Below are 253,125 nucleotides of genomic sequence, written 5' to 3'. Positions count from 1 at the left end.
TTTCCTCATTTACATCAGGCAAATGACGGGATGGTACCCATATATAGTTCCCAGGCCGGTTTATTGGCCATAGATGTCGAAAACCCCCAGAAATTTTAATTCGAACCCGGGACCACTCGCGCCAAACACAACAGAATTAGCGACTACACTACGGGGAATGAAATATTTCAACTTAACGTCTCACGATTACGCCTTTTAGGCTAACGGAAACGGATAATTAAAGCAAATGAATGAAAATAGAAAAATTGGTGGAATGAAAGTGTTGAAACGAGAGTACCAAGGGAAAACCCACGAACACAATGTTGTCCACCACAAACTTACTTAGCCGGGATCGAACCAAGGACCCCAAAGATTGAAGTAAAGACAAAGGGGGGGGGGGAGAGAAAGACCAACTGACACCACGATGCCATTTTTATGCTCGTGTATAATAGATTTCTGTAACTTTCAGAACTGGAGCACTACAAGAAAAAAAATCTGAGAGAACTTTCCATCCTCCCCCCCACCCAAAAAAATAAAAACCTACCGTCCCGGGCCACAGCCCAGTCATAAATACGGCCCTGTTTTCAATACTTCTATTGATTCATTTAAACAATAGATGCAAGATGAAGGCCCCTAGATTTCCGTGTCTCACATAGAGCTGTAGCTAGATATGGCCCGTGGCGAAGTGGAATTCGGCGCCCCTATACTTATAGTACCAAGTTTTTATTTCTTTTCTTTTTCCTTTTACATATAAGAGATGCAGCTTTTGGTATTATGCTATCCTGAATTTTTATCAAACTACTTGAATAAATCATTGAAACAACCAAAACAATAATTATGTATTCGTTTACAAATAACAGCTGTTTTCAAGAGGCATATTTTGGACTTTCTGTTAAACTTGACAAAATACAAATCCACTTCGAGAACAGTTATGGAAATTTACATTTCATACTATCAATAAGAAATGAAATTTTAGTGCATTAGAAATTATGTGCTTTTAAAATATTCAAAGTGGTTGATAGCATTAATTTCCAGTAATAATTGTAAATCTCTGTAATTTCATTCTGTATATGAGCACACAATTAGCATTTTAGTTTCGAATCTTTTACGATAACAATATTTTGTGGAATGCAACAGAAATTCAGAAGGAACCTTTGCGAATTTCTCACAGCCTTTATTCTCACCATCATGTTTAATCTGATTGGGTATAAAAGCGTAATTATCTAAGCAAACTAATCACCATCAAATGGAGGAACACATATTTCATACTTCGAGCGTTTCTGATTTTGAAAACGTTCCTGCATAGACTATAAGTCATTACTCGGCATATTGTATATTACATCGTCATTAATAAATCATAATAACTTTACAAGGTAATAAATAAAAACTTCTTGTGACTCTTTTGAAATGTTTCGGTGCGAGCAGAGCGAACAAAAAAAATTTATTTCTTTGCAAACCGACAACAATATTGATTTAAAAAGGCGTAAATACGTTTTCGGAGCGACGCGTCATTTACTCATTTCCAACTTTTTTTTCTTGTAGCTCCTTCGGAGCCCTCTTGCTATCAGCGCCCGGGCAACCGCCCCGCTTGCTCATCCCGTAGCTATGGCTCTCGTCATGCCCAAAAGTTCTCTCTTTCAGAACCTTTTTTTTTTTTTTTTTTTATTGCAACACAAAGCCTGACCACGTGCAAGGGTTCGAGAGGTTGAACTATTGAAACCCTAATCTTCTTGCCTTTAGAACAGTTGCAGTTTAGTGCAATTGCCTTCTTTCCATTCAATAAACCTCTTGACACAGGACAAATATTTCCAAAACAAGAATCAGTGGCATAGCTACGTTTTATGGGCCCCCCGCAAGAGAATATCCAGGGGCCCCCACCTTAACATTTTTTGTGTGGGAAATGATAGATATAATAAATAACCATACTTCCCTGCAGACCCGAAACCAGAGGAGGCTAGGGGGACTGGCATCCCTAAACTTTTCTTGGCCTCTCCAGTCCTTAACAGAAAATGCTATTATTAATACAAAATAACACAATTTACTTATTTGTAAGAGAATCACTAATGACTTTGGCCCCTCTAACATATTCATGGCCCTCCAAATCTCTGTGGCTGGTTGCGGACCTGCTTCTCTGTATCTGCAAATATTTAATTAAATGTATTGAACTACTAGGCGTAAATACTCATAAATGGAAATCACTTTGTTATACATATAATCTATATATATAAAAGAGAACGTACAATTTTTTGTCCGCTCATCACGCTAATACGGCTGAACCAATTTCTTTCATTTTTGGGGGGTTATTAGGATTTGGACCCTAGATGGTTTTTATCATATCACTTTAATTTTTAATTACCAGTGTCTTGAGATAATTGACCATTCAAGTGTCCATAACGTACAAATCCTTTGTTATTAGTTCATCATAGGTAAAAATAAACGTATTTATATGCAACCCGCATGACCGTGTCACTCGGCGGGTTAACATAAATGACAGGCGATATACAGCGGAAAATAGCTTGAATCTTCTGTTTAAAATTTTTTAATTGATTTGCTTATTTTTACAGACACTTTTACAATATGCCAGCACCGGGATGACCGCAGCGAAGCGGGGCGGGTTAACATAAATGACAGGCGATATAATGTTAAGATTTACTGCAATCTTCTATGGTTTTTATCATATCACTTGAAAGCGAAAAAGTAAAAATTATCTAAGTAACAAAGTTTATTGCGTTCCGGGGTGACCGCAGCGAAGCGGGGTGAACGCTGCTAGTTTATTCAATAAGTTTCACAATGGAAGATGAATTACCTCTTTGCAGTTAGTGACGTCAGTCTTCATGAAGAGTAGTAGGAATTAATTGAATGGTTTCCTTCTTACTTTGCTGTCAGCAACCAGGGCCGGCGAGAGGGGAGGGCAGGAGGGGCCAGAGCCCTGGGGCCCGAGGCCCCAAAGGGGGCCCGGCGGCCGAGGATAAAGAATTACTAAATGTTGTATATTTTTACTCAGTTCGCTTCCAATCAGTGCGCTCTTTGTGTAACAATTTTTGTGTACGGTGGTCTTGCAAAGAAATGACAGATGACAGAGCCAAGAACAAGCAGCTTCACTAGTCCAACGATACCCAAAAGATTTAGGAGATGATCTTTCTGATGAACTGCATAGCCTGAAATTGATATATTCGGCCAATTTTGGTGAGAAAACGCTTTCACCATGGGATCTCCTAAATAACATCAAAACTTTGAATATAGAAACTTTATTTCCAAATCTGACAGTGGTCCTTCGTATATTCGCCACAATCCCTGCTACCATTGCTAGTGCAGAGCGCTCTTTCTCTGTGTTAAATAGAGTAAAAATGTTTTACGTTCTACAATGTATCAAGACAGATTATCAAGCTTAGGCGTGTTGGCAGTGGAAACAGAACTTGTCAAGTGTACCAACCTGGATGCTATCATTGATGAATTCGCCCTGAAAAAGGCCAAAAAGGGAATTTTGTTGTAACTATACGTAGAAAAGGATAAATTGTAACTGTAACAGTTGTCTAGTAGTAATACATATAATAAATTTCTCCTACAGACAATTACTATTAATATCATATTATTAATCACACTATAATTAACTTGAGCAATATTTCATTGAAGTAACTAAATTAGGCCTAATGCCTCATGTCTCTAGTTAAGGAAGACTAACTGCATAGCTTACTTCTATATAATTATTTATAGCAACAATTTGTGCAAAGATTTCGTAGTACAGGGTAGGATGGATGGTTGAGAACATTTACTTTCTCAGCTTTTATTAACTATTTAATATGTTCTTTTTGTATTTCCTTCACAAATTAGTGTGTTTGAGCATTTGATTGAGCATTAGAGGAGAACTTTTGCTATTACAAATAGATAAGTTACTTCTTTTCTATATTTTGATACCATTATATTTAAATATATAATTTTTTTATTCATTTTAGTTTTGAAGCCTTCAAAAATCTTAGAACCAACAAGTATAGGGTCTAACCAAAATCATAAATAATGAATTAATTAGTTTTTTTTTAAGCGAACAGTGAACATAGGCTAGGTTCAGAGTTCTTATTATTCACTTATTTGGAGATATAGCAATACTGTTTAACATGTAAATTAAACGCATTAATGGTGTAATAAAGAGTTCAAAATAAGTCTTAATGTTCATTTTAGTTTACCTCCGTCCAAAGTGGTAAGTACGTAAAAAGTCATTTAAGGGGCCCGGGATTGCTCAGCCTCGGGGCCCGCGACCGCTCTCGCCGGCCCTGTCAGCAACATCCTTTACTAACTCCCGTATATCCACTTTTTCAATTTCTTCCGCATTTATTGAGAACAGTGCTAAATTACTTAATCTATTTTGATCCGTTGTGCTTCTCATATAGCTTTTAATATTATTATCAATTTCAATTTTGAGAACGACCTCTCCGCAGAACTGACAGAGATAAGGAGTATCAGAAACAACAAATACGCGGTAATAAGTTCTGAAAAGCTAGACGCCAATGACTTATATTTCACAATTAAAAGCGGTGTTAGTTCAAACAGAGAATTCTGAACTCTCAGCTGTGTATTTCAGATTTCAGCTGTTTCACTAAGCAAATTACTGCCATCGGAAACGTAAAACCAATATCACAACTTAAGTTGTTTGAAGTATTTGTGTCCTTGTTAGAACTTCGTTATCAGTGAGATGTTGTATTGGCAGGAAACAAAAAGGAAAATTTGGATACTATATCACGCAAAAATGTAAATTGTAAAACAACAATGTAACTGTAAACCCGCCAAAGGAAAATATATAGCCTATAAAAGCCGACCGGACCGACATTCCCTCTTTTTTGTTCGCGGTGTGTTTGACCTACACGTCAAGCCTCCTAAAGATAGCCGAAAAAAGGTAAGGGTTGAAAAAATTGCCGACTAATACAAAACTGAAAAGTTAACGTCCCTGGTTTGAACTTAATTACTGATACCACCTATATTCACTAACAAAAAGGGTAGGCCCTATGTGATTTTCAACTTAATTTATAGGCCTAATTAAATATCAGTGGGTGTAATGGATATGCAGGCCCGCAACTAGGGTTTCTGTCACCCGGGGCAAACACACAATTCGGCGCCCCCCAGGTTTAGTCGAAAAATATTTCTTACTTATGGATTGCAACTGTAAATTACATTCTTAATGAAACCAGTTATATCGATTTTTAAGTACTTTAATCAAACTTACTTTAACCACAAAAATATATTACATTCGTTATGTGCTCACAAGTTTTAAGAATAATTTTGTACATACATTTTGTTTTAATGTTATACGAAGAAATCAAAACAAAATGAACTAGAAAATATCTGCCACATTATACAGTTATTAATTGAAATAACACATTTAGTTTTAATAACCCGAAGAATAATTATGAACATACGCTTTCATATTAAAATAAGAAACTAATACAAAATAAACTAGAAAATATCTAGTACATCATAAAGTTATAATTGAAATAAAATTTAGTTCTAATAAACCCAAAAATAATTTTGTACATAAGCTTTCATTTAAAAATATAAAAACAATACAAAATAAACTTGAAAATATCTGGTATATTATAAATAGAGCAACCCAAAAGCATAAAAAGCATAATAGCAATTTAGACATATGGTTGGTACCTTGAACATGGGTGTGGTTGTCTAAGAGACCAGAAGAAATTAATTTTAAAGAATAATAAAGCATAATTTTAGAAAATAAAGCATAATTTAAAATATATAGCATAATTCTTGGAAATTCTATTTAACTGCAAGTTTAACATATACTATATTAATATTTTTTAAAAAATATTCACAATGCAAAAATCATTGAGAACATAACAATGCAAGAATGAAAAGCTTATTTTTATTTCTGTAAATTTTTCGGTGTAATCCTTTGATGTGGAGAAAAGAAAAGAAGAAAACTTTCCATCAACAATGAAGCACACAAGAACTCCACACTATATTGTTATGTGTACCTCTCGAACTTGAGCACTTTCTGTACTTTTTTGGGCACCTTTCTGTATACTTTCTCTTTCTGCATATATGCACCTCTAAGGTGCACACAAGTGATAGAAAAAACTGATTCCAGCAAAGCATATCTCTTTACAGTGCATTAACTAGAAAGTTCATTAAATCTGAAAGAAATTGCTTCATAAAATATTAATAAATAGATCAAGATATTTAGATTATTTAATGTATAGTAAATATTATACTTTATACACGATTAACAATAAAGAACAATGAACGAAAACAATGATTGAAATTAACAATAAAGCATAATAAAGCATAAGTTGGACTGATAGATAACAATTCAAAATGCCTCGAAAAGCTCTCAAGCAAAACTAATAGATAAAACTTCATACAGCCTTCACTCGCAAAATCCTTTGGTAGGCGTACAAGAAACAATTAAATGCACCGAGGCGTGTAACTTATCTTTTCCGCCACAAAACTGCCCTCTAGTTTAAAAACATTACAGCAATTGCGTAACATTACAGGGGGCGCGTCTGACCTAAACTCTTCAACCACCAGCAAGCAACCAAAATCGGTAACTTTTCGCCCCCGCTCCTATTGATAACAGCGTTTTAAACTTCAGAGCAGTTCTCAATTGAATTACACTAGTTAACAAATTTAAACTTTTTGTTTGTTACATGAGAAAAATTACCTGATCTTAAAGGAACTTTTTGCGCTGAATTCGAATATGCACTCGGTTTCTCTCCATCACGTACAGTTTTCCCACAACAGAGGGATTTTCGGGAAATTCCCTCAAAAATTTCCCTTTTTCAGATATTTTATTCCCCTAGCTCATGTCCCCTTACATATAGTAACATAGAAATTATACCTAAGTATACCTTGATTTATATTTAATAAACCCTAAAAGTTTCGTAAAAATCGCTTTGTTCTTTCTAGAGAAATACATATATTTGTATGTATACTGTGTGCACTGTTTATTGCACCTGATAGTAATGCTTTCAGATCTCCTGAGTTGGGGTAAAAACGATTTGCTTTATTACTACCAACACAGACATAAAAATGAATATTTACAATAGTCAACAACACACTTGTATTGCTCTCTGTAAATTAGAAACGTGTATAAAAATAGAATGTACTTCCAACGTATATTTTTTTTAACGTACAGTATATGTATATCTTAATACATATATATACAATTCTCCAAGTTTTTTCGTTTTGTTCATGAAATGGTTATCAATATTTGTTATCAAATGTAACAGAATGCAAAAGAAAGAAAGAATGGAATACAGACTCATTGTTGACAATGGACTAATGCAGTCTGAACTTTCCACTACGGTATCGTTTCCCCCCTCCCCCCGCGAATTTCTTTCTTTCTTGTGTTCTTGACACCTGGTGAGGGAGTTTTGTACATTTTTATATTGACGTGTGGTTTAACACTACTTCACTTTCAAAGTTGTCTTTGCTGCTACGAGTGCTTTCATGTTTGATCTTAACGGCATTATACCCAACTAAGACCAGAAGTTTAGTTTGTGATCAGTACAATGGCGTCAAGAGGACGGCGTTCGTGTGTTAACTCACCAAATAGTTTTTGTTATGTGTGTGGCCAGTTTGTAGTTAAAGGACAGTGTAGATCCATTACGCCATCGGTGAAACTAGCATATTATATATATTTCGGATGTCGTGTGGGAGATCAGGACAAAACTTGGGCACCCAACATAATTTGTGCGTCGTGCTACGTCACTTTACTTACATGGGCCAAAGGGAAACGGAGGTTCATGAAATTTGCTGTACCAATGATGTGGAGAGAACCCACCAACCATCTGGATGATTGTTATTTTTGTCTCACAGTAGTTAAGGGACATTCTAAAAAAAGCAAATACACAATAAGTTATCCCAACGTTAAATCCCCAATTAGACCTATTCCGCACGGGGATGAACTTCCACTTCCCGAGCCCCCTACCAACTGGGAAGAGATATGACCAAAAGACTCTGATGATGATCATGACCTTGATGAACCATCGACATCAACATGTACATCCAAGGATCCAACGTTCATCCCTGACTGTGTTCGCGAGCCACATTTCATCCGGTAATGTGAACTTAATGACCTTGTCCGTGATTTGCACCTGACAAAACAAGAGGCGGAACTTCTGGGATCAAGGCTCCAGCAGTGGAACTTATTGGATGCAGAAACGAACATATCAGTGTACAGGAAAAGGCATGTTCAATTTTCAAGCTATTTCTCAATGCAAGATAATGTGTGCGTATGTACGGATATAAATGGGTTGATGGCGGAGCTAGGAATTCCTTACGTTCCAGAAGAATGGAGGTTATTTATCGACGCGTCAAAGGTCAGCCTTAAAGCTGTCCTTTTACATAATGGAAATCAAAAACCTTCTATACCACTTGCGCACTCAGTGAAGATTAAGGAATCCTATGACACCATGTCAACTTTGCTAAATCTTATAAATTACAAGGACCATTGTTGGCAAATATGTTGTGATCTCAAGGTAGTTGGTATTTTATTAGAACTGCAGTGCGGTTACACGAAGTACCAATGTTTTTTATGTTTATGGGATAGCCGAGCTGATGACAAACATTATGAAGTGAAGAAATGGGAACCTAGAGTGAATTACGCACCTGGAGAATGCAACGTCAAATACGCTCCTTTGGTAGATCCTAATAAGATATTACTATCGCCACTTCATATCAAGTTAGGACTTATGAAAAACTGTCAAAGCCATGGACACATCTGGTGAAGGTTTCAAGTATTTGCGAGATAAGTTCCCTAACCTGAGTGATGCTAAGATTTCAGCGGGAGTGTTTATTGGTCCCCAAATTAGGAAATTAATGCTTGATGATAGCTTTGACAGCAAGTTAAACAGTGCTGAGCTAGCTGCCTGGACAGCATTTAAGTGTGTTGTGCGCAACTTTCTAGGCAATAACAAAGCTGAGAGTTACACAGAAATCGTACAGGACATGATACAGAAATACAAAGAGTTGGGTTGTAGGATGTCTTTAAAAATCCACTTTTTGCACTCCCACCTCAGCTTCTTTCCTGCTAACCTAGGTGCTCTCAGCGACGAACAGGGGGAAAGATTCCACCAAGATATAATGGCAATGGAGAAAAGGTACCAGGAACGATGGGATCCTTCAATGATGGGGGACTATTGTTGGGGTCTTGTTAGAGAATGCAACATTTCTTACAAAAGAAGGAAGTAGTGTACGTTTTTGTAACCCAATGGAAGTTTCATATATTGTGATAGTTTTGATTGTCTTTTCATGACCTTTTGGTACATTTGTATTATTGTTTATTGTAAATTGTCACACTTGTAAATTATATTGTATTATATTTTATATATGTGTTTATGGTAATAAAGCAAAACGTTTTACCTCAACTTAAGAGATCTGAAAGCATTACTATAAGGTGCAATAAACAGTACACACAGTATACATACAAACATATTTATTTCTCTAGAAAGAATAAAGCGATTTTTACGAAACTTGGAGGGTTTGTTAAATATGAATCAAAGTATACTTAGGTATAATTTCTATGTTAGTATATGCAAGGGGACAAGATCTTGGGGTGTAAAATAAACGAAAAGGGAAATTTTTGAGGGATTTTCCCGAAAATCCCTCTGTTACGGGAAAATCGTACGTGATGGAGAAAAACCGAGTGCATATTCGAATTCAGCGCAAAAAGTTCCTTTAAGAACAGGTATTTCCTTTTATGTAACAAAACCTTTGTTAACTAGTGTTATAGAGCTTCTTCGTGGCTAAGCGGTTAGCGTACTCACGCCTTTGCGTGGAAGACCAGGATTCGATTCCTGGCGGGAGCTCATGTGGTTCGGATTCCACGTTAATCAGTAGGTCCACGTCTCATATAGCCTTGCTGCTGAAAGGGACATTAAACTCAAAGTCAACTCAACTCAATGGAATTATACAGACAAACAGCTCCTTGTGGTAGGAAAAGGAAAGGGGGGCGGATTTTCTGTGGTCGCCCAAGGGAACAAATGCACGCAATATTAGGTTTTTAATGTATGACATTACACTTATTTAGATGAGACTCTCTCTCTCTCTCTCTAAAAGAGATCCCATGGAAAAGGCCAAGTAAAGTTTTGATTTCTTTTAACCTCTAGGACAGCGTTTTCCAACTGGTGTGCCGCGAATGGGCAGCTGGTGTGCCGCGAGGAAACGAAACAAAATTATTAATTCTATTGCAGTCAAATTGCAAGACATTGTGTGTCACATTATATTTGTGAGGAAGAATGTATATTTGTGTTTCATATTACTATGAATCTACAGTTTTAAGTTCACATCCTACTGTGTTACTATTCTGTACATTTTTAATGTTCAAAACGTATTTATCATTGTTATCACTATTATTGCTTCTTTGTTGTTGCAGACTAGGCAACATCGTACTTTGAAATTTTAAAATATCATTCAATCATCTCGACAAAGCAAACCTGAATACAAATACCTACATTTGTGTTTAAAAAGTACAAGAGATTTGTTTGTTCGTTCATTATTTACTGATCTTGCTTGTTAGTGAAAGGTTGGATACAGTTTTCGAAAAGGAAATCTATTTTTAAAAACCTTAGTCCTATACTTCATTGTAATTGATTTCTATTTTTAAATTAGAATGAAAAATAAGCATAATGATTTACCACGGAGAAAAATCAGTGATCGAACTTTTTCTCTGTTAAAAGGATATCAGTAATCACAGAAAAAAATATCACGATATTTTATATTTACAAATACTACTACTACTACTACTACTACTAATAATAATAATAATAATAATAATAAATAATAATAATAATAATAATAATAATAATAATAATAATAATAATAATAATAATAATAATAATAATAATAATAATAATAATAATATCTATATGAGTGTGCCGCGAGAATTCAAGTTACACCTGTAGTGTGCTGCAAGTTGAAAAAGGTTGGGAAACGCTGCCCTAGAATGAGTTCCTCAAGGGAAAGGGTGCGATTTTTAAAACAATTGATATACTATCTTCTTTCTGGCGCCCCCTCCAACGACGCGCCCGGGGCACGTGCCCCCTCTGCCCCCCCCTAGTTGCGGCCCTGTGGATATGACAATATCATGGGAATTATTTTAATCAAATACCTCAGAAACCGCATTAATATGCCTTAGGTTCGTTGGTTGGTGCTTTATTAAAGATATATACTGAATTTTTGAGCTTACTACCGATATATTGCATCTCTATGTTGGCAACGCTGCAAGAAACACATTTACTAAATCGGTCAGATAAAAACATGTTTGAATGATAAAAATATTCATAATACTGTTTGTTTTTATTATTTATTCTCCAATTTGGGATTTTATAATCGCATATACAAAGTGTATAACATTTCACACTTTATCATTTAAAGTAAACACTATTGTGTAACTATAATATTGTTTTCAATCCTCAAACTAAATGCAAAACATAATTCGTAAACATATGAAACTCAATTTTATAGCAGAACAAAAAACAACACAACAACGATATTTTCTAACATACAGGAAAGCAAGGAACATCCTTGCAGGAAAGGACGTTCTGTATATTTGGCTGGAGTATATGCAGTGTTGCCAATTTGGGAAAAAAGTCGCTAAATCTAGGGATTCGCCTTTCAGGATAGCGACAAAAAATCATTTTTCCGATTAGCAACTTTTTTGGTGATTTTGGAATAACGATTTGGCGACTTACAAATCTAGCGACTTTTGTGCTGCGAACAACTTGTCCTAAAATAAGTAGTATATTAACTCGAATCAGTTCAGATATATGTTTATTTTCCTTTTGTTTATTTGAATCAGTGTAGGTGTTGACGAGCTGGGAAAGTGCATAACATTTATCTCTATATTCCCACTTTAATTGCTGTTATCTGTAACCTCCTCATGGGGATTAATCCCAGCTTTTAATGCCCTTTAGTTTACTGAGCTTCCTTTAGAGGCACAAATAATACATTACCGATAGCAAACAGATTATCTGTAGAAGCGTGGGTAGAAGTGAAGTGTGTAAGATTTTTTCTAGACTTTTAATTTTGTTCGTTTTTCTAAACTCATTTTTGATTTCGTTGAAGTAAAATTGACCATAAAGTTAAAAATGTATAAAAGTGAAGTAATTATTAGTTATATATGAAGCTTTCATATGTGTTTCTGTAGCTTAGATAGTACTATGGCTTGAATTGATCACGTATCTTATACACCTCAGAACCGTATATTCCAGAACCCAACCGAATAGAAGAAGAAACCGCTATAAAGAAATTAAAGAAACACAAATCTCCGGGTGTAGATGAAATTCCGGCTGAGTCAATTTTAGCTAGAGGCGAAAAATTGTGGAACAAGATACACAAACTCATTCTCATTATCTGGAACAAGGAAGAATTGCCACAAGAGTGGAAAGAATCAATCATTGTTCCAATTCACAAGAAAGGCGACAAAACTGACTGTAATAATTATCGAGGCATTTCTCTTCTGTCAATATCCTATAAAATCCTTTCAAATATTCTATTAGCAAGATTGACCCCATACGCAGAGAGATCATCAGTGCGGATTTAGACGAAATCGACCAAATATTTACCATTCGCCAAATACTCGAAAAGAAGTGGGAATACAATACCCCGGTACATCAACTATTTATTTATTTTAGAAAGGCGTACTATTCGGTTAGGAGAAAAACATTATACAACGTTCTTACAGAACTTGGAATACCGAGAAATCTAAGTAGATTAATTAAGATATGTTTAGATGAATCCCAAAGTAAAGTCCGGGTAGGAAATTTTTTGTCCACGAGCCTTCACCTTCGAAAATAGCCTGAAACAAGGAGATGCGTTGTCGCCATTATTATTTAACTTTGTGCTGGAATACGCCATAAGGAAAATCAAAGACAGCAACCAGGGCCTACAGTTGAACGGTATTCACCAGGTTATGGCATATGCTGATGATGTAAATTTAATAGGGGATGATAGGAGAACAATAGAAAGAAATGCAGAGATCTTATTAAACGCTTGCAGGGACATGGGTTTAGAAGTAAATGCAGAGAAAACTAAATACATGGAAGTGCGTCGGGACCGTAATACGGCAAATTGTGGAGGCGTTAAAATATTAAATAATACTTTTAATAAAGTGGATACTTTCAAATATTTAGGATCGATATTAACAGGCGAAAATCATATTCACGAAGAAATTAAATGTCGACTAAAAGCAGGGAATTCGTGTTACTATTCGGTTCAAAATCTCTTGTCGTCGCGAATTCTGTCGAGGAATTTGAAGCTTAAAATATACAAAACTACAATCATGTCTGTTGTTATGTATGGTTACGAAACATAGTCGCTTACTCTGAGGGAAGAATATAGACTGAGAGTATTTCAGAACCAGATTTTGAGACGAATATTCGGACCCAAGATGAACGGGAATGGGGAATGGCGAAAACTTCATAACGAGGAACTAGGCCTACATAATTTATACGGTTTACCCAACATTGTTAGGGTCGTCAAGTCTAGGAGGCTTAGGTGGGCAGGTCATGTAGCTAGAATGAAAGAAAGTAGAAACGCTTTCAAAGTCTTGGCTGGACGACCAATCGGAAAATGACCATTAGGAAGACCTAGGCGCAGATGGGAGGACAATATTAAGATGGATCTCGCAGAGATTGGAATACAAAGTAGAAACTGGATGCAGTTAGCTAAGGATAGAAGTCAGTGGAGAGCTTTTGTGAACGCGGCATTGAACCTCCGGGTTCCATAGGCCATAGAGTTAGTTAGTTATATATCAGTCTTTTATATATGTTTCTGTAGCTTAGATAGTACTATGGCTTGAATTGATCACGTATCTTATACACACACATATATATATATATATATGAAAGAGGCAAAATTCAACGAAAATTTTTTTAGCGACTTTTCATCCAAAATTGGAGTCATTTCATCTCCTATTTAGCGATTTTTTGTATTAACTTGTTGGCAACACTGAGTAAACGTCGGGTGCAGTGTGACCACTGATAGTACTCTCGTATTAGATCTAGAACCTTTTATAATATTTTAGTATTCTAGTACGTTCACCAACAAATCTAGTACTTTTCACCTCCTCTTTTTTTCTCATAAATACATTTGAGAGAAAAAAGGAATCTCATAAAAAATTGGCAATGTACGAAAATTTCACTGTTCCTGATGAGTTTTTCTCTCGTACAAAAGTGTCAAAGAACGAAGGGTTAAAACTAATAAATGACCATAGTAAACAATATTACATATTTGGTGATCCGTTTAAGCAGTAGGCTAATTAAGGAATTAAAACTCGATTTTCTTAATAAGCCCATTTTATGACATTTCTTGTTTTCTCCCGACATCCTCTATATTTGTCATACTTGTGTTACTTTAGTGGTTTAACAATGAGTACAAATACGACAATTAAGCAGGGATTCCGCCAGGATTTTTAGTTTGGGGTTGTGAAATAAAAATTGGAAGGGTGTAAGTGGTTTGCACGGTTTGTATCGAATTTTCACTGTAAAAAAAAATAAAAGTTGGGAGTCCTTTCAAGAATGTGGGGTCACTCCCCCACCTATAGGGGTGGAGGAGCTACCGGAAAACTTCTAATAAGATAGGGATTAAGGCGGATTTTCATGTCCGCGTTAGAACGGAAGCATCACATGTAGCGTATTCATCGTAAATTATTTTCGTTTTCATACATCCGTGCGTGTATTGCGCCAAATTACTACTCGCTAGCTAAAGCGCATGCGTAAAATAGAAAGTTTGCGACTTTAGTTTGTGATAATGGATTCCTGAAGGAGAGCTATCGTTTTAGCTGGAATATATTATATTTCAAAGCGCCGCCGTCAGAAGTATGTTAGGAAAATGTGGTGGGTTCACCCCATTTTCCAGCTTCGACGAGAATACGGAATATACAGGAACCTTTTCTTTGAATTAAAATCCGATCCGGATAAATTTTATAAAACAAATAAAAATATTTATAAATCATACTAAAGCATGTTTCAAATTACATTGCTTTTATTTTATATAGGGATTGATAATTTGTACATACCAGTTATTGTATGAACTATCTACTGTTCCCGGTAATACAACTAATTCATGACACAAATATAAAAGTACTAACCATCGATACCAATATTTTCAGCAATTTGATGGCATGTTTTTGTCCTTAATACTGAATCCTTGTATTTCGGATACTTAAGGTTGTCCAAATTTTGTTTTCTCTTACTTGTTCTACGAGCAGTTCTCATTGAGTATCTACGAACTTAGAAAGGGGGTAACAAACCCACTTTCATTTACTTATCCACTGATACGAAAATAAAAAAGAACGTACCTATTTGCCCTTGTACTTTATATGCTATAGCGCATTACATTATATGCAACAAGGATTTTGGTCTGCATCATGATATAAATTTAAAAATATTTAACATTTTTCGAATCGAAATCAACAAAATTTATTCTAGAAAGTAAAAATAGAATGTTAAGCACATATAATGAAGACAACGCAGTGATTTAATTTGGTAACGTATAAATATATAATATGAAGTATCCTCGCGCACGGAAGACAGGGGGTTCTCATGTATACTATTACCATAGGGTGAAACGGGAGCAGATAAAAATTTTAGTATTTTTCCCCAAATCTAGTACTTTTTTCCTGTATAGGTTAGTACGAAATAGTTATGCTGGGTGGTCACACTGGTCGGGTGCAGAAAATATTGAGATTCAAGAAATGTGCTTCAATATAAAATATGAAGAAGCTATTTCTAAGTGAATTATGATATTAAAGTTGGGGATAAAAACGTTTAGAAATGGAAGTGTAAGTTATATAAACGTAATTTATAGTCGTTATATTTACGAACAGTAAAACATTCCTGTAGGTACACTCATGTCCAAAATTATTGTCGCATGTTTATAAATATGTTGTATTAATAGGATTTGATAACGAATTCGCCCGGTATTTCTTATAATGTTAGTATGTGTATAATCGGCAGAGAAATGTATGCGGCAAATTCCATGTCAAAAGACCAGTAAATAACAATAAAACAAAAATAAAACATTCTTGTTCATTTGGCAACATTTTGTTTTACTCATTCTAATTTTCGTATTTATAATTCTTTTCCTGTGAAATTTACCGCAAATATACATTTATCGATTATACGCATAGTATCAGTATTAAAAGTACCCTGCAAAATCATTATCAAGTTATATTCTTACAAGAAGATAGGTATAGATATGCGACAATCATTGTGGACATTAGTATACACTTCTACATGAGCTGGATAGAAAAGTCACATTGGGAAAATATACGTTTAAGTCGAGCTTTTGAATAAAAAAAGCAAAGTGCTGATTAACTGAAGGCACAACTAGATATTCGGGATATATTTAAGGCTATTACTTAGCTTTGGTGCGCCATGGTTTTTCATCGATTTTTTGCTGTTTTATTCACATCCGGTTAGGTTAGATTAATAACATTTAATTGAGAGAGTATTGCCGAGCGAGTGTTAGCGAGTGAATGCGGGTTCGAGCCCAACAGGGCACGTTTTCTGTCTTTGTTGGTCCCTCATTACATTACGGGACCAGAATTTTTTCGTATAAATTCACACTTGATTATAACTAGAGTCTAATTTTTGGTTAGCTTCAGTTTGGTTTGTTAGGTTATATTACGTTCTGCATATCTGCGGGGTTTGTGTAGATCAAGGGTGGCTTTTAAACAGATATGCATTATATTCTCTTGTTTCTCCATTGCACACGTTGTCTTTCTATTCCATTTGCTTCACATATTACTCACATTAATTACGTTTTACTACCAACAACTCATTTATTCCGTAAAATTGTTTTTTTACCTACTCCACCCCCACCCCCTCGAATTAACCCGGTATTCGTGTAGATTATCAATATGGGGTTACTTATTTTAGGCCTACATTTAGCAAAGGGGTCCAGCTCTTTTTTCTAAAAAAAAATATATATATATATTTATATTATGTTAGTGTAGGGGTCCAGGATAATTTTAAAAAAAAGGATAGACGTAACCTAAACTAACCTAATATTAGTAGAAATAAGCGAAATTCTAGGTATTTGCATCATCCATTGTTTTTTACGTGCTTCTGTTAAACATACTCTATATTTTATATCGTTTTTCTTTCTTTAGAAAAAACTCGTGGCAAGATTTTACTTTGACTCGGACAGTCACTTCAATTGGTTCTATCAATTGTTGGATCTGTTTTTGCCTTCGGTGCTGTCAAGTGGTATGTAGTCCACTCTTCACACACAACTTTATTGATTAAAAAAAAAAAAAAGAAAAGAAAAGTAATTTCCTTACGTTATGAAACATTGCTGAGCGAGCGAGGAGGCTTAGAAGCCCTGTAGGGCTCGTTTTATTCCACCTTTACCCTCATGGTAACACCACGTGATGTTACGTCAAGATCGGGTGTAGCAACTTCAATGTGATTCCTAAACTGCTCCGAGAAGCGGGTCAGATGAATCGGTTGCAGTCATTGTGCGAGTCAAAGTAAGAACTTGCCAAACTCGTAACAGATAGGGTGGCGTACGAAATTCCATATGCTGAAAATATGTATGTAATAAAATTCAAATATGAATATTTAGTGTGTTCCAATTTTGGGCATATATTCCGAAGTTGGTCGTCACCTGGTTTTCGACCAAAAGCCCCTTTATTTTTCGAAAAAAAATGTTAAAATTTCGCTAGTTTATCGAAGAATTGTGTTAGGTTATGTACATATTCACGTTAGGGGGGCTTTAATGTACATAGTGTACAAAATAAGAAGTATTGTACAAAAGACATTATCCAAGTTGTGGTATGTGGTGACTGAAAGCGAGGATGCAGTCTAACCGAGACAGGACAGGAGCGCAGCACGGGGCTCGACGAGTAGCAACGGTTGTGGGTCCATAGGGAGAGTGGGTGCGTTATCGAAGTTGAGTATACACAAACGGGGATAGCGCAAAAGTTGTATATAGCATAAAATTACTTAACTTTCTTGTTGAATTATGTTACTAAAGATGTTTATAGGTAATATTTTGATATATTTTCATGCTTGCATATTTGTGTTCCAAAGTAACGTTACACATTACCGGTACTAACGTAAATTTCGTAATTATGTCGATCCCTTACCTCTTAATCATTTTTGTTCTTGCGTGTCATGAGCAGGGTTGGCAAAAGCATGTTTTTTATTGAAAAAACAAAAAAAAAAAACGTTTTTTGGGTTTAAACCCGGAGGTTTTTTGGATTTAAATAATTTGCACTGTATATTTATATCACATATGGACAGAAATAAGTTTGTTTCGACTTGGTGTTATTATGAAACAACGGGGTTATGCTGGAAAGAGTCACATAAGCTTAAAGCGGAATCCAAATCGCTTCTCGGCTTACATCCGAGATAATTTGTCCTCTATTTGAACTCGAAACCGGGACTAATTAGCCACAAATGTGGTATGTGTGCAGACTCGCTCACGAAGGACTCCTGATAAAAATACATTGTACTGATCTTTATATACTTGTTCATCTAATTGTCAAGAGTCATTTCAGAAGGACAAAAAGATAAACAATTGCACAAGTGAAGCTATTATACAGAATTACATATGAACAATTTCAAAATATTGCAGAGTACAGAAGAACTAATTTAGTGTCCAAGTGGGTTCACTACGACTTTTATTAGTCCAAGTTAAAGAAATACTACGACGTAATTTGCATATCAGTCAGAAAATTGGATCAAGATACGAATTATTTGAGTACACTTCGGCTGTGACCCATTTATACATGAATAGATGCGAAATATACTACTTATTTCAATAAATGCCTCTCTTGGGGTTTGTATGACCTTCCCCCCCCCCAAAAAAAAAGTACGGCATATTGATACATTTTATCAATAGTAAACATTCTTAAAACGAAACAATATTTAAAATTTTTCTTTGCAATTGCATAACAATAATAACAGACTATAAAAAAAATCAAAAAAGAATCATTCATAAAATTTAATATATATATATATATATATATATATATTGTAGTATATTCTCTGAGTAATGAATGGGAAATTTAGGTCTGAATATAATACGAATAATATACGGGAATGAAATGTGTGTTCATCAAGATTTTACGAACATTTTTCGTTATTTGGCTTAAACCATTTTTTTCTGAAAAAAAAAAAAAAAAACAAAACAGCTGGTTTAAACCAGCCAACCCTGGTCATGAGCCAGCACATTAGCTTCATATATACTTATTAGCTACATTATGGGCGAATCCGTGCATAACAGGTTAGACATGAGGTAATGCGCTAAGTAGTTCCGTCCATTTGCCAAATAATTCCATGTTTATAAACGCTTATAAAAGTAATAAACACAACTTTTGCTCTCTATATATTGTCAATCACACAAATGAGCAACTTATCCATTTCTTCCCAATAAATTTTTAATTTGCTAGAAACAGACGACCAACTTTGGAATATAACCCCAATTTTGGCATGTGTAACGTGGATTCATGCATGGATCAACTTTTGTGGATACCATCTATGTGTGGTGTGGTGAACAAAGGCCGGTTCATGCTTGAGCAGAAAAGTTGTTTTACGCGGAAACAAAGAATGTGGCTGCAGCGCAGGAATGTTTTTGTGTTCATTTACGTATCAGGTGGGTATCCTGCAAATAAACTGGATATAGACTATGTGCAAAGTTTCAATCTGATGGTAGGTATTTTCGACAGGAAACGACCACGCTCCTCCAAACTTTTTACTCCAGAGGATATATTGCGGTGCGAGTGGCCTTGTCACTGAGCCCCAGTAAATCAAACAGAAGAGCTTCTGTTGAGTTACGCATTGCACGTCAGTTTCTTCAAAGAAACTACTGAAGCATCTGCAGTTATTCCCATACAAAATTACAATGTAGCATAAACTAACCGTGACAAACAAAGCAAACTAACCGTGACGAGTTCAGTTTGCTGAATTGCCTGTAGCGCAAGGTGATGAAGTAGTTCACAATACATTAATTTCTGATTAAATCTACGTTCCTCTAAACGGTTATGTGAACAAGCAGAATGTGAGATTTGCACACAAGATGCTCCTAATCTTGTGCGGGCTGCGATTTCCACCAACGGCATCATTGGTCCATTTTTGTTTCCAATGAGAGTCAACAGTGCACACTACATGGACATGTTAGAAAACAAGTTTTCTCCCCCAACACTATGCAACAGTGCTACTAATGGAAGCTCAGTGGTTCATGCAAGACGGAGCTCGACATCATACAGCAAACGTTGTATTCACTTTCCCACATGAATATTTTTAGCTCCTTGTGAGTCGTATCGATATCCTGAACGTTTTCCACATGGTGTAATGTAGCTGCCACGCAGTGTGGATCTTAATCTTTGTGACCATTTCTTACTGGGATATTTAAAGGAAACTATGGATCTACGAGCGACCAGTCTGACATTTTTTTTTTTTTTTTTCAGGGAATTGGAGAGGACTTGTGTCGTAGGGTTGTAAACAACGTCAATTTCGTCTCAATGAGGTGACACGCCAAAAAGGTGCACATATTGAACATGTCCATCGTGGTCAATAATGATGGACATTCCAAAGAATAAATCAATGTTCAGTTGTGTCACATATTGTGTATATCAAAAATTACATTAGGAAATTTGAGTGTATGACATTTCGTGTGCCACCATGTATATTACAGTGGTATTTTGTTGACGCATGCTCAGATAATTGCATACGGATTGATGTGCCTAGAATCTGGTAGGCGATACAACTTGTGCTAGGTGGTCACTACAAGAGGAGTTTCTATCTCGGTTTAGGGTAAGGCAAAACTGCTGAGCCTACGCAGGGTGAATCCGGAGGGAGTAGGCGCATTATCAAAATTTACCTAGCATTATTCTTCGTCTCCGGTGGTCGTTTTGCACAATAGCAAAGAAAGTGATCCATAATTTCACTTGCGGAGATTACCATTATGTGTTGCATCACATTTTTTATACCTGATACGGTCTTTCAGTACTGTTCATCACAAACAAAATGTTCTCATGTAATAACTTTTTTATTAATTCAATAGTCATAATAATAATAATTGTGAATATATCTTTTGTTTTCTCTTGTCGTACATCTGTACTGCAGTTTACGCTTTAGTCTTAAATGTAAATTAACGTGCCCTGTGTGGCTATCATTCAAATGCTGAACACATTGAACGTTCGTTGTTTTAAGCTTTTACGATGAGAGTTGTGTTGAAGTGTTCTTATGAGATGTCATTTTCCAGGTATTATCAATTGCTTGTACATGTGCCAAGGAAAGTGACGACGTAGAATGTATTAAAAAAAAGAAGAAGAAGAAGGCTGGCAATAAAAACAGCGAAACAATCATCGGTTTAGAATTATTGTAAAATACATGGCGTATTACCTGAAAACTATAGAGAAAATGTTAAACGCTGACAGAGAAGTGTTCCCAGCAATAATTGTTTAAAAATTAAAATTATTTCCTAATTGCATTCTAATACCTTTTGGGCTCAAGTTAGGTAATTATGAAAGAAAGAAAAAAAAATACTCTTGAGCATAGCAAGAACTGCGTAGGTTAGAAACATGAAAAAAATATCGTTATATACGTTACACATATATCGTTAAAAATAACTCAGTTATTTTTTTTGTTATTTTTTTATCACATTCAGTTTTCCTAAAGAAAAAAAAGAAAACATTTGTTTCAAAATAGCCCCTCCATTTGGGGTATTGTGAAATACCCGTATAACTTCTTATGGGATTGATGACTAAAGAATACTGAAGTCTATAAATAAACGCTTTGGATGTAATGCTTCACATGACAAAATTTGGTGTAATTATCTCTGAAAGTTTCTCAGTTATTCCCTATCAAAAATTAAATGCATAATAACCCGTATTTTGGTACTTACTTTATCAATAATAACTTTACAAGCAGGGTGGATTGATTTAAATCACGATTTAAATCACTTGATTTTTTTAATATAAAAATCGTTGATTTAAATCAAATTCCGAAATAAATTAATTTCAAGTGAAAATAAGTAAAATCCAGCCTCTGTTGTGTTATTTCAATTATGGAAGATAATCATAATACAATAAGATGCAAATGTATGTACAACACAGTATGAAAACAAGTGTTTCATGCAGAAGATGATTAGGGAAAATCCCGTTTTGAACGGGTAACGAAGGAATTCTGCTTTCTTATCTTCGTAACATAAGGTTTTTAAATCGTTAACTATTCCAACGAGAAAATCACCATGGACATTTAAGACGAAAATTCTTTTGTGTGCACGCCTGTTCGTTGTTTCCCAGATAATAGGGGCGACTTTATAAAGGGGTCCGATTCCTTCTCCGAAACTTAAATCTTTTCTAGACTTTGTAACTTTAGGCGAAATTTGCGTATTTTATATGTATTTCGTGCCGCAAGCTAGTTCCATTTTTTTTTTATAACTAGTAACTTTTGTGAAAAAAAAAGTATCATGTTGATAAACGTCGCCGTACTTTTTCCTTAGTGCTTAAGAAACATTGGGATTAGAGATGCAAAATAGCTTGCTTTTTAGGGAAAAACGGAAATTTTGGCTTTTTTCATTTTCATGATTTTTCTATCTAAATAGCTTTCTTATAGTATACTCTATAGTTAAACAAGATTTCATGACCTAAATGCCGTATTTCCCTCTAGAATTCACCATCATGATGAATGGAGCACATGTTTTATGAATTAAAACATTAAGTACATAGTTTTGAGAACAATTTTAGAGGCTATATAACTTTATTTTAACTTCTGAGTTATCGACATTTTTTTCTTCTTTAGATCATTTCATTTTTAGTTATTCGTGTTTCATTTCTTAGAGCTTAGTACTCTAGTTTCTAGCACATAGTTAAACTTATGTTTTTCAATATATCCGTCAGAGCATACTTCCACATTTCTGTTATACTGTAGCTGTGTAATGATGTAGTAATAATCTTCCGGATGCAACTTTGAATACCATTTTATACAAATAATCAGTACGGATTTAGAAAAGTGTTTTGGGAGGGTTTTTTCTTATTAATGGTTAGTTTTTTTCTAAAAATGCCTGATTTTCATTTGAGGGGGGCTTGAAGTTTATGAGTAAAGACATAACTAAAATTTCGTTTGTTTTAGAAATTCCGTAATTTCGTAGAACAGGCTTCAGTCCGAAAGACACCCCCACTCTAACCCCTTTCGCAAATCCGTCATTGCTGGTAATTAGTAATAGCAACAATTTAAAATATAAGAAATGAAATCAGCCAGGAATCACAATACACGCACTATCTCTACATTCACAGATGGAATTAAGAACGTTTGTCGGAATGATCGAATGCGGAACTGAATCCCGGATTTCCCAATAGAAGCGGAAAAGCTAACCACTCACTCATGTTTGTTGCGCTTGACTTAAATGTATTTCGTAGTTTGTCTTTTTTTTTTTTTTTTTTTTTTTTTTTTTAATAGGGAAAGTTCCGTAATGACATGCCGAATTCTTGTTAAAAATTCAGAAACCTTCAGGACTGGGTAAACCGTGATGGTGGTTATATATTCCAGAGCCTTGGAAACCAAACGCTCAGATGAACAGTATTACGCATATGATCCATGAACAGAAAATTCAGTACTTTCCTGACTCTAAACAAGCTTAAGGAACAGTCAGTGCATTACTGAATTTGGGACTTTACCGATTTTGCAGGTCCGAAGCACCTGATAGGTAGTAACAGATTATTACGTATGTAATAAATGAATAGAAAATACATTTTCAACATTTCTGTTCAACTTCAAAGAAATTTCTGTAGGAGTAGCAAAGGCGGAAGCAAGATTTGCATTAACAAATTAGGTAATTTTTAAGCGTCCCATACAAAGATTGTATTTTTTTCAGTCTTTTAAAATAATACGTTGAATTGTAGTAAAACAATGATTATTTTTAATTGTTACTCTAGTACGAATGTTCATGAAAGTCTCGGAAGTCAGACATAATAAACTTATAGGCTATAACAGATTGACGAGGGAATGATATTTATTTATTTATTTGGAAAGGATTTGGGAAGGTATCGGCCAGGGCCTGTTTTAGTAGGTACCATCCCGGCATTTTCCTGGTAGGACTGAGGGAAACGCTGGAAAACCCGTCAGGATGGTCGGCAGCGGCAATCGAACCGATGACCTCCCGAATGCGAAGCCAACGTTGTACCACTTGAGCCACTTGATATACATAATGAACAAAGAGAAGAACATGTTATTTTTGAGAAAGCTACGGTGTCGAAACTTAAATTTGTTTTGTGCGTTTGTTCAGTAAATATATTATTATCTTCCCGATGTGTTATTTGTTTGAACTCACACACATAGTACAATAAATTCTGTATGCCATGTAACAGTTTTTCCTTGTTTTTGTATTTTTAATTCACAATAAAAAATATTGCTTATAATGCATATGAAAGGTAAAACTTAACTGCAACTTATTATATACATGGATTAATTTTTTGGGATTCATAATAAAAATGTTAAGAATTAAAATTGTTTGAAATATGTTTTCGAAATTCATGTTTATTTTCGAGGTTTTGTATTATTATCTGCATCCACTACTACTTAAATGAGTTTTTACATTGTATAAAAGCGAAACAAAACCTGCTGTATCGATTTAAAGCAGAATTTGGAAAAAAGCCCAAAATTTCCCAAGCAAAAAAGCGAAGCAGAAAAAACCAAGTCCGCCCCCCCCCCTAAAGAAAAGAAGAAGACTTTTTTCCGAACCCTTGCATCTCTATTTGGGACTGAAATAAGTTAACGACTGGCAATCAATTCAAAATTCAAGCCCAATCCTTTCACTTAAATGGCATAATTAACATTTAACATTAATTCCTAATATTTTATCTTCAGTTCGTGACTTGTATTACGCGAGAAGAAACATTGTATTTAAATAAAAAAAAAAATCGATTTAAATAAAAAAAATCAACAAAAATGATTATTTTAAAATAAATCATGATTTTTTTCTCACCCTGTGTACAAGTAGAGATGGAGAGCAGACTTGCAGCTAGGAAAGTTGTGTCTTCACCAAAAATTCCTTTGTTTCCATGAAAAGCTTTAATATCATCATGCAGACAATATCAGTTAAGGGGGCCGCGGTGGCTCAGTGGTAGAGCGTTCACCTCTGGTGCTATGGGTCTCGGGTTCAAACCCTGCTCCCGCCAAGTGAACTTTGTGGTGGACAAACACCGTGTGCGTGGGTTTTCTCGGGGTTCTCCCGTTTCCTCCCACTTTCTTCATTCCACCATTTCATTCATTACTCATTATCACCGTCTCCTTTAGCCTAACCGGCATAACCGTGGGACGTAAAACTCAAAATTTCAATATCAGTTAACAAAAGTCATGCCGTTTTCGTGATTGAACATGATCCTATTAAACTCGGAAAAATGAAAAGGTGAAACTTTCACAGCTTGTACTAAAGAATAAACGTGGACACACCTTTCTTGCGTAACATGAAAAGTTCCAACATTATCATGTTCTTATTGGAGTTCCTACAAAGAGTTCTAGCTTTTACACTTCAAACATAACAATCTTCTCAAAACAGCTCTTACATCTATCACCACACGTTACAGTCCAACTCTTAAATGTCCGTTTCGAAAGGTTTAAATGTTTTCTTGTTCACATTTGATTTACGGTGCATAACTTCAATTCGTCTTGAGGTAGGACTCTTAATATTGTCACAACATGACGATATATAATCTTGTCGATCTATTTCGGCGCCTTCCTTTAAGATTTGCAAGAACAAAATCTGCTGATCTAATGCGTTATTTCAGAGTCCTCCATTTCGATGGAATCGTCAGGTTGTGAGGCATCTAAATTATCATCATCAGAAGATACTGTCAGAGTTTCAGTAAGACATTTTTCGCCGTTGCTTGAATAGTCACAAGCCTTTGATTGTTTATTCTTGGATGCTTTTTTCGCACTGGGATTTTCCTTTACTTTTGCAAGAACACACATGCAACAACTTTGTTTTTACAAGAAAACATTTTACGTAGCATGCAGACCTACATATTGAAATGTTATCACGTTCATAATAGTCCCACACAGTGTTTCATAATAGTTCCTTGACTTTTGACCTATGTTGCCCCTCCATCATGCACCGTTTTACAAATTACTTACATGATGTGAAAAACCGAAAACGTACTCTACAAGAATATATATTTAGTTAAATAGTGAGGCATTTGATATACGAGATATAACAAAAGTTTTGCGGGAAAAAATAAAAGTTTTTCCTTCAAAAATGGATACTTTCAGAGTACACTTTTTGTCTCAAAAAGCTGTCACGCTTCAGACTTTTGAAATATAAGCAATAGATATAGCAATAAATTTACCGTCCAACCATTTTTTTTTTTTAAGACTTCAAAGTCATCGAGTTCTGGAAAAACTGGGGTATTTCACATTAACCTTTTTTTTTTTCTGTGTTTCAGAATTAGCCCACTTGATCTATATTGTTTTGTTGGCGCGTGCGTAGCGTAGTCGTTAATGCTTTCGTCTTCAATGTGAGCGGTCCCGGGTTCGATTCCCGGTACGGGCGCTCAGTCGAAAAAGTGTAAAACGCTTTTTCAGGCCAGCCACCCTGAATGAGGTTTTCTTCATTCACACGAGACAAATGCGGGCGTGGTACTAAACTTATAGGTCACAGGCTGCTTTCTTCCTTCCATTTCATCGGATCGTGTGCTCACCGAGGGATGTCATCCCTCAATAGCTTTCGGACTAAATGGTCCTAGATGCCGAAAGCCCAGAAATCTAAATCTTAAAATCCCCTTGAAGTAAGAGCCTGCAACAAAGTCACGTATATCGGGTAGCGTAGAGATATTTTTATTTTTGTATTTGTGAACACCAAAAAGAAAACAATAGGTGTTCTCTCTTCTATATTAAATAATGTCTTTCCTCCTACACCTTTTCATAGGTTAAAATGTGTTCACGTTTTTATATAGCCCGCCGGTAAATGAGGCTACCTTCGTCTGCTTTTACCCAATAAGTATAGAAGTAAACTTTGAGCCATGCTGATTACAGATCAGCAAGTGTCTTGACGATCAGATACGAGTGCCAAATATTTATTTTAATATTTTGTCACTGAAAGCAAATTTTCTGTGTAATACTTCTGAGTTTATTTTCTACAGTACGGAATGAAAAGTCTGTTTAATAGTAGCCCATAGCTTTCAAAAACACTCATATTTATGGTCTGAAAAGTACTCTTTAGTATGGGCTGTACCAATCACCAAAAATGGCAAAGGGGATCATCAGTATTTTATTTATCACATTATCTACCTCACGTCATCCATTAATCACTAATTATAGTATCTTGGTCATAAAAAGAGAGTAATTGTGAGTACAATAAACTTTGTTTCATTTAAATATAATTATAAATTAGCGAAATATTACAATTTTGTGACAGTAAAATTCCACCTCCCCCTAAAAGTGCTTTTACAGTTTACTGAAATATTGATCCATGTGTCAAAGGGTTAAAAGTAGGAAAGAAAGGTTTTATAATGATAGAGTGGTCATCAGAAATACCCCATGTTTTAAAAGTATAATACAGGAAAAAATTCAACAGTCAGATTTCCTTACTTGAATCTCTTTGCCTTGTAAAACCGTTTCTTTCTCAGTTCTAAACTCTAAAGGAGAGTGCAGCAAAAATAATTCACGAAATATTCATGTTCAAGAATTTTAAGGAATGTCAAATATTTAAGTATGACTACATTAATACGTGCATACTCCATTTAAAATAATAGCGCATATAGAAATGTGCTTATATATATATATATATATATATATATAGTGTTTTGTAGATTTATACATATAATATCTTTCTGTACGAATTCATAAGTTTTACGTGAACATTCTGATATCCACTAATCTTAACTTATATTGTACATTTTCACTAAGTGGAGCAATAGTAAAGTCAATGTATACAGATAAAGTTTAAGGGCGCCAACAAAACCATATAATATAGCCCTTATTAAGACATTTTCATTGCATTTTACAAAAATGAGGATAAAGTGGTCTTACTTTGTAATAATAATTTTTAAATTTCTCACATAACCTATGCAGTCTCATGCATCTCCTATACATTAGGTTATCCTTCTATTTACTTAATCTGTTTTTTGCCTGTTATATATAAATGTGTTTTTTTTTTTCATCTTTCTGCTTTTATTCGATCGCCCTTATTCCTCAGAATATTCAAAAGCATTTAGCAGTACAACTTTTGTGGAAACTACTACCTTTTTTAATTTTTTATTCATCAAACATAAATATTAATTGATACCTCTTATTTTTCAGAGTTAATCCCAATTCTGCAGCACTAAGTAACTACGAGGTAAGTTTATAATATTAAAAGAGGATAATAATATGTTTCATGAATAATATTATTAATAATAACACAGTTTTCTGTCCTGACTTTTAAGTTTTCTTTCTTGTCTGTTAATTCCATCCACTCCAACATTTCGTGAAGGTCCTAACTAGTGTTGTAAAAAAACGGTTTTTTTTTCTGTGAAGTTTTTTTTCAATAAAAAACATCGTTCTTTTTCATGTTTTTTTTCAAATGTCTGTTTTTTTTCTGGCAGCTATTATTTATTGATTTATGTTGAAGATTATTGAAATAATCAATAGAACTTGAGTCGAAGCCCTCGTAACCTACAAATCGTTTGTTTCCTTGTACCTATACGAGCAAAATCGTGTGATTATTCCTTTCGGACCCAGATCATTTTTGGCGTTTTCCTACTTTGTCAGTTAGTGACTTATTGCTCAAAAACCATTTACCCTATTGATATGGTTAAGACATTGTTTTTTAGAAAAGGATGTGGCTATGTTTTGGTGTACGTTACATTGCAGTGTTGCGAGCGGGTGGGAAATCACTGAGGGAAATGTAGGGGTGAAAATTTACAAAAAATCCCTAACCGAATTTCAAGATTTTTTGTATCTAGCACCACTGTTGCAATATGGGTCTAAGTCACCTAAAAAATTCTTTGGTGCGTTGACAAGGTACAGTGAAAACCTAAAGCCGCTGGCTTCCATTCAAAGAGAGAAAGAAAAAAATCTCTGTTTCCATACACATGAAATTTTGACACTTTTTACGCCTCAGAAGCAAAAACAAACAGATATGCCGGAGCTACAGCTTCTCTAATTATCCTATTGAAACTTTTTATGGTGCGTTCTGTAGGCTAAAGAGAAGGCTTTCAGGTAGTGGTACATTTGTTGCAACGTAGAAAGCAAGAGGGAAATAATAGAGGGGAAAGGGAAATTTGCCGAATTTTTTACTTAAAATCGGGAATTAATTGTTTTGGCTGGAAACACTGCCATAAAACAGACGTAAACTATTTGAAAGTAAACCTTCGTACCCCAAGAATACTTCCTACAAGTATCATGGCGATATCTAACAAAGTAAGCATGATTTTTTTTTTTTTTTAAAAAAATCTCATTCTACCTCAGAAATTCACAATTTTCTTAACATTTACAGAACATAGTTTATTATAAGCCTTAACTGTACTTCCCCTAATTATTCTACCGAAACTTTTTATGGTGTGTTGTGTAGACTAAGGACGAGACTTTCAGACAGTGGTACGTTTGCTGGAATGTAGCCAACAAGAGGGAAAATAATAGAGACAAAAAGGGATTTTTTCCAAAATTTCCCTCTAAAATCGAAAATTAAAATTTTCTGTAGCTGGCAACAGTGCTAGCAGACACACACAAACTATCTTAAAAGAAGCTTTGGTATCCCTATAATATACCCTACAAGTATTGTGACTATATCTAATAAAGTAAGCAGGTCATTAAAAATATTCAGTCTACCTAAAAAAATCACAGTTATCTTTCCACTTAGAGAACAAGGTCTACTGTAAACCTTAGCTGTACTTCCCCTAACTATCCTATTGAAACTTTCTATAGTGCGATGTGAAGGATAAAGACAAGACTTTCAGATACTGGTATTTTTGTTCCTATGTAGCCAACAAGAGGGATATAACAGACAAAACACGTAATTTTCCCCTAACACCTTGAATTAAAATTTTCCGTAGCTGACAACACTGCTACCAGACAGACGAAAACTATCTTAAACACTGGTAATTACTAATATATCCTACAAGTATCATGGTGATATTTAAGAAACAATGCTTTTAATTACCAAAAATATATTTCGATAAAGAGAAAAGTAGGGGAAAATCAAGAGTTAGAACCTAAATCCGAATTTTTCGTGCGTCCCCTAATTACCCCACTGTAACGATATGTACCCGAGTTTGTTCAGTAAGAACAAATGTTCGACTGGCGTAAGTTGACTTGCATTCGGACGTATAGGTACGGTTTATAACAAAGATTTCGAATTTTTTGCCCCAATTTAAGGAGATTTTAATTTCCGTAGTTGGCAACACTGCGCGCAAGCCCGTCCAATTGATATCAACAATTAGGTATCCATCCGACGTATCTACCTGACAAGTCTTAAGGAGGTCTCTCTAAAACGAATGAAGCTACAGGGGCAAAGTAATAAAGAAAATTCGAAACTTCTCGAATTTTTGACTGGGGTGAAATTTGAGAGGGAAATTCGACACACAGAAGAAAAAGAAACTAAAATGATAAACTATGGACCAACCATATTTGGCAAAAAATATATATACCGATATCTTAAATAGTGACCATACAGGAGCTGATTAAAAAATTGACACACCCGTATGTGCCACTTTGGCCACCTGGGTCCGAAAGGGTTACGAGTGTACATTTAATTACATTTTTGACTACTAACTTGTGTTGTTGTAGTAATTATAATCTTGACTAATAATAATATCGTTGTTGTAAACAATCACAATCTCTCCTTTTTACATCTTAGTTCCAATACTGATGCTGAGAAATGCAGGGTGTTTCAAAATGAATATCGGGGAATTAAGTCTTCGTAGTACTTATTACATTTTACGCACAATTATAAATAATACATCAAACAAAAGAACACCTCAGACAGTTTTTGCTTCAAGTGTTCGATGTGAGCTTCATTCGTCACATGGCACACATTGAGTCAATAAGTGAGAAAGGCCCATAAACTTTCCGCCATATGACACAAAACATTCAATTCACACAGACGGTTGCACTGTAACTACAGATTCAGTCTTTGCAAAGTTAAAACACACAAAGCTTTCTGGTCTCTAGTCTCCATCTTTGCTACTTGCTCTTTCTAACGGCAGACAGAGGAAACAATGCATGGCATGCGTGTGTACAAAACTGTTTGAGTTGCTCTTTTATTTGATAATACTTATAATTGTAAGTTAATTGTAATAGATACTACAAAGTTTCAAAATCCTAATATTCATTTTGAAACACCCTGCATTACTTCAAATTATGTCATCCTATATTCATGTCTTGTATGTACACTTATGTCCAAGATTATTGTCGCATGTCTATAAATATGTTGTTTTAGGAATATAATTTGATAACGAATCCGCCTGGTATTTCTTATAATGTTAGTATGTGTATAATCGGCAAAGACATGTATGTGGCAAATTACATGTCAAAACAGCAGTAAATAAGAACAATAAAACGAAAATAAATCTTTCTTGTCCATTTAGCAACAGTTTTTTTTTTTTTTTTTTTTTTTTTTTTACTCTTTCTCATTTTCGTATTTATAATTCTTTTCCTTTAAAATTTACCACAAATATACATTTTCCGATTATGCACACATCATCAGTATTAAAAGTACCCTGCAAAATCATTATCAAATTATATTCTTACAAAAAGACCGTTATAGATATGCGACAATCATTGTGGACATGAGTGTACATATCATCGGGCCGGCTCTAGGCAATTTGTCGCCCGCGCAATGACGTAATTTGCCGCCTAAATCTTTCTCCAGAAAGAACAAATCTTAAAAGTCACGATTTTAAGTATGGTACTCCAGCATGAACAACGAAAGGGAGGGAAACTACACTCGCACTCGGAAAGGCTTAAATACTTACTACAAATACAATATTGTGTCTTTTTTCTTCTTTAAATATTAATCTATTATGTTAGTAAAAAATAAAGCAAATACATCCTTTTTATAGAATTCAATATCGAGTTTCAGTCTCAACATATCAGTTTGCAATCATAGTGCAACTAGCTCTTTTACCTTTATTTCTTGATTTTCCTTCTACATCTGTTATTATTATTTTTTTTTAAATAGTTTTTCCACCTTCAATGATAACGATCTTATTTGCGACAAAGACAAGAGAAGCTTTCATATCAGAACTTTGATAACTAACCGAAGGGGACAGGCATTCGAGAATTGAATTCCTGTATTTGACAACAATCAAGCAATTTATTCTGGGATTTGTTTTATCATTTGCTTTAGCACTGATCATGTGACTTAAACTAATGCGACCTAAACAAAATTTATGAATGTAGTATTCAAATAGAAGGTCAGCTTAGTAAATTTAGCTACCATGATCATGAAGTCTGTCTCCAACAAGGAATATTTATTGTAAATAAAATACTTATGACAGATATTGCAACCCAGTGTAAATGCACGTGTTGCACATATTGTAGAGCCGGCAATGCATATTATATATCTAGTCGACAAATTATTTATATATGATATTCAGAAAAATATTAGTAGGCAAATTAGTATTAGTTTTTACCTTTAGACAAGTTATTTGCATTTTATACTGTTCGTGATATTATTTTTGTACTTATTAAAGGCCTACTTTCACGAAAAAAACAAATGTTCATTTATACTTTTATTTCTTCGTTGATATTGGTGAAACAGTACAGAAACCCGGATTATTAGTAGGTACGCTACTCATATAAATTGTAAAATATTTGTAGCGTATCAGTATCTAGTGTTTAATTTATGTTGCATTTTATGGTAATTATACCTACATAAAAATACTTCCGACTTAAATGACGTAAGATACATTACAAATGACTATTTGAAAAAAAACGAAATTTAGAAAAAAAACGAGAGGCAATGTTTTTTTTTTTTTAAAAAAAACGTATATTTCTGAAAAAATACGAACGGTTTTTTTTTATTTACAACACTAGTCCTAACATATAAGTTGATAAATATGTATAGGAAATCTGAAAATAGCAATAGTCAAATAAAATGAAAACTACACCTTTAACAATTCTTTCTTATCCATAATATCTATATAATCTCTCTTTCTCTATTTCTCTACGTGAAAAGTTCATACAATTTCTCAAATAAGCCTCACTATACAAAGAAATTAATTTAAAAAAATAATAATAATAAACTCGGTTCTGTAATTTACAAGTTCAAATTAATTTTTTCACTTAATTTTTCTTTAATTTATATATTGTAGTTTTCAGTTCTTTTTAATGTTTTCCTGTTTGGCATAAACTTTCTCGTTTGATTTATTTTCCTCTCTCTTTTTCTATTCTTTCTCTAGTTTTATGCCCCCTGGCATCCCTATTTGAAAAATATGTTTCCCATATCTTTCGTTTTATACCATATAATGGGTATTTTCTTTAAAGCTTTCTCAGATTTCCATTGCTTCATGTTAAAATTAGTCAGGAATGAGAGTTGAATGTGCCTTCCAGTAAGGGGTGATTCCCAACCCCTCCGTTTAAAATACGTTATACGATCATTCCTGTTAAAATGTATCCGATTTTGATGTAATATGCCACATATTTTTTGTGATTTTTCAGTCATTCCATTGCTTTTGCTTAAAATCATTCGAATACACGAAAGTAATCCCCCCCCCCCTCCAATTAAAAAACATATGTTCTATAATACTTCTCCTAAAATTTATTCCATTTTGATACAATATGAAATGTTACATAAGGCTTTACTACGATTCCGGCTGTTTAAGGTTGAAATCAGCCAATTATGAGGATCTCCCTCCTAGAGAAACAGTATTCGACAATATGGCATATAGTTTTTAAGGTTTCCCAGTCATTCGCTCCGAAGCTTGTAGTTGAAATCGGTCAATAATGAGGGAATGAATTTATCCCCCACCTATGTTTGCGAAAATTTCATAAAAATTGTCCAATTTCTATGAAACCTAATATGTGTTCTGTTGGAGATAAGACACTTACTCCTATGGGTTGCGGTTGAAATCAGAGGGAAAGGGCTCACTCAGCTATGAAGAGGACTGGAGGGACTAACTGAAATATTTTGGATAACTATAAAACAATGTGTACACTTCAAATTAGAGATTCTAAATTACCAGAAAGTTAGGAGTGAGGACAGTTTAGAAAAAAAGTTCTGTAGTATGTTCTTTTGAATGAGTCAGTCATATGTAATTGTGCAGATAATATGGAGTAATGAAGAAAATTTTGCATTAAATTTTATATGCTTGTTTCAGTCATTATTTTAACTACATCACAGGTGCTGAGTCTGCTTCAGGAATTAAAAGGACATGATGAACGAGGGCAGCGAAAGATTTCCAGAACTCAGCGGCAACTAGCAACTATTGCTTATGAGGTGAGACAATAAGATACAGGTAAATGAAATTTATGGACAATAAAAACTTCGTCGATTGACAATAAAAACTGTAATTGAATGAGTGAGTTGAAAAAGGTACACATTCCAGAAAATAGGCTAGCTAAACTGGGATGGTTATATTCATTTTATATGCACCTACACTGCTTGAGAGGAACAAGGAACGCATTCATTAATTTTAGGTCCTCTTTACTGAAGTCTACGGGAACGTATGAGTGAAAAATCGAACATATTTCTGGAATGTGTTCATGTTTCCACCCAGGTTTGAAAGGTTTTTGGAATGTGTTCCTTTTTCAACTCACCCATTCAATTGTAAATGAAGAGGGGAAAAAATACTTCTGAAAATTAGCAGGTTTAAAGTACACATTCAAATAAAATTGTAGATTGTATTAGTAGAATCTTAGATATTTTATCAGCCCCGACCTCTCCCATTGCGATTTTTACCTGTTTGGGGCACTGAAAAAAGCTCCACGTGGACACCATTTCCATTCGGACAATAAGATCATACAGGAGGTGACGTCGTGGCTTCGCCGGCAGCCCAAGGTCTTCTACCAAAAAGGCATCCAGCGGCTCGTGTCACAGTGGACAAAGTGCGTCACCGCCAGAGGTGATTACTTTTAAGGTAGGTGAACAATTTCCCATACTTGTACAGGGTGACTACGAATTAAATGAATGCTACTTGTATATTTGGTATTCATATTTGGCGAACGTTACTAAGGCTCCTGGGATGACTCGATCTACATTTGTTCGTTTGTCTGTCTGCCTGTGCGACACACACATTACAGGGTACAACCTTCAGTCTTTTAAGTTTAAATTTTCATGGTACAAGCACGAGACACACTAAATTTCCTGTATAGATTTGGCGGCATACCAACGTAAAATTTCAAAGTGGCGGTCATTTTTTTTTTTTCAAAATAGTGGGTATCCACGTTACAAAGTTTAATTTTCGGTCTTTTAAATAGACATTTTCAGAATAGAAGCACGAGATATTCTAAATTCGCTGTATAGTTTTCTCGGCAATCCCATGAAAAATTTCAAAATGGCAGCCATTTTTCAAAGCAGTAGTGAATAGAAAATGATTGCAAGTTGCGATAATGACAATCTTGATATATAAATCACATTTTAACACTTTTACCCCAAAACATTGAAATATTTCGAAGAAAAAAATGAAACCCGAAAAATCCGTGGGCCCAGGTATTTTTTTTTTCAAAAATACCCGGGTTTTTTCAATCCCTGATTTCATGGTACATTTTTGCTCCTGATAATTTCTTGTGTGGCCATGATATGATATGCGAAGTTCAATTTTGAGAGAATTTAACTCGCGATTTTCAGTTGTCATAAATTACACGTATACCACCAGACATCGCGTGAAAATGTCCTTATGAGACTATAGTATGCAAGAGTGAAGCAAAATCATTGCACTATGCTTTTATGCATCTGGCTTTGGATTTGGCCACGCTGTGACAGGTAATTTTTAAGAACAAAGCCATGAGATTCAGCTTTTGAAAGTACATCTTTAAACTTGCTATATATCTTTAAAAAATAAACAAATAAATAAATAGTTGATAAGAAATCTTGATTTCTAGTATCGAATGGAATAAGTTTCAAGCAATGGAGATATCTTACGTTACATGTGTAATGGAGATTTTTGTTTTCTTTTGTTAATAGACAACGAAATATTTGGAGGAGACACCGGCAAAACATCAGAGCCCTGAAATAATTGAAAACTTCCTGAGGTCATTAGAGCCATTTAAATTGACAAAGGCTGAGAAACTGATGCTGTTAAATCATCGACCAACAACACCTGTCGAAATACAATTGGTAAGCATCTAATTAAAGCATAATATTACTAAGCAAAGAAGTTTGTAAGATCACTTCGCCTGAAACTGTCTTATACGCATAAACGTTATGTCAAATGTCCGTCAAATTGGGTATATACTAATTCAGACTTTTTAATATTTACTTTAGTTTTAGTTTTAATAACTGGTAAAACTCCGTTAACTTAAGTACAGTATTCTTTGACTTTGAAATTGTCAATTTCTGTGTGCTAATAACCTACACAAATTGATACCTTCGTTCCAAAATTTTTTTTGGCGAAACAACGTGATAGAGTTATTGTTTGCAGGATGCACAGTTTGAATCATTCACTTAAGGTCATAGTTTATGAAGAATATATCGTATAAATATTACGAAATGAAATTAATGTTTTCAGTTATGCCCTGCAGGTTAAAGGAGACAGATGATACTTGCAGGTGAAAGAATTGGTGAAATGAGGAAGTCGGATAAAATGGGATAAACCGAAACGATACTCATATGGCTTAAGATAGGCCATGGATCATTTCATCCGAAGGTGAGCGAGCGTTCTTATCATCATGCTCCTGAAGTTATCACTATACATTGTAGTACTTACTTCGCAAGCTTTTACTTTTTGAACCTTCAGAACCGCTCTGGTTCCATCTTCAGGAAATAAAGTAAAAAACACCAACAGGAGTAAGTGCACGAGGATCTAGGATTTGTCTAGAACATAGACAATATGACGCAAGAAGATTTGTCAATCTTCCTAACAATTTTCACCTGTGATTGCCATGCATGGACTGTTTATTTAATTCTCTTTTTTTTTTTTTTGGTATTAATTGTAGCTCGAAATCCTCACCGCAGGCACCGTAACATCTCACAATTACGTCATACCATTGTCATTCACATGAGCCTAGTTAGTTTAATGAGATGTGATTATGTGCAGGTGTTGTGTGATCCTGTAAAATAGGTTAGTGGAAGAAACCTGTTAAATTTTGTTTTGAACTAGGAAGAAGAGCTACAGAGACATACGAAATATCGCAAGTAGCATTAGATAATGTAACAATGAGTCACACGGTGATCGTTCAGTGGTTTGCACATTTCCAATGATGTTTGTGGTTGATGTGTTTCCAATGATGCCTTGGTCGCCCTCCGTGAGTCGGAATGAGAAGCAAATTGACCAGTCTGTGCACTTGCGAGATACGATCTCATCTGTCTATAAATTTTGGGGGAAGTACGAAGATCTAGAGATGTAGCTTGTATCGGCAAAATTCGAGCCGAGGATTCTTACACAGGACCAGGTCATTCGTGTCAACGTCAGCAGGGAACTGTGTATGTGTTTTCTTTTTTTCATATGTTTTAGGTTACTTGAATAATAATAAAGAAAGAACTTCCCAAAGTATTTTTTAAAAAAATCTTTCACTCCCGTATGTGTTCTCATGTTGTTAGATTAACCCCCTCCCCCCCAAAAAGAAAAAGACTTTCCAAAGTATTTGCAAATAAACTTTTTTTTTCCTGTATGTATTTTATCACACATTCTAGGGTACTGGAATAAAAAAAATCTCTTCCCATAGTATTTCCAAAGAAACTGTTTTTCTCCTCTCTGCACTGTTTCTTTGGTTTTTAGGTTACTTGCACGCGCACAAGAGAAACTCATTTATCATCTTATACAATGAACGGTTTTCGTATATCTTGACTGTGAGAAAAGTCATTGCTGAGATGAATAGTAACAGTTTTAATCAACTCAACTTCAAGGTCATACTCCACTCCCCAGGGTGGGGTGGGGGGAGGCGAGATTTTAAAAGTAATCGAAAACGACAGAAATTAGTGTTGAATTCATAGTTTCCGAGTATGCTGAGTTTAATGGTATCAGCTTTCATGATCAAGTTCATCCTAAACCCTTGGGATGAGGGTGGGAGAGAATGACTCTTTAAAAATAATCAGATAAGCTAGCTATCTCGCCCTTGCGCATGACTCTGCGGGTTGCTAGTTTTAAATATTACTTTATTGTGAATCTTTTTTAAAAAAATCCAAAATCCTGCCGCCCTGTGCTCGAGCATAGAATAGCACTTACCTAAATACGGGCCTGCATATAGGATAACACGACAAGGGGACTCCAGCGCATTCCAAAACAAGTTTTCTAAGATAGGTTTAAGCGATGGCGATGTTGGAATTGGTATGTAGATACAACAAGTCCGAATAGATGGTCGTTCATCCCTATGATCTTTTTACATCAGTCAGGGAATTAAATGAACAGCTCTTGTATACAACTAATCACGTTACACGTGCAGATCATTTATTTTCTTCCTGTGATAAGTTATGGACCAGTGGAAGCCATGTTTTGTCCAATTAATCCGAATCAGGATTCAGTTTTACATTTAATATAGAAAACTAAAATTCCTGACTTTCAGTTTCTGAATTGGGCTCCTCCTAAGTTACAGTATAACCCTAACCGTATAAATCTTGTGTTTTAAATCTTTTAAATATTTCGAAAGGTCTGATTCCTTAAACTTTAAACGACATATGTTCTTTAATTCTAGTGTTATTGTTTTTCTTAGTCGATTCTTTGCATTCACAATTTGCCTCAAGTATCAGTATGGAAGGACAGGACGTTTTATGGAAGGACAGCAGTAATATTAAAACATTGCTTTGACCTATTAGTAACACATGAATAGGACAAAATACCAATCCACTTTTATTTTTTTTCATTTTTTTTTTTTTTTTTTTTTTCAGGATGTCCATAACTTGTACTTGCAATTTTTGTGAACTTTGTACGTGATATCTACTTATAAAGGATATAAGGCACATATTCATAATAGATTGGGTTGCATACTTTATTCTTTGAGACTTAGAATGTAAAACAGTCCGGAAATTAAAGATGACAGCAACACCAATTTGAAAACGAACAAGAGAGACAGCTTCGAACTGAACATAGAACTTACAAGTGCTGTGTGTTGCTTGTACAGGCTTTTAGACTTCCAAACTATGCTATGCATGGTTTTGTTCGTCCTTTCGTCTATCGACAGGGATAGAGCAAAAATGGTAAGAGATATCGAGAAGCATCCAATCGATTCAGCGTCCCAAGAATAGGTTCCATCTCCTTTGTTAACTCTCTATTCAGACCGGAAGTACAAATTAGCCATTTCCGGTTTCAGTGCTTATCGCCATAAAACAAAACGCGAAGAGATGGCAAGAAGCGTTTCTTTGCAAACGATTCAGCGTTCTAAGACAACAGACCATGAATAATCCGTAACACTATAACAGAAATTGAAGTGGTTTATATTTACTATTACCTCCACTTTCAATACTGATTTCCACAGAGCAAAAACGATAAGAAATATCGAGATGCGATTTTCTGCAATCAGTTCATTGCCCCAAGAATAGGTCCCTTCTCCATTAATCCTCTGTTCAAACCAGAAGTGGTTCAAATTAGCCATTTCCGGCTTCAACACATCGCCATAGAACAAAAATGGTATTAGATAACGACAAGCGATTTTCTGCAAAAGATTTAGGGTCTCCAGAGAACATACTGTTGTATCACTTTGATTTTCGATGTTTGTACATTGAACTTTATAATTTAGAATAAATTTTACAATGTTCAATCAGGGCAATGCACTAGCAAACAAGAAAGAAAAACTTGAAGTTTAAAACAATACGAAGGCATTATACTCAAACAAATTGTAAATCCAAACGCATGGATATGTTGTAACGCAAACTGACATTGTAACTTCTTGTGTGTTTTCAAAGAACGCTTAGGAGAATCACGAGTTGTCAAAATTTCATCTCACGCAGACATATTGAGCAAGACATGAGGTGACAAACCATCTGATGTCAAAATAATAAAGAAAGGAACCGATTCAAAAATGAGAAGAACAATGAATTAAGGAAATGTTTAATTCGTATAAAATATTAAGATTTGGATGCTTCGGAGTCAGTTTCGTTAGTCAGTCAGCTTTGTGGTTAGTGTGGTCACTCACGCCAGGAGTTGGTTTTTGGTCAGTCAGTGGAGTCCAACCAGAGGTTCCGTCACTAAGTCAAGATGTCATTCTCAGATAGTCAAATTTGAGTTCATCGATCACCTACAAGTACAGTGGGAATCAGGGGCGGATCCAGGACGGACTTCTGGGAGGGGGGGGGTTGTAATACTGCTACTTAGAGCTACTTTTAAAAGCTCCAAACTCTGGGACGGGTTTTATTTATATATAAAATAAAAGAAAAGTTTCCTCTTCTGGGGGCGAGGCGATTGCCCCCCCCCCCCCTGGATCCGCCACTGGTGGGAATCTGCAATCACCAAAGTGTTCCACTTGCAACGTCCAGGTCAGTCTTGCTCAATATTTGATGTTACATGTAGTGGCAAATCGTGCATTCTGCTAGGATGATTTGATACACCTAAACAGTCAGTATAATTGAATACATCAACATTCCTTCTCATATTACATCTTTACTTTCAATTTAATCACACACCACGAAATGTACAATAGGGTGCGTAGTTTTATCACTTACAAAGGAGTGATAGTGAATCTCGCTTCTTACTGGTATGTAAGAATCATCTCGCCCCTAAAATAATACCAGAGAGGGGAAGGCGAAAATACCATCATAACTGGCAACGCTCTACCAAAACCAGAAATGGTTGAAATTTTTACTACTTCTGCTTTCAATACTGATTTTCGTAGAGCAAAAGTGAAAGGGATATTGAGATGCAGTTTTCTTGTAATTGATTCAGCTTCCCAAGAATAAGTTCCGCCTTCTCTGCTAGCTCGGTTAAAACCGGAAGTGGTTTAAATCAATTATTTTTACTGTCAATATTTTCGCCAAAGAGCAAAAATGGTAATAGTTAGAAAGACAGCACTTCAGTCAGAAAATTATGAAAAAGAGGAGAATTTCAGTTTTTTTTTTTTTTTTTTTCATAAAGCATACGGTTTTGTGTATTAGGGTAATTTCAAATTTTGATCATAAAAATATTAGAATGTATTTTATTTTTTCCTTTACCAGGTACACTATAAAGAAGTGTAATGAACTATTATTCTATAATTAAGTTCCTTAGGGTTTTGATTAATACAATGGTATTATTGTTATTCAAGATGGTTGAAGAGAGCGAGGAACGCCTTACCGATGAACAAGTGGAAGAGTTGCTGGAGGTTGTCTCAAGATGTTTACCTGGTGATCCCCAAACAGAGTCGTGGCCAGAGGAAGACGACGGATAAGAATATTACTATCTACCTATAGTGACATTTATATATATAATTTGTATTACTGTGATATACTTTTTTTCGTTTTTTTACGAAGAAATATATGTTATTTAAATAATCGTAATACTTTTAATTAAAATAATAATAATAAAAAACAACTTTTTTTTTTTTTAAGTTAGAGCATAAATTAGACAAAGTATTGCTAATACAACCGAATGGTTACTGCCGTGATCCCACACTGGTTCTCAGTAAGGAAACAGATTTTCTATATTGACCTAAGATTTCGAGGTAATTGAAAAGCAGTGAATTGTTGGTCCGGATAAACAGAAATAATGGCGTGCGGAGTTGGATTTCCTGGCAATGAAATGAAATGAAATCTTTTATGTCCCACGGTTATGCCAAAGAAGACTATGATGATGAGTAATGAATGAAATGGTGGAATGAAGAAAGTGGGGGAAAACTGGAGAACCCCGAGGAAACCCACGCACACGGTGTTTGTCCACCACAAGGTTCACTTGGCGGGGACTAGGATCGAACCCGGGACCCCAAGCACCAGAGGTGAACGCTCTACCACTGAGCCACCACGGCGTTGTTTCAGCTACAACGCAAGACACTGATTCATTTGGTTCTGTCTTCTAATATCGAAAAAGGTAACAAATAAAAGAAAATAATTTATTCGTTTTACAATGTGCACACAAGATGGCACTTGCTGTTAGATTTTACTAGAAGTGCTCAATTTTATGAAATGTTTATTTGAATGTGTTAAGTACTTCAAAGTAACTATCTTATTACGAAATAGATATATTGTTTGATCGTTTTTCGTGTTATGTCTCACATTTTATTTAAATATTAACTTATATTTAAAGAAATAGGTTTTGAGAAGAAACTTGCGCAGAACGCCATAATACGTTGTTTCCAGATTTGTACGTTTAATTCCTGGATTCTAGCGTTGCAGATCGAGAAGCGGAACTTAGCTGTAAATTGCGGTAAGGGTCGTAAACTAATTTCTCCAGTAAGTATCCAAGCAGAATTCCATGATTCGTTCCTTTATCTGGCACCAGCAAACACTCGACACTACCTGGCAACGCTGCACTATTTAGCATAGCACCGAGAACACCTAGTGATCCACCTTAAACCCCTTTCTTCTTTAGAATACACATTCCAATCAAAATGAAATGATAAATTTCCATATCGGCCCAAATGCTGTGTTCAAAACTTTATTTCAAAGGTTCACCTGTTTTCTCTTTATGAGACTCTCTCAGTCATTCTTACGAGGAATATTGTATATATTTACGAGAATACCTGTATATATTGAGAAAAAAAAAAAAAAAAAAAATAGAAACTGCCCCTTCTCTTGTTAAAAGTGGAATTTCCGAAAACACTGTGGCATGTACCTACTTGTTTTGAATATGGAGTTTATATATCAAGTTTCATATTCCTAACATGTCTCTAATCTTAAGGGATTTCGAGGTATGACTATTGTTTTCCACTTCTTTTCTAAGGGAAGTATCAGAAAACGCTGAAATACGCCTTTAATTATTTTAAATTAAAAACCTAAATACCAATTTTTATGCATCTAAGCTTAAAGGATTTATAGAGATATGGCTACCTTATTACAATAATTGCAACTCCCATCCCTTCTAGTGGAAATATCAAAAATCACTGAGACACGCCTTCATTTCAAAAAATCTAAATATGAAACTTCATCTCTAACCTTAAGGGATTTCGAAATACGGTTATCCTATTATAACAACTATAACCCCGTTCTTTTTTCTTTCCTTGTAGGGTAAACAAGAAGAATGCTTTCGCGTGTCGCATAACACGTAGCACCACCCTATGGATGTTGGAAAACATTTTATAAACATAAAACACGGCTTCCCACTGAGGCCACAAAAATGCTATTATTTTCTCACAATAATGTACATAAGTTACTCGTTTCTCAGATGAACGGCCCAATAATCCTACACAGCAGAGTGCATACAACACAGACACTCGTTGGGAATAAATCGGCTTTTCTTCGATGACATCTTTTCTCCTTAACCCTTTTAAGTTTTTTCGGTCGTTTTCGACCGATATTGTAGTGTCTTAAAGATTCGATTAAAAGAGAACTAACGGGGAAACGGTCCCAAGTGTAAACAACCGATTTGGCTGGGGTCAGGATATGTGTTACGGGAGACAAAAGTAGGAAACACGTATTTTGTCGTTTGGGCCCATACGCAGAAATTTCCGAAATAGGGGCCCCAAAGTGTCCCTACATGCTATAACTAGGAAGGAATGACGTTAATTGTACATGTCAATTAGTCGGTCCAGTCTACATTTTCCTGCAAGAATCAAACGGTAAATTGCCTAACACTGTACATGTATTTAAACCCAACAATGGGTTCTAACGTGTAGTACATCTGGGAAGTTAACGAAATCACATGTACCATATTTCTGTAAAAACGTTCTTCGCCATGCAGTAGCAGACCAGTTTCTGCTGCTAGTAGTTTGGGTGGTCATACTGATCAGGCTATATATGATAATGAATTTGTTAGTCCGTATTTGTGCCAACTTCAAATAATTCCTCCCAATGCAACTCCAGTCGCTCAACCTTGGGACGTATTTTTCAACTATTGATGGAAATACTTCGCCAAAAAGATGTTAGATCGGGTGGCCCTCGACCAGTTAGACATCAACATGAGAGAGCGCAACCACCTCATAAAAAAGCATTCGCTGATACACGACCAGCTCACATCCAATACGTTTATGAGTTTAATTGAGTATGCATGTTTCAAGAGCGGCTATATTGATGAGCCACCCGAACATTTCGAAACAGTTCAGCAGGTGTGTTTCCCAATTACTCATGCACTATGTGCATATCCGAACTGCGCCAATGCATTTTTTTTTTTCGGTGCAGTCACTGCGACAAACATATTTGTTTTGACCAGTTTTTCGTTGCCTTTCATCATTTCCACTAAAAATTTATGCGAATGGGCCCAAACGACAAAATACGTGTCTCCAACTTTGGTCTCACGTAACACATATCCGGACCCCAGCCCAATGGGTTGTGTACAAGTAATGTCATTCGATTCCTAATCATAGCATGTAGGGCCACTTTGGGGCCCGGATTTCGGAAATTTCTGCGTATGGGCCCAAACGACAAAATACGTTTCTCCTACTTTTGTCTCCCGTAACACATATCCGGACCCCAGCGCAATCGGTTGTGTACAAGTAACGTCATTCGCTTCCTAGTTATAGCATGTAGGGCCAATTTGGGGCCCCGTATTTCGGAGATTTTTGCGTATGGGCCCAAACGACAAAATACCTGTCTCCTACTTTTGTCTCCCGTAACACATATCCGGACCCCAGCGCAATCGGTTGCGTACACTTGGGACCGTTTCCTCGTAAGAATGCTATTTAGTTCTTTCTTTCTTTCTTTTTTTTTTCTTTTCTTTTTTTTCTTTCCAAGAGAGGAGGCATTCAAAAAAGCCTTGGAAGGGTCTATACGCTTCCGAACGTCAGAACATAGAGGGGTATGACGTTGTCATTTTACAAATTTTTTTATTGAAGTCTAATTCAACATTTTTTGGTGAGCTTCTCTTTAATCCTAGAATCCTAACATTTTCCCTAAACAATCAGTGGACCAATTAGTTTTTATGAGAATTTTTTCGGATCTTTTTGTCAACATAGAAGGGGGGTTCAGAGGAACAAAAGGGTAAAAAAGGGATTTTTTGACCAAAAATTCCACTTTCGCGATTCTTGCTCCGCTCGGCTACATGATAGGGACATTTGAGTGGTACTTTCTGAAAGCCTACTCGATTCTGAAGAGAACGACATATGAATCATCATCCTACGATTAATTAGGGACATGTCAGAAAATTTTTGAAGCTTGTATAGTATCCTTGGGAAATTTCGGAAATATTCGCAGAATAGGAAAATATTTTTCCCGCCCTTAGTATTGAAGATAGGAGATTGATATTTGGCACAAGTAATTAGTACCATAAGTAATATTTTTTAAAGTGATTTCCAGATCTCTATGTTAACCTTGGGCCGCGCCAGAGGGCCCAAAACTGGGAAAAGGGATTTTTTCTGCAAAAATCCCTATTTTCCTCACTTGTAACCTCCTTAGGAACGTCCTAGGGACATGCGGGTGATACCATCTATAAGCCTACTCTATTCTAAAGAGAACGACGTATGTATCATCATCCTACGATAATTAGTGACGTGCCTGGAAATTTTTGAAGTTTGTGTAGTATCCTTGGGAAATTTCGGAAATATTCGCAGAAGGGAAATATTTTTCCCGCCCCGTCCTTAGTATTGAAGATAGGAAATTGGTGTTTGGTACAAGTAATTAGTACACTACGTAGTATTTTTGAAAGTGATTCCTTGATCTCTATGTTTACCCAGGGCCGCGCCAGAGGGCTCCAAACCGGAAAAAAGGGATTTTTCAGCAAAAATCCCTACTTTCCTCAATTTTTCTCTCCTTAGGGAGGTCCGAGGGACATGTGAGTGATATCATCTGAAAGGCTACTCCATTCTGAACATAATTTTGAATGGAGTATGAACCATAATTTTACGATCATAAGGGACATGTCAGAATTTGTTTTAAAATTTGCAGGGTGCATGTTAGGGAAATTTTGGCCATTTTTTGATGCCCTCTCAACATGGGTAAAAAATTTTCCCACCCTTACTATTCAAGACAGGAAATTCGAATTTGTCACAAGTAATTAGTACACTACGTAGTATTTTTCCAATTTTATGGAGGTTTGTGCGGAGAGCCGGTAGAGCCTCAGGGGGCCCCAAACTTTGAAGTTTTTTTTTTTGGGGGGGGGGGGGTAAAAATCCCGATTTTCCCTCAAATAATTCTCTTCTGGCATATTATAGGGACATGTAAGTGGTACCGTTTGAAAGGCTGTTCCATTCTGAGAGAAACGAGGTTAAACCATGATCCTAGGATAAATAGGAATGACACTGTTGCTGCTGATCTGAGACTCAAGAAAAACGCAGAAAAAGGCAAGAATTAAAAAGGGTTAAACGCGACAATTCTGCTTGTTTACATACTCATCCAGATGAAAATGCGCTTCGTCAATAAGGATAAATTTTCTGAGGAAAATCACTATCCAGATTCAATCAACAATAGCTTCACGTGGTCATTAGTCTTAAGCCTTTGATTTTCCTGAATCTTGTATGGATGCATACGCAAAATCTTTCTCCATAATCCATAGCATGGTGATCCTCGAAATGCCATAACTCAAAGAGACCGGCAGCAAATTGAAGCTCTCGAACACTCAGCGACGTTGTTTTCGGTTCACAATGGCCGTCCAATACGAGGGCTGCCACATCTTTTGTTGTCCATCACCGAACCTGTTTGTTGAAATTTTTGAACTACTCCTTTTAGTCTTCGTTCCATTTGATGCATTATCTTCGCACCACCCCCTTCTTAAGCATACCACGTAATTTGCGCAGTTTCAGCACACATTGTGTATTTTTAATTTTCAAAGTAGTTATCCTTCCTGCATCACGTATTTCCCAATGACTAGCTTACTAGTGAAACTTGTCTATGTTGGCCACCATCGGTTCCATCGAAAAGTGGTCAACTTAGACAGGTGGCCAACATACAGAAAATAAGCGTGATTTGTGTATTTTTAGAATAGGATTTCTTGTATTATTTGATTGCAAAATTTTCATAAATAGTGGCACGACAGCTACTTATAAATCATGTATATAGAGTAATCATAAAAATATACAGTACTAGAAAATACTACTATAGTATGTTTAATATATGTGCATACCTTTCTCTTCCTGAAAACTAGTCTGGTACATTGGATTATTCGGATTGAAAACACAATAACACAAACCACCATGAAATAGAAGCTTACGTACGCAGTTTATTGAAATTGATATTATAGCACACTGAGTTATTCAGATTGAAAACAAGAAAAGTTAAGTTATAAATTGAGAAATTCATATGCAATTTATATTACTTCTTTTCAGTTGTTACTGAATGGTGGTTCATTCTAGACTTATTTGTTTTATTCTTTATGGCAGATATGTACATTCTAATATTGTAGTTAACTACTACCTCTTGTTAATGAGCTAGAAGTGTTTCCCTCGGAGAAAAAGATGTTTTGTGAATATTGAGGGAATTCATATCTCAAAAACTCCGCTATCTTTTGACAAGCCGACAGGTGCCAATAGTTGACAATTGAGATGGTTAGTTTCAACTTTTAATCTTGAGAATTTTCCGGAATTACTAAAGCTCCCCACTGACGAGAAAAGCTGATATAGCTAATGGTTTTACCAAAACAGACAGGATAAACAAATACGTACAACCATTTCCTGAATTCTTGTACGTGCTTTTTCTTATTCACACCTTCCTTCCCATCCCTTTATGAGGATAGTCTTCTGGCCATTGACCTCCAAGAGCAAATCGCGGGAATCCTTGCTTCTTTTCTCCAGTCAGATATACAGAACATCTGCCCCTCATATGAGAATTCGAAAGAGTTAAGAAAAAAAAATAAATAAATAAATAAATAAAACAGTATTTTGCGTGGCCAAGATATACAGGTAAACTTATAATCATAAGATAAACATTGCTTCAGTGTGGCCAACTTCCAAGATAGACAGGTGGCCAACTTAAAGAGTAGTAAGTAACGAATGTCTTATGGGAAAATGCAGGTTCAAGACGAACTAGGCCAAGCTAAGCAGGTGGCCAAGTTGACAGGTTTCACTGTACTAACTGAAATGCGCTTACAGTATCATACAGTACAGGAATACAGTATCTGTGCATCAGGGAGCATTGATAAAAAAAAGGAAGGGGGGGGGGGACCTGTTCAATTTAAATCCTGCGTTATTTTTTAAATAGCCACAGCTCAACAGAATCCTCGTAAAGGGATTTTAAATATTGTTGACTTTGTAATGTGTCATCTCTCTGTCTGTTTCAGAATGTGATTATCTATTTCGGAATACTTTTGTTTGTTAACGAGCTACGGTACGTTGCCGACAGAAGTCCGTTACGTAGAAAACACACAGGTAAATCTAGAATACATTAACACAATATTTTAGACATTAAATTTAGAAATTCATTAGCGTTTAACGAAAATTATGTTAAATAATGTCAAAGCTGAGAAATACCAACCAATCTATCATATTGAAGTGATTGTGAGCACTGACATTCGTCAGTGCTCATGGGTGTTTTGAGGAGAAAAAAAAAAAAATGTAAACCTAACAACTGATGTTGTACAGGAATCATTGAGGTGAAACTTGTACTGAAATACACCATTATAAAGCTCTTCATTATGATACTGCACGACGACAGTACATAATGCGGTTAACGAGATATATCCTAAAATTGCCCATTAACGCTTAAATTTTAATTACCCTACAGGTGACATATTGTCCACATATATCAGTTGATGGATCACATGGAGCTGAACAACATGCCTGAGGGGGAATTTTTATTTGTTTTCGAGAATATAAAAATGTCGTGACTAAAACGTACTGTCGTTCGCTTCCAATAATAAATGAGTTTTTATTTTGCTGCAAGAAATTCTCATTTATTGTACAGCAAAAGTCTGGCACAACTCTTTTAATTTAAAAATGGAGTGATGGAGGGCAATGAGGCATACGTGATCGGAGTGGGGCATACCAAATAGGGAAAGTGGTGGTGGCTATCTTCAAAGTTGTCACCTTGGAAATCTCGAATGGGAATGGAAGAATGTAGCATATCGCTTGAGACGAGTACTCATACTACTTAGAAATAATTTATTTTTTTTTTACATATTGACGTTTATTGAGGAGTTATCTACGGTTAAATCACAAGAGGCATCATACAATGGGTTCTTTTCTCGTTCCAGATGATGTTATGTGGCCCTAACCCTATAAGAACAGATTTAACTTGTACTGATGAGTGGAAAGCGCAACGACAGTGTCGGGTTTGCATGCCACGCGTCGAAATAGAGGCACATACAAAAGTTCAGCGGGTGTTATTGGTTTTCCGAGAAAGCATTTGTGAAGAATAACAACTTCTAGACGTAGGAGGACCGCTATTGACACGGAAGCAGAACCTGCAGACCGTACCATTCTTTTCCGGTACCCGACATTTGGCGTAAGTCAACGATTTATACTCTGGTGTTGTATATGGAACGATTGGCATTTTTACAAACTGCATATATATGTTCTTAACCGAGAACAACCCAGACAGGCAGGAACAGTTTGAGGAGTGAGCTTTGGCCTAGTGGATTCCATGTTCCCGAACAGTGTTGTTTTGGGTGATTAGGCTATTTGTTTTTGTCAACGGCGAGATTAATAATCAAACATCAATACTGATCGGGTAGCAACTCTGTGGACAGAACCTTGTAGGAAGGTTGGCGCAGCGAAGATAATTTGTTAGACCTATTACTTCAGAGTGACCTAAATGGAGTGAAATATCTTGACATATTTGGAGAACAATCTTTTGTCTTATTGTTAAGCCTCGAAGACCACTTCCTTGATTTTTTTAATACTACGACGCACCTCACTTCGCTATCGCAGTTAGACATTTACTACTTCAAGCTTAATTCCAGTCTTATATATATATGATTTTGAATATCCACGAACTGGGTTCACTAGATTGGTCAGAGGACTCATCGAGTGGTCTTCCCGTTCTTAACACATTTTTTTTTTTTTTTTAAACCTCGTGACATCTGACAGCAACGACTTATCAAGAATAAATCTAACTCCAACATCATATATGCAACAGGTCATATATGCATGTGGCTCTGAGCCCTATGCAAGGTAATTTTGCAAGTATTGTTGAAGTTTTCGAGAAGGGATCTGTGGAGGACAAAAAAGGCTCTGGATGTCGAAGCACCGCTACTGACGAGGAAAAGAGCAACAGCAGACGTACCGTCATTCTTTCTCTGTTCAATTTCCAAGACTCATTAGATCCTGATAAAATTTATATGGAACCTGTGAGAGTATTCTCTTTGAAACTGAAAAAAGAATAATCAAAACCAGCATCTACATTGAAGCTATGTGTGAGGATACAGACAATGAAGTCGGTTAATTACGATATTAACACTGTCAACCAATGAGGAGTTTCATGGTCTAGTTCCTATGACTTCACCAGATCTTAATGAACATTTATATGAAACCACCGTAAGATCATACTTTCTTACATAAAAAGTAAACCAACAAAACTGGTGCACTTATAACACACAGAGTGAAAAAGTGGCTTGACTGGACCGAGACTCGAACCCGGGATCTCTGGTATACCGTGCTGATGCTTTAACCACTACGCCACTTAGTCCGCTCCCTGTCGAAAGCTGTTCTCAATATACAGAGATTGTAAAAGCACAGCAGCTGGTCTGTGGTACAAGCCATGTGGTCGAAGTGGAGAGCATCGATTTTACGAGTGTGTATGTGGCTGTTCTGGGAAGCGGACAGGGCGGCGTAATGGTTAACGCATCGCCACAGTATGCCAGAGATCCTGGGTTAGACTCCTGGTCCAGTCATTTACTTTTGACTTTTTGTGTTTTGTTGAATTTACACCAACAGAGAATCTGGAGTGTAAAAGTATGCTTAAATCGGTTGTTTTCTCCTTTCATTTATATATTGGTGTACTTATGTTGAAATTATGCATTTTCATACACATAATTATGGTATGAATACCATCAGCCATATAGAAGTTTCACGGTTTCACGAAGTTAAGTTAATTTAAAATTATGCCGGAGACTACCAAGATATGTACTTTTAATGACGTATACATACTTCATTCTAATTTTTCTTTCTATCAAAGGATAAATTATACACTAATAATGGCTTTCAATACAGCTTTTGTAGTTTAAGAACGTTAAGAGAGAGAGAGAGATTTATCACTCATTTCTGTGTTCCCTAATGATAAGACTTTGTGAATTGTCCTCAGCGTATTTTGAGGAAGTATAGTAGTTAGATATTACACTGTTTCATTTGACTTTAACATTGAAGCACTCGTTTATTCACATTAATTTGGAAGTAAATATAACAGTGTTCACTAGATTGCCGTGTCCACAAATTGCTCAAAATTTACATTCGATTCACCTGAGTAAACGCAAAGTCAAGTCAAATGAGTCGGTTGCTCCAAATCTTTGCATCCTCTATCTTTCAAGGACAAAATATTTTCTATCAAATATCTCCATGAGGTGCTACCTAACTTTCAAAATTTTGCTTTATTTTTAGTACTGTCCACGCTGCCTATATTCGTTGGTTTGTATTTTGGTACTTCAGTTAGCAACAAGGCTATGCAGAACGAGACCTACAGTTTAAAATAGGATCTTATCACTTGTGCGTTTGATATTCTGCCACTACGAATCAAACTCCCTAGCTCGTTTATCGCAGAAACGCGCTAAACCCTAAAACCAGCGACGACACGCTGCCTATATACTCACGTAGTATAGAGTAGTATAGAAGCAACATACTAATGCTCTACACGACTAATGTACCTAACACGTTACAGTAACTCATTTTTAAACGCGTAAGATGGATACTTATGGAATGATAGTCTAATACGAAGTTACACATTTTTACTTTCGGAAAATACTTCGAAGTCAAAACTGAAATCTTTCAGCTTTACGTCCCACGTTTATGCCGGCTAGACTAGGAGACGGTGATGATGAGAAAGAATGAAATGGTGGAATGAAAAAAGTGGGAGAACCCCGAGGAAACCCACGCACACGGTGTTTGTTCACCACAAAGTTCACTTGACGCGTACTAGGATCGAACCAAAGACCCCATACACCAGAAGTGAACGCTCTACCACTGAGCCACTGCAGCCTTCAAAGTCAAAATTGAGCATCTTAAGGACACCATGTCGAACCGAAACCAATATCACATATAACTGACTGGCTTTGGAAAGAAAAAATGGACGTTATGTTAAAACAACAGTAACGGCATAAACATGGAAGAGTGTCAATACGCTATTGAACGTATAAAGCGAACTTAACGACTTTTCCTTTCAGATCTAGAGAATATTTCTTCAATATTTTCCCCTTCACGGTGTTCATGTTTCTTTCAGCAACTGGTCGCTTAAGGAAAGCTCGTACCTAACAGGCATAGATATTGATCACGTAATTCAAGTGAGCGTTAAACTTAAAATCACAGCACAATCAAATAAATGAGAATTTTCGTTCCGGCATGACGCTACGATTCTTTCTCTTTCTTATATGACATCGCTATATACTTCAGGCAATGAAAATCTCTACACCATTCTAACTTTCACAGGAATTGATCAATCCTAAAGTACATATAAAGCCAGAAATTAGGCAAATAAAGAGAAATAACATCAAATTGGCTCAAGGACAGAAACACGTTAGGTCGAAGAATGTTGCATTGCAGATAAATGCAAAAGAAATGAGAAACACGAGAAAGGTATATAATGTAAAAGAGTAGTGGAAATGTATGCAGTAATTAACTAGCTGAAAACTACAACTTAAATCTTACGTACCACATAAATATGTAAAAACAAAATTAGGCCATTACCAATTATTTAATCAGAACTGTAACAGGTAGAAATACTTATGAAACAGTCATTTTGTTGACATGGGCAACTTTTGATATCCGTTCTTTAAATTTTCTCGAATGTATAAAAACCACAAAATTCATATCAAGGACTACACTCTTTTAGGTTCACTTTACAGGATTTAACTTTGCTAAATTTAGTACTGTGAAGTAAATCTTGAGGTGGGTATAAGTGCTAGCTAACTCTATGGTGCAGGTCACATTCTATATGATAGTGCTTCTTGAAATGTAAGTTTTTGAAATGAATTGTGTGGTTTTATACATTACAGAATGTTACACTACTTACAGTAGAGGCAACAAAATCATACTAGTCATTTAATAGAAAGAGACTGTGTTACTGTAATTATTTTATGAAAAATGCAGAAACTTCAGTGATCCACGTGTAAGAATCTTCTTTTTCTAGAAGTCGTGCTACATGTCATGTTTGTACCAACCATGAGCCTAACTCAATAAACTCAAAATCAGAATTGGGGCCACGATGGCTCAGTGGTAGAGCATTCAGCTCTGGTTCGATCCCAGGTCAAATTAAGTTGGCTTTGTGGTGGACTAACAGCATGCGTGAGTTTTCTAGGGATCCTCCCTCCACCATTTCATTCATTCTCATCATCAGCATCTCCTTTAACCTATACGCCATAACCGTGAAATGTAAAGCTGATTTTTTTTTTTAATTTGTACTTAAATAATATACTTTTAAAAGTAACTCTCATTCGATTCTGCACTGTGTTCTTCAAATACAGAACAATGTGCGTAAATTTTGGCAGATACTTATTATTTCTGCGATAAAGCCAACTTTACTAACAACACTGAGCTCTATTTCGCCTGGCAAAATAGTTAAATTGCCACTGCATTCTACAAATGCAGAAGTTTCTTTTGCGATTTGCTATATACAGCATCACTTCAACATTTCGACTTACCGAGTGAATCCACTGTTTATCTGCTGGAAAATATGACAACTCATTTTCATCATCCTATTCCTCAATTATATTATCGACGTGATAATCTATATTTTATATATATTAATATACAAAGAGAAAACATGTTGGCATATAACATTTTTAATACTTTCAGCTGCTATTACAACACAAAATATTATTTGTATAAAGTAAAGGAACATTGTTTAAAACTAGTTCATACGAAATAAAAGATTACTGGTACTTAAATGAAAATATCACATCTGACTGCTATGACGTAACGTCATAGTACTATCCAAGATAATAACGTAAGAAATAGCTTCGTTCTCATATAAAATAAACTTACACACAATACTCAAGTAATACAACACACAAAAAATAATTAAATTGCTACCTAAATAAGGTTCAAAATAATTGGACACAAATTTATGTACAAAGTAAAATGTCAAGAGAAATCAATCTCATGTTATTTCGAATGACAGCACATGTTACATTTTGATTTAACGAATTAACGTCTTGCTGTAAAAGAAACAAAATATATTCTAAATAATATTTAAAAGCAAGCTTTTTCTACCAACATCTACACTGCTACTATTAAAGATCTTCATTTGGTTTGTCACTGAAAAAAGTTAGTTCTTCAGTTCAATCAAACCATTAGCCTATCTAAAACATTCAGGCAATACCCGGTATAAACACTTCAGTTAATACTTCACAGTGCACTGAATTATCAGCCTTTATCAACAAACAGTTCTATTAAATACACTTTTTTTCTTTCTTATTTTTGCCTGTACGATTTAATTTATTTAGCACTTTTTCTATTACACAATTACTATATTTTACCTCGTTATTTCTTTTTGGAAGAACCCTGTCCTGTCCATTTTCACACACGTGCACACACGCACATACACGCAGCACTCGCACAACCTCTGATGTTTGTGTTCTAAATATGAAATTAACTCACTACTGCGTATAACAAATTATGTTGCTATTTATCGGCTTATTTTCGATTTTAAAAAAAATCGATAAATATCATAATAAAAATAAGCTTTCTATTAAGTTTCATCTCTCTAAACGTAAAATCACAAAATGATATAAAAATCACACCAGCTTACAACTCATGACACTGTTTCTTATGCATTTTAAAACTCCGAGGGATCATTTTCAATAAAAATGTAAAATATTATCCTAAAAGCTGCCTAAATTAATGTAGAAGTCAAGTTGCGAGTTTCGTGTAACAAGTATCACTGGGCATAACAAAGCATAACTGAGAATATTATACACACTTTGGGTGATCAGAGAGCATAGTTTACGAACTTTCTGTCCAAAGTTTAAATATGCGAATAAAAGATTTTTTTGGTGCCAAGTGTTTGAGAGAGACATATATACTGTCCGAGTGAAAGTTTTACAAACCGAACAGTGAACATGGCTCAGTACAGCCAAAAACTTATAACAAATTTAATATTCGCTTGGTCGACAGGAAATCATTCGACGTATAACAAGAGACATAGAACTAATTAGCACTCCTATTGAACTGCAGTAGTTTTTCTTTTTTCATTTGTAACAAAATATTATGCACTAACTAATTATGGATACAAACCCGAATTAAACAAACTTTTATTACATATGGTATTACTTGTATTTAGTACTCCCCATATGTTTATTTATTGAACACTGAGTTAATGTGTATCGTGAAGAAGAGTTAATGAGAAGTCCCTGAGCTAACAAAATAAAAAGTATGATCTCAGCACTGCATCCCTGTAGGTCTAATGTGAAAGCTGAAATAACGGTGCCATCCGTATCAGATTCGAGATTTACAAGGTATTATCCTACTTACCTTGCCTCACTAAAACTATCGGCGGAACAACAACACGAAAAGTTTGTCAATATCAAGCTATAACAAATAATTTCACTTGAATAAACTCTACTGTACTTGGAGATGCAACACATGCTAATAAAATTAAACCATCCAGGCAGATCAAAACTTATTTCATTTAACATTTATTCGTAGTCATCTTGGCACCTTGCACCATTATTATTCCCCTTTCCCCCATTTTACACATAAAACTGGCAGACACATTTATTACCTAACAGGTCTTTTTATCTATCATTCATTTAACAATGGATGTATAAAATACACCATGAACATATAAGTGATGGAGTAACACACATCGTCTCACACTCACAAGCGTACAAAAAAAATCCTTTTCACATTTAACATATATGTACATCACAGTTCATTTACCTCTAGTCTAATTACTGATAAATACTAATATCTGTACAAATTGGTAATTATAACAACCTTCTCAATTACCTATTAACACATTTGCTGCTGGTATTCTACAATAATCTATCTTTATATATATGTATCTATATATAAAAGAAATAGTAGTATTCTACATAATACTGTTATTGTAATAGTCAGTCATCACTGGGTCACAAGACGATGGCGTTATTTATGGCATTATTTTCTTATTACTTGTACTAAATATAATTATGCAAAAATGACCGCATATACAAAAAAATAATTTAAAAAGGACGCACTACTTCTCTCCCTTTGAAAAGAAATTCTCGAGATTAATATTCTTTCTCCTTTATAAATTAACAATAGATACCCAACGGAGATTCCATGTAGTATATGATACAATTTATTCGGACTATGTACTGAGTTTAATCTGAAGTATGATTCTTATCTACTGATGCAAATGTATCTACAATTAGTGAAGCTATATCCATGAACTTTCTTCACGCGCGTTGGAAGCTCCAATGACATCGTTCTCAAATTATTTCTGATGAAACTGAAATGATGGTAATTACTTGGCCTTTTTGGTCTTCTCTTTTTTTAAAGTTGTTTTGCTTCACTATTATACCATTAACGCGTTGAATCACAAAAATCCATTAAGCAATATCTACATAAAGTTAAATCACTGTAAGTTCCTTTTGATATCCAAGATAATCATGGGACGTTAAGCTTAAAAAATTAACTTTTACTCCTAAATCATGAGAAAATACATATTCCACTCTAGAAAATAATTTTCCTATTGAATAAAGAAGATTAATGGCAATTATATGCAGGGAAAACTACAAATATCAGAGCATTTCAATGTTCTCTGTACATTCGAATTTTCATTAGTGTTTTCTTTTCAGATTACTGAATAAACTATATGACCATACGGAACAAATTCATTACATCATCACAGTAATTAATCATGGTAAATTAATATGACATCATTTATAGGGAAAATATGTAGCCAGAAGTTTCATATATAAAAAAGAAAAAATCTCTTCATACACCTACATAAAATAAACGAAAACAAAAAATATGGACACCACTTCGAGTTTTACGAACACTTACATGCCTCTGAGCTGTTGTTACTCTAAAATATTCTGATTACACACAATTTATGAACCACCAGCTGCAATATATAACAACGAATACAACTAAATATACGTTATTCAGATCTGATTAAAAAGGCCCACAGACGTACAGAGTTGTGTTTTTCAAACAGCACAAGTAAACATATGTTTATTTATAAAGTGAAGGCAACGAGAGGTTCTTAGGTTCTACGCTCCAACACATTGTTTTTAAGCGTACAATAATATAAATTAAGTTACTATTGCATATATAAGTGAGAAATTGCTCCAAATATTGCATATTTATTAATAACAAATTACTCCAATTTTTGTATCACTCTGACAGGAGTCTTTTTTTTTTTTTTTTTTAAATAATATCTTCTGATTTAAGCATAAAGTCATCCTTGAAGTATAGGTAATTGCAATTGTTAATGAGAAGCCTTCTAAAAGAAATCATACAAATTAAGATGATATAACCAACATATCACATGTATACTTGCCGCCACATCAAGGTTGGAAACTTTTAATTGTAAGTTTAAACCTCCCATTAGCAATTATAACTACCACCATCTTAATGAACGGGAAACTTTTATGGATTCATCTCTCTTCCTTCTTGTTCTAGTTTTGAGACATACATTTAACGGATATATTACTAAACACAGCGTTCTGTTTTACAATATTAATGATTTCAACTAAAACATTAAGTATTTAGTTTTACGTCCCATGGTCTTACCCCCGAAGGATTATTCTCCGCGTAAAATACCTGTATCAAAAGCTCTCATCTCGGGTTGCAGAAATCATGGGTAAAACTGTTTAAGTATTTTCCCATGCATCTAATAATGTATATATAGTTCGTTTTAATGATCTGCTTTAATGCAATTCCAATAAGACAAATGTTGATGCCTAATTCTAACACACATTTGCCTAAGTTAAATGTGGTTACATATCTAAAAATAGCTCTCGGGAAATAATTTACATCAGTTTAAAGCTGCATGATTTACTTCACGAACTGCAAGTTATTAGAATAAATGATTTCGTTTACGTACTTTGTATCTACCTACTACAGGGATATCATGGGAGTCTCGGGATGGAAGTTCAACACCACAATTATGTTCTTTATTTCCTCTTACTAAAAATGGCAGTCATGTTCATGTAGTGGTATTCGTAACTGTTCTCATAAAATTATATGTAGCATAAATTAGTGAGAAATTACTTCCAAATATTATATATACATATCTGTGATATGTTACTCCAATTTTCACAATATTCTGAGTATTCCATGTCACATGCCACCGGATACTGGTGAATTTAAAGGTACTTTGAGATAAACTTATTTTTGAAGTACAATCATCTTCAATATTAATAACTGTCTTCTAGTCTGATCCTTCTATATTATGCATAACATATTGCTTGCTTTCGAGGGAATTCTACAGGTATATTCAGTCAATTTGGAACTCTAGGACTTTAAAAACATCTCAATTTATTTTTAGATTATGCATACTAAAAAGAAAAAATGAAATGAAATCTTTAAGTTTTACGTCCCACAGTTATGTCGGTTAGGCTAAAGGAGACGGTGATGATGAGAAATGAATGAAGAAAGTAGGAGGAAACGAGAGAATCCCGAGAAAACCCACGCACACGGTGTTTATCCATTACAAATTTCACTTGGTGCGGACTGGGATCGAACCCAATACCCCATACACCAGAGGTGAACGCTCTACCACTGAGCCACCGCGGCCCCCCATACTAAAAAGAAATGAAATGAAATGAAATCTTTGAGTTTTACGTCCCACGGCTACGCCGGTTAGGCCAAAGGAGACGGTGATGATGAGTAATGAATGAAATGGTGGAATGAAGAAGTGGGACCATACTAAAAAGAATCAAAAAGCCTAACTTCCAGCTGAAAATCTCTATCATAAAAAAAAACTACGGTTCCGCTGACGGTTACTCGTGATCGGAGGAACATAAAGTTGTTTTAAACTTTATTCTCCTAATTACTTAAGTAACTATGGCCTACGGAATCCGAAGGTTCAATGCCGCATTCACAAAAGCTCTCCATCAACTTCTATCCTTAGCCAACTGGATCCAGTTTCTACTTTGTATTCCTATTTCTGCAAAATCCATCTTAATATTATCCTCCCATTTGCGCCTAGGTCTTCCTAACTGTCGTTTTCCGATTGGACTTCCAGTTAAAACTTTGAAAGCATTCCTATTTTCTTCCATTCTGGCTATATGGCCTGCTCACCTGAGCCTCCTAGATTTGATGGCCCCTACAATGTTCGGTAAACGGTATAAATTATGTAGCTCCTCGTTATGAAGTTTCCGCGATCCCCATTCCTGTTCCTCTTCGGTCCGAATATTCGTCTCAATATCTTATTCTCAAATAGTTCAGTCTACGTTCTTTTCTCAGTGTAAGCGGCCATGTTTCGCAACCAAACAGAACAGGAGTGATTATCGTTTTATATTCACAATTACTCCTGTTTGATTTCCCAATTTCAGTTGTAATTATATTTCGTGAATATCTGTTATTTCTTGTTTTCTTTATCCTTCACTAACTACGTATGTATTACTGCTCAAAAGTAGTACCTTTCAACTGTTTAGTGTTGCAAACGGTCATATTCAAAACTAAAGAAAATAATGTTCCAATGGAATTACAAAGTTGCTTCTTTACCTAATCACTGTGTAAGAGCATACAGTTTGGTATAAAACAAAACTAGCTGTGCTAGGGAGAGCACAAATACTATCTAACACAGTCAGAGCAGGAAGACAGAGAGGTAGCCCGCTAACTCACATGAGAGGCAAGATCCCGATATATTTTTATTACTTTAAAATCAATCCGTATATTTCTTTCGTAGATTTTACAAATTTATGCCCCGCTAAAATAGAATACCATCGAGTCCCGAAGGGGTGATGCGTTTTGGAGCACTATGTGTACTGAATCAATCAGTACGTTCCTCTTCACTACTACATCACATATTTCGTAAATAAGTTGCTAAGACGGTGAGTTCAAAATACTGACACTTATGCCCTGTTGTCAGTTTACATAACATGATTTCACTACGCACCTTCATATAGTCCAAGTTTAGACTTAATTTTCTCCAAAGTCATCGTACAGTGATGACCCATTTATCTGATGCTTACATTTCGTAAATTTTGGGGACTACCAGAAGAACATAACCCGTAATTTAACAATCTTTAAGGAATAATAAACTGACAGACACTTTTTGAGATTGTCTAACCATTCACGTAACGTGTATTTTGCTAGTACAACAGAAACTTTACTGTGCTATTCAATCTACAACAGAAATTTTACTGTGCTTATTATTGGAAATTACGCAACTGACTCGTCTGAAAACACAGGCTTGCTGAATTTGCAGTTGATGAATAGCCCACGGTTATGCCGGCTAGACTACAGAAGATGATGATGATGAGAAATGAATGAAAGGGGTGGAAAAAGAAAGTGGAAGGACCCCGAGAAAACCCACGTACACGGTGTTTGTCCACCACAGTTCACTTGGTGCAAGCTAGAATCGAACCAAGGACCCATGCACCAGAGGTGAAGGAGTTTATTGCTCATAAAAAAATACTAATTAAACAATTTTAGAAAAGGAACACGTTGAAAAGCTTAAACGTGTTTATAACAATAGGACTACGAATACAAGGCACTACGAAACATTTAGTGTAACTAAGCACACAGTAGATCCATGTCACTAGCAGCAAACATGTCAGGGTGCTGTACATTTAATTTCAGCATTTTGCGACATAGCTACAAGACAGTTGATCATCTACAACAGAATGGATTTTGACGAATAACTTAAGTGTGACACGCAAACAATATTTACCATTATCACTTCAACCCTGCACTACTTTTCTTATGAGAGTTACTGTGGAGAATCATGATTTAAAGACTGATAAATAAACAAATCAAAGAATGTATCTACAATCAGTTAATTTTTACAGTGAAATAACTGATCTAGGTCATCTACATGAAGTGCCCTGATCTGAAAGCAGAACAGAACTGTCCTCGCAATATCTCTTAAGCAAACTGGTAGCATTATATAATGACTGTAATACTAAAGTTATTTTCTGTTGGTCTAGTTTCTAGTGCACGCGCCTTTGGTGCAAGGGATACATAGTTCGATTCCCGGTGAGACAGCATTGAAATCTCAATATATTACACCAGCTTGGATTCTCCCTTAAACTTCGGTCCATGTCCCATTTAGCCTCGGTGTTGAAAAGGAACACTAAACCTTAATAACAAAACCAACGTTGCTTCTACGCAAAATAGGACTGGTATAAGTGTTATCGAGTACAGTTGGTTAGCTTGCTTAAGTTCTCAAACTCTTTAAGTACATTTATTAGAGAGAGCTCTTTCATTTTCCACTTCAGATTTCACAATAGGCTATGCTTAAGTGCGGGGAACGTTGTAGAATGGCTCTGTCTTTCCATCTGTTAGAAGGGATTAGAGCAAAAACAATGTGTGCGATAAATGTATTTTGTTATGGATTCACACTCTCAAACATAGATATCATATCCGATCCTATCCCTAAATTTAAGCCGAAAGTGGTAGAAATCTGCTACATCCTATTTTAACATTGATTCCTATGGAGCAAAAAGATAATAATAGATAGCAAGGAATGTTTTTCAATATGGACTCCACGTCCCAGGAAGTTTCCATCTCTGTCCTTATCCCGTTCTTTGACCAGTTTCAATATTGGAAAAAAATGAAATCTTAGTTTTACGTCCCACGATTATGCCGGTTAGGCTAAAGGAGACGGTGATGATGAGTAATGAATGAAATGGTGGAATGAAGAAAGTGGGAGGAAACGGAAGAACCCCGAGAAAACCCACGCACACGGTGTTTGTCCACTACAAAGTTCACTTGGCTGGGGCTGGGATCGAACCCGGGACCCCAAGCACTAGAGGTGAACGCTCTACCACTGAGCCATCGCGGCCCGCAGTTTCAATATTGGATCCTCACATTTGTGTTCGTGATTTCATAATGTGAAACAATACTCATTTGTTTCTATTAAGAATAACCTGTTGCCCTATGAACCTACTGATATTTGGAAGACCTGACTTTTGTACATTGAAGCGAAGAAAATGTGTAAAATCTGCTACGTTATTCATGAAAATAGTTTTCTCCTATATAAGATTCTCAAAACGCACCCCTTAATCAGTTTTATCAAAACAGCGACACAGCAAAATCACTTCCTATTAGCAACCTCTTAATGAGTTTTCACAAAGTCAACTCCAGAATGAATCTTATCACAACCCAGATCTAGTTATACTTTTTCTTTGTACTTGGTACGATAAATTTATTCCATTTCATTAAACTCAGTAACTTCTACTGCCAACAGTCGTATTCACACGAACTTTTAATAAGTTAAGATCGTCCTAGTGTCAGAAAATAACACTTACTTTTAATTCAAGTGAAAAGGACCGCGCACAGTAATTTACTCCACTTTACAAAACCATTAAATCTTTTAACCTTATAATGTCAACTATAAATACGAAAAATGGGAAAACACTAAAAAAAAATGAGAATTTCTTTCAACTTTTATTTCGTTTTGGTACGTTTTTTCTCTATTAATTTAAAAAAAAAATAAATTTTCAAGGTCTGATAACAAAATTCGTGGTGTATTCCCGGTTGGGAGGGCATTGGTGTAAAGATATTATTACAGACTTCCCACATGTACATTCATACAACCGCGACATTGCTAAATCTCTTTCCTGCATTCGAAAACAGTAAAATTGATGACAAGAATTTATTTTTTCCAATACGGCTCAATGATTTTTCCCAACACGAGATCACCTCAGCATTTTCTTACTCTCGAACACATATTATCATCAATTCTCACGGAAACCGATGTAGTCGTTTCCGAAATAACGTTTACAAGTAACAAAGTATTACTGTATTTAGACAGTACGATTATTAACACAACATTGATTTTAAATACTGTTGACGTCTGTGTTATAATCCTATTTCGATATTAATTCCTACACCAATCGCTACCATAAACCACTACCATATCTGGTTTGTTTCCAACTATGGTGTGGAACGAACAGTTCATGTTTACCCAATATAATTCTATTATTAGATTATGCAGCTCCCGTATCTGGTGAAAATGAGACTCGTAATTGGATTTTCTTCTTCCAAAGTGACACATGTATAATAAGAAATAAATACTCATCTCATAATGATGCTAGAGGGCTGGAACAAGTATAGTGGCTCTAAGCAAATTTCAGGCTATATTATCAGGATAAAAATTGACCTTAATTACGTCCTTCTTGTGGCTGAGTTTTACCTTTCAAATAGGGTTTCATATTTTCCCACTTATTTCACAATATAAGGGACGCGCATCAGGACTGAAACTACTAAAGTGTATCGTAGTAATTAAAATGCAGCTAGATGGTAATGTACATGCGTTTTCGCTTTCTTAACTTCAAGGCTGGAGGGTGAGAATGGGAGTAACTATCTGAAACTCATTCAACTTTATGTTTTCTCTCTCTCTCTCTCTCTCTCTCTCTCTGTATATATATATATATATATATATATATATATATATATATATATATATATATATATATATAAATAAACAATTGCATTTAATGCAGGCTGGAGATGTTACTGCTTAATTGTAAGGAATTAGTGATTGCTTCCAAATACTTAGTCTTTCCCTCACAAAGACATTCAACCTTAAAATAAAGCAAAGTTTGAAATTCTAGTCTTTTAAGACAGGTCAACGCAGAGCTATTTGTGTGTATGAAAGACAGACGCCACCACAACCGCCAAAATTTGAACTATAGTACTTGTCTTACCGGGAAAAAATTGAGAAACTTTATTATTGCATTTTAGAAATCTTTTCAGTCGTAAGGAGGACGTAATTAAGCCCACTTTTACAGCATAAAACTTTCTTAAAACAATGGTTGTCCCAACTGGTATTTTCCAAAAAGCTAAGATATTTACGAATGCCAAAAATGACTGACTGCTGATTGGCACATGACAGCCGTTTTTAAAAGAAACAGAAAGTAAATAATTGTGATTTTGAACTTTCCTCTAAAGCAGATATAAGAAAACAATGAAATGATCTAATAATAAATTCGGATTAATTTGCTGAAATTTCGAATGAAAAAACGAACTCTCATCAACTTTGAATAGTCTAAGAACGGAATGTATGATATTAAAAAAATGTCAAAACAGAAGTTAGGCAAGAAAACATATCTAATCAATGTTATTAAAGAAAACATGCAAACACATAGTAATCTTGTCCAATTGTATGCCTATTGTATATGTAATCATGACTAGGCCTGATTTCTCCCACATATAAAACGGAATGTTGATGCCATTCTATGAGAGAATAATCGTGCGAGAATTAATATCATATGTCCACCAGCAACAAATGCATTACAATGATTACAACTAAAAGCAACCTACTACTCGTTTCCAGGTTTATCAAACATCGGTACTTGTACTTGAACATCTGATACTTGAACAGGTACCGACGCCTGAACTTCCTGCTGTGGATCTGATACTGGTACTGGAGGTACTTGGGTTTGTTTCTCTTCGTTATGAAGCTTCGAATGAACAGATAAACTATACTTCTGAGTGAAACTTTTACCACATATCTGGCATTTATACGGTTTCTCGCCTGAATGGCGTTTCGTGTGTTGAACCAGTCCATGTTTCTGGGCAAAATATTTTCCACACTGCTGACACATAAAGGGTTTTTCTGGGGTCTGCTGCCTGGCAGGAGCGAGGAAGTGACTGCCATCAGAGAACGTGATGCCACATATGTCACTGACGTAAGTCTTCTCGGCAGTGTGCAATTTTGTGTGAACAAACAGTCCTTCTCGAGTGGGGAAGCCATTGCCACACTGTTTACAAGTAAACGGGCGATTGCCTGTATGCACCCGGGAATGAACGACCAACTCACACTTGCGAGGGAAGCCCTCGCCACAATGTTCGCACACGTAGGGCCGTTCTCCCGAATGAATTCGCTGATGCGACAACAGCGTGCGTCGTTGAAGAAATTCTTTACCGCATATGGGACAAGTATATGGCTCGATGCCGTGTAATCGGAGGTGAGTAACGAGTTGAAACTTACGATGAAACGCATTACCACACTCCTTACACACGTATGGGCGCTCGCCACCATGGAATCGTGAATGCATTAACAGATGATCCTTCTGAGAGAATGACTCTCCACACTCTTCGCAAATATATGGGCGTTCTCCCGTGTGGACTTTGCCATGTGTTACAAGATGGCGTTTTTGGGCGAATGTCTTTCCACACTCAGCACACACATGAGGTCTGTCCTTGGTATGGATTCGCGCATGCGTCACTAGGTGATGTTTCAATGTAAATGACTTTTTACATTCTTTACATTTATAAGGGCGTTCCCCCGTATGAAGCTTCGAGTGAGTGACAAGGCAGTGTTTATGGGCAAAAGTTTTTCCGCAGTCCTTGCATATATACGGTCGTTCCCCCGTATGAACCCTTGTGTGCGTTACCAGATGATGCTTCAACAGAAATGTTTTTCCACATTCAGGGCAACTAAACGGCCGCTCCTTCACCTTGGGTTTAGAAGGACCCGGAAGAGGATTTCCTTCTAAATCCTTTGGGCCGCCACTGTCGCTGCCCGCCTGGCTCATGTCGCCAGCACCTGACAGATCAGTATTCATGTGATTCTCCACTTTTGTACCGCTATTTGCTCCTCCTGCAGTGCCCATTGCAGCATTCGCACGAGCCATAGCGTCCTTTTTGATAAATGATTCGCCACACTGTGATGCCGCTGTTTGCATAGTAGTTGTCGGAAACGATTGTTTGATACACATACCGGAATTGCCGCTACAGAAATATGGATTCTGATCACAATTGCACTTAGGATCCATAAAATGGGCACCTGGCTGCAAACACGACTTGTCACATATTCCACCAAACATTAGGGGATTGTTACATATGCCTTCATTCATTGGGAATGTTTTTCTACACAACATATTCATACTTTTATTAAAATTTAACGATTGTTTCAAGGCTATTGCTTGTTCGTTATTTGCATACATGTAATGTTTGTTCACGAAAGGCACTTCACTCTGCATTTTGGAGGCTACTGACATTATTGGCAGGGAATGTTTTGGATCTGATTGATCTCCACGCGATTGTTTCTGAACGCCCGTGGGATCAGTATTTACACCACATTCAGCAGACATGTTCCATGGATGATGAAAACTTGTTGATATGCAATCTTTTCCAGTTGAAGACGTGGCCGTGCATATTGTTTTATGGGTTCCCACTTGACAACTAGTGCTACTTTGAAAAACATCACGAAGAAAGGACTCTTCCTGTCTAAGTCTTTCAACCAGAAGTTCAGGAACTACTTTCAGAGAATCAAAATGCACTAGAGACGCATGGCTGCTCCATCCCATAGAAGATCCATAATTTGGTGTTTGAGAACTGAAAAAACAAAACGTAGTACAATTTAAGACCATTTTTATGAAAAATGAAAACATTTTTATGCAAAAGAAACACAAGGATGTACAAAGAATACTATGTACACATAATGTAAATCCTTACATGTATTACCGTTATTCATTAAATTGCTATTACCACATTTTGCTTATTAATTGTAATATATTACATTATCTAACCATATTATCAATATATCAATATGAAAAACAAGAAAAGAAACAATCGAAAAGGAAAAGCAGAATTAAATTTAAATATGGTGAAAATTCTAAATACATGAATAAAACAAGTTTAACACTTTTAGAAGGCTATCACCATGAGATGGATTAAGACAGATAATGATAATGACAGGTATTCCAAATAATGATAATGATCTTGATGAGCGCAGTGCGAGTTTATCCCTTTTATATTACATATTTAAATCGTGAATACGAGCAGCTATTTAATTTCTAATGAACGAAACAAGTCGTTAAAAGGACTGGGCAACACAACAACTGGAAAAATAAATAATTATCAATACACCCCTGTATGTTCTCCACGCTAGTCTAAAGCGTATCTTTGAAGCACAAGGTTCTGGGACGAACACACTTCCGTGGTTCACATTTCATAATAAATCAACTCTCACCTAAACCGGTGCTGACAAAGGATGGAGTACGAATCAAAAGCAAGCGGCCATCCTACTGGTCTATGGTTAAGTGGTCCCAATACAATAGCTGAGATTACACCTTAAATTGTAGGCCCACGTCTCATATACCCTCGTTGCTATATGGATTTTCTAAGCTTGACCCTACTACTGATATTATAATCAAATTTTTATGTTATAAGCAAATGGGTTGGGTATGGCGCAGGTACTGTTTATGGCCACCATACCCCTTATGGCCGCTTTCATGTTGTTATCCCTTTATTAACCCTTTTAAATTATGATGGCACAACACTTGTGACATGGCGCCGACCTTCGGAATTTGCTTTATAAGTCTCTAGTAAAGGTTTCTAGACCGTTTTTTTTTTTTTTTTTTGCATTCATTCAAATATGGAAGCATCATAGAACATATTTTATGGGCATTTTGCAGCCTCGCGTGCTCTGTCTGGGGGCTGTGACGTCACAAACATGGGCGATCGGTTTTAAAAAAGGGTATATTTGAGAAGTTTTTTTTTTTTTTTTTCCAAAAAATCCCTGACAAATTACTATTTACCCTAGAATCATGGTTTGTACCTCGTTGTTTCGTTATGAGACAGGCTTTCGAAATGTACCACTTAAATTTCCTATCGTGTACCAGAAGCGGGAAAATCTCGACCAAAATGGAAAAAGGGGATTTTTTAAAGAAAAAATGCCCTTTTCCCCATTTTTGTCTTCACAGGTACACGATAGCGAAATTTGAAAGGCTGCCTTATGCTGAAGAAAATGAGGTATGACTCATGTTGCTAGTCAACAGACGTGTCAAAAAAATCTCAATTATTTCTATATTTTTATTTTTTACACATTTTTAGTCAATTACTTTAATAAAGTATCTACAGTATTATCACTATTTATTCTAAAGTTATGATACGTACCTCGTTTTCTTTGGCATGAACCAGTGTTTCAAACGGATCCACTTGCATGTTTCTAGCATGTACCATAGTGGAGAAAATTCGAGAAAAAAAATCGGAATGCGAGTGGTACCGTTTGAAAGATTGGTTTTGGCCAAACAAAACGGTGTATCAATCATGTCTCTACAATAATTAGGGATGAGTCAGGAAATTTTTATATAAAAATGGGTTATCAATTGCTCACATAGGGGAAAGCTGATACTGTTTGCACATGGGGTAAGATATAACATTGAAGCTCCGTACAGTTATTACACATAGTATGTAGGATGTTTGAGATTTTTTGGGGCTCTGTTGGTTGATACAGGAGCCGCCTAGAGGGGGCCCAAAATCGGGGAAACGGGGATTTTTTGACAAAAATTTCCTTTTTTCGCGAATTTTCTCCACTATGGTACATGCTAGAGACATGCGAGTGGTACCGTTTGGAAGACTGGTTCATGGCAAAGAAAACGAGGTACAATTCATGTTCCCACAATGAACAGTCTTGATGATGAAGATAGTATAGAAATTCACTAAAAAGGTATTATCAAGGGAAAATATGTAAATCGACTATAGCATCAAAACTATTCATCCCAGGGCCACTCTTTGTATCTCATTCTCTTCACCATAAAGCAAAGTTTTTTTTAGTAGCATTCTCATGATCGTATCCTATAAAAAAGGGGAGATATTCGCGCTAAAAAAGGGATTTTTAAAAAAGAAAATCCCTTTCTTCAACTTTAAGCGGAAATTTCCCGCATTTGGTACACTTTAGGGAAATTTTAAGGACGCAGTTAGAAACACTGCTTTACTAGAAACAAAAAGGGGTATGAACCATAATCCTACGATAAATAGTCTTGACGGAATAGATGATTGAGTGAAAGTCTACAAAATACCTCAAAAAAGCCATAATTTAAAAGGGTTAAGCTTCATGCTGTTTTCTACCAATCGAAACAAATCGTGTTAAAAGCAACGTTGTTACATTTTGTGTGTTGTAATGCACAAAATTCTCCAATTTGTTGTGAAATTGTACCAAATTTCCTAGAAAGTACAAACTTAGTTCGCTCGTAAGAAAAAAATTCTATATTTCCTTTATAATGTTATCGTAATTCCAGGGCCGGCGCGAGGGGGGTCGAGCCGTGCCACCGCCCAGGGTGGCAAAATTTGGAAAGAAAATAATACTATCAAAATATAATGATTCGTAATAGGCCCACATGGAAAAATTAAATTGTGTTTACCCGAGAATGTAACTGAACTTTACTCACATTCAGGAAAATACTCACTCAGGAAATTCAAAGCATTCCCTCTCATTTTCAATTGTAAACTACTACTAGTCTCAGGTATCTCGTTCAATATTTCCTTGCAGCGGCGTAGATAAGATTTTCAACTAGGGTGGATAAGATTATCAAGGCGTCTTTATTGCTATTCAGCAATGTTATAACGCTCCACTCCAAGTATGCACTTGAGACAGGCCGTTCTAGCCTACAGCATCTAGAGACATTTAGGTTCTAGCAGCAGGTTTTTAACCAATTTACAAATTGTTCATTCCAAATATGGGAAATTGTACAGCATATTTTTTCTTGAGAAATATCTGCTAGAATCATTTGCGCAATTGCGCGTGCATTACGGGTTTTCCCGTTTTCGCGAGCCTTCTATATTCCTTGCAGTAGCCATCCACTAAACCTTGTCGTTAACGATGCAGACACAGCATCTCAGTACACCGTTTCATTGTTTGTATAGTTAAAAAAAGGTTTGACATTTTCTCTGCATGAGTTCAATGTTGAGTCATTCTAAAGGAACATATTAGCAATCTCACTTTAGAGCCATTAAGCACCAAAAGGTGGGAGAGCCGAATTGATGCTCAGATTCCACTTAAATATCAAATAGGGAAGGTTTATGATGCCTTACTTCAAATAAGTAACGACAATAAAACAGAATGGTCTCCCACCATGCTCTGCGTATAGCAAACCAACTGCGTGACTTTACTTTCCTTTGCTCACTCGTTATCTGGTATAACTTTTTATTCCACATAAACATAGTAAGCAAAAGTCTCCAAAGCATTGATTCTCATGTGTTGGATGCAATCGGGTTTCTTGAAAATATATGAGAGGAGCAGAAATGATGCAAAATTTCAATCTTACTTAGTTGATTTAACGGGGTTATCATCAGCATTAGATATGGATGATCCACGGATAGATAATTCAGTGAAAGCTCGGAAGTCGAAAGAAGAGACAGTTTCAGTACGAGACAGAGGATGAAGCAATTGAAAATCCACAAACAAGATACAAGATGGATTTTTATTACAAATTTCTAGACGGGATTGTGTTAGCTATAAGAGAAAGGTTTGAGCAACTTAAACATCACTGCGAGTATCTCTATTTCCTTTACGATATAAGTAATCTTAAAGATATGCCACCTGAACTTTTGTCTGAAAAGTGTACTAAACTTGCCAGCATTCTAACACACAAAGAATGGAAATATATTAACCCCAGTGATCTGCATGACAAACTAAAAGTGTTATCCGCTATAATTAAGCCTAAAAGTTCACCAAAAGAGACTTTAAAATTTAGGAACATAACTTTGCTCCCAATGTGTGTTGCACTTAGGATTTTGTTAACCTTACCGGTAACAGTGGCAAGTGGAGAAACAAGCTTTTCGAAATTTAGACTTACTAAAAACTATCTATGTTCTTCCTGTTTTAAACACGCTTGTGTGAACTAGTGATGATATCAATAGAACACGAATTGGCTGAAACATTGGACTACGAGCACATGATAAAACAATTTGCTCATATCAAATCAAGAAAAGTTTCTTTCAATCAAGGTATGTTAAATTTATGAATCTCTGTGTTTTAGTACATTATAAGGCTTAGGATAATCACTTAGTTTTGCCGTAATATCTGATTCAGTATGTTATCTTCATGCTCCATACTCTAGGGAAACTCCTTTTGCTACAAAATAAGCTTAAAAATGAAAATACTTAGTTGTGACTAAAGCATATTTTTTAATTTTATTTTCTGTATGTGCTGCTGTATATCACAGGTATACAGCGAAATCGAGCATACTGAATTTTGTGTCATATATGGATTCCTTAGCATCCGAGAGAGGTAGTTCAAGTTTTTGTTTACTTTTCCATTTCATACATGTTTTTAAATGGGCATCTTACTTTTTCGTGACACTTGAACGTCTTCTGTCAAAATAAGGTTTGCGGATTAAAGGGGCGGTATGTGAAAGTACCGCCCAGGGCGGCAAATCTGCTAGCGCCGGCCCTGCGTAATTCCCAGAACTTCAAAACACAACAAACAAATGCAATGGCCATTAGTGGGTCGGAATATTCCGTGAGTAACCAGTTATGGCCAGTAGATGGCCATAAGTGATTTCACACTTGTTAGTGCTTATAGTCACCTTTTGTAACTGTGATAGTAATTTGACTGTTTATTAATAAAAATAACAAAAACAGTAATTTATTGACACTACAACACGTTTTTGCTGTAGGCCTAAATATTAAGGTAACTTTCCAGGAAAAAACCTATTATGACGTAACAAAAAAATCTTAACCCTATCTAATCATATAATGGAACGAAACATAATAGGCATAGCCTACTACATTCGGTATAAAATACTGTGTTAGCATCAGGGTTGGCTGGTTTAAACCAGATGTTTTTTTTTTTTTTTTTCCAAAAAAACCAACTGGTTTAAACCAAAAAAGGAAAAATGTTCGTAAAAGTGTTTGTAAAATCTTGAAGAACACACATTTGTGGGTTATCACGTTTCGCTCTCGTATATTATTCGTATTATATTCAGACCTAAATTCCCCATTCATTACTCAATGAGATTATACTACAAAAGCAACTTTTTTATATAAGTTTATAACTATTTGTTTTGTGATTCTTTTTGTAGTTGTTGTTATTATGTAATTGCAATCAAAGAAAAATTCTAAATATTGTTTCGTTTCAATGTTTGTTATTGATAAAATACATCGAAATGCCGTACTTTTGTGTGTGTGTGTGGGGGCGTCATACAGACCCCACGAGAGCCATTTAGTGAAATGAGAAGTATCTTTGGTATCTATTTATGTATAAATGAGTCTGAGCTAAAGTGGACTCAAATAATTCGTATCTTTATTCACTTTTTTACTGATATACAAATTAAGTCGTTGTATTTCTTTAATTTGCACCATTAAAAGTCGTTGTTAACTAACTTGAACTAAATTAGTTCTTCTGTACTCCGTAGTACTTTGAAATTGTCCATATGTAATTCTGTATAATGGTTTCACTTGTGCAACTGTTTATCTTTTTGTCCTTCTGAAATGACTCTTGACAGTTATGTTAAGAAGCATGTAAAGATCAGTACAACGTATTTTTTTTATCAGGATTCCTTCGTGAGTGAGTCAGCAGACGTATCGCATTTGTGGCCTATTAGTCCTGGTTCCGAGTTCAAATGGAGGCAATTTCTCCTGGATGTAACTCGAGAAGCAGTTTTTATTCCGCTTTAAGCTTATGTGACCCCTTCCAGCATAACCCGATTGTTGCATAATAACATCAAGGCGAAACTAACTTATTTTTGTCCATATATGATATGAGTATATAGAGCAAATTATTTAAACCAAATAAACGTAGTTTAAACAAACAAACAAACAAAAAAAAGGTTTAAACCAAAAAAAAAAACTTTTTTTTGTTTGTTTTTTCAATAAAAACCATGGTTTTTGCCAACACTATCTCGAATAGTAAGGGTTGCAGAAATTTTATCAAGAATCCTCACAATGCCCCAAATTACCTCAAAAGACCCTTATCTCAGGTAAAAAATTTCCTGAGACACCTCTATTGACCCTAGGATTATAATTCGCCAATCATTCTCTTCAGAATGGAACTGCCTTTCAGGAGGTACCATTCACATATCTCCATCATTTATCTAAGGCGGAAAAATCCCGACGAAAGGATTTTTTGGCAAAAATATCCCTTTTTAAACTTTTTGCCCCTCTGGATTCCCACTGTTTTAACGCAGAGATCTGAGAAAAACCTGTTAAATACTACTTGGTGGACTGAATGTTTGTCCACAATTTCAATCTTCTAGGTGCAAAAGAAAGCCCTAAAAAAAAAAAAAAAAAAAAAAAAAAAAAAAAAAATATATATATATATATATATATATATATATATATATATATATATATATATATATATATATATATATATATATATGTACCGATAATACCCCATATTTGCCTAGGATCATTGTTCGCACATCATTCTCTTCAGAACAGAACTGCCTTTCAGACGGTACGACTCACGTGTCCCCATCATTTACCTGAGGCGGGAAAATCTCGAAGAAAGGGAATTTTTGGTTAAAATATCCCTTTTTCCCAACTTTTTACCCCTCTGGACCCAATCTGATAAATACTACTAGGTGGACTGAATGTTTGTGCACAATTTCAATCTTCTGGGTACAAAAGTAAGCCCGTCAAAAAAATAATATACCGACAATGTCCCATATTCCCGTATACAGAAGGATATTTTGTAAAAATTCCCTGAGACATTCCTAATTACCCTAGGATCATGGCTTGCACATAATTCTCTTCAGAATAGAACTGTCTTTCAGACGGTACCATTTACGTGTCTCCATCATGAAAGTGGAAAAAAAAAAAAAAAGGTGGCCATAAGCAGAAACAGAATACCCAAAATGGTGAAATGTGTATTATTTAAAAAAGAAACATGTTCTTACCAACATTTAAAGACAGTAGATAACGATTTAATACGAAAAATGTGTTCACAAGAGTTTAGATTAGAAGTATACACTTTCAAATCATAATTAGTGGTAATATCTTTTACCCAAAAAAGCCTCGTACCTTAATTGCCAGAAAACACATGTCTCACCATTTTATCAACATTTGCTCATACATATTGTGTTCACAATATTTCCAAGATACTGACTTATCTTTAAAATTTTGCACGTACTATTGCCACACGACCTTCCTTTCTACCAATTTCTCGAAATTTCATGCATTAATTCATATGTAAGAGAGCTCCGAGTAACTATTTAGAAATTCGTGTCAGAGACAGCAGTCAGACCGACGTCTAAATATTACTAACGGTGGTTCAAGTTGCATTGATAGTACTTCATTTCTATATAATTTCCACATCAGTACTTTCTAGTGCAAATGGAAATGGAACTTTAAAAAATCATATTATTAGTTACTGTATATAAAGTAGTCAACGAATTTTAATTTTTTAAAAAAGTAAATGATGATATATAAAGTAATTAGTCATCTGTTTCTTATAATTTGGAAAATAAAGTAAAGAAATGGAAATAAATTCCCGGGAGGGAATTTATATGCCATGGGGAAAAAACGGAATATTCCCATTTATTTTTCTTGGCACTACCCATCACTAAACAAAAATCGCATTTGAAATACCAGAGCAGATGCCAATCAAATTTACTCAACAAGTGTCACTACTATGGCCCATAAATAGTGTAACCGACCCCAAAATAATATTTTACCGCAAAATAAATTCATTTCATTGCTCATTCAACTGCAATATATTTAATTAATTTCGCATAAATTCCGTTAACCAGTGTCAGCTTATAAAGCACATGATAGGTAGGTTGGGTTAAGTTAGTTTAATTCAGTTAGGTTAAGAGATTAAGTTCTGTACCAATGATCACTAGAATACCATGATACCAGTAATGTCAGTGGAGCTTGACGAGATTTAACCCATTAACTTTTACATGTGATGTATCATAAAACTCGAAAACACGATGACAAAATACTCCAACATTTATATTATAAATAGTTGTTTCGGTGCTATCAAAGTTCAGGTAAACAGATTTATAAAATTTATGGAAGACCAATATTAAAGTCTTCGATATATATCGAGGACTTATCTTCATATTTACTTCAAGGTAAAAATGCGAAACGCAAAGCGTACTATTTACCACTTCATATTCTATTAGGAACCCATGATGAAATGAAGTGTTATGTGTAGGCAGTATAGAAAGCGAGCATGCATAACCATAAGGGTGTACTAAAGTTGTGCTACTGGCAAGGCATGTGTTTTTATGATATATTAAATATTCCTCACAATATTCATTTATACATATACTCACTATTGCTGACGCGCCTGCTCCTTACGAACGCAGCCCGAGACTGGCTGTTGAGCTCCTGCCTGACACGGTTAGATATAATTCTCGCTTTTTAGTGACCACCTAGCACAAGTTGTTTAGCGTTTTATGCACTTTTATGGCGTAAGTCACTACGCTGTTTCCATAACGGTATGTCCACCTAGAGTAAATCTGCTCTCAGTAATACAACTCCTCGCTGAAGAAATATCTTCGAAGGTAGTAAAACCGAAACTCATTATGAAGGACGTGGATATACCATGATCGTAAGTATGTGTAGCTAAACTGGAAGTGCACGGTTGTTTCTTCGTTGTGATACTCTTGAATTCCTTTAACAGCCTAATTCTTTAACGGACTTCTATTTTACTAAAATACATAAAATTTTTGTAACCCACTATGAAGTTCTCCCGACTAATCGAGCGAAGGCTGGCGAGTAGCATTGGACAAGTCCGCCGAGGGCAAAGGGATGTGCGTTATTTGAAGTTATTGCGAAATAAAATACCTTGGAGGAAATGTACATAATAAGATGGGAGTGTATATAGTGCTTGCAGTGGTAACGTTATAAAAGGTTACAAAGTCATTACGCTTACTTGTCTTATTACATTGTATACGAGTACGGCGATGCTAAAGTTTCTTAGGCGTTGCAAGTGTTACTGTATGGGTAGTACACAAATTTTACCTCTAAAACTTTAATTTTTATGTCGCGGGGTACTGTCAATTTACATCCACATAAACACAAATTCAAAAGTTTATTTTTGTAAACAAACGGCATTTCATGCAATTCAACTAATTCTTCACAGGTTCAAACATCCACCTTTTCGCGAGATGAAACTTGACTTTCATATGTTGTAATAAGAGTGCTTACATTACAAATCGAAACCTCAAATATTTATTTTGAATAAGAAGTTATAATCTATTTATTTTCAGTTCATTCGCTACTACTACTTGTTAAAACGTCGACTTGACATAAAAGCTCACAGTGGTTCATCAGAAATACTTTACGGCCGAATCACAATAATATGAACTTCTCGCCACTCAAATCACTCACCTCACAACAATAACAACATTTTCGTCCAAAAGGAAGTTTCATGTGATAGCTTTTGAGATTTTTCTGTGTCTGAACAAGAAAGAAAGAATTGTATCCACACAACAAACTTCAGGTCCCGCACGCCATTTTACAGTTTTCGATGCGGGATCAGGGGTACCACCACACGAAAAATCAAAAGTGTAGTCGTATATTTATACTTTCATTATTATTTGTTTTTTTACTGAGCAGAAATTATAGTAGCAAGAAAACACACAACAAATCAAATTTACATTGAGACCTCATGCCGAAATTCAGAAATGAAAGGAAGAATAAAAATAACTATATTTTTTAAACATAATGGATAAGATATAATTAAATATTTTAATTTGGATCTTTATGAAAAAATACATTTTTTGTGGAAAAACTTACTATTTTTCTAAATAACATATCCACACAACAAATTCGTCATAACAACAACAATAATTACAAAAATTACGCCATGCGCATTTTCATTTCTTTCCTTAGAACTCCCATCCATGGCAAGAACAGCATAATGAGGAAAGCTCAATAATGCGGTAGGCTTATGTATTCAAATAGATCAAAACGCATGAAATAAGTTTATTTATACTCTGTGATTTATTATTTTCTATAAGAAAAATATTGCAAAATGATTTCGGTCATCGTACTCAAATGAATACCTTCCATATTTCAGCGGTTGGCAAGTCGTATAATCCTACTATCGATTAAGAACATCCTGAAAGTATGTGCACGCTATGCTGTAGATTTCGGCGTTACAAGAAAATGACAAAAACAGGCACAACCAATAAGCCTACTGCTAATATTTATTTTATACTACATTGTATTTAATGTAGAAACTGTTTCTTTAATGCACAGCAATAATGATAATTTAACATGTTTATATCAGCTGTTTGCATTACGTCAAAGGAAGAACACCCAAATGGAAACGCCTACTCGTTTCTGCTACTAGATCGAATGGAATTATAACAAATTATGGTAATACAGAACAATACATCAGGCAAAATAGTTAGGCAGGTTACGCTGAATTTTTAATATGCTCAGAAGAATGTATGTATATGCAAAAACGTTTCAAAACATATTAATAATGTGTTTCTTTTATTTTTCCCCCTCGTCTGACAGTGGCCTAAAATTCATTACATAAAGAAAAAAGTTCTATGTTCGAAGCCAGGCCGCGGTTCACGTAGCACTCAATGGCGGAAAAGCAATAACGGATAGGCTCCCCAGATTCCTCCCACTTTCTTTGAGTTATTGATTCTCTCCTCCAACGCCGGTACCCTTTACGATGCTTAGAAGGGCATTCGATCTTCAACTAACACTGCACATCAGTGGAGCGGAATAAGAGGTCCATAATTAACAAAGTATCACACTTCAAAATTTCTTATTCTCTATATTATAGAATGTAACCAACGAACTACAAATCCCATACTGTTAAGAATTCCAAATTTAAATTGTCGAAGCCACAACAGTTTTCCGTACTTTCCTATTAAGTATTTTACAAATTCATTTCCCTACTGTAGTTCATAGCATATTTATTGATGAGCTCCCTCGTAACTATACGGTTAGCGTACGCGTCTTCGGAGCGGGGGTTCAATTCACGGTGGGAGCTCATGTGGTTCGGATCGCATGTTAAGCTGCATATCCACGTCTCATACAGTTTCTGGGCTGAAGGGCATTGACGCAAATGTCTTCAACACTGAGGGGGGGGGGGGGGTAGACCGTCCTAATAATCCATTTTTTTTTAAGCTATCTTCAAAATATTTTATGCTGTGGAGGATCAGGGGAGCAGAGCTATCATTAACATTGGGAGGCGCGCACATTTGGGGCTTATTCAGGGGGGGGGGGATGAGACATATTACGGTAGATGAAATGGTACTCGGACATCATTACATTTCTTCCCCCCCCCAAAGAAAAAAACACATTTCATATTGGATTATTGAGAAGGGGGCAGTACCCCAGTTTCAAGATTGGAGAACATGTCCCCCTCAACCCCCAGGATTTGTACGTGTTGAAGAAGAAGCAAATCCCAACCCAACCAACCTATTTATCAATGTGGTTGTTTCCTCTTCCCCCCGTTTTAGGGATTAATGATTAGTTCTGTCTGAGATGCGTGATATGTAAGATTGATTCCCGATGAGAGCTCATGTATGGTTTACCCATAACGTTAAAATATACAGTAAGTCAAGATCTTAAGCTGCAGTGCTGAAAGAAGGCGTTGAACTCCAACGAATGTCTGGAACTAACGAATATAAGTTTAGTTTTACTAAACAGTTAAGAATATTCCAATATGGAACAAATGCTTGTTCTAAGTTTCTATTTCACCTTATAAGTCATAGTAGTTTGATTTAGTACATTTGCAAACTTGAGGGTAATCTGTGGATGACCGCACTAACTTAGTTGGCACAAATAATATTGGGAATTATTTCATATAGCTGAAAATCAAGCTCGTTACGCAAAAGTAGTCACGAGATTTTATTTTAATCATACTTAATAAGATAGAACTTGGGCGAATATTCCGACTTCGCTCTACAAACCAAGACTATTCGACAAGATAATTTTAAACAGTGCTCGCCAAATTCATGCTATTTTTTCCAAATTTTATAATACTTATTTCTACCCGTAAACTCACACGAGTGTTAATGATTTACTTTGGTCATATGCAAAGGGTAATATCCCTCTCTGAAGACTTACATTCCATTAGTATTTCTTTTATTTCTAAGGTCTCCAGCAGATTCGCCTTTCCGCTTAATTAGAATTACATCGCACTCGCTCTACAAACCTTTAACCAACAGAAGAGACATCCTTTAACCCAGGGATGCAAATAAGGGGCGAGTGGTTCATCGGTGTGGGTGAGTATTTAATATCATACCGAAGGTAAGTAAATTATTTTTATTGTGGGATGTGGGCTAGTAGTTTTTTTTTTTTTTCTTGGGCGAGTAAAATTTTGTTGCTTACTTGCATTCTTGCTTTAACCAGTGTCGGACTGGCCAAGTTGAGTGTCCTTTGCCCAGGTCCTTAAAGGCCCCTCATACTTTTTTGATAAACTTAACACGTCAGCTACAACACATGGTGACAAAATCAAATCTTCTGTATTGAATAAATATGTAATATAAAACAGATCGCAAAAAAAATACAGAGACAATCAAATGTAATCGTGAAGTTACTTCAGTTACTTGGACTATTTTTTTTTTTTTTTTTTTTTTTTTTTACGCAGTTCTTCATTTGATGAGAATAAAATCAATTAGAAATATTTTTTCTCTGTCTACATTCTGGAATAAATATTTTTCTGTAAACATAATAAGTAAAGGAGACAAACGGCTTTGACTTATTGCAGTTTACTTTTAACAATTTTCAATTTAGAAATTGCCCTCTTACATGTAGTGATGAGCAAATGCAAGACCAAGACCAAGACCGGGATGGTCTTGGTCTTGCACACCCAATCTTGGCCTTGGTCTTGCTTGCAAGTCTTGCACTTAAGAAATCTTATGCTTTTCATAGGTAAATTTTACTCTGGATATAAGGGATAATAAACTCTACAACGCGCCAATAGTAACGGAAATACAAAATATGTTTCTAAATGTATTATAGTTTTATCTTCGTGTAAGTATGATGATAGTATACAACATAGGTGGACTTTTTTTTTTTTAATGTGCCCACGCTTCACTATTTATAAGATAAATCACAACGTTTCGTAATCTCTATATTTTTTTAACAGATCCAACACTCCACTGGTTCCCAAACTGGGAGGCTACCCCTGAGACGCAAGAAAGAAAATTAAGACGACACAGATTACCGAAATACCATGAATTGCAAAATTATTTTACACTCTAAAAGCGTCAGATTTTTCTTTTCAACCACGATTAGATACTCTTTGTATTAAACAAACTTTCAATTAAATACTGAGATTTTGTTTTACTGATTCCAACATGTACTCTATGGGCAGAAACATTGACATTACGCAAAAACGATGAAAAAGTTGCAGGCTTTCGAAACATGGGCATGGAGAAAAAAGGAGAGAATTAGCAGAATTAGCAGTGTTGAACGGAAAACGAATGAGGTGTTGGAAATATTAACAGTAGGGGAAAAAAGAAGAATTTTAGATATTGTTAAGAGGAGGAAGAGTAACTGGTTGGGATATTGGCTCAGGAGCAACTGTATTATGGGGAACGTGCTAAAAGGTATTGTGGAAGGAAAGAGAAGGAGAGAGCGAAGGAGACTAGTTGAAGGAAGGTATTAAAACAGAAAATTGCTACGTCAAGAGGAAGAGACTAGCTGAGGATCACCGTACGTCTAAACTTCTCAGTTGCAAAAGTAACCTGCCAATAATAGCAGAATAGCTATGATGGTAATGATATGTTCAGCAATATTGACCAAAAAAAAAAAAAAAAAAAAAAAAAAAATTATGATCAAACCTGTTAATATTTTAGAATAATTTGAGTGAAAACTGAAAACGACTCAACTGTCTATGTCTTTTGTGTAAGCTCAATTTATATAAATACTTTTGACTTGTATTAGAAATACGAAATAACGGCATCAAACTCCAAGTTATTTGAAGTCTCACTTGTGAATATGGATTACTAGCATCAATAACCCACTTCGTTGGGTTATATATATATATATTATTAGTCACTTTTTACTATTACTAAAGCGCTCTTTTTTATATTTCTCTCCCCTCCTCCTCCCCAAGTTGCGTTGCTGAATTTGGATTTAAACGGCATCAGAAGTGTCACTGTTCGTCTCAGACACCCCGAAAACTATGGATTCGGCATTAATATCGATCATTTTCAATAAACTTATCTATCTCCTCCTCCATGTTGCGTGGCACGGCACCAGAAGTGTCATTGTTCATCTCAATGGTCTCGAAAACCATGAGTTTGAAATTGATAATGATCATTTTCGATAATTTTTATATATATCTCCTTCCTCTCCCAAGTTGTGGTGCTGAATTTGCATTTAAACGAGGTCGGAAATATCGCCGTTCACCTCAGCGACGCTGAACTATGGATTCGACACTAGTATTTGGTCACTTTTTTATTTTTATTATGTATCTCCCCCTCCCCCAAGCTACGGGGCTGAATTTGGATTTAGTAGCATCGGAAGTGTCACTGTTTATCTCGGCGACCCCCAAAACTATAGATTCCACTTTAATATCGGCCATTTTCGATCATTTTAAGTACCTCTCCCTCCCCCCTCTCCTAAGCTGGACCGTCAAAGTGATATCATAAAAACCATCCCAAGTCCGAACCTCATTTATGTTGAAAATTTGATCCAGATTGGTTGGGTGGTTCAAGAGTTATTAAGTCACAAACTTAGTCGCTTTTATTTTTATTTATATCGATTTTTGTACATCTCCTCTTCCTCCTCCCCTACGTTGCTCCGTCAAAATGAACTGACAAATAACATTCAAGACTTGATACTCATCTATGTTAAAATTTTAATCGAGATTGGTCATTTGGTTCAAGAGTTATAAAGTTTTATTTATTATTTTATAACTTCCCCTTCTCCGCTCTCTTAAGTTTTACCGTCAAAGTGAAATGATTAAAACACTCCCAGGCCCAAACGTCATCTATGTTGAAAATTTGATCGAGATCGGTATGGAGGTTTAAGAGATTAGGAGTCATAAATATAGTCACTTTCAATTTTATAATATAGATTTATTGTTGTAATATGTTATATCACTCAATCCTCGATGTGCCGTTTACCTAAAGAGGTTAAAAGTTATATTGATAAACAATTATTCAACGTATAAGCACCCGCCCATGAAATCAAACTTGTCGTCGTCACATGTACTAAGTTTTTGTCAATGTCGTGAAAACGTTATTTCAATATTAATTTTATTAGCACACATTAAACATTTCCAACGGATGTTTGAGTTTCGGAGCCAAGACCATACCCATGTAGTCGGCAGCTATGGTGTACGGAATTATCGGAAATTAAATGACGTCCCACGATTATGTATCAAGGCTAAGGGAGACAGTGATCATGAGAAATGACTGAAATAGTGGAATGAAGAAAGTAGGAGTAAACGGGAAAACGCCGAGAAAATCCAAATGGCGCAAGAGCTCCAAAAAGCTCAAATGGCGCAAGATGGCACCTGTGTGGCTTGAAAATAAGCAATATCTACAGAAAACGCGAACACCCAATTCAGGAAACGACATACTGTAGTTATATGCTACAGGGGCAGATCGACTCACACGGATTGCATAAACTACTGGAAAGACATTCACTCCAGTAGCATTTTTACTGAAGCCAAGAAATCCATCCCCTTCTTTTTTACATTCTATTAAAAAAATCAAGTATTGCCGGTACTTGTGCAAGACTCTTGGTCTTGGTCTTGGTCTTGCACCGAGATTCTTGGTCTTGGTCTTGCATGCAAGACACTTGCAACAACTGCAAGACCAAGACTCTTGCGCTCATCAGTACTTACATGTGACTTGAGTACATGGGAGGATAAGAATAAATTTCAAAGCAGTGTACAAATTATCGTTTCTGTTTTTCCGGAAAATGTTCCGTCTTCCGTTTCTAATTTTTCGGTCTCCAGATTCCGATTTTTCGGTATTTTCCGTTTTTCCCCTAGTCCATTAAAAAAAAAAAAAAAACCTGGAGAGGAGAGTTGGGTACTATGCATATATGAACGGTGTACGCATGAAACAACAGGTAAAAACGAATAAGCGCAAGGGGCCGTTACGGACTAGAGTGGGCCTTTGTTAAGTACGAAGTTTTACTGGCTCACGGGGCTGTATCTACTGATATGAGCAAAGAGAGGCTCGAGAAGACTTCTTTCGGAAAGACAAACTTAGGCTTCAGCAACCTTTTTGGCAGGAAGATTCAAGAAAGCATTTGCGATCGCGAAAACTCAACCAAGGCTTACAGGTTCTGCGCCTCATGATCTCTGCGGGGCCCCTCGAGCATCGGGCTCTTGGCGATTGCCAAGTAGCCAACATGGCTAGTCCGCCGGCACTGCCTTTAACCTTTACACGACGAACTTGGTCGTTTTCGACCAACAGCGGTTTCGGCTGAATATACGGTTTGGTCATTTTCGACCAAAAACATTATTCAGACCAATAACTAATGTAGCACTGGCTATCCTGCATCAAACCTTCCGCTGCTAGCATTTGTGTGCGCTAAAACGATCAAAGGAACACGTGACAGAAAAATGGTTCACCAGTTGTAACCCAAACAAACCAAAAAAATTGGTTACTTTTCCTCCCTTTATTTTTTTTTCATTTCTTCACGTTGACTTTTGTGACCGCTTGCTTATCAATTATTTCTGCTGACACGAGGAGATTGTTTCTCTTGTGAGGAACTCAGCTTACACTTCGAGGTGTTAATTACCAATGATGTTGATGAGATAAGGGAAAAAGTGTGTGTGTGAATGCGTTTGTGTGTGTGTGTGTGTTAGTGTTTCTGTCCAGACAGTACACACTCTATCCCTTTGGGTGTTTCATGGTACATTGCGTTATAACTCTCCTATTTGAGCTTTTCCGTCCGGGTTATTTTTATTTTTCAAGTCCAGAAGCATTGTAGAAGACCTTACGTATGGTTTCACACCTTCCTGCGTCGAGACATAGGAGGTGATGACGTCATAATTCTCAAATATATATTTTCTTTTATTAAGCCTATTATTTGTTCATTATTTTTGGCGGGCTTATTTTTGCACGTAGAAGATTGAAATTTTGTACAAACATTCACTCCACCGAGTAGTATTTAACAGATTTTTTTTTAAAGATTTCTGCGTTAAAACAGGGGGGGATCCAGAGAGGCAAAAAGTTGAAAAAAGGGATTTTTTTATCAAAAATCCTTTTCTTCGGGATTTTCCCGTCTTAGATACACGATGGAGACATGTGAATGATACCGCCTGAAAGGCAGTTCTATTCTGAAGAAAATGATGTGCAAACCATGATTCTAGGGTAATTAGGGATGTCTCAGGGAATTTTCAAATATATCCCTCTGTATACGGGAATATGGTACATTGTCGGTATATATATTGTTTGGCAGGTTTACTTTTGCACCTAGAAGATTGAAATTGTGCATAAACATTCAGCCCACCTAGTAGTATTTATAAGATTCTTTTCAGATCTCTGCGTTAAAACATGGGGGGTCCAGAGGGGCTAAAAGTTGAAAAAAGGGATATTTAGACCCAAAAAATCCCTTTCTGCGGGATTTTCCCGCCTTAGATACATGATGGAGACACGTGAGTCATACCGTCTGAAAGGCAGTTCTATTCTGAGGAGAATGATGGGCGAAACATGCCCCTAGGGTATATAGGGATGTGTCAGGGAATTTTTATCAAAATATACTTCTGTATAGGGGAATATGGGACATTGTCGGTATATATAATTTTTTGCGGGCCTATTTTTGCACCTAGAAGATTGAAATTGTGCACAAACATTCACTCCACCGAGTAGTATTTAACAGAATTTTTTTTCAGATTTCTGCGTTAAAACAGGGGAGAACCAGAGGGGCTAAAAGTTGAAAAAAGGGATATTTACACCAAAAAATTCCTTTTTTCGGGATTTTCCCGCCTTAGATACATGATGGAGACATGTGAATGGTACCGCCTGAAAGGCAGTTCTATTCTGAAGAGAATGATTGGCGGATTATAGTTCTAGGGTAAATAGAGATGTTTCAGGAAATTTTTTACCTGAGATCATGGTGTTTTGCGGTAATTTGGGGCATTGTGGGAATTCTTGATAAAATTTCTCCCGCCCTTAGTATTCAAGATATAAACTTGAAATTTGGCACACACATTCAGTATACCAAGTACTATTTATCAGATTTTTTTTTTTTTTTTTTTAGAAATCTACGTTCACACAGGGCCGTTCCAGAGGGGCCCAAAGTGTGGGAAAAAATTCCCCTCCGAAATTTTCCCTTTAACATCATTTTCCCCTCTCCTGGTGTATGGTACGAGCATACAAGTGGTACCATTTGAAAGCCAGCTCCATTCTGAAGAGAATGAGGTATGAACCATGACCCTAGGATAAATAGGGGTGAAGATATGGACTTGTTTGTAAACTCTTACGAAAACGCTTTAAATGGCGCCGTATAAAAGGGGCTGCGGCATTTAAATCCCTTCGTCGTCTAAAGCTTAACAAATAGTGTCTCAATGCACAGTCACCAAATTTTATGACGTAAAAAACTGGAGATTTGACAAAAAAAAAAAAAAAAAAAAAAACTTTATCTTTCAAATAATATTTTCCTTACTACTTTATACACCTTTAAATATAAAACAGGCCTATCAAACGTCAATTTCCACTGCATTCACTTATGTTATTGCAGACTACATTATAGCCGTTTTCTGTGTAGTATTAGCCGACGAGCGCGTAGGGACCTGCACGGGCCGACTCTGTTATTTCTTTGGGCCAGGCCGGGCTTGGGCTGGCCGACACTGATTTCTCTCCAAGTCGGGCCGGGCTGGGACCGATCAATTGCAATTCTTTAATAATTATTGACTTTCGTTAAACGATAATTGGAATAAAGCCAAACGTTGATGAAGTGTGTCCGTGAAAAATGTTACAAAGAATGCAATAGCTAATTACAGTTTGTGTTGCTTAGCGGCTCCACTTTCACTATAGAGGATTGCAGGCATTATGCGGTAAATTGAGCTCTGACCTTTACCTTCACTGAACCCAAAATATGACAAAAAGGGGTGGGAATGTTTTGCCTGTCGCTAAACAATATTGCCATCTTCACTTTACGCTAAAAATCAATAAAGTTAGATTTTTGTTACAGGGAATGAAGTTTTTGTTCTCTCGATGACAGGCAAAGTTCGAGCAGGCAATGGTACCATCCGGAAGGCAAGCGTCAGGTTGTGAACCAAAGTTTAGAAAATGTTTCTGAGGGTTAGGTCAAATTTAGTACTAAATTTTGAGAAAGATTCGGGCTCGAGCTAATTTTTTTAATTTATCGGGCCGGGGTCGGGCCAAAAATTTTAAAAATTTATCGGGCCCGGGCCGGGCTTGGACCAAGAATGTTGAAAAACTTATCGAGCCGGGCCGGGCTCGGACCGAAAATCTCCAAAACTTTTCGGGCCGGGGCTGGGCCGGACCTAGGTACGTTCGGGCTGGATTGGGCTCGGGCCGAAAAATTCGGCCCGTGCAGGTCTCTACGAGCGCGTTCTGTTTCTTCAAATATTTGCCTATTCAAGCGGAAAAGGCGAGCAAGCTAAGGAGGCTTGAATGGGGTGCAAAAGTCACCAAATATTTCGGTCTGCAATTCCCGGAGAAGCATTCGGGTATACCATGCCAGTGTCACAACATTCATCCACACGGGTGAACTAGTTTCACCTAGAAGCTTCTATATGTTAGTACAACGAAGACAAATGTAATAATTTAATAATAATAATGAGAGATGGCTGGGTACGTACCTAGCCAGTAGCCAGAATACTAACAGAGGTGACGTGACAAATTGTGGGGGCTAACTCGAGATCATCTTATACTTACATACGAGGTGTAAACCAAAAGTACGTGCTGTTTTGTTCTGAAGACTATGTTTTTTGTCATTTCACAAAAGTCACTGCAGCGTCGGAGACCTCCATCCTTCGTCTCTTGAGCAGGGCAGGTTTTGTTTAATAGATGGCAGCAGTTGAGTTACAGTGCCTGAACAAGACGTGTTTTTTATACTGCTCGAACGGGTAATTATGAAATTCCTCACCGTTGTTGGTCGTTGTGCAACCGAAATTCATCGTCAATTGGAGGGCGTGTGTGGTGATAGTGCTCTTGCATAAAACACTGTTACAAAGTAGGTACGTGAGTTCAAACTACGGCGAACAAGTGTGAAAGATGAGTACAGACAGGTCTGGACGTCCAAAAACAACTGACGCTTACATTGCTCGTGTTGAAAATTTCATCATGGAAGATAAGCGTGTCATCATGCAGGAGAGCTATGATAAGGGGCCCATACAGGTAGACATATGCAGGAAACCTTCCAACATGCATGAAAAATGATCGTGTATGGCCTCCTGCATGATGGTTTTGCCGTTCTTCGTGCATGTTTACCGTGTATGTGCTCGTTCATGCAAGTTGGTTGTTTTATATTTAGGTCCGTCAATCACAACACCGGAAAAAATCACGCAGCTCTTTCCTCCGTAATGCCAAGGTCGTTAAGTTGGACAGCAAGTCGGTACGTGTGTTAGAGGTCCGCACGAGCCGGAAATTTTAGCCTGGGCCCAGCCCGACCCGTAAATTTATAATGTGAGGCCCGACCCGAGTCCGAAATATGTTTTAGCATGTAGGCCCGAGCTCGTGTGATAATCAGAGCAGCTCGAAATAGGTCCGAATTACAGAAACTTAATAATTAACGCAAACTTTTATTTTTATTAACAGCAAATAAAGGTATAATTTTGCAGTTGTGGTTTGAAAGTTCTTCAGAAGGAAAGGTCCAATAAATATGTTGTATATTTAAAAATTTACGGCCCGAACCCGGCCCGAGCTCTAAGTGATATGTTTTGTGGGCCCGCGGGCTCGGCCCGAGTCCGTGCAGACCTCTAGCGTGTGTGAGCAAAAAACTTCTTCCAACATGCACGACGAAACAAATCTTTCATGCAAGGGTGTACGTCTATCGCCTCCTATGCACTGGGGTAGAACGAATAATTATAAACGATCTGAGTCTAACGGAAATTTCTTCTCGCTCGGTTCCACGAATGCTTAATGACGATCAGAAAAAGGCAAGAATTCAATCGAATATTGAAAATTTGACACACTTCAGAAGAGAGAGAAGCAATTTCTTGGGAAGTGTTGTGATAATGGATGAATCAAAAATTCCATTATTCAACTCAGAAACTCAGATACTTATTATGAAAGGCTGTCGATGCAGATTCACCCTCACCGCACCCACCCACCCAAAATTAGGTGGCATCCAATGAGAAAGTGTTGTACGCTATCTTCTAGATTCCCAGGGAGTGATATTGTCCCACCCTGTTTCGAGAGATTATACAATTACGGGTGAGTATTTTCGTACTTTTGGATACAGAATTTTTTCCAAAAATGACCACAAGTGGAAAATGGAAATTTCATCCTCCACATGGACAATTCACTACCACACCATGCTAATTCTTGGCTGACGACAGTATTGAACTTGTCACCCTCCTGCCCTACTCACCAGATTTAGCTCCGAGTGACTTCTGGTTGTTACGAAATCTCAAGAATTCTCTTCGTGGACGCCATTTTGCCAGTAGATAATCACGGGGAAGTTATTTTCCAGTATCTGAAACATACCCCCAAATATGACTTACCTTACATGCTACACAAAATGGACGATGCAGTGGCAACTGTGTATCAACAAAAAGGGAGAGTTTGTTCAGAAATAAAGGTTAATTCCCTGTATTTCCTTATTCTTAAAAATTAGAAGGAAACGACACGTACTTTTTGTGAGTACCTCGTATATCTGATAGTTTCTACAAAGATCTGAACGTTTCCAGATCGTCCTAGCTTAGGACCTGGTACGTGTAGGGGGTGAAATTCACCCTTTGCTGGGGAAAAAATATTCAATTTGTACAGGTGATCAGGTGTGGCTCTGTAATGACCAATTCACACAAAAATAATACAAAATAATTATGAACATTTATTTCTGATAGGGAGAGGAGCAAGCGAACAAAAAATCAGTTAATATGAAATCTACAACCCTGATTGATGTTCATGAGAGGTTTGGCAGCATAGCGCAAGTCACGTTGCTTGATGTTACCCTCTGTTTACACTTTCTAGTTTGACTTCGTTAGCTTACCTCAGAGAACGGCGTATTTCTGAAAATGGCGTATTTGTGGAAAATATTTAAAATGATTGTTGTTTCCCTTCTCTTCTATAGCATTACAGCAATAGCTTTTAATAGCTGTAATTACAGCAAGTTCTAGCAATTAAATGATTTAAGCATTGTTGCAAACTTCAGCAATATTCATCATATCTCTGGAACAGTTTCAGATATCAAAGTGCTGTAAACGGCAAAATAATTTACACATCCATTACAAACCATACAAATAACTAGATATAATATTTAGCTCGGCATTTTTTTCCAAATAAAGACTTTTAAAAAATGAAATTTTTAAGCCTAGGCAACTTCTTTCCTATTCATTCGCAACAAGTCACACCATCACCATGGTATCCAACACTAAAGTACTTTCGATGTGCATTATCCTGTGCATATCCGTTGTGTTGTATGTACGTAAGAGGCTTCCGTCCTTTGTATGTCTGTGTTACTAACATCTTTAGTTTGCAACACTGAATCATAAATGTCGTATTTTAACTTTACGTTTGACATGTTGATTTCAAATATGTAATAATCTGACGTAGTACCATTTGAAAAATATTTTATATTGGGTTGGCAACACTGTCTGTTGGTCTTTCTGTTTAATACGTACAAAGATGTCTTCCTCCTTATAGTTGCTTCGTGCAAAGTTTTGCTTTTCTTTCTCTTTTGGTTTGTCCGTTATAGCGGATGATTAAGATAAATTGTCCACCCTGTATATGGTTAGCAAACACGTATTCTACATGGGATACCAGAGTTCGATTCCCGGTGGGAGCGCGTGTGATTCAGATTCAACGTTAAACAGCAGGACTACGTTCTGGTGCTCTAAATGAATGGTCAAGTGAATTTCAAACTGCTTTACACACAACCGAAATCAAACAGAATGTATGCATTTCAAAGCATCATTAAAATATTATTATGTCCCTATTTTACAAGTTAATATATATTATAAACGTGTGATAGAGAAATGAAACTGATTAACTTTTTATCATTACTTACAAGGAACGAACATGAACGTGTCATCCACACATCCGAGTCAAACCTAGTACATTCGATAAACATAGCAAAGATATGTTCATGCACAAAAATTAGGTGCCATGGACAACGGAGTAAGTCCCTCGGGCCTATTGACCCTGTTAGCAGTGGTCGAAGTGAGACGGTGGTGGTATGCCATACCGCCTCTGGTTTTTCAGTGATCAAGACAATATTTAAATAACCGGTATGTTGAGTCAAAATCATAACAAAATATACCGCCTCTGCTTTTTTTTCCACTTCGAACACTGCCTGTTAGTATAAAGAAAATCGTAGACTCGCAGTGAAATAGCTATTGCATCAACACTGTTCACTGGAAAATCATGGTTTATAGTTCATTCTCTTCAGCATGAAACAAACTTAGGAGGGAATTTTCCCGACATTCTCCCAATTTTCCCTTTCCAGTACGTTATGGACCCCAATACATAGCATCTCTGGAAAGCTTTGTTTCACGCTGAAGAGAATGAACTATAAACCATGATTTTCCAATGAACAGTGTTGATGCAATAGGTATTTCACTGCGAGTCTACGATTTTCTTTATACTAACAGGGTTAAAGGGCCCCAGGGACTTACTCCGTTGTCCCTGGCACCATTTTTTTTATTTGCGCATGAACATATCTTTGTTAAGTGTCGAATGGACTAGGTTTGATTCGGATGTCCGGATGACACGTTCATGTCCGTTCCTTGTTAGTTTTTGTATCCGTTTCAATTGCACAGTTAATAATTACTTACGTTAATGGTACCAAATGATTTTTACAGAATCAATTATTTTCCATTTCTTGAGTAACTATTTGATATTAAGTTAAATCTGTAGGGCACATACTGGATATACGAGGAGCGTCCAATAAGTTACCTACATAGACAGGAAGGAATGCAGATAGGCTCACCTGGTTATTACTGTTTTTTGATGTAGTTCCCATGGAGGTCTATGCACCATCGGCACTTTGTGGGCAGCGAAGAAATTAAAGAGAAAAAAGTCTTTGTCATGGCCTGCAAAACACTGGAAAACAGCCTGTTTAACCTTGTTCGTCCCCTGTCACCAATTGAGCCAAGAATTTGTTGTGGTCCTTCTCAAGAAAGTCCAAGTCTTGGAACAGCTGGATCCGAGCGGTGCTCTGACGTCTGCAAATCTATTATTCACGGCGTAACACAAACACACTGCTCACGGCCACCAAGTTGCTTCGACTGACATCAAAATTGCACACCGTGGTTCCCCACCTTAGCCTTGGCGTGCGTGTCAGGCGTCATTATGTTCCGTCCCTTCATTCTTGTCTAGATAGGTAACTTATTGGACGTCTCTCGTACGATTATGTTGAATTCCTTACTTTTTCTGTCTAGAGGCCACAAAGGTAGGGACTCATTATGCAGAGGGTACAAAGCCAATGTCGTCTTCATTGTCAATGTGTAGCTCCTCCGTGGCTAAGCGGTTAGCGTACGCGCCTTTGGCGTGGGAGACCCGGGTTCGATTCCCGGCGGGAGCTCATGTGGTTCGGATTCCACGTTAATCAGTAGGTCCACGTCTCATATAGCCTCGCTGCTGAACGGGACGTTAAACTCAAAATTAACTCATTAACTCATTGTCAATGTGACTTTCCTCTTATAGAACTCTGGAGTTGTCACTGCTGGTGATAATGTAAAATGAATGACCTCTCTGATTACCAAAGAGGACAAGTTATTAGCTCTCTCGATTACATGACGAAAGTAGGAAATGTGTTGCGAGGGATAGTATCCAAGGTGGTGATGACCTAAAACCTAACGGCAACATCGCAGCAGCGAAGAGACACAGTAGCTTGATGGAATCCCTGGGTGTCCATTAAGGCGGATTGCCACTCAGAACTGTCGTGCGAAGTGACGGTGGAACTCACGCAGCACCTCCCACTATAGGGTTGTCACCTTTTGGAATTCTATAAGAGGGACATACTTATAGAATTCCTATTTCGAAGTTTGTACAAGGAACAATAGAATAATGAAAATAAATACATACATTCATTAATGAAAATTTATTCCATAAACACACAAAACAGAAAACTCATAGCATCAGTCTGTTAGTGGTTAATTCACCGGCAGTTTTCAATCATTAAACCGATCAAAGAAAAAAAAATGGCGGGGATTTCACTGACTGCCAACACTAAAAATATCAGGAGTTCCCTCGTGGCTAAGCGGTTAGCGTACATGCCTTCGGCATGGGAGACCCGGGTTCGATTCCCGGTGGGAGCTCACGTGGTTCGGATTCCACGTTAATCAGTAGGTCCCGTCTCATATAGCCTCGCTGCTGCAAGGGACGTTGAAATCAACTCAACGAAAAATACCAGCGATAGAACTATACCAGCGTTTCTACCCAGTTGCAATTTCAAAATTCCAGTATATTCAGTATAACAATCAGCAAAATCCCAGTACCTAATACAATGCTTTCTTTCAAGTTCTTTAGGAATAATCACACTCTTGATGATTTCAGGTTGGTAATTGTTTTACCATCAAATGAATATTTTATTTTTAAAAAATTTGGTTAGCCTTGATTTCTTTGAAATACACATGATTAAGTATATGTAGCTGCTGATGAAAGCGTTGAAATCTTTACACAATCAATGTGCTACATTCATACCAAGCATTAAACTGATCCTCAGTTTCCCATCATTGGACATACTTTTACTGCCTTTACTGACTACTTTGCAGCCTGTATAGTGTACTTGAAGCATTGCATATAATATAATGCATTTATTATTATTATTATTATTATTATTATTATTATTATTATTATTATTATTATTATTATTATTAGTGATGAGCGCAAGAGTCTTGGTCTTGCAGTTTTTGCAAGACCAAGACCATACCTGGAAGACCAAGACCAAGAGTCTTGCACAAATACCGGCAATACTTGATTTTTTTTTATAGAATGTAAAAAAAGAAGGGAAAAAGATCATTACATCTTTTATTTGGATTTCTTGGCTTCAGTAAAAATGCTACTGAAATGCATAATGTGTTCCCAGTAGTTTATGGAATCCGTGTGAGTCGATCTGCCCCTGTAGCATATAGCTGCAGTATGTCGTTTTCTGAATTGGTTGTTCGCGTTTTCTGTAGATATGGCTTGTTTTCAAGCCACACAGGTGTAATTTTGCGCCATGTGAGCCTTTTTGGTGGACAAACATAGTGTGTGTGAATTTTCTCGTCGTTTTTCCGTTTCCTCTTACTTTCTTCATTCCACCATTTCAGTCATTTCTCATCATCACCGTCTCATTTAGCCTTGATGCATAAACGTAGGACGTTAAATTACATACTTCACTTCATTTCAAAGCACATTAGTGGTGTTCTTCTTCTAAAACTAAAAAGAAATGTAGTATTGAACATCGGTAATTTCGTACAGAATAGGTGTCGACTACATGGGTATGGCATAGGCTCCGAGCCTCAGGCATCTGTTTTAATTTTTAATGTGTGCTCATAAAATTAATATCGAAATAACATTTTCATGACATTGACAAAAACTTAGTGCATCTGACCGCAAGTTTGATTTTATAGGCGAATGCTTATACGTTGAATAATTATTTATCAATATAACTTTTAGCCTCCTTAGGTATACGGTACATCGAGGATTGAGCGATATAACATTATACTACAATAAATCTATATTATAAAATTGAAAGTGACTATGCTTGTGACTCCTAATCTCTTGAACCATCCGACTCATCTCGATCAAATTTTCAACATAGGTGAGGTTTGGGCCTGGGGGTGTTTTAATCATTTCACTTTGACGGTAAAACTTAGGGGTGGGAAGAAGGGGGAGTTATAAAATAATAAATAAAACAATAAATCTTGAACCAAACGACCAATCTCGATCAAATGTTTAACATAGATGAAGTTCAAGCCTGGAATGTTATTTGTCAGTTCACTTTGATGGTAGAACCTAGGGGAAGAAACCCGATCGATCTCGATCAAATTTTCAATATAGATGAAGTCCTGGCCTGGAACGACTTTTATCATTTTAGTTTGATTGTGCAACTTCGGGAAGGGGGAGGCGGGAGATATACGTAAATATATAAGCGATCGTCTTTGGGACTTCATCACTCTTGAACCAGCCGTTCGATATCAATAAAATTTTCAACATAGATGAGGTGTTTTTTATCATATCACTTTGACAGTAAAACTTAGGGGAGAGGAGGGGATGGAAAAATGTACAAAAACAAAATTTAATAGCTCTGGAACCGCCCTACCGATTTCGATCACATTTTCAACATAGATGAGGTTCGGACCTGAGATGGTTTCTGTCATATCACTTTGACGGTGCAGCTTGGGGTAGGGGAAGAGAGATATATTTAAAAATGATCGATATTAAAGTGGCATCTATAGTTTTGGGGGTCGCTGAGATAATCAGTGACACTTCCAATGCTGTTTAAATCCAAATTCAGCCCCGTAGTTTGGCGGAGGGAAGGGAAGATATACAAAAATGATCGAAAATGACGAATATTAGAGTCGAATTCATAGTTTTCGGCGTCGCTAAGGTGAACAGTGATACTTCCGATCTCGTTTAAATGCAAATCCAGCACCGCAACTTGGGGAAGGGGAAGGAAGGAGATTATAAAAATTATCTAAAATGACCATTATCAATGTCGAACTCATGGTTTTTGACATCCTTGAGATGAACAGTGACACTTCCGATGGCGTGCCTCGCAACATGGAAAAGGAGGAGATACTTAAATTTACTGAAGATGACCGATATTAGTACCGAATCCACAGTTTTCGGGGTCTGTGAGACGAACAGTGACACTTCTGATGCCGTTTAAATCCAAATTCAGACCCACAAATTGGAGGAGGAGGGGAGAGAAATATAAAAATCATCGAAAATGACCGGTGTCAGAGAGCACTTTAATACTAGTAAAAAGTGACCGACTAACGAAATATATATATATATATATTTTTTTTTCTAATTTAACCCAACGAAGTGGGTAATTGATGCTAGTAATCCAGATTCACAAATGAGACTTCCAATAACTTGGAGTTTGATGCAGTTATTTTGTATTTCTAATATAGTCAAAGTATTTATATAAATTGACTTTACACAAAAGACATAGACAGTTGAGTGATTTTCAGTTTTCACTCAAATTATTTTAAAATATTACGAGCTTTGATTATAATAATTATTATTTTTTTTTATTTTATTTTTCTTTCTTTCTTTCTTTTTTATTTTTATTTTTTTTTTTGACAATATTGCTTATGATCATCACAGGCACGTAGCCAGGATTTTGTGAAGGGAGGTCCGTGACATGAAATGCTCTGGTCATCATGCCAGAGGCTCGATGATTCTAAACTATTTTACTGGAACATATATTGGTTGGTTTAGCCAGGATTTCGTAACGGGGGGGGGGGGGGCGAAGTGACATGAAATTCTGATGGCCCAGAAGCTCGATTAATCTAAGCTACTTAACTGGCAACATATATTGGTTTGTTAGGACAATAAAATGAGGATATGTTGGTAAGCATTTTAATAACAAACTATCGAAGAAATCTCGAGTAAAATAGTAAAAAAAAAAAAAATAAATAAAATAAAATAAAATAAAATAAATAAAATAAAATAAAAAATTTAAAAAAAAATAAAAAATTATAATATTTACGTTCTTCCGCTGTTCATTCAAATATAACAATTTTCCTTTCATTATGACCTCAACTATTATAAAAAGTACATATTCACTATTATAAAAAGTACATACTCAATTATGTCTTGTAAAATATTTTACAATATCTGCGTCCCTTTCTGTGTTGAATCAAATGTTAACAGAACTTACTTTCCACATAATTTTTTGTTTTTATTATTCCGTCAACTACTGTCTGTTCCAAATGACAGGTTAAATGAGCAGTAGAAAACTGTTTTGACACGGCAAGGATGGGATGATGAAAAATTATGATTAAAAAAAAAATGTCCACGCTGTTACACAACGGCATTATACTTTCGGGAAATTTGAAATCTCCCTGACTTGTGGCAGAAATTTTGAGAATTCCGTAACTTTTCTAGAAATTTCAAATTCCCTGACTCCTCCAGGTCATCTTTCTCACCTCGCCACCATGTACTGCAAGTAATACAAATCTCCTAATGAGAAAGAGTAGCCAAAAGCTTTCTGCAGTTTTTTTTTTTTTTTTAACGTCGATCCATCTTTTTCTCATTTCATTTTGTTTCATCCTTCCTTATTTTTTTTCAATTTCTGGTCTCGAAGGGGGGTCCGGACCCCTTTTGCTACGTGCCTGATCATCATCATGATCATCAACAACATAGTTATTCTGTCATTATTGGCATGTTATTTGTTGCAACTGAGAAGCTTCTATGTACGATGGTCCTCAGCTAGTCTCTTCTAATTGACGTAGCAATTTTCTGTTTTAATACCTTCCTTCCTTAAAATCTCCTTCGCTCCCTCCCTCTCTTTCCTTCCACCATACCCTCTAGCACATCCCTCATAATACAGTTCCTCCTCAGCCAAGATCCCAACTAGTTCCTCTTCCTCCTCTTACCAATATTTAAAATTCTTCTTTTTTTCCATACTGCTAATATTTGTAACACCTCATTCGTTCTCAGTTCAACACAGGCTCTCCTTTATTCTCCATGCCCATGTTCCGAAAGTCTGCAATTTTTTATTGCTTTTGCGTAATGTCCATGATTCTATCCCATAGAGTACGTATTGGAATCAGTAAAACAAAATCTCAATATTTAATTGGAAGTTAAATTAAATTAGCTAATCGTGGTTGAAAAGATAAATCTGACGCCTTATAGTGTAAAAATAATTTTGCAATTCATGGTATTTCAATAATCAGTGCCACCTTGATTTTCTTTCATTCCTCTCAGGGGTAGCCTCCCCAATTTGGGAACCAGTGAAGTGTTGGACCTCTTAAAAAATATAAACAGATTACGAAACGTTGTGATTTATCTTATAAGTAGTGAAGCGTGGGCACCTATTAAAAAAAATAAAGGTCATCACCTATGTTATACACTATCATCATACTTACACGAAGGTAAAACTATATTACATTTAGAAACACACATTGTATTTCCGTTACTATTGGCGCATTGTAGAGTTTATTATCCCTTCTATCCAGAGTAAAATTTACCTATGAAAAGCATAAGATTTCTTAAATGCAAAACTTGCAAGACTCTTGCAAGCAAGACCAAGACCAAGGCCAAGACCAACCCGGTCTTGGTCTTGCATTTGCTCATCACTATAAGTACTCGCGCCGAGTCGTGAAGCTTGGGCTCTAAACCAATCATAGAAATATTTTGCTTGAGCTCCAACACATCGGAAAACTTCGGTGGAATTCGTGGAGCCGCTTCCCGAGCGCACAGTTGGGGAAACGTCAAACAGCTGAAATTCACCAATTATGTTGCCAAACTTTGAAGACATTGTAAACGAGTATATAAAAAAAGCATTTAAAAATTACCAATAATAACATTGCACAACAATAACTACTGTAACAACTAGTCTAAGATGGTAACAATAGCACAAATAGTAATAACGAAAACATAACGCAACAAAAAAGAATTAACAAAACGGAACTTGACGCCAATCCGACAACACTGTACTCTCGGGAGATGTTTTCCGTGTAGCACGAGAGAAGACACTGACAAAATTTGATGGGTGGGAGTTGACGACCGGAACACACCCTCGCGTTCTATTGGGTGGTGAAATCGGTAGATCTGGGTCAAGCCTCACGACTCGGCGCGAGTACTATAATTATTATACGTGAGGTATTGAAAAAAAAAAGAAAAAAAAGAAAGAAAGAAAAAGAAAAAAAAGCGGAAACTGAAAACAGTATTAGAGAGAGAGGGAAGTTAGTGACTATCCCCAACCCCAAGAGAGAAGGTGTCACGTCTTAACGCCAAATAATTTAGGAAAATCACAATTTACTATTTTAGTAACTATGCTGTCCTTCGGCCATAAGTATTGTTGTTCCATAAAATCACTTTTTTCATGATCTAAACCTCAATTTCACTACTTTCCTTTGACCGATAACCTCAATTCATGACTCTCATAGTCTGTAGACACCCTGCTCGGAAGCCTGATACAGTGAGCCAAGAACATTATTTTCATTATATAAATGCACTTTGTGTATTATTCTATTCTGGTTATAATGCAAGATTGTTATTACCCTGGACTTTTGGAAAAAAAATACAGGGTACATTATAAATAATAATATTTGTATATTTCATATTTTTTCCAGTATGTGGATCAAAATTCCAGTATGTTTTCAGTATTTCCAGTATCATAATTAAATTCCAGTATTTCAAGTATTTCCAGTATCAGTAGACACCCAGTATCAGTAAATTCCAGTACTGATATCTTATTGGTCACAGATAGCCCTACACACCATACGTCGAATTTTGCAAATGTCACTTAGAATTTTAGTTGCATACTTGGCGTTTTGAATAATTTGGCGTCTCGCCACGTAAGTGTTCATCTTAGGAGTAATTCATAACGCTGGAAATTCTCTGGAAACTCGGATTCTCGCCTAATTCAGGGCAGGTAGCAAACCTACAGCGTGTGTTGAGTTACATGATATGGACACACGGGGTCGGATTGCACGGGCGAAACCGCCGATAGCGACCATAACACTTTAGCACGACGCCAATGATGCCGCTAACTGAAACATAGACCGTTGATATCTGGAAGCGTCTGGTATAAACAGTCAAGTAATCGTTCACATTATTTCAAACCAATGGCCGTGTTTATGTACGGGGTTCGCAGAAGCGTATGATTCGTAGTGTTTCCGGCTATCCGTGGAACATGATGGTAGCTCTGTAATGCTGTGGGCCGCAGTGTCCTGATTTTTGGGTCCCGCGCTGACGCTTACCGGTTGCATCATTGCCTGTGATTATCAGTCTTATAATGGATCATGTGCATCCTATGGTCCAGATAATGTTTCCAAGCAATAACATCATATTCCACGATAATGCGCCCATTTGCACAGCTGGAACTATAGCGGGTAGTTTGATGATCATTAGATATAGTTGAACACATCGCAAGGCTCGCCCAATCTCCGGACCTGAGAATAATTGAACATGTATGGTCTGTTTTGGGGACTCGAATTTGGTGCAGATTTTCCCCTCGAACATCTATCATGAAACTCAGTGATGCAGTGAACAAAGAATTCTGTAATATTCCATTTGCTAGCATTGTCGACATCTATGACTTCATTCCACGCCGCCACAGAGCTATCCTGTGGGCGAAAAGAGGTCCAACGCAATATAATCTGATAATTTGCACTTTTCTCAGGTATTTCCCTTAAATTGATCAATACAGTGAAACCTCCCTTAACGGACACCTCTCAATAACGGACACCTCTATAATACGGACAGATTTTTTTGTCCCGGCAAAAATATATGTTCTCTTACGGAACAAAACCCTCCCTTTTACGGACACTCTCAGATACGGACGCGGACAGTCCTTTTTTCCCCCAAACGTTTCAAAACCTCTTCATAACGGACAGGAATTATTCTTGGTTCTGCGATATATTACAGTAGACAGAAAAGTCTTTTCCCCACAGATGTATCTATCATGAGTCTAGACCGGTGAACCATCAAACAGAACAGCTTCAAGCTGAAATTGAAATTATTTTTTTCTGCCCTCAATAAACTACTTTCTGGTGGAAATCATAGAAAACCTTCAATAAGTAATAATACTCATGTAGGGTCAATCGTGTAGCCAAGAATTCTATACGAAAGATCTTCCCTTCCCTAACAAATTTAGTCCTTTTTCCTCTGGGCCTTGAATTTTTCCCGACAATTTCATAGATAACAAAACAAACGCTGTTTGCTTTACAATAACATTTTCAACGAACAATATTTTCTCTTACTTTTTTGGAAAAGTAATATTTTTCTTTTACTTATGATACTGGAACAAGTCTGGGTTGGAGTTTTCCAGGCATCCTTTTTCACTTTTTTAAAGAAGATATTCTTTGTGATTGGGGCTGAGTCAATAAACATATGTAATCACAATAACTTGCTTTTTCATCCATTCCGCCAGTACACAAACATACATACATACACACATATTTTTTCCGCAACTGTACTGAGGATTTTCAGAGGACACTTGCTAATGAGTTTAACCGGTTAGTTGATTCCTAACGCATCTTTTGAGAAGGCCCTGAGAATTTAAAATATATTAAAAACGCTTTCCCTCCCACTTTCCCCTCCTATGTAGGAATAAAATTATTACCATACACGCATTATCTTTTGCAATATACGAATATATTAACACATCCCCAGCAATAATACTATTTAACAGAAATCAATTTCTTCTTCATCCCTCCCAGCAATTCAAATACATACTAGAGTATTTTCATATTGAATTTTACATAGTTATGCTCATACATAATGTATTTACTGTATATTACTGCATACAGTTACCGTTGCGAAAAATTAAATTACTGTAACTTCTCTGTAACGGACAAAAATTCATGCAGTTAGTGTTTTTATGGTAAATGCTTATTTTTGTACTTTAATTTTTAAATGTGGAAGACTGATTTTACCAATCGACTGTAATATTAATATCTACGCCAATATGGAGTCTGGATTTAGAACAAAACTATAAGTTGTTTAAGCAAGGCCAAAAGAAAGATTGGATATAGACGACCAAGCCCAAGCAGGGCCGCGGTGGCTCAGTGGTAGAGAATTCATCTCTGGTGCATGGTGTCCATGGTTCGATCCCAGCTTGCGCTGAGTGGGCTTTGTGGTGGAGAAACGCCGTGTAGTGGGTTTTCTCGGGGTTCTCCTGTTTCCTCCCACTTTCTTCATTACACCATTGCATTCATTTCTCATGGTCACCATATCCCTTAGCCTCGGTGCAGAATCGAGGGACCTTAAACTGAATATTTCATTTTATTTCATCAAGCCCAAGAACATCGATACAAGAATAAGATAAAGATTGGATATGCAAGACGAAGTGCATAGAAATCTTGCTCTTGGCCTTGTTTTGGTGATCACAAGTAGCGATGAGCATATTTTCTTACTTTCCGTATAGTATGAAAGACCATAATCAAAATCATATTTGGTCTTCATTTGTACCGATGAGGCGAGCATTCTTGGCTCTTGTATAGCATGAAAGACCACCAAGACTATGAAATGCAGGACCAAGACTTGACTGTGCAAGACAAAGAATAAGACGCAGTATTGATGACCAACACCCAGGGTGCGAATTGTTTAAAATTCATTTGTTGGGCTCAATGTGATGAAATAAAATTAGTACTTTACAATTAATTATCATATTGCATTTTTAAATTTTAAATTACAAAGTTCATATTATGTTTTACGTTTTAATTACCGAGAAAGAAAAATCAAACTGGCGCGGGTCCCGGAATCATAAGAACTTATTTTGGAATGAAAGTTGAAGGGTTGGAAAAAATCACAGGTGTTCTCCCGTTTCCTCAATCCTTATCATTGTAGTTAAACGATTTCCTTTTGTCTCCGCCAAGAGACTCTTGCTACTGCCTTTCGAGAAGACCTCCTACCATCCGAGCAGGTGAGAACACTGACCTTGAATAAAAAATTTCGTCACATAGAACTAAAGCAAGAAAAAAAATTCTCCCACGTTGGACAATGGTATCAGTTATAAAAAGAAATAACCAAACCTCAAAAGTGCCAAATATTCATTAAGATGCATATACAAATCCCCCGCTTGATCTAGCTAGTGGTTAACGTGTAAGACTTCGGTACACGTGGTCCGGGTTTAATTTCCAATGGGAGTGCATTTTGACGTTCAACCAGTGTCGTGACCATAGTGCTCTCAAACGGGTCGGGTCAGTCAGTCAGCTCGGGTCGGGTTGTCGGGTCAATCGGATCGGATTAGTCAATTCGGGTCGGGTCGGACCCGTTGAGAGCACATATAAACATGAATTCGTGGTCTCGTTCTCGGAAAGAAGAGGGCAACCTCAACAAATGGGGAGGAGGATTATTTTTTAAATACAATCTTAACATCCTTTTCGTGACAAGAATTAAGTATAGTCCATTGACAATACAGATCTTCAGTTACATTTTGTTAGTTGGCTATTTTTAGAAAAGCTAAGTTGGCAACAGTAGGGGCTCATGATATCTATGGGCAGTCCTGAGGTGAGACTTCGGTGGCATTACTAACCGCTCTGGAACTGGAAATAGGACTGGAATAGTTACCTTGAATCGGCGTATTCTAGTACTTTTCCAAAAGAATCTGTTCAGTGAGTGTAACTCATTTACAGAATTTATGTTTTCAAATACTTGCATTATTTTTTAGTTGTAGGAATATCTTTATATTTACTCAAAAATATAATACAATAATAATACATAAATACAATGATAATTAGAAATTAATTTAAAATATCAATAATTAGTGTCAACTATAAACAAGACGCTCCTGCATGGGATTGACCTAGGGTGACCAACCGTCCCGTAAAAACGGGATTGTTCCGTTTTTTCACTACCATTCCCAGTGTCCCGAAAAATTTTCCCGGGACGCCAAAATGTCCCGTATTTGGGTACAAAAAACTTTCCAATCTAAAATTTCCTAATTTATATTATTATTTTCTAAGCTATGTGATTATATTTTAATATGTCTAATTACTGAGCAACATCATTACGACGTTTGCGATATTGGATGTGGTGGGGGTGGCTGCATTGTTTTCCCTCCAAGACACCCACTCCGCAGACGACAGTGCAAGGGGCTGAAAGTCTTATGAAAAACAAACTTTTTTATTATACTCTCTGTTTCGGGCGGTGAAAGACTGAGGCGCTGTCATCAGTACAGTACAGTGTTTCCGTACTGTAATTTACGAAAGAGGAACAAAGTATAGAATTATAAAACTGAAAGTTAAGAAAAACAAAAACTAATTGTAAGTGAAATAATGTCTAAAAGTAAGAAAAATAAAATAAAGCTGGAATCCGATGTTGAGAGTAGTTCATTATAAATTCTGCCGGTGACAAATTTTGTTGATTGATAGATATTGATGAATGTTTCATATATGTTTAGTCTTCTCGTTCACCTCAACCATAGGTTGGTGGGCATCATCGATATTTCAAAACTTTTCTCTCGCTTGGGAGAGCTAATGTTTTCAAAATTTCATTTTTTTTGTTAGTTGCTGATAGTTAATTGTTATTTAATTAATTTTACAACGTTTTCAATAGGTTTTAAAACGAAAAAGTGTAAATTTGCCCTTTTTGTAAGATATATATTTGGTCTAGGAATTAATTCGTGCGGTTGGTACGCACACATTGAAGCTGCAGTACAAACACAAAATACATAAATACCTTAAGAAAAATATTGTCCATCGCTAGCCACCACTTTCGCCCATCTGTCAGGCAATGTACGGATTCCGTGGCGAAAGAAGTCCTCATCCTTGGAAGCGATCCAGTCAGAGACCCATGTTTCGATATCTTCTGAAGAAGTAAACCGCTGTCCAATCAAATCGTTGTTCATGCAATCGAACAAGTAGTAGTCCGAAGGAGCAACGTCTGGTGAATACGGCGGGTGGGGTAAAACTTCCCATCCGACATTTTCTAAATAGGTTTTGACCGGTTTTGCGACATGTGGGCGAGCGTTATCATGTTGAACAATAAGTTTATCATGTCTGTTCTCCCATTCTGGTCGTGTTCTGGCCAGAGCTTGCTTCAAACGCATTAATTGTCGTCAATAACGTTCTCCATTCATAGTTTCACCCGGTTGCAGCAGCTCATAGTACACCACACCTTTCATATCCCACCATATGCACAGCATAACCTTTGCACAGTGAATATCTCGTTTTGGTTGTGATGGACCTGGTTCACCTGGTTTCACCCAGGCCTTTTTTCGTTTAGGGTTCTCGTAATGGATCCACTTCTCATCACCCGTAATAATTCGATGCAGAAACCCCTTTCTGCTCTGTCGTTGAAGCAGCAATTCGCAAATGGTTTTTCGTCTTTCAACGTCTCTGTCTTTCAATTCATGTGGAACCCAATGTGACATCTTTTGAATCATTCCCATGGCTTTCAAGCGTTTGGAGACTGTTGTTTGATCAACGCCTAATGCTGCTGCAAATTGTTCCTGCGTTTGACACGAATCCTGCTCGAGCAATGCTGTCAATTCTTCGTCTTGAAATGTTTTTGGCTGTCCAGCTCGCTCTTGGTCTGCCAAGCCGAAATCACCACTTCTAAACCGTGCAAACCACTTCTGACACGTTCGCTCAGCTAGAGCATGGTCACCATACACTTCCACCAAAATACGATGACTTTCAGTCGCACTTTTCTGCATGTTAAAGTAATGCAGCAGGACACCCCGCAAAAACACTTTATCAGGCACAAATTGCGCCATGTTCACTTAACTACAAACTGGTGTTGTTGACGCTTTAATCCACTGCCCTATACTACGAACGATACGCGATGACAGGGGTTTGCAACACATGTGTGGATACACGGAACTGTGGGACGCTCCGTTCGTTGCGCCATCTCTTGTCCACCCGCACGAATTAATTCCTAGACCAAATATATATATATATATATATATATATATATATATATATATATATATATATATATATATATATATATATATATATATATACAGGGTGGGCCATTTTAATTAATCCACGGAAATATCTGAAAAATGATAAAACATAGAAGAAATGTTTCAAGTACACGTTATATATTGCTAAGGGGGAAAACCAATTCCGCCAAAAGTAACCCTCCCCGCCCCCCGCAAATGGGGGTAACAGGGGGTAACTTTGAAATGTCAAATGGTAACATGGGTCGAGTAATACCTCGTTCGAAAGGTCTTGGAAAACTAAGTAACGCTGTACCAAAAGATGGTTCATATTGTGCACCAGTTTCAAAATGGCTGCCATGATATTGTTCGGAAACTCCAGTACCCGTAGTATGAAAACCATGGAAGGTAAATGAATGGAACAAAATTGAAATACGTAAATATCATAGGGCATATCGAATGATGTAATCCCTGTGACCCCAGTGGCCTCTCTGAAGGGGTCTTGTGGGCTAACTTCAAAATTTCAATGTCCGACCGGAATACGGTTCGGGCGTACGCTTGACCTACCCAATGCTGTTTGGAAGGCAGACTTCATGCATAGAGAATTGGTGCACTAAGTTAACGCGGACGGCCACAGTTACATTTTGATTAACTATTAGCATTCATGTCATATTGTGAGCTTTAGGGACGAAACGGTGTGTACGTATATCCCCGAAATGCTTTCTGAATAACCAGCACGCATTGCATAAAAGTTTCTCTTTTTTTAGTCACTACAGCGTCATCCTTACAAACAAATGTTTCAACCACACCATACCTATTTGTAAGGTAAGCCTTAATTTACGAATTAAAGTAGAGTTATCGTTTGAACTTTCACTTTACTTTCCACCCCACTCACATACAGAGCGCAGGGAGAGATTATTTTGCAGGACTTGGATTTCTCTCTATACATTATGGCAATTTTACTCTAATATTTTTATCTCTGTTGTATTATTCTCGAGCCTTGGAACGCCTCCGTGGTTTTCCTATTTAATTTTCGTTATTTTCATTTATGTCTAACCGTATTCATACTATGGGCACTAGACGTTTTCTTAGACACAGTAACCATGTCTTTGCGATCATTTTGAAAACGGTGTCTCATGTCGAAAATTTTCTTACAGAAGCTGTTTGATATTGATTTGTCTATGTAACGTGATGTTACTCGCTTCAAGCTGCTATTTGAAATTTTCAAGTTGGCCCCGGATACCTTTCAGTTGGCCCTTGGAGTCACCCCGACAACACCTCTCGATGTGCCTTACGTAAGTTAGCTACTCCAGTTTTTCTTTTGTTGATTTATCTCCAATCGCTTTCATACTACGGGTACTAAACCTTTTCTGTGACACGGATACTATGTTTCGGCGGCCTTTTGAGAACACTGCCATTTCACATCAATCGTTTTCTCCTGCAATATGTTAGATTTTGCAAGATTTATCGAACGAGGTACCACTCGACTCATGTTACTATTTGAAATTTTGAAGTTAGCCCCCAAGACCCCTTTAGGGAGGCCACTGGGATCACAGGGACCACACCGTTCGATATGCCCTATGATATTTACGTATTTCAATTTTGTTCCATTCATTTACCTTCCATGGTTTTCACACTACGGGTACTGGAGTTTCCGAACCATATTATGGCGGCCATTTTGTAACCGGTGCACAATATGGAACATCTTTTGGTACAGCGTTACTTAGTTTTCCAAGACCTTTCGAACGAGGTATTACTCGACCCATGTTCCCATTTAACATTTCAAAGTTACCCCCCGTTACCCCCATTTGCGGGGGGAGGAGAGGGTTACTTTTGGCGGAATTGGGTTTCCCCCTTAGCAATATATAACGTGTATTTGAAACATTTCTTCTATGTTTTATCATTTTTCAGATATTTCCGTGGATTAATTAAAATGGCCCACCCTGTATATATATATATATATATATATATATATATATATATATATATATATATATATATATATATACACAGAGAGAGAGAGACCGGAGAGGCAAAAATATATATTTAGGGGAGAAACCTATCCAAAAGTAAAAAGTTGTCCCGTTTTTTCTAGTTAATGATTTGGTCACCCTAGATTGACCAAGTCAATTGCAACTGGACACTCTGTAACGCCACAGTCTGATTGTCATTCTATTAACAAGGAAGAAAGATACGATATACGAAGTACATAACAGCCACTTGAATTTGCCGAAGAAGTGATTACAGGTTAAGAGCGATTGTCTTTCAGGTACAGTATATTTGGTACTAAATTAATAGCGATAACGGAGACAGGGATGCGCACGAGTCGAAACACACTTTGTAAAATTCGAGACGAGTCGAGACTGCTCGTAAAAATCTCGACTCCACTCGAATGTCTTGAAAAATCTTTCTATAATTTTTAGTATTATTTTGAAGAAAGTATTCACTCAGAAACAGTCTTGAAACCAATTCCAGCATTTATTACTTTAAAAAGGCACAGAACGCATAAACTTAATCTTTCGAAATCAATATTTAATTTTCAGCTCAATTCAGTTAATTAAAATTAATAATAAATGTCGTGATATATTTGATTGTACTTTAAATATAATAATAATACTTTGTATAAAACTACTGCGATAAAGTGAACTTCATAGATTCTCTGAATGAACAATTAGCTGTCTATAGTAATTTAGAATAGTTATAATTATTGTGTTTTCGTTCCATGAACGCAATACGGCTACATAACTTCTGGATTATTCGCTTCCCCAACTATTTTGAGGCTTTAATGTGTTGCAGCATATCACAAGTTACGGATAATATATAATGTAACGTTTGTTGTACAACCAGCCACAAAAGTAATCCCCCCCCTAAGCGCTCTAATACCATTACTTGGGATCCAGGTCATTTGCAGTTGTGAGAACGCCTAGATAGATACAACCCAACTTACACGTAACTTTTCTCGGCACTCACATCAGTTGGTAGGTAGCACATACAAGGAGAAGGCACACTTTGATAAGTGAACTTCGGGACGATTTTTTGCGAGGTGGTAGTGCACATTTAGAGAGTTAATATTACAAACTGGGAGAGCGCAATGGCCAAAAATGATAGAGAAAAAACTCCACGCATATATCGTACGACGGGCAAACTTATCAAGTGACGGCGTGGCCGAGTGAGAAGAATCATCGACTCAAATGCAAAGGGTCTCGGGTTCGATTCTCGTGCGAGTCAAATTTTTTTCTTGTTTTTTCTTCAACCAATAAAGTAGGCATTTGTAACTATAAATAAAATATTAATTCACCATATGTTTATAATGAATAAAACAACAGAAATTTTCAATCACTTGTAAATTCTTTTGATGTTCCATGTTAACTAGGAACAAAATTTAATTTCTTCCGTAAATATTATTGTTACTGCAGTAGTTGTGTAAAAAATGTTCTTGAAGCTTCATGTCTACATCTGTTGACACTGTGAAAATTACAAGGGGAATGAGGGGGAAATCTGCTTTTGTTATAGCAACATCCAGTATTAGCAAAGGAGAATTCCTCCTCATACCTCTTTGTAAATCGCACACTGTCAACAGATGTAGACACGAAGCGTCAAGAACATTTATTACAAAACGATTGTCGTTAAGGGCGCAAATCATGGGGGGGAGGGAGCCCGTCCCCTAAGCTCATGTGGGCCCCATGTATTTTTATAAATATGTATTTTTTATTGTTACATGTACTGTTGTATTTTTTATTAATAGCCCCCCCCCCAAATTTACAGAGAAATCGACCCCGTTCACTGTTGTAACCATAATACAACTCGTGATATCAGTATATTTACGGAATAAATTAAATTTTCTTGCTAGTTAACATGGAACATTAAAAGATTTTACAAGTGATTTTAAAATTTCTATTGTTTTATTCATTATAAACATATGGCGAATTAATATTTTATTTATAGTTACAAATTGTTACTTTATTAGTTGAAGCAAAAAACAAAACACGGATTGACTCGAACGGGAATCAAACCCAGGACCTTTGCATATGAGTCGCACACTTTACTCACTCTGCCACGCAGTCACTTGATAAATTTGCGCGTCGAACAGTATATGTAGCGAGTAGAAAACTTTTTAAGACGGTTTTTCTCCCTTATTTTTGCCCATTGCGCTCTCCCAGTTCGTAATATTAACTCTTTAAATGTGTACTACCTCCACGTAAAAAATGGCAACGAAGTTCATTTACCAAAGTCTACCTTCTCCTTGTTAATCAAGTCTGAATGGAAGTAAAATCGTGAGTAGATGACGCACTAAACATTTATCCATTCTGAGATCAATCTCTCTGGTTCAGAGCGTGTTATCCAATGAACATCATATGTTAATCTCACTATTGCTGTGTATGAAATGTATTTTTTCATTATATACTGTATATTCAAAGAAATAAAAACACTGATCACATATGAATCAGAAAATGCTTGAAAGTAGCTGAAAACACCAAATCTAGAACAACTGCCGGAAATAACTTCGAAAATGATGCCTCCATTGAGAGAACTTCTCCAATTCTCCTCATTCCAACATCATATTCTTTCTGGAGGAGAGAAGATCTTGCTTATCTCACTGAGTATGCATTGAAATTGAAATTGAAACAAGAAAACTTAAAAAAGCTTCAGCCTGGCCGGGACTCGAACCCGGGTACACCAAATAGAAGTTCAATGAGCTAACCTCTCACCCACCGCGCCATTTAAACTTCCACCCAAACTAATAACTAGTTAAAATCGTTTCATGGAAAAGTATAAACAAGATACTCAAATATAACAAAAACAAACAAATATAAACAAAATATAAATAAGAAAATATAAGCAACTTGTGTGTGTGTGTCTTAATGACTTACTCGAGATTTCCTTATTAACTCAAAAACAAGTTATATAGACGTTTCTCAATGAGGAATATGTCACGAAACGTTCTTTAAGTTGAGGCTACGCCATTGGCAGAGCCATAACTTGTGGGGGCAGAGGGCAAAGTCCCCCAAAGAAGCTCCTCGCCGTTCGAGGGGACCATTTTGAGACAAAATTTTCTTACTCCATATACGATAGGAACATGAAATTAATTAGAAATGAAGCATCAAATAGGGTCGCTACATTACATAAATAAAAGAACGACATAAGTGAAGGAACGCAATAGAAAAGAAAATCGTGAACTTTGGCAAAGAATTGTTTGAATAGGCCCTCACCTTGAGAGTCCCTAAATAGTGGAAAAACTATGCGAAAAACACGTTTGTTTTCAGTTTTATTTCTTTTTGACAATGTTGCCATACTTTCAGGGCCCGAGAAAAATATATGTTGTACCTAAGGGTATAACAAATTTTTTAACCAAAAAAATATCAGGAACGTTTCCCCCCCAAAAGAAAATTTTTTACAATTTTTTTTTTGAAATTTTCAACACGCAAAAAAAAAAAAGAAAGAAAGAAAGAAAATACGCATGGATAGTTTTGAAAAAAAAAAATCACATTTGTATCTACATAGTATCTACAATCTTGTGAAACTTTCCAAATTTTCGGAATTCATTAATAACTCATAAACTATGATAGCACTGACGCTAGTGCTTGGTGTTTCGGGAAGCACTAGTGATGCATTAACGTTTGACGTCTGTCCCAAGTTTGTAAAATTCGATAAATTTAAATTTAGCGCCGAGCGAGTTATTCACTAACAAATGGTAAACTGTGATAGCACTAAAGTTAGTTCTTAGTGTTTTATGGAGCACTAACAATGCACTTACCGCTAGTGTTTATCTCATTTTTGTCTCGCAATTAAGGTATATTTGTGCTAAATTTGAAAAATCTAAAGTTAGCCCCGTTCGGATTATTCGTCAATAACTCCTAAACTACGGAAGCACTAACTTTGGGGCTTACTGTTTTTTGGAGCACTAACGAAGCACTAAGCGTTGAAGCTTATACCATCTTTGTGGAACATTTATTGTAAAATTCGGTAAATTTAGGTTTACAGCCGCGTGAGTTATTCATTAGTAACTCCTAAACTATGATAGCACTAACGTTAGTACTTGGTGTTTGGGGAAGCACTAACATTCACTAACGTTAAACGTTTTCCCACCTTTGTGGATCAATTTTTGGAAAATTCGATAAATTTAAATTTAGCCCTGCACAAGTTAATCACTGATAACTCGTAAACAAAGATAACAATAGCGTTTGTCCTTAGTGTTTTGTGGAGCACTAAAAATCCACTAACCGCTGGTGTTGGTCTCATATCTGTCTGAAAATTAGTGTAAAATTGTGTTAAATTTGTCAAATCTAAAGTTAGCCTCGCCCGAGTTATTCGTCAATAACTCTTAGAGTACGATAGCACTAATTTTGGTGCTGAGTGTTTTTGGAGCACTAACGATGTACTAACGCTTGACGCCTATTCCACCTTTTTCGGACATTTATTGTAAAATTCGGTAATTTTCCATTTATGGCTGCGAGAGTTATTCATTAATAACTTCTAAACTATCATAGCACTGACGTTAGTGCTTAGTGTTTCGGAAAGCACTAATGATGCACTAACATTTGACGTTTGTTCCAAGTTTGTGGGTCAATTTTTGTAAAATTCCATAAATTTAAATTTAGCGCCTAGCGAGTTATAAACTAACAAATCGTAAACTGTGATAGCACTAACGTTAGTTCTTACTGTTTTGTGGAGCACTAACAATGCACTAACCACTGGTGTTTGTCTCGTTTCTGTCTGACAATTAGTGTAAAATTGTGTAAAATTTGAAAAATCTAAAGTTAGCCCCGCCTGAGTTATTCGTCAATAACACTTACAGTACGATAGCACTAACTTTAGTTCTGAGTTCTTTTGGAGCACAAACGATGCACTATCATTTGACATCTATTCCACCTTTGTGGGACATTTATTGTAAAATTTCGTAAATTAACATTTATAGCCGCGTGAGTTATTATAGCACTAACGTTAGTACTGGGTGTTTCTGGAAGCACTAACGATGCACCAACGTTTGACGTCTATCCCATCTTGGTGGGTCAATTTTTTAAAAATTCGATAAATATATAAAGTTTCAATAACCTTAAAAAACTATGATACGTACAACCGCACTATGTGAAGTTTTGAACCAAAAATTGTGAGAGTTGAATTTTAAATGGATTCGTTTTCTAATCAACTCTCCTGTATAATGTGAAATTATTAAATTAAGTACATTATCAAAAGTTCATGGACTATTAATTTGATTTTTTTTTTCTAAGTAGATATTTAGTTTAAAATAATTTAACAAGATTCTACCGTCATATAGCACAGATTAGGATGTTAGTTTCAGACTCTCATTGCATTAGTATCCAGAAATGGCCAGAAATACTGCAATTTATTTCTGTTTTAAGCAAAATAAAGTTGACTTATTTTCTTTAAAAATAATAATCGGGATTTAAAACAGTTCATCCTGGCCAAGAATAATAGAAAAATAAAGCTAGAAACATCACTTATGTCTTCACACCATATAGAGAAGTCCTTACGAAGAGTTAAATTGATTTGTTGATCATTTGCAATTTACCAATGTAAGAACGTAAGAGTTCTAAGAACTGCTATAGAGTATCTTAATCGGTTGCAAGCAACCTGAGATCTAATTGGAGGTCTATTTGGCCACGGAAGAACCGTGCTTAAGTAGCCGCTGAGAAGTAGCAGCAGACGAAAGACTAGAGGGAGATAGAAGTGCCAACTAGCTTAAAATACCGTAACTACGCTGGCAGTTCTTACTCCAGTAAAATCGAATAAGTCACATTACACTAATAAAGAGTTTCACGAGTTTGCTGATTTAACTTTCAGAGTTTCTTAATTGTTAATTTCCATAAAATGAACGTTCAAGAAAAATGTTTTTTCTTCTTCTTCTTTATTAAGCACAATCTATAATGTAACATTAATTCTATGTAACCATTTAATCTTTCAAACTAGTGCTGATTACAAACATCGTAGTCTCGTTGAAATTTTATTAACATTTTTATTATTCGTAACACTGTTTAATTATTTATTTATTCTTTATTTTCATATTCTATAACTGTTCCACATCTTAATATATGATTTAAAAAGTTTATGTAGACCAAGAGTAGATTCTATTACGTTGTACAAGACAATTAGCCAAAACCTGGTTTACTTGCTCATTCGACATGGTCAAAGCTGCTTATTTAGCAAGCATATTTAGCGCAGTCATATCAACGCACGTAATATCTATCAAATCTTTAACGCTTCATGTTTATGCTTTGTAGATTAAAGGAGACTGTTGCTGAGTTCAGATTGAACATAATTAGAATGAGTGGAAGGAAATGAGAAAATGTCGAGGAACCACGTGAACAAGATCCCTACTGCAAAAGTGTTCGGTCTTGGGTTGAACCAGGGACCTTTACAGTTTGGATAAGTTTTTCCAATGAGACAGACTGATTTATTGAGATATTTAATGGCGGGGGGGGGGGGTCAAGAAAAGGCCAGTGGCGGACACATATTTCTCATAAGATCTAGATTCCCTGACATTGCAAACTAGAACTATGGCCCTAATGTTTGGTTAGCACGTTGATCACTGGATTTATTCCGCCAGCTCTAGTTAGCACGTTGAACAATCTGGATTAAGTCCGCCAGCTGAAGTAGTTTCCAATTGCCTCTCGATCCAGGGTCAACTTTAAACACTTTTGTATTAAACACACACTCCCTCATTAGGCTATATGGAATTATATTATTATTATTATTATTACAGTGAAACCTCTACTAACGGACACCTCTATAAAGCGGACACCTCCCTTAATGGACGTATTTTGTAATCCCCAAACACTATAATAGGAAAAAACATATTGGCAAACCTCTCGAAAGCGGGCACTCTCTAGTACGGACACGGACAGTCTTTTCTGTCTTTAATAGGTACTATTTACCTCCGTATTACGGACACTTTCTCTAGAAACAAGTTGAAAAGTACTGTAAAATACATTTTTAGTAATTCATACATGTGTCACCAAGGAAGTATTTTGAAAACATTTTGCTTCCTCAACTATCTGCTCAGCAACCCAGACAAAGCTTCTCTGTTAAACAACACTCTCATGTCCTTTACTTGCATTCTATTCCCACCCAACCTGTTTTAGACACAAAAGTGATTGACAGTTGCCCCTTATTTGGGATGGCATATTATTCTGCTGTCCCGCTGAAATCACTAAGCAGAAGACAAGTTCTGTAGTTCTTGCCCGCGGGTACACATATTGTCTCAAAAAAAGGACACTACTGGACTGCAATTAATCCACAAATTAAAGAACATACTGAAAACGCAGTAAGTAATGATAAGTGTAAAGTGCAGAGAACTATGACATCTTATTTCCATGTTGTGCTTCGAACATAGAGTATTGGATGGCGGAGGATAATGCAGGTACAGTAACATTTTGGTAATAATCGTAAATACATGATTCATGCAAAAATATTTTTTTCTAATTCCATATTACAATGTTTACTAATTTACGTAAGAAAATATTGAAACCTCTTGAAGGCGGACACCTCTCTATAGCGGACATTTTTTGATTCCCCACGCCTGTCCGCTTTAGAGAGGTTTCACTGTATTATTATTATTAATGGGAAAATAAACTAGTTTAAAGAGGCTTAATCTACATGGATAGCCCCTTTTTTTTTTATCGTTCTTCATTGATTTTTCCAAGAAAAATGGAGGGCATTATATATCGTATGAATTCAGTCGAACTCTTTAGATGTGAATCAAACTTGATATGGTAGTAGATCAGTAGCGGCTCAATACCATAATCTGAGGTAGTTCTGCACAGTTTGTTTTGAATATATTAAATTTCCTGTTCGCGGTAATTATAAAATGTGCATACACCAACCAGCATAAATGTTGAGCACTCTAATCGTTATAAATGACAATTATAATTGGAAATTAACAGATATACATACAACTTAACGTATCATGCAACCAAAACACTATTGTTTTGACTACTGCATGTCAGTGGCGTATTTAGGATTTTGTTTCGGGAGGAGCTATACACAACCAGTGATGTAATGCTAATTTTTTAGGTGGGTATACGCTCCATCTCTTGTCAAACACACACACACATGAGAAATATATATATATATATATATATATATATATATATATATATATATATACGGTGTTTCAACACTATTAGACTTTGCGCTATTACGGTTTAAAGGTCATAAAAAAAATTATAAGATATCCATGCTTATAGGAAACTCACAGTGATCCTCTGCACGTATCGGTTGCATAAGAAGGGATATGTATATGACGCAACAAGAAAAATCTGGATAGAGAGCTACGTTTTTGAGAGCAGTTACCGTGCCCCTTAACCCATCAATCAGAGACTAAGAAAAAGATTGTCGACAATGTTATAGATTAATTTAAGACCTTACTTAGCTCTCTGCGTTAAGTAGGTGAGGCTGTAGAAGTAGTTGCATATTAGGCCGAGTTTTCATGCATCCGATAGAAGCATGCTTTGCTTGCGATTTGGTAGCGTCTAAAGCCAACCATAGACATTTTTCGTGGAGAATTTTGACGTTTTATAGAATAAAATTTTCCAGTCTGTACTTATCTGTAATCGTCATAAAAAAAAAAAAAAAAAAAAAAAATCGTGACCCAAAAAGTCGATAGTTTCAGCTAACTTTCGTGACTTTTCTTGACTTCCATGACTGTTTTCTGATTTCGTAACTTTTCCGTAACATTCGTGACTTTGGTGACCCTATAACAAAATTTTAAAAAAAATCTCACAAAAATATTAGTGGGTGCATTGAGTGGAATGATTTGTTTACCTCATAGGGCCCCTATCATGGAGCTTTAAATGACTCAAAAATTTTTAAACGTCAAGATATCTAATTATTTATGTCATTTAAAGGACCATGGAAAAATAAACAGCTTTTGTGGGAAAATATTTTTCGCATGGAGCACAGTTTATGAAGTAATCACCATTGAATTGTGAATTCTTGTACAGTCCGATAAAACTAGCCTGATCCTTAAATGAGGATCATTTCGTAAGCAGTGCCTTACACAAAAATCTTTTATATATAAAAGAGGTGTTTGCTGGCCCATGTTTTCTCATTGATGTCAAATCATATACATTATCATTTAAAATTTTCGGGTACCCCTCTGAGGCTCTATGATAAGGGACCTGTGGAACAAGCAGGGCACTTCAATTAATGCGCCTTCTGACATTTCCTATCTCTCTCTCTCTCTCTCTTTTTTTTTTTTTATTATCATATCCTTGTATATAAAGTGTTTCCGATTCATAATCAATGGAGGTTCTACCTGAATCTGTAAGAGCTCATAATTAAATGATGGTCATTTCGTACATGGTGACAAATAAAAAAAAAAAAAGTTCCTACAAAATATTTTCATTATCTTTTCAATTATGTGAAAGAAAAAAATAACACATTGCTATTTAAAATTTCTAGAGGGGTTCAGCGGGACAGGCAGAAGACTCATTTCATGCACCCTCTGATATATTCCTATCTCATTATTATTATTATTATTATTGTTATATTCTTATGTGTTTAGCTACTTGTGATTTATAGGAAGTAGATCTTTTATCTGAAACACCAGTGGAAAAAATGCGCTTCTTGCGTGAAAGCGAATTGATTAAGCTAAAGCAAGCTTCCAATTTTGCGACAAGTGAAAGCAAAATACTTATGATGATGGTAATTTTTTAAAAGTGCAATTTCATTCCCATCTGAAGATGGGTGGGCCGCAGAAGGTAACGCCTTTTCTTGAGCCATGAGTATTTATTTATTTGTACTTTTCATTGGGAGATGAGTAACAGGCTAAATTGATTGATTTTGGATGTTTACAATAGAAAATTACAAAATACAAAAATACAGAATACAAATAAAACAAGAAAAATGCTTTCTACAACAAGCAATGAAGCGCTAAAAGACTTCTTGACTCTACGGTAATAGTTCAGAGAAGAAATCCGTGAGGATTGTGAATTTGCTGCGCAGATCAGGGGCGGCTTTAAGCTTTGGCATGTTGATGCGTAGCGTGTATACTATGTTGGTCAAAATCCTTCAGAAGTTGACGAAGTTCTTTAATAGTTTGGAAGATATGTTTAGAGGGTAAATTATCATTAGGAGACGTCTTCGGTGTTGAAGTGCGATACTGCGTTATATTGTAGGCTCAGGTCTTGAAGTAGATGTAGCAGTGATGTCTTGAAGGGGTGCTGAATTTGAGATTGTGCTTGCTGATTGTGGTGCTCTTTTTGCTTGTAGAATTTGTTGTATTCGCAGACATCCGGAATAATTAGCAGGATCAGCACCTTTACTGTTGAAACATTTCACTGGTGTCTCTTTGGTCTTCTTTTCGCATTGGTACGTCCAATGAGAGCCGGCGCACTTAACACATCGAGGCGGAGCTTGGCAAGTTGCTTGCGAATGCCCAAAGCTTTGGCATTTGAAGCATTGCGAAATTTCTATGCGAACTTTCATATAATCCTGCCAAATACATTAGCAGCGCTCAGCCATCTCTTTGCGGTATGGCATAACGCAGGAAAACCTGCTTTTTGCCTCAGTTGTCTGGATGTGAGGAATAGCCTTTCTATCGCTGTTCTTACAAGTCTTTGATCTTCTTGAAACGTAACTCACTTTCTTCCATATCCAGGCTGGCGTGCATTTTCCCTTGTCTATCGATACCGCCGTTCCCAAAACTAACAGGTACATGGAGAAATATCGAATTTTCAGCGACTTGTTTAGCGTTATAAGCTTCAAGAACTAAAACAAATTCTTTCACACTCCCGTTTCTCTGCAATTGAATTGATATAAGACTTTTCGAATGTATCTTATACGCATAGTTAATCTACAAGCCTAACAACAGGTACTATGATTGGCTTCCAACATAAGGATGTAAAAATATTGACAATGATTTGGTCTTTAAAGTAGGAAAATGCATTTTGGCAGTTATAAGTTACGCAGTTTTTAATACGTGTAGTCCCGCAACAGACAGATAACGAATTTTCTTCTACTTCTCTTTCTTCTCAATGTGTATGGAATATCCAACACACACACACAGAAGCAACCACTCAACATGGATAAACACTGAACAACTGCTTTGTTTCCTTTCTCCATTATTAATTAAAAAAAACTGTGTTCCTTAGACAACGTAACAATGAAGATACCATGGCATGAGATGCTGCCTACAGCGTTTTATGTAGCTAGTGTTTTTTTTCTATCTTTTCTCTTTATACTGAAATCAAAAGATCTTTTAAGTCTTCTATATTTCACACGAAAAAGAAAAAATCTTTTCTTCACGGAATTGTGTTTAATCAATAATTGAGTAAAGTATTAGTAGTAGTACTTCCTTTATCCACAAACAATTGAAGTATGTAGTTTCAAACAAAATATACGATTGTTTGTCCAGTTCTAACGATTTTTTGCAAAATTTTCCCGAAACTCGTTTTTAAATAAGAGGAAGGAGGCAAATTCACTCCCTCATCATCAATCATTTCAAATCAGGCAGTGACGATAACTGGGAAAACAGAAAACAGTACGCTATATTTCCCTAGAATCAATTTTCTTCTTTCGTTCTCTTTTTCTTTTCTTTTTACGAAAGCCATTGTAATTTTTTTCAGGGGGTTAATTCTACTCTTATTCTTGACTGATTTCAACTGGGGATTGTGGGAAAGACAGTAACAAAATCAAAAAAGCTTTTTGAAGATATATGAAGCTTTCTTCCCTTAGCTAACAGCGGTAAAATTTTAATGTATACCGATGTAATATCCTCAAGATCCGCCACACCGGGTACCTTAATTTTAAATTTAAAAAAGGGGATACATTTTTTACTTCCTCACTCTTGACTGACTCACAAACCAAATAATGGTAGTGATTGTGAATCTTCAAAATTAATATACGATACTAGCTTTAATACCCGTTCTCGGTCGAGAAGCATGAAAGTTCATGCAATATATCATATTTTAAAGTAGGAATGAGTGCAATAAATAAATAAGGAAGATCCACGCATTTGGCATTGCACCTGAGTAAAATATACGTATAAACAACAAAGAACAGCGCCTGCGTTGCCACTGTCAATTCCCCGACTAGCTGGCATGTTCCTTCTTGCCTCAACTTGGACTTAAATGTTACCCTGTCACTAATTACCTTATCGATCCCGAAAACTGCTGATTTGATACTAATATTTTTCGTCCCGGGTATTTATCCTTTCCTTTTATGCATACATTTTGACTCCCCACCAATCTCCCACACACCTATAATGGAAAAGGGTTTTGTATGTAATTAGATTTGGTGGCTCATTATGGTTCCTATCTATGCGTAAATATGATGACATATTTTATTAAATATATTGCCTAAAATTCGATTTTTTAATGAAAGTTATCGATTTTTTTTATTTTTTTATTTTTTATTTTTTTTTTTTTTTAAGAAGGATAATTTAGCTCTCACTGGAGTAAATTCTTTCCTATTCTTGATTGATTTGAAGCCAAATGAACCTCAAAAAACTTATACAAAGTATTGTACAAAAATTGAACATTTTTCAAAAGATATCACGAAAGTTCTTTTAAAAAAATATCTAAGAAGGAGAGTAAATTTACTTACTCATTTCTAACTGATTTTAAACCCAAGCAATAATAATTATGTATCCTTTATGATGATTTAAATCCAAGCAGTAATATACCACATATTGCACCAAAATCAAATATTTCTTACGAAAGTTGTCGTGAAACACGTTTTAAATAGGAGGAAGGGTGATTCATCTCTGATCGAATAATTTTTACGTAGGCTATACTTTAAAATTATTTTGTCTGTATATAAAGTGTAATCGTCAAACAAATAGAGGGACAGATACATAAATGCCTATTAAGTTGAATGACAGAGGTATTGCTATCCTCAATTCAATAACAACTAGTACGGAACCGTAATCATCACTAGATTCTTAAAATGAAGATAAAATTAACGATATGAAATGTTATGTAGAAGTAGTTGACCTGGGAAAATATGACTAAGTCAAACCCCAAATTTGATGCCCCATAACTCGGGAACCAGAAGTTTGGTCAACATAATTTTTCAGAAGTTGTGTAGAGGTCAAGATCTATCACCATACAGACTTCAATTCTCATTGGATAAGTTTGGTTAAACTTTTTTTTTTTTTCTTTCTTTTTCGAAAATGTGACTACGCCCAAGTAGAAAAATAAATGGTTTACAACTTGGGAACAAAAGCTTGCACACCATATTTCAAAGCATGTATAGCAGATCAAGGTCTACTAAAGGGGCGGGTTGTCTATAACTGCTGCAGAGCTGTAGAACTACCAGCTATTTTAATAAAATAAACGTATTTTCAATTTAGTTGAATTGTGCTTAATTTAATCAAGGTAACAACTCGTAATGATGATATTTGGTCTAACAGTGTCCTGAAATTGTACTGCTGGATATGCTACATAGCGTAGAATTGCTGAAAAAACTTTCTGAAGCTTAATAATATTGTAAGAGCTGCACGGATTACCCTATGCTTTAGCATTGAGACCAAAATCTTCACCAGCCGCACTGTATTACGTTTTCCGTGCTTGTTAGATAGGATTTACTACAGCTGTACTTCCAGCAACCCAGAACTCACGAATACTTCCGAAGAAGCCGAAAACACACAATACATGAGGCGCCGTTCTCTTGTTTTTGATAGAGCTGTTCAGTGTAATTGTTGTGCGCAATTTAATAAATAATTGAATTTGGCGAAGTAATTTAAAAGTTTACAAAGTTATCTCACAATCATGTCACTATGATTACACTGATCCTTCACAGTAGTATTCTTTGTTAGACTTTGTGCAATATTTATGATAAATTTTGTAAGGTAAACAATTCTTAAAATGACCTCCGTGAAACATTTGTTACAACAATCTTTCACTTCATTAACTTATAAAGAAAAGTTTCAAATTAACGAAAAAGGTAGACCTCTTCCTGATTTAACACTCGAAGTTTCGGGCAGCAGTCGCGCCAAAACTTACATTAGGCGTTTTAACAAAGATATATGCAGCAGAAATAACGGGATATGTGGATGTAGAAACACGAATGTACTTTTCTGTTTTCCTGTTCAGTAGTATTCATAAAATTTCTTCCTGTAGACATTACGTGAATCCAAAATTTTTATGGTATCTGAAAACATCCTGTTTCTTACGATATGGATAGGTACTTTTAAAGTTTGTTACACGCAACAGTAGCGTATTTAGGGAGGAGCTATTGGGCTTACACTCCCTCGAAATCCATTAAAACTTCTCGGCATCAAAAAGGAAAAATTAAAATTCTTATGCATATGTTGTGTATAGATTCTCCCGAAACAAAATCCTAAATACGCCACTGACAAGCAATAATCAAAACAATAGTGTTTTGGTTGCATGATACGTAAAGTTGTATGTATATTTGTTAATTTCCAATTATAAATGTTATTTATAACGATAAGAGTGTTCAACATTTATGCTGGTTGGTGTATGCACATTTTATAATTAATTACCGAGAACAGGAAATTTAATATGTTCAAAACAAACTGTGCAGAACTACCTCAGATTATGGTCTACTACCATATCAAGTTTGGTCTACTACCGTTACTGGTCTACTACCATATCAAGTTTGATCCGCATCTGAAGAGTTTGACTGAATTCATACGATATACGATATATAATGCCCTCCATTTTTCTTGGAAAAATCAATGAAGAACGATAAAAAAAAGGGCTATCCATGTAGATTAAGCCTCTTTAAACTAGTTTGTTTTCCCAATAATAATAATAATAATAATAATAATAATAATAATAATAATAATAATAATAATAATAATAATAATAATAATAATATAATAATTCCATATAGCCTAATGAGGGAGTGTGTGTTTAATACAAAAGTGTTTAAAGTTGACCCTGGATCGAGAGGCAATTGGAAACTACTTTAGCTGGCAGACTTAATCCAGATTGTTCAACGTGCTAACTAGAGCTGGCGGACTAAATCCAGTGTTCAACATGCTAACCAAACATTAGGGCCATAGTTCTTCTAGGTTGTAACGTCAGGGAATCTAGATTTTATGAGAAAAAATGTGTCCGCCACTGGCCTTTTCTTGACCCCCCCCCCCACCACCATTAAATATCTCAATAAATCAGTCTGTCTCATTGGAAAAACTTATCCAAACTATAAAAGTTCCTGGTTCAACCCAAGACCGAACACTTTTGCAGTAGGGATCTTGTTCACGTGGTTCCTCGACATTTTCTCATTTCCTTCCACTCATTCTAATTATGTTCAATCTGAACTTAGCAACAGTCTCCTTTAATCTACAAAGCATAAACATGAAGCGTTAAAGATTTGATAGATATTACGTGCGTTGATATGACTGCGCTAAATATGCTTGCTAAATAAGCAGCTTTGACCATGTCGAATGAGCAAGTAAACCAGGTTTTGGCTAATTGTCTTGTACAACGTAATAGAATCTACTTTTGGTCTACATAATCTATTTTAATCATATATTAAGATGTAACAGTTATAGAATATGAAAATAAAGAATAAATAAATAATTAAACAGTGTTACGAATATGTTTGTAACCAGCACTAGTCCAAAGATTAAATGGTTACATAGAATTAATGTTACATTATAGATTGTGCTTAATAAAGAAGAAGAAGAAAAAACATTTTTCTTGAACGTTCATTTTTTGGAAATTAACAATTAAGAAACCCTGAAAGTTAAATCAGCGAACTCGTGAAACTCTTTATTAGTGTAACGTGACTTATTCGATTTTACTGGAGTAAGAACTGCCATCGTAGTTACGGTATTTTAAGCTAGTTGGCACTTCTATCGCCCTCTAGTCTTTTGTCTGCTGCTACTTCTCAGCGGCTACTTAAGCACGGTTCTTCCGTGGCCAAACAGATCTCCAATTAGATCTCAGGTTGTCTGCAACCGATTAAGATACTCTATAGCAGTTCTTAGAACTCGTACGTTCTTACATTGGTAAGTTGCAAATGATCAACAAATCAATTTAACTCTTCGTAAGGACTTCTCTATATGGTGTGAAGACATAAGTGATGTTTCTAGCTTTATTTTTCTATTATTCTTGGCCAGGATGAACTGTTTTAAATCCCGATTATTATTTTTAAAGAAAATCAGTCAAGTTTATTTTGCTTAAAACAGAAATCAATTGCAGTAATTCTGGCCATTTCTGGATACTAATGCAATGCGAGTCTGAAACTAACATCTTCATCTGTGCTGTATGACGGTAAAATAGCTTTAACAAGATTCTAAACTACATATCTACTTTTTTTTTTTTTTTAAATTAAAATTAATGGCCCATGAACTTTTGATAATGTATTTAATTTAATCATTTTACATTGGACAGGAAATTTGAGTAGAAAACGAATCCATTTAAAATTCAACACTTACAATTTTTGGTTCAAAACTTTATATAGTGTGGTAGTCAGTGGCGGCGTTTGGACGTTAAAATTGGGGGGGGGGGCAAGGCATGATCTGAATATTTGCATATCAATGTTAGTTTTCCTGATTGTTTTTAACACTTTGTTTGATGAAAGGTTGTGTAACTAATAGGATACTATTTTTTAGTTAAAATACCATATATCGTATTTCATATTTTATTAAGTAAATTGACAAGAGCAACGCAAGTGGGTACTCATAAATAACGAAACTGTAAGAAGAGATTTGATTACTTGCTCATGAACATCTTAAAATTCTGTCTGGAATATTGTGTGATCAGATTATTTAATAAGAAATCTGCAAAACAAATAAATAAAAAGGATAACAGCAATCATAGTAGTGAATCATGAGGCTTGTTTTGTAGAAGTTATATTGAAACTGGGGATTAATGAACCACTTATTTTTAATTCCACACATGCCATTAAATGTATGTTATTGCTCTTACGGTTTAGATAATGAAAGACAGTAAATACTACAGGCATATCCTACGACATTTAAAGAAATACACAATTGCAATATTAATTGCTTTTAACTGCAATTAAAGCGCAATTCCCGTAGCTTTCTTAACTCCACGGGAAGATAAATAACCAATACGTACTCATGCAACTGCAAATATCATATGGCACCATTTTTTTCTATGAAACAGTAATACATATAAAAACTTTATATTACCAAATGAAACTATATACATTACGGGGCACTTCAAAAAAGTGGAGGGGCAACTGCCCCCTCTTGCCTCCCCGAATCGCCGCCCCTGGTGGTAGTATATATATCATAGCCTTTTTAACGTTATATATATATATATATATATATATATATATATATATATATATATATATATATATATATATATATATATATATATATATAGATATAGATAGATAGATAGATAGATAGATAGATAGATATATACAGTGCGTTCCACGAATAACACTAAGGTCCACCTCCTGAAGAAACCAAGGCAGATAGAAACATGAAACCTTTTGGAACCTTCAAGGGACATAAAAGGCAACATTATGCTGAGAAGGAGAATCCCCCACATGGGGTTGCTAAAGGGGGTTACTGGGGGTAACTCAAAAATTTTAAATAGCATCCCCCATCGTGTGGTACCTCGTTTGAAAGGTAATCACGAGTAAAGACCACTTGTGAAAATTGTAAGTCGCTAGCATGTCCGTAGCCAACATGGCGGCCATCCGTAAAGGACGGTCGAAGTGCGTTCAACGAATAACACTAAAGCTCATCTCCAGAAGAAACGAAGGCAGATAGAAACATGAAACCTTTTGGAACCTTTAAGGAACTTAAAAGGCAACATTATGCTGAGAAGGAGAATCCCCCACAAGGGGGGCTAAAGGGGGTTACTGGGGGTAATTAAAAAATTTTAAATAGCAACCCCCATCGTGTAGTACCTCGTTGGAAAGGTATCACGTGTATTGACCTGTTCTGGAAAGTGCATGTTGATTGCATGTCCGTAGCCAACATGGCTGCCATCCGTAAACTATGATCGAAGAAACATTGCAAACCTGTAAGCAGAGAGTAACATGGTATGATTTGGAACATACCTCGTTAATGCAGGAGATGCTCGAAGTGTGCACCGCCCACTTCCTCGCAGTAATGTAAACGTTGGACGAACTCCTCTCGAACACGGGTAAAAGTCATTACCGGTATAGAATGACAGGCATCAACTATGCGTTGGCGCAACTCCGCAATGCGGAACACTATAGTCTTCAAATAGCCCCAGAGAAAAAAGTCGGGTGGAGGAAGGTCTGGCGAACGGGCTGGCCATTCAATGGTGCCGCGACGACCAATCCATCGTTGCGGAAACTCACTATCTAAACAGTCACGTACAAGGCGGTGAAAATGGGCAGGACAGCCGTCATGCTGAAAAACGGGCGGAATCTCTCCAAATTCTTGCAGATTCTCTTCCATTGCCTCGACAATCAACGGCGCAATAAAGTCTTGCAGCAGCGCCAGGTACTTCTCACCCGTTAATATTCCATCGATGAAGAGGGGCCCGATTATGTGATTACCTAAGATACCCGCCCAGACATTCAGCGACTCTGGGTGTTGATGTTGCCTTCACGAAATACATGAGGGTTTGTGTCACACCAATATCGGCACATGCAGTGTTGGCTACGAACATGCAATCAACATGCACTTTCCAGAACAGGTCAATACACGTGATATCTTTCCAACGAGGTACTACACGATGGGGGTTGCTATTTAAAATTTTTGAGTTACCCCTAGTAACCCCCTTTAGCCCCCCTTGTGGGGGATTCTCCTTCTCAGCATAATGTTGCCTTTTAAGTTCCTTGAAGGTTCCAAAAGGTTTCATGTTTCTATCTGCCTTCGTTTCTTCTGGAGACGAGCTTTAGTGTTATTCGTTGAACGCACTTCGACCGTCCTTTACGGATGGCCGCCATGTTGGCTACGGACATGCTAACGACTTACAATTTTCACAAGTGGTCTTTACTCGTGATTACTTTTCAAACGAGGTACCACATGATGGGGGTTGCTATTTAAAATTTTTGAGTTATCCCCAGTAACCCCCTTTAGCCCCCCTTGTGGGGAATTCTCCTTCTCAGCATAATGTTGCCTTTTAAGTTCCTTGAAGGTTCCAAAAGGTTTCATGTTTCTATCTGCCTTCGTTTCTTCTGAAGACGAGCTTTAGTGTTATTCGTTGAACGCACTTCGACCGTCATTTACGGATGGCCGCCATGTTGGCTACGGACATGCTAGCGACTTACAATTTTCACAAGTGGTCTTTACTCGTGATTACTTTTCAAACGAGGTACCACATGATGGGGGTTGCTATTTAAAATTTTTGAGTTATCCCCAGTAACCCCCTTTAGCCCCCCTTGTGGGGAATTCTCCTTCTCAGCGTAATGTTGTCTTTTATGTCCCTTGAAGGTTCCAAAAGGTTTCATGTTTCTATCTGCCTTGGTTTCTTCAGGAGGTGGACCTTAGTGTTATTTGTGGAACGCACTGTATATATATATATATATATATATATATATATATATATATATATATATATATATATATATATATATATATATGGGTGATTCCACGAAAAAGGGAAATTTTCTGTCACGGGCATTTCTTCAAACTACTACTAGAAAGAATCACCTCATTTTTATTTTGTTTGGTAGTAACAGTCACAAAGTAGGTATGCCATGTATAAAAGTTTGCAAATATAACACGAAACATACGTAAAAAATTAATTATTACCCAATTTCTCAACACCGTGGGCTGTCACAGACTACAGTTGACTGATTTTAATCAATAAATTACAACTGAAGTCGCAAATCAAACATCATTTAATGGTAATTAAATGGAAGAGAACACTTCAATGTTTCGGTTTTGTGGAAAGTAAATCTTTATAACGATTATTTTGGAAAGCTTGACTATGCTTCGTTTCTGTCACCTCTATTTCGTCTCAACTCCATGGCAATAGAAAAAATTATCATTGCTCTCAACATATAGCATGGTCGTCCACATTGGCAACACCCACAAGAAGACAAGGCAGACATGTTTGACTGAAGAACAGAAAAAGTTGTGTGCATGTGTTAAAAGCTATAGGAAAAATATTTTTGTGTGTGGAAAGCAGGTGCGTATATTAATTGATTCTCAACACCATGGTATTTATTACTGAATGTATTTGTATGATATATACCTTCTTTCCCTTGAGGAACCTACGCCTTAACGTAGAAAATTCGTACACAATTACTCACATGTACTGGTTAAAAAGTGGGCCGGTAAAAATAAATTATATTCGATTTTCTCAACTCCATGGTTCTCAACTCCATGTCCATCTGAAAACTAAGGAATCCACGGTGTTGAGACAAGTCACGGAGTTGATAATCCTGTAGTGTTTGTTATGCTCATGCTCTTCCAAATATTTGTTCTTTCAATATATTGATAGAAATAAAGCTCGTTTATGGTCTAGTGACTGGTATGCTCGCCTTTTGTGCGTGGTTCTGGGTTTGTTTCCCGGTGGAAGCTCAAAAATTAATGGTGTTTACTTCGCACAGTAAGGCAATTAAAAAACTCATTTGAGTAGAGATGTACTGAAACCTGATCGCGCAGACCATCGCAACGGTCGTAGGAGCCGACACGCTGACCACGTGTCATTCACACTCAAAGACCGGCTGGAGGGTCCTAGCCCATTTAAGAAGTGTTTCGCGGAAGTTCAGATTTGGGGCTGTCAGGTAGCCGGAGGTAAAACTTCAGTCAAGTCAAGATGGATGGTATCTGTTTTAAACCTATTGACGTCTGAATCTTATGATCAACTAATTGTTTTCTTTTCAGAGATTGTCGAAGAGTCTGAGGGCAATATGCGAACAGTCAATTTTATGACGCGGATCGGGAGGAATTTCTCCTGGCCTACTAAACCTGACGTTTAAAAAGCGTTGGCAGTTGTCATTCTGTGTAGACTAGAACAGCCCTTCCCTGTTTCCTCAAGACATTTCCTTCATTGGAGTGGAAAATGAAGGCTACTTAACAAAGAACATCGAATTATCCAAAGAAAACAGAAATGATGAGTGCCTTACACTGTCATTTAGTGTGCATTGTACAGGGCGTTTCAAACAATACCGACAACGTTTGGGAGGTGATTCCTAACACCAAGATAAGATAAAAAGTATAGACCAATCTGGGTGCACAAATGCTTCCTTTCGCAGTTATAGGCTGCCGAAAACATGAAAAAAAATTAACTTTGAAGGTGAAGGTCCATAGCATAAAACTATGGGACTTACCGTAGTCGGGTCAGACTTCACTTAGGAATTAGTATGTGCGCTATCCAAATATCCATGTTTCAGAATCTTGCGGTACTTCCACAACAACTTTTATAGAAGTAGTTGGTGTGTACTTCAGATTATACGCCCGTAACCAAACTCCCTCTATAAAAATTGCTTCGTGAGTACCTCAGGATTCTGAAACATATTTTTGGATAGTGCACATATTAGTTCCTAAGTGAAGTCGTGACCCGACTACGGCAGGTCTCATAGTTTTGGAGCTATGGACCATTAAAGTTCATTTTTTTCATGTTTTCGGCAGCCTATAACTCCGAAAGGAAGCATTTGTGCACCCTGTTGCCTATACTTTTCGTCTTATCTTGGTGTTAGAAATCAGCTCCCAAACGATGTGTGTATTGTTTTGAAACACCTTGTATATATACCAAATATACGGTACAAATACACTTACCAAATGTTGAAAAAATATTGCACTTTCGACGTGTGGACTTGATCACACAGAGAAGACAAACGGTTTACATAAGCTCAGAAAATAAATGAAGTAGACAATAGACAGGTTTAGTGACTACTTCGTCTGTTTCGTAAGCTTATGTAAAAAGTTTGTCCTCTCCATATGATAGTCAACATATTGAAAGCGCAATAATTTTTCAATATTCGATAAGTGTATGTGTATTTCTTTTTTTCTTACTTACGTCACATATTTATATATATATATATAAATATATACTCAATTTTGGAACCTTCATTAGATATATTTTCATATGCTTGCAGTATTTTCTGGAGTATTTTTGTATAACGAATTACGTGTCATCTAGTTTGTTAGAATTTTATTCAACATAAGGAGAATAATTCTAACTTACAAAAACTATTGGAAAATTATTTCAATTTTTATGTAAATTATAAGCTTAATCACTTATAAACCAAAACTTATCACCCAGATGTATCACGTTTCTCAACTCCACAGCAATTTTCAACTCCGTGTTAACTAATCTCAACTCCGTGACCTATGGTCTCAACTCCGTGGGTGCTGAAAAGTTTATTATTTTTTATTTACTAAACCAATAATGATTCAGCTCTGCTGAACACCTAATTAACATGTACTTAGTAGTAGTAAGTGCATGTGATATTTTTATTGAAATAGGCGACCATCAACGGAACAAAAATTTTCCAAGTGAAAATTTCCCTTTTTCGTGGAATCACCCATATATATATATATATATATATATATATATATATATATATATATATATATATATAGGGTGGACCATTTTAATTAATCCACGGAAATATCTGAAAATGATAAAACATAGAAGAAATTTTTCAAGTACACGTTATATATTGCTAAGGGGGAAAACCAATTCCGCCAAAAGTACCCCTCCCCGCCCCCCCCCCTAAATGGGGGTAACGGGGGGTTAACTTTGAAATGTCAAATGGGAACATGGGTCGAGTAATACCTCGTTCGAAAGGTCTTGGAAAACTAAGTAACGCTGTACCAAAAGATGTTCCATATTGTGCACCGGTTTCAAAATGGCCGCCATAATATGGTTCGGAAACTCCAGTACCCGTAGTGTGAAAACCATGGAAGGTAAACGAATGGAACAAAATTGAAATACGTAAATATCATAGGGCATATCGAACGGTGTGGTCCCTGTGATCCCAGTGGCCTCCCTAAAGGGGTCTTGGGGGCTAACTTCAAAATTTCAAATAGTAACATGAGTCGAGTGGTACCTCGTTCGATAAATCTTGCAAAATCTAACATATTGCAGGAGAAAACGATTGATGTGAAATGGCAGTGTTCTCAAAAGGCCGCCGAAACATAGTATCCGTGTCACAGAAAAGGTTTAGTACCCGTAGTATGAAAGCGATTGGAGATAAATCAACAAAAGAAAAACTGGAGTAGCTAACTTACGTAAGGCACATCGAGAGGTGTTGTCGGGGTGACTCCAAGGGCCAACTGAAAGGTATCCGGGGCCAACTTGAAAATTTCAAATAGCAGCTTGAAGCGAGTAACATCACGTTACATAGACAAATTAATATCAAACAGCTTCTGTAAGAAAATTTTCGACATGAGACACCGTTTTCAAAATGATCGCAAAGACATGGTGACTGTGTCTAAGAAAACGTCTAGTGCCCATAGTATGAATACGGTTAGACATAAATGAAAATAACGAAAATTAAATAGGAAAACCACGGAGGCGTTCCAAGGCTCGAGAATAATACAACAGAGATAAAAATATTAGAGTAAAATTGCCATAATGTATAGAGAGAAATCCAAGTCCTGCAAAATAATCTCTCCCTGCGCTCTGTATGTGAGTGGGGTGGAAAGTAAAGTAAAAGTTCAAACGATAACTCTACTTTAATTCGTAAATTAAGGCTAACCTTACAAATAGGTATGGTGTGGTTGAAACATTTGTTTGTAAGGATGACGCTGTAGTGACTAAAAAAAGAGAAACTTTTATGCAATGCGTGCTGGTTATCCAGAAAGCATTTCGGGGATATACGTACACACCGTTTCGTCCCTAAAGCTCACAATATGACATGAATGCTAATAGTTAATCAAAATGTAACTGTGGCCATCCGCGTTAACTTAGTGCACCAATTCTCTATGCATGAAGTCTGCCTTCCAAACAGCATTGGGTAGGTCAAGCGTATGCCCGAACAGTTGTCCGGTCGGACATTGAAATTTTGAAGTTAGCCCACAAGACCCCTTCAGGGAGGCCACTGGGATCACAGGGATTACATCATTCGATATGCCCTATGATATTTACGTATTTCAATTTTGTTCCATTCATTTACCTTCCATGATTTTCATACTACGGGTACTGGAGTTTCCGAACCATATCATGGCGGCCATTTTGAAACTGGTGCACAATATGAAACATCTTTTGGTACAGCGTTACTTAGTTTTCGAAGACCTTTCGAACGAGGTATTACTCGACCCATGTTCCCGTTTGACATTTCAAAGTTACCCCCCGTTACCCCCATTTAGGGGGGGGCGGGGAGGGGTACTTTTGGCAGAATTGGTTTTCCCCCTTAGCAATATATAACGTGTACTTCAAAAAATTCTTCTATGTTTTATCATTTTTCAGATATTTCCGTGGATTAATTAAACTGGCCCACCCTGTATATATATATATGCTTGAGAGCCAAAGGGGCGTAGCTGCCGAATTTTGAAATTCTGATTTCTGAGCTATGACGACATGTATCGTGGTTTGAATTTTGTTATGACAGAACGAAACTTGAATTGTAACTTAAATATCGTTTTCAGATGACAACACATTGAGAAGATATTGTGAAAATAAGTCACTACATTTTAGAACTCGATTTTCTCAAAAGTACTAAAACAGCACCTTTGGCGCTCAACCATCGATATATAACTTGATTAATGTCACAAACATCGGGAAGTGATTCCTGACACCGAGATAAGGAAAAAGAGGTCCTATGAACATATAGCATATTGGCAAAATTAGTGACGGCCGAAAGCGTGGGAACAGTAAGTAGGAAGCAGTAGATATCGAAAACCAATAAGCTTAGATGGCGGTCTAGAAGGTCTGGAGGTGGCGCTGGTGTTCAATATGTAGTTGCTCGGTTCACACACACACAGACGGCACTTGTGTTCAAGACGCTACAGTACAGAAGTGCCGTCATTATGCTGCGGGTGTTGAATAGGGCAAGTGACAGTGCTCGACTAAAACATGATGCGTTATTCAAACCGCGAACAGGCCAACATACAGAGGGTACAAGGACTGACAGTAAGCAGATTTCCAACCACGTGAAGCATTCTGCCATTAATATCGAGAAATTACTGACTTTGCTTTTATTCTAACATCACTTAATAAACCTGAAACTCCAGTAGATTACCAATTAAGAAAAGGAATATAATTTAAATTTTATTACTTTTCTTAAGATTAAGTACAAGTTATTTAAATAAAAAAAATTGATTTAAATAAAAAAAAAAAAAATAAACAAAAATCTATTTTATTAAATCGTGGTTTTCTTCAACTCTGCCTTCCTCATTAGGGACAATGTAAATTATAATTGTAACGCTCAAATGAGAGCTGTAGAAACCCTTTAAAAGGGAACTTAGGGACTCTTTAAATAATAGAAGTCCGTTGTGACTTACAGATGAACGATAAATGATATGTTTGAACATGTAAAACTTCTATCTACCCAATCACAATCCTATTTTCCAATAAACGTTCATACAAGCTATATTTTAAAATTTTTTCTTCGTTGTTATTTTTTGAACTGAGTTCAACTAGGCGTTCTTTTCAGTCCAACAAAAAGAAAACATTGATATATAAGATTCTGGTAGAAAATATAAGCGATTTATACATATATATATACTTTATCGTCGTCGTAAATTCTGTCTTGTTGGTTTTCCTTTCGTTGTAATAAGATTGTTACACTTGAAGAAAAGGGAGTTCTTCTGATAAGACAGTCCACTAAAAACTTAGTTAAAATTAGTTACAGCTACCTAATATCTATCCCCTAGACAATTTATTCTTTTAGCCGTGTTTGCATTCGCTGAGGAGTGTCAAGTTTAAGAAATACTTAGCAGAAGGTGAGTTATATGTTTTACTGTTATATTAGTTTGGGCCTACACTGAAAGGCTTTTATCAGTGTTTTCTTCGCCACTGCTCTGTCGGTTCTATTTATGGTTTATCTTCTGTTATATCAATGCTATATACGTGGTTACTACTTCGCTTGACAAATATTAATACATTGATGTTCCGTATCAAACCTTCTGGCTCGTAAGAAACAAAGATAGACATCGATAAACTGGTAACTTTGGAGATTTCTTTGGGAGAAACATTTATTTATTCTTTTAAGGTTTTGAATTTTATGTGTATTCTTAAATACGAAATATCGATTACATCCACATTTGGTACTCTTCGTTATAGCCCCGGTCCTGACTTTGGTTTGAGATCTCTACACTTTTTCTATCTGTAACTATAAAATATATGAACCAGACTCCGACGACCTCTAAATGGCATATTAGAGAAATAAAGGAGAGTTTCAATCTCGACCATAGGATGCATATTAGGGTGGAGTGAAAAGAGGCCAAAAAATTTTTTTTTCGAAATTCGATTTTGTATAGGGGGCAAAAGTTGCATCATATCGTAGTACTTCACCATGCAAAATTTCAATTCTTTAAAATAATTTTTAGCCGGGGCGCAATGGGCCTGAAGTTTGATAGGTTTTATAAATGAGTGAAAAGAGCCTAAATTTTTATTTTTTTAAATTCGAATTCGGATATAGGGCAAAAGTTGCATCATATTGTAGTACTTTACCACCGGAAATTTCAATTCTCTAAAACATTCTTTAGCAGGAGTGCAATGGGCCTTAAGTTTGATAGTTTTTTTAAATAAATACACGTTTATTGTTCATTGTATAATTATTAGGCAGCTCTTCGCTTGAAGGAGACTATAATTTGAAGATATTATGATTTCTTGTCGTGTCCAGGTAGATTTCTAAAGCTATCGAAGTTCACATTCTATGTTACAGGCTACATCAACCCAGAACTCACCACATGGAGGTGGCTACCGTCGAGTTCCATCCCACTTACCCACCAGTATTAGATTGAATGTTTCATAAAATTCATTCACGTCTTCAAGCAAAATACTGCGACTTTATCTGAAAAGTAGTCATATGTTTTCTTGTCAAATTTGGAACGAATAAAGAAATCTCTTTTGGCTCACATACTGACGAAGAACCTTCATTAAGTATTTTCACTAATCTTTCCACTGCTTGCGTATAACATGGAAACTCAGGCATATCAGATCCCAGCCCCCGCCAAGTGAACTTTGTGGTGGACAAACACCGTGTGCGTGGGTTTTTTCGGGGTTCTCCCGTTTCCTCCCACTTTGTTCATTCCACCATTTCATTCATTACTCATCATCACCGTCTCCTTTAGCCTAACCGGCATAACCGTGGGACGTAAAACTCACAGATTTCATTTCATTTTCATTTCAGGTATATCAATATTTGTACTTTCTCAAGAACAAATTCTCGCAATTTGTCATCTGTGATATGAGTCAGTATTGGCGGTTCTGTTGTTCCACCCATTTTAGTTTATCATTTCTGTGTAATTACTAGCCTCGAAGTTTAACACTGGCACTTGGAAGGAAGGAGCTTCACGTTTACATTGTTTTCTGGATTGGAGGATTTTATCGGTTGCAAGGATTCGCGTAGCTGATCTGAGGCTAGTCACCAATCATAGCAATAAGAATATTTTCAGAATTCGCATAGAATGCATTTCTGGAAATTACTTTATTGACAAAAGTCTTGTATGGTTGTTGCAAACATCTCGAAAGTCTTATGGTCAAGAACAAATGTTTAGCTTCGTATTTGGCAAGAGGTTTCAGCTTTATGCTGAACCACACTGGTACATATACTTTTACTACGAATTTAACGAGAGTTTAGAGCTCCTCTGAAGAATTTGGCATTGATATATATAGACGCGAAAGTCTACAAGCCATTGCTAACCAGCGAGTATGCGCAAGTTTCCTACGTTTCTTATCTGCTAGGTGTTTATCACAGCCCCCTCTTACGACAGATCGACATATTTCATACAAATATCTTTGATCATAACTGAGATAACGCACGTTTAGGTATGTAGGGAGTTCTGAAGAAATCTTTCCGAAGCTGCACACTGGATTCACAATTCACCAATGATCTACCAATAGGACCAGACAAAGTACCAGTAGTCACATCATCAATTTCTTTCAGTAAATGATGAAGTAGTAGTTCAATGATGTGCAATAAACGTGTGCATCACTGTAAGGGTCTCTCTAAATGGTTTTCGAGCACTCTAATCATCATCCTTTTGACCAACATTAGTATTAGTATCATCGCAGCTGATAGCTACCATATCTCATAGGTCCACATTTTGTAATTCCCGGCAGATGGAACTAGCAGTATTCTTTGCTAATGCTGAAACGGTCAAAGAAGCATGGCTGAGAAATTTATTACCCGGTTCTTCAAGGATACAATAATGATCTTTCCTCTTCATATCTCTATGACTTCCGGAGCCGGACATTACGAGTGTTTGGTGTTTCTTCCCATCAAAATAGATGGTACAAGGTTTCTCTTTATTTACCTTACACTTTTACGATTTTTCGCAATCTCTCTTTGTATTTTACTTCTATCAATAATGTTTTGCAGCTGCTCTGGCCTTACAATATTAAAATCTTCCAAAACTTCAGTAGAAATAGCTGCAATTTTTCTTCCAATCAAGTCGATTTTCTCCTTCACTTTTGCTAATGTTGGCAGGAATTTTCTCATTCTATGCATCTAATCTGTGATTCCTTCCTTGTCTTTAAAGGATACTTCCAACTAAAATCAGGATCTCCTCCAGCTTTAGTGTGTTCTTTATTGCCTTCGTTTTTTGTTTCCAAAGATGACGAGGAGTCTAAAGATTCAATAATGTAACTGGTACTGTTTTGGTTGAAAGTTTGACCGCTAGTTGCTTTTTGGCTTTCCTTTCTTCTCTTTTCTTTGTCCAAGTAACATCAATACCACCGATTGCCATTTTTCTACTTATCCTTTGGTCTGATAAAATACTCTCCGATTCAAGCATTTTGAGTGTCCTGTGCAACGACACACCGTGAAATCTAAACACTTGCAAGCTGCTATATCAAATGGTTTATTGCCCTGCTTCTTCAATTCTTGTACTTTATTTCTTCTTTCATGCTCCCTCTTACTACCAATTTTAAAAATATTTTCAGTTTCCTGTGGTAACTGTTGATCACTATTGATACACAGCCGAGCGAAACAACAGGAATTGAAACACGTTACCAAATGTCTTCCACCTTTTCTGTTACCTTCGTGGAAACCAAATTCTCTGCTGGTTCTTTACTTCCGCCCCCTTCAGCTGCTGACGCGTAAATAAATAAATGCCATAACGTCTTCGTAAGTTGCAAGCGTTCTCCAGTCGCGACCTTTGGCACTACGAAACATCTCTTGTGCTCTTGACATATTCTACCTGGTTGATTTTGCCATCTTTCTTCTTTATAACACAAAACAAAAACACCAGATCTTAGGCTGTAATACAGTGGTAGATAATAAAGCCATCAGTAACTACAAAAGCGCAAAACTAATCAAATCACTAACGTAGCAACACGGCCGCTAATCAGACACGTACCCCTAGCACAGGTACAACACACTAATAACAATCGTCAAGCTGCCAAACAGTTGCACAATACTTTAGCACCTGCACGAGTGCGCGCCCTCATTTCGTTCTGTACCCTCTTATCTCCACCCATCAAACTATTATACTAGTGACTTAGTACTGCCAACAAGTTCATTATACCAGAAAAAGACTGTCACTAAATAGCAAAAAAACTTCTTTATGGCAAACTAGCAAATTGCTTATAGTTGATCACTTTTCATCTAATTATTCCCAGATTTCAGGGCCATTGCGCCCCGGCTAAAAATAATTTTAGTAAATTAAAAGTTATTATTGTTATCCACTGATACAGGATGCATCTTTTGCACCCTATTTACACTAAAACTTAGTCTGCTTCTAGCGAAGATCTGCCAAATAGTTACATAGTAAATGCAAATTGATTTACAAAATCGCAAACTTAAGGCCCCTTGCGCCCCGGCTAAAAATTATTTCAGAGAGCTGAAATTTTCTATGGTAAAGTACTATGATATGATGCAACTTTTGCCCCCTATCCAAATTCGCATTTCGAAAAAAAAAATTTTCGCTCCATCCTAATGCATATGGTCCCCTAAAATGCGACGTATCACGGACAGTGACTGTAAGCGTCAGCACAAGACTCTCAAAACCAGATCATTATGACCCATAGCATCACAGAGCCACCACCATGTTTCATGATTGGGCGAAGATACTGTAGATTATATGCTTCTTTAGGTGTCCGCCACACACAAACACGGCCCATGGCTTGAAATAAGGAAACGATGAACCACCCGACCATATCACATGTTTCAAGTCATCAGCATCCATGTTCCATGTTCACAGCTCAATTGCTGTACTAAAGCCTTCTGGTCTTTCATCAGCGATTTCATCTGGGCAACCCAAACCCGTATGTCCATGTCATTAAACTCATGGCGGACTATAATTGTCGACACAGTGAGAGATACTGTTTGAGTTCCTCAGTCATTTGCACAGCATCGTTGAACGATTCTGAGGGACAAACCGCTTTAATTATCGGCGAGATCTGTCACTGAAGGTTTTCTATCGAATACTGTTTCTTTCCGCCGATGTGGTTTTGCCATGAGTTTTGTAGGAATTCATAACCTTGGATACTGTCCCTGCCACTTTCGCCACGCTCGCACCACATAATCGAGCGCCAACAATCTGCCCTTATTTGGAAATCACAGAGGTTCTCCATTTTACACTATCACCATCTATTCAGTTCACTGCGCAATGCTGGTCTACTGCTCCTCATGTAGTACAAAGTTTTCCCTAACACACTGATATCAACAGACTAGCGCTGTGGCTGCCGCCTGACCGCTGCAAACTCACACATCTTACATATTTCCAACTTTAGATGTTTCCACTAAATTGATAAGGATCTGTATATCTGTATATAATGTTCTTTCCTTTGTTTTTCGGAAATTATCGCGACGGAGCAGTAGAGCGAATTTTCCATCGCTTATATTTATTTCCTCTAATCTTACTTTTACTGACATTATTACGCCAATATCATTATTATTATCATTAAGTAGTTCCTTTTCTCCATTGCTTCACTAGAGCGCAATTCTAGTAGAATGTTTTTACCCAAACCGATTTCTTTACACCTGAGGAATTTTTTTTTTTTTTTTTTTTTTCACTTGTATTAACCTTGTTTCATTTCATATCAAGTCCAAGTTGTCCGTATACACACATACTTTAATAAGAATGTGATGTACCTGCGCCATTTTCGTCTTTTCTAGCATGCTGCCTTATTCTTCTCCATTCGTTGAAAAGAAAGGCAATTTTAATAGCTTGATTTCACTGATTTTTTGGACATCAAATATTCTACTGCTTTACGGAAACTACATTCTGTGATTTATAATTTTAAAATTTATAAATAAAATTTAAAAGAGTTTGAAAAAATGGAGCAATTATTGAGCATCCTTTAAGACTTTCTAAGACCTCTGTTGCTATCTTTGATAATCTTAATCGCATATTCCAAGCAGACGTTAAAACATAACGACGATAAAGTATGCTTTTACTTTAGTCCGTTACGAATTTCTAAAGATCTAGGCAGTTTCCTTACTTTCAAATCTTCCTGCTTGTTTTATTAAAATATGCCTTTAGTGCACTTACAATTCTCTTGAAAATACATACTTACATTCTTCCAAGTCACATGATTTTTTTCTTCTTTTAAATTATGCAAAAATACCATCGTATAAATATCAAGAACACTAAACTATTCACACAATTTTACCTTCAATTTAGTAGGTGATTACTGTATTTTTAAAATTTTTAAAGTATATTCACATTCGATGTAAAATCAAGACATTACTAATGGTCAATCCTTCTCTTATTGCATTCTACTTTAATATCAAAAGACGAAAGTAGAAAAACTGTGATTGACATCCTCTGGAAACAACTACGTATACGTATTAAAAGATGCACAATGCTCGTTATTAGAAACCTAGTGACAGAATTCAGATTTACTCGCCTATATAAAAAACAGGCCATACTCCTAAATTCAAACTCAGACTACAGTTCGTTAACAAGTCATGGTAAAGACAGAAATTTGGGAGGAAACAGAAAAAAAAAAGTTGAAAGTGCTCGAAGAACGAACGTAGAAAGAATTGATTTTTCCAATTAACTTCTATTGGCTTTCTATAACTTACGGTTCCCGATATATGGCTTCTTAAATCTCCCGAATTCCGAACATCTTTTGACCAATATCTAGGAAACGGTGGCCAGCTGGCCAGTGGCTACCGGTTACTATTTGATACCAGAATGTTCACCATCCTCTTAGGTATCGATCTCTCTATGACTTACGGTTCCAGAGATATGGCTCCTTAAATCTCCCGAAATCGAACTTTTTTGGCCAATATTTCGGGAACGGTGAGGGTGACGCGAAAAATTCCATCACTTCTTTCAAAAAGTTTTTGATGCTCTATCGAATGGAGGGCTCAAAATTTAAGAATTCGGAAATAACAAATACACATACACAGACATAAGAGTATTCAGTAACGACCTTTCTAAGTTCGTTGAAAAGTACAAAACGAAAGGACTATAAATATTTAATTGAATAGATATTATTTCCGTAAATTCTCAAATTTTCATATACACTAATAATCATTTTGAGGTCAATATGAATATATATTATGAAGAACTAATATTTACACTTACCTTTTTGTTTCAAATCCCGTCAGGCTATCTTCCTCTTTTTTGATAACAGTAATTTCATCCGAATGACTAGCGTAGGGAAGCGTTGGACATACTCCATCATTTAGTGAAACTTGAGCATTTTCAGTCTTTTTTGTATTGATATCGGCATTACACTCGTATTTAGTCTCTATGATGTCGGCGTCATCCAACTTAGTCACTTCCGTAGGTCCTAACAATGGCATTAATGTATCAATCGCTTTATCCTTATCAACAATAGTTGTGTCCTCGTAACCAACTTTCTCCGACCCTGATTGAACGTTTTGTGGAGGCCAATACGTCGGCTGTGGAGGAAGCTGTTGGCTATTGTTAAGTTTCTCATTACCATCCAACTTCTGTAAAAACTGTTCACTTGGAAATAAATTATTGCCACACGTGTATGCAGCAGCGTTGTTTTGTTTCAACTGATACACTGACTGTATAACCCCATCTACATTCTGGCTAACATCACTATTAGCATTTTCCAAATAATGTAACTTTAAACATGATTCCACCATTGAAAAGTCCATACCAGACGACCTGTTGTTTGATTTCAGATGGGGCCACGATGTTGCCCACTGTTCTGTGGACGCTTGCCCCATATAGTTCATATTCACATCGTGGTGTCGAACGGTGTCCAAGAACACCCCACCATCACCTGAAAATACAAAAAACTAACTATAATATGGACATCTTTCTCATCATCATTATGGTTCTAAATTAGATGTTAACATTATAAAAATTAAGATAAATAAAGTATTGCAGTGACCCCATGTACCTGAATGAATAGCCCGCACTGTACCAGGATCGATTTCCGGTGATGCATGGAATTTGCTGTGCTAACTTAGAAAGTAAAGCAATTAAAGTACCACCTGAATTAAGAGATATCGAACTTCGGTCTAGACAACCGAACATATAACGGTGGCGAGAGATGTATTGATCACGCATTGGCCTACTAAAAGCAGTCTACCTGACCAAAGAGCTTTTACTTTAGTCGGAATCAACAGGGGATTTTTGTTTCCTTTCAATACACACAAAAATATTTTATGCTTTTGATTGTCGATTGCAATGAATGTTTTTCAAAAGAATTACATGTCAACAGGAATAGAAAGAGAGTTTTTGTTCCTCCAATTAGGATTCATATTGAATACGACGTTGAACTTTTCTTACTCAGTTTATCTTTCTCTTTTTATTGAATATGTTTAAGAGAAACAAGCGAAAAAATGTGTTTCGTTCTTGATATACGTGTAACATCATACAAGTTCTACCTGATAGATTTTTTGTTGAGGTTACTTTTTTGTTTAAATTGCCATTATATACAGTGAACAACACATATTAATACGAAAAGTGTATCTTTGATATACAAAACAAATTATTTCAAACACATAAATTTTGTTGATGATCTTAGTTTCTAAATACATCATGTTAATGTTTCAACACTAAAAGCGAATTGCATGTATTGAAATAAATTTGATACCTATACTTTACTTTTCACAAACTTCATAGCAAAAATTAACAAAAAGTTGATTCGTAGTTGTAATAACTAATAAGTTAGCTGCGGAAATGTAGGTTGCAATTTTTCTTTTCTTTCTTTTTTTTTTTTCTTTCTTTCTTTAATGATACATTAATCAAGTGGTACAACCGTGTTTCATCCTTACTTATGATCAAAAATGCCTAAAAGTACTCATTTAACCTATTTTAAGATACTCTGTCAATTTTATAGAAAATACTGAAATATACACCTTGTAATGTGCGCAGATTCGCACATTCTTTTTCCTTTTTTATTTTATTTATTTATTTTTTCATTTATTTTTATTTTATTTTATTTTATTTATTTATTTATTTTTTTTTGCATTTTAAAACTGCAACAGAATTCGTATTTCATTTACTTCTTTTAAAATACAAATTCGTGTTCAGTGTTTGTTGTTTTCTGTTAGTTAGAACGAAAGACTTTTTGTCTTCCCGTTCCTCGCATCTAATCTCCCCCTTCTTGACCTCCGAGGTCAACCGTCTGGTAGATGACAACATTCCCTCTGTAACAGGGAAATGTCTGGCTCTGTGTCTGATATATATGTAGTCTTGTATTATTATTATTATTATTATTATTAGTGGTAGAAGACTTTTAACGAAGTCCATATAATCTGTGTTTAAAAATCTTTTCATTTTTGCTTCTAAAAAGATTATTTTTCTGTCCTCAAACTGCAGATGTTTATGTATGTTATCTTAGAAGGGTCTACATATAAATTATAGTAAAAAGATCCTTGGTTCAAACATATAAAAAAATCTTTGTTCTTTAGTAGTTAAAACCATTTATGTTCTATATTTTAAGTGCTTCAATGTATGAATATTAAGTGATTCAATGTATGAATATTTGTACATTTCGATGTATATTATTCTGCCAGAGTTTGGGGATAACACATCCAAGAACACGGAGTACATATACACGCATGCGCACCAACATAATCTTCTCTTTTCATTTAGCGCCGCCCAGGCAATCTATTGTAAACCAATCTTGGTGTTAGGATCATGACGTGTTCCAATGGCTTTTCTCTCCGCCCCTAGGAGAAGCACTTTTCTCAGCTGACTTTGCCCTTAATGTCGTGTGCACACCAATCAGCCTTCCTTTCAGGTTGCTGGCTACTCTCGGGTTATTCCCCAGGGAACTTTTGGACTACCACGCATGTCCAACCTCTGACCTCACGGTCTGAGTGCAATGTTTGCACGCGTTACAACCATGCACACGAGACGTAAATTGGTGCCGTGTGCACAGCTGATCGAGGCCTTTAAAAACTCATGTTTTTGGCTCGATCGTCGGACAACGTCCCTCTCCTGAGGCCCCTCAAGGTCGTGCTATCTAGACGGAGTCCGCAATGTCTTAGGCACGATCTAGCCCAGGATTTCCGAGTAAGTTCCTAGTTGTCCAAGCCGTCATTCTGCCTTTTACTCTCTCGGCTTCTCCGGAGGCTAACCTACACTCTTGGTTCCATCCAAACCTTATCCTAGTGGCTAACTTGGCACTCTGTTTCTAAAAGCTTGACGACAGCCAGGGGTCTACCCATAATTGCTGGTCGGCTTAGGAAACTGACGGTCAAAGTTAACTCCTTCTAACTTGGCAATCTACTTCTGAAAGCTAGCTCCAGCCGGGACCTGTGCGCCCAGAAACTGCTGGCGAGCTTAGGAAGTTGACGGTCGAAGTTCTGTCACTCCCCTATTTGATGTTTGTTTTGACAGACTCTAGGTTCATTGCCTAGCTGGCCTAAAACAGACGACAAATCAAATAGTTACACCTTTGCACCTAACCTTCTACTAGGACTGACTCGTGCCCTCCCAGTCTAGTGAAGTTTTATTTTATTTTGTGCTTCTCTGTACAGTGAGTAACGATTGGAACCCGTCACGTAAGTTACACTTTTTATATCAACACATAACCACACTTAGCGCCCCAAGCTCGTGGACTTGCAAACATTAGGAACAATAAACTGCAGGCTTACTGCAAGGAACTTTATTTCTGAGTTTTGCTTTAAGTGATATCCCCAGGGGTTGGTAACTATCAAGTTTTCGTCGAGATAACGACTCCACCGTTCTCTAGTTAGAAGTTAAGTCTTGGCCGAGGCCATCGCTACCTGGTAAAAGCTAAGATCTTCAGATTGGTTGTTAGCTGAGTTCCTGTTCCAGTATAACTTTGCCGCTCGAGTTATATTTGGTCATTTGCAGAAACTTTGTTGACCAATTAGGAGTATTTTGGTTAATTACTAAACTCTCTTGTGTGGGTGCCGGTCTAAGCAAACGCATACCGCCGGCCCGCCACAACCTATTTTGTAAAGATCAACCGAAAATCCAATATATTTTCATAGTTGGGAACAATGTATAAACAAGATAAAAAAAAATAATTAAAAAAACTGTCATAGCTAATGCGCTTCTAAAATACTTTCTAAAATCACTGTAAATGGAAGAAGGAAAATCAATGTCTTTACATCTGTCCTTTTGACCATTTCATTCGTAATCCAACGAATGACATATAGATGAAGATCTGCAAGACAAGACAATGGGTTGTGCAAAATGCGGCAACAGACAGTTGAAGAGAGGGTCTATTACATGTCAATAGAATCAAAAAAGAACTTCTTCAGAACTGTTCCTTCTCTCTTTTTTAAATGTTTACATTTCTCTGACAGCAAGTCACGGAGCTTGAAGTTGTGCTATTTTTGCTCTACACGAAAAAGATATACACATACCAATAAAAGATGAGAGTTACATAATTCCTACGAAAGAATTAAGTACTGATTGCAACATTAACGAACACTTTTCCCCTTGTAATTCTCAACTGGAACAAGACTCTATTAAACGATAGTATTCTGAAACTGGAGATTCACAGTTAAATCACACGTATCACAAACATAAATCTGAGAAGTTCAATAGGAAAACCACACACCAGTGGTTACGTGAACCCTCATGCTACACACTGGATGATATTTCATCATCCATCTAGTGAAGAAGTAGGAATAATAGCATTCTTTGGTTTGTTAACTTTGTTGGCTTCGGTAATGACAAACAATTTTTCCATAATTATATAAACTTCATACAAAGAAGTTGATGAAATATTACATTTTAATACAGTTTTACTAACTTTAGGATTAAGGTAATTTGTTCTTTAGAATATTTTTCATTATCTAATACTTCTATTTTGAACTCAAGCTCTTTATTAACGAAGTTCCAAATACTACAAACAAAGCCGAGTTATCCTGTATACTTACTGAAAGCTAAACCTTCCTTTTTAGCTCCGAGGTTATGGAAGACATAGACCTACAGTTTAAACGTATTTCAGTAGGGAATCGAGGCTACATCTGCACAAAAGGTGACAATGCTAATTGTTTGGCCTTTATATACTGGAAAATCAATACTAGAATACTATCAATAGGAAGATATAGTAGAAACGAAGTAGGGAAAGGTTTGTATATATGTAAAGATATTAAATTTGTTTCTCAGCTAATGAAGCTGAAGAGAAAACCACAAAAACTCCATCAGTATAGCTAGCCGGGATCTGAAGCCTAGAAATATAGAATCTATGAGTTTGTCATTTATAACTCCAAGTGGAAATAATTTTGGAAAACCTATTCGGTAGTTGAGATAAAGAAATTAACATGTTCAATTGTCCTTAATATAATCTGAATGACATATATAAAAAAAAATCTTCGACTTTTTTCTTCTCTTTTTTAAAAAAACAGATTGAACCTCGAGAGTATACACGTTCTAGTATTCAAGACATTCTCTCTCTATATATATATACTAAAAAATTCCAAAAATATGCAGGGGGCGCTTCAGGAGGAAATGTCGTAACCACACATTAGGTAGTAGGTGATGTAATTTTTGAGCAAAAATCGGAAACCCGTCATACTGTTTCGTCTATTCAAAATATTCGGAAACTCTTATGTTACGTGCTCCAATTATTTTCTATATGAACTAATTTAATATAATGTAGAACCAATCTCATGCTGATTCAATGTTCTTTTTCATGGATACTGTATGCTAGTAGGTTATCTAACAACAGTATACGGTACAGATATGTAAATCCTATGAACAATACTGCCACTACTACTACTGCGACTTAAATAGCAATAATAATAATAATAGAACATCTGAAAATAATACATAATAATAACACTACGTAAATAAGAAATATTATTCTAGGAAAAATTAAATGTATACTTTTCTCCTATATATATATATATATATATATATAAACGACCATCCACCTCTCCTTGAAAAGCCCCGTGCTCTTACCCACAGTTGGATTTAAACCCAACAAGTATGGATTTTCTTTGGCCAATTGAGATTATTTCGAGCCAAAATATTAGCATTTCCTATGTACAGTTGACAGCATTAGCTTTCTAGAGCCAGATAGATGGAAAATATTTTTAAAAATAAAACTGCACCTAACATCATCACTTTGTAAATTACAGCACCAAACTTCGGTCCTGGTGGATATTAACTGATACGTAGATTTGTTAACAGTGTGGCAATTGACCATTATAGTCGATGTGGGGAAACAGAAAGCGAGACGCGCGTTTATTTTTCTGTACATTTTTAGTTCTGAAGAATGTCCTCACAGTATATATATTCAATGGGAATCCTTCTGCTGCTATTGAGAGTATCATCAACGCTTCCTAATAGACGAATTCCTGATTGTGGATTCTTGAAAAACATCTTGAATTCTTTGTTTGGACGTCATATATTCGTGATAACTTCTTTGAGCAACGTGTGAAGGAACAGAAACACATTCTTGAAATAGTTCAGCAGTTTAGCAACTAACGAGCTCCATAATTAGTATCTTCTCTGTGACATTCCAGAGACGTGAGTACGGCGGGCACGAAATGAAAAACAAATTTTATCCATTTCATCTCCAGTGTGCCCAAAATCTACATCTTGGTAACCCTGTTATACGTCTTGAATTTTGACGATGGTTAAATGTACATCCGAACGTGCTTTTTACGAATTATATTAACAACGAAGCGACCTTTACCAGAAATAGCATAAACAACACTCTAACATACATCGATGGTCACAAGCAAAATGAACATGACACAGTATAAACTAACTTTCAACTGTGTAAGCTAACTCATTCACTCACTCTATGGAATGGACCCCGGAGGTTTAATACCGCATTCACAAAAGCTCTCCGTTAATTTTTGTTCTTAGCCTAATGGATTAAATTTCTACGTTACATTTTTATTTCTGTGAGATCCATCTTAATATTATCCTCTCATCTGCGCTTAGGTCTTCCCAATGATCTTTTTCCAATTTCTAGTTAAAATTTTGAAAACGTTCGTACTTTCTTCCATTCCTACCTGAGCCTTTTAGACTTAATGATCATAACAATGTTTGCTAAGCGGTATAAATTATGCAGTTCCTCGTTATGACGTTTCCCCATTCTCCATTCTCGTCACTCTTGGGTCCGAATATTAGCCTTAGAATTTCATCTTGAAATACTTACAGTCTACGTGCTTTCCTCAAAGTAAGCGACCGTGTTTCGCAACCACACAGTACAACAGACATAATTATAATTTTATATATTTTAAGGTTCAAATTCTTCGACAGGATTCGCGAAGGCAAAAAGAGTTTGGACTAAATAGTAACACGATTTTCCTGCTTTCAGTCGACATTTAATTTTTTCGTAGATATGGTTTTGGTCTATTAATGTTGATCGTCCACTTTGTCGAAAGTATTACTTGATATTTTAACGTATCCATAGTTTGTAGTATTACAGTCATGGAGAGTTTCCACGTATTTAGTTTTCTCCGCATTCACTTCTGAACCAATGTCACTGCAGGCGTTGGATAAAATCTCTACCTTTCTTTCTATTGTCCTAATATCAGATTGACAGCATCGTCATAAGGCGTAACCTGGTGAGTGCATTCAGCTCTAGGCTCTGGTTGCTTTTTTAAATTTCCCTTATAGCCTATTCCAGAGCAAAGTTGAATAACAATGGCGACAATGCATCTCTTCGTTTCAGGCCACTCTCGACGTGAAAAGTTGTGCACAAGTACAGGTATTTCGTTACTTTGGAGTTTCATTTAAACAAATTTTTATTAATCTAACGAACTTTATTGGTATAACAAATTTGGTAACATTGTTGTACAATGTTTCCCTCCTAACAGAGTCGGAGATCTTTCTGAAATCAATAAATAATTGATATACCGGGGAGTTCTATGCTCATTTATTTTCGAGTATTTGGCGAATGGTAAATACCTGATCAATAGTTGATCGATTTCCTAAATCCACACTGATCATCTCCAAAAATTTAATCTGTATAGGGATTACTCTATAAATATATGATGTGGTTTGAGTGACGGTATGCTTCTCGGTACCTTTATTTTGGATATAAGTATGATCGGAGATCATTATTTACACTTTCTGCGCAAACACTGGTTGAGCAACTCGAAGAGCTTTCCTTGGCTACATGGATACATATGTATTTCCATCATGATTGAACTCCCATACATTCTGCCAGAATTGTTAACAATTACCTTGACAGACGTGCTTCAAACCTCTAGACTGGTTGTGAGGTTCCCATTGTCTGCCCTCCACGATCGTCCGACTTAAGCAGTGTGGACTTGCTTTTTTAAGTTGAATGAAGAGTCACGTGAATACCCGTGAACAGAAGTAACTTTCATAAAACAATTAGTGTCACATACGTTAGTGTCTGTTATTGAGGAGCGAGACGGGGAGGGGGCCAGGAATGTCATATACATATCGCAATATAATTTTATCTTCTAACCACTTAAACTTATTATTTACTTACAGCCTAATTTACACTCCTGCACTCGGAATGCACTAAATGAATTATCAGAAACTGCAACTCCGCAGTTCACTAATAAAATATACGTTGTATTACCACCAGTGCCTACCTCTTTAAGCAGCTTTCCTTGCCTTCCACTTCCGATTAGACTTTTAACATCGGTGTTGTACAAGAAAACTTGAAATTTTCCTTTTCCTGAAAATACTTCATTCTGTACACGCAGGAACAGACTGAAAAGGTCGGACAACCGCTGTAACCAAAGACACTAGAAAAGTTAAGAAAAACGTTTGTTAAAACTAAATACTTACTTTTATAATTTCTTGTATATTAATTTTATTGTTATTTTTAGCTCAAATTCTAATTTTAACTCTTATTTCAATCTTTGTTGAGAATAGACATCTGTGCCAAACTACAAATTAAAAATATTTTATGCACTATTAAATTACGCAGAACGCCGGTACGTGAATTGCATGCTGTGTACAAGTCATCATGTAAGATACTTGGGTCTAGAACATGCCTTTCTTCACCATTCTAGCTTAGAAACAAGTGAGTTGGATTACACACATCAGGGCCATTCCACCGAAAATCGCAAGATGGTGGTTGTACGACCATTTTTGAAAATCCTGATAATTTGCGCATGTGTATATTAATACATATATTGTAAACAAAATGGTACGATTAAAAATACGAAAATTCTATTCTGTAAGCTTATGGCTACTATATTTCCAATATGACGTGTGGCAAGTCATGAGAAAATCAGAATGGACGCGAAATACAGTATCTCAGAAATGAAACGGAGTACAGATATGAGACGAACACCAGATACGAGAGGAAGCTTTTTACCAGCCAAATTTAAAATGTCTCAAATAATGCCACAAAATCATAAAATAAGCATCAGCCAAATTACCATTTTTAAGCCCCGAAAATTCTGGGAAGGAGTTGAACTAAAAATGCCCTATATGACTTGGTAACTGTCTTCACGCCAGAGTTGGCTGGTTTAAACGAGGGTTTAAAAAAAAAAAAAGTTTGTAAAATCTTGATAAACACACATTTGTGTGTTATCACGTTTCACTCCCGTATATTATTCGTATTATATTCAGACGTAAATTTCCCATCCATTACTCAAAGATATTATAGCGAGCTCCCTCGTGGCTAAGCGGATAGCGTACGCGCCTTTGGCGTGGGAAACCCGGGTTCGATTCCCGGCGGGAGCTCATGTGGTTCGGATTCCACGTTAATCAGTAGGTCCACGTCTCATATAGCCTCGCTGCTGAAAGGGACGCTAAACTAAAATCAACTCAACTCAACTCAAAGATATTATACTACAAAAGCATTTAAAAAAATATGCATGTTTCTTTTGTGATTTTTTTAATAGTTTGTTATCATTGTTATGCAATTGCAATTAAAGGAAAATTCTAAATATTGTTTAGTTTCAATAATGTTTACTATTGATAAAAAAATACATCGAAATGCCGTACTTTTTGGGGGGAAGGGATCATACAATCCCCATGAGAGACATTTGTTGAAATCAGAAGTATCTTTGGTATCTGTTTATGTATAAATGGGTCAGAGTTTAAGTGGGCTTTAATTCATATCTTTATTTACTTTTCTTACTGATATGCAAATTAAATCGTTGTATTTCTTTAACTTGGACTAATAAAAGTCGTAGTGAACAAACTTGGACTAAATTAGTTTTTCTGTACTCTGCAGTATTTTTTGAAATTGTTTATATGTAATTCTGTATAATGGTTTCACTTGTGCAACTGTTTATCTTTTTGTCCTTCTGAAATGACTATTGACAATTATATTAACAAGTATATAAAGATCAGTACCATGTATTTTTATCAGGAGTCCTTCGTGAGTGAGTCGGCAGACTCATCGCATTTGTGGCCAATTAGTCTCGGTTTCGAGTTTAAATGGAGGACGATTTCTCTCGGATGTAAGCCTAGAAGCAGTTTAGATTCCGCTTTAAGCTTATGTGACCCCTTCCAGCATAACTTGGTTGTTGCATAATAACACCAAGGCGAAACAAATTTATTTCTGTCCATATGTGATATAAATACATAGAACAAATTATTTAAACGAAAAAATCCTGATTTAAACAACAACAACAAAAAAAAAAAAAAAAAAAAAAAAGGTTCAACTGACTTCAATGGAAAATGTAAGGAACTGATAAATGTTTTTGGTTAACAATACACAAAAACAGTTCGAAAAATACTAAATTGGCAATTCTGAATGTGTTATCGTTCGTTTGGCTTTCTGCTCAGTTACGCTTTGGGATTCACAAAATGTTATTGTTCCCATGAACTTTTTGTGTCTTATCAAAGTTTGCTGTCAACAAGACGTCTCGAACACATCTGACTGGTCTCTTTAATAAAAAGTACATTGTTTGTTGCTAAAAGGAAAATTAATGATTTCAGGATGTTTTAGTTTCTGCGTTTCACATTCAAAATGAGAAATGTTACGAACAAATAAATGCTGGTTAAAAATGCATTGCACACTCGGATAAAATCATGAAGCCATAGATCGGTTATACCATACACGCAAGCAACGAGTACTTGACGTGAAAATCACAACAGTAGCATTCCGTGGGCATTGATGTTACATGCATTGATCTGTACATCTTCATATTCACTTGAATTTGATGTTCTGTAACATTGCAGTGTACTTGTGATAAGAGGTACAAATCTCTGTTTTGACCTAATGTAAGGTACAAGTTTGCATTTAGCAAACCTTCTCTCACGGATAACAGCATAGCTTGTACAACTTCCTTATATATTTTTTTTCTTTCTTCACAAAACTCATACAAATTCCGAGAGGTAATGATATGGTTTGTGTATGATCTTTGAAGATTAGCTCTTGACGCTTCTCATTTGGTTGTACCACCTAGACCGTCGCACAGGCCTCTGTCGTAAGCAGACGTCAAAACAATTCCAGAGAAGACAAAGTCAGATTCGTGATGACAGAGCTTCAATAGATTATTTTGTTTCTGTACTTGGTAACTGCCCCATCACCGAAATAAAGATTTTGATCGATGGCAAAACCTGTACATGTTTTTTATGAGTTGGATCTGCAATCTATACACAGCAAAGGTGTCGTGTTGTAAATGACCACTTGTAATACTGACTGAATAATGTAGCATGTAACAGTTAAGAATACACGAAAAGAACACAAAAATAAAAACTTCGTATCTTATCTTAAATTACGAACGAACCTTAATTAGTTTCCTGCAAAATCAGCCAATATTACGCAATTAGCATCACCGAGGTTGACTTTACATTTCTTTAAATATGCAGATTGAGCTTTTAATATACAGTGATGCTGTGTGAGAGCTAACGATTTCTGTATGAGACTCTCAATGAATTTACTGGAACTCAAAACACTGTTTGTAAAAGTGTACCTGTCTGTACTCACCCATTGACAGTTTCATCCATTTCTTTCATTTTAGTATTATGCATATTATCAATAACTTCTACACCACAACAGCTAGAACACACATCCAACATACATTCGTACCTACGTATATCACATGTAATCAGTTTCAATGAGTCTTGGATGTCGATATTTCGATGTGCTCCTTCTAACGTAAGGTTGACATTTTGATGATAAATTCAAATGTAAACTGTGTGGGGCCTGCGTACTTAGCAAGGACACACCATTTAGGTTTCAAGGCACAGAATTTGGAGAAACCTATCTGTATCGTTGGGGGGACATAGTTTTGAGATAAATGTACAGCTCTTTCAAGCTACACAAAATTAGTCGTTTATCTGCTATTCTTCACCTCCATTCATTTCCACTGAAATGCATTCTTTATCTTTCTTTCTTTTTTTTTTTCAGCAAAAATTCTGCTACGAGAATTCTGAATCATCGAGTCGGTAGAAGTTTCAACGGATTTTATTACTTCCGTACTTAACTGCTTTGGTCTTTCTTATCAAGGTCTGGAAGAACACTGTATTTCTTGGTTAGTTCCCTATTGATTCCCACAATATATTTCAACATTGGAGTTATTTACAAACTTTAGACTTTAGTCAACTTTCCGGCATTAAACTAATAATTTTAACTTTTACTTCCTTAGTTCGCACTTAATTTTCATTTTTTTTTTTTTTTTTCAATAACATCATATTTGCACAAAGGATTAGCCAATTCTGTCTTCCTTTCACGACCACACTTTCTGAAAACGATTACTTTAAGTTTCTCTGCAATGTATCTGTTCTTTTACACTTTTTACATAATGCCCCTTCTGTTTTTCAGCATTAACTGCTTTTAATTTTGACACTGGTGACATACCTAATATACAACACATCTCATCTACATCTTTTAGATTAGACTCTGAAGGTACATACTCTTGATCACTTCTGGGATCCGTGATCTGCACAAACAAATATTACTTTGTAGTACATTGGACAAAGAGACTTGCTAGGAATAAGTTCCACCGGTTGGAGTTTCTTCCTCTTTCGATGATCACGCGTTATTTCCACACAGCCTTTTCTTTACCCCTTCCTTCCGACCATTGTGGTAATGAAGAGGATCGCAACACAATTGTCCAAAAAGATTATGATACTTGGAAAAGGAACTTCTTTTCGTAACACGCACACACAGACTGGATCTTTCTTTCCTCCATTCTTAATTGTAAAATCTGTTAATCAACCTTACATAATTCACTCATTGGAGTTAAACGTCTTCTCATTTTTCCATATACACTCTTATGATAGTTCTCTTGAATATACTGTTCGACAAAGTACTCCATTTTCATCACACATACAATATGCAACACAGAATACAACAGTTAACTGAGGTCTTGCTACAAGCTGGTTTCAGCGGTAGGCATGTTCAAACTTGTCTGATAGTGCTGCTTCCTGTGAGTACGTTTATTGCAATGTCATGTTTAGACTTGCAATGACGTGCACATTATTAAACTAATAACACGTGCTTGTTAGGACTTTTTTTTTTTTTTTCATGCTTTGTTAGTAAGATGGCATTTTACTGTTCTAGTCATATTTAGTTTCAATTTAACATATTATACGTATTATAGCTAAAAGAAATACACGTCACTACCCTGCATCTTCACATCATTTTATACATAACTTTCCAACGTTATAGTATGTATACCTGCCAACTCTAAAACTATGGTGTTTTACCGTAAGTTCATTATGCACGAAAAACAATTTACAGTAAGTTCCAGAAATTTCGCATTTAACCCACCAGAAATATTCAAGTGCAAATATTGGTAAAATTCCATTTGTGGCAATATTAATGCCTTATACAATCCTCATCATTTATTTCTTCGATCTCGTATGAAGTCCATATGAGACATTTATGACTCAACTCCTTCCTAGAATTTTCGAAGCATAAAAAAGGTAATTTAACTGATGCTCACTTATGATTTTCTGACTACATGAGGCATTTTAAATTAAAGTGGTAAAAAGTTTTTAACACTGCATTGAAGGTTACCACATAACCTTCCACCTGGACTCATGTCTGTATCCCTTTTCATTTCTGAAACATGATTTCGCGTGTTTCCTGATTTTCTTATGATTTGCTACACCACATTAAAATATGGTCGCCGTTGGCATACGGAATGGAATCCAACGTTTCTAATCATATCACTGTTTTTATAAACATGTAGCAATATGTGTGCAAAATTGTTTGAATTTTTAAAAATGGTCGTGCTACCGATTTGTGGTAAATTGTGCGATTTTCGGTTGAATGACTCAGCAGAGAAAAGAATATTTGATAAATATAAATAAGCAAAATGAATTATGACAAAATAGTAACATCTGGTTGCTGAAGGGCAAACACATGAATCTCGCCCGATAGTGATCACCTAAACTATGTGCAGGCACTATAGGAAAACTGGCGCCTGATAGATAACTGCATGCGCTATAAACAAAATAAAGAAGCTTGTTCGTCAATCACTGCAGTACTTATTTCACGCTATTTCTATACAACCAAGATGCTGTCACTAGCTGAATGTTGAACGTTCTGTCAAACATTCTAAGAAGTATTAATTTTATTCCAATTCAACGCACGTATTCTTTCCAAGTGTCACAAGCCAGCTTTCCTTAACAGCACAATAGATAGGCTACATCAGCTACGGAAAATAGATGTATCCGATTCCTTAATTACTCAGATTCTTTACACCCATTTATTTGTGAACTCGGATTTACTTTGATTGCTCGTTCGTTCACTTTGATCATTGGTCCGGATCTCTGAAACATGACTTGCGAAGGACCTGGTTTTTGCTATGTAAGAGTATACGTTGATACACATGGGAAAATAACCCTAAAGCACACGAAAATAGCCACAACGAGCTTGAAGCACGAATTCGTTACAGTAGATACGCTGTTAAGTTTGATACGTGATTCTCTTGCGAATTGTGTACATACAAAAGGCTGTTTTATACAGAGAAACAGTTCTATTTATCCAGAGCAACCAGGTCCAACTAACAACTCAACTTATATCTTGAAATCTGATTTCATAACAGAGTAACGGGAAAAATCAAATGAACGCTAATTAATTTCTTTCGACATAAATTGAATAAAATGATGATCAACAACTAAAATTTATTTTTCTTTTAGCTAAAGCTGGGAGTAATTGTTTCAGATATTTAACTCCTTACAGAGAAAAACTTGATTTCAGACTTTCACTCTGTCCGTTGCATTTCTTTCTGCATGATCACTCCAGGCGAATGAATGGAACTTCAATTAGTATGAGATGCATGTTTTTCTATGTGTTATTTCGTGTTACCAAACGGTTAACGCACTCATATCGGGTTTAATTTCCACTGAAGTTACAAAATTTTATGTTGACTCAGCACTATAAGGCAACTGGAGATCCATTTACGTTTAGAAGTGTAGAACTCCAATATACAAAGCCAGAAGGTGGCGGCGGCTGATGTCCTTACTACACATTATCTAGATAAAAAACGTCTGACTAACCATCAGAAAACTGATTTTACATATTTGATTTTGACACCTAGCTAAAAAGAAAACATCGAAAACAACAAAAATATGTCTCTAATAAGTAACAGTCGAAACTGCCTCCCCAGCCTAAAAAAAGGCCATTTTGCAAGTTTGCGCAAGTTCAGGCTCACACTTGTTCGAACTCGGGCTCGCTATCCTTGAGGCTCGTACTAACTGTATCTCACTCTAGGCTCGCATCACTAAAAGCTTGGGACTGCTATCTCCAACGAAGCCCTCGCCCATTAACCTTATTGAAGCTCGCGCTTACTCGTATTTGGTTTCTGGTTTGTTATTCACTTATACAATTCCTGTTCATTTATTGAACTCGAGGCCGACTAAGCTCAAAAGCCAGGCTCCTGACCCAATATTGGTGGTAGTCGACATTCCCTTCACCCACCATGATAATCTTTACAGTTTGAAAAATATACTTTCTCCAGTTTGCATAATTAACTAGCGCACTGTAAATAACGGATAAGAAAAACCGAAAATAAGAGCACTGACCATCACACATCATTTATAATATAAAAAGAGTAAACGAAAAATATAACTGGATTAGAATTCGAACTCGGATCTTCTGCTTACTGTGTCGATATGTTAACCACTACGCTACCCAGTCCATTTCCTGAACAGCCAGGCATCATTCTTGAAGTCAGTGCTCAACCACTCAGGCAGCATGCCCTGTACCACAACTTCTACTGTGCTTGGATTACTCAGCGTCACTTCAAGGCAAAAGCTCATATATCACAATTGTATATCAATTAGTTCTGAGTGTTGTTTTCTATCTTGGCGTAAAATGATATACATAAACGTCAAGTTTTTCTTAATGACACTGATAAAATTTATCGATAATTTTAAGATTGTTTGATCAGATTTTGCCTCAAGACCATATTTTGCGGACAATTGATATACAAATTATTTTTGACTAAATGTGACTTGTCAGCTTTTGTCCTGTGTCGATTCAATTACTGAATACTTCTGACGCCTGAATTGTGTATTATCAATGACAAATAGAGGAAATAACTGATTTTATATTACACCAATTCTAATATCACAATTGTGGTTGTCCAAGCTCAACAAGAGTGGCAGAATACACCACTTCAGAGACTGGACAAGGTAGAATAGCAGTTACCGCACCGACACGGTCACCCGGAGACCTGGGTTCGAATCTCAATCCAGTCGTGCATTTTTTTCACGCTTTTGCATATTATAATGGATCGTAAGGGACTGTAATTGGATTTTCTTAATTTGGCTGTACTTAATATTCATTTCTGGAGTTTTACCACCATTAGTATGAAACACCACGAAACTAATATGGAAAGATAAGGCAACGGGTACTTACATAATTGTGAGTCTAAAGCAATTATAAACAGCGTTCAAATTTGTGGACAGAAATCATTTTGGGACAACGAGAGGGAGACGAACTTCTTTTGTCCTAAAAAAAGAACAGACACTGGTATTATTGGGACAGAAAAGAAAACACAGAGTTGTCCATTGCTAAAAAGAACTAAGAACAGTAATAATGATATACAAGACGTTACCAAACAAGTATTATGGGCAACATAAAGAATAATTAAGCTATAATTGGTTATTAAGGTATAGAACACATTATAATTATTAACTCACCTAAATCATATGCTTTTTAGCAGATATTTCAAATGCTTCCCGCTGACACTTACAAACAAAGGCTTAAGTTCAGAACTTCTTCTATGTTGATCTTCATTAATGCCCTTAACAACAGTGGTGAATATAATCTGGTTAGTGCCCTAACAACTAATCAAACCTGTTTTTCGAAATTTTCGGAATCTTATCCTTGATATATTCTATAATAAATACTGATATGTCTCCCAATCGATGGATGTTCAAACTCGTGTATGTACAGTCCTCCAAAATATAATTGTGCACATGAATTTTTCTACGTCACTTAAAATAATTAGTTTAGCAACAGTACATTTGAAAGGAATAGCAAAATAATAATAATAATAATAATAATAATAATAATAATAATAATAATAATAATAATAATAATAATAATAATAATAATAATAATAATAATAATAAATAAAATAAAATAAAATAAAAAATAAATAAAATAAAGAAGACTTTTGAACAGAGTTCGCTATTGAAATATCGAGTTCCTCTTTTGTTATTTAATATACTGTTGCTTTTAAAACAAAATACATTCTTGGCAAATACAGAAAACTTTATTGTAGTTATTAAAGAAAACCCACAGCCTTTTCGACCAAAAAATCGTAAAAAACAAGGAGCGTTGTCAAGGAGTTCCTTAACTATCAACACCACTAAAGAAAGCTCTACAGTTGTTTCTATAGCTGTGCCTGTTAAGTAGTTTCTTTCTGTTGGGATTCAACACTCTTGAACATAGTTCGAGTCCTATATATTTACTTTTCTGTTATTTTTCCTTAGTTATTTAATTTTTCTTTTTATGTATTACACGGGGAGTGATTAATTAACTTCTGGCTTAACAAAAAATAAGAAGTCGCACAACCGTAAAACCTTCTATATATTTGCCAACGTAATTTCTCCTTAGTCCAAGACACTTCTTATATTGAACCATATGATTTACGTAAATCTATAACAATAATAATAATAATAGGTGCCTTCCATTTCAACTCAGGCAAAAAAATATAAAATTGTACCATCACCATCTCAGATATTGTTGAAACTTTTTTTATAGCAACTAGACATGTTTTTAAGAGACCCATATTTTTTTGTTTTGTCGAAAAAAATTTTCCCGCCAAGTAATGGGCCATCAAAGACGGGGAGTACAATTTATGAATTGTAGAAGACATGGAAAATGGTCAATTTCGGAGCCTCACCATTCGGCTATGGAGACAGGTAGAGTTATAATTCTTGTTGTGGTATGTACATAGGGATATAAATAAACTATATTTTATTATAGTTTGGTTTGCGCATGCGTATCTTTTTGTACATAAATTAACAAATGAACGTCAATTTATCTAAAAAGTCGAATTTTGCGAATTTTTTTCGAGCACTTCCGGTTCGAATTTTAAAATTCTGTTTTCACGGTTGGTAAGACCTAGTTACCCGCTTTCCGAAAAAAAATTGTATCGCTTCTGTGGTCAACCGTTTTGTCGCAAAAAATTCGAGAAATTGTAAAATTTTCAAAAATCGTCATTTTTGGGCGTCATTTTCTCGAAAACACCATTTTTTAAAATTCTGAAATTTTGTCAGATGGTTCAACTTTACCTGAGTAATAAACACACCAAATATCATTCTCGACCAATGCTTCATGGATTAACTGCAGCCTTTTAAAGCTAGCGAAGTTTCGCTAATTTTGATATCACAGTTAGCAACACTGGAAACAATGAAAGTGCAATGAATTGATGATGTTTGTGGTTCACATTCATTAAATGAAGAATAAATGGTTTTCTTGGCTGTTTTTTTTTATTATTTTGATTAAAAAGGCTCTCTGAAATAGTAAAATGAGCCTCCTTCTACTCCTCCGTTTTCTTAAACTGAAGTAATCTGAGGTGGAAATTACGATTACGAAACACACAAATTTCAAGTTCACTTACTTAAAATGGTCTTCGAAAACAAAATTTCACTGATTTTTTTTTTTTTTTTTTTTTTTTTTTTTTTACATGGACCAATCATTTGCTTGGTGGTTGTTTTCTTTGCTAATAGCATGTAACCGTGCAGATGCTCCAATAGATGTTGGTTCACTCATAACTCATCCTGGAGTGGATCTAGCGGGACGATTGCCCCCCCCCCCCCCCCCACACAGAAGAAGAAACTTTCTTATTTATATATAAATAAAACCCATCCCAGAGTGTGGAGCTCTTAAAAGTAGCTCTAAGTAGCAGTATTACAATATTACAATCCCCCCCTCAGAAGTCCGTCCTGGATCCGCCCCTGCATAGCACATTGTCGATAGTCACAAAACACTTATTTTCACTTCTCTTATGCTCTTCTGGAAACCTGTACCCTGCTGAAGGTTCATGTGGAAGCATAAACAGCACTTAAACTTCACGTAATTCATGATTTATTCATAATATTTCTGCTACGCACCACTGGTTATCATACATATATGTATATAACAAAAGTTCTTTTTTGCAGATTTCTTAAATCTACACTTTGAATTGCAAAAGTTCGATTTTGGGGGAAGTATGAAGTTAGTTCATGGTGACCCGTTACTGCCATAAAAACTTCGCAATTTTCCGAAAGCCGTGGATAACTTCGTTGAATACCAGTTACCGGTCGCATACTTTCCCTTTTTTCTTCCGGAAGTCGTCGAATTCAGTTCCAGGTAACAAAACGAGAGTAATAGCCGGAGTTTGTACTTGCACTATACTCACGAATTCTCCTGCGGTTTTAGAGGGGACGCGGTGGCTCAGTGGTAGAGCGTTCACTTTCGGTGCTTGGGGTCCCTAGTTTGATCCCAGCTCGTGCCGTTCTGCACTCCACCATTTCGTTCATTTCTCATAATCACCGTCTCCTTTAGCCTAACCGGCATAACCGTGGAACGTAAAACTTAAAGATTTCATTTCATTTTTTTCTTCTGCGGTTTTAATACTGTGTATCTGTTTTAGCCTAAGGCTATGGCGCGTTGCCACATTCTTTGCCCCCACTACCGTCGCAGAGACTCTTGCATGGCCGGTTTCACTGCAAAAACACTGCTTTATCGGACCTGTCTGCATCTCGAACATCTGGAAGCGATTTTTAAAGTGGGATGCAGCACCATCAGAAATCACTGACACGGTTTGGGAAATTGTAGACACCTATTTTCACGTATTCAAACCTTTTTCTATAAAATATATTTTCGCTTTTCTTCGAGTATGTTTAGAATCTTGTCTATGACTATGAGTACATGAGCCGAATCGTGTGTTTTATCGTCGTTTATTACAACAAAACTGTCAATTGTTTCATATTTCAGTGATGACTCTGAATTTCACTTTGCAGAATAACAGTCCAGTTTTCAACGAAGTCCACATGAAGTAAAATAGAATTTGTATCTTGAAATTTTATACGGTGGTTTTCGGTAGCAATTGATTCTCTTTGGTTCTTCTTGATGTAGTCATGAATTACAATTCTTACAGTTAAACCGGCAATGTACGATACGAAAACAGAAAGTGGCACTTTTTTTTTTTTTTTTTTTTTTTTTTTTTTTTTTTTTTTTTTTTTTTTTTTAAACGAGATCATTATTCTCCCATATGGCATACGTAACCACCTTAATTTTCATCAGGATCAATAGTTAAAGACACCACACTTATTTCTTCCACTCCAGGACATTCACCACATTCTTGAAGAAGACAGCTGTCATTTTCTACGGATCATACTACTAAAGGAAATAGGTCACTCATGACAGCTTCAATACAGGTTGCAGCTTTGATTTGTAGCAACGCAGTGGCAGCTAACTTAAAATTTGCACAATACACACACACACACACACACACACACACACACTTCCCTCTCAGGTTGCGGACTGACACACTTTAGTCGAATACTATAAAATTCCGAGTGACCCATTTTTATGCTGGGATTGTTCTGTTTAAATATTCAGTAAATTTCTTTGGAACGCGTAAAAAAAGTTTCGATTTTTTTTTTTTTTAAACTTTTTGTCATTTTTCGATCACTGTAATGACATCGCACTTAATTGAGACTTTGTCTGGAGCATTCCAAATCATCATTGAGGTAATAGTTTAGGCCTTTTATAGATCATCAGAATTCATTGGATGGCCATTTCAAGTAAACTTAAAATTTGTGTGTTTCGTAATCGTAATTTCCACCTCAGATTACTTCAGTTTAAGAAAACGGAGGAGAAGGGGGGCTCATTTTACTATTTCAGAGAGCCTCTTTGTTCAAAATAATAAAAAACTAGCCAAGAAAACCTTTTATTCTTCATTTAATGAATATGAACCACAAACATCATCAAATCATTGCACTTTCATTGTTCCCAGTGTTGCTAACTGTGACATCAAAATTAGCGAAACTTCGCTAACTTTAAAAGGCTGCAGTTAATCCATGAAGCATTGGTCGAGAATGATATTTGGTGTGTTTATTACTCAGGTAAAGTTGAACCATCTGACAAAATTTCAGAATTTTAAAAAATGGTGTTTTCGAGAAAATGGCGCCCAAAAATGACGATTTTTGAAAAATTTACAATTTCTCGAATTTTTTGCGACAAAACGGTTGACCACAGAAGCGATACAATTTTTTTTTCGGAAAGCGGGTAACTAGGTCTTATCAACCGTGAAAACAGAATTTTAAAATTCGAACCGGAAGTGCTCGAAAAAAATTCGCAAAATTCGACTTTTCAGATAAATTGACGTTCATTTGTTAATTTATGTACAAAAAGATACGCATGCGCAAATCAAACTATAATAAAATATAGTTTATTTATATCCCTATGTACATACCACAACAAGAATTATAACTCTACCTGTCTCCATAGCCGAATGGTGAGGCTCCAAACTTGACCATTTTCCATGTCTTCTACAATTCATAAATTGTACTCCCCGTCTTTGATGGCCCATTACTTGGCGGGAAAATTTTTTTCGACAAAACAAAAAAATATGGGTCTCTTAAAAACATGTCTAGTTGCTATAAAAAAAAGTTTCAACAATATCTGAGATGGTGATGGTACATTCTCTGCCTGAATTGAAATGGAAGGCACCAATAATACTACTACTACTACTACTACTACTACTACTACTACTACTACGACTACTACTACTACTACTACTACTACTACTACTACTACTACTACTACTAATAATAATAATAATAATAATAATAATAATAATAATAATAATAATAATAATAATAATAATAAAGAGGAGTTTTAGCAGTGACGACGCCAGCTTTAATTTCTTAGGAGGTGTAAGCGGAGGTGTGGAGATATCTATGGGGGCAGCTATTTTTTATAGGGTCAGTGAGGGTAATTATGAGACAGATTTCACAACTTTTCCACGTTACTCAGGTTGCATTAGTTTTGAAAGCAGTTAACCTAGGCAGCAGTTTATGGTGCCAATAGAGTAACAATTTGCTGGCAAGAAATTTCCTGTCATCTCATAAGTTGATGAGAATATATCAAATTTGTGCTGTCTCACAATTTCCCTCCAAAAGAATAATTATGAGATACCGGGTGGGTAATTATGAGGCATCTGTTGTCCCCAGCTTTTTGTGCGTCATATTGAGGTATGAAGGAGTCCAATAGTGAGTGAAAGAAGTCTTCGTTATTTCGTGTTTATTAGTAAAGATCTACAAATATTTGGTTGAGCTACAAGAAAATAACTAAGAAAGAAAGTGGAAATAGCTATGATGTTATCCTAACATTTTTGTGAGTTGACTACAGTGTTGGGCAAAATCAATTGAAATCAATTGCAATTGATCAATCAATTGAAAGTAATTGCTCTGAAAATCAATTGCAATTGATTTCAATTGCAATTGATTTCAGTTTGTAATTGACAATTAATTTCAATTGCAATTGAATTCAATCATAAAATTAGCAATTAAATTTTCGTCAATTGTTAATTGGTCACCAGGCAATTGAAACTTTTAATTATTAATTGTCAATTGCAAAGGGTGATACGTTTCAATACGTTTCGTTTCAAAGGTGTCAATACGTTTCAATAACCTCTTCATAACGGACAGGAATTATTCTTGGTTCTGCGGTATTTGACAATAGACAGAAAAGTATTTTCCCCACAAGTGTATCTATCATCAAACAGAACAACTTCAAGCTGAACTTGAAATGCTTCTTTTTTTCTGCCCGCAATAAACTGCTTTCTCGTGGAAATCCTAGAAAATCTTCAGTAAGCACTAACACTCATGCTGGATTAGTCGTATGGTCAAGAATTCTATGCGGATCTTCCCTTCCCTAACAAATTTAGTGCTTTTTCCTCTGGACCTTGCATTTTCCCCGACAATTTCATAGATAACTAGATAACAAAAGAAATATTGTTTATTTTGCAGTAACATTTTTCAACGAGCAATGTTTTCTCTCTTACTTTTTTGGAAAAGCAAAATTTTTCTTTTGTACAAATTGGTGTGTCAAGCAGTTGAATAATTAAAGAAATTTACCATTTAATCGCGGTGAAATAGAAGTTCTCCAATTGATCCAACAGTTGCAAGCAAATTTCGAACAGAAACTAGTGTCCGTAGGATGTACATGGCAGACAACTACTGCAGACTTTTCTCCAAGAAATTTGGTGAGTTTTTTCTCCACATTTTCAGTATTTAATAATAATATTGCATAATTTTTAAAGCTATTTTTACATTTAATATAGGCGGTAAGTGAATTAATGGATTTTTTACAGGATGATGACATGTCCTTAAGAAAATTACCATACACGCATTATCATTTGCAGTATACGAACATATTAACACATTCCCCAACAATAATATTATTTAACAGAAATGAATTTTTCCTTCGTTCATCCCAGTAGTTCAAATACGTACTAAATAGAGCATTTTCATATTGAATTTTACGTATTTACGCTCATACATAATGTATTTACTGTATATTACTGCATACAATTACCGTTGAGAAAATTAAATTTTTGTAACCTCTCTGTAACGGACACCTCTCAGTAACGGACAAAAATTCCCGTCCCATTGGTGTCCGTTATTCAGAGGTTTCACTGTACTAACAATTAGTTAACTGTCGATCTCGGTAGTCAAGAAATCTTCAGGAGGCAAGGACATCGGTCACGAGGTTCTTGGTTTGAGTTCAGGAGGAGCAAGTATTAGGGCTCGAGCCAAAAATTGTTAGAAGTTATGGGACTCCAGCCAAACATGTTTAAAACTGCTCGACCCGGGTTTAGCGTTGTCAACGACTCAAGCGGCTCGGTCACAGCTCATTCACTTATCGAGCCGAACCGAGAAGTGAGCCGAGCCAACAGCTCATCCAACCGAGCCAGCTCGAGCCGAACCGAGCCGAGCTGATTGCTTACCCCATCCGAGCCGGTTCGAGCCATTGGCTTAGTTAATCTAACTCGAACCCAGGCTATGGACTCGTTTCAACGGAGCTGGTTCGAGCCATTGGCTCCAATTGAGCCGAGTCGATAACTCGTCTTTACCGAGCCGGTTCAAGCCATTGGCTCAATTGAGCCCAGTCGATGGGTAATCCCAACCAAGCCAGCTCAAGCTGTACGCTCAGTTGAACCGAGCCGGGCCGGTTGACATCATCACTATTCCGGTTGGGCTTCTACTTTGGCTAAAAAATTGAACCGTGCAGTTCTCAGCCTTGATGGTAAGAACTACAAAAAATGATATGAAATCTTTAGTTTTACGTCCCACGCTTATGTTGGTGAGGCTAAAGGAGACGGTGATGGTGGGAAATGAATGAAATGAAGAAAGTGGGAGGAAACGGAAGAACCCCGAGAAAATCCACGAGCACGGTGTTTGTCCACCATAAAGTCCAAACTGCGCGAGCTGGGATCGAACCAGGGACCTCAAGCACCGGAGGTGAACGCTCTACCACTGACCCACCGCGCCCCCTGGTAAGAACTACAGTATATACTTATATTGGTGCTCACGGCGTCATTAACTTGTTCCACTACCAACGAATTTCGAGGTACTTTGTATTGCATCTTTTGTGCGTGTTTTGTGTCGCTTTGTGCGCCTATCCCCACATTTTGTGCATCACCGGAAGTGGGTCAAAATGGGCCTACAAATATGGCGGAACAAATTATTGCTCTTCCGCCACCAATGAATTTCGAGTTCGTTTCCTTCATATTGTTTTGTGCCGTTTTGTGCGTCTACTTCCGTTTTGTGCGTCATGGGAAGTGGGTTAAAATGAGTCCCCAAGGTGGGACGAAAATGACCAAGAGTTCCGCCACTATTAAATCTCGAGGTCGTTAATTTCACATCGCGTACCCTTTTGTGCGTCTATTTCGACGTTTTGTGCGTCACTTGAAGACGGTCAAAATGGCCTCAAAGGTGGGACGAAATTGACCCACTGCTCCGCCACTACCGAACTTTGAGGTTCTTCCTTTCGCATCGACTAGTGAATGTGTCGTGCCGTTTCGTGCCCCCATTTTCACGTTTTTTGAGTCACCAGAAGTGGGTCAAAATGGGCTTCCAAGATGGGACGAAAATGACCCACTGTTCCGCCACTATCGAATTTCGAGGTCGTTAATTTCACATTGCGTACCCTTTTGTGCGCGTATTTCGACGTTTTGGCGTCACTGGAAGACGGTCAAAATGGGCCTCGAATGTGGGACGAAAATGACCCAGTGCTCCGCCACTACCAAATTTCGTGGTCCTTCCTTTCGCATCGACTAGTGAATGTTTCGTGCCGTTTCGTGCCCTTATTTCCACGTTTTGCCAGTCACCAGAAGTGTGTCAAAATGGGCCTCCAAAGTGTGACCAAAATGACCCATTGTTCCGACACTATCGAATTTCTAGGTGGTTTCTTTCGCATCGTTTAGTGCCCTTTTTTTAAAGTTTTCTGCGCCTATTTCTCGTCTTGTGCATCACCCGAGGTGAGTTAAACGGGGCTTTAAAGTGGGAGTTAAATGGCTCACTGTTCCGCCACTATCGAATTTCGGGATTGGTTCTTTCGCACCGTTTAGTGTGTATTTTGTACCGTTCTGTTCGCCTACTTCCACGTTTTGAGCATCACCAGAAATGCGTCAAAATGGTCCATCAATGTGTGAGGAAATAGAGCCATTGTTCCGCCACCATCGAATTTGGAGGTCGTTTCTTTCGCATCGTATAGTGCCTACTTTGTACTGTTTTGTGCTCATATTTCCACTTTAGTGAGACAACAAAAATGGGTCAAAAGGGCCTACAAGTATAGCGGAATAACATAATGCTGTTCCGTCACCATCGAATGTCGAGGTCGTTTTCTTCACATTTTTAATGCATGATTTGTGTCGCTTTGTGCATCAGTGGGAGAGGGTCAAAATGGACCTTTAAAGTGGAATGGATATGTCTTTTTCTGCCATATTGGTAGGTCGTCTTTGACCCACTTTTGATTGATTGATTGATTTTGAGTTTTACGTCCCGTTCAGCAGCGAGGCTATATGAGACGTGGACCTACTGATTAACGTGGAATCCGAACCACATGAGCTCCCGCCGGGAATCGAACCCGGGTCTCCCGCATTGACCCACTTTTGTTGGCCTACAAAACGTGAAAATATGCGCAGAAACGGTAAAAACATGCACTAAACAATGCGAAAAAGCGACCTTGAAATTCGATACTGGTGGGAGAGTGGATCATTTTTCTTCCCACTTTGAATGCCCATTTTGACCCACTATCATTGATTCACAAAACGTGGAAATAGGCTTACAAAACGGTAGAAAACACGCACAAGATGATGTGAAGGAAACGACCTCGAAATCGTTCCTGACGGAACAGCATTAAATTATTCCGCCATATTTGTAGGATAACATTGACCCATTTCCGGTGACGCAGAAAACGAGGAAATAGGCGCACAAAACGACGCAAAAAATTTCCATGTAATTAAGCTGAATTTCCATTTAAGTTTGTAAGCTTAATTATATGGAAAATTTTATACATTTTTCCTTTACGTTGGTCTACTTTACGTTGATTTTGGACTTTTAAATTTTATTCAGTTTTCCACTGAAAAGTATCTATAATTCAACAAGGAAATAATTATTAATTATAATTATTATCTATATAATTGAATTCATTGTAATTTGTTCCATAACAAACACTTTACCATTTCGTACTAGCTGTTATGCCCGTTCTTCGCATGGATCAGATAAAATATCAATGTAAACGAACTGAACAACGGGAGAACAATCAAAAAACATTTCTAAAATTGGATATATTTTGTGTGAATATATATCCAACAACCGTTTCCGTACATGTGTTTTCATTGGGAAGGCTGATGGGGGCTGAATTTGAACGTATACACTATCGGGGGTGTCACTATACGTCTGAGTAACTCCCATAAATATGGATTCGAAACAAATTCTACTACTTCGACATGTCCCGGTGAACCACCCCTCAGACCCCCTTGGTTCATATTGTGAAAAAATCTCCTCTGGCCCCCACCAACCCCCAACCAATACCGCGAAAACTATGAATGTGATACTAACATCTGCCATTTTCTACTACTTTTTACATATGCCGGTAAAAGTCCCTATAATCCTCTGGTTCCAATTTTGAAAAAAAAAAAAAAAAAAAAAAAAACAATGCCTCTGGCCCACAGCCGATGGGGGCTGTATTTGGAAGTCAACGCCTGTGAAAGTATCACCATTCATCTCAGCAACAGCGAAAACTATGGATTTGACACTAATATCGGTCACTTTCCATCATTTTTACATGTCTCGCAATTTCCCACCCCCGGTGACTCCCCGCCCGCATACAATGGTGGCTAAATTTGAAAATCATCGCTAATGAAAGTATCATCATTGATCTCAGCCACCGCGAAAACTACGGATTTGACATCGGCCATTGTGGATTATTTTTACATGTCTCGTGATCCCTTTTATAATGCCCCCTTTCTTAGCTGATGGGGGCTAAATATGAAAGTAAACGCGGTCTTGAGTTTCACCATTGAGCTCAGCTATCCCGAAAACTACGGATTTGACATTAATATCGGTCATTTTCGATTATTTTTACATGTCTCGGAATTCCCCCCTCTGCTGACCCAAGGCCCGCATACAACGGTGGATGAAAATGAAATGAAATCTTTAAGTTTTACGTCCCACGGTTATGCCGGTTAGGCTAAAGGAGACGGTGATGATGAGAGATGAGTGAAATGGTGGAATGAAGAAAGTGGGAGGAAACGGGAGAACCCCGAGAAAACCCACGAGCACGGTGTTTGTCCACCACAAAGTTCACTTGGCGGGGGCTGGGATCGAACCCGGGACCCCAAGCACCAGAGGTGAACGTTCTACCACTGAGCCACCGCGCCCCCCACAACGGTGGATGAATTTGAAAGTCATCGCTAATGGTAGTGTCGCCATTGATATGAGCAACCGCGAAAATCATGGATTTGACACTAATATCGGTCATTTTGGATTACTTTTACGTTTCGGTATCCCCTTCCCGTTGACCCACGGCCCACAGCCGAATACGGTGAATTTGGAAGTTAATGCGATCGGAGGTTCACCATTGATCTCAGCGACCGCGAAAACTATGAAATCGACACTGATATCGTTCTCATGTCACGGTAAACGCCCCCCTGAGACCCCCTGGTTCGAATTTTGTTGAAAACGCTTTACCTTGGTGTGGGACCTGGACCAAGGTATCTTTGACCAAAATTTGGTAACTCTCGGTCGACTTTTCTGGTCTCCAGGCCGGTCCCGGTAAACGTCCCCTGGGGACCACCTAATAAGGAATTAAAAAAAAAACTATTCGTCTTGGTCTGGGGCCTAGACCAAGCTACCCGTGACCAAATTTTGAAAAGTTTCGGTCCACTCGTCTCTTCCACAGGCTGCACAAAGATAGATAGACAGACACACGAACAAACTCTATTTTATTTATATTAGACATGTCAGATCCGCCGTTATTGTATTAGTGCGGTGCTTGAGCGATTGATCGTAGAAATTCAAACTCCGATGAGTGAAAATTTTATAGGCTTGTTTTATTACAAGTTTAGACTCTTTAGTTTAGAGAATAGGGCGTGAATCATGGGTCAGAGTTGATGACAATGGGTTTTGGTGGGTCTGTGGGTCACAGTGGGTAAGAGTGGTTTATGATGAGTGGTGGGTCAGAGTGGGTCACGGTGGGTCGTGGGTCACGACGGGTGGTGAGTCAATTGGTCGTGGCTAAAGTTTTCATTGCCCCATGCCCTCTCTGAACTATAGTGTTGAAAATTAATTGTGAAAATCAATTGCAATTGATCAATCAATTGAAAGTAATTGCTGTGGAAATCAATTGCAATTGAATGAATTGCCAATTAATTTCAATTGCAATTGAATTACAGAATTCAATTGCAATTACTTTCCACTGCAATTACTTTCAATCAATTGATCAATTGCAATTGATTCTCCTTTTTCAATGGCCAACTGCAATTAACAATTAACCATTACTTATTTCAATTGTTAACTGCAATTAACAATTAAATTTACAGATTAATTGTTAATTGTTAATTCAATTGAAATTTGCCCAACACTGGTTGACTACAATAGGCCTATAGACTAATAGCCTATATTAGATAGTTTCAGGTTACAAAACAGGCTTATGAAACAAATTTAGAACAATTTCTAGGCTGTTCACTGAAAAACAATTGAGGCTACTTCTATTTCTTTATGTTTTAGTATATTGATATGCAGCTTAGGCTATTTTCAACAAAATAATGTACAGGGCTTGAAAAATCTTTCTTGCAAGTACTAACCAGCCAAAAAAAAAAAAAAAAAAAAAAATCTACTAACCAGGCCATTTTGCAGTCACAGTATCTTTACTCCCATTTATAAAAAAGTACTCGCCACTGGCGAGCGGATTTTTCAAAGCCTGAAAATGTAGGTCTACAATTTTGAAAGTTACTAATAAACAAGGTTATAGGACTGCCTAAACTACAGAGTACAGTGTTTTTGAAACTTAACATACTAGGATACAGAGACAGATTCCAGCTATTTTTCAAATGCATTGATCTAGCAGGCGTCTCATAATTACCTTCCATATAAGCAAAATGAGATACAACAAAAAAATTGTAACTCTGAAACGAAAGCCCAAGGGACAAATTCAACTTAACCTATAACTGCTGACCTACCAGGCTTCCACCAACATCCATTGGTTTTACAACACTGATATTACTGCACGAGTAAATATAAAAGTTAATGACAGGATTTCAAATTTCAAAACAAATTTTTTTGAATGAGTTTGTCAAAGCAATTGGTACATCCAAACTTCTGTAAACTGAAACTTAAAAATGTAGACAGAGCATTGTGAAGGATGTTACTAAATGCCTGTGCTCTTAATTTGTATTTACCTACAGTTGATGAAGATCATGTAGGGGTATCTCATAATTACCCTACATAGGCAGTGTCCCATAATTACTCTCACTTATCCTACCGAAAACAATAGTTTTATATTACTTGACCTACAACACAATACAACATGTCTAGAGAACAGTCGGGGAGCGGGGACGAGCGTTGCTACCGTAAAGGCGCTTGCACCCTTGCCTCATCTAGCGTCGTCACAGAGTTCTTATGTTCATGAAACCGTAATTTTATTAATATTATTTTGCTATCAGCTCTTTTCAGTACTTTAATAAAGATTATTATTAGCCCAGGGAACAGGAGAAGCATTTTTTAAAAAAATCTAAACGTCTTAACATCAGAACGCCTAAGGGCAGACAATTTATTCTTTTCGAATTTATTTTGTTTACTAGACTGTTAAATGTTGAACCCACGTTGGATTCCTTTCGTGGCTTTTCATTATTTGAGCTAAATAAAACTTTCACAGGAAGTTTCTTGTCTGTATTCCTCAAGGTTTTCTAGAAAAATAACAATTTACTTCAAACGCCCAACAGTGGACAATTTGTCCACCATAATGAAGCTTTGATTTGATTTAATATTGTAAGAAGTAACTTAAATTCAATTTTTATTACATGTTGGCAATTTTCTTGTAATGCTGTAATCACTAACTTTATCTACTTTGGTAATAATAATAATAATAATAATAATAATAATAATAATATGCCATAACCAATCGAAAATTAGTGTTTATTACTGCTTAATATTTAATTATATGTATAGAACTTACAAATAAATAACATACGAATATTATTTACATCATTAGAGTTGATAACACCGAAGATATATTTCGTGAACCCTATAGTTCTGTTCCTTGCTGAGCCCACTACAGTTATTCTCGTCTTATTTTCATAGGGAGCATAACATTCTTATTGACCCTTGTTTACCCCATATATTTTCTTGCCAAGGATGAGATCCTTGCAGAACTTCAAAATATGAAGCGAAGAGTCTGATATGTTGAGATAAATTTCGGAGACACTCACAGTGAAGACATATTACCAAAGCAAATTACTGTAGCGAGCATTCAAGCGAAGAGTCTACAAGCGATTCAGGTGTAGATGATAGGAACGTGAAGTCAGACATGAACCTTTTGGGGGTAAACTGTCCACACTAGCACCAAAATTATAGAGTGGAGTAAGTGCCAGATATTCGGGTATCGCTTGGTACATCGAAAGATACAGTTCGAAAGATAATGGCGTGAAAGAAAAAGTGGAACAGGATATAAATATCTAAAGGAAGGTTCTTATGTACGCACATTGGGAAGTCGTGATTTCCCGTTTTCCTAAAAGAGAATATGAGCGAAACCCCGCACGCGGGGCGCAACACTGTATTAAGACAGACGGCGTGGTAAGTGCATGGGAACTGTTGACTGCTAACAGTGTAATCACGCATACAAAATTGTGAGCAGAAATAGGTTCCTCCTGTGTTAAAGAACGAACAGTGGTCAATCAAAATGAGTCAACTCGAAGTTTTATTACAGTAATATATGCATATAGTATATCGTATGTATCTCTGTAGGAATAATGATATTCATAGAATAGAATCTGAAGTTTACGGTGTGCAATTTTGCAAAGGAAAAACGTCTCGTAATTGCTGTACAGAGATAATGACATTTCTCAGCTTAAGCGTAAAAATGACATGCAACCAGCGTCTACAATATGATGGTTTGCGTTATTTACTGTGTTGTACTGTCCATATAGCTTACCTGACAGCACTCTGTGACCTGTAGCTTTTGTAAGTTCAATTTTCAGTACTGTCATTAACCCATCATTCTTTACCGTCTCTAAAGTTTATATATATATATATATATATATATATATATATATTTTAATCATGAGTTTAGAGAATTGTTTTCATCAGTTGCTCTGGTCTTCTGATTGACCTTCAAACTAATCTTTGAAAAATGTGTGTACTTCTCTTTCTACTCTGAAGTATAATATCGGATGTTTGCAAGTTTCTTCTCTCTTTCGATGCACATTTTGAAGATTTCATTTCACCTTACAATTGAGAGAGAGAGAACGATATATATGACGGGAGATACGATCTATACAAAACACAAGTCACACATAAAGCTTACAGATAATCCTACCTTCTAATAGTTTAGGTCTTTAACCAGTGCCTGGAAGGTCGAGTGGGATCGAGCGATGATCAAGGAAAGGGACTCCCAATAAAGCCTTTAGAAGCATATTCCTTCAACATCCTCCTCTCTTGTAGAATTTCATCTGAGAACGTAACTATTCATGCCTCTACGAGAGTGAGAGTCCTTAAAAAGTAACAAAATAAAAGTAATTAAATTTTTAATATGTAAAAAATACTAATTTCTAATATGTAAAAATACCAATTTCATACATTTTATATGTAATTCCGAATTAAGTACGCAGAGCATTAACTGTATGCATCACCCTGCTGCTTTAAGTGGACCCTGTGGTGAACAATTATTATGCGCGTGGATTTTCTCGGGTTCTTTCATTTCCACCCACTTTCTTATTCACCATCACCATTCATCTCATCATCACTGTTTCCCTTAGCCTCTGTGCATAATCGTGGAACGTTAAAAAAAGAAAATCGTTTCGTATTTTAACAGAAGCCACGTAAAATACATATGAAGAACGGTATTATTTGTAGTACGAACAAAGGGGGAAATAAAGAAGATAAATTAAGATTACACTGAGCGGCAACACCATTATAAATTTACTTTGAAGGAAGATGATTTATTTTTAACACAAAAGTGAAGATATATAAATATACTAACCTTTGGCCAGCTGGGAGCCCCGCCCCCAGGTCTCCGCGTTTGTTCGTTCTACGGCCTCGCATCTCTTATGCATCAGTCTGCATAAACAGTGAATTTCGTGCATTTGCTTTTAATATTTCCTGAGTTTGGTCAGCTGGGGCTTCGCCCCCAGACTCCAGTGTTTGCTCGGCCTACGGCCTCGCACCTCTTAAACTCACAATTCTACCCAATTTGAAGTTTCTTTTTCTATTTCAACTGCCTAAAAGATAAAATTTTGTATCTCAAGAAAACGCCTGTTTAAATAACATGGGGAATTTCTACATCCCCTCTTAAAATCCCTAAAAAATTGTAAAAATATTCACTACTGGCAAATTTTCCCATGGGTTAATCCTGGAAGACTACAATCATGCCAAATTTCATCATTCTAATCCTCTCCGAAGTGTCTAAACATTTTGGAGTATAAAAGATGTCTCATATATATATATAACATGGAAAGATTTTTTCAGCCCCCCATAAAACCAATCTAAAGTTGGAAATTTTTACAAGCATACCGAATTTTAAATTTTTTATTTCAATTTCAAGTAAGGCCCATTTACATAACATGGGGAACTTCATTCCCGCTTTAGATCCCCTAAGAATTAAAAATATTCACTTTTGGCAATTTTCCTGCGGGTTAGTCCGGCAAACTAAAATCATGCAAAATTTTAACTTTCCACGTCGACCGGAAGTACCCGTTATTTTATGTCAGTGAGTGATTTAAGATTTAGAGGGAAGATTTGTCTGGGCTTTCGGCATTTACGGCCATTTAGGGATGATGTCCCTCAGTGGGCACACTATCCGGGGAAAGGAAAGGGAGGGAGCGACCTGGGACCTATAAGTCACGTACCACTCCGTCATTTGCTTAGTGTGAATAAAGAAAACCCAGGAAAACCTCTTCAGGGTGGCTGGCCTGAAAATGCTTTTTACACTTTTTCAACCGAGTGCCCCCACCGGGAATCGAACCCGGGACAGCTCGTACCACGTCAGTGATTGAGTTCATGTAGTTTTATATATAGTTAGGATATAGTATTGCAAGTAACTATATTCTGAATCAACGACTTTAAACAGATCTCTGCACATAGCCACACTTAGAAGACTATAATAATATAGGTAACAAGTTGGGTCTGCTTATGTAAAGACGATGCTTCGTTAAATTAATTAAGCAGTTTAGCGTCTCTTTTCAGCGGCGATGCAATATGAACATTGGATCTACAGTTTAAGGTGAAACTAACCACCGTAATGGATTCAAATTTTGTAATGCTCTCATCGAAAATCGAACCTTGAACCATATGCACTTAGTGTTGTAAAAAAAAAAAAAAAAAAAAAAAAAAACTTTGTAAAGTATTTTTTCAATAAAAAACATCGTTCTTTTTCATATTTTATTTCAAATATCTATTTTTTTTGGCAACTATTATTTATTGATTTATTTTAACAAAAGTGACACTGACCAAAGCTTAAAACTTTACTTTATTTTAAATTATAATTTGTAACTGTTTCGGATATCTAGCATATCCTTCTTCATCGTGTCTGATCGTGTCTGAAGAAGGATATGCTAGATATCCGAAACAGTTACAAATTATAATTTAAAATAAAGTAAAGTTTTAAGCTTTGGTCAGTGTCTCTTTTGTTAAAACAATTAATCCAAAGCCATGAATAGTCTTACTATTGATTTATGTTGCAGAGAAGTGAAATTATCAGCAGAACTTGACTCGAAGCCCTCGTAACTTACAAATCGTTTGTTTCTTTGTACTTATACGAGCAAAATTATGTGATTATCCCTTTCTGACCGAGGTCATTTTTGACGTTTAGCAACATTTTCAGTTAATGACTTACTGCTCTAAAACCATTTACCCGATTGAGATGGTTATGGCCTTGTTTTTTAGAAAAGGGGTGTGGCTATTTTTTGGTGTAAGTTACATTGCTGTGTTGCCAACGGGAGGGAAATTATTGAGGAAAATGAAGGGATGAAAATTTCCTAACCGAATTTCAGTTTTTTTTTTTTTTTTTTTTTTTTTTTTTTTTTTTTTTTTTTTTTTGTATCTAGCACCATTGTTGCCACATGGGTCCAATCCACCTTAAAAAATTCTTTGGTGTGTTCACAAGGTACAGTGAAAACCTTAAGTCGCTGGCTTCCATACAAAACGATAAAAAAGTCTCTGTTATACACATGAAATTTTGACACTTTTTACGCCTCAGAAGCAAAAATCAACAGATATGCCGGGGCTACACCTTCCCTAATTATCTTATTGAAACTTTATATGATGCGCTCTGTAGGCCAAAGAGGAGGCTTTCAGATAGTGCAACGTAGCCAGCAAGAGGAAAATAATAGAGGAGAAACGGGAATTTTCCGAATTTTTCACCTAAAATCGGAAATTTTTTTGGCTGGAAACACTGTCACCAGACAGACGCAAACTATCTGAAAGCAAACGTTGGTACCCCACTAATATATCCTACGAGTATCATAGGGACATCTTACAAAGTAAGCATGAAATTTTAAAAAATATATCTTATTCTACTTCATAAATTCACAATTTTCTTACCATTTACAGAACATGGAAAATGAAATGAAATCTTTAAGTTTTACGTCTCACGATTATGCCGGCTAGCCTAAAGGAGACGGTGATTATGAGAAATGAATGAAAATGGTGGAATGAAGAAAGTGGGAGGAAACGGGACAAACCCGAGAAAACCCACGCACACGGTGTTTGTCTACTACAAAGTTCACTTGGCGGGAGCTGGGGTCGAACTCAGGACCCCACGCACAGAGGTGAACGCTCTACCACTGAGCCACCGCGGCCCCTTACAGAACATGGTTTATTATAAACCTCACCTGTATTTCCCCTAATTACTACTGAAACTTTTTATGGTGCGTTGTGTAGGCTAAGGACGGAGTTTTTAGACAGATGTACGTTTGTTTGAATGTAGCCGACAAGATGGAAATAGAGACAAAAGGGAATTTTTCCAAACATGTCCCCTAAAATCGGGAATTAAAATTTTCTGTAACTGGCAACACTGCTATCAGACACACACCACACACGCAAACTATCTTGAAATAAACTTTGATACTCCTCTAATATATCGTACAAGTATCATGACGACGTCTAATAAAGCAAGCATGTCATTAAAAGATATCTCATTCTACCTAAAAAATCACAGTTATCTTTCCACTTAGGGAACCAACTGTGTCTCCCTAATTTTCCTATTGAAACTTTCTATGGTGCGTTGTGTAGGGCAAAGACGAGACTTTCTGATAATGGTACGTTTGTAGCCAACAAGAGGGAAATAATAGAGACAAAACTGGGATTTTTTCCAAAATTTCCTCCTAAAATCGGGAATTAAAATATTCTGTAGCTGGTAGCACTGCTACCAGACCGACGCAAACTACCTTAAAAGGAACATTGGTACACCACTAATATATCTTACAACTATCAATGCGATATTTAAGAAACAAAGCTTATAATTACAAAAAAATAGATTAACAGAAAATTAGGGAAAAACTAGAAAATGAAGAGTTAGAACCTAATTACAAACCTTTTGTGCGACCCTTAATTACCCCATTGTAACGATCTGTACCCGCTTTTTTTCAGTAAGGACCATGTTCGACTGGCGTAAGTTGACTTGCGCTCAGACGTATAGGTACGGATTTATAAAAAAAAATTCGAAAAGTCAAGATTTTAAGCATGAACAACGAAAGGGAGGGAAAATACACTCGCACTCAGAAAGGCTTAAATACTACAAATACAATCTCATGTGTGTTTTTTTCTTTAAATATTAATCTATTATGTTAATAAAAGACAAAGCAAACACACCTGAAAAACGGTAACCCATTTTATAGAATTCAATATCGTGCTTGAATCTCAACGTATCAGTTTGCAATTATAGTGCAACTAGCTCTTTTGTCTTTATTTCTTGATTTTCCTTCTATCTTTTTCTTAAAAAGTTGTTTCCACCTACAATGATAAGGAACTTGTTTGTGACAAAGACAAGAGTAGCTATCATATCAGAACTGAGATAACTAACCAGATGGATCAGGTGTTCGAGAATTGATTTCTTGTATTTGACAACAATCAAGCAATTTATACCGGGATTTATTTAACCATTTGCTTTAGCACTGTTAATGTGACCTAAAATGATTTAAAAATGTAGTATTCAAATAGAAGGTCAGTTTAGTATATTTAACTACCATAATCATGAAGCCTGTTTTCAACACGAAATATTTATTTTAAATAATACACTTATGACAGATATTGCCGCCCGGTGCAAATGCACGTGTTGCACATATGGTAGAGCAGGCCCTGCATACCATATATATCTAGTCAACAAATTATTTATGTGAGATATTTAGAAAAATATTAGTAGGCAAATTGGTATTAGTTTTTACCTTTAGACAAGGTATTTGCATTTTATACTGTACGTAATATTATTTTCGTATTTATTAAAGGCCTGCTTTCACGGAAAAACAAATTTTCATTTCTACTTTTATTTCTAAGTTGATATTGATGAAACACTGCCGAAACCTGAATTGTTAGTAGGTATTGTCCGTTTACGCGTACCATAGCTTGGCGCTGTGTTTTGACACAAAACCTGGCTCGCGAATCTCAGCAGTCCTTCCCCTTCTTTCCCCTTATTGCAATGGTAACAGTGGCACTATCTCATCAACTTTAGCACTAGAAGGGTTTGGCATTTGCAAGTTGCGTAAATTTCGAAAGTTTACTTCTTCTCTAATCAGGATCGTAACTTGTGGGAGACAGGGGAGAGGCAACTACCCCTCAGGGAGGTTCCCCGCCGTTCGAAGGGGGCCCATTTTGAGACAAAATTGTCTTAATCCATATAGGATACGAACATGAAATTAAAGATAAAGCATCAAACATGTTCACTACATTACAGGGTTGGCAAAAACCATGGTTTTTATTAAAAAAAAAAAAAAAAAACGTCTTTTTTGGTTTAAACCAGGGTTTTTTGGTTTAAACCAGGTTTTTATGGTTTAAATGATTTGCTATATATATTCATATCATATATGGACAGAAATAAGTTTGTTTCGCCTTGATGTTATTATGCAACAACCGGGTTATGCTGGAAGGGGTCACATAAGCTTAAAGCGGAATAAAAACCGCTTCTCGAGTTACATCCGAGAGAAATTGTCCTCCATTTGAACTCAGAACCAGGACTAATTGGCCACAAATGCGGTACGTCTGCCGACTCACTCACGAAGGAATCCTGATAAAAAAAAAAATACGTTGTACTGATCTTTACATGATTCTTAATATAACTGTCAAGAGTCATTTCAGAAGGACAAAAAGATAAACGGTTGCACAAGTGAAACCACTACAGAGAATTACATATGAACAATTTCAAAGTACTACGGAGTACTGAAGAACTAATTTAGTTCAAGTTAGTTAACAACGACTTTTATTGGTCCAAATTAAAGAAATACACCGACTTAATCAGCATATCAATAAGAAAAGTGAATAAAGATACGAATTACTTGAGTCCACTTTGGCTCAAACTCATTTATACATAAACAGATACCAAAGATACTTATTTCACTAAATGCCTCTCGTGGGGTCTGTATGACCCTTCCAACACACACACACAAAAAGTACGGCATTTTCGATGTATTTTATCAATAGTAAACATTAAAACGAAACAATATTTAGAATTTTTCTTCGATTGTAATTACATAACAATAATAACAACTACAAAAAAATCACAAAATAAACATTTATAAACTTGTAAAAAAAAGTTGCTTTTGTAGTATAATCTTTTTGAGTAATGAATGGGGAATTCAGGTCTGAATATAATACGAATAATATACGGGAGTGAAACGTGATAACCCACAAATGTGTGTTCATCAAGATTTTACAAACACACTTTTACGAACATTTTTTTGTTTTTTGGTTTAAACCAGTTGTTTTTTTTTGAAAAAACCAGCTGGTTTAAACCTTGGTTTAAATCAGCCAACCCTGCTACATTACATAAACAAAGCTGCACACAAACGGTAAATATAACAAAAATAAATCGTGGGCCCATTTCATTAAAAAATGTCTACTATTAGGGGCCTTAGAAATAACATTTATTCGTATGGTTTTGAGATTTGTCAATATTGTCTCCTTAATTAACTTGTCATGTATGGAACGGGCACAGGGGTGTAAGTAACGGCCCCGCAGACCTTACCGTGAGTGAGGGCTCACAGGCTCCGGGGGCCATAAAAAGCAAGAGAAAGATAGAAAGAAGGGAGGCCAAGAATTAGAAAAACAACTTTTTCTAGGAGGCCCAAATACACATATTAATGCTTGCCCCCAGAAAAAAATCTAAGTTACGGCGCTGTCTCTAATGTGAATTTGTTGGTACATTTCTGCTAACAGTTAACTATATCAGGTTGGTCTCTTTAAACCTTGGGCCGTGGAGAGAAACACAGACTTACAGGAGGATAGTATTCAGATTTTAAGAAGGTGGGGAAAGGAGAGCGAGGATGAGCAAGATGAGAAGAAAGAGAATGAAAGAAGCACTTCTACATTTTCTTCATAACGAATTTAAAGGGCCATAAAACGAAAAAAAGACATCGGAACCCACCACCACATTGCAAAAGTGTTGGCAACATAATATTCTGGCGGAATATATCTCCCGCCAATTTTGGCCTTACAGAAGCTACCATCTAGGCATTCACCTCGTGGGACTGAAGAAAACCAGCCGGAGCCGTTTTCGTGCCCACGCTTGATCTACCTATTTTAATGCCTTTTTTGTGTTGGACAGTGTCTGGTAAGGGCACCCAAATAGGGCAAATGTGTACTGCTTTAAAATGTTCAAATGTTAAAATTCGCTTTATACTGTACTTTGAACACGTAATTCAATGTGTATTATATTCCTCTTACAGCCGCATGCTTTATTCCCTAGTACTTTAAGTCTATGGTTGTTAGTAATTATAATTATTGTATCATACTAATCCTTCTCGAAGTTCGTTCAATTAGTATGAAATTCTAGACTTGGCAGTTTGCAACATTGCAAACCTTCACCAACAGGCAATATGTGGCAAGAATATTTCCACCTATACTCGCATCGAAATTCCCAGCCCCTGTTTACAATCAGTACAATACGTTTCTGTCGCATTATCATGAAAACAACGCTGTCCAGCGAACCTAACGGTCTTCGTTCTCTCTGTTTATTGTTTAAAACACAAACTACAACCTCCCAATATTGCCAGGCGAACAAGTTTTTCGCACACTTTCGAACAAGAACACTTGCACAAAATTGAGTGGGCATTATATGCAAGATTGTATTACATACTAACTAAACAGATTTGTTATAACGTTAAATGTCTCAGTCATCTCAAAAGCAGCAATTTATGTAGTAATAGTAATTGATCCATGACTGCAGAAGTAGGTACATTCGGATCGGCGATTCATGTGTCTGACAACCATGAATTAACCATGTAGGGGTGAGAGGTAAGGTTTTGACGCTCGCACTACAATTGTAGTTTGTAAACCATTTTCCATCCTAGAGTGAACGGACAATATGCTACTCATATATATTGCAAAATATTTGTACATATCAGTATTTGGCGTTTAATTTATGTTGCATTGTACGGTAATTACAACTACATAAAAGTACTTCATACTTAAATAGACGTTAGATACATTACAAATGACTATTAAAAAAAAAAAAAAACGAAATTTATAAAAAAAAACGAGAGGCTATGCTTTTTTTTAAAAAAAAAAAAAACGTACATTTCTGAAAAAATACTAACTTTTTTTTTCTGTTTACAACACTATATGCACTATAGACATACATGCTAGCCACTAGACCAGGGGGAGGGCTTCTATTTTACTATCATTAATAAATTAAGAAGAAGGCACTTACAAAAAATCCAAAAACCTTCTGCAAGCATTTCAGAAAAGGCGTAGTAAAATTATAATATAAAATTTTCAAGCGCATAAGAGCAAAGAAGTTTTTACAGTTTTTTTAAATGCAGAAATATACAGGGAGCTTATATTGCTGTATAATAAATGAATAAGTAACCAATCAAGAATTCTCCACATATATTTACTCAAAAAGATTTACTTGGTGTTATTTTTTTTTCTTTTTTACATCTTAAGACATGGCGATGAATCATTTAAGTTTTCTTGAATCCTTCCTTACATTTGCCAACCTCATTATTGTGATAGTGTTGCCAATCAAAAATCTGTAGATCATCACGCAATTTAAAACTGCAATTGCAATTTAAACTGCAATATCATTATTTTTAAAAGAAAAGTTATAAACATTTGTTTTATAGCAAGGACTTTATAACAGCCCTGTATTTAAATTTTTAAAATTCAAAAAGAATATTTTGAGAACGTGCCAAAAAACAAATAACTAAAAATGAGGCTGTTATGCCAATTGATTCCTCAGAAAATTATGCTATCATTTCGCAAGATGAGATTCAACAAGCTCATTTTTGCCGATTACAAAGAATTTCTGGTTCTTTCATGTGCCTTCTTGGGTGAAAAGTCTGAAGGAGGAGTTTGCATTAAAACCCCTGGCACTTTCCACCATGCCAGGTGGATAGCAAAGACTATTATATGATAACGGTATTCCTCTTTCGGAAGCAGCTGAAACTAACTGCGAATGAACATAATGCAGTTAACTTACAAACATCTGTCTCTTCGTCAGTCTTTTGTACTGTTTATACTGACATGAGGCACCAATCGCTACTCACGCTCCGAAAAATGATTTGACTTTATGAAGAACCTTGACGGTGAGGCTGGTCTACCAGAAGGGTCCAATGCCGAAATGGTTTTAAGTGATCTGCAGACACATCTGTGGTATCTCTCGGAGGAATTAGTGGGACTTGCCTTTCTTGACGAACGAGTTTCTTACCAGAACAAAAGGAAGATGAATAAATTGGATACGCCAGAAGGGAAAGGACTCAAAGAGTTGGAGAGGAAGAATTATCTCTAACAGCCATCCACGACTGCACCACCGAGAAAACGAGAAAGACCGACGTGATATTTCCAAATGGCCAAGAGAAGTCTCATATCTTTCTCGCGATAAGACTCTCCAACATGGGAGGAGGATGCTACATACCAGGAATTTAAGAATGCTCGCAAGAGCATGGCAGCTGTCAATGACACTGTTGAGAGTGTGATCGCTCTTGCTATTAATTTTAACAATTGCCAAACGAAGGATGAGTCCCAGAAACAGTACCTTCTAAAGTTGGTTGCAAAGCGTCTTAAAGATATGCGAACTGTTCAGAAGTCTTTGTTTGTTTGACGTGAAATGTTACAAGTGCGACATGTTCATCATTAGAAGCATACTTGCATTGCAGATTCATTTAATATACGTTTCTGCATTTCTATTTTTGTACTGACATAATCATTTCCCTTAAAAGTAGGAAAAACGAATGGATTCACCCAGCCAACGTAGAAAATTGTACGCACGTAGCGATTTGTTTCGTATCGAAATGTTGTGTACCTGCATATGAGCTGTTTCAAACTTACTTTGAAGACAAGAAAATTAATTTTGGGGGGACCCCTAAATTTTGGACTAGGAAGACAAAATTTCGTAAGTGAACTCTTTATAGCAAGTGCTACAAATTGAAGATGTGTCTTAATTAGAGTAAATACTTTTGAAAAAATGAACCACCCTAATATATATATATATATATATATATATATATATATATATATATATATATATATATATATATATATATAATGATTTACAATGTTCCTTAATGAACTACGTTAAAACAAAGCATTTGAAAGTTTGAAGGGGAACTGAAAGTTCAGCTCCAAGGTACGATCCTGTAGGGAGACGATGCTGTGTTACTTACATTTCTAATAAATCGCTGAAAATGAAGGCAGTGCTACAACCTTCTTCAATGATTGTTTACTTCGCAAATTAGACTTCCTTGCTCTTTATCATTTTCCATTCATTTCATTTTCGGCGACTTTTCTATCTAAAACTTGATCAACACATTACTATTTACTAGTCTTTACTAGCATATTTCTATTTTTGATTGGCTTATACAAACTTTCCGACTGCAGCATTTACTCAGAAATATTTCACGACGTAAATTTTTAACCTAGCTGCCCCTTTTTAAACCGAACACTGAAGATGAAAGCAGAGCTATAAACAGTTTCTCAAAAACTGTGTGTAGGCAGCGTTAACACGAAGTTTTCTAGAGAAACATAAAAGCTTTTTTTTTTTTTTTTTTTTTTTAAGTGATAACAATGTTTTAAAAAAATAGCGCGCGCATGGCCTCTTGTTCAATTTCTACAACAATCTTTGTGCAATGATTTATTTTATCCAAAAAATTGTCATTTTACACTGAGCTATCTTCAAACTGTACCAACGTATCAAGTTATAAGTTGGGATGTCAGACTGTATTCCCGATTGAGTCCCACTCTTGTTTCTATCAAATTCAATGTAACGGCATCTATAGGAAATATATACCAACACTCTGGCGAGGGAGACAGGAAGTGCGTCACCCCACAAATTTTTGTGTAAAAGAGAGAGAGATGGCTGAAAATATTTCTATGGAAGAAGTAAAGAAATTGGAGGAACACATGAATGTTATATTTGTTGTTAAATAGTAGTAATATTACATTATGTACAGAATTTACTAGTGGATAGTACTAAAGCAATCTAAGCTGCTTTGTCAATACAAAGGTGTTGAATACCAATGAATAAAAAAAAAAAAAAACGACAAAGGTTGGCAGATCACAATTTTGTACTGAGGTGGAATTCTACTGAAAAATATATCTAGGAAGACACGTAGAAAACAATTAGATACTGAAAAGTTTAAAGATGAGAGGTGGGAACAGATTTGTTCGAAATTTCGATGAAAAGTAGATGAGTTGAGAGAATGTAGAAACACAAACTAACTAGCTGTGGAACATTTTAAACTTTTGGAGTAAAAATGCGATATCATGAAGTTAGCATAGCTAAGAAGCATGGATTATAGATGAAACTTTGCTAAACTACGAAAACGAACTGCGAATTACGAAAGTAAATCGTCAAATGCAGGGAAATATACAACGGACGTAAAAGTGACAACAGGAAGGATACAGAAATTCGAATCTATATGGAAGTAAATTCAATGAAAATGGAAAGGGGAACCCGGAGAAAACCCACGCACACGGTGCTTGTCCACCACAAAGCTTACTTGGCGCGAGCTGAGATCGAACCAAGGACCCCATGCACCAGAGGTGAACGCTCTACTACTGACCCACAGCGGCCCCTATATAAACTAAGAATGGAATTGAGCATTCAACTAGTGAAATGCAGCTGTAGATTATGGCTACAGCTTGATGTGAAGACATGCGAACCTTACAATACATTTTGGTGTATGACAAAAAGGATAAACTATGTACTTCGGGCATTAGAAGAGAAACAAGAAACACTAGGAATTCGTAATCAAATGACGAGGGTCGTCATAAGACTTCTTACAGAGAGAAAATATTTCATTAGTTAAAAGGTTAAATAAAATATTAGAAGCATCACTGTTGCAATCACATTTAAAAACACATCCTAGGAATTTACGAAGTTGGTATACAAGAAAGCGATGGTAGGTGGTACTGTTCCCAACATGGCTCTCATGGCACACTCTGAGCATGTTTTAATATTCGTCTTAATAGAAAGTGTTACCACCCCAAGCGACTACACGTGTAGCCAATCAGGTGCTGTAGGGCATGTCTGTCTTGCCTCTTGAGAGAACACTGTTCACAGAATTATCTGGAGATCAAGCACCATCCAATCATGTCCCATACGACACGGCAAGGCTTAAGTTCGAACACCTAGCAGGCTAGATAGAAGGCCTATACTGGGTATAGCACTCTAAATTAAGCTGGTGGTACGGGAGTGCACGATATACTGCTGGAAGATGGGGTCCCAAAAAGGTCAAAATAAGACCGAATGACAGGGTGAAAGACGACATGAATGCACATCATATTAATCACATTTCCTTGAAGACCAGAGACAGCAGGATGTACAGCTTATTTCTAACTCTCTTATAAAATACTAGACAGTGAAATATGGGTCTTATATGACGCATGAGAACACACTGTTTTTTCCGCCTCTCATCTGCAAGATTAGATATATGGAGAGAACAATCTCTGTGTTTAATATAGAAACTACTTTGATCGCTACATATCACCACCCTCCATTCGCTTTGCCACTTCAGTCTCTTCCGGCACAATGGAAAACTTTTTTCGCGCGATGATCAGATATCAAAAATAATCGCGCGAAACTAACCCAGAATGGTAGATCAATCTTCAGCAATCGATTAGTTACTGTTCAAAGAACCAAGGTAGCTCTGACTGCACTGCCGATCGCAGTCCTGCCGTTAGGGCAGTCCGAATGATCCCTCCTTCCAGAAGCACGTCAGGGAGGCATTGAAGAGGGCACGTCGGCTATTGGAACTTTTTACTTTCTATTGTGTACATCGGCGATGGGCCACTGTAATATGACAAGCGAGCGGCAATTTAACGGAACTACCATCCGACCTCTTACTGCTTCAGTATAGGGTACGTTCGAACAAGAGACGTTCGCTGGCATCATCCTGGAAATGATCTAAACTTAACCCTTTAACTACTACGGTGAGAAAAAGTTGCACTAATACTCTGGTGGGGTCTATGAGACCCCACACAAGAAAATCATATGCTAATTCAAATATTTAAGTTTTGTTGGAATACAAGTTACATACGTGTCAATTAACGTAAGATGGATCTTACAAGCAGGTAAAGTGCTACTTCAGACAATCTGGGCAAATACACAAACTGTTTCAAAGGAATCGCTCACACTGCAACACGAGAATAACTTGGCATGGGATCTGTGAGACTCCACCGGCGTAGTTAAGGGGTAACTACACTCGTCTTGTCCGGCAGCCTTCATACTACTAGCATGTTTCCTACAGATACTACTATCAGCCTGCCATTTATGATGGTCGGTATGCTGGGACCTTCAAACTACAATCAACATGCGATGCTATGTAGGGCGTGGACTTACAGCTTAACATGGGATCCGAACCACATCAGCTTCCGCGGGAAATCGTACCCGGGCCTCCCTGCCAAAGGCGTGTACGATAACCGCTTAGCTACGGCAGATCTCAATGATTTAGAAGGGAATATGGCACAAGGATGCAATTAGTTTCCATCACATAAAGTAGATGGACGCTTTTAAGACTAAGGAAAGGAAGTAAACAGTATTCGTTCATTTAGAAAACGATTAAACTGATAAGTCAGGGTAATCTGAAATATGCTTGGTACGAAATGAATGGTCAAATTCGGAAGAAACTCACATATGAACCAATCATTAAAATTTCGAATCTAGGATAGTGACGTTGGAAGATCTGTTCGACAAAGATTTTACCTTTCGGTGACGTTATTTAACTATCTAAAAGACTAATCAAAATTTATTTAGGGAACAGATTTAATTTTATAGCGACCAGAAAGAAAAGCATATTTGCTTTTCAGATTATATCGGAATCTCAGTCGAAAAGTAACATACTGCTAGAAAAGATAATCTGTGAATAAAATTTGAGATTAAAATAAATATGAAAAAGATATAATAAATGGTAGCTGGTGAATGACAGTAAAAGAAATCTGGCCAACGAAAGTAGAATAGATGGCTGGGTTTCAGTATTAAAGAAGATATCAAAATTAATAACTATTAATAAAAAGCACTTTAGAAATGGAGAAATATTTTAAAGATATCGTAGCCGATGATAATGAGATGCATACTATGTGAGTCACTGAATGAAGAGTTGCAAAAAGAAGTTAATTGCTGTGTATTGAATGGTAAGCAGCAGAAACTTGGACATAACGAAAAGATGACCAAAAAATATATATACACTTGAGTTCTTTGAAATTTGTATGTTGAGGAGAATGGAAAAACTTGATTGATTGGAACGATAAACCAGTGAGGACATCCCGATGGCAGAACTTTCTTTGTCTTTCCGCGATGAGCTTTTGTAAGTAAAAAGTTTTCTGCAGGAATTTTGCAAAACTTTTCTGCAGAAGAAACACCTGTGATTCTTAAAAATACGCTTTACGCGACGTAAAAAACAGTTCAAATTATATTTATGCGAGTAGTCTGTCCATTTAAGACATCTACACATGGCAGGCATGTTTTTATACTTTTCTGTTGAGTATATTTTTTCTCCTCTGGCAATTGTCTGCACAAGCACGGTAAATTTTCTGCGATCACATCGCAGATCTCGGCATGTTCTGTTATGGGGAGGACATTAGGAATAATATGGGTGAAAGTACAAAAAGTGAAATAATTAGGAACACTTAGGACATTGTTGAAGAAGTAATGTACTTTGAGTATCGTGGTAGAAAAATGATAGAATTAAAATAACGGTGGAGGTGAACTACAGGATTAATTGTAAATTTCTACAGCAAGACCAACTATCCTAATGATCATTACAGAAACTTCTAAATATGTAGAAAATGAACTATCAATGATGCAATAATAGGCCAGCTATATTATGATTAATTGTACTGGTAGAGGTAGAAACTCGATCCCACTACCTCAAGTAGCTTTCAACTTAACTCACAATTTTTGATGTAAATTTGGATCGGATCTACAAAGTATTCTTTGTTCTAGTCGTCCCCTTGTATGCCAGAGACGCCCATGCCTGTAACTATTTCTCAAATATTTATACAAGTAGAGTTCCAACAGAAATAGAACGGCCTAAAACAAAATTAATTTATGAGAATAATGAAACATCCAAATACCATGGGAAACTTACCATACTCAACATTTGAGGTTACAAAATCCTACGCACATCTTATCCCGATCCTATTAAGGATTCCGTTCTTACGATATGTCAATCTAATCTGCCTTATGAGCAGGGCTTGAAAAATCCACTCGCGGCGGTTTTTTTTTTTTTTTTTTTTAACATTCGACGAGTAAAGTCACGGCAAGTAAAGTACATTTGGCGAGTATACACACTAACTGCAAAGTGGTCTGACTAGTAGACTTTTTGGTTTGCCGGTACTTGCAAGCAAGATTTTTCAAGCCCTGCTTATGAGAAACTATCACTTCCATTCCACTATACAGATTGTTGGTTATCATATATACAGGGTGCCCCATTTTAATCTTTCCACGGAAATATCTCGAAAATGGTTGAAGATAAATGAACCAAACAAAAACTCAAATAGGGAATGCCACGGGGCACATGGAACGGTATTGTCGTGGTGCCTCCCAGGACCACCCTTCATGGGGGCCCGGGGTCCAACTTTAAAATTTTAAATGGAAACATGGGGCGAGTGATACCTCGTTCGATAGATCTTTAAAAACTAAAAAGCGTTGTGGCAAAAGATTTTTAATATCGGTCACCATATTCAAGATGGCCGCCAAGATATAATGAATGTATCAGATAAAATGTCCAGTACCCTAATATGAAAACGGTTGAACATAAATGAATCAAACAAAAACTCAAATAGAAAATGTCATGAGGCACATCGATTGGTATTGTTGCGGTGACTCCTAGGGCACCCTTTCTGGCCGCCCAGGGCCCAACTTCAAAATTGTAAATGGAAACATGGCGTGATATCCCGTTCGATATATCTTTAAAACTAAAGATCTATATTGGAAAAGATTGTTCATATAGGTCACCGTTTTCAAAATGATCACCAAAACATGGTACCTATAACAGATAAAATGTTCAGTATCACTAATATGAAAACGGTTAAAGATATATGAACAGAACAAACATTCGAATAGGATATCACAGAGGGTATTTATCGTTCCACGGCTTGAGAATAATACAACGGAGAAAAAGATTATTAAAGTATAATTGACATAATGCAAAAGAGGAAATGTAATTCTTAGAAAATTATCTTTCCGATCTCCGTCGGTAAGTGGTTGAAGCGGGAATGAATGGTAAAATCTCAAATGAGAATCCCACTTTTACTTGCAATAGCTATGGTTTGTTTGAAACACTTGTGCGTACAAGTGACTGATACTGTACTGAATGAAAATAAGATGAAATTCAAGTTTAACACCCATTTGTATTGCAAAGTGTGATTCGATGGGAAAAAGGAAGCAACTGAAATGAGAAGCAAAGGTTTTAATAATACATTATTTGGAAGTTGCAAACATTTTCCCCGCCCCTGATAATTTAACGCAATGCGTGCAAGATGTTTGGGAGGCATCTGCATCAATATATACCGTTTCGTTACTGAAGATCTCAACTGAGACTACAGCTGAAAGTTATTCGGAGTGTAACTGTGGACGACATTTCAGTGAAGCTCATATTCTATCACATGCAAGAAGACATAGAAGGAAAAGAATCCAACCAGTATCGTGCAGACGATTGTTGAACAAGACCAACGTTTGTACACATTGATTTAAAATTGCATTGATAGACAAATTTGCTTCGTATTTCAGTTGATTCATTTTTGCATCAAATCATTGCCTACAATCAAAATGGAAGCTACCATTTAACAAGAATTTTACACACTTTATCCCATTACACAGACACCTATCCCTTTTAAAAACATATTTAAGATAACTTTGTTTCGTAGTTACAATTTGCAAAAACTAAGGTTCTCATTTGCAATCTCACCGTTCCTTCCCGCTTCACCCACTTACAGAGGAACGTTGAACCGATAATTTTCTAGGAATTAGATTTCCTCCTCTCCTTTATAGGCCTTTCACTCTAACCATCTTTTTCTCTGTTGCAACATCCTCGAGTCGTGAAATGATAAATACCCTCTGTGATTTCCTACTCAAATTTTTGTTCTGTTCATTTATCTTTAACCGTTTTCATATTAGTGGTACTGGACGTTTTATCCGATACAGGTACCATGTCTGGCTGGTCATTTTGAAAACGGTGACCTATGTGAACAATCTGCAATATCACACTCTGGTTTTTAAAGATATGTCGAACGAGTTATCACTCACTCCATGTTTACATTTACAACTCTGAAGTTGTGACCTGGGTGCCCATGAAGAGTAACCCTGGGAGCCACCGCGACAATACCAATCAATGTGCCCCATGGCATTTTCTATTTGAGTTTTTGTTCGGTTCATTTATGTTCAACCGTTTTCATATTAGGGTACTGGAAGTTGTATCTGATACAGGCACCATGTCTTGGCGGTCATTTTGAATACAGTGGCCGATATGAAAAATTTCTTACCACAACGCTTTTTAGTTTTTAAAGATCTATCGAACGAGGTAACACTCGCCCCGTTTCCATTTAAAATTTTAAAGTTGGGCCCCGGGCCCCCATGAAGGGCGGCCCTGCGCGACACTGCGATATCACCGTTCGATTTGCCCCATGGTGTTTCCTATTTGAGTTTTTGTTTGGTTCATTTAGGTTCAACTGTTTTTGAGATATTTCCGTGGAAAGATTAAAATAGGCCACTCTGTATATATATATATATATCGGGTGTTTTAAACACGGCGCCCACGGACCATAAAGGACTATTCTACAGACTAAAATAAAACGAAAATGTTATATGATGGTATGCCCATCGGGGCCTCCTTCAGCCGCTACGGGAAATCAAAATCTCACAATGTGGCAACGTCGCAGATTAACTTGGAGCTATTAGCATTACTCAATGAATACAACAAGCACTTTTATTAGATTGCTACACTAATAAAATAATGTTAGTGTCAATCAATATTGACTTTACCTGCCATCTGGAAAGAATCGATATAACGATTTGATAGATTGGTAGATTTAATCAATATTGGTCCTTTATTTGTGGCGTTGTCACACAGTGCAAAAATAAATAAAATGGTTTTAATGGCAATTATTAACTTCTGTATAATAACTCTTTTCTAACACTTGTGACGAATACGCACTTTCCATTACTGTAAAAAACATTCCTAACACTGTCACTTTTGTAGGATTTTGTTTTAAATTAAATGTCCCTACATGTTACCTACACTAACTGATACGTCTTCTGCATTCCAATTTCAGAAATACATCTTCCAAAACAAGAGATTTCAAACTGCCAACATTGCTCCTCAGAGACAAGTTTCAAATCTTTTGTTGTGTTAGTGTAAATATTGTATAGCGACATTTAATTTGAAACAAAATCCTACAAAAGTGGTAGTGTTTAACAATGATTATAGTAATTTTTTTTACAGCAGTAGAAAGTGTTAGAACTAGAAGGGTTATTATACAAGTGTAATAACCGCTACAAGAAACTAATAAGGGAGAATTGGATCTGAATTGAATGTACTGAAATGAATAAAAATTTTGGGTGATATTCCGTTTTGTGTGTGTGTGGAGGGAAGGGGGTTCTGTGAAACCCACGGAAGAAATATGTTATTTGATTTCACAATAGGATTACACAAGTAATGAAAATATATCGGGATCTTACATGTATACTAAGGTAGAAACAAAATTGAAAGTGTGGTCTGTCCTATATAGTACTCCATAAGGAAGACAGGATGAAGTGAAATGCTATGCCAAGGCAGTGTGCAAAGTGATTATGAAAGTGTCGCAAAGCTATGTAACACAAGGCATGTATTTTATGCATAAAAGTTTTTTTTATAGTATACTCGTTCGCGCGTATACCCACCGTCGTTGGCGCGCCTGCTCAATCCAGACGCACGCCTCCCCTACTACTCGGGCCTGCCCTGTGTCAGTTGACTAAGATTCGTTTTTTTGTAGCTACCTAGCACAAGTTGCTTCGTGTTTTACGTACTGTAGTTTTTATGGCACTGTATGTCCACACTGTATTTAAACTCAGTCCTGTAGAAGTTAGTCTGAAAAGAATGGAGCTCCTCATTTAATACATGTTCTGCTAAAAGAAATGCACTTTTCATGAATATATGTACTATCCTCATAGAATGGGATAGTACGCAGACAAGAAGTAGTCTTGTATAAGTTGTAATTTTTAATATCCCAGGAACATGTGTTTGACAGGGAGCGGTCCGGAAAAGCTTCTAAAAATTAATTTACGTAATACTATAAGGATTCATTGTTTTAGTAATTTCTGAGCAATACGTAGTTTTCAATACTTAACAGTTCGAGGATACTATATAGAAGCATACGGATGTAGGATAGAGCAAAGGAAGCACGAAAATAAGAAATATTTACAATGAAAACTAAACACCGGAAGTGAAACGGGAGTAATTGCAGGTAAGGTATACTAAAATAATAACAGTTAAGTAGTAATACAACATTAAAAACGTTCGTGTGTGTCTTATCCGGGGCCGCCATCTGCGGAAGCTTAGCCCAGTTTTGATAAACTCTCACTGAAAGGAGTTTCAAGTTTAACAAAGTAATGGGATTTCTATCTACAAGTGTTGAATTTACTGGTAATTCTGGTTTCCGCAATACTCTTTTTCTTTTCCAGAACAAGAACAATCTAGATAATGGAAAAAAAAAGTGACAGTTTCTATATCGGATATTGTAGTGTGATTATGGTCGCGGAGTAGAACTCAAATAACGTGAGAATGGAATTCTACATAGGATTGGGCTAAGAAGTGCAATGGAATTTTTTAAATATGCACTCTACAGCTTACGTCAGTAACTTCAACATTCAGATTGTTATATGATACTTATTTTCTACTCTGACTCAAACTAGTCTGCATATAAATATTTTCAAACATCAAATATTTGGTATATGTTCCGGTATGTTCTTGTAATTATATATGCCTTGTATTTTTTATCAAACTGACACACTCAGTTACACATACTTCACAGTAAATTACGTTTCGGTAAACAGTATTTCACGGATTCAATATTCACTGAACACTGAAACTCCAAAGAATGTATATTATACCTGGAACTTCAGCCTGTCATTCCTTTTAAGGAATATTAAATGTTCATCGATTAGTCTTCGAGCGACTATGTATAACTCACTGAACTTAATTAGTTCATGGTATAGCATGGCTTATTATAATTTTTATTGCGTGAACTTTTACATTGAAAGGTTCATTTGTTACTTGGGCAGCAAATCTAGTTCAATTTTTACAGAATTACTCAAGACCTAATGGAAGTACCTATCTCGAGATAAAATATTGTAGCTGTCATATTTTAATTAAAGGACTAATGCTGTTAATTTACAATACTTTAACTAAACTCGTACTTCTACTACACCTTGTTTTGTATGCAGATGATTAAGTTGTTGTGTACGATAATTTGAAGTTTTGAGTGTACTAATTTCTTGGTAATTAGAAGGAACCTTTCTATCCCTAATAACCAATTTAGACCTAAGGCGGTGTTAAGTACAATCACAATATATATAGAATTGTTAATGGAAGTGAGCACTCAAATTAAAATCTCGTCTGTAAACGATAGTTTTAGTATTTAATTTATATAAACAGCAAGTGATAACGTTGTATTAAAAATAAATTTACCTTCTTTCGTGCACCTGTCAGTCAATGAAAGCTGCTCGGACAATTTCGATTCGATCTCTCGTTCTGCCATGAAATGATCGCAGTACGAAACTCGAATCGTTCTGTCGCGGAATATTACGCAATTATATTATGTATGGTTTATTTTGTTGGGGTTACCATCAACACAACGCAAAATATGCTACTTAGCGGTAATCATAGCTACCATAATTGCTTCTTGCATCTTTAGTGTTATGTTGTTATTTTCAAATTTTCCAAACTCCGATATGGAAGGAGGCGCAGAATTAACTTTTATTTTTCTCTTATATATTATATGCTTGAAAAGTAAAATTTATCAATAAGCAAACGTGCAACTTGTAGCATTAAGTGGCGTATCCTGAAAAATTCAACCCGCCTTATGCAGAGTCGTTTCGAGTGTGATTAGCATCATACTAGAACACTGACTACTGCAGGAGACTTATGGTAGTCGAGCTCTTTAGTATGGCACTAATCGCGCTTCAAAACGACTCTGCATAAGGCCCAACGTGTTTAAAGCAGCTTATACAGGTTAAAATCAGTGATTATATTTAACCGGTTCTTATTCGAGTTTGCAGAACCGTTTGTTATACCCACACATAACAGTAAATTTCACCCAGTTATACACAAGAACAGTATTTTAGTTTAACTTTTTAGTTTAACTATCTATGTTTTAAGAAATTCTTACAAGTATAGGGTTAAACTTATGATCTCAGAGCAATGTATATATGTTTATTTCTTAATCTCAAATGCTCAGATATCAAGAATAAAAACTGGGTTAACATGAGTGTAGTGTATGGTTGTTTATATTTTTACTATTTTTCTCTCCCTCTCTCTCTATGAAGGAAATGCCCTTCGAGGCCTTCTTCAGCCGCTATGGGGAATCAAAATGTCGCTATGTCTGAACATCGCATATTAACTTGGAAACACTAGCTTTGCTCTACAAATCCATCAATTACTTTAATAGATTGTTAAGGTAAAAAGTGGTGCTAGTGTCAACGTCTAATGACTTTAACTGTCATCTGGCAAAAATCGATATAATTATTTGATGGATTGGTAGATCTCAAGGATGTTATAAAATAGTCGCTTTAGTTTTCTCCTCACTCGAATGGCCAGAGTGCGTGCTGTTGGTTCATCGGGTGTTTTTACTGGAGTCAGATCCAGAGCCGGATTTAGGTTTGATGAGGCCCTAAAGTATTGAAGATAATTAAACCTTTTATATGTCCAACTGTCGTTTGTCAACTGATATCTTAGGGAGCAGGCTAGCAGAGAGGCTCCATTACTTAAATCATAGAAGCACATTGTTGCTGTATGCATTTTATTTGTCATCTTAATTTTGGAAATGTACGTCCAGTTTTTTTCCTTTATCCGGCAAAGGTCAGATTGCATTTTAAACATAAGTCTCGTCTTATGGTAAGTGTACATTCACTATTTACTTTTGGAATTATCTTTTGGGGAGATCACATCTTGCTTTGTCTATCTTCCATATACAGAAAAAAGACATACGAATTATTTTTAACTTGAAATGAGAGATATTTAAATTTCATAAAATACAACGCTTCCATCTCTGTACATATTTAGTGATGAGCAAATGCAAGACCAAGACCAAGACCCGGGTGGTCTTGGTCTCGGTCTTGGTCTTGCACATCCAGTCCTGGTCTTGGTCTTGCACGGAAACCTTTGGTCTTGGTCTTGGTCTTGGTCTTGCTGCAAGAGTCTTGCTTTTAAGAAATCATATGCTTTTCATAGATAAATTTTACTCTGGATAAATTATACCATGCGCCAATAGTAACGGAAATACAATGTATGTTTCTAAATGAAATATAGTTTACTTTCGTGTAAGTATGATGTTAGTATACAAAATAGGTGATAACCTTTATTTTTTTTCCAATGGGTCTCCACGCTTCACTACTTATAAGGTAAATTACATAGTTTCGTAATATTTTTATATATATTTTTTAACAGATTCAATACTCTACTGCTTCCCAAATTGGGGAGACGCATGAAAGAAAATCAAGACGGCACAGATTACTGACATACTATAATAAATTTCTGAATTATTTTTACACTCTAAAGGTGTCAGATTATATATATATATATATATATATATATATATATATATATATATATATATATATATATATATATATTCATCTAAGATTATCAAATCTTTGTATCGAAGAAACTTCCAATGAAATATTGAGATTTTATTTTACTGATTCCAATATGTACTATATGGAACAGAAACATAGACATTAGGCAAAAGCGATGAAAAAATATTGGAGGTTTTCGATGAAAGGTGAGAATTAGCTGGGTTGAACGGAAAATGAATGAGAAGATGTTAGAAATAGTAGCACCAGGGGATGAAAGAATAATTTTAGATGTAATTAAGAGGAGGAAAAAATGAACTGGTTGGGACATTGGCTCAGGAGGAACTTTATTATGAGGAACATGCTAGAGAATATGGTGGAAGGAAAGAGAGGTAGGGGGCAAAGGAGACTAGTTGAAGGAAGGTATTAAAACAGAAAATTGCTACGTCAAGACGAAGAGACTAGGTGAGGACCACCGTATATCGAAGCTTCTGAGCTGCAACAAGTGACCTGCCAATAATTGCAGAATAGCATGCACATGTTGATGATATGTTAGCAATATTGCCAAAAGAGAGAGAGAAAAATTAAAATAGTAACGATTATAATCAAACCTGTTAATATTTTAGAATAACTTGAGTAAAAACTGAAAACGACTCAACTGTCCATGTCTTTTGTGTAAACTCAACTTATACAAACACTTTTGACCTATATTAGAAATACAAAAACACAGCATCAAACTTCAAGTTCTTACAAATAACTGTACGAAATCACTCTCACTTGTGAATAAGGATTATTTATTGTTGTATAATGTTATATCGCCCAATCCTCGTGTGCCATATACCTGAGGAGCTTAAAAGTTATATTGATAAACAATTATTCAACGTATAAGCACCCGCCCATGAAATCAAACTTGCTGTCACATACCAAGTTTTTGTCAATGTCATGAAAATGTTATTTTGATATTAATTTTTTGAGCACACGTTAAAAATTTCTAACGGATGCTTGATCCTTGGAGCCAAAGCCATACCCATGTAGTCGGCACCTATGGCATACGGAATTACCGATGTTCAATACTACATTTCTCTTTAGTTTTAGAAGAAGAACACCACTAATGTGTTTTGAAATTATGTAATATCTAGTTTTACGTGCCACGATTATGCACCGAGGCTAATAGAGATGGTAATGATGAAAATGAAATGAAATGAAATCTTTGAGTTTTACGTCCCACGGTTATGCCGGTTAGGCTAAAGGAGACGGTGATAATGAGAAATGAATGAAATGGTGGAATGAAGAAAGTAGGAGGAAGGGGAAAACCCCGAGATAACCTACACACACGGTCTCTATCCACCAAGAAAGCTCACATGGTGCAAGCTGGGATCGAACCAGGTATCCCAGCTCCAAAGGTGAACGCTCTACCACTGAGCCGGTACTTGTGCAAGACTCTTGCGCAAGAGTCTTGGTCTTCACTAGCATTAACTGGTACTTCTTGACCGTTATTTCTGATATACAATCACGTAACACAAGAGAACCTATGGAGATATATATATATATATATATATATATATATATATATATATATATATATATATATATATATATATATAGATAGATAGATAGATAGATAGATAGATAGATAGATAGATAGATAGATAGATAGATATAGATATAGATATAGATATAGATATATATTACAAGAAAATTATTCCTCAACAAAAACAGTGTACAAGATTATATAATCACTTACTCCAATACCTAACGAGCATCGAGAACGCAAATGAGTTCAGAAATACCAAGTGTCTCTGAATAGAAATCATCGCTGCCGTAAATATTTTCCTCTTCATTTTCCTTAGGGTAGAGAAACATCTGTGTCCTCAGACAATCGCAATTTTGTTAGCATTTTTATATGAATATAAGACATAAATCCAGTTTTTAGTGACCATATATTTTTGCCTGTTGATCTACTGTAAAGAAGTATAAACTCCACTGTAAAGAAGAACTAAGATTTTTCCTCTTGAAAATGAAAATGAAAATGAATTAAGTCTTACCCACCTGCAGAGCAAAGACAATCTTTCACTCACTTTTCGCTGATGTAGTCTGATAGATGTTGACACATAGCGAAAACCCCCCTGCACGACTGTGTTGGCTGATCTCATGTCAGTCCCGTACGTAAGGTAAAGGTAATGTGGGCCTCAATGTTTTCTGTATTTAAATTAACTTTGTGATATGCTCAAGTAAATAAGTTTTAAAATCAAATTTCCTTTGGGGCAAAAGCGTAAGAAGTTCGTGAAAGAAATTTGGCTACTCTGAAATATGAAATGTCTGTGAAATATGAAAAATCTATGGATTTTTTGTGCATATTGAAACTAGAGGAAACAATGTGATTTGAAGTGACATTGTGAGATGGTTAACCATGAATCTACTATACATATAATCAGGGCCGGCTTAAGGGAGGGGCTTAGGGGATTTTAGCCCGGGGCCTCCACTCTGACCAAAATCTCAGCTGGCTGTCTAAAAAGAATCATACCAGATACAGTCATCATCATAAGACAAAATATACCAAAAATATGAAACATAGTCCCTTAACGTTCCTATTGTACTTTCACAGAAATGTATTAGGCGAAATCAGCAGGGGCCAGATATTTTTTCTAGCTCCGAGTGTCCAGATGGGTTAATCTGGCCGTGCATATAATGTATTGAATAATGTGCTTCTAATTCAATGAAATTTGTTTTAGGCAATTAAGGTTTATTTACATACACTATATTTTAAATCAAAATTTCATGTTGAAGTTTCACGCTATATTTTTCCAGTTTAACCAAAGAATTTTCTGGAGTATTTATTCGTTATATTTATCGGAGTTTTTAAAATTGAAAAGTTGTTTTTAAGTTTAAAGGGTTCGTAGTTGGAATTACTGCATGCAAACCAAGATCTATAAATTGTTTCGTCACAATAGTATCCAGTGTTTCTTTCAGAAACTGTTCCGGGGAGGCACACTTCATATTCCGGGGGGCACTGCTGGTACTATTCTATTATTATTATATTATAGACGTATTATTTTGGTCTCAACCAGGGGGGCACTCTCAGAGCTCCGGAGGGGGGGTGGGCAGTGCCCCATAAAAACATGTATGGAAGAAACACTGATAGTATCATTCTTCTCTCACTTTTGAAATGCATCGGCACCGTTCCTTCAATTCTTTCAATCATGTATCTTCAGATGAGGTGTAGCTGCAGTGTATAAAGCAGATTTTCATTTGGCTCTTGTTAAATTATCATTTTTGTTACTAGTGATACAGCTGCGTTGAACAGAGACATAATCTTTTAATCGCTTTCTGTTCTGATACATGTCGACAGCCTGGCTGACATACACAGATATTTCATGAGACTTCCGATATTTGTGAATAACTTAGTTTTGCAGTTTTAAAGCTATGACTTCACGCTTGTGCAATGATCCATTGTAGATTAAGTCGTTACACTAGTGATAATGCAAAGGAAAATATAAATTTTTCAGTGTGGTATCAGATATAAAATGTCCGTATGTTTTTTAGAATAATTTCTGATACACTATGTCGTGAATCTAAAACTATAGTAGTTTCTTTAGTTATGAAAAAAAATATATATATATATTTCTCGTTCTACATTTTTCCGATTTGTGGATGCTCTTAACTTTAGAAAAGCAATATTTCAATAAACTTAAAACTAATGTTCAAAAATAAATTAAGATATCGGCTGTAAAATCTGTTAATTTAGGGATGAAAATATTTTCTAGCTCATTCTGTCTATTTTGCTGACATATTTTCTGTCTATTTTGTTTGTAACATTATGCTTGCTTGTAGTTTGTAGTTGTATGTAGCATTTGATATGTGCCTTCAAATTTAATGAGTTGAAAACAAGGGTAGGGAAAGGCAAAGCAGCAAAACAGGAGAGAACGTGAAATGCAGTGTTAGCAGTACCATGTTTCTCAGCAGATGAGTTTAAAAGCTAGATGCTTCTTTTTAATTTCTCCCAATGAGCATTATATATTTAATAATCTTATAATTAAAGCTATCACTTGCTTAAAGATTTTCAGCAGGTTGAAACAAATGAAGTGTTGAGGGAAAAAAAGAGTGCTGAACTTTTAGTGTGTTTCCATATTTCTCTGTTGAGTAATAAATTTTTAGATTATTTAAGAAAAATCAAAGCCAAAGAGCTTCTTGTCTGGAAAATCATGAAAGAAATATAAATTTACATCAATCTATATTATAAAATCGGAAGTGACTATGTTTGTGACTCTTAATCTCTTGAACCGCCCGACCGATCTTGGCCAAATTTTCAACGTAGATGCGATACTACCCTGGGAGTGTTTTTAGCTATTTTACTTTGACGGTGCAATTTAGGGGAGGGGGAGAAGGGGGGGACAGAAAAATAAATGAAACTTAATAGCTCTTGAACCAAACGACCGATCTTGATCAAATTTTCAATTTAGATGAGGTTCTGGACTGGCATGATTTTTATCATTTCACTTTGACAAAGCAACGTAGGGGAGGGGGCGGAGGGGGAGATATACAAAAATCAATAAATATAAAAATAAAAGTGACTATGTTCGCGAATTAATAACTTTTGAGCCACCCGATCGATCTCAAATTTTCAACATATATAAACTTCAAACCTGAGAAGCTTTTTATCGTTTCATTTTGACAGTAGATCTTAGCGGAGGGAGAGGGGAGGGGAGGAAATATGAAAATGAATAAAACTTAATAACTCTTGAACCACCTGACCGATCACGATCAAACTTTCAACATAGATAAGGTTCGGTCCTGAGATGTTTTCTTCAGTTCACTTTTACAGTGCAACGAAGGGGAGGGGGAAGAGGGAAATATATGTCAAAAAAGTAAAAATAAAAGTGACTGTCTGACTTCATCACGTTTACTGGTAAACCACCCGACCGATCTTAACCAAATTTTCAACATAGATAAGGTTCAGACTTGAGGTGATTTTTATCATATCATTTTAACAGTAGAACTTAGGGGAGGGGGAAAGGAAGGGAGAAATCTATACAAATAAATAAAACTTAATACCTCTTGAACCACCAGAACGATCTCGATCAAACTTTCAACATAGATAAGGTTCGGGTCTGGGATTTTCGTCATTTCACTTTTACAGTGCAATGTAGGGGAGGAAGAAGGGGAAGATATATGTAAAAAGATTAAACATAAAAGTGACTGTCTTTGTGACTTCATCACGCTTTAACTACAGCACCGATCTTAATCAGATTGTCAATATGGTTGATGTTCGGGCCTGGGGTGATTTTTTAACGGTGGAACTTAGGGTTGGGCTAGGGGAAAAGACAAATATATAAAAATAAATAGAACTTAATAACTCTTGAACCACCCAACCGATCTCGATCAAATTTTCCACATAGATAACATTCTAGCTTGGGATATTTTTTATCATTTACCTTTGACGGTGCATCGTAGGGAAGGAGGAGGGGGAGGCGGAGATATATATGTAAAAAATAAAAATGAAAGTAACGGTTTATGTGACTTCACTTTTGAATCACCTGACCGATTTCGATCAAATTTTCAACATAGATGAGGTTCGGACCTGGAATGGTATTTATCTATTCACTTTGACGATAGAATTTATGGGAGGAGGTAGGAGGGGGAGATATATAAAAATAAATAAAACTTAATGACTCTTGAACCACCGGACCGATCTCGATCAAATTTTCAACCTAGATGAAGTTTAAACCTGAGATGATTTTTGTCATATCATTTTGACGATGTAACTTACTGGAAGGGAAAGACATTTACCAATGATCGAAAATGACCAATATTAGTGTCGAATCTATAGTTTTTGAGGTTGCTGAGATGAACAGTGACACTTCTGATGCCATTTAAATCCAAATTCAGATCCGGAAAAGTTGTGGGAGGGGAGGGGGATATATATGAATCGAAAATGACCGATACCAGAGAGCGTTTTAGTAATAATAAAAAGTGACTGACTAACGGAACATGTTACTATTTTTTATTAATTTAACCCAACGAAGCGGATAATTTATGCTAGTAAATAAATTAAATAAATAAATAACAATTTCAATTGAAGTAGGCAATGAAGAGGTTGTTAGTAAACACATTTTTCTTTACTAAATGTTAAAATCTGAGTAGAATTTTCCTTTTTTAATTAATGAAAATTGAAATATAGAACTTAGCAATAAATTTAATTTACCTATTTTAATTTCTTATTCCGCTCTAAATATATAAAACTTCTTGGTTATCTTGTAGCACAAAGAAGCAAGAAATTAATATATTTAGTAGTCTAAGGATCAAGATGTATAGAATATTAACTGCTTTGTACTTTTGTGTAGTTAGATTGTAATGTCCTTTGCCTATAATATTATAATTTTTGATTAAGAATTAACTTATTAGAAATAGTATAGATTTTATTTAACCCATGTTTATATTTAACCTACCAACTTTATTTTTAATTGAAAGATAAACCACTCAAAACTGTAAAGGGATGTGACAATTACAACGAAAATATGCAAATTCTTATTGTTGTTAATGTAATTGTACAGTGTATAAATGTAAACTGTACAACAATCTGTGTCAAGCAGTTGGTAACTGGCGGACCGCGGTCCATGTCCGGACCGCAGAAGGTTAAAAAAAGTGGACCACCAATTTTTTCAAAGTATAAATTACTGAAGTAAATTATTTAAGAGTCTCTATCACTGCGAAATTAAAATACCGCTAATTTTACAGTAATTATGTGATATCTTCAAATAGATAAAAGATAATCGAAAAGTGGATCAAGACCTCCCTAGACGATGTTATTTTGCATGAGTTACCGTTATTACGAGTCACGTAGTAGCTTTTCGTTTGCTGTTATTTAGAAACGCGAAAATAAATGCCGGTTTTCTAAATGTCTGGAAATCGAAAGCAGATAAATGAGTCGTGATAACGATATCTTACGCAAAATAATACTGTCTAGGGAGGTCTTGTTCCACTTTTCGATTATCTTTTATCTATTTCAAGATATCACATAATTACGGTATTTTAATTTCGCAGTGATAAGGCCTCTTAAAAAATATTTTTCTGTAGATAACAATACGTTTGAGCGCCGCCTTCATCATTTCTTATAGTGTTTTGCAAGTAATTGTGTGACTGATTTGAGTTCTTAATTGTAATTAGATAGATTAAATACGTAGTTCCTATGCTGTGTATCGCAGGAGAGGAGGTGGAAGGGGACAAGCTGGCCGGCCAGCATAGCATGTTATCTCGATCCACCCACATAAAAGCTCTGTACTCTCGAAGGCAACACAAGAATTTTATTTAATGAAATAGGAAATTTTATAAATCGATCTCTGACTCTAGCAATCTCTGAAGATTCTTTTAATCAGAGCAGGCATATTCATTTTAACATAATTTTTGTACTCGTAACTCGAACGAAAGCTGAACACCACTTTATGAAATTTTGATGTGAAACGACAATTTTATCTTTCGGACAGGACTCGGCGGCGGCATTTTTTTTTTAATAAACAATGAATTTAAATAAAATAGGCAAATTTTTATCATTTCGTCAGTAGTTGTTGCGATCTCGTCCGGAGCTGTTATTAATTTGTTTTGTTATTGTCGAGGCTTATAACGATTTTATTTTGTATCCATATGGATCCAGAAAGCGTAAAGTTGATAGTGATAAAGGAAGTTCTTGACTGACTAGGGAAGTACTAGAAGTGGTACGCGGGGATCTGCATGTGTTATATATCGTTGGAAAGGTCACACTCCTTGTAGGGAGCGTGGCGACCATTTGAAGATCAGAACAAGGCACGCTCCGAAACGTCAGAAAACTTGGACAAAATAAGAAGCTACAATGTAATTGTTTTGGGAAGTGGTATGTTTAGGTTTAAAAGGTAGCTGAATACGAATCTGACATCAAATATTTACAAATCAAAACGGCGGATCCAACATAGCGGACACAAATTACAAAAAAAAAGTATGTATCTGAAATTGGGTATATCGAGATATTCGACATTGCTATGTACGAATCGGATACCAAAATTGTAAAATTCAAAATGGCGGATCCAATATGGCGGACAACATGCAAAATACTGCTATGGAACTGAAAGCGGGTAGGTAGAGGTTTTCATGGCCACGGATTACGAATCCAGTGTTAAAAGTGTAAAATGCAATATGACGGATCCAATATGGTGGACAAAATGTTCACCAGTACAGAATGCACGTATATGTATCGAGACGAGCCTGGACTCGGTCTCGATTTCGAAAACACATCTCAGTCTCGAATTGGAGACGACATCAAGACCTCTCGATATCAGTACCATTCCTACTCATGAGAATGGATATTTCTCACACATACGGATTACAAGTGTACACGGCATAATGTGAAACCGGAAAGACAGTTATGGAACCTTAACGATATTTTAAACTTCAACGCGCACTTTTCATTATCATTGTTCGGATCTCCAGATGATATTTGCAAATAATCGCAACGTACCCTCCAGGCACCATCTAAGCGAGATGTTACAGATGTAAAGTGTATTCAGTGCGAGCTTTTCAATGATATATAACACATCTCGATCCCCGCGTATCTCTTCGGAGTCAGAGCTGGGAGTTGGTAGTAAAATAATTATTGTCTTATGATTGCAATTTGTTCGAATCATAAAACTTTCATGTGCGCTACAAAACCTGTCCTGCATTCCGTGAGTAGTAATCGCATGACTTGAGGACACTTTGGACTTTGACCCCGACCTTTGTGACGTCATAGGTCAAAGGTCAATGACCTTGGCCCGGGGTCAATGACCTAGGGGTACATAGGACCACCCCCTCCAAATTTTGGCAGGGGTACCTTGGCCCACCCCCTAAATTTTGTTAGGGGTACATAGGACCACCCCCCTTAAATTTTGGAAATTGCCAAATCTAAAAATTTGGTATGGTAGCCTAGGACCATAGTATGTACCTCTATCAGTATTGGGTGTCTATGTCGTTCCCTTTCATGGGTAAAAAATTGCCAAAAAGTCAAATTTCGGGGGTTTTTGACCTAATTTATCCCCTTTGATGAGGTATTATTACCCTATATAGTTATATGGGCGTATACAGGGGTCCATTCCCTTTCATAAGACATGGGTATATTAATGCACCCCTTGAAAAATTTGGGAGGGGTACCATGGCCCACCCCTTAAATTTTGGAAATTGACCAATTTAAACATTGGGTATAATAGTATAGGACCCTAATATGTATTATGATAAATTTGGGTGGTCTACCTCATTCCCTTCTAGGGGTACAAAATTGCCAAAACTATAAACGTAAGCAATACGTTGTACCACGTGTTTGGTTTTCGACCTAATTTATCTCCTTGGATGAAGTCCTATTACCTTATATGATTATATGGTCATGTATAGGGGTCCATTACCTATCATAAGACATAGGTACATTTGTGCACCCCTTTAAATTTTTGGGAGGGGTACCTTGGCCCACCCCTTTAATTTTGGAAATTGCCCAATTTAAACATTTGGTATTATAGTATAGGACACTAATATAGATCACTATAAATTTGGGTGGTCCACCTCATTCCCTTTTAGGGGTACAAAATTGCCAAAATTTTAGTACAACCACGTGTTTGGTATTTGGTACATTTTATCCCCCTTTGATGAGGTTCTATTACCTTATATGGTTATGTATAGGGGTCTATTCCCTATCATAAGACATAGGTACATTTGTGCACCCCTTTAAAAATTTGGGAGGGGTACCTTGGCCCACCCCTTAAATTTTGGAAATTGATCATTTTATATATTTGGTATTATAGTACTGGACCCTAACATGTATTATGATAAATTTGGGTGGTCCACCTCGTTTCCTTCTAGGGGTACAAAATTGCCAAATTTTAGTACAACCATGTGTTTGGTTTTTGGTCGATTTTATCCCCTTTGACGAGGTGTTATTATCCTATTTAGTTATATGGTCATGTATAGGGGTCCATTACCTTTCATAAGATATGGGTATATTTGTGCACTCCTTTAAAAATTTGGGAGGGGTACTTTGGCCCACCCCTTAAATTTTGGAAATTGCCCAATTTAAACATCTGGTATTATAGTACAAGACCCTAATATTATTATGATAAATTTGGGTGGTTCACCTCGTTCCCTTTTAGGGGTACAAAATTGACAAAATATAAACGTAAGCATTACGTTGTACCACGTGTTTGGTTTTTGACCTAATTTATTCCTTTGGATGAGGTCCTATTACCTTATATGGTAATGTATAGGTGTTCATTCCCTATCATAAGACATAGGTACATTGATGCACCCCGGGAGGGGATTCGGTATCATAGTACATGACTCAACATGTATCATGATAAATTTGGGTGGTCCACATCGTTCTCTTTTAGGGGTACAAAATTGCTAAAATATAAGCATAAGCAATATGTTGTACCATGTGTTTGGTTTTTGGCCCAATTTCTCCCCTTTGATGAGGTTTTATTACCTTATATGGTTATATGGTCATGTATATAGGTTCATTTCCTATCATAAGATATGGGTACATTGATGCATCCTTTAAAAATTTGGGAGGGGTATCTTGGCTCATCCACTCGGTTTTAGAAATTGTTTAATATAAGCATTTGGTATCATAGTACAGGTCTCCAATATGTACCACTATAAATTTGGATGGTCCACATCGTTCCCTTTTCATAGGTAAAGAACTACCAAAAATCAAATTTCGGAGGTTATTGACCCCTATTTAGCATGTTATATGGGTATGTACAGAGGTTTATTACCTTTATATGTTTATGTTCCCTTTTAAATTTGGGAATTATCAAATAACAAAATTCGGTAAACGTTTTCTAGGACCCATTGTAGATGTTGATGTTCCTCTTATGGCCAAATATTCAAAATTTAAAGGTTATTGACCGGCTTTATTATTGAATAAGTACAGGATTTATTACTTTTTTCATAAGACACAGGTGTATTTGTGTACCAATCTTAAATTTTGGAAGGGGTACATTTCTTATTGTCATATCAATAATTGGTAATTGGATAGTATCTCATTCATTGGGTAAATCATTATGATCACGTGATCGGTTATTGACCTATGATGGGATTAGGAGTCCAGGACATTGGTACATTGAAACTTTGTAGGATAATTTGATAATGCGTCATTGGTTTTGATTATTCCCGCCAAATATAAACGTAAGCAAGACGTTGTACCACGTGATTGTCCTTGATGAGGTAGTGTACAGGGATTCATTTCCTTTGTTGTGGTACTTCTTAAGTTTGAGTACACACACACTTCTAGAAAACAGTTGGTTCTACTCAGGTAAACAATTGACGGACATTATTGACCTTATTGAACATATAATGATATGATTAACTCTAAGACTTAGGTATATCAAGAGAAGTATTCTTTAAATTTGAGAATGGTGATAAACAGAATTTTAACATTAGGTGCGAAATTTGAAACAATACATTGAACTTTAGTCACAGCTCATAGTCTAAGATCATTGGTGGTGATTGATTTGAAATCTGATAGCTAACCTTATTGAATCTTATGACTCATAGACGAAAGGCAATACATGCTACAACACTGGCAAAGTTATTATTAATGCAATTTGATTGGATGATCACTATCTTTCCTGCAATCTGATTGGTTGATCACTATCTTTCGTGCAATCTGATTGGTTGATGATTTTCAAATTTTTGCTGTATTCAGTTTTAAGTTTTGTTTAACATTTAAAAATCTTGGTTTCGTTCAACATTTTGCACTCACTGATAAATATGATCAAAACCGTTTATTTGTTAATCGAATAGTTAAAACCGGATAAAGTTTGACGGTTAACCGTGAAACGTAATTTTTTTTAGTTTGAAATTTTTTTGTTTGGAACTTTTTGTTTGAAAATTCTTGCTTTCAAATTTTTGTTTGAATTTTTTGTTTCAAAATTTTGTTTGACATTTTTCGTTTCAAATTTTTTGTTTAAAAATTTTTCGTTTGAAATTTTTTCGTTTCAAAATTTTGTTTAAAATTTTTGTTTGAAATTTTTCGTTTCCAAATTTTTTTGTTTGAAATTTTTTGTTTCAAAATTTTGTTTGAAATTTTTTTTCGCTTCAAAATTTTGTTTGAATTTTTTTCGTTTGAAATTGTTTGTTTGAATTTTTTTCGTTTCAAAATTTTGTTTCAAAGATTTTTTGTTCTAAATTTTTGTTTCAAAGTTTGGTTTGACATTTTTAAAAGTTTGTGCACCCATTAGTAAAGAACCTGAACTGTTTAGAACTAAAACCTCTGGCAACATTGTGGTGCAATAGTACACGTCAGATGATAATGCAACGTCATCAGTTTTTCATCATATATAAGTATCGTTCGAGTTAGTATTCATGATAACATCATCATGGCTACTTGTCTGCAGTTTCTAAACACGCGTGATGTGATGAAATCATTTACCAAGATTACTGATTTACAACAGAATGTACCTTATAGAATCTTAGCTAGCGAAACGATCCCTACAAAGTTTGGATTAAGAATCGTAGTGAAGCTTGAAAATGGTAAGAATATAATTTTACCAGCAAGATATTTTCCCATGGAAGCATCAAAACAAGAAGAACTGCTGCGTTTCTTAAATACTGGATCTGTATCTTTATGTTACAAAGGATTCTTGGGTCGAAGTCATCAACTTGAATTTAGTACACAGCCAGATTCGTCAGCAATTGTGATGAAATCATGAATTCAAACGTCAGCACATTAGACGTAGTTGTATGAATTTGGTTGGTCAGCATGACGTCAGCAACTGTGATGAAACCATGAATTCAAACGTCAGCACATTCCTTTCCAATGACGTCAGCAATAACTATAAACCAGCAAATACAGTGTCATCCCACGAAATCATTTGAGCAAGTGCTTTTCAGGAGGAAAGATGTGTACTTCTAACGATAAAGAGTTCATCTTCGCAAGCTATTATCCAATAAATATATTTCAAACAAAACATGTGATGATTGGTATCAGTGCTAGAACATTTGAACCTGTGATTCGATTGAGCAAAGCAGAACAATTTGGTGTACAACTGACCTGTGAAGAATGGCAAATATTATGTTCACGAATCGACCAAATGAACGATTATTTTCATGATGAGCTAAATGTGACCATAGTCAAATCATTAGGCTCAAATCATGAAGTGGTGCTGCGTACAGTCCTCGAAGAGAAGATGGTGCTGTTACGTAAAAAGAGTACATTTCATGTCCCTCGCAACATGGTGTATCTAACACAAACGGAATGGAACAAATTCATCAGCGTATTTCAGTGTGTTGAACATGCAGTGGAAGTGTGCAACAAAACAAGTATATTCCTGAAAAAGTACTATTTTGAAAAATGTGTTATGCATATTGTACAACATGTATCTAGATATTGTGATGGTTGTCAACATCGTTCGTGGGTGCATACCTGTATTGATAAACAGTTTATTTGTGATCAAATGGACATTGAGTTTCCACCAATTGATATTGCAATAGACCTTAAAAGACTTCAATTGGAATTAAAATTATACGCTAAAGACAAACTAGTGCAAGAAGTTCAAAATACATTGTATCGACAATATCCAGAACCACTATCTGGTATGGATGTATGTGGAGTGTAATAAAATGATCCATTTTAATGAATTGTGTTTTTTCATTTCAAAGTACAACCCCATATTCTGACGTGTACTATTGCACCACAATGTTGCCAGAGGTTTTTGTTCTAAACAGTTCAGGTTCTTTACTAATGAATGCACAAACTTATAAAAATGTCAAACCAAACTTTGAAACAAAAATTTAGAACAAAAAATCTTTGAAACAAAATTTTGAAACGAAAAAAATTCAAACAAACAATTTCAAACGAAAAAAATTCAAACAAAATTTTGAAGCGAAAAAAAATTTCAAACAAAATTTTGAAACAAAAAATTTCAAACAAAAAATTTGGAAACGAAAAATTTCAAACAAAAAATTTTAAACAAAATTTTCGAACAAAAATTTTCAAACAAAAGATTTCAAACGAAAAAATTTTCAAACAAAAATTTCAAACGAAAAAATCTCAAACAAAATTTTGAAACAAAAAATTCAAACAAAAAATTTTAAACAAAAAATTTGGAAACGAAGAAATGTCAAACCAAAGTTTCAAACAAAAAAAATTCAAAACCTGAATGCAGAAAAAGATTTGAAAATCATCAACCAATCAGATTGCACGAAAGATAGTGATCAACCAATCAGATTGCAGGAAAGATAGTGATCATCCAATCAAATTGCATTAACAATAACTTTGCTAGTGTCAGATTACATCACCTTATGATTAAATTTTAAACTGTTGTAGCATGTATTGCCTTTCGTCTATGAGTCATAAGATTCAATAAGGTTAGCTATCAGATTTCAAATCAATCACCACCAATGATCTTAGACTATGAGCTGTGACTAAAGTTCAATGTATTGTTTCAAATTTCGCACCTTATGTTAAAATTCTGTTTATCACCATTCCCAAATTTAAAGAATACTTCTCTTGATATACCTAAGTCTTAGAGTTAATCATATCATTATATGTTCAATAAGGTCAATAATGTCCGTCAATTGTTTACCTGAGTAGAACCAACTGTTTTCTAGAAGTGTGTGTGTACTCAAACTTAAGAAGTACCACAACAAAGGAAATGAATCCCTGTACACTACCTCATCAAGGACAATCACGTGGTACAACGTCTTGCTTACGTTTATATTTGGCGGGAATAATCAAAACCAATGACGCATTATCAAATTATCCTACAAAGTTTCAATGTACCAATGTCCTGGACTCCTAATCCCATCATAGGTCAATAACCGATCACGTGATCATAATGATTTACCCAATGAATGAGATACTATCCAATTACCAATTATTGATATGACAATAAGAAATGTACCCCTTCCAAAATTTAAGATTGGTACACAAATACACCTGTGTCTTATGAAAAAAGTAATAAATCCTGTACTTATTCAATAATAAAGCCGGTCAATAACCTTTAAATTTTGAATATTTGGCCATAAGAGGAACATCAACATCTACAATGGGTCCTAGAAAACGTTTACCGAATTTTGTTATTTGATAATTCCCAAATTTAAAAGGGAACATAAACATATAAAGGTAATAAACCTCTGTACATACCCATATAACATGCTAAATAGGGGTCAATAACCTCCGAAATTTGATTTTTGGTAGTTCTTTACCTATGAAAAGGGAACGATGTGGACCATCCAAATTTATAGTGGTACATATTGGAGACCTGTACTATGATACCAAATGCTTATATTAAACAATTTCTAAAACCGAGTGGATGAGCCAAGATACCCCTCCCAAATTTTTAAAGGATGCATCAATGTACCCATATCTTATGATAGGAAATGAACCTATATACATGACCATATAACCATATAAGGTAATAAAACCTCATCAAAGGGGAGAAATTGGGCCAAAAACCAAACACATGGTACAACATATTGCTTATGCTTATATTTTAGCAATTTTGTACCCCTAAAAGAGAACGATGTGGACCACCCAAATTTATAGTGGTACATATTGGAGACCTGTACTATGATACCAAATGCTTATATTAAACAATTTCTAAAAACGAGTGGATGAGCCAAGATACCCCTCCCAAATTTTTAAAGGATGCATCAATGTACCCATATCTTATGATAGGAAATGAACCTATATACATGACCATATAACCATATAAGGTAATAAAACCTCATCAAAGGGGAGAAATTGGGCCAAAAACCAAACACATGGTACAACATATTGCTTATGTTTATATTTTAGCAATTTTGTACCCCTAAAAGAGAACGATGTGGACCACCCAAATTTATCATGATACATGTTGAGTCATGTACTATGATACCGAATCCCCTCCCGGGGTGCATCAATGTACCTATGTCTTATGATAGGGAATGAACACCTATACATTACCATATAAGGTAATAGGACCTCATCCAAAGGAATAAATTAGGTCAAAAACCAAACACGTGGTACAACGTAATGCTTACGTTTATATTTTGTCAATTTTGTACCCCTAAAAGGGAACGAGGTGAACCACCCAAATTTATCATAATAATATTAGGGTCTTGTACTATAATACCAGATGTTTAAATTGGGCAATTTCCAAAATTTAAGGGGTGGGCCAAAGTACCCCTCCCAAATTTTTAAAGGAGTGCACAAATATACCCATATCTTATGAAAGGTAATGGACCCCTATACATGACCATATAACTAAATAGGATAATAACACCTCATCAAAGGGGATAAAATCGACCAAAAACCAAACACATGGTTGTACTAAAATTTGGCAATTTTGTACCCCTAGAAGAAAACGAGGTGGACCACCCAAATTTATCATAATACATGTTAGGGTCCAGTACTATAATACCAAATATATAAAATGATCAATTTCCAAAATTTAAGGGGTGGGCCAAGGTACCCCTCCCAAATTTTTAAAGGGGTGCACAAATGTACCTATGTCTTATGATAGGGAATAGACCCCTATACATAACCATATAAGGTAATAGAACCTCATCAAAGGGGGATAAAATGTACCAAATACCAAACACGTGGTTGTACTAAAATTTTGGCAATTTTGTACCCCTAAAAGGGAATGAGGTGGACCACCCAAATTTATAGTGATCTATATTAGTGTCCTATACTATAATACCAAATGTTTAAATTGGGCAATTTCCAAAATTAAAGGGGTGGGCCAAGGTACCCCTCCCAAAAATTTAAAGGGGTGCACAAATGTACCTATGTCTTATGATAGGTAATGGACCCCTATACATGACCATATAATCATATAAGGTAATAGGACTTCATCCAAGGAGATAAATTAGGTCGAAAACCAAACACGTGGTACAACGTATTGCTTACGTTTATAGTTTTGGCAATTTTGTACCCCTAGAAGGGAATGAGGTAGACCACCCAAATTTATCATAATACATATTAGGGTCCTATACTATTATACCCAATGTTTAAATTGGTCAATTTCCAAAATTTAAGGGGTGGGCCATGGTACCCCTCCCAAATTTTTCAAGGGGTGCATTAATATACCCATGTCTTATGAAAGGGAATGGACCCCTGTATACGCCCATATAACTATATAGGGTAATAATACCTCATCAAAGGGGATAAATTAGGTCAAAAACCCCCGAAATTTGACTTTTTGGCAATTTTTTACCCATGAAAGGGAACGACATAGACACCCAATACTGATAGAGGTACATACTATGGTCCTAGGCTACCATACCAAATTTTTAGATTTGGCAATTTCCAAAATTTAAGAGGGGTGGTCCTATGTACCCCTAACAAAATTTAGGGGGTGGGCCAAGGTACCCCTGCCAAAATTTGGAGGGGGTGGTCCTATGTACCCCTAGGTCATTGACCCCGGGCCAAGGTCATTGACCTTTGACCTATGACGTCACAAAGGTCGGGGTCAAAGTCCAAAGTGTCCTCAAGTCATGCGATTACTACTCAATTTTGGCATGATTTATAGCAAAACATGCTCCCTGTTTATTGTAAAACATCACCTGTTCCTACTTGCCCCGTTATGTACTACAGGTATTTTTGTACTATATGTGTAAGAATAACATATCATAACATATCTTCGTTCTGTACATATTTTATGCACTTTTCGTCTGGTACATTGGATCCGTCATATGCATTTTGCACTTTTAACACTAAATTCGTACTCAGCGACCACGAAAACCTCTACCTACTTGCTTTCAGTTATATAGAAGTATTGTGCATTTTGTCCGCCATATTGGATTGAATTTTACACTTTTGGTGTCCGATTCATATATAGCGACGTTGAATATCTCCATACACGCAATTTCAGATCCATAGCTCTTCTTTTGTAATTTGTGTCCGCCATGTTGGATCCGCCATTTTGAATTGTAAATTTTTGATGTCAGATTCGTATTCAGCTAGCTTTTAAACCTATATATACAACTCCCAAAACAATTACATCATAGCTTCCTATTTTGACCACATTTTCTGGTATTCTGGAGTGTGCCTTGTTCTGAACTTCAAATATTCGCCACGCCCCCTACAGGTCCGATTCAAGCGTGATATTTCACATGTGAGGTGTACTCGGTGTAACCTTTCTAACGATATAATATAACACATGCGGATCCCCTAGTGAGTGGGCTGAACAATATTGTTTTACACTGCTGTAGGCCTGGAGTAGTTTGCCTCATATGCAACAAAATTTTCACTCTAAGTGTCAATTTAAAGCAACACTACGAAACACTCATCAGCAGTTCTATAAATTTTCCTCTAGGTAGAGAAGCTCGTCAAGAAAACTCCAGTCATATGTAGCTTCTTACGGCCTTACTAAATCGCTGTATGAGCAAGCAACAAAAATCTGCAAAAGCAGCATTGTGTGTGTGCGTTTGACGCTTAATAAACATCAGAAGCCATTTTAAGACTCTGAGGTAGTAAAAAAAAAAAAAGTGTTGGAAGTGAATGCGGCAGTTTTTGAAAACGAAAAAAACATTTTTTTCCGCAATTCAAGAAACTCCATTGTCGGTAAGAAGCAATACAAGAAGAACCGAAATTTTGGCAGCTGATAATAAAAGTAGTTTGCTCGAACTTCTGTAGAAGGCGCCTTGCTACACCATAGCACTTGATGAATCATGTGACACAGTTGATGAAGAACAAATGTCTTCTTTCATGCGATTTTTGGAAATTGAAAGTAAAGCATTTAGAGAAAGAATTGCTATCAATATTGCTGTTTAAAGGCAAGACTCGCGGAGAAGATTTATTCAAGACTTTTGACGACTTCATGACAAAATCAAACATTACTTATGATGAAATGGTGTCTCTCTCAACAGATGGGGCTCCAGCGATGATTAGCGAAGAAAAGGGACTAGTAAAGAGAATCAAAGATAAGAATGCTGGGCTACTATCTTATCAGTGCATAATTCACCAGGCAACCCTTTGTGGAAAACTGCCACTCTGAAAGAAGTAATGGACAGCTTGATCAGTTGATTAATTTTATGAGGTCTTGTCCGTTCTCCAGCACAAACAGTTCAATGAGTTACTATCTGAGTGTGATTCGGTGCATTCTGACTTGTTGTAATAAAACAATGTTTGTTGACTACATAAAGGTCAAGTGATTGAACGTTTTTGACAAATCAAAGAAGTAACCTCCTTCTTAGACAACTTGGATACGCAAGAAGCAAGGAAGCATCTGGAGTTTCTAACAGACGAACGCACTACTCTAGCTATGACTTACCTGAAAGACAGGGGCGTGTAGTGCATATTACCGCTGTTACCGGCGGTAACGGTAAAAATATGACAGTTTTCCGTTGTTTTCGTATGTCTTTAAATTTCATCATCAACATGCGAAGATGTTTACATATTTTCATTTTTTTTTAAGTTCGGACGCCCTATGCCGCATTTACAATGTGAATGAACACAACATGCTAGCGCCAAACAGGAACATACTGTTGTTGATACCGCAGATTTCCGAGGTAACGAGAACCCCGATAGCGGTCAGTCACTCCAGTAGCACCTTTCAGCGTGCCAGCCAGAAGCATCCTGCGCGCTCGTATTTGGACTTTCGGAATGGCCCTTTATGTTACCGTTCGGCTGAGTGGATCAGGAAAAAATAGGAACGTTCCCTGTCAAAACAAGGAGAATCTAGAATATCATCAGCATGTTTATTCTACTCGCTCTCCTCTCGCTATTGAGGATCGAGCTGAGCTGACATGGAAACTTGGCTGTAATTTCCGTTTTCGTAAGGTTATTTCATTGTCTTGACAGTACCGTATACAATTTCAAATAAAAGTAGCAGGTTTTTCATAGTAATAGAATTAAACATCTACTGTGAGACTGTATGTTCCGAAATGCATTATTTATGTGTTAAAATATCGTCTTCGCATGACTGTATGTTAATACGTTATCTTTAAATTTGAATAATATACCAACAGAGAACAAGAACATATTCAATAGGATATTCTAACAAACAAATTTAATATACAGTAGGTTTGCTTTGATTCAATAGTTTCTTATTGACTGTTAATTTGATCTATGGGAATTTATTATTATTATTATTATTATTATTATTATTATTATTATTATTATTATTATTATTATTATTATTATTGAGATTTTATTTCTGTTTTAAATGGTAGAAAAAATTAGATGGCAGTTGTTTCGCGCCTGAAAGAGCAAAGAGTAAATCTCTGAAGTGTGTCATTAAATATACAGGAATGCCCATCGATGAAACACGTTGTGCTATATGTGAACTGTTTCAAGAGCAAGTGGGGAATAGTAATGATAATTAGGGAGAAGTAAAAATGTTTCCCGGTGCTCCTTCTAATTCGAATACTTATTATTATTTAAGATTTATGCTAATCAAGTTGAAAATATTCTGTTTTTAATTTAGTATAGAATACTTTCGATTCGCAAATTTCCAGCTGTAGCCTCTAGCCTAGTAGTTGACTTTATACTTTGATGCAGTTTGAAGTGTTGAAAAAGAACTGTGCAATCGTTTTCACCATACCGTAGAATGACTGTCTTAAGTTGTGTTTGACCGTCTGATTAATTTTCAATACGGAAAACTTGTTGCTCAAACGTACGATGGAGCTTCAGTTATGGTAGGTGAGGTAGGAAGCTGCAGCCTCTTGTTAAACAGAGATATAAAGAAGACTAATTTTTTCATTGTTATGCCCATACGCTTAATTTAATTTTTCCCTTGACTACACAAAAGGGTGTAAGTTTTTATAAAACTATGTTGTGATTTGCTTCTTTTTTGTCAAAGTCTTCAAAAAGAACAGATGCTTTGGACTATGTAGTCAACAAAAGTATCTCAACAGCCTCAAACACAAGGTGTAACTATAGAAGTAGGATAAATGATGTGATGCATAGCTTTAATGAACTGTTAGGACTTTAAATCTATGACGAAAATATCGACGAATGAGATTCTCAAACCAGAGTTCGTGCAGCAAAATACTATCAAACCCTTCAAAGTTTTGACTTCAATTTTTTATTTGAACTGTTTTATTCTATAGGATCAAGATAAGAAATCTTATTCAATATCTTACAAAAGAAAACTCACGGTGCAAGTTACTGCAGAAAGAAAATAGATTACTTTGAAGAATATCTAAGATCATTGAGAGAAAGATCAAGGTAATTGAAGTGGGATTTGACCCCCCTCCCCCTAAAAATAGTTGCCAATGCCTATAGTTTAAAATGATTGATACGCTGAAAAAAAAAATACTAGAATTTCTGATATTGAAAACAAGCGTCAAAGTGTCACGACACGCCACTGCTGAAAGACATTGTGAAACATTTAAATATCGAGCTATAAGAAAATGGAAATTACCGAGCTATAAGGAAATGGGAAATTAATATGTGATCTGATACAAAATGTATCCTCTTTCCGTCGCAAGGTGGATATCTTTGAAAAGGACATTGCAAATCAAGAATTTATTCACTTTCCAACAATTCTTGAATATAAAAATAATTCTGAAATAGACATTGCAGTATTTTCAAATTTTGTCAAATCTTAGGAAGGAATATTGCAACAATATTCCATGAGTTCTCAGAAATAGAGAAGTTGTCGTAATTCTTAAAATCGCCTTTTTAAGTTTCTCCAGCAGTAGAATGGATTGATGTTTATTTTCACCATAAGGCAAGGGAAGGAGTTTTAGCAAACTAAAGACAATTAAAAAAGAAGTACCTCAGAAACTTAACAGGACAACAACTACTCACCAACCTTAGGATCATATCCAGAGAGCCTATGTTGCTTCAAATCAATATTTTAAAGGACATTGTAAAAAAACATTTGCAGCCAAAAGAGCAAGAAAAGTTAAATTTTAATTTCAGCTTTTTTTGAGTTTTCATTTAACTTACATTGATTTAAGAGATTTGGAAAATGTCCGAGTACAATATTCGAGACAACATTTTGACTGTTTGTCATAATTAAATATTCTATTCTAAAGCAACAGACTGTTGATTCATTCTACATATATGCACATCCCGATATAATTTTAGAAACATTGCGGTTTGCATTTAATTACTATGATAAGACTATAAGAATGCGTCAAACATGCTACTTTCAGATCATTTGGCAACCGTAAAGCTTGATTCAAATACTAATTAGTTTGGTGTTTTATCTTGTACCAATAATTAAAATATATACTGCAATTTTGAAATCAAGCTTTACCACGTGAAGAAAATATGGAATAAAAGAATTTATGTATAATGCCAATATCATGTGTATTTGAGGAGCATTTTGGTTTGGTTGGTCAGGGTGGGGACGTTAAATCGAGTTCTTGCCCCGGGAGATAACTAACCTGGTTGCGATGCTGGTTGTCGGTGATCTCTTCAAAACACTTATTTCCATAATGTTCTTCCAGTTTAAGTCTTTTACGTTACTTCCATCTGATTCTCGAATTTGTAGAATTCTAAAGTTGACGAAGTCACTATGCTGTAGTTTCACTACCTTAAAAGGCCGCTTTCTACGAGCCAGCTTGATCACAGAAACCAATTGTGAAGGTACATAACTGTTTGTTTAAACAACATATTAAAACAAATTACACATTAAAGTAAACACACACACAAACACACAGAAAGAGAAAGTCATATGAGATTCGACTCTGTGTGAACAAGAGAAACATCTTAATTTTTCTTGCAAATTGTCGTATCTTGAATACGGCAGTTTGAGATAAATTTAATTCTCTAGAATTGAGATACGACAAACATCAAACTACTTATTCCACAGTTATATTTAGGAATTTAGATACGGCTATTAAAGAGAATTATATTGCTTCTAAAGGGGAATTCGGTTCTGGCCTTTTTTGAAAAGTATTTGGACCCCATCTAAGTTTGCTTGTCGATCCTTGATCTACGTATTTCACTTAATTATTACTGAGATATCGTAATTAAATAAACTTTTTTTTTTTTTTTTTACGTTTCATCGGTGTTTTATTTATTTTATTTTAACTTACGTTTTAAATGCACTGACTGCGTTCATCTTCAGAGTTTTACTTGCTTCGGATATTGTACAATTATTGTAGTATAATTTAATTCTTACAATTTTACATTTTAAATTAATCAAATATTGTTATAATTCATGTGCTTGAAACGTAAATTAAAATAATTGTACATCAATGGAACACTAATAAAACGAGCTTATTTAATGTACTATTACGTATTTTTAATACCTCAACTAGAGAAAAAAGAAACAACACGAAATATATTAGATGAAATTATTTCTGATCCTTTTTTTTGGGGGGGGGGGGAATTTAGATAAAAGTAGTTGGGACAGATTTCGAATTATGTCGTATGCATAATTGACAACAAAAAAGAAAGCAATATTTACGCTTCGTGCTGTTTACAAGTAAAACTGGCCTAACTTTTGGTTTTATCACACTTTTAACAAGGGATGAGAAGGAACGACATGTAGAAATAACTGAAAATGATCGATAATAGTGTCCAATCCAAGTTTCCCGCGGGTTACTGAGATGAAAAAAAATGAAATCTTTGACTTTTACGTCCCACGGTTATGCCGGTTAGGCTAAAGGAGACGGTGATGATGAGATGAATGAAGTGGTGGAATGAAGAAAGTGGGAGGAAACGGGAGAACCCCGAGAAAACCCACGCACACGGTGTTTGTCCACCACAAAGTCCACTTGGCGTGGGCTGGGATCGAACCCGGGACCCCAACCACCAGAGGTGAACGCTCTACCACTGAGCCACCGCGGCCCGGTTACTGAGATAAATAGTGACACTCGAGAAGTCGTTTTAGTCCAAATTCATCCCTTATTCGTGTCCTAAAGGCGAAAGAGGTTCAAATACTTTCCATAAATATATTCCACCAGGGATGAATTCGGGAGATAGCCCGGGAAAATCTCCCCAGGCCCGTATCCACGGGGGGGGGGGGCGGCTCCCTAAATTTTCACCGGCCCCCTAAAATTTTCACGGTAGGCTTGCTAATGAACTATAATACGGTTGGGTCGGGGCCCCCTAACTTCTGCTCCCCTACATTTTTGGGCTGGTTACTGGCCTGAATTCCCCCCAAAGAAAATTCATTCACCCCCGGAGAAACTCTAAAAATTTCAATCACAAAATGTAGAAATTACTTCACCAATTTATTTGCTTTTCTTTCCGTGCACGTGCAGACGAATTCCGATCTCTCAATATACATATAAATAACTCAGACCCATTCTATATAAATATTAAACACGTAACATCTAAGATAGAATACCAAATAGTCAATAAGACCTGTGTTTCTTAACGCTATGAGCGAATTTGGCAGAACATGAAATTGTCAAATATTGATGAAAGGTTTATATTTTAGTAGGTACTATACTCTCACTCTATATTGTATATTAGTAGGTAGCACTAGCACAGATTGAGATAGGAAACGAAAGATAAGGAAGAACCTTCGATCATTCCATATGATCTCTGATGTCAGCAGATTTCAGTTCTTGAAAATTAACAGTTCTTGCATTATTTGAAATAGAGAAACCTAAATCCAACTTTTTGCATCGGAAGTAACAGACGTAAGTGTGTTTTACGATTGTTAAAATAAACAGACCTTTCTTTAACTAAATTGAAATCAATTAGAGGATGAGATTCAGAGGGCGTCATTTAGAGGGATCAGGGTAGAACAATTGTTCCCCCTGGGTTTGAGATATATATATATAGATTTTATCAATAGAATAGTGTTATATAAGCGAAAGATTGTTATTGAAGGTGACAAAAATCCTACTGAAATTTTCGTAAACAAAGTAAGAAAGAATGATAACTTTTTGTTAAAATATTCCTATGTATGTTTTAAGACAATTAAAATATTTTAAATCTTCTTTTACCAAACTTTTACATTAAGAACAAACAATAACTACTGTAAATAGGAAATGATAACAAAAATAACTACCTTAAACAGCAATTAAAGTTTAGTCTAAAATATATTTTTGGCAGTCTTTATAATTATTTAATGTTTTAGATAAAACTAAATGTTTGTTTTTTTAAATTATAGTCTTAAATTGAATATTTATCCGCAATTAGTCTCAATATTAGGCAAGATGTACATGTGAATGGAATTGTTAAATATGCTGATTTCTTGCAAAAATACAAAAAAAAAAAAAAAAACTCCCCACAAAGAGTTCACATTCTCCCCCGGGTGAAAATATCTTAATTCAACTCTGTACCCTTTCAGCTATACCTATAGCTGAAATACCTATCTCAATCTATATAATCAATCTTGTGTTTTAAAAAAGAGTTTAAAATTAAGAACTTACACTCTTGAGCTGAACGTTTAAAGTTCCTGTGTGTGTACTTAGAGTTCATCTTGAGCTCTTCTCTCCAAGACTAACTGAGCAAAATTGACAAAGTTTTGAACAATGGTACTACAATGGATAGTTTTTAATAAGTTTATATACATAAATATAATAAGTTTATCATATTTCTTATATCATATAGATAAATAAATAAAATTAGTAGCAGCAGTAGTCGAAACAAAATTAAGCACCCAAGTGATGAGCAGAGAGGAAAGATTAAAAGTAAGCACTATTCGACATATTCTTTGATAAAATCGTATTATTGTATATACACTTTCAGCAGTGATGTATTATTGTATCTAGTCTAACATCTTGTTCAAAGTTCTTTGTTATCGTCTTTGTTATTTGATTCAATTATTAATTATCCTTGGAGTACAGACAGTAGGCTCAATAGTTGGCAACGTTACGCTATCTGACTCCCAACATTGGTCCTACGCTGTAGCAATTGCCCACTTTCCGAGAATTATCATCCAATACAATTTGCCAATGTAGTCCCTACGAAAGATGTAAGCTTGGAATTGGTGGTGCGAGATCGAATGTTGGTTAATTGACGGCCTACTATTATGTTGGTCAACTTCCCCTTTAAACTCCTTTAGGTCAACGTACTCTTCCAGGAGGTTTCCATCTTCGCTGATCATTCAACTACGTAGGACCCAGGGGCGGATCCAGGACCGACTTCTGGGGGGGGGGCGGTGGGTTGTCTTACTGCTACTTTTAAGGCTCCAAACTTTGGGTTGGGTTTTATTTATATATGTAAAATAAGAAAGTTTCCTCTTCTGGGGGGGGGGGCGATTGCCCCGATCGCCCCCCCTGGATCCGCCCCTGGTAGGACCTATCAAATCTGCTGGTATAGGATTAATAGTTTTTACCCATCCAACTAAGAAAATACTTTTTTAAGCATCAACGGAATAGCTATGCATGTAAACAAATAAATAAAATGGATGGCTCAACATAATACATTTGAGTTGATACAGTATAATCTATTTATTTCCCAACGTACGAATTCATTTACGTTTGGTGTTAATTGTGTATTAAGAGTTTTGCAATGATATTAAGAATTACGGTGAAATAGAATTTATTTGATTAAATCTCTATAGAGTAATTAAACACCAAGATAAAGCGCAAGTATAGTAAATCATTATCACTTATTGTAAAATTTACTTACTAGATCAACAGATGTTATAAAACAACATACACATTTATGCAAATACAAAAATCATTTCATAAGGCATGGCAACCATGCTACTTATTAGACTTCTGTTACGTCTGTATAATTTAAATCTAACGAATGAGAATAGTAACAGTAATTAAACAATTATTTCTTAAATACATGTTTTAATAAAATCATGTTGGACAAAGACAAGAAAAATATATACAATCTTTGGACATTATTTACACTGTCCATCTTTTGACTTTAGACTTCCTCCAATTCCATAGCACCATCTCAACAACGAAGCATATGAATCCACAAACCAAACCTACCAAAAGTAACGTGAAGGCACCCATCAACATATCAAGACTGATAACTACTTGGTCATTCTTTTCCTTATAAAACATTTTTTTATTAATTCGACGATAATAATATTTAGTTTCATCGTTCCATTTAAGACGCAAACCACTTTCGAAGCATGATACAGTAATTTGACGAAAAGTTTCTGTTAATGGTGATCCACGCCGAATTAAAAAAAATCCAGGACTAGCAAAAAATCGCTCCGAACCGACATGAAATAGTGGTTTACCGTAAGGGTCAGTATAAATATGTTGATACAGATCTGCTGCCATTTTTAAACTAGCAAAGGCAAAGTCACTATCCTGTAATGTTCTTTCAAGATTATTCATTTGCGCACCTTTTGTTAGTAGCCAATTATCAACTATACTTCTCATTATTGTGTTCTTCGAGTTTTCAAAAAATACACGACCAGCAATAGGTCCTCCATAAGATAACCCTGAATTTACAAGGTCTTCCAATGTGTTTACAACAGGATATTTTTTAGGTTGAGTGACAAATAGAAATAAGCCTGATTGGTAAGAAGTATTTATAACGAGACTGGCTATAACCCATAAAATAAATACAATTCTCACAAGCACTTTCGACGGCGGCGATTCAGAAACAGAAACACCTAATAAAATACTGAAGTTTAATAAAATCGTGTTTGTAAATATGGAACTGTTATTCCCTTCTGTAATAAGGTTCCTCATAAGTTTGCAAGCTAATATGACAAAAGAATATGCCAACATTGTCAGTAACCAAGGTAGGGGTTCAAATGGGAAAAACACATTCATCCACTTTGGATATTCCTTTGGATGAGGAATAATCCACACATACTCAAAAATATCAAATGAGAACCAAAAATCGAAATATTTTATTATAAATGTTTTTAATGGAGTCGTAACTTTAAAACTTGCTTCAAACTGCCCATCATATACCCGTTTCAAATCTCCTTTCATTGTACCATTTCGAAATATTAACCCCGAACTGGTTTCGTAATTATTGTAAATAATTAACGAACAATTACGTTTAAATTGAATAGTTTCTAGCAGTTTTCCAGAAGTACCCATGGTTTCTCGTTTACCATAGATATTAATTCCTGAGAGAAAAAACGGGAACACGTTTCTTATAGCAACTTTGATAGCACAACAGTGTAAGTTACTAACTTTGTTTGGAAACAAGTTAGTGCCAATGACAAATGTCCCATTCGTCCAAAGATCCAAACGAACAACATTCCATACTTTCCAGCAGTTGTACTGCGAGAATGGAAAATAAGAATATATTAGAACTAAAGGAGACTGTAGGTTTCTTTTATTCATACTCACCATGCAAGAAGTCTTATTGGTGCAGATATTTATCACAAGAGAGTTTATCATGTCTGCTTTGTGCAGGACGTTGAAAATAGATCGAAACCTTCTGGTGGCAATGTTAGCAGTAGTAATTATTATAATACATTTTGTCGGTGGATTATGGAAACGAAATTGGTTAAATTGGTTGACTATACTTGCAACTCTCGATGGTTCGTGGGAGATAAATACATAGCCAACAGTAACCTTTTCTTCTAACATTAAAATATTTAATTTTGATAAAGAAGGTTTGTCTAAATTATGCGGTCGAATTCTCAACGTTAAACTTTTCCATTTTGTAGAAATGTAAGAACCAATATCCTCTGTTTCTTTATCTTCGAAGATAACTAAGACAGTTGAAAGCCTGAAATGCTTGTGAATAATACCAGTAGTGCTGTCAACCAATTGATAACGATAGTGCGGATTGTCGTTGGCTTTTTTCAGTAGTGAAAGAGATTGACTTTCCAAAATCATGATAACTTGTAAAAGATAAAGTGATGTAAACGCCATTCTAGTCATTTCCAATAATAAAATTTAATCCTGAAAAATTAAGGAAAATAATTCATTAATGATAACAATATATAAGATTCTCAAAGTTTAATAACTAAAAACAAATCGTAGGGCCATGGTGGCTCAGTTATTGCGCGTGGGGTTCCCGGTTCGATCCAAGCTCCAGCAATATGGACTTTATGGTAGACAATCACCGTGTGTGAGTTATTCGGCGTTCTCCTATTTGCTCCCACCATTAACACTCACCTATCGTCACCGTCTGCCTTAGCCTCGATATTTTAATTTAGAACGTTAAGATTAAAAAAGCATAAAAAGAAACAAGACGGGATAAATTCCTGTAATAACAACCAATTTACCATACCCTACTCAGCTTTCACTATCTACACTTACTAATTTTTTTCATTTTTAACATTTTAAGATAACATTTATTTTAGTTTATCATTGAAAGCTTAAATTTAGAGTATCCAGGTTAATTCGGAATATTAAAGAAATATTTAATCGTTGTATAATAATAATAATAATAATAATAATAATAATAATAATAATAATAATAATAATAATAATAATAAATAGTAGCAGTGATAGTTGTTATATGAACTGAAAGTAGTACCTTGTATAGGAGAGTCAAATGAAAAAAAAAAAATAACGAATGCAATATTTGTTTCTGGAAGCAAATTATTAATGGTCTACAACTAGTATTGGAAGATCGTTTCCTGATATCCTATGAAAAATAAATAGAAAAGTACAAGTTATAATTATTGATCTTAACCAAAATTAATTTCGATCCCAGAACTTCAGATTCCATGTTAAACTGCAGTGTAGATATGTTTCTCGTATAGCCGCAGTGGAAAAACTAACATTATACTCTGACTAACAAAAATAGTCTATGTAGTTTTATTAAGAGAGAATTTATCCTATTAATCTTTACTTTTAAGTGAAAGAGGACAAACATACCTACTGTACTTAGTTTTATATAGAAGTATGATACTCAGATCATCCAACTGACTTTCTTAAAGAAAGCTGCAAGTTTTGTTAAATTTGTAAACATGAACACTATGATCAGCAAGTTCTTTTTCTCGTTAAACTCCTGATGTTTAATGGGCTTGTATGTGGGTCTATCTTACATTCCTGCAGCAAACTATATTATTTGTACAAGAAGAATAATTTAACAATTCTGTATGACAAAGAAGGATAATTAAGTAGTAAAATTGAATGAGTGTTCTAAGATTGAATGATACTAATTTAAGGTGAAGAAACGAGATGTATAAAATATAATTCAAAACGTGATTTTAAATGTAATAGCAACCATATACGTAAGAACCCAAATACGTATTTGTCAGTAAGTTGTTGATTTAGAAAAAGAAAATTGTTCAAGAAGGTAAATTGTTGGTGTGAATTGCTTAATCAATTTATTACGTAGCTATCTTATTTTCAATAAGTGCTTCAATTGTTTATATATTCAAAAAGAATAAATTGTGACAACAAAGTAAATCAATTTATTAAACAAGATATGAATTTATTTACGACATATTAAAGTATCAAGTACAATGTTTGACGATGATAAACTCTTGAAGCCATAGAAAAAAATTCAAATCGAGTATATTGTCTTTCAGTTATACTGGGGTTGTTATTTGTAAGTTTATTTTTGTATTATCTCGAAATATATTAAAATGAAAATTTATTTGTTCCATACCAGACTCATAATTTTTACGATAAGTCTTTCAAGATATATTAGAGGCAATTCTGGAGAATGGTTTTCGTCTATTCGTTCACTTGTAATATGTTCATTCATTTGTCACTTAACTGCTTACAAAATTTAAGTGGAAAAGTTTTCATAATATATTGTTTCACATGTAATGCAGATGTTGCCCACTGTAATCTCAGTGTCATATATTCAAGAACTTGTTCATAATACTTGTGTTAAATAAAAGGTCATTTAATTTTGGCTTTGAGTGGTTCATTTTTATAATGCTATGTTTTTCGTAATTGGTATTTATTTATTCACAGAATACAGATGTTGCCCACTGTAATCTCAGTGTCATATATTCAAGAACTTGTTCATAATACTTGTGTTAAATAAAAAGTCATTTGATTTTGGCTTTGAGTGGTTCATTTTTATAATGCTATGTTTTTCGTAATTGGTATTTATTTATTCACAGAATACAAAATTTACTTTGATTGTATGTATTATAATGGATCCCATATGAGAGAGAGAATAATATATGCGTTTGAAAACAATTGAAAACAAAATGTTTTTAAGTTCTCGTTGGAATTGTTATTGCCACATAGAAGTTGTAAATTTGCTATTTTAAAATATACACATTCTGAAGATATACAAATTGAATTTATATATACGTATTAAATTAACACTAATCGGATTATATATATGTGTATATATGTGTGTGTGTATATGTGTATGTATCTGTGTATATATGTGAGCAGAAAGAGATGTGCTTCCGGAGGAGTGCTTTTTCAGAAACCATATTTTTCACTATTGAGGTGTTTTTATAATTTAAACTTTGATTCTGTTATATTTTCTTTCCAATTCGTTAAAAAAATCCGTTAAATTGTTATTTTAAACAGATTTAAAATTTTCTATTGTTTAAGTGATTAAAATTATATTTTATTTTCTAATCAACAATGATGGATGGAGTCGGTTCACGAATATAACAATCAAGAATTGTGTTTGCGCAGCGTAGTGGCTGACCAGCAGAGGCTTGATCAAAGTTATGATGACGTAAATCATCTAATCTCCAATGACTGCTGCCACGAGAGTCACAATATAGAGGAAGTTTCTGACATTGGAAGCGTGTCAGTTACAAACAACGATGAATTAGGTAATTTTTCATACGATGAAAAATATGTATCCTGCCCTCATTGTGAAAAACATCTGGCCAATCAAAGAGGACTCGCTATCCACATTAGCAAAAGTCACCAAACTCTCCGTAAAAAAAAAATAAGCCTTCCATATCAAAACATAAGTCATCTTTAAATTATAATCCTTCTTCATCAAATGGAATTGAATGCGATAATCACAACGAAAAACATATAATCTCCGACTTTTGCAACCTAATAGCCGAACTAAAATCCTCCGTTCCTCTACTAAGAAGAGTCCCAAGAGGTGCTCGGTCATCTGTAGCTACCTCTCATTATGACGTCATCCGTCGTATTGTAAACAGAAACGACCTAGACACATGGATGGATCTGTTATTATTCCCGTATGCAGTACTCAATGTTCCGTCACAATCAGATCAAATTAACAACTTAACGACTTGGGTCAAGCAACGAGTTTGCGAATGGGATGATTCTCACCAAGATGCGTTACCCCATGATTATTCCAAAAAATACAAACGCAAATCTCAACATTCTTCTGACTCAACATCTTTTAACACCAAAAGAGTCGAAAACAAACTCAACGATGGAGACATAAGAGGTGCAGTCAGATTACTAATTTCTGAAGATATTATCGCCACACCTAATGCATCTGTTTTAGAAGCACTTAAGGAGAAGCACCCTTCACATTCAGACACCTTTTCATTACCAGACCCTCCTAAAGATCACCCTAATATACCAAGAGTTTCAGTTTCTGAATTACGGTACGCTGTAAAATCCTTCCCATCTGGATCAGCTGGAGGTATTGATGGTCTCCGTCCCTCGATTCTTAAGGATCTACTTTTACATCATGAGTCAGATTCAAAAGAAAGATTAACTACGATGATTCTAGAATTACTTCATTTAATCCTTTCAGGTAATATACCTCAGGAAATAAGACCAATCTTTTTTGGAGCATCACTTATTGCGCTTAATAAGAAGAGCGGTGGAATTCGACCAATTGCAGTGGGGAACATTTGGAGAAGAATATCAGCAAAAGTTCTATGTTCCAGAATTAAAGAATCCGTCGTAAGTTTCCTTTACCCTCACCAATTGGGAGTATGCGTTCCCAATGGAGCCGAAGCCGCAGCACATGCAGCTCGCATTTACTTTTCTACTCCCCATTCACAACAAAAGGCTTTTCTGAAATTAGACTTTCGTAACGCTTTTAATGAACTGAACCGAGACGCTATGCTACTCACAGTTAAAACTAATTTTCCATCGATTTATCACTATGTATACCAATGTTATGCGCAACCAAGTAACCTATTTCTAGGTGATAAGATTATACTCTCGCAACGTGGAGTACAACAAGGCGATCCTCTAGGTCCCGCTTTGTTCGCCATGACAATTCAGTCCATAGTGTCTAGGATTAACACTGAATTAAATATCTGGTACTTAGATGATGGCACTATAGCAGGAGATCCTGACACAGTTATAAGTGAACTACACAATATTCGAACTATGGCAGCAGACATCGGACTACACTTAAATTTTACGAAGTGTGAAGTAGGATTTTTAGGAATTTCGCAAGATCAAATAAAAGTGTTATATTCACAATTTAAAAATTCAGCACCGGGAATACAACTTATCACAACTTCGTCAGCCTTTCTACTTGGTGCAGCCCTTTCACCTGAGGCAACACGTAATTTGTTAGTCGAGAAAACTAAAAAGTTAGAATTTTTCTTGTCACGTCTGGCCCTAGTCTCCGCACATTCAGCTTTTTATCTCCTTCGTGCGTCGTTCTCCATACCAAGAATAATCTATTTTTTACGCTGTTCTACTTCTTGGCGTGAAGTCGATTTACTAGAGAAGTTTGACACCGTTCTGAAATGTGGACTGGAATCGTTACTCAACTGTAACCTAAATAGCAACGCATGGATACAGGCCTCCCTTCCAGTTGATTCTGGAGGTCTTGGTATTCGTCGGACTGTAGATTTGGCGTATCCTTCATTTTTAGCGTCGTTCTATGGCTCCCGGCATACCATTGAGATACTCCTCAACCAACTGAATGAGCCTCACATAGAATCTGATGTCCAAGACTGCATATCTGACTGGTCTAACCTAGTTGGTTTAAGCCCTCCTGAAATAACGGGCAGAAGTTCGCAATCAATTTGGGATAAGCCAATCATCAAATTACATCAATCAGTGTTATTGCAAGAAGCAGACAGTCAAGAGGATAAGGCTAGACTTCTCGCCTCCTCATCAGCAATTTCAGGTGCTTGGCTACAGGCATTACCTTCACACACCCTAGGACTGCATCTTCCAAACGAAAGTTTTCGTATTGCAGTTGCACTTCGCCTGGGAGTAGACATCTGTGAATCACACAACTGCTCTAAATGTGGTGCATCAGTCAAGCAGAATGGTCTACACGGTCTGTCTTGTATAAGTAGCTCCGGAAGACATGTGAGGCATTCGAACGTGAATGACATTATCTGGAGAGCACTCACATCGGCGGAAGTTCCATCTGTTCGTGAACCTGTGGGGTGTAACAGATCTGATGGCAAAAGACCAGATGGCATGACGCTGGTACCATGGAAGAGGGGAAGGATTCTTCTCTGGGATTTCACCTGCTCTGACACTTTCGCGTCATCTAATCTCACTCTTTCTTCATCTCGAGAAGGAGCTATTGCAGCCCGCAGAGAATGCGAGAAAAGAAGAAAATATAAAGATCTGCTCAATAGATACATGTTCGTGCCCGTAGCCATTGAATCGAGCGGTATTTGGGGTCTCGAAGGGCTCAATTTCATCAAAGAAGTAGGCCACCGTATAGCACACCTTACTGGTGACAAGCGGGCTACTACTTTTCTGATACAACGTATCAGTATAGCAGTTCAGCGAGGAAATGTGGCTTCCATTTTAGGTACATTACCTCCTGGAAAATTATTAGAAGAAGTTTTTCTTTTATAATTACCTGTTCAGAATATGCTGTTTATCAGTCTGTAAAAAAAAATGTCAAATATATTTCAATTTATAGATAAAAAAGTATTTTGTCCTATTTTTTGTTGTTGTATCAGGTAACTAACATTCTTTATTAAATACAATTTAGATAAAATATATATATATATATATATATATATATATATATATATATATATATATATATATATATATATATATATATATATATATATATAAAATATATATTTCATATAGAATATATTTATAAATTATAAATTTACGTGCAGATCAAGTTTAAGCACAACACTCAAAATATTTTTTTTAAAATTATAATTATTTCATTAATTTTCTTCTTATTGTCCTCCAAACGATTTGCGTTGGGCGATATGACATTACCTCGTTTGGCATAGTAGATGAAATTCACGGGGGCCAGCAGAAGTAATCGTTGAATAATTACAATTCTTTTGCGATTTGCGTAAAAATACAGCGTCCGGATGTATGTCAAAAAAAGAAAAAATCTGCCATGCATAACAAATGAATCTGTGCTAGGTGGTCACGAAAAGGTACGAATGCTATCTAACCGAGTTAGCATAGGGCAAAACTAGTAGGGCCGCGCGAAAGCACGGAGTACATCCGAAGGAAGCAGACGCGTTAGCGCCGCGCTGGTAGGTATGCGCGTAAGCGAATGTAGTGAAAATACGTGGATTTCGCAATGATTCGAGTTCCAATAGCACTTGTGATTTTACAACGGTACTTGTAAATATAACATACAGCTTTGTATGCTGTGCAGAAATACACCGTCGGTGGAAAATAGTATCTAATACTGTTATCTTTGATATGAATTTACCTTATTTCAAGCGTCGTAAAATACTTGTAATGTTTTTACACTAGTAACCTACACTTGTGAACCTAAAATACATCAGTATTACTTAGTACTTAATTCTACCGCTCGCAAAACTTTGTTCCTTATAGACATGTTTTTACTTGCACAGTATCGCATTTTACCTGTAAATTTTGCAAAATGTCGTGTGCCTAAACTGGACCAACACCTAAACTTAAAATTATATTTACTATAGACTCTCTGTTCATATATTAAGTGATCATTAGGTGGAATATAATATAAGATACAACAAGTTGGAAAGTATATTAATTCGATAAAACTTTTCATCTTTACTTTGCAAAAAAAAAAAAAAAAAAAAAAGTAACTTTTATATATACTAAATAACTTAATAGATGTAATAAATAATGTGGACAATTCTTAAGCCCCATTTTATAGTTAGTTTTCATTTGCAAATTGTTGATTAATTTATATTTTAAAGTTAAATGTTTTTTAGATAACATGGAAAATGATGCGTTTATTATGTCCGCAACTAGCAAAATCGTTGCGCCTGGCTGCAACACAATATTTTCCACTTTCTTTTTTACACCTATTCAAATAAAATGAACTTTAGTGACAAATTATGTCAGAGATGAATAAGCAATTGACGAATTAAAAGATCCCACTTGACCATACCCCATCAGGAAGTCGTGGTCGGAAAGAGGGATTGCCGCCGTTGACGGTGCCGGGCCGCCGGAGGCAGCTGGCATACGTCCGCGGCGGCACGACGATCCACTTGTTCAAAGTTGCAGACCTTTTGCCGAGGCGGCAAACGGTTGGAAATTGTAAAATAAAATGCCCGTTGCCGAATCTTTGCCGACTGTTGCCGACCGTCAGAGTCGGAAAACAGTAAGAAAGGCCTCTTTCCGATTCTCTGCCGACTCCTTATGCCGGCCTCTTTTCGACGGCGGCGCCGGCGCATTTACTGCGCTTTTACGGCTGTTTGCCGACTGCTCGGCAAGACAACTATTCGTCGCGGTCGAAAATCGCTCGGAAAGACGCCGGCGTCCAGCGCCGGCAATCCAACCGCGGCATCTGGTCGGCATGGACAAATTGTCCGACTGTAGGCGGCAGAATCCTGATGGGGTAAGCTTGATCTTGCGACTGCAACAAACGATCCAGCTTGACCGTGATTTGATCATAGTTAATAGGCAATAATCAGCGTTTGGTCGCTACAGTGTCGTAATATGCATACTTTAGTAGGGACGGTAACAACTTAACGTGTTAGCCCACCATGGAAGCAAAATTGATAAATACGGATTTGAATAGGAAGTTAGTTCTCATTGCCAAATGGTATTACAATCGACGTGTTGTAATTGGCACAAATTTTGAAAGCATACATCCTGTTTCGCGAACGAAGAGGTGGAGCCGACTACATCATGAACAAATTAGAATTGAGCAACCTCACGTTATAACATCCTACAATAACCATATGGGAGGTGTCGACCATCTCGGTTTACTACATCAAAAAATTAGAATTGATATAAGAGGCAAGAAGTGGCATTGGGTGATATTTACACAAATTATTAACACGATGACCGTAAACTCATTATTATGTTTACGATACCAACCTAGTCCAATATGGATCTTCTAACATTTAGGCGCAACATTTCTGTCAAATATATCAAACTTAGTGGTCACCTGTTGAAATGTATCCAATGATGTACGCCTCGCTAGAGGGGGTTACTTCATTATAGAAAGGAAGACGTAAAGATGCCATGATAAAGAATGCACTTAAAAACCATTATCATACTTTGAAAATTGTAATGTCTCATTATGTTTAAAAGTGTTTCGTGACATACCATGAATGCAAAGAAAAATAAACTTGAATCAAAGTCAAACACGTGTAACAAACTAGCACAGGTAGATCGAAATTACAAAATAGCAATTATCTGTGCTTCAAACGTAACTGTTGGGTGTTCTAAATACTAGTATTTGTATGTTCTGTGGTTGTGTGCCATGTATGGTATTTTGTATAATCTTCGTAAATAAACGTTAATTGAAAACACACACACACACACACACACACACACACACACATATATATATATATATATATATATATATATATATATATATATATATATATATAATGTCACTACGCGTAACGATCAACGATCAAATGTTGGTATTTGGCGATCAATCACTATCAAACAATGACAAAACGATTTGGCTCGATTTCGATCAATTTTGCTTCCATTGGGTCGAAAAAGTTAATTTGCAAACGACAATCAAACAATGTGACCAATTCCGATATACTTTGCTTCCATATACTTTGCCATACAGCAGTGTTTTTGGGGGTGCACTGCCCCCCGGAGCTCTGAGAATGCCTCCCGAGGAGGCCAAAATAATACGTCTACAATATAATAATAAATAGAATAGTACCAGCAGTGCCCTCTCGGAATACTAACAAGTAAGGGACCATAAGGTTGTCGCGCAAATCAGATGCAGACATACGCCATCTGATTGAGCATGAAAAGATATGGAGAACACAGAAATTTAAGGTGCTAAGGGCCAGAGGGAGCGGAGCGAGGAAAGAGGAAACATTGAATGTCGGCAAAATTGAAGAAAGTCAGGAATAACGGGAAAAGTTAATTTTGTGCAAACAGGGAAAGAAAGTCAACAAAAAAAAAAAAAAAAAAAAAAGAAACTAAACATAACAAGGGCATCAAGGACGAAGGAAGATTATAATCAGGGTTGCCATCCAGACCGCAGTGTTGCCAGCTCTGCATAACATTGATATGGAAGATATAGCACAGTATAGCAATTTATGCACAAGGAAAAATATTAGTAACACAAAATGCAATTGAAAAGACTCTATACACGTGCGTAAAAAGGTTTAACGTAGTCGTGAGTGAATATTACACCCGCGTGAATACAAATGTAGGAAAATAGAGAACAGTACGCACCATTTGTAGTTTAATTGCAGTTGACGTGAAGATCACGAATGAATGCGTGGTCAACACACAAACATTTCTCGCAGTGAGCACAGTAGATAAAAGCAAGCTGGTCACACGCGTCTCTGCAGCATTCCTCTGTGAGTCCTGCAAAGTTTCAAACTGTCCAGGATGTTCATTGGAGTAGCCACATTTGAAAAACGCAAAGCGTATCATCTTTTGGAATCGCCTAGAGGAAAATTGGTAATGAACAAATGACTGAAGGCGAAGAAAGTTCTCACGTTGCCACACATTAATACTGGAGAACACTAACGTATCTGTGATGAACGATCATCATCATCATCATGGAACGATGCTCCCAAACACTTTCGTTTCTGTGTTATCATGTTTACCCCCTTCACTTTCATGTCTATATTTGTCCTCCCTCATGTACACTATTCACTCATGACTATCGTTAAATCTTTTTACGCACGTGTACAGAGTCTTTTCAATTGTCTTTTGTGTTACTAATATTTTTCCTTGTGCACGAATTGCTATACTGTGCTATATCTTCCATATCAATGTTATGCAGAGCTGGCAACACTGTGGTCTGGATGGCAACCCTGATTATGATCTTTCTTCGTCCTTGATGCCCTTGTTATGTTTAGTTTCTTTCTTTTGGTTGGCTTTCTTTCCCTGTTTGCAAGAAATTAACTTTTCCCGTCATTCCTGACTTTCTTCAATTTTGCCGACATTCAATGTTTCCTCTTTTCTCGCTCCGCTCCCTATGGCCCTTAGCACCTTAAATTTCTGTGTTCTCCATATCTTTTCATGCTCAATCAGATGGCGTATGTCCGCATCTGATTTGCGCGACAACCTTATGGTCCCTTACTTGTAAGTGTGTCCCCCCGGAACATTGTTTCTGAAACATTGCCATACAGTGTTTCACCATGCTCGGCTGGGCCTAGGTCAAATCTGCCAATGACCAAATGCGCCAATCGTGAAAATGGACAAATCTGCCAATGGACAAATCCGCCAATGGACAAATCTGCCAATTGACAAATCTGCCAATTACCAAATCTGCCAATTACCAAATGCGCCAAACGCGAAAATGACCAAATGCGCCAATTGTGAAAATGGACAAATCTGCCAATTACCAAATCTGCCAAACGCGAAAATGACCAAATGCGCCAATTGCTAAAATGGACAAATCAGCCAATTGCCAAATCTGCCAATTACCAAATCTGCCAATGAACAAATCCGCCAATGGAGAAATCTGCCAATGAATAAGTCACCGAACTATCATTTTATTTTAGATGAATTCTTCAATCATCATCCCACAGTATTACAAAAAAGAAGAAGAACTATTATTTATGAAAGAAAGCGGAAAAGGGGTATTTTAGTTTTAATGTGTGTTACTTTTATAAATTCGCAATTACGTTTCAAAATGAATGTTTACTGATGTTGGTTGTTGGAGTTTAGTATGACATTGCTGTACTTAGGTTATATGAGACGTGACGTAACGCGTTTGAATTTTAATGATCTCTCACTGGAATCGAACCCGAAAAGACTAATGTTTGTTGTAATTATTGGATAGCCAACAAATAATTTCACTTTACAACAATTTTTAACTATTTTAATACTTCGGAAAAGAAAAGTACATTTTCTTATGCAAATGAGGATGCTGAATACGAAAATAAAAATTAAAATGATGAATTGGTTCGAGTTTAAGTGTAATCGATAGAAATGTGTGTTATGCAGTGTTGACACTTAGATTCTTGAATTTTCTATTTGGTCTTTCACTTAAGTAGCTATTGCTTCAGTTCTGTTCATCCGATTATCTTGGTTCATATAACTTCAGAATAAACTTCACTTCAGAATAAACCAAGCTTGCAAATGGTACTACGCGCATGTGTACATGATGTATAAGAGGAAGGAAATTCAAGGTAAAATTGGAAATTTCCCGTCCAAAAGTCTCTTTTTTCAAATGTAGCACCTCCTGGTACGGCCCCGACTACAGGCACCCAAATATAATGTATCTTTAAAACTACTGTAGTTTATAAGTAATACATGTGCCAAGTTTCATTGTAATACCTACAATAGTTATGACGGAAAAAATATTTCTCAGTTCTGCTAGACAATACCAAATTTCATATAGGAAGAAAGTGAGATAACTATAAAATCAAATGAATCCGAACAGTATTTTTTATTTGAAATGAAATGAAATCTTTGAGTTTTACGTTCCACGTTTATGCCGGTAAGGCTAAAGGAGAGGGTGACGATGAGTAATGAATGAAATGGTGGAATGAAGGAAGTGGGACAAAACCCACGCACACGGTGTTTGTCCACACAAGGTTCACTTGGCGGGGACTAGGATCGAACCCGGGACCCCAAGCACCAGAGGTGAACGCTATGCCACTGAGCCACCGCGGCCCCTATTATTTATTTGAGTATCATGACTTATACGTCATTCTCTTCAGAATAAAACAGGCTTTCAAATGGTATAATGATAATATGTGTCTGTGTGTGTTGTACGAGAAAAGGGGAAATTGGGATAAAATTGGGAATTTTCCATCCAACAACAATTGGCAAGAGCAGAGTTGCTCCAGTAGCCCTGATATCGTTTGTCCATCACAGATATAACTTGGTAGAAATGTTTCCCACGTTCATCAATGACTGCTCCGCAATTTTCTGGGAAGAAAACAATGTGGGAGTGCAACATATGCATTTTTAGTGATACATTACACCCTATTGCTTGGTAGAAGGTATTGGTGCACCTCTACTTCCTTATAGTTCTGAGACCGCTCGTTTTCCAAAAACATTCGTCACCACTTTTCGGAAAGAATCTCATGCAATCCTCTCCTCATTTTCTAACACTGCATCAAATTCAGGATCATTGAGAAGTTAGTGAATTTGAGTGCCAATAAGGATTCTTACCTGATTTTAGTTTCAGGAATTTGTGGAAGTTTACGCAGAATATATTTGAAGAATGTTTTGATGCGTCTATGAATAGCCGCCATTCATCGAGATTATCGTCTATGTTAAGTTTACTCATAAGACCAGTTAGGCCTACATTGTTACAACGTAGTATGTCACTTTCCACTGAAAATATTGACGGATTCTGACGTGTTCAAAACACGAACACTTTTAGATCTTCAGAATAAGCTCCCCACTTCTTGAGTTTGAATGCCAGCAGTTCTGCGCCACTTTTTGACAACCCCAGGTAATTTAATTCAGGTTGAGTAGGTTAGGATCGGTGGAAGACGATGAATCTGCAGCAGAATTTGAGAATGTGGGTCGACATTGTTCGCCTTTTGCTCTTCATCGGGTAAAACACTGGAGTAAGGTACGGGAAGTTGTGGAATCTTTAGTTCTTCAGAGTGTGGCACAGTGACAAACGTTTCAAGGAATATTTGAATAAGTAGCAGTCCACTCTTTTCTTTTTTGGATAGACCTTTAATTGGAAGAACTATGCAAAAATAGCAGTTTGGAGAATGATCTGTCAGTTCTCTCCATATCATTGGAATTGCAAATGGCACGCATGGCCTTTTGCCGTGTAGCCAGTCCCGCAAATTTGTAGAACAAGTATTATAACATATATGTGGTGCTCACTCCTTGTCCACATCTCCCACTTTACAGCCAAAGTACAAGTGATAGGCTTTCTTTATGATAGCGAAATTCCACTTTTCGCTTCACTTCGTTAAAAACAACAATTTGCTCTGCACTGCAAACACATTTACGCGACATCTTTCTGCTTAGTATAGGCATAGAAAGATTAACAATAATAATAATAATAATAATAATAATAATAATAATAATAATAATAATAATAATAATAATAATAACCCACCCGCCCAATATCTCACCACCACTACGTCCGAGATGGCAAATTGTAAGTACAAAAGAACGTTACACAACATGTTTTCTCTGGCAAACTCTTCAATACAAACTAAAACGTGAAGTGGTTGATACTTTTTTGTTAGCGATGAAGTGTGAGTAATATGGATAGCCAGAGACTACGCAGGAATTTATTTTGGGAGAGGCCCTAAGCTTTTCGGGAGTCCAAATACAATTTAAAGCTAAATTATATTAAAATTTGTAATATTTCACCTGAAATTAGACTAAATTTACAAACAAGTCGGGATGTCAAGACCCTGCGTATGTCCCGTCCCCATCAGATAAGTGTGTTTGTCTGATGAAGATACTCTTATAGTATTGAAACTTCACATCTTATACAGTGTTTTTACTAAAAAGCGTTGTACCTTGTTACGACTATTAAGTTAAATATAAAATATGTTTACAAGGTCTGCAAGTGGTTTATTTAACGTTCGAAATATTATTTGAACATATTGTTGTGCATGTTAAGGAGATGCAAAGAATTTTCACCTATACAAAAGTAAACTCACTTTCATTACTGCTGTAACTGTATACATATACCTAATTTTCAACTTAATCGGTGGTTTTCATTTGATAATCTGACAAAAGTGTCTAGGATAAGCACATATTATAATTACGCATGAGACTGGATTTGAGACAGGTCTAGTGCCTAGGAGATGTCTGCCACAGAGGAGGTCCCGGGTTCGATTCCCAGTGGGAGAGGTTTTAAGTTTAGGCGCATTGCGGTGGTTCGGATCCCATCTCAAACTGTAGGTCCAAGTTACATATAGCCTCAGTGCTGGAAAGAAACGCTAAACACTAATAATTAACTAAGTAGATGGTTGCTTGTGGGATCAAACATTTATAGAGGACTTTTGATAGGCGTTCAGCACCCATACAATTTTTCGCTGGAATTTATTTCGAAATTTATCCACTCTGATGCCGATCGATGCAGAGGAGAAAATGATTGTCACCTAAATTGAGATTAACCAATGAATATCACTATTTAATTGGACGAATCACTTTTAAAACGGTAGTAACAATCAATCCAACCCACTTTCCCTCTACTGTTTGTATCAGGCGCATACACAGCAATTTCTTTCTAGAGGGGGGTCCAATTTCAATTTGAGGATTTTACAAATTTTAAAATTTGAAAAATCGCCCCTAAAATTAGACTAAATTTATAGAAAAGCAGCTTTTTTTTGGGGGGGAGCTGAGTCCGGACCACCAGAACCTATCGCCTGTGTATGTCCCTGGTTTGTATTTTATTGGTTAAACTAGCTGAAATGAACGTCCTTCGAACGGGGAGATCAGGTTTATAAAAATATTTGAACTCCCCAACTACCCTAACAATATACATTTCAATGATTGATTATACGGTTCATACCGACTATACATGTCATCCCCCATGTGACCCCGAAGGGTTGATAGGGGTTTCTTAGCCACATGTGGACAGAAACGCCATCGGGTATGGCACCATTCATCTCCACAGCCCCGAAAACCATGGATTCCAAACAAATATCGCTCATTTTCGATTATTTGTACGTCATTCCCTCTGTGACCCCCCTAGGGATGGTAGGGGTATCTGACCTCCACTGAGACTGAAACGCTATCTGGATTGTCACCATTTATCTCCATGACCCCGAAAACTAAGAATTCGACACTAATACCAGTCATTTTCGATCATTTGTATATGTCATCCCCCTGTGACCCTCTTGGGGATGATAGGTCTATCTCACCCCTACAACATTTTTCCTGGTTATAAGTAATATGTGCACCAAATTTCATTAAAATTGCTCCAGAGTTATGCTAGACAATATATAGATACATACAGACATACCTACATACATTATTTTTTTACATATCGTCCTCCTGCGACCCTCCTAGGGATGAAAGGTGTATCTAAGGTTCTCTATCTAAATATCCATATTTTACCGTCCTCTGTTATCGGTGAAAGGAACTGTAAAAAGGAAGTTGAAGTACTATAGTCCGGCAGCCAGACCCCCTATTTTCGGTTTTTCGGCTCAGTTGGGCGCAGGATTTGCAACTTTGGGTGAAGATTGTTTGGCCCATGGGAAGTATAAAAATGAATGTTGCCCGTCTGGGAAGAGCAGCTTTTCCAAGATGGCGGCCCAAATCCAAGATGGCTTCCATCAAACAGACGCATTCACATTTCCCCACATTAAAATAAAACGGTAAGAGATAGGAAGGTTTTCCTTTAGTGTAAGGACGCTGAATGGTCTATGGAAAGTTAAGAAATGCATGCTACCCGTCTGGGAAGAGCAGCTGTTCCAAGATGGCTGCCTAAATCCAAGATGGCCTCCATCAAACAGTCGCGGTTTCGCATTTTCTTTCATAACAATGAATTAGTGATAGAAAATAAGGTTTTTCTTCTTTGTGAAAATGTTGAATAACCCACGGGATGTTCAAAAATAGATGTTGCCCATCTGGGAAGAGCAGCTCTGGAGCACTAAAATTAATTCACTTGAGCATTAAAACTGAATTTTGAATATTTCTAAAAAAAAAAAAAAAAAGAATCAAGGACAGTTCAATGAGTTCCAAGATGGCTATCAAACAGACAGGGTTTTTACTATCGCTCTTTTTAACACTAACACATACTCATTGAACTGTCCTTGATTTTTTTTTTTTTTTAGAAATATTCAAAATTCAGTTTTAATGCTCCAGTGAATTAATTTTTGTTCCGCATGGATCAATGTTTCATATTCAGTTTCATTTAAAAAAGTAATATAGATTCGAGGCAGTTTATTGTTCTTTTATATTATTCTTTTTAATGGTGAAGGTATGGGATAAATGCTGTTATTATGTAACTGGATAAATCCTTCTTCTTTTACAACTCTGTATTCCAGTTACACATTTTATTTTACAAGGCAATCAATGAAAAGGTGTGTAAAATTTAATAACAGTAACAGGACTAAAACTCCTCACACAATTTTAAGAAGAAATTATTGTGAAATCACAGAAAGAAACCAGTTTTTCTTATACCAATCGTGGAAAACCTCACACATCCTCACCAGTGTCACTTTTCATGTTATCACACTGAACTTTACATAAATCTGTGCAAAGTAAACTAGCTTGGAAACAGCAGCAGATATCTTTGGTGCATTTTTTACAGTCGCAACACATGAATTGTAGTATTTCATCTGGCGCTGGTTTACATCCTAGCCACTGTATCTGCAGAGTGTTGCCATCACTCAGAGTCCATCCATGACCGTGGGGTGTAGGGATTGTAGGTTTTGCAATAAGTGCGTTTCTCCAGATGCCACATTGATAGTTTGCTCGAGCAATATGAAGTTGAAGGGATGACTGGCAAGGAGGAAGATTTTCTGGATTTATCTCTCCACCCTTTGCACAGTACAGTTCATATCTTAAGGAATTCACATCAGCCATCTTTTTTCCGTATAATTCGCACACTAATGACTCGATGGAAGCTGTTTGCTCTTCAGTTACTTCCCAGTTTGTCCCCAGATGCTTACATGCAATAGTGTGTTCTTTTGATCTGAGGACCAACTTAAGAATGGAAACTTTTCCTTTTCCGGAGAAGGCTGAAACTGTGTCGCACCCTGAAAGTGAATGCACTCCAGGCAAAGCGGAAAGGAAATCATTCACCGTTATGTCTGCACTGATCGATTTCTTGACTTTACCTACAATGGCTTGAAATGGAATTATCTTAGGTTTTTTTCCTTTCTTGAAGTAAAAAAATCCCTGTTTCTGTATAGTAAGACTATGTGACAAAGCGATCACAAATGCGTCTGTGTCATCGCTGTGGATCACAAATGATGACTGAGGGACGTGGGCAACATGCAGCATCATTCTTGTGTCAGCCTCCTCATGTGTGCAGAACAACTCCGGAACAGGATGGGAACCACTGGAAGTGATGCAAATGCATTCTTCACCACGGGTTACGAAGAGTGTTCTTCCACCGAGTTTTTTCCTATAAGACTCCTTCTCCCATTCCTTTGTAAGAAAGGTGACCAATGCCATTTTGTTTTCTGAGCATTGTAAGAATTGTCTCCATGACCGCACAACATAAGACGGTAGGATAGCACTGTACTGCAACGAGGCTGGTTGTGATTGTGCTCTTCTCTGTCGTTCACAATCTTTTATGCTAGGGCAGGTATACACATCAAAAACAACATCTATTCTGCTAGAAGGGAACCTAGTAATGGTATCGAATATCTTCTGAGCGAGCACATCAAATGTTTCACCAGATGGAGGTGTGTATCTCTGAATAACAGCCATTCCATCAAAGACGGTTGCAGCTCCGTTTGGATAACTCGTTTCAGGATCGAGATCTTTTGTGAAGTAGTTGGTAAGCTGGGCTTTGTTGGTTTTTCTGGGAATGGCAAAAGGATCACTCAGACTCCATGGAAGTGGACCCAAAGGATACTGGAACACAGTTCTCATGTCGATGGAGCGGACCTGTGCCAAGACTGCCATTCTACCGAATATAGACCTGTCAGCTTTTAAGGGGATGAGCTTATCCTTTGTTGAAACAGAGACTTTGGTCGTCATGCTTGTAAAAGTTCTTAAACGTTGCTTTGGTAATGGGTCAAAATAGTTGATGATGTTTAGTTTAGTTAGTCAAATGATGTTTAGTCGTAAAACATCCATTGAGTCACAATGTCCAAGATAAAGGACACACAATTTGAAACACATATTACGGGATAACTATAACAGCTATTATCATCATTTAACACAAGTTTTCTTTCTAGACATTATGATTACTTAAAATCACAAGTAATGGGGCTGTAGAAATAACAAAAATAATAAATATTTATAATGCTTACCTCCATTACTCTTCGTGCTCTTATCCATCGTGTAAGTATGACGTCACTACACCATCAATGTTGCACAAGCGGGATATATTTTGACTACAAATGAACAATAAAGGCTCCAAGCACGAGTACTTGGATATCATAATAATCAGCCTCATAACAACGGTATAAAATTGATGTCCATCAAAGTGGACACGATGATCGCAAGGGTTAAGAATCAATTTGATAATTTGGTATGTTATCCAAACATGTCCACTGTCTATTGGATTTGGGCGTATTGGATTTGTGCGGCCATCTTGGAGCAGTTTCTCTGTTCAGACTGGTAACATTAATTTCTTTATTGCCCATGGGTCATTCACATCTTTACAATAAAGGGGAAAACTTCCTATACCACCGTTTCATTTTTATGTATGGAAATCTGAATACAGCTGTTGATGGAGACCATATTGATTTTAGGCAGCCATCTTGGAACAGCTGCACTTCCCAGACAGGCAACATCCATTTTTAACATCCCATAGACCATTCAACATCTTTACAAAAAAAGGCAAACCTTCATATTCATTACAATTCCATTCTTATGTAGGAAAATGTGAATGCAGCTGTTTGATGGAGGCCATCTTGGATTTGTACCGCCATCTTGGAACAGTTACTCTTCTCAGACTTGCAACAATCAACTTCCCATAGACCAGTCAGCATCTTTATAATGAAGAAAAACCTTCCTATATATCACCGTTTCATTTTTATGTAGGGAAATGGTAATGGAGGAGGCCATCTTGGATTTAGACAGCCATCTTGGAACAGCTGCTCTTCCCAGATGGGCAACATCTATTTTTCAACATCCCGTGGGTCACAACATTTTCACAAAGAAGAAAAACCTTATTTTCTATCACTAATTCATTGTTATGAAAGAAAATGTGAAACCGCGACTGTTTGATGGAGGCCATCTTGGATTTAGGCAGCCATCTTGGAACTGCTGCTCTTCCCAGACGGGTAGCATGTACTTTTTAACTTTCCATAGACCATTCAGCGTCCTTACACTAAAGGAAAACCTTCCTATCTCTTACCGTTTTATTTTAATGTGGGGAAATGTGAATGCGTCTGTTTGATGGAAGCCATCTTGGATTTGGGCCGCCATCTTGGAAAAGCTGCTCTTCCCAGACGGGCAACATTCATTTTTATACTTCCCATGGGCCAAACAATCTTCACCCAAAGTTGCAAATCCTGCCCTCAACTGAGCCGAAAATCGACCCTGGCTGCCGGACTACTAGTGGTGCGTTCGTTTCGCTGGTACCGGTGAATTCTGAAACATCGATATTTAGATAGAACTTATACCAGTTCCTGTGTAATTCCTTAAACCGCTTGGGATAGGTCCTATAGTTTTTAAGTTAGAGAGTTTTGGAAAATGATTTTGCGAATTTTCAATGGATCATAACTATGAAAGGAGGCATTTTCCGGCCCGTGTTTATTAGAACTTTTTTCTTTCATTTCGTATAAGGAATCGCCTCCCAAAGTTTGTCGGTGGAGTTACCTACCACCATGTTTATATATAATCATAGTCAACCGTTCTCAATACACTGCTGGATGAAGGTCTTTCCAACTCTTTTCCACAACAACCTATCTTCCATTTCCACTTCCACTTCCTCTTCTGAATGGTTGTGGGAGGTGCATACACTTGAATCACTTGTAGTGTATATCTCTGGGAGAGTTTGACTACAAGCCTTGCTACTCGACTAGATGTACTATATACCTCAAGGACCTTGTTTTTCAATTTTTCGTTGATAAGAAATCTCATTCTGCCGGTCTTGCCTCATTCTGATCCTCTGTAGTAGAATAAGTGTCCGTTCTTCAATTCGATTAATTCTTCTCCTTTTCTCCTTACTTCGCTCAATCCGACGATGTCCCAGTTGAATTTCTGTAGCTCTTCTTCCAGCTCCTGAAATCTTGCTTCTGAAGCCAGGGATCTTGCATTGTATGTAGCCATGGTCAGTTTTAAATGACAACCTAGTGTGCAACTCTGGGTATTCTTAGCACCCTCTGCCTGCATGTGATTCTGAACGTTGCCTTGCCCGGACACAGTTCGGCTTCCGGAGAATGAGGGTCTTGGCTTATTGTGTCCTAGCATGATTGTTTACAAACTGAAGGTATTTGGCAAAAATCACCGTGCCGGCCAGCATGTTGGTGATAGCCCTCCCTGTTCGCCTTCCTATCATTAGGGAAATCTGTAAGTTTCACCATGGACAAGAAGTTACCAGTCTAGGAGGTACGGGTAGGACATAAGTGGCTAGCCCGGCCGGTTCCATACGTCGTCGACTAATTCTCAGCGTGCGGGTCTCCTTCTGGTTTACTACTAGACACCATTTCACAGATATATATATATATATATATATATATATATATATATATATATATATATATATATATATATATATATATATATATATATATATATACAGGGTGCGTCATTTATAATGTCCAACCGTGATAACAGAAAAATTAAAAGATGGAGGGAAGCGAAACTTTGCATGAAGCAACTGTAGGAAGGGGACACCTAGCCACGTATTGGTTAATATCACCGGATGAAAAGTGTTGCCAACTCAACACAAAGTTTTATTTTTTGAATAGCACTACGTTAAGTTATTACAAATTTTAAGTCTACATACAAATCGAAAACAAACAATACCACTTTCATTGTTCAATGTTGGAAACTATTTATGCTATAATATCACAAAAATCCAGAAACTTCCTAATTTTGGGGGTCTCTACAACAGTAATGACGCAAGGGAGACGGATGGTGCGTTGCACATCGAAAGCACCTTAGTGTCGAATACTATGGTCAGCATATGATGTAATTCTATTAAACAGAAGAAAACAGCTACAAGGAATTCAAAACTTGACTTCTTGCAAAGGGCTTTATTTCGAAAAAGAGCTGCGATAAGTATCACATCTAATTACGTAGATTATTGTCAAAAGATGTAATGATCATAATGCCGTTTACAGCAATTTAATATTTTCCACCGTTTAGGAAATATGATAATGAATGTTAAAGGTGGCAATACTGCTAAAACTCGTGAAATTTGGAGAATATGTGGTAATTGCAACTACCAAAAACTGTTGGTAAAGTGTAGTGTTGTGAAGGCCTGGAAAAAAACCGGAAATTTTGGGGTAGAAAACCACCTATCAACGGCATCACATCCAGTGCCACTGCCTGCCTTTCCACGCCATCCAATGACACCACACCCTACTTGCATAGCACGTCGTCCAGTTGTACAAATGTTCAGTATTGTCCTCTGTGTTAGAGAAGAAATATCTCATCTAGTTCTTTTCCATGTGGTAAGGTGCCAAGAACCGACGACACGTTGCCACGTTGGATAGCAATAGATATGCGTTGTATTAAGAAAGATGTTGAACGAATATCTCCAGTAACGATAGAAATGCGTCTGCCTACTTCTCTAATAAAATCAAGGCTTGCAGATCCCCAAGCACTACTAGTCTCGATGGCAATTGGAGCAAAAATAAATTTATCAAGGAGGCTGTTATATTTCCTTTGCTTTTCTACTTCTCTACGTCTAGCAATAGCCCCAGCATTCATAACAGCTAAAGGGAGACTTGAATGGGCAAATGTATCTGAACACGTAAAGTCCCAAATTAGTGATTTGCCTTTCAACCAAGGAACTAATGTCATGCCATCAGGTCGTTTACCATCTGAACGACAACATCCTGAAGGTTCACGTATTGAAGGAATTCCAGCTGTGGTAAGGGCTCGTAAAATGATATCATTCACAGAGGAGTGTCTAGCGTGTCTACCCATGCTCTTCATGCATGACAGGCCATGCAGGCCACGTTGGTTAACTTGATCCCCGCAAGCTGGACAGCGATGTGGCTCACAAATATCTGCACCTAATCTTAAGGCGACAGAGATTCGAAATGCCTCATTAGTCATATGAAGACCTAATGGTGGGGAGGGTAATGCATTCAACCATGCCCCAGCATGTAGGGGTGAGGCAGCACGAATCCTGGCTTTATCCTCTGGAGTAATAACTGACTGTAAGAGAAGTTCATGAAAATGCGCTGCAATTGGTGTGTACCAAGATGCCTGAGAACCTATTTTCTTAATCTCTGGAAGATCTGTATCTGTTAAATTTTTCCATTTGGTAGAGCCTTCTTGAACTGTGCCATCTGGGTCTAGGTGGTAACCTTGTGGAAGAAGAGCCTCGACTAAACGAAGAGATCCGTGGTAGGACGCTAAAAAGGAAGGAATCGCCATATCCACGGATCGTCGAATACCAAGACCCCCTAATCTCACAGGTAAGGATGCTTGAATCCACGATTCGTCGCTTAAGGAGCAGTTTAAAATTGACTCCAGACCCATTTTAAGGATATGATCGTATTTCTCCAGTAATGGAGTCTCATTCCAAGAAGGAAAACATCGTAAGAAGTAGTTTAAACGAGGGATCGACAAAGAGGCACGTAGAAGAAAGAAAGCTGCATGGACAGAAATCGAGGCGAGTCGAGACATAAAATATTCTAACTTCGATATTTTGCTTAACAGGACATTGGTAAAAGCTTCCTTTGTGAGAGCGGCGCCTAGAAGACAAGCATCCTGGTTAGTTAGGAGACGTATTCCTGGGGCAGTTTCGTCAAATTTTTTGAATAATAGGTCGAACTTGGCTTCGTCTGACCCAAGAAAACCAACTTCACACTTTGAAAAATTTAAATATAGGCCAAGTGCAGAAGCCTTCTCATTTATTTGTGCTAGAGTTGAAAGAACTACTTCAGGTTCATCAGCGATAGTTCCATCATCCAAATACCAAATGTTTAATTCAGTGTTGATCGATTTCACTAAGGAATGAATGGTTATAGCAAAAAGTGCTGGGCCCAGGGGATCGCCTTGTTGTACTCCTCTCTGGGATGAAATAGTGTCTTCACCTAAGAATAGATCACTGGGTTGAGCGTAACATTGGTAAACATATGGATAGATTGAAGGAAATTCATTCAACACTGTAGTGAGCATGGAGTCCCGGCGAAGCTCGTTAAATGCGTTGCGAAAATCCAGTTTTAAGATAGCCTTAGGAGTATTGTGAATAGAGGAAAAATAAACCCTGGTTGCATGTACAGCGGTGGACACTTCTAAATGGTACACCTTAGCCGTAAATCTCCATATGGCTGTACCATTTAGAAGTGTCCACCGCTGTACAGCTGCTTCGGCTCCGTTGGGAGTACAAACAAAAAGTTGATGGGGAGACAGAAAGTTCTTAAAATGCTCCCGTGTTCTGAAGCATATAATTTTTGCTGATATTCTGCGCCAGACATTACCAACGGCAATAGGTCTAATTCCACCAGATTTCTTTTTTAGAGCAGTAAATTTGGCTCCGAAAAACAATGGCCGAACTTCCAAGGGAACTTTTCCTGAAATAATTAAATTAAACAGATCGCATAATGATTTTAAGAGCTTTTCCTTCGATTCAAGTACTTGACAGGATAGGAGATCTTTGAGAATCGAAGGGCGAAGACCATCGAGGCCTCCCGCACTACCAGATGGAAAGGAATTAATAGCTACCTTAATTTCGTTAATTGAAACTCCTTCACAGTTGTTTGAGTCATCTGGAAAATTCGGTAAAGTAAATTCACCAGGATGGGCTGGATTTAAAAATTATTTCTTCGCCTGATGTTAATCTTATTTCCTGTAACGTGTCTGCAGCATATATACAATGTATTTAGCTAGCAGTAAAGTACTTAAAGCAACAGGTTTTAAGTTTACTTTTTAGTTTTCTCATTTCTGGTAAAAATCCCTCTTTATTATTTGTATATTTTTAGAACAACTCAGGAGGAGAGATTATCCTATTTGCACATACATATACACAGCATAAGTGTAAATTTGAGCAGCGAAAAATATATTAAAAATTTAACACTTCCGTTCGTTATTAATAAATACTAGCAAAACAAGCGTTCTTCGCCCGGGGGGAATACGTTCCATGTTGAACATAAAGGGCACCAAAACTGTCAATAATGTACTGGTACCCCAAAAACAATAATTTGACACTTGTATCAATCATTTTCAATTACTTTTACGTTACCCTCCTCCTTTAGGAGTATTGATGTTGGCTGAATTTGGAATTAAACGGCATCGGAAGTGTCACTGCTCATCTCAACGACCCCGAAATCTATGGATTCGACACTAATATCGGCCATTTTCGGGGCACTCAGTCGAAAAAGTGTAAAACGCATTTTCAGATTAGCCATCCTGAATGAGTTTTCCTGGGTTTTCCTCATTCACACCAGGCAAATGCCAGGGTGGTACCTAGGTCCCAGGCCGCTTCCTTTGTTTCCCCATCCTTTCTTCCCTTTCCCCGGATTGTGTGCTCGCCGAGGAACGTCATCCCTCAAAAAACGTGAAGAGCTAAATGGTCTTAGATGCCGAAAGTCCAGAAACCTAAATCCTAAATCGGCTATTTTCGGTCATTTTTCCCTTCTCCCTCCCCCAAGCTGCAGCGTTGAATTTGGATTTAAACGGCAACGGAAGTGTTGCTGCTCATCTCAGCGACTCCAGAAACTATGGATTCGACACTAATAAGGGTCATTTTTGATCATTTTTTAATATATCAATCCTTCGCCCTCAATGAAGTTACGGCGCTGAATTTGGATTTAAACGGCATCGGGAGTGTCAATGTTCATCTCAGCGACCTCAAACACTACGGATTCAACACTAATAACGGTCACTTTCGATCATTTATATATATACATCTCCGCTTCTCCAATTTGCGGGGATGAATTTGGATTTAGACAGCATCGAACCCACGCCCCCAATTTATGGCGCCGAATTTGTATTTAAACGGCATCAGAAGTTACTCTTCATCTCAGCGACACCAAAAACTATGGATTCGACACTAATATAGGTCATTTTCCATCATTTATATAAATACATCTCACCTTCTCCCAATTTGCGGGGATGAATTTGGATTTAAACAGCATCGAAAGAGTCACTGTTCATCTCAGCTACCCCGAAAATTATGGATTTGACACTAATGTCGGTCATTTTCAATATGTATTCCCCCTTCCTTCCTCCAAGTTGCACCTCTAAAGTGAAATGATAAAAACCATCCTAGGCCCAAACCCCATCTATGTTGAAAATTTTTTCGAGATTGGTCTGGTGGTTCAAAAGTTGTTAAGTTACAAATATAGTCACTTTCATTTTTATATAATTTGTCACATTAGAAAACAGGTATTTGTTTACATACAAAATATTATGCATAAAGTTTATATAAAAGTCCATATTAGAATATTAAATAATAGTAATTATATGTTTTAGTGCATGAGTATTAGTGAAATTCGCATACTGCTGTCTCTTTTAAGAAGTAATTTGGTTAAAATTAACAAAATTTCAACAGATCAAAGAGTACATTAAGAACTCAGTTTCATTCAAAAACTCTATTTGTTGCAACAGAAACGCTTCATGATGGTAGATGTATATGCAGCTGTTAAAGTCCTGTAAGTAATGCACAACCACGAATAAACGACTAAAAAACCATATAAAGGAAATCAGTGCAGACTATTAATTTTCAAAAGCATAATTACAACAGTTTTATTTTAGATTGCTTCTTTTTTAAATAGTCGCAATATTGAAGTTTCTCAACTAATAACTTTTACGCATTTGAGGAAAAACGATTCCATTACTAGTAAAATTAACCTGATACAAAGACTTTGGTTATTTTCCCAATTTTTTCAATCTTCCGGAAAGAAACCGGAAAAAACGGTTTTTTACCAACGGGTTCAAAATTTCCGGAAATTTTACAACACTACTCAAGTGTCAAAGGTACGAAAACAAGCAACGATCGCTTTAAAAATTTCTACGTCATTTTAAGAAGTATTGCCAACTGTAACATGTATATATGGCAATGTCCAAGAGGTCGGGCGCCCCCAAAATATAACCTCAGTGCAGAAAGGGGGCAATCACTTCAGCAAATAACAAGAACATTCATTTTTAACAGTTATAAATTCATCAAAATTAACACATAATTACAAACAAATTATCTCTCGTTGCGTTAGAGCATGTACGATTTATTGAAATTTTACATCATATGTCTCTCCGGTTTTCACAAAATAACCAACTTTTTAAACATATAGGGGAGACCGGGGCTGATTGGCGAACTTTTCATTGTTTATTTTTTTGTGAACAGATTGTGCACTGTATTGCAATGGATGTATACGGACAGACCAATGTTTCCTCTAATAAATTCATTTTTTGCTTTTGTTTTGTTGCTTAAAGTTTTCGACAATTTTTTTTCTTTCTTTTAAAACGGAGTATGCCAACCGACCCCTACTAAGGGGCTGGTTGGCTGATATTGTGGGGCTAGTTGGCATACTTTTTAAATATAGCAAAACAAAAAAAAAAAAAAAAAATGGATTTATCAGAAACAAACGTTATTTTTTAAAAATTCTATTATATATTTTGCAATGAAGTAGGCTATTTGAAGTTTGAAATGACTTTTATTCACAACGTTTAAAAGAATCAGCATTACGAAATATGAACACTTCTTTCTTTCAGTCTAGCTTGGTTGTCATGACATTGAAAACTACAAGATTATCAAACCACATCAGTTTTAATATGATTTGGTGTAGGTTAATTCTTCATATTATTTCAAAATGTAATTAAAATAACTGAACTATCAAGAAAGCTAGTTTATTTCCCGCTGTTCACAAAGTAGCTAAGAGAAACTAAGATATGTTTCAGCTGAATTATTGAGAAATGCAGTTTATTTCCTACTTTCCACAAAGAAAGAAAAAGCAATAGCTAGGCCTCTATTTTTGTAACAAAAGAGCACATACAAGATATTCTTGATCCTGAGAATTAGGCCTATTCAGAAAATTCAGAGTCTGGCATACAGTCTTATCTCGATTTCTAAATTTTGACAGTAATCCAATACGTGCATGCTATTCTATAACATTGAAGTAAAATATTGGTAGAACTGTAAACTACATAACAATAAAACAAACAATGTAACAATAAAAGTAAAATGAAATGAAATTCCACAAAGGGTTGTTTGGCGCACTTGCCAACCAACCCCAAATGCTATACGCCAACTAACCCCAAGCCCATGCTGTGCAACAAAGTCGTAATTACTCAGCAATTGTTTGGTATTTACGTTTAATTGTTTGAATATTCATAAAAACAAAGTTCAGATCTAACTAATGCTATATTACTTACCTCTCTACTCCAAGTAGTGACGATTCTGTGATATTGTGACGGAGAACTGAAAAAAATACTTCAGACTGGCAAAAACACTCTTTACCTAATAGATGCCATAATCCGCAAGTTACAAATTCCATATGAAGGTGGCAACTGCATCCATAGGTCGCTCTTTTAACAGCAGCAACAGCTCATTATGTTAATTAATGAAGGAGTTATATGCAGTTCGTCAACCAGCCCCTGCTGCCAACCAGCCACGGTCTCCACCACTAAGTAAACGTTAATGTTATTGTAAATGCTTACCTCGTTCAAATCCTCAACTATTTGGGCGATGATTTGATTATTTTCTATTAATTACTCTTAGTTTCTTGCTTGATATTCATAAATACTTTCTTTCTGTATGCTTTTTACTAGATTATCCAGTTATTTGATGATACTACAAACAGAATTGGGTGTTTTTCGTTTGTCAGATTTGTCAATTGGAATATTTGTCCATTCTCACGATTGGCGCATTTGGTCATTTTTGCATTTGGCAGATTTGTCCATTGGCAGATATGGTAATTGGCAGATTTGGTAATTGGAAGATTTGTCAATTGGCAGATTTGTCCATTGGCAGATTTGTCCTTCTCGCGATTGGCGCATTTGGTCATTTTCGCGTTTGGCAGATTTGGTAATTGGCAGGTTTGGTAATTGGCGGATTTGTCAATTGGCAGATTTGTCCATTGGCTGATTTGTCCGTTTTCACAATTGGCACATTTGGTCATTTTCGCGTTTGGCGCATTTGGTAATTGGCAGATTCGTCATTTGGCGGATTTGTCGGGTCCCGCTCGGCTACCGTAAGCACAAGTACGTAAATTTTGCAGCTAGTATCTATATAAGAAGGGAGGGAAAATGCAATTCCCTCTGTACTTATCTGCGGGAATTACGATGGATCTAGGCTCACGTTTTAGAACTTAGTGTCTGAAAAGGTTTTTAGGTTTTTCTGTATATATATAACTATTATGATATTGGGAAGATATTTGAAGTCATACATTCATACATACATATATGAATCATAATAGTTATAGTGATTCAATCTAACAATCTATGAAGAAAATTTTACCATAGCCCAACTTGGCAAAAGTTACTTTGCTAATTTCACCGAGTGGATTACAAAATACCTTTTAAGCGAGAATTGAAATAAATTAAAAGCTTAAGGCCTCATTTTTTGGGTTAAAGTAACCAAGTAAGTTCGTGAAAACAATTTTTCGCCAATTTTCCCGGTAACTAGTAGCACAATAGTAGGTTACAAGAGCAAAGTATGACTTAACCGAATATTGCTCGGTTATTCGTTCCAAGAGGGTTGTTCTAACCGAGACTTGGTTAATTAAGACTTCATTCGGGAAGCGAAATACATCTGTGTTTATTTTTATTCTTTTTTCATTCAAACAGTATTTGCAACATCAATTATTTTTAGCTTGTTGAATCGCTTCAGTTCTGTATGCTAAATAAAATATGTAATATAAAGTTAAATAATTCTGTATATGGGACATATACTGGATACATGATTATACAGTGAAAAGTTCGTTGTTAGTTTATATATAATATTTATACCTTACACTCAGTGGTGTACGCAGAATTTCATCACGGAGGAGGTTCCAGCACTCGATCTCATATCTTTTCAGGACAAGTGTGATTATTATATATATATATATATATATATATATATATATATATATATATATATATATATATATATATATATATATATATATATATATATATATATATATATCTTAATTTAATAGATGTTTATTTTTCCAGAATATCTTGTTCAAGGGGTTAAATCCCGAACCTCCCTTGGGTACACACTATTTGCATCAGAAGTTTTAAAAATAACTTCAACGTTCAAAATGACTCGAGGCCCTAAAGCCAAGGATTGATTGATTTTGCCCGGGGATGATTGTGAAGACACTTTCATAGCAATTGCCGATGTGACTTCACTCTCGTACCACACTGGACTCAACATGCTAGGTACTTTGTTTGGTATAATTATGGAAAATCTTAGCCGGAATGATTGGATGAAAAGAATTCCGATCTTTAATCTCAAGTTACCATAACCAAGTTAATAAATAATTCAATGTTTGAAGAATATTTTCTATTGTCCAGTGAACGAACAATATAACCTCTTCTTACTGGAAATAAATTATCAAATATCTATTTAATACATTACGAAAAAGTATTGTGAGTTTCAAGTACGTATTAATACACCTAATATATACTGTATTGTAACCAAAAAAATAATTTACCTAGTTAATTTAACCCTTTACTGTCTTAAGCTTTTTTCAGAACATGCTTACTTAGTGTTATCTCAAAATGTGGTAAATCCTTGAGACTGAAAATCCAGATGTCTTTTCTAAAGAATGTTTGCTATATTCGTATTCAATTATTAAACATAATCACTATGATATGCAAGTGTTTTCTTAATACTTTACGTTCCTCAAGTATTCACTCTCTTATACGTAATATCGTCTTATATTTGAGTCAGCCTAGTAATGCGATAAACAGTACTACTGGTACAGAAAATGATGTGAAAATTAGTTTGTTAATTCAACATGATCGAGAAGTGTATTTAAGTAGTAAAATTATGCTCTCAGAACCAATATTAATCA

General features: G+C 36.2%; 2 protein-coding genes across 4 annotated transcripts; one reads left to right on the top strand and one right to left on the bottom strand.

The window, feature by feature from the left end:
* The first annotated feature begins 15,616 nt into the window (after positions 1-15,616).
* On the top strand, positions 15,617-41,473 carry Polr3I (RNA polymerase III subunit I). The gene is made up of 5 exons (XM_081771458.1): positions 15,617-15,769; positions 28,236-28,272; positions 34,258-34,353; positions 36,040-36,192; positions 41,247-41,473. The coding sequence occupies exons 1-5, from the start codon at positions 15,762-15,764 to the stop codon at positions 41,367-41,369; spliced, it is 417 nt and encodes a 138-aa protein (XP_081627584.1). The 5' UTR covers positions 15,617-15,761; the 3' UTR covers positions 41,370-41,473.
* Positions 41,474-55,319: 13,846 nt separating this feature from the next.
* On the bottom strand, positions 55,320-192,451 carry LOC145694808 (uncharacterized). 3 transcript variants are annotated; one of them, XM_081771454.1, is made up of 6 exons: positions 192,342-192,451; positions 171,350-171,523; positions 155,663-155,755; positions 147,471-147,626; positions 139,057-139,729; positions 55,320-66,587 (listed from the first exon to the last, which is right to left on the bottom strand). In XM_081771454.1, exons 5-6 carry the CDS (start codon positions 139,680-139,682, stop codon positions 64,568-64,570), a joined length of 2,646 nt encoding a protein of 881 aa, XP_081627580.1. In that variant the 5' UTR covers positions 139,683-139,729; positions 147,471-147,626; positions 155,663-155,755; positions 171,350-171,523; positions 192,342-192,451; the 3' UTR covers positions 55,320-64,567. The 3 variants fall into 3 exon arrangements, with proteins under 3 accessions (XP_081627580.1, XP_081627581.1, XP_081627582.1); XM_081771455.1 differs by lacking the exon at positions 192,342-192,451 and adding an exon at positions 192,082-192,269; XM_081771456.1 differs by lacking the exon at positions 192,342-192,451 and adding an exon at positions 191,765-191,942.
* Positions 192,452-253,125: the final 60,674 nt, after the last annotated feature.

The sequence above is a fragment of the Thermobia domestica genome, chromosome 9 (assembly GCF_964235325.1).
Source record: "Thermobia domestica chromosome 9, izTheDome1.hap1.1, whole genome shotgun sequence".
Taxonomy (NCBI): domain Eukaryota; kingdom Metazoa; phylum Arthropoda; class Insecta; order Zygentoma; family Lepismatidae; genus Thermobia; species Thermobia domestica.
The sequence above is the reverse complement of the archived record's forward strand: the minus strand, read 5'-3'. Positions and strand labels throughout refer to the sequence as shown.

Bases quoted from the DNA above. Each gene is read 5' to 3' on its own strand.
- Polr3I (XM_081771458.1), top strand. The intron at 34,354-36,039 runs GTGAGACAATAA...TTTTGTTAATAG, and splicing joins TAGCAACTATTGCTTATGAG to ACAACGAAATATTTGGAGGA. The intron at 36,193-41,246 runs GTAAGCATCTAA...TTGTTATTCAAG, and splicing joins CACCTGTCGAAATACAATTG to ATGGTTGAAGAGAGCGAGGA.
- LOC145694808 (XM_081771454.1), bottom strand. From the start codon at position 139,682: ATGAACTATATGGGGCAAGCGTCCACAGAACAGTGGGCAACATCGTGG. The intron at 66,588-139,056 runs GTAAGTGTAAAT...TTGTTTTTTCAG, and splicing joins ACGGGATTTGAAACAAAAAG to TTCTCAAACACCAAATTATG.